This window comes from Lasioglossum baleicum, chromosome 6 (genome assembly GCF_051020765.1).
Source record: "Lasioglossum baleicum chromosome 6, iyLasBale1, whole genome shotgun sequence".
NCBI lineage: Eukaryota > Metazoa > Arthropoda > Insecta > Hymenoptera > Halictidae > Lasioglossum > Lasioglossum baleicum.
This window is the reverse complement of record NC_134934.1, coordinates 12,184,355-12,472,712: the sequence shown is the minus strand read 5'-3', so window position 1 is coordinate 12,472,712 and position 288,358 is coordinate 12,184,355. Positions and strand designations below refer to the sequence as shown.

The following is a 288,358-nucleotide window of genomic DNA, read 5'->3' as shown; positions in this document are numbered from 1 at the left end:
GAATATTACATAGTGGTTTCAAAGAATAACGTACACGGTGTGAGATGGTACATTTGTCACTTTACTATGCAATGATTCATGCGGTTTATAACTTATGTCTTTTGCATTAAGGAATCGAGCAAATGAGAGTGGTCGCACGATGCTTTCCTAACTGCATCACACGATTTATTAAAGTGCAATGTTCGACAAACTACTGTGACACGTTGATTGCCAAGTCAGCATTCTGAACAGTTCTACAAAAGCAAAGGAGTATATTTCATTAAACACAAACTACACAATGAAAATTTATAACATTAATTATTTTTGTTTTCTAGATATTTCTGTGTCTCTGTGTAATATTGTTTCGCAAAAATGCTGTACTTTTCGTACGAGCGATAAAATAAATTCAGAATCCTGAATCTCCTCGGTTGCGATGTGTTCTCAAGAATTTCAACAATTCCTTAAATCAAACTCCTAGTTGCCGAAGCGGCTCAAGTCATCGATTACAGCGAGGGGAATGATATTTAGGGTCTCGATAAGCGAGTAAATTAATTAGCAACCTTCCCCGCGAGCGTAGCGTTCCGGGGACACGGGAATGGCGGGTACGGCGGGTACGCGCTTTGAATGTCTTCGGATTCCGTGACGCGTTCCTGTTCGAAGGGTCGCCGTCGAAGGGTTAGAAGGTGGAGGGTCGATTCTACTTCAAATACGAGCCACGCCCATTTAACTCTGGCCCTTTTTCTTTCTGTTGTACGGTACCTGACCTCTGACCCGGCGCGGTAACCCGTGCTGTGTACGCGCTCACGCGTTCAGGTCCACGCAACCAAGCCAACGGGTAGATAGATAGATGCACACGCATATCCGCAACGAGCCACGGTACTTCGAGGAAGAAAAGGGTTACACGGGGAGGAAGAAGAGCGACGGGAAGGAATAAAAGAGGAGGGGAACCGCGCGAGGGAAGAAGAGAACGCGAAAGGGACGGAACGATAAAGCCGCGGGAACGTATACTGTATATAGAAAGGAGACGAGCGGTAATTGAAGAATAGCGGATTTCAGCGTATATTATAGGCGGACGGGGGAGCCTCGATTTTTTTTTGGTCATCGTAAATAAGTTACGCAGGAATCCCATAAGCCGTTAATGCGAGTGAACGTCCTCCCGCTGAAACTCATGCGCGCCGCGGAGCCTCGCACACGCTCGAACACGCGCGTCCCTGTTGATTCTTGTAGGGGAACAAGTCCTATCCACGATAAATTCATCGCGATTCATCTTGATCGTATTAATTGGCACCGCTACCCCTCCTCCCGGACCCTGCCCCCTGATGAACGCTCGATAACGATGACGCCTTCGACGTTGATTGGACGTCGTTTATCACCGCAAACCCGAACGCTTAAATCGTTGCAGCCGACGCGACGGTGCTTAAAGATTAGGCGGGATTAGAATTGGTTTGGTAACGACACTACGTTGCAGTCGAAGTTTTCCCCTTGCTCCTTAATAGTCCTTATATATTTGGGAAACGGTACCTTATTATTTCTAGCGCTGTATTGGTCCTGCACCTCTGATAAATCAGTCTAAAAACACACGAGATGTTTTCCCTCAGTTTAAAAAAGGACATTGTACTTTTTAATATAATTTCTGGTAGCAAGCATGCTTGTTTCGAACATAGAAAATGGTAACTTTTGCAGACGAGATTGAGCGTAGCCGCTCTTATTGGCGTAATTATTATATTTTGCCAAATACGAAAGAGGATAGGTTCAAGTATGTGGAGATCTGATCTTTAAGAGGTCATCGAGGATCGTAGGGGTCCGCAGATCCCGTTGCCATATAAGCTGTGACATTATTTAACTTGCTGTCTGGTCGCGTTTGACAATGGAACCTTCCCCGTGGCAGATAATAAGAGACTGCGAAAACCATATAAAGCTGCGACCGAGTCCTTTCACATTTCGCAATGATTGAAAAGTACGGTACCCCGGGATAGGTCGCGGAAGGCGGCATTATGGATTTCCAGCGCGTCTGATAAAGCCAGAAAACCCTATCGATCTTCCAGCGGCGGCGGCGGCAAGATGGGACGTTTTGTAACGAGATAAATGTCGTGCCCGGCCGATTGGGTGAGGAGGATCCAACGGATATCTCTCCCTACGGGAAATCTATGTTTATGTTCTTGCGCTGCCGCTGCCGGGTCAAGATGTGTTAAGAAATTGAACTCCGCCGAACAAGAAATCCGCACGCATACAACGCGTGTACGGTACTACACTGACAGCACAACACTTTTTCAGGCACCGCAGACTACATACTCTGTTCCCATGTATATTAAACGGCTCGTATCTTCGACTACCATTAGACTCTTGCCACATGTAACGTCAAAACTGGAAGGCTGTCAGTGGTCCATCAATTTGCGCGGTGACTGACGAGGCGATCAATAGTTCACTGAGACGAACTTCAATTCTTACGACAAGCTCTTGTGTACGAGCTTTACTTGCTTGAACGTTTACCTCCGGCACGTTCCTCGGAAATAGTTGCACGAAAGAGCCTAACATAATGTTTCTGTTTTAAATCGACATATTATGTTCCATTCATGATGTCAAATTTTAGAGAAATACGTTTCAAGTGTCAATGTGTATATCCTGTTATCGTTTGGGTAAGCATGTCGAAATGTTACTTCCTCTCGGATTTTAATGAAATTGAAATATGTTGTCAATGTCGTAATTCTAAACAATTTTTTCCTGTACATATAATAGGCGGTCTCTTTTAGTTTTTTAGATTATCGCAAAACATTTCGACTAGTTTACCATCGTTTGATCAGTAACCACTGTGGTAGGTTATACAAACTTCTTACTATTGTAAGGGTATCATTAACCTTTACCATTAACCTTAAATGAAAGCTGCATTTCTGAACAAACCGGAAGGAAAAAATTTACACGCCTTGGCAGAAGTATAACAAAAGCCTATACAGAGTTTAAGATTATTTGGTCACACTCTTCCGTTGAAAAAAATGCATCACCGATATTTTTCCCCGAAAAAAGAAGTTCCTCTATGAAGCAAGTTGTCAATTAAAATGCCATTGGAACAGTGTGTAATTATGGAGCTAGAGACACTGTCGGAGCAATAAACATTTGTAGCGCGAGCTCCGCAGTGGTTTCTGGGAGCGACACGCGTACGGAGAAGACCAGGGCGAGAGAGTTTCGCGGAAAAGGGCACGAAGAAGGACGAATCGCGGCGCAAGAAGCGTGGCTACGTTTATTACGGGTAAATCGTCGAGACCCTCGGAAGTACGGCCGTTAATCTCGGCACGTCCGACGTGGCCGTCGATGGGGCCATACCTGGTGCACCTTCTCATCCCTGTTCCTCTCTCCACTCTCTCGTTCCTCCCGCCTCTGCCGTCTCTCCGAGGCGTTCTTCTCTCCCCTGCGCGCCGGACCTTTTCCATCCTCGCTCACGCGCTTTGCTCCGCTCGAGCGCCGCGAAAATTAGCTTATTAAAATAACAATTATGGAGTCCCGTCCAGCCATTGTACCTCGTGTCAGGGGTTAAGCGCCAGTCGTTGTAACTTAACGGAGAGACGCAGGTACTGGGCAACCGGCCCCGGCCTCGCCGGATCCTCCGGTTTCTTCAGGGAAATCGCGAATCATTTCACGGTGTTTGCTAAACGCTGCAGATTATTCTCTCGTGATCAGTCTTTCTCCAATTGCTATTTATTCGCAGGCAATAACGCCCGGACATAAAGCTTCATTTTTCTTTATTTTATAGAGCAGCGAGAATAATTCGTGATGATTGCAGCTAATGCTCTTCGTGCAAAATAAAAATTGTCTGCATCGACTCGAAGATACTGAAACCAAATATAATATTTGTTTCTTCGTCTAATAGTTGTGATAAGCAGCTTGTTCGGACATAAATCATGAATAGCCAATTACAGCGGGTACACAAGCGAGGTTCGAAGCGTCCAGCTTTTTTTCAGTTTCGTAATAACCCCAATAACAAGCAATGATATCCTTTTTCGTAGCACGTCGAGTACAAATCCGGCGGCACTTGACAGACGAGAATGTCGGACAGTCAGTTAACCGTAAAGGATTCCTTAAATATTATCTCCGCGCCGGCGACCGTCTGAATGGAGGCAGCTTTTATTCAAAAGGTCCTTGTCACTTTTAAACAGATTTACGGTTCATCACGGTGGACCGGTAGCAGAAGCTGGCAGATGCGCGGGAGGTATTAAACGCAAACGAATTACGACGTTAAGATACCTCAATGTCGCCCGTGCTCGCCGCGCATCGAGTTTCATGACGTACGATGAACCCGCTTTCTAAAAGAGATTACAAGAATGACGCTCATAATTCCCCGCTTTATCTTCTCCGCCGGAGGACCACTGTAAGATCGCCGAGAAACGACGGCCGTATTTTTCCATTTTATTCCCTTACAGGAGCACGACGTCCTTGCCGCGCAGCGAATAAATTAAAATCTTCGAACGGCAACGAACGACACGGCTTCCGCGTGGTGTCGCGGCGCGCACGGAGAGTGGAAAAACAATACCAGCTACAAGAACGCGGGAGGCTGTAAATTGCAAGCCACGCCGCCGATAGATATCCCGGATGTGACGATCCAATTACGTTCGCGTATTTATATTCATTCGCTTCACGCCCGCTCCGACGTTTATCCCTGGTCGCGTGCGCGGCTTAATGAGCGCGGATCGCTCGCGGCGCGCGAAAAAATCCGCAGAATTTATATGGGGTGCTGGCCGGACCCTTGATCATGGTATCAAACTAGCGAACGCTATCGAGAGCCAGAAAGAAACACAGACATCTTAATGAGACTCTCTGAAAAGGTTGCTTTCGATCTAACTGGCCCTAAGACGTCCGCGCAGACGCTTCGATAATATATTTAGGATTTTCTGCATTTATGATAGAAACGAATAGGTCTGATACAAAAGTGAATGAACATTATAGCAGTGGTGGCCAACCTGTAGCGCATATCCTAAACGAGGCGTATTGCAGCTCTGAGCCTACTTATTCTTTTGAAGTAGGCGCCATAACTGGATACATCTTCATATTTTCAACACCTGAGTGCTCTCAGTTGAATTCATAAAGCTTTCTTACTAATCAGTTCGTCGAAATTTTTTTGACAGTTCACAATTGTAGGATGTGAATTGCGGGGTTCGCGACAGCGTCATCCAAGAGATCATTTATTGCTATTGTATGTAGGTCGGTGCTCCAATAAACGTGAACTGGCGTAAATCAATTAATTCAGTTGCGTGTTTGAGTTATCCCTTTTCCTCTCCTAAGCAAAGCAGATCCTACCCCTGTTCCTATTTTCCAATCCCAACAATGAACGTAAGAAGGTAGAATAAGTGCTAGAGTTGTATTGGCCACCCCTGCACTAGAGAAATTTAAATCGTTATTTATTCACATCATTAACCCAAATCTTTAGGATTTTATTGAATATACTTGAATATATCTGTGTACCTAAATACACCCAATCTAATTGAAATGGTTGAAGCATTCCTCGGTGACTATTGAGATCACGCTAAATACGTTCGAAGCCCCGCGCCTCCTTTCGGAAAGATTGAAAGGTCTCGAGCAGTTCGATGGTCGAGGATGATAAAAGGTGTCCCGGTAGCGATCCGGAGGGTGCTTTCACGCGTCGAGAACAGGATGCTCATACATCGGAGGCGGCCAGGCGCTAACGGGCGTAAAATGAATTATCATTTATACGCGCGCGGCCGGTCGCGTGTAAATTTGCGTTGACGGTGTCGCGCGGCGGCCGCTGGCCGTTGTTCGAGCCCCACTTCGCACCTACCGCGTAAACGGTGCCCACTGTCGGGATATATACCCGCTTATTTATTCCGATACGAACCGGTGGCTTTATGGCGGAAAATTAGCGAGAGTTACGCCGGTTGAATGCCGGCGTCATCACTTAGACTGGCCGGTGCATTCAACGCTTTTTTAATGGCTGGCGACACGCCCTCCTTAGCGTCCTTTAACACCTCACGACCTCCTTTAAAGAGCGCCTTTTGGCGAGACGATCTTTGAACACGGACCGCAAACCACCGCGCGAAAATTCGCGGACAACTGGTTTGCCCTACGTGCTAAAGAGCAGAGCGCTCTCTGCCAACCGGCTGCTGTCTTCTGCCGGCATCAATGTCTCCGGGATGTTTCGACATGTATAACATTATATTTTGAGCCATCTACAGGGTGTCCCAAAATTCCTTCAACAGCCGGAAATGGGAGGTTCCTGAGATCATTTGAAGTAATATTTTCCTTTGCAAAAATGTTATCCGCGGCTTTGTTTAGGAGTTACTAACGAAAAACACGGACCAATCAGAGCGTGACCTAAACGCGAGTTGGCACAGTAGTCATGGCGCGCCAACTGTCTATTGGCCGACTGTGCCAACTCGCGTCTAGGTCGCGCTGTGATTGGTCTGTGTTTTTCGTTAATAACTCCTAAACAAAGCCGCGTATAACATTTTTGCAAAGGGAAATATTGCTTCAAATGATCTCAGGAACCTCCCATTTCCGACTGTTGAAGGAATTTCGGGACACCCTGTATATGAATTCATTTGCAACATATCAAATGGCTTGAAAAGAAAAATGGCTATTAGAGTGTAATTTATAATTGTTGGAACTCGACAATACCATAGCGTCTTAGGTATAAGGGTTTAGAGTATAAAGTGTGGTTTATTAGAATAACGAAGGGGCAAGTGCCCAAATATGGTATAGTCGCCTATTATGGCACTAGCTTATATCTTGTAAAGGAGAAGTCGCACTCTAGTGAGAAAATCGTCAAACAATGTTTACTCAACAGTTTTTAGTATCGGTCCTCCGCCAGTTGTGTCTCCACGTGTTGAATATTTTTGTGGTTAGATTTTCGATAGTATCTTTTTCGAGGAAGGTAAGTGATTTTGAAATGTTTGAACATATCTGTAGTTCCAGTTTATTTATATGTTGGTTTGGGTTGAAATTAATTTCCTCTTTATCAGTAGCTAGTATTATCAGTCCACGTGGAGTTCCCAATATGGCACTACCAAGGGTTCCCTAATATGGATATACATAGTAGCTATTGACATTCTTGGTGTGGGTACCGAATATGGCACTAGGTGTTATATTAGGGACTCAAGGTGTACCATATTAAGGACCCCTTTCGCTGGAACCTGCAAATAACGCACCACAAAAAGAAATATTTTTCCCAAGTTGTATTAATTTTTTAACAAACTTGACCCCAGAGTCTTATAGGATGAAAATACATTTACTATTGGTAATTTTTTGGTCGAAAAAGAGCATTCTAAAATAATAAAAAAATGACATCAACAAAAAGTGGTTCACATTTTGGCACTTGACCCTATCCGTATAAAGGCATTTCCAACAACAATGTTTTATGTGCAGCTAGGAATGAAGAAGAAATCATCGTCAGAGGAGTGAAAATGAAATTTGATCGACAAGACTTCTTGCGCACAACGTTTGGAGAAACGTTCTCGACTAGAACGAAAGGGAAAATAGGAGTCACCACGAACAATAAAATGAAGGTTACCTTTTCCCTAGTAGAGGTACAACGTGTCCGTAACTACCGCTCAAAGCCGCGAACTGGAAAAAGAGTGTGAACCAGCGGTACACGGGGTTATACCTGTATGGAGGACCGGGCGGCACTCTGCCAGCCACTTCCAGATATGATCGTCGTAAAATAAATTGCCGGCGTGCAAGGGCCGCGTGGGAGTAAATTACGAGAATAAATAAGGCGTAAACGACCACGGAGGGAACTTTGAACCTCTTTAAGCCTAGGAACCCGAGTGTGGGCGCTGAGGACTTTTAGATCCGAGCAGGGGGGGGGCATAGATGTCACGAAGACAGGGCCGTAGCGGATGCTGCTTCGCCGACAGGTGAACCGTGTACTGCCTCTGAAAAACTCGTATACTCTACGGTGGCGAAAACTGTCAGCCAACTTAAAATATCTAATTGCCAGCAGAATTGTGAATACTTTATAGTAACAATATTGGATTTATTCAGACTTCATACGATTTATAATGTGTGCGTGATAGAAGAAATTTATTAAGACAATTTCACGTGGAAACATTCAGATTATACGTAGTTGAAAATGTCACGCATGTCGCTTTGACACTCGGGAATTCTAAAAAGTGTATTGTCTGATATTGTCTGAGTCAGTAGATACCACATTCGCTTTGTCGCAGCTCCACCGCGCCGCCAATAGCGGAGCGATCAGAAAGAGGCGGATGTGGACGATTTCATTGGAGCCGGTCGTGTCATAGTCAACCATTATGTGCAAAACTTGAGCTGCACCGTGTAGAAAAGGAACAGCATGGAGGTATCTCGGCCGGTCTGTGCGCAAGAATAAATTCGAGGTAGGGGGCTGGGTCTCCTAAACCTGTAATCGACGACCCACGTCTAATCTACACCCAATATAACGATCAAGACCGTTCCTTTCATTCCGCCGCCGTGAAAAAGGACCGGCTAAAAAGTCTGTTGGACAGACAAGACCGGCGTCACCGGTGTCGATATGCGTTCCCTCCTCTTTTATCGAGGCAAACGGAGTTACATATTTTCGGGTGATACAACAAATCGTGGATCGAAACGAACCTCTCGGCAAAAAGAGAAACCGAAAGGAGAACCGGCGAACGAGAGTAACAGAGGGGAATGAAAGAAGAAGAAAACACGCGTGTCGGTGGTGAAAGGTTGCACGGCTGGAAATAAACGCCGAACGTCTTGTATCGTCGGGAACGGGAAGTTTCGGGACCTGGACCGAAAGAGTTCCTTCGGGGTCGAAGTGACCCGGCCCTGTCCCGTCGATAAAACCACGGTTGATCCGCGTAATCTGAAGATCCGCGGCTGCGTGCGAGAAGGGAACGTCCGTGGAATCGGAATCGAGGCTGTCGGAGTGAGCCGGTCGAGAAAGAGAAAAGGAGGGCGGCGATAAGAGGACCAAGAGAGAAGAGTTCGTAGAGTAGGGGATCCGGAGAGTCGTCCTCCAAGGTGTCGGCAAACAGGGCCGTTCGACGAGTGGTTCGACGCCGGTGGTCCACGACGGTAATGCCTTAGTTTCCATGCAAACTGGCCGTACGCCTCCATACCTTACGCATAACCGGATATTAACATGGGAAGTGGCCGATGAGACTCTCCGGGCTCTCCGTTCGCGTCCTCTCTTCTCGCTTCAAAGACGGCAAGGGACCGTCTCCGTCCCGCTCCCGATCCCTTTCCCAACCCCCTGATGTCCCCCCTCGCGCGTCACCGGGGTGGAAGGTGGGAAAAATATATGGTAGATCGTGATCTCGATCGAGCCTATAAAACGTGTCCCTGCCGCTCGCAGAACTATCCTCTCTCGATCGGCCGCGGGGATCGCCGGCTCGCAGATCTATTCCAGAGATAAGTCGGGGCCCCGATTCTTTCGATCGCGGTTTAATCGATGGTACCGCGGCGGCGAGCTGCACGGATCGATTAAACCGATGGCTGACGCGTGAAACGACGCTGGAAAGCAGTCCACCGGCTGCCACGACCTTCGTTCGCCGGCTTGCTTTTCCATCTACCCCCCGGATGGTTTTTCAGCCTGAAGTTCATGGCGTTCTCACGTGCTACAATTTCGACGCGATCTGTCCGCGAAAATCACCATCCAAATGATCGACGCAGGTGGACAGACGTCGTATTCCGTTCATGAGTACTGTTCGGACGCGAATGCATTTTCAGCCTTCTTTTTAATTGGTACTACAGTCAGCCCTAGAGCCGCCAGATTCAAACTTGTCTCCCACTCTACCCCTCCCCTTCTACGATGCTATTCCCCCACGCTTCCGCCATGGCCCGGTCATGTGACTAATCCGGTATTAGCAGAGGGAAACTCTTTCCCCTCAATTCAAGTCAATTCCCCTGATCTGGCAACATAGGGTAACTGCACCCCCAGTGAATAATCGGGCACCAGTAAATGAACGCTTTTGTATATTTCAACAAATTTTAAGCCGCACGGCATACTAGCGATAATGACTCTTGGGCCAATGGAATATATGACTCTTTTTCGTAGCTGTATTCCTATTGGTTTATATTGGTCACGTGACCATTAGTTTCTAAGATGGCCTATTTTCACCAAGTGCGTTGAGTGTGTGCAACAGAGCTAAAACTAGTAAGATATGTATACACGACCTTTTCTTTTGCACATGAGTTTTTCTACTTTTCTTTCACACATGAAATAAAAGTTACTAACAATATAGATGTACGAGGGTTTAAATATTGAATATAAATCACAAAAATAGCTATAAAATGAATATTTCGTTAATAATTCGTTGTGTTTATTCAATGGTCCACGATATTACTGATAGCCCAGTAAATGAACAGAGTGTCTTCTTCGATGAAGAAGACGTAGAATGTGAAAAAGGAAAGGTATGGAAATGGCCAGAGATTCCAGATACGGTTTGGTACAAGAGACAGGATGTTTTAACAAAGACAACGGAGCCAAAGAAAATTAATTCCAGGGGATTTTTTGTGATTAAAGAGTTAAATAAATAGGAGAATATTGTTTAGTAATTTTGTTAATTCATTGGACCATCATTGTTCAATTAGTAGAATGTAGTGTTCATTGACTGGTATTTTTTATATTTTTTATTTAACGTTTAATAAAGAAAAATAATAATTTCATTTTATTTGTGTTCATTTATTTTTGACAAATGAAGTATAGGGAGCCATTTGGCATATATGAGATTCCTTTAATTCACATATTTCTTTAAAAATAAAATATCTTCCTGAACAATTTCTTAAATGTTCATTCACTGGTGCAGTTACTCTATAACTGTTTATTGAATTATTTTGACACAAAGGAATTTTTGGTTACAAAAATCGGCCATCTCATCGTGCAACTCGGGATCGACGGACGCCTCGCGGTAATTTGGCAAGGATTGATAGTCTCAGATAACAGGACTGCGCATGCAACAAGCAGGTAGCCAAACCGGGCGAAACAGAGCGGCAATGTATGCAACGAGTGCGTGACTGCGGATCCATCCCCGCCGTTGCGATTTCTTTCGCAAATTGCAGGCGTATTGGATCGGAATGCGATCGAATCATCGTTGAACTCAATTTGTTGCCTCGGCCGGGATCGCTCGCCTCCTCAGCGATCTAGATCGTGGATCGGTGTACGTGTGTTCCTCTCGTTGAGGGCTCTTGACGAGCCGTCAGAGTGCATGCTCTCGTACGTGCGGGAAACCGGCCATTTCGAGTCCCGCACGTCAGAGACAAACGACGATCACGTAAGAGTCACGGTGTTTTCGAGGGACCGCGGTGGTTAGCGTTGATTACACCTGGCAAACGATTTCACCGGCTCGATCTGACTAGGGTCCGGTGACGTGACGTCGAACATGATCGATGAGATCCGCTAGAGTCAATGTCGGCTTTCATGTGACGTACCGAGAGCGATCCGCATAATGCGAGGGAACAGTTATCACCTGAAGTTGACGGACTCTGCTGGCTTTGTTTAACAATTTCTTCACTTGTGCATTCACCTATAATTATGCTATGGATATTAACTTGTTATTGTATTGTCTTTGTGGAGAAATCACAAAATTGATGGTTAACTGATTAAATATATCGCATTACTTGAAATGTATTTTTAATAAACAATGAATCAAGGTATAATATTTCTTACGTCAACACACATGCCTGTCAAAGTTAAAATCGACAATGTGACTTCTCAAATCAATTATTGTTAAGCGTGGCAAAGGTTGAAACTTGAAAGTAGCAGTATGAAAAGTATCATCGAAGTAAAGCACATCCTTTTCACATATTATTTATTGTTCAGATCGTCAACATTGATTCTAATTATAATAGCCGTATTCAGAAGGATTATTAGTAGCGTTCAGAATTTTGCTCTCCTAAATTGGCCGTTCCCCTACTGTGCACCGCTATGAATCAAGCCTACGTAGATTTGGAAAATTGAAGAGAACCGTGCTAGACTGCGGATTTTATGCATTTATCACAAAAATGGGTACGTACAACTTAAAACAGTGGAGATATTAAAAAGATTTAAGGCGGTTTCCAACCTTTATGCTACTACGCCTCCCTAAACAAAAAATTTTTTCCGCACCTCCCTATTTATATCCGGATTTGTTCTGTTACGTTACGATATGAAGGTCATTTATTTGTAGATATAATATTATGGTATGAACATTAATTTTTTATTAAAAATTTTGGCGCCTCCCCTGGCAATAGTCCGCGCCTCCCAGGTTGGAAACCCTTGCCTTAATACGATAATTAAAAGAGGAATGAAATTGTTATTTGGCTCCTGTGTCTTGCAATCAATGCAAACATTTTTTATTGTGGATAAAGATCCGCAGTCTAAACCGTGCTCGTTTAAACCGGAAGAGGGTGCACCGAGCTGATCACTGGCTCCGAGTGGATTCGCGATCGGTACGATAATAAACCACCTGATCGCGAAAGGGCACAGCTTGACGTGGACGCCTCGATAGACGGAGGAAAAGAACGAACTGAATAATGATAATTGTTCGAGCAATCCCCGCTTTCCGTACGGGGGCCCGGCAATATTTTGTTCCCAAGATCCCGCGGCGATCGCGTGCATCGCGATAGAGCATAACGCGGCGCAATAAAAACTTCAAGCACACCGTAATTAAACGAGCCCAGAAACCTTTCGGTCACGCTAGTTCTTACGCGAGTCGATCATACAATAACTCACCGGGGAAGTTCGGCCCCTAAACAACACGTTATTTACGAGCATGCAAGTGAGGAGAGGTTCGGTATCCCATCAAACCCGAACAATGTTCCTTATCCGTCCCGTCCGTTCGTCCGATTTCTGGTTTGCCGCGGACTGGTCTAATGAAAATGTTGTTGCCTGGCATCTAACGATCTCCTCAAACCGGTAGCGATACGGGGAATTACTCGCGACGACGACATTTCACACGATGTCCGCTGACTGAGCCCCGTCACGGATTAGATAACGTCCGCGGAAATATATTAGCGAAACGGCTGCACCATTTTTCAAAGCGGACAGTCCGCCGCTTAGAAGTCTCAATTAATAGCACCGCCATCTCGAAGGTTCACAGCTTCGAGGCAGACCTTTCCCGAACCTGATCAAGGAAGAAACTCACACCAATGATAAAAAGGTCTAACGCGCTGGTGAACTCGAAGGATTTCATGTAACGAATCGATCAGAGAAACGCCGTCTACGTAGACACATCCTGCTTTATCAGTCAGAGATTAAAACCTATTACCAAAAACATTTCGCTGCTAACGCACGACCATATGTACACTTCGTGTTTAAACGCTACAAAATGGTGACATTACAGTCGAACAAGATACAGCTTTCGAATCCTCCTCGGTTTAGTATACGTCTTCGAAGTCTCTAGGGTCTCTCTTCTATGACACTATGTGTTCTTTGAGCTTGCTAACTACGTTCCAAAGATAGAATGGAAACGAGGAATGAAACAGACAATGTGGGAACAGCCCGGAAGAGAGATTTGTGGAAAGAAAGATTGGCGAACGATGACGATGAGGATCCTCGGCGTGTAACGCAGGATTCCCATGGTCGTCCACCGAATCCGTTCTATCGAAAAATTCTCGGGCCTGTCCCGGCATTCCCACGTTACCGATTCACGGATCCGCGTCGCACGATTATCGTAATGGCAGCCGGACAAGACGTGCAGGGGTCGCGCGAGAAGGAACCGATCGATCGACCGACGGGGGACGTTTAATGCCAGACGCATTCCTGTCCGCGGTGGATTCTGAAACAGGAAAGGCGATTGGTTCATCCCGGTAATCTCTGATCTATGGACGTATCTGCCGCGGCGGCCGTGAGACGAACACGGGGACGGGAACGGAACGGGACGAGACGGGAGCCGTTGCCATAAACATACACACAGCCTCGGCGAGGACACCGGCGCGGCGCGGCAGTGCGTCTCGTGGCCACTTGGTAGTGAGTTCAACAGGTTCCCTCTTTCCCTATTGCGCGCAGTTGCGACAGTTATTAGTCAAGATTAGCCTCGGTACGTGGGAGCATCGGCCCTAACGGCGTTGCCTGTATTTTGACAGGGCTCATCTCGGAATTAATCGGCACTCGTTCCCGAGCCTCCTGGGATTACGATTTGTCTGTATTATCCTCGTATAACCAACGGGCGTTACGAGGTGCCTCTTTCTCTCTCTCTCTCATTTTCTCTCTCTCTCTCTCTCTCTCTATTTATCTCTCTTCCTCTCGATCGCACGACCCCCTTCGCCAACAGCTCCGCGCATCGCACCATGTCTTTGCCTCTTTTCTTCGTCGGCCCCGGCTTTCTATCGGGGCCCGGTGTTACTCTTCCGAGAATTAAGATTTCTGCGAGAGCGTCGCGTGAAATCCTCCTCCCAGGTTTCACCGTTAGAGCGCACAGGTCGAGGGTATTGTGTGTACACGCCGGGGCCTATTCGAGCTGCGAGAAACTCGCGGGTACACGCACCGAGCGACCCCGGCCAGGCGCCTATCACCGTTCATTTCTTTTAACCCCTTCCACTACGTTTGTTTCGCGGTTACGGTGATTAGAAGAAGAGAATTTATATCTACTGTACGCTTAGACGTTATAATACAAGGGGTTAATCCTAATGTTTTAACTTTACTAATAGTAATCGAAGTCGGCTTCCCAGTCACCCGAGCATACCGAAACGGAGAAAGAACTCGTGGAAGAACCCAATTTAAACGAAGGGACATTACCTCGGAGAATCGAGGAACGTGTCACACACATCCAAGCCGATGGGTAAGCGTGAAACGGGCCCTAAACGACGCGACGGTCATGTCATCTGGTCTGTGGTTTTCGTGTACACAGGACTCCGTTTGATTTTGTAATCCATGATACGGTTCAATCGGCGCCGTTAATTGCATTCGAAACGCCAGTCCCAGCTATCAACGGGACTTCACCGACAGCCATTTGCATTTACTCGCCGGACGGATCGTGAAAGATTCTGATTAGGTGGTGAGATGATGGACCAGCGTCCGATTCACCGTGTCTGGAAACGTGTTCTCAGAATAGGAGACACGGACCTGCTTAATGAGCGATTCGTAGGAGGATACCCGGCTCGTAAAAGTATCGGGAATAACCTCTTCGTTCTTCTGTTTTTTTCTCGCCTCTCCTCCTCTAGTATTTTTTCACCGACGAGCTTGATTACCGTTGATTGTGATCGGCGAAGCTGCCTCCTCAGGAATGCGCACAATGTTCTTAATTGTTCTCTCTCTCTCTCTCTCTCTCTCCCTCTTTCCTTCTCTATCTCTCTCGTGCGTGGTCGCGGGACCGTGCGTTTGCTCGAGAGAAGAAGAAGAAGACGTAAGATTACGTTACCAGGTAACAAGCTTTCGACGACACGCGATTACTCAACAGTTCAGAGGTAGTCCCAGCTGTTTACCCGCTCCCTCGAAAACGCATCCCGCTCACTTTCGCAGCCGATGAAAACTCTATCGAGCGAATTACGCTAGGAATTTTTCCGACGTACGCGATTGCGACTGCGTAACTCCTGAAGAAACGTCGCTGCTGGTTTGAGCCCGCGAAAAGATACGAGAAGTGGAAGCATATCGCTTTCAGGAAGCGTTTCGTTGACCCATCAAATTCAATTAGATTCGATCGTAATGCGAGAGCCGCGGAAATATTAAATTTCGACACGATCTTAACACGTTTTGAACATCATGATTTGCAGCCGAGTTCTTAATCAATCTTCCAATTTCAATAATAATTCTAGCTGCGAATCAACGAGGTAACGTGATAGAACGATTTCTTTCGCAGAAAATTGCATTCGCTTGCAATCACAGAGAAAATGGTAAAAGTTGTTTTTCACAACTTGTTTATGCGGGCCTATATCGAAAATTCAAAATTGTAGATCTGTAAAGTATTTGATTAGTAAACCAATTGTTCTAACTTCTCAAAAAGAACTTCAAATTTTTTAAGTGTCCGAATATTGATAAGTCACCGTAAATCACCAATTTTAAAGATGTTTCCCGTGGTCTCGGGTTTCCTAACCCGGATCTAAATACTAGAAAGCAGCAACTCTCAAAGAAGGAGGAACGAAGTTCACAGTCGTAGTACTCGAGATAACAACTAAAACCATCTGCGCCGAAGAAAAGCATTTTCCCGATGCTCCGACTATAATTTCCGCAAGATTTTTGCGGGAAAGGAGACCTGGGAACGGTAGCTTCGTGTCGAATAATTCACGAGCCAGTGAGGCGTATTGCACGCGAAAGAAAGGGTGATTTGGTTCGGCTCGGAAGAAAGCCGTCCGCGCTAAATACAATCCCCTCGGGGAAGCGGCTTTAACGAGGCGTCGGGGATTCGTCGAAATTCGATAAGAACGTGCCGGAGGCTGACAGCCGCGAGTAGGTAGCCACGCGAGAGAAGAGAAGAGAACCGCAGGTAATACATAGGTGTGTATTGCCAGGTACGAAGATCGCCGGCAAAAGGGACGTTGAATACGTCGCCGGCGTTGCGTATAACGGGGACCGTGATTAGCAGCTGGTTTCCATCGGCAAAAGAGCGGACCACCCCCGTGGACACGCGCACGCATATCCACGGATGACGATCCTGCACCCGGTACGCATCGTCACGTTCACAAGGGGATTCATAACCTATGGCAGATTATGGCTGTCGCGTTTTGCAGGCGTCGTTTCTCATCTGCCGTTGCGAGACGTTGGAAATTTTTAGCGCACACGATTATGCTCGATCTCGAAAGCCTATGACCTGTTGCACTGCTCGAGCACTATTGTTGCTCCAGCTATGGAATTTAACCCTTTATCGATCAATTTTGTTCAAATTGTTTCAAAAATGTATTAAATTGGCTGTTCCAAAAATGTCGGAGAATATATAAAAATGGATTTTTTTAGCGTTCATGGTTAATCTTCCACAACGTTGTTCAGCAAGGAACCTTGTAAAAGCCTACTTACACAGTGGTAAAAGTGTCGGATCGATCTGGCTTAATCTTTTCGCTTTGATTGCGACTAAATGATTAAGACCAGAGCAAGGATTAGCATATCTGCGGCGCACAGAGAGTTATGGGAACGATTTATGGATAGCACGGTGGCCAATACGTTGAAGCTTCCTGCAGCCTCGGTTTCTCGCAACAGGGCACACAGGAAGAGTAAATCATAACGTCGCGGTCGCGGCGAGCGGGTTAGGAAAGGCAGGATTTTCCACGGACTAATGAAACCATTGAATCGTCGAAGTGAAAGTGACAGATTTAGATCTGACAGCGCTAATTGCGTTCGGAGATACGGGTCGCAACCCGCACCGCGGTGCTCCCCCCGTAACGGCTCGAAAGTGAGTGCTCAAAGAGCGAGAGCGTTCCGCGATTTGCACGCATGACACGCCTATCGCAAATACGGATTAATGAACTGCATACGCCCCGGCGGAGCAATGCGAGTGATCTAAACCTGATAAAGGCGAGACTATATCTTCTGGGTAACGGCAATCCATAATGCACCGGGTGAGTAACCGGCGAACCCGGAGAGCCTTAATTTATATCGGTCGGCGCGGGCAACCGACGTGCTTTCATCCACGGTATTCCAGGCACGGGCATCTGAACCGTAAATTATTCATCTCCGACCGTATTACGATCTATAGTTACGACCGTTTAGAATTGGAACAATCGTTTTGATTTTTTACACTCCGGCAATATCGAGGAAACCATTGTGCCTCCACTTAATTTATAGATCGATTTCATTTGTTATTGATTGAACTGGAGTCACGCGAATTTATTATTGCCGACAGATGTCGTCGTAATGTCAAGAGATGTAGAAAAGTTTCGATCTTTACACTTGGGCAATATCTCTCGAGAATGCAATTGGGAGCTCCGATTAATTCATTCATCGATTCGATATTGATTAAACTAGAGTCACGTGCATTTATTATTGTCGAGAAATATCATCGTAATGTTATGTCGAGTGTTGTGAAAGAGAAATTTATGATTTATTTAAACACACTTGTAGTATCTTTCAAGTATTACGTTTCTAATTAATTTATACATCAATCCGACTGGATATTGGATTAGACAGTCACATGAATTTAAATTTAATATTATCATTCATCGTAATCGTATATCAAGAAATATACAAGGGTAACATTCTTCAGTAAAACATTTTAGTTGACCGTTCTATAATTTATGATCGAAGCCATTTATAATCGAATCTGCGTTTTTAATCAAACAAAAAATCAATCCACCTTGACATTGACAAAATTAGAGCCGCATTACTTTAAATTAATTTTCGTTAACACGTATCCTGATAATTACGTGTCAAGACGTATAAAAAAGTCTCCAAAATTTATAACTGACACGCACACACGAAAAATGACACGGCGGTGTTAATTTCCGGGAATAATTCATTATTTTGTGTTACGAATCGCGAGGTTACTTTAATATTTCGACTAAATAAAATCGGGATTCCGATGTACGGAACAAGATAGCTCGCCGCTATCATTTATTTCAATTAGAAAAATTTGTATGGCCACATTTCATCCGACATTCCACCCACAGGACCAACTAGTCGACGGTGCATCGAGCCACGGTTGTTCACACGCCTCAAATTAGCATGATCAAAAATCCCTGACGGATATTAGGAGAGCCACATCCGATATGCACCAGTGTAGGTTACCACCCTTGTACCTCATTTGTTTCCAGGTCTTTTACACCCCCATCCCGGGCCGTTGAACAACCTCGGCCACGTACCGGGTGCAAAATTCGCAGCCGACCTTTTTTCCGACGATCGGATCGCCACGATTAATCATCGACACTGTGCCGTGTCCGAAACAACACCTTGGCCGAACACTTTTTATTCCCTCGTACGACGTGGTCGAATATTTCGTAGGTGCAGCTACGATTAATCACGATTTCCTCGCGTCGCGTCGTCACGACAGGACGAAACGGGAACGGATAAATCACGATACGCAAAAATCCGGGTGCCAAGGTTCACCGTTTCGAGGCTGTCCCGGTGCCATATGCCACGTAAAAGCGGCTCGAGGCGATGCTCTCGATGTCTTTAATAATTTTACAGAAGGCACATTTGAAAACTGAGGATGTTTAATGTCTACCACTGAAAATAAGATTCTATGCACCTCCATTTTCTTAAAATTCGCCTGCAAAAATTGAAAATTCCATAAACATCCGCAGTCTACTTATTATTGTGAGTTGTGACTAGATAGTGGAAATAATAAAATAGGTTCTTTCGTCAAAATCTGATCTATCCCTTGATGTCAATCGACACAATGGTACAAAATCAATATTATGGAAATCAAAATCGTTCCAGAAGAGTTAAACCTTTTGAGGAGTGTTGGCCTGCCGTAGACTGTATCCAAGAGTCTCACGAGCTTCGAAATTTGTCGTCCGGGCTCGTCGAACGAGGGAAACGATGAATTCACGGGAAATTATAGTATCGAGCCGACCGAAACCGCCGACTCGTGATTTTTCTCGCGCGAGCTACCAGTCGACGCGACGGGTAGTTCCGCGGTAAGGAACGATGCCATAAAACACCCGGCAATGGGGAATCGTAAACGCGGTACCCGGTGACTCGTTCGATCGTCGTGAACCCGTCCCTCTATAGCAACCGTGTGTCGCTATAGTCTTCTCCCTTCAGTTTTCCCTCCTCTTCGGGCGCCGATTAACACTGGTTACGTTCGAGACACCGGGTAGCCTCGGACGAGAGAGAGTAGGGTTACAGCACACGTACCCGCGGCCGAGACCACCCACAGGTTGAATCGATCAGCAACTGATACCCCTGAGGAGAGAGCGAGAGGCCGGGGGAAGAGATAAAGAAGAGGAGTTACAGGTGTACCGGGACTGCTTATGCGGCCGCGGAACGCGCTCAATTCACGATAACACCGCTCGCTCGCTCATTCTCGCTCGTCCCCCCGCTTTCGGGTCTATCGACAAAAGCGGGAGCTTTTTAATGTCGATTTTATCGCGATCGCGAGCTACGGCCCCGGCGCGGCGCGCAGTGGTCCGGATGGAGAAGTTCAGTAATCATTCTTTTCTAATTGTAGATTTTTTAGTATCAGTAATTTTTTTACACTCAGCCGTGCAGTACAGTTTGCTTATGCAATCACAAAGGAATTAATAATTAAATAATAATAACATTGTCAACATAAAATTATTATAATTTTGTCTTTAACCTATTTGTAAACTAACATCTTTGGAAAACATATTTATAATTGAACAAGTCATTTGAGAAATATTAAAGATTCGAAGCCACATCTACAGGTAAAAAGATATCTAGTATCTCGAAAATGCCAATTTTAATCAAACAAATCGGGCACTCGACAAAATGCTGCAAAATCTAGATCGAAAATCTGCTACCCGAAGGCATCGCCAGCGAAAGAATTTGAGACTTCGGCATCCGTCGTGCCATAAAAAGCGAACGTCTCTGGCCGAGGTTGAAAGCAAGTCGGAGTATACGACGGTAAAAATAAAAATTATAGTACAGGGACACGTCGCACGGGTCGAGCACCAGCGCAAAAGCGAGCCAGCCCGCGGGACGACGGCGGGAACCCGCGAAATCTCGGCGATATCGTAAATTCCAGCAATTATCCTTAATTAATAAGTATTCAGTTAGCCGTGGCGAGGACGTGAGCGGGCGTGCGCGCGCGCACACGATCGAGCTCTCGAGGTTGCCCCAGCACGAATTTAATGCCGACTGTGGGAAATTTAGGTGAGGAGCTCGAGTCCCGGAGTCCGCGTACCGTAAAACAGCCTGTTTATTGGTGAAGCGGCGAAACGCGCTATTCGACTGGCACTTTCATTACCGTCTTTCTAATTGCCCGCCATTTAGGTAAACGTATATAAGCGCCGTAATCCGGGACTCGTCGTTTGCTCGCCCGCGATCTCGCGTCACCGCGCTTGAATCTCTCGAATGTCCAACGGCCTCGAACAGTTCGAACGAAAGAAAATAAGCTGAGAGCAACCGTGCACCGGCTCCTCGTACCAGCTCTCAGACCGAGCACCTGGTTTTCTATGTTCGAACGGGCGCGCGAGTTCAATAATTCATCGATAGCAAACACCGCGGAGAAACCGAGACCGACCTGCTGCCATTTTCTGTAATTTCTCCCGAAGAAAATACGCTTCCACTTCGAGGTGCACTCGAGAAAATTGGATTCTCGGATTACGAATTAATTTCCGTACTGCTTCCCGCAACCGATTCCAATCGCGATAGGCTAATTTACAAGTCCAAGTTCATCTACGATCCACCGAATTACTTTCATCAAATAGGCTGTCGCAATGTTTTCGAAGGCTACCTAGTTCGGAGGCTCTTCAGGGCCCGCGGCCGTCTTCTGTGGATTTATTTGCGCGAGTCCTCGTTGCCCGGCCCCGGTGTCAAGTGTGCAGAGGGAGCAGCACCGAATCAGCCCGGCCGCGTTTTAAAGGCCCGAGAGAGGCCCGTGTCCACGGAGATTCCGAGAGCGTGGTTATAAAACAACATTGACAAGACGAACGCAGCCTTGGAACTCGAGATCCCCGGCCGGCAGAATTCGAGAGCAAACATGGGCGCGATCCGGCGACCGTTTTCGACATCACGACACGAAAAGCACTCTGCATTCACCTCCACGGCCCCTCCGCTTCTCCGGCTCGTTAGTATATATGCTCGCACTCTCGAGATTGACATTTGAATTTCAATGAGCAGCCACGTCCTCTTCTTCCCGGCAATCTCCTCTCCTCGTCTTTCGAAACGACCGGGGAGGAGCGTGCACGGGTCGCGCTCGCGGCCATTAGTCGCCTCCAACGACACTCGTGAATTTTAGATGAAACGAAAATTGCTGGTAATACAGCTGATTCCACGGAAACCGATATTTGTCGTCCGAGATCGGACAGGTGGGTGTCGGACACCAGCAGGAACGACGACGGTGTTAATCGTGCTAAACTCATCGACCGTCCTGTCCTGTCCTCGGTACCCTTTTTTTCCGTCGAGCACTATATTGTACCAACGCTTCCGACTTAGTTCCCGGCCCCCTAAGCTTGGCCCGTGTTAATTCAATCACGCTACTCACCGGGAATGTGTCACAGCCAGCTAATGATGTGTGAATCAGATAACTGCCGTGTAAATAGCACCCGGAACCACATCAAAGGGATCTTCTTCTCGACTTCAGACCATCCAGCGTGACATTGTAATTTTTCAAATTGTTACACGCGTTAATTCCATCTCTGAGAACATGATACAAAAAGTGCAGGATTTTGCAGAAATCTGCTTTGCCAGGAGTACATACATTAGCTTTAAAGAGGAGGTAATTTTAGAGAATCACTGTCTTGTGGTTTTGTGGGCATTGGTGTGGCACTCGACGTGTCAATCAAAATGGCCACTGAGGTTCAACAGTAGTTGAAAGATACAGCAGCCAAATAAGATTGTCGTGCTTCCTTTAATAATTTTAACAAGATGAAAGTAAAAGTTCGACATTAAAATAATTATCAGGTAAACTTGTCAAAACGTTACTTCCTCTCGGATTATCGTTTTGCTGCGACAGGGAGAGTCAAATCTCGCAAAACGAGCACTGTGCCAAAGCTCCCTCTTGCATCGGATCCTTCGATTGCTGCGGTCAAATCACCCTAAAAAAGATCTGGAAGACGGAGACAACGAAAACTCCGTGAGAAAGTGTCTTCGAACGGTGCTATAAATAACCAGGTAAGGATGTTGGTACGGAAGACAATTTATTCGCAAAGTACGGTTCCTAAAGGACGAATTTGGCGATGGGGCAAACTGGGATCCTTAATTTGGCAGGAGTGCCCGTGGCATTCAATATTTCACATGGGGTCTGTCCGGCGGATTTTGATTTACAGGTCGGCCGGTATTAAAAAAACCCGATGGCTCCCGGAAAGTATCACGACCGGCGTGTCGTGGCTTCGGTACCCCGCCAGCCCGAGAATTCGCCGAGTGCACGGTATAATGATCGGCGCGGGACGGCGTTTGCGAGAGGGGATAGGCGGGGAAGTCGCGCATAAACGAATAATAAAGCCGGCCGGCGTAATATTTCAAGATGGCGCGGTACGTGCTCGGTAGATGGCACAGCTCGATATTATTTAGCGTCCTGGGGTCGCACCCACTTAACCCTATCCTGCGGCCGGAGCGAGCGCGCAAAAAGGGCGCCCACAAAGACAGAGAATAAGTTACCTTAGTCCGCGCGAAAGGACGTGCCACGGCATTCCCGCCGCGCAGGACCACGGATCCTTAACGGCGCACGGTTCCTTGCGGCACGCGGGAGGGTCCTTATCGTGGCCGGTCGCGCCGCTTTATTAATGGTCCCGTTTCCAGGACGACACCACGCGAACGCGTCCTTCCACGCGAATTTTTCAGCGATCGGCACACGCGGCTCCGTCAACGATCAAAGGACCTGCGAGCAGGACGTCCCTAATCGCGAACATGTTTCTATCGTTCAATGCGTGTTCCGTTAACGTTGAAAAAGCTGCGAGCATTTAATCCTTGTGTCGATACCTCGGCGGGTTTCTTCCACGTTCCTGTTAACAAATTGTAAAGCTGTGGAAGATTCATAGTGTCACAGAACTTTTTAGTGTTTTTACAGATATTCTATGATATTCCATGATGTTACATTTGATAGTTGTGACGAATATTTTTATACATCAAATACCAATTGGTTTGTGATCATCGAATAACCTAAAGATAATTACTCAGTTATTGTCATAGAGGTTAAACAAACAACGAGTATTAAACGAACGAACTAAATGGAAAAGACCATCTATTATCAGACAATAAGCACATGACGGATCAGTTCGTGGTAGCTCTGGAATTCGAGGACCACGAGAACGGTACTTCTAAGGACACGCCTGCGGATCCAATTTGAGGCGAACTTATTTATGAGATTTAACTTATTGTAATCCTAGATTTACGTTCACAGGTTTCTCTTGCCGCTGGAGGTGTTCCAAAGAAATTTTGAGTCCGAGTAATTTCTCTTTTCGGTTCGGATTAAATTGACAGCTGTGAAATATGATGTTCCGTGACGCTTAATTTAACACCGGGATGGATTAAACCGTTTCAGGCTCTTTTTCCCCCTCTCTTTCCTATTCGATGTGTATGATTGCGCAACTTTGAAAGAAAATGACGTCGAATTAGAAGAGAGGAAGCGAGGGAACAACCTTATTTTGCGGCTACGAAAACATTCCTACAGTAGGTGTATAAAGTATTATACATATGTATATTCGTACATCTTTTAAAAACGAATAACTTTTTCAAAATTGGACCCAACAGCTTGAGTGTTTTTGAGATGTTGCAGTTCGTTGCTAAATTCAGTGGAACGCTTTTAATTACGCCGGACCTGGATTGAGGAGACGCTGCCGGTTAAAATTGATTAGAACTCAAGATTACACGTGATTGGTCAGCATGAACGCTTCGAAACAGGAAACATAGTTCCCTCTTTACGGAAACGGATTAACAACATATCATTACTATATTGCGGATTTTAAGTATGCTATTACATTATTATCGACTTATTCAGATTAGTGGAACAGGAATACATTTTCATTTCATTTCACTTCCCCACGATTGAATTGGAGATCCACATTCTAATTATAAACTACTTTTACTTGAAAAAGAGCAGTAACTTGTCCCAATTCTCAGAATCACCCTGTATATGTATACATAGTGTTCTTATGGCGATTTCGTCTACTGTAAAGCTAAGCTCCACCCTAGGCGACACCACGCCGCGAAGAAGAAAGTGTAATCGGAGATTTTCCCCCGGGGACCGTTCCCGTGAGTGAGCGTTATTCCCACGGAATTGGATTCCGTTTCGATCCGCTGTTCCTCCGTCGCGGCTCGCATAATGAAACGCGCGCGAGCTTCGAAAAATATGCATTCTCGACGCGCATCGCTTACCACAGAATTCCCTTATCGCGGCCGACCCCTCCGCCTTTATAAATGGCCACGATTCAGGAACAAGAATTCACAGATACGCGGCTCTCGCCGGTCCATCCGAACGATTTCTTCAAGTCCCTCGCGGGGCCTGCGAGAACCCGACATCGGCGTGTAACACGATCGTCAATTAATTACCGGCGCAACAATGCAAAAGCGCACGCGCGATCACGCTCACGCTCACGCCGCGCCGGTTCTAGCGATTTCCTCCGCGTAATTGCCCGCGATACGTTCCGGGTACCCGAGAGACGACGAGGAGGACTAAGCGAAGAGGGAGCAGGGAAAAAAACGAGACAAGAAAAGCAAAGAAACGAAGATATTTGTCAAGTGTCACGGGGGCCGGCTGGTCACGCCGCGCGATGATGCGGCTTTTATTAATGATCGTCCGCGCGATTTCTCGAAAGCGGGCCCCGCGCCTACGCAGCAACTTTCGATCAAGAAAGTCCCGATGACACAGCTGAACGGATCATTGCGCCGCGATAATTAAAAGGCCGCCGTTTTCGTGAAGGTCGGATCCGCTCTCACGCTCCTAGCTTTACCTAACCCTTTGCCGACGAGGATTATCGAGAATTTTCGTAATATGTAGTTCTCTTACCTCTTAAAAAAAAAATAAGTCGCACTCCGGCAATTAGTATATTGATGCATAGTCACGTTCGAAGTTCTACTAGATGTATGCTTCCGTTACTTTGTTCAAAATATTACCTGTACATGCAATTTTAAAACGGTGTCGCATTTTATTCAGCCAACGGAATAAGACAAATCGTGCGGACATCGACAATATGGCCACCGTTAACTTCATTCGTCTCTGCAGCGCGCAGCCGTCAATAATAGGTTTAGCGGACCTTTCGGCAGAACCTGTTCCCGCTCTTTTCATTAATCTTTCTTATTATTGTCCCCTGACGCATTAACGATTGTAATACATAGCCATAATGGCTCGAACATTTTTGTTCTCTCTATACACGTTCCGCGAATGTCAGTGTCAAGCCTGGAGGCGCTAACGCTTCTCCGAAACACGAATTTGAACGCTGCTCCGAAACGTTACTAAGAACTCGTCAACCTTGTTCTAAAATTGCTCCAAAACGATTTTGGTGCGTTCAGGAACATTCATGAAATTTCATCTCTCGACGAACACTTGTCGTTTTTGTCCTCATTGTACGTCAGCGTTTGTGTTCTTCTTGACCTGATTGACGAATGCCTCTATTGACGAGTCAGAAAACTTGTAATAATTCGAAAAGAAATTCGCCGTAGCAAAATCGTGATTGTTAACGTTCGTTTTAAGTAATCTTGCCGTCGGACACCCTGTGTGCAGCAACATTTAGTATCTCCGTTGAAAAAGTGTGCGGCGGCGAGGCGCGTCAGGCGGAGTCCTCATCATCTGGCCGCGACAGCATCCCTTTCCCGTCCAGCGGCGATATTAGGTTTACGTCCACTCGAGGATCCTCTTACTTGGGTGCGTGTGCAACGTACCCAATTAGCGAGACCGCAAGAGAGCAACTTCTCTCCCTTTCTCCGTCTCTTCCGCCTCTCCTTGTACCCGCGCTCACCCGGCGCACACTTACTTAGGGTCAAACGCTCGTAAACGTCCGGCGAAACGCTCGACTCGACCCAACCCGCCTTCAGCACCGACACGTCGCGACGCCTCGCGTCGGTTACCTCGTGAAAAACACATTTCGAATCGGTCAGAATTTCCCGACAGCCAATCGCAACGTGGTCTCGACGTGACCCCGAATTGTCAACCTTAAGGCCACGGCCTCTCTCTTTTACCGCGGCTTTTCACCGGAATTTTCTATCGCGGGCCCCGCTAACGGCTTGATTGGCCAAGCCCACAGGCCACAGGTGTAGTAAACCTCCTTACCTCACGCACTCACAGGTAATGGGCCCGCTTACGCTCGTGCCGCGCATCTGCCGACCTCGCGCAGGGTGTACGCGTTACTATTCCCCGGCGATTTCTTTGCAAACAGATTGCTTCGAGAAAGGCGGCAGAGGTGAAAGTTCCAGTGTATTTTGTTTGGAATCGCTCGGAGCGATTTTCCAGGTTTCACCTCTGGTACCGGCTACGAATTTGTCCGCTCCTCCGAACGACTGTAAAAAAGGAAATGAGAAATCCTGCTTCGAGAACGCTCCCTGCCGTCCGAAGAGAAAAGCTCCTATACCCGGAACAGTCCCATCTTCCGCGAACACCTCCGAGGAATACATTTATAGGTGCAGATTGTTCTTGTCCCTCGTTAGTTTTAACCCTTTGTATTCGGAACTATTTTAACTCTTTGAGAAGAATATACATATTGTGCTTGTAACAGGGGGGGGGGGGGCGCTCTAGAGGCGGGCAACCCGTACATTTGTCCGGGGCGCCAAAATTTAGGGGCGTCATTTTGGATGTTAAGTGTGAGAAAAATATTGATGTGCTAAATTCCCAATTAATAGAAAATTTGCTTTTATTAAAATTTAAATAAAATGATTTGATTTTTATTGAAAATAAAAAATAGGTACCTTTATTTAAAAAATATATATATTCTTAAGGGGCGGCAATTTGTCTTCTTGTCCGGGGCGACGTAACCGCTAGAGCGGGCGCTGCTTGTAATTCAAATTTAACGGAAGATTTTTACAATTATCTTCGAAACTAATGTTGACCTTGACAACATCTGTGAAGATGAAGGTCATCGGAGCTGGCTCCCCTTTTGTCAATATTTACCGCAATTTATAGTTTCGAGAAGAAAAAGAAAATTTGACAAAGTCTCCACAAGAAACAGAATTACCGCTCATTCGCCGCCATTATCACCGAAGATCGTTCAAGATGTCGCCACTCCTCGGCGTGAATCCTCGCCTCTGGGAATAGTAACCTGACGTAATTTCTCGTACTTGCTTGACAAGACAATCATAATGAGAAGCAGCCGGCTAGTGAGATGTAAAATTGATAATGTGATCGATGCACGGAATGCAAATCAAGATTGACTAATTAAGCTGGACGGACACCGAGGGGCTTCCACCAGGAGTCTAATGCCATTCATGAATCCGAGCCTAACCATCTGAACTGGTCCCTCTAGTACTTCCGGTCTCTGTCTTCCTCCCCCACCCCCAATTCATGTCCTCTGTCCTCGTAGAAGAAGTTTATTTCAAGATTTACATAACGCGCTGAGAATGCATGACGAAAGAAGGACGGACAAGGTAAACAATGTGTCTAAGTCATATATTTCTTGTTTCGAGATATTTAAACGAAAAAATGAATTCCATATAATGTTGAAATAATAAGCACTATCTAACAGTTTATTTTTGACAATATAACTGATAAACTCATTTTTTTCATAGACCGCTTTCATAATTATGGGCACATACAAATATGGGGATTTATGGATTTCGTTTCCCCCTGCATCAGAACAGTGCATTTTTCATTTTTCGCTCCCGAGGAATCCTCTGATGTGGTGTAAAGCAATCCGGTCTTTCAATTTCGACATTAATAACAGTCGCGTGTGACTTCAGCCGCGTAAACATCGTAAATCACCCAGGGATGTATTACGTAGGCGTGATGTGTATAGAATCGCGTCTGGCTCATAACAAACTCTACTAGCATTCGGTGAGGTATGTGAATCTTTGAGAAATTTTTCAGTATACTTCTTTATTCTAGTACATGTCACCATAAAAATCCTATGAAATCTGAACACAATTCAATCCTGTTGTTATCATAAAGGAATGTACGTCAGTCTCGCTGAGAGCTCGGTAGTTCTAGTGTAAATAATGTCCAGAAGACATTGCATAGCTTGTAACAGGAAACAGTATTATCCAAGCAATTGCATAACTGGTTCCGATGATTGGCTTCAGCGTAGCCGTGTTGATATCATCCCCAAAAAAGCGTTGGTGTTTGGCAACTTTACGTAATCCAGGAACACGACCTGTCTCCCGAAGAAGGTTCCCGCGGATGCACACGTCATCGTGCGTTGGCAGCGCTTTTTCCGATACACGTGGATCCAGAACCTCGGAAACCTGAAACGTCGGGCCCAAGAAGCCACTAGAACTCGTACGCCGGACATCGAGTGGCCTGGTCCTCCCTTCCTCGTCCCACCTAAGCAAACATAACAGTGGTCCCAGACCGTTTAAACGTCCGGGGTTACGGGCCCCGGGACTCTGTCGTGAACACACGCAGGTGCGCGCAGGTGAACACCGCCGATTGTGTCACTTCTCGTGAACTCGCGCGGAAATCCTCTGACTCGCAGATTCAAGATTTTACTGCGAGCAATATCATCGAGTTCCCGTTTCGTCGGGCTGCCTCGGGAACAGTCGAGAAACAAATAAAAACTCGCTCGGCGAACGAGCCTCAATAAAAGCGATCATAAATCCAATCGGTCGTTAATTTTCTACTCGGAATTGCGTTACAGAAATGCCAATAAATGATCCACGGTATTCATTCTAATTTAGCGAAGTAACAGTAGCGAGTCACCACCGCACCGGTTCAGATCGTGTTCAGGTACTCCCCGTCATTTTTGTTAATTCCGAGTAAATTACGATTAGCATTTTGCGGGAATGATATCATTCCCCGTTTTTTCCTGTCCTCTTTCTAACGAAATGTACGTACCAATCAGCACATAAAGCTCGCGAGAATAATTGAAGAAGCTAGGAATAGAAGATGAAGTCACGTTAAAAATATGATGTCGCTGCCGACCTTCCTGCGGAAAGAAAAGTTTCTCGACAGTTCCAATACGTTGAAAATAATATATCGATATCTTTCGCGATTTTCGTAAAAATCATATTTGATGTGTAAGCAATACTGAGGTTTAAAAAGGAGAGGAAGGTTCAGAGTACCCTAAGCGAAAGAAAGGTAAGCAATACTACTTTTCATTTGTAGTAGACGCTCGGCCAATTCCTGCAACAATCACAGCAGCGATATCGATCGAGTATTTCCTGCCAGGGGTGGTATACAGCCTGAAGACCGTGAAATTCTCGCGATTGGAGAGACCAGCGGTAATTAGCAGTAAAAGCTCCGCCCAAGGACTTCTCGGCTCAGCTTCTCTGTCACTGGATCCTCGGTAAGGACAAGTCCAAGGCGTTCCTTCAAATTCCCTTTTCCCTTCACCATTCGATCGCGCACTCGCGCCTCGAAACGGTTTTGCGTTAACCTAAGGTCGCCGCGGCAGGCCTATTAGCGGCGTTTCAACGCGGACATCGTCGGAAACGGTACGTTTTCTCGCAGTGCATCACACACGGACAAATTTATTATCGAATAAATAAACCAATAGACAGGGTGAGATTCTCTCTCTGTCGCTTGGATGTGTGCGACGCGCTCGCGCCCGACGGCTTGGAATGCGAAAGACGCGCGAGACGAAAGTAATCGAATACCATCTCGAGTTCGAGGTACGTGATTACGGACGCCCGCGTAAGGGAAACGATGATCGAGGAGAGATTTAATGAACGACGATCAAGGCGCCACATATTGGCTATACAATATTCTTTATTTTACTTCGTATCCTCGCCGAACACTTGGCGGGCTTGCGCCGCGTATCGTTCGATCGCGATCGCCGCCTCTCTCCGCCTCCTCCTCCACCTCCTCGTACTCTCAGTTCTCCTTTTTTTCCTCTTCAATCGTTTTCTACTGGTCGGTCAGCCGCGTAAGAAAATATTTGTAGAAACCGTACGATTTTCGAGCGAACGCAAAAAGAAGAAGAACGATCGATATCTATCAACGATACCCCGATCGCGAATATGCCTCGATCTCGTTAAACGAGACCGGACTCGGTTTATAAATAAAACGTGAAAATCGCGCGCGAAACGATCAACGAAAACACTGGCCATTCCCGAGCGCCGGGAGACTTCCGGTCGCCGCACCACCGTCCCGATCGGTTGCGAATCCTCGCGCACAAATCTGTATATCGTAAATCTGTTTATTTGTAATCTATGCATATAAGTGTGACACACGCGGTTATCATTTAACGTTAAACTATCACGTGGTTTTTACTGGCACTCTCTACCCGGCTGGGAGAGCTCAAAGGCACCGACCAAGGCACAATCATCCGTCGTCGTCGTACATCACACGCAAGGGAAGGCTGTAGGTACCTATAGCCGATGTTCTTCGACCACTTCGACGAGCACCTGGCGAGGCTGACCAAAGAGGCCGTGTGCTGATGCCGAGGACTTGAGCAATTTTAAGCGTCGATCCGATCGCTGATCGTAGAGTCATTCGCGACGTCCACTTCCTGCCGCTGGACGTCTCCTATCTATCCTCCAGGCGCGCATCGCTTTTCCATTGAACTAAAAAAACCCTGCACTCCTCTGAAGAATCCTTCACGTTTCTCGCTTGCTACCAAATTATCCTCCGATCTTCCACTTCTTTATCTGCTTTGTCTTCTTCTTCTTCTTCTTCTTCTCCATTCTCTTCAGCTCCGATCGGAAATGTTTTCCTTTCGCGAGAACCGCTCGTTCCCGCAATCTCCCCTCGCTCGAAGGATCACTCTTTCCCCCAGTCACTTCAGTCGTAACTCATCTCCCAGTCTCCGCGGAAGGCCAACAATGTGACTCTCTGTGCGTGGACCGGCGACGTCTCGACGATGATCCCAGACGAGCCACTCTCGCCAGAGCAAGTCCCGTTTTCCTATCGAGTGCCGTCGTGGCTCCGGGGTCATGTCTTCCTGGTGAGATCGAGCGGCGGCCCCGTGTCCTGTAGAAGCTCGTTGTCCTCGCTGTCTGACGACCTCTCCTCTTCGGAACTAGCGTTGTCCACCTCCTTCTCCTCCGTCAGGCCAGGCTTCATGCTCAGGTCGATGGGCTCGTCCTGTTCCGGGCCCAGCGACCGCAGGAACGCCAGACTCTTGTCGTTCGCGACCTCCATCTGGCTCCTCTGACAAGCCCCGTCATCCTTGCACTCGTCCCGACTGCTTCTGTTCTCCTCGTCCTTCTTCGGCGACGGTGTCGACCGGGGACTGACACTGTCGCTCGATGAACTGGTCAGGCTTGCTACCATCTGGGACGCGCCGACCTGGTTCACGTAGGGTACCATGAATCGCTGCTGAAACGGGAAGAACGGCGCGTTCAGTAGCTGCATGTGCGTCAGGGCTGGATGGAAGAACGGCGGGCCCCTCCACATCGGGAACCTGGACACCTCCGGCCTGAGCAACTCGTGAGGCCCTCTCACCAGATCCACCGGCCTCAGCAGAGGGTCCTGGCCAGGTCTTGTCGGTATATCCTGCGTTCTTAATTGCGCCGACAGCTCCTGCGGCCTCAGTACCGACTCCTCCCTCTTCGGAAACCTATCCTGTTGATGATGATGATGGTGATGGTAACTGTTCGCTGTCGTGGTGGTTGTCGTACCCATACCGACTACATTCGACGAGCTCGTCGTGCCCGCGTTCTCGTTATTGTTAGTGTTATTGTTCGCCACGTCCAGCGAGCCGAACGCCTTCTCATAGGCAGACTTCGGGTCTTTGATCAGACGCGTCTGAGCCTGGTGCGACTGCTCCTGTAGTAAACAATGGATCTTGAACCAGTTCGAACGTCGGCCATACCGGGAACCAGACTTCGACATCCCGACCATCACACACTTCCGCAGACGGCACGCCTTGCACGCGGTGCGGTTCTTCTTATTGATCACGCACACCCCGCCGTTCTTGCATTCGGAGATGCTGCCTAGATTGTTGTAGGTGCGGCCGAAGAACGACTGCGGGGCAGAAAACAGGCGGGTATGATTCGCTGACACTGCCAATGTCCAAGACCACGAATTAATTTGTACACCTAATAACCTAGGGGAGAGTCGTACTGTACAAGCCAATTAAACCTTATTTTGTACTGGAAAGTTTCGGAAAAGCGATTAGTACCCTTTTACTGAGTGCCAAGTGCAGGATAAATCATCATTTTCTTGAGTGATCATACGACTCTCCCGTACAGGTGAGGCAGAAGATGAGTGCAAATTACTAATTTCACCCGAGTCACTTCCTGAAGCAGCTCGCTGGCTACCGAAACTAGCATTAGCTAGTCTTCGAGAGGCAAGTAGATGATTATTAAATTATTCCGTTTTTGCGATAGGTGTGGCGACTGAGAAGAAGCAACGAGCTCGATGGTACTGACCTTGCAACCTTCACACGTGAAGGCTCCGAAGTGAAAACCCGCGGCCGGCTCCCCGCAGACCCTGCACAGCTGATTCATCTGCAACAAAAAGACGCGACATGTGGTTACGCTTCAACCAAGAAACCGAAGAACGCGAAGAACGCGGCGAGGATCACGCTCAAATACGTGCCAATCACGGAAGACTATTTCTTGTCCGATTACGACAACAAAAATATCCCCACTCCCAATACTATACATATACTAGACACCGCCGTAAAGTAAGTGTTCCCGCTGCTGACGCTATTTATTTCACCGACGATCGCGGGAGGCGTTTAGTAACGTCGGATTAATCATTGAGTACTTAACAAGCTCCTGCGTAACGACACATCTACCTACCAAAGCGGTTTTCTCGTGTCTCGCAACACCGAAACGATTAAAACCGCCGCCGGACACTTTGCCGTGCCGTGGAAACCGAAAAAAAACTATCGATGATTTTACATGATTTATAGGCGATCGGACGGATAGATCCGTGAATGATGGCGATTCGCGTCGATAACGCAACATGGCGGTTCCGCTCGAATCGAGCGCAACTCGGCCGCTAGTCATCGACATTCATTAACTTGCGTATTCGAGTACCTCTTTATTTAAAACGTAATATCATTTCAACGTGAAAATTCAGAGTCTTTCATGTCGGCTGCAATTTGTTAGCGATTTGGTGTTTGTTACCATTCTACGGAGCCTTCTCAAATTGATTTGGTTCATTGATGTCGAATTCGCGCAATGATGAAGAAGGAATCCACCGAATGGAGAAGTTGATAAAGCTACGTTTTCACTCGAAACAGACAGTGAAACGTTTGTGTTTTAACCCATTCGTAGACTGCGGATCTTTATGCAAAATAAAAATTGTCTGCATCGATTGCAAGAAATAGAAACTAAATAGAATGTTATTCAATTTTTTAAATTTTCCAACACTTTTATATTTTATCTACTCAATTTTGCTGTAAATGCATAAAGATCCGCAGTCTACTCATTAGACCACTCCCTTTTGTCAGCAGAGGATGCGCAAAAATGGCGGGCTCAACATTGCATTCTAGCATGTGCTATAATGTACATCATAAGCAACTTTTTCATTGACTTTTTCCTCTTCGAGTCTGGACTATTAATAATCATCCAATAGAAGATTTAGAGGATGGAGCGTGTGCTAAATGTCACTGAAGTTTGAAATCACTGAAGAACATCCTTCGAGGAACTGCGGTTGTCGTTCGAATCGATTGCAACTCGAAACTCGAGTGTCTCCGGCTGTCTGTTTATTTAAGTAATATTATTCCATTTCCAACATTGAAATTCTCATTCCTAGCCCACACGAATTAAACGAGTTATTTTTCTACGGTCCAGATGACTCGATGTGGAGTGTTATTGTAGGTTGAGAATCCTCGTGTGAACGCTACGCGCTCGTTCGCTCTCGAAAACGGTAAAAAGGTCCTTTTCTTGCGTTCTCCCGGCCAGGCAAGAACCGTCGGTGATTCAGTTGCGAGACCGTGTTCCTATTAAAACCTAGTTAGCTAGTCATTACCGGCGAACCAGGCTGCGGCCTCCGCGGATCGCGACGATCAAATGAGAAAGGATGACCGAACGGGAAAGGTACATCGTGGACGAGAGAGCGTGCGGATTCATCGGAGATGTTGTTCGATTCCTCGGCGCAAGAAGGGTGTATCGATTCTAGTTTGCGATTTCGTAACGAAAGTAATCGCCGATGTAAGGGGCGTTCGTCGACCGACGGAATCATGTTACGTCAGCCAGCTAGACGAACCTTTCGCGCTTCTCTGGGGGCTAAGCTGGCTTCGGCATTATTCAAATAATATGTTTGGAAATGCAGCAACTGTGCGCGAAGATGATATTTCCTCTAGATTGCTTCATTATCTGTCTATCACGTACAATCTCTTATTTCACTTTTTATTTTGTGTTCGAATGCATTTTTACTTAACTAAAATAACATTAACAAGCTCAAAACATTTGTTTACATTTGATTATTTTTTTCTTCTAAATGTGAAAGGGTTACCCCCTTGCCGTATTCGTGATGAAGATTTTAAACAAAGTCTAACAAATATGAATGTTACGTCTTTCTTTTTAAATGGCATGAAATTTGATTCGTTGGCGAGCAATATTTAAGCATTAAAATGAATGTAGCCATACAAAAAATAGAAATTTTCATTTCTCTACTACGATATTTTCAGGTATAAAGACGTTTTAATCACTGTAACTGTGAAGAGAATGTTACACAGCAAGGGATTAAATAATTCGTCACTTAACAAGATGTTTGAGGTCAGAGTAATTTTCAGGGTAGATGTGGTTGCATTATAGAAATTCACAGAACCTGCAGGCATTAATACAGCTCGAGAAATACCATTACAGTATTGAAACATTAGGCGTACGGCGTAATATCAAAAGATTGAAATGCTTCAACCACCATTTTTACGAAAGGTTAGTTACCCATTGAGGGTCCGGTGAGTCATCAAAGATTTGAAGACCACTGTAAAATAACATCGCGAAGGCACTCGTCCGCGTTGCCTCGAGACATCCTTATTCGCTTTTAATTATTCTCGGAGTAACGACGAAAAAAATCGCCAGGTCAACGGGTTAAACTCTCGTTTCGCGACTGGGCTCCCCTAAAAAAAATCGGTGGACAGTGGTAAAACCAGGCTGCGGCGTTGGCAAAAGGCGAATCATCGGCCGTGTAACGCAAGGAAAAAGATCCCCGGTTGGCACGGTACTTTCATTTCTTCGTCGAGTGCCATTCGTCATCGGCATTACCTTCGCGCGTTACTTAATGAGACGTCTCCTTGGTTGCGGGTGTGCGATTAAGCGGCCCGAGAAGGGTCGAATCGCGGTGGCCGAGGAGAGAAGGTGGAACACGAGAGGAGAACGCGATAGGTTGCCGGTGCCGATGGGAGAAAGAAAACGGCGACGGGAACGAGAGAGAGAGAGAGAGAGAGAGACCCATCGGGACACCCGGTACCATTATTTAGTTCCGTTCGAGAGTGCAGGGGATTAGAACCGAGGTGACACAGCCGCGTCATCTGTTGGACGTTTAACCTTTTTTACCTTGCATCGGCCTGCACTTTGCCGGCGTTCCTACGCAAGAAACCATTGCCCGTATCACCCAGATACGCTTCAGGCGACTCTTCGCTACAGCAATCAACCCTCTTATAACACGGTACAGTAGTGCACAATTAAACTAGAATCTGCATTGTGTTGGGTGTGTACCCCACCGTCCCGGGCCTCTGATGATGAGGTCCTTCATAAACGTTGATATACATACATATGTATAAGGGTTAACAATTTTATTGGCAACAACTCCCTACTATTTTAAGTGTTTTTTTTTAAATTTATTTCAAAGAACAGTTCCATGATTGCTACTTATTTTAAACAAATTTGTTTACTAATTATATTAAATATAGCTCTCAAATTTTGTTGTATTTTATATTTATGAAACTTACATTTGCTTTTAACTAAAAAGTAAGAAGTTAGATAAATAAAATAAGAACCAAATATATATAAAAACCCGTTCCATTTACATTTTTCTTTCTCCGATGTCGAGTCAAACTTGACAAAGGAGTGGAAAGGTTTAACGCGTAAATACTGATTACTAGACTGCCGAAGTTTATGTAATTTGAAATTTTCGAGACGATTTTTATGAAGGGGAACCAAATAAGATATTATTTTCAGTGGTAGTAGCCCCTTTGTAGATCTGACATATATCAAAATTTGACTAAATTCTGACAAAAAATGTATTGTGGCATTTTTTAAAAATTTTCAGAAGCCATAGATGCATAAAGATCCGTAGTCTACTGATTACTAACGAATCAAATTTTATTTCATCTGACAAGACACTGACTGGTTAAAATACAGCAAGGGGTTAATGAACTTCACTGTATATGGGATCGAATGTTTCAATCGCTTGGAAAAAATCGCGTAAGATAATCGATGAAGTTGTTCCCGAATCCCGTACGAATTCGGTGGAAAGGACCAAGGTGCTTTGTCGATAGTAAAAAGGTACAACAGGAACTCACCACGTCGGTGTTGGCCGCTGCCGAGGCGATCGTCGACGTAGGCGTCCACCACCCTGCGGTGGCGGATGTCGTACTTGTAATGATACCAACACCCGTTGCACCAGGGATGGATCCGCTCCCAGCCAATCCTGCCGAGCTCGACAAATCGCCCACGTCCATTCGATGTTCTTTAATCTCTCGGTGTAAACGGTTCGCGCCGGGCCCTCGAGCCGTCTGTTCCGTGTTCGATGCCGCGGGCCGACATTTTCGCGCGTGTCCAACAACCTCCGCAGCCGTTCGAAATTTCGTCGGCTGCTACGGATTCACTGGATCGCGGTGAACCGGGACCACCGGCCTCTTCTTCGCTCCTTACGGGACCCCGTGCGAACTGGAACCATAAACGGTCAGTCGAATAATCGGGAAATCACCGATTTCATTTTTCCGTGACGATCACACTGCAGATCTTCCCTCGAAAACATCGGAGTCAGACAAGAATTTGTTTTCTCCTTTGAAAGCTCTAATGCAATGAAAGTAACGTATCGATACTCTTAAAGTTTTATACATATTTCACCTTATTTATCTAATATCTAAGTGTGGATTTATAGTGGAGCTGCGAGCATCGATGATAGCGGCGCGGTGAAAACAAACCAACATGCGTGACAACATTTCGACACATACTAATGAAAAAGTACATATGTATTTTCATTGTTTTTCTTTTTTTTCACCGCACAGCTCACCTCGCTGCTCCACTATAAATCCACCCTAATATTGTATAAACAAAAGGTGCGTAGATGGTATTATAGTTCCGAAGACGCAGTTCTGATACTAAATTGCCGTCTAATCATACACCTTCAAAGTTCTTTCCGGAAATTAATTAACAGGTGAGAATGTCAGTCAATGTTGCAGGGGAAGTCCCCCGAAAAACCGAGGCGTTCAGAATCCGCCATTTCTTGCGCGGATTTCGCTGGGATCGGCCGAGATAACATGTCGTGTTTACAGCGGTGTAACGCCATTACCATGTTAACGGAGCCCGCCTCGCAAGAGGCGCATAAATACGAGCGCTAATTACGGCGCCGACCACGTATTAATTTCATCCGCGCGCGGGAACCGAACCCGTGTACGCCTGGTGAACCCCGACGCGTGTAAACGTGTCCGCTTCCGAGTAACGAGGTTCCGTTTTTGATGCGTTCGAAATAATAAGCGCCGCCCTTTGCATGCCACCATTTTGTTTGAAACTTGTCCGGCACGCGAAATCGTTCCGCACGAACCTGTCACGCTCGGAGAATTATCACCCTGCAATCCTCAACAGTGAAAACGTTACAGAAATCCTTTTAAAAAAGCGAATTGATCGAGGGGAAAGTAAAAACCGTCCCTGCATTGATAAATTTAATCTTTTTACATGATCCTAGGATGAAAATTCACCCATTTTCTGTTTGAGCTACCCTCAAATTTGCTATTCTTTGAGATAGAGTTAAATTAGTAGTTCTTTCATGTAGAAAATTTGTTCGGTCTTAATCTCCAATATGGTAATTAAACATACTCCGAAGTTACTCTGGTGATTTCAAAGAACGATACAACAATATCTGCAATACCTGTTTGCATTTTCAAAAATGGATGAAGCCTCTGGATCTTACACATATTTAATTGAATGTAAAACTGGAGATGGGCGTTTATTTGTATCGATCGCGCGCGACCAAGCTGAGACTTCAAATGATGAATGAACCGGGAAGAAGTATTCTCCTTTTTTCCCGTGTGTTCGTCGGGTTCCACTTGTTCGGTTGTCCGGTGGGCATCGATACGTGTGAAGGATGACCGACAGGCGAGAAATACGAGGAGGCTCGCGTTGTCATGAGGTCGGTAAATTTTACCGCGGGATGTCTTCCTTAAATAATGACAAATTAATTAAGAGTCGTGTACCCGCGGAAGACCGGTTCGGTTGAATGTATCGTTCCCTCGCCGCGGATCCTATAAATCCGCCATTCCTGCGGGCAAACTCTTCGGTGTGGGAAATACGAACTTTCTACGGCCGCGTCGATCAGAGAATAAGATCACACTGACCGGGGCACAGGCAACTTTGAAAAAAAGGATGCGCTATCTTAACTCAATAACAGTGAAATGAAAGACTCTTAAAAGGTTGACTCGATAATAGAACGCGGACTGGTCCAATCGAGAATTAATTTCGGTATTAAACCGTTCAGATAAATGTTATCTACCACGGCTCTCGAGTCCCGCAAAATCCTCTAGATGGAGGAGCCTCGGATGGTACCGGTTTCCTAAAATTTCGGCGTAATTACGGTATTAATATTTATTATCGGCGTGAGTGGCCAGAGCGTTTTCACGCCTAAAGTAGCTTTTAAACCGATAAGTGCCATTACCGTGGCTGGAATAGAGTCGTAATCAAAGCCGGGCTCCCAAATAGCTAACTCGACGAGCAACACCCGTCTCGAGACCTCGCGCCCGCGGGAAATCACATGATCGGGATTCTTCGGTCATTGTCGAAATTCTGCAATTAATATTCCCGACGACCGCAGCGAATCGCCTGTCGTCGGGAGCTGTCCAAGCGTCCGCATGTCGCGACATTAGAGAACAACAGGCAGAGGGAACGGAAAAGGGGGAAGACGAACGAACGTAACTGCCGCGAACACGATTCTATTCCCTCGTTGATATTTTCGAGCCGACCGGCCGAGAAACGAAGAGAATGAGAGTTGCGCGGCCGCAACAAGTTTGCAGTCCTTGAAATAATCGCTCTTTTACCTGCGCGCGCGTTATACCGCGTGTATGCAAACGTAATACACCGCGTCACTCTTCAGAAGACTGGATTAGCGGCACGCACCGAGTATTCTACATAGAAACTGAGGACGAAGCCCTGTCGACAGCGACTTATTCCGCCCGCACGCCGCCAGCCCGAACACCAGAATTGAAACTTCAGGCTCGAGTGGGATTCTTACTAAACAAGCTTCTCTCTTCTCTACAGACTATTCCACAACAATTCGGGTTTCACATTTTAATAATTAATCACATGATAAACAAGTGAGCCATCGAGGGAAGCCACTGTAGTAGCGTATGGTTGCTAAGTAGTTAATAAAACTATTTAAATTGGGTGTTTTTTTCTGGCAGCGACAGGCAAAAAAGAACCGAGTATCCTGATACATACACACTTAGACGTTCCACTCGAGCAGTTTAAATGTCAACGGAGTTATTTGCAAATTGAAATGAACGAAGAGGAAGCTAATTCCCGGTTTCTCCCTGGCGCGTCTCCCGAAATTAAGCTTCCTTCGAGCTGCTCTAACGATCGTGTAAATATTTGAAGCAAATACTCGAGGCAATCATCCTACTGTGCCGTTCGATTTCTCTCGAAAAATAGCCGGCCAATTGACGATCGTCGGGACACAATGCGAAACGCCGGCGCGGCGAAAAGAAGAAATCGAGTGAATACATACATTGTTGAGGCGCGAGCATCGGTGCCCACGGCTCGCACAGCTTTTTTCGACTTTCCCAGGCCGTCACGCATCATTAATATCCTAATTGTCCGTCAACTCGTTCGGACCGGGCACCGGACCGTCCTCCGAGGCGATCGGCGCTCGCAATAATAATGATTGAAAGGTGAAACACTCGCGTCAAAAGTATCGCTCCGGCGCGGCGCGGCGCGTTGTCGGTACTCTTCCCTTCTTTTTCTGCCTCCCCCCTATCCGATCGTCTCTCCTCCTTTTTTTTCTATCGCAAACATCACGATCGCTGGCAACTCGTGGCAGCCAATGAGTGACGAGCGGCTGCAGCATTAATGAACCGGTTGTGAGCGGCACGTCACACGGATATCATGGCACCGACTGCAGACAGTTGAAATTGTTGTGCCCGGACGTCGTGACAAATTAATCGTCGGCGCCGCGAATCGGTGCGAAAGAAAGACAGGGGGGGAGAGAGAGAGAGAGAGAAATTCAAATTGGTTTTTCGTACGGCTGCGTAGCCAGCGGCTAGCTGCTTCGTTAAACTAGCTACGAAACCGCGGATCTCGTTGTTCAACGATTCGCAAGAAATCTTATCGACATTCCTCGAGTTCTGGTCCACGCTAATCTGTTCCTTATTCGCGGCGAACTGGATATTCAGTGGTTGACATAGTCACGTATTTTTTCAATTCGAGAGACATAGTAAGTAAATTATGAAAACTGGCGATTTAGAAACATGCTTTTGAAGTTTTTCCTCGAACGTCCGTTAGATAGCCACTGGCTGACATGTGAGACTTTAGAAAATATGTGTCAACAGCAAACGACAGAAACTGGAGATTTATAGACTTGCTTTTTAAGTTTTTCCTGGAGGATCTGTTAGGCATCCGCTAGCTGACATTGTAACATATTTGAGATTCCAAAAAGTGTTCACCAGCAGTAAATGACACAGAAGATAAGGATTTACAAGCGTACTTTTCAAGTTTTCATCTCGAGGATAATGCTTCACGAAAGACAGCAGCCATATTTTAACTGATTAAATTAAGAAATTCTTGTATCGATCACCCGCGCGTTGCAGGGCAGCGAACTCTATTTACCTTTTGTGATTAGACGATAATCGAAGTTCCTCGCCTATTGGCATCTTCCTTAAACAAATTCAAGGTACCGATCATTCCCGTTTCGTGGAATTCACACTGTACACACTGCTTCGCACTCCAAAACGAACTTCAATATCCATCAAACTCCAGAGACAGACTCTCGGAAACCACTGTCAAGTGTTCACGTCGACCGAACTTTTTCAGGAACAGACAACTATCGGCGCACAATGTGCTAGAATCACTGATTTGTAGAACACTCTTGATCAAGAATTAGTGGAGAACTCTGAACAAACATGTCATCGTCATCTACATGAGACGAGGTTTTAAAGGTTTCGCAATTGAATCCAAGATCCTGTGTCAATTGCTCGCTTCCGTCACCGTGGAACCAGGACACTTTGCGAAACACAGGAACTCAATTCATTCGTGGTCCCAGCAATTCCACGATTGATCCCGAGGTAGAGATGACGCACCAACGAGGTTCGGTTGTTCTTCGAGCAGCATCCAAGCACACCAGCACCCTTTCCGCGTTGGAAACGTGGTTTCGAGCGGAACAGCACGTACCCGCGATTTTCCGGGCCGCGAGACGCGCTCGCGCGGCGTCCACGGAATCCGCTTTGCGCGCGGCGGAATCGCGCAAAGGAACACACGCTCGGGTGGGAAACGGTCGGTCGTAAGCGCGGAGACGAAAGAAAGAGCAAGAGGGAGAGAGAGAGAAAGGAAAAAAAGGAGCAGAGAGAGGAACACGGGTCGGTGTACAAAAGAAGAATGGAAGGGAGAAGGAGGAACCGGGAAGCGTGGGACAAAACGGGACGAAGAAGAAGAGGACGGAGACGTGGCTGGACCACCGGCCGGCTCGGGGCGTGCGCTCGTGTAGCACGTGGCCGCGAGACTGAGTATCCCCTACCTCAGCCACCTTCGTCAGTCCGTTTGTCCGCCTTGTCCTTATCTTACCTAGTCGACCGAGAAAGACTACCGCGGCCTTCTCTCGATCTCTCTCTCCTCCCCCCACCTCGATCCCTCTCCTTCTCGCTACGTGGATCCTCTCCTTCCTTTGATTCTTCCTTCTTCTCCGTTTCCTCTTCTTCTTCTTCTTCGCCGTCGTCGTCGTCGTCGTAGTTGTCGTGGTCCTCTTCCTCCTCCGCAACTTCTTCTTCTTCTGCTTCGTCCACCTCCCCTGGCCTTCGGCCGAGCTTGTCGATCTCTCCCCGCAAGCAGCATTCATCTCAAGCGTAAGCGCGTCTTCGTCTTCCTTTCCGTGTACACAGTGTGCGTGGTCGCGCGAGCGATCCCAGGATACGCTCGACGTTCCGCTTCGTACCCGCAACCTGCTCGCAAATGCGCCTACCGCCAGCGACACGTATGACATACCGTCAGATCAAGCGATCCACAACGGTCGATTTTTCGAAAATGTGGGGTGAATGTGAAAATATATGACTTGAACATTTAAATTATTCGCGAATAATGGAATTCAATACACCTGTTAATCTTCGTAGATAGATGTATCATTCTTGTCAAGTCATAACTTCACTTCACCATCGATCACGATGCGCTTTTCCAATGAAAATTCCATCAGGTCTCTTCTAACGGGTTTCGAAGTACAAACATGCGTGTGACACAAATCTTCCATATTCACACCTCTTCAAAATTGAATTCTACTGTCTCAACAGTGTACTTTTCAGTCGAATACTTTTTTTAGAGGTAACTAGAGAAATGTAGGAATGTGGAATCTTGAAGATCATTTTTAACCTTTATACCGCTCTTACAGATTGTAGGAAAATGTACCAAGAATCGATAAACATGTACCAGTTTCAATAAAATACGAAGTTGATTTTGAAGCAGGACATAGATACTGACAGGAATGGTTAGCTCAGTCTTTTGCATCGTTGATTATCATTTAAATATGTAATTGATTATGCGTTAACAGGAGTAGCTATCATCCTTAAATATTCGCTGAAAATTAGTATTCTCTGCGCGTTACTTCCTTCTTTCAACTTTCTCTTAAATCCACAAATCCGTGAAGGATCTGCAACGACAGACCAGAACTTACAGAAGTCTCCGACAATAATTTTCTGGTTATGCGAACGTTATCCTCTTTTCAACGGATTTGGTATTGATGTTTTCGTTATCTGATACAAGGCTGTCGTTACACGATAATCCGTGACTTTTCTTTCAAGCGGAAGCCAACCGGTGATGACGGTAGTTTATAGCGGCGAACACTTTTTAGCTGGAGGGGAAAAAACAGCGTTGGAGCTATCTGCGGAGTGTGGAACAGTGACAAATTTCTCCAATAAAAACGGTTGACACGTGTATACGTCATTTTGCACCGTATTGATTGCGGGACTCCGACCACCGGCGCGTCGAACCGTTTGAGTCGCGAAACACGAACCATGACCGGGCAATGAAAATTATAAACTTTCCACGTCGGCGGCGAAAACATTTCCCAACCTTTGTAACAAGTCGACGGTTCATAAAACTCTGTCGGAGTACATTTTACCGGGGTCGGTGCCGGCGTAAGTATCAAGATAACCATCTATATTTAATGAGCCGTTCAGCCGGACGCGGACGCCGCGATTTCCCTGGCGTCGAATGCCGAAGCACGTGCGGAAAAGCGGCCCACTATTAAACTCGCCGCGATGGACACGCTTCTCCCCCCCTCGGTGCGGTGATTCGCGTAAGTATAGCAGCCCTCCGATTCGTAAACGTAATCGTGGAAAGCGCTGCTGTGTCGTTTATCACGATATTTTATTGGCCAAGGCCTTTTTCTTACGTCGCCGCTCGCCAGCACGAGCCCGCACGAACCGCCGCTGCGCCGCGCCGCGGACGCGATTGTGATCGAGCAAAACCTCGTTTACTGCCTCGTTCCTAGCCTTTCGCACTTTTACGCGAATTTCCTCGGCAATAAAACTGCGAATAATGGACGGGGAGTGGAATTATCGCGAAAACAGTATTTGTAACTACATACGAGTTACTGGAAAACAGTGATTATCAGCTTGCTATAATTGAACGTGGAAACCTTGTTAAATAAATATCTGTCCTGATCAGTTGTACAGTATTTCACGGTTAAATTTCACGGAATTTCGTTCGGTTCAATGTCTACGACCTATCCCTACTCTTCCCCTACCATTTACTGCTTCGATTTAGCCTACTTTTTTAGTATATAAAATCATCAATTTGAAAAACAGCAGGAAATCGCAGTTACCATATGTTGTGGAAACTTCAACGCCTGCCAATCTCCTCGGTGATATCGATGCTCGGACAAGCGACAACGTTTCCAATACATATGGACAATTGTAGAAATTATATTCAAATGCTCTCTCTGTTTGTGATTATACTAAAATATTATTTGCAGACGATAGCTACCCTTTATGATATTTGTGTTTATCCATTTTGATGGGTACAAAACGATTCCGGTGAAATAGTCTAGCGTAGTTTAGCCTAGCAAATGTAATCGTTCTTCGATTAAAAGACTTAATTATTCGTATAGAATGATTGTATGTACATTTTCTTCGAAAAATAGAAAATAGAAAAATTTTGTACTGAAATCTTCTTCAACCTCCATAGAACCTTCCATAGAAAATCCTTCACTTGCGCTTCCAATAATGAATAAGTAATGAGATAGTCGCTTTATCACAAAACACACTACTATACAATCAAAGGAGACGAATATATATTTTAGCTACTAAGTAATTTCAAGAAGTGAAATAAACAACAATTTTTGTCAAGGGTCCTATCCTGTGCGCCAGAGGGTTAATATTAGAAGCGCACTCGCAGCATCGAAATCCTTAAATAAGCGAACAACCTCGCGAAAACCAACAAACAAAATTTCCAAGTGATGTAGCAAGTATTTAACTGTAAAAAGACGTAAGCTATCTCATCTCTATGTTACTGCGAGCCTTATGTAATTATGTTGGAGTGTTCATCGGGCCGAGTGGCGTTGTAAAACGTAAGCGACGGTACGGCGCGATGCATTATTAAAAATCGCATCGTGCAGGCTGCGCCTTTGTTGAGCATCGGAGATCCGCGAATGTATTTCAATTACACCCATCCGCCGTTCCCTTGCCAGCTCATTGAAAACGAGACAAATGGTATATATCGTGGTATCACAGCTGAGTGGAATAAACCAGGAGAAGGTTACATCGTTCAAAGTGGGAGGCGCCCGATCAGCGACCAATAGAAAGAGCCGCCACCCACGAAGCTATAAAAATTAATTTATCACATGGATCGCCGCCTACGCCATTGCTCGGTTCGCAAACTCGTGATTTCGCAGCATCCCACCAGATAGCGTAATCTGTCGGGTCCTCATTGATCTCTGTATCTCGCATATTCAATTATATTTTTAGAACGAAACCGAATATAAATTGAATATGAACCGAATATGAATTGAAAATCATTGTAAACCACAATTCGAATGATTACCTATAGTATATATAGTAAAGTATTTTATTAAATATTTATTCCGTAAAAAAGGTTGAAATATTAATACGAATGTGTTTTTCAATTTTTTCAAATACTATTATAATGTTGAATAGATATACAACATAAACTAGATATACAGAACAGCCCCGTACCACCGACGAGATACTATTATCTCGTCGGTGTCGCGCCCAATGTTACCGACAGCTCACGGATTTAGGTATATCAGCAAGAACTGAATATGTATTCTGTATACTTCATTTTTACTACTTTCGTGGCTACAATACAAATGTATGTATATGTATAAATAGTATTTATGAAGTATGTATTACAAAAATACGAAATATAGTTCTATACATAACACTATCTTTATTACCCATGTCATTAAAATTTTAGATCTTAGGTTAAGAATTAAGATCCCTATAGAGTAAGGTAAAAATATCCTATTAGTATTAAGTAAAATTTCATATAGGTTTTTTATATTTTTATTCAGTAAAAAATATACATTTATGTCTGATCACCAAGGGGCATAGATTTGATGATGTCAGAGTTTCCAGGGTCTGTGATAGAAAGGGTACATACCCTAAAGTATTTCCCACAAGCAGTACCTAATTCTATGTTGTTTCCCATATAGTGGTGTACACCGGTCTTAGCTAACATGGCATAATATTCGATCTCCGATTTCCTGTTAAAAGAAAAATACAAAAGTTTATAGACACTAGTCCATTATTTTGTACAGAAATTGTCTCTGCACTCACGGGCAGAGACGTGAGACTACTCCGTAGAACTCCCATGACGAATAGATGAATTATTATCATCGTTAAAAATGTAAAATCTATGCAAAATTATTTTTAAAACTTGCAGATATGATTTCAAATTTTTCTAATCGTCTCATTATTTTTAGGGGAGTACTACATCTCAGTCTCACCGTAGAGGAGGTGTGTTGTTAGCAATGATGACCAATTTCGCTTTGCCTTGCCGAAGGGATTTCAGCGTCTGTTTATAGCCCAGGACACATTTTCCTGACTTCATAACCAAGGCCAATCTGGCGTTGATACCATCCTGGGACTTCTTCTGTTCAATCGAAAAAGAATTCATGAAATCATTGTGCAACATACGTAAGTAATAAAGCCGATTCTAAATCCCCGTAAATACATTTCATATAATAGTAATTACTAAATACATAACATTATGAATAAATGATGGAATTTGCAATAGATGAAATTATTTACCTGCTTCTTCTTGGCTACCATTTTTGTGTTTAATTATATCTACGTCTGAAAGGATATTTATAAATAACTTAGCAACGTTTGTATTGAATTGTTGAATGTCACTCTAACTCTAAAATATTAAAACATTACGATACTTGTCTGTGCTCGTCTGCACGCGCGGTGCACGCGCGTAAGTAGTAAGTACTGCCATAGAACATAGAACACATCGAACGTGAAAGGTAAAAGTGCCTGGAAATCTCGAAACGAGTTCGCGCCATGAAATACAAAATATATAGAGAAGGATACTCCCGTTACGCAACCACTTTGAAGTGTTGCAGCTTATTGGCCAGCTAGAGTAGGCTGTGCTCAGCTGTGCTTATTCTTATTAGTAAAACTAGTTCAATTTTGTTCATGTATTGGATAAAGATGAGATTATTTATATTGTTTGAATTTTATTGTCCAATTCGATCATTTAAACTCAAACGAAATCGGTTTGTCTGTTTACCATAGAGGAAAAGAAAATTCTGTCCACTATATTTTTATCATAAACCGAACTGTCACACGTCACACGTTATGAGTCCGCTTCAACTGTACAAACAAGAGATGAAGAGATCGATAACATTTGTGTAAATATGAGATTTCTATAAAATTATACAAATATATCAATGTGTAACAAATTAGATCTCACTCAGAGATTAATCAGAGATTAATCCACATTTTTATATATGTATATTCCGTGAATGCTGTAACTTTTATTCGAAACAAAATTCTCACCATCTATATATATACTATACTCACAAATTGAATGAAAGAGCTGAAAGGGAATTGAGAAATAATTAGGAAATCAATGCAGTTCATAAAAAATTAACGAGAAAGCAAAATGAAATTACGAAGTTGTAACATCATTTATACAAACGAATTATTACAGGTGTTATCCAGTGTTATCAGTGGGAATGATAACAAACGTATACTCCCGGTGTCTCACAAGTTGTCTCGTGGCAGGAATTTGAAAGGAATGCGGCAGTAAGCCGTCCGATTGGGTCATTCCATTCGCACTCTCAGTTCTAGCTGAATTATTGGCTGAGGTGTGTAACGTCACGGCCTAACTATTGGCTGCGGGCGAGGCCCCCTTTGCCCCTGTGCCGTCCAGCCGTCTCGTGAGACAACTTGTGAGGCGCGGAGAGTATGTAAGTATTTAGTTATTTATACAGCCTGTTCTTTACCTGCCTTAGTTTTATGTAAACGTTAGCAAAGTATATTAGTACATATTTGTAAGTATAAAAATAAATAAGGAATTATACGTATATGTTTTTAAATTAAATATATGATTGTATTAAATATTTCTATGTGTAAATGTATTAGTGTGCAAGTGAAAATTTGTTGCATTTTGTATACCGGGTGATTCACAAGACCTATGTAAATAGCTTCAGGCCACCTAAATATGTAGCTCCGTCAGGCTTGAAGATAGAAGAAAATGTTAGAGAAAAGTTGTACTGTTGAAGGAAGCAAATATGGTGATACAAAAAAATGTTCTGATTGTTGTCATTTTCAAGGTCTTTTGCAGGTCATCGATGATTTTAAAATAGCCTCATATATTTTTAACTTCACAGTGTTGTAGCTAATGTCAATACGAGTTCAATGATGCGGTACACTATGATCGTCAAATTACCTTGAACTGATAAATAAAACGAAAAAAATGATATAAAATGGAATTATTCTAGGTCGAAAGAAATGTTTAATTTTCGAGTTAAAATAGCTCCGAGTGCAAAGGGTTAACAGTACAACTTTTCTCTCTAACATTTTCCTCTATTTTCAAGTCCACCGGAGCTATTTAGGTGGCCTGTTTCTTGTGGATCACCTGATATATATAAAAATTTCATATATCAATATCCTGCTATCTATTACAGATATATTTGTACAATGGAACTTAAATGTAACGTACAAACGTACGATTGGGGAAAACTCGGAATAGATAGTACAGTTGCAGCATTGGTAAAATCTGCCAATTCGGAGATCACGTTGGATGAGAAAAAGCCATATGCTGAGCTATGGATGGGTACGCATCCCAATGGCCCTTCGCATATGAAGGATTTAAATATGTCTTTGGACGAATACATAAAAGACAATAGCAATGTTTTGGGCAGCGATGTTAGAAAAATATTCGGAGAACATTTACCATTTCTTTTTAAGGTTTTATCTGTGAACAAAGCACTGTCAATTCAGGTGCATCCGAATAAGGTATACAATATGTTCACCGAAACAATATTACTTTGTGTACTGAACTGTTAACTATAACATATAATTCTAGGAAAAAGCAGAAGAATTACATCAGCAATATCCTACTATTTATAAAGATGCAAATCACAAGCCTGAAATTGCAATAGCTTTGACACCTTTTGAAGCTCTCTGTGGCTTCCGTCCAGTTAGGGAGATAAAAGAATTTTTGAAGGTTCTTCCAGAGTTGCGTGCTATAATAGGAGAAGATAAAGTATCTAAGTTCATGACCACAGACGAAGCGAACACTAGAACAGCGTTGAAAACATGTTTCCATAGTCTCATGATCTGTGATCCTAGTTTAGTAGAATTACAGATTAGAAAGTTATTTGATAGATTATCTAGTTCAGGTAAATTTAATCATCCTGTTTAGTTAAGCCTTGTAATCAACCAAATCCTTTTATTTTAGACGAGTCTGTAAAACAGTCCTTGCATGCTAGCTTGTTAGAAAGACTATACTTGGATTATCCAGGAGATGTTGGGTGTTTGGGCATTTATTTTTTTAATCTTATAATAATGCAGCCTGGTGAGGCTATTTACCTTGGACCAAATGAACCCCATGCATATTTGTCGGGTGGTTAAGTATTTGATTGTACTTAGTACACCACATATTCACTGTAGCACATAATTTTAAAAGTATATTTACAGATTGCATAGAATGTATGGCATGTTCTGATAATGTAGTACGTGCAGGATTAACGCCTAAGTTGAAAGATGTGCCAACATTGATCGAAATGTTAACGTACAACTGTGAACCCGCTTCCGCGAAAAAATTTCAACCTTCTCGCGAAGACGATTGTACGGAAGTATTTCGTCCTCCTGTGTTGGACTTTGCAGTTGCTAAAATTACAGTGGGTTTTTCTATAATAGAATTTTATATTAGTAATTTTTCCTATGCTTCTATACATGTATGCTATGCATATACATTTTAGATACCTCCAGGAAGGTCTTCTTACGATATCATTCCTAGAAGTACAGCTAGTATTTTAATTATTATAAACGGGAAAGGTGAGATTTCATCATCAAAAGTTCTGTACAGAGGATCGGTCGTATTCATTCCGGCAAATGAAAAAATTGGAATTAAAGTTTTATGTGGATGTCATCCGATGACAATGTTCCAAGCTTTTGTAAATGTTTAAAGGAAGTATCTAGATGCACTGAAGATGCGATAAACGGTAACAGTAATATTGCACTTGTTGGAATATGCAACATCTTCTATCGTATTAGGCCAATATCATCTATCAATATTCTATCCAATAAATATAGTTTTTAATTCTATTGTGAGACGCGATTGTTCTCTAATTACATCAGTCTTTCATATTTTGTAAGATCACATCACAGCAGAAGGATCATTATTTCTACAGCACTTTTACATGCTTCTCAGTTTAAAGTATTTTATTAATCTTTGATGATATAAGTATCAGCCATGCAGTTGCATTAGTAATTTATACAATAGACAATTGCATTAGTATATATACATTAGGGACACGACTAGTTCACAAAAGAAGTCACTCGTCTGCTCGAATGCCTCCTCCGCTCGGTCGTAGTGTCCCTCCCATCGTCTCCCGGTCCAGCGCGGCGGCCTTGAGCTCCAGGCGTAGGTGCTCCTCAGCTTGAGGAGGATCTGGGAAATATCGCGGATGACCAGCTCCTGCTGCTTGAGGAGTTCCTCCATCCCGATGAGAACGTCTGATTCGGCTACTAGCAGCGGGTGCAGTTACACAATCGGCTTTGTCTTCTAGTGGTGTTCGCTGGAAGCGGTCTGATGACCCACGAAGCGTACGGGGAACGGGGTTCTCTCGTCCGTCTTCGTTAATCCGGCTCGAAGGACCAAAAATGTTCCGTCTTTTACGGAACGTGAATGCCGGCAACGACGATGGGACGGACACGAGAAGATTAGACATAACGGTTTCACAAATATAACTATTTATAATTATATTTACAAGATCTATATATTCTTATGTACAATTTCGCGTAGGCGCGGAATGCACATTCACGAGTCATTGTCATTTTATAAAAATGACTTTGCCGGTGTAATGCAAAAGTGTCTCAGCACGCTTTGGACTCTTCTCTCCGCGTCTCGGTGCGCGGGGGTATATATAATCACCTTCCCAGCGTGAGGAAGGAATGTCGCGGGGTACGCGTTGCCGAACGGTTCGGCAGGGAAACGGCGCGTTTGAATCGAATACGGCCAGTACGAGCAATCGTTTGGCGGGCGTTATTGTTGTCGGGCACAGCCGACGGTTGAGCCCGAATAACATTTATGTAAAATTTTGTATTTTTATCAATAGACTGCGAACATTTTCTTAGTAAGGCATTCCATAGTTCACATTATAAACAATAGAATATAGAGTTGATTTGTGTGTATAATATTTTGAATATTAACGAACAATTTGCTATTTCTCGTGATATTTTTGTATGCATGTCGAAAAAGTTATTAGTCTTTGTTTTAGTATATTTATATTGTAAAAGAGTATGTAAAAAATATTGTACTTCCGTACTATTTTTATATGACAGTTGAAGACAATGTGCAATCAACTCTAGTCAATTTTTGTGAGGAAGTAAATATTTTCTTAATTTTGTTATGTATACAGGAAAATTAGAGAGTTTCCTATTTTATTACATTTTATTATGTGCCATTTAAACATACTATTAAATAAAGCAATAATACTTTGTTTTTGGAAAAAAACGTCAATTTATTTTTCAGATCACATGTAAAATTTGTGTTTAAAACATTCTAATGAATGTGTTATTGTTCACGCACAATGTAAGCAATATTAAAATAACATGTAACATCTACAAATCTATTGAAACTATACAATCCCTTTTCTTATGAAATATAAATATACATTTTATAAATTGACAATTTTCACTTATGTAACAATAAAAGATTTATATTGTTAGCATGGTACAGTAAGTTATTCAAACTGAAAATTGTATGTATTTAAGAAGAAAGGAATAAATTGTTACAATCATAATGTCTACCAAGAATTGTGTACAACCCAGAGAAAAATAATTGTAAGTGTATAAAATTTTAAAAATTGTCAGAATTATATATATATATATTCTGCACAGCCTTGATTTCAAGATTATATAAAATATTCTATTTTCGTCCATGCTTAAATTAATCAAATGTATGAGAAAAAATGTATGTACAAGTACCATAAGTTAATCGTCATCGGAATCATCTTTCTTTTGAGCATTTTCAGCGGCTCTATCCTCATCCTTGTAATGTCTGTATTCCGGTTTCAATTCCCACATATTTCTATGAGGATTTTTTAGATTATAATTACATACTTCATTTAATATTTCCTTCAGATATACCTGAAAAATAAAAATTAATATTTACAACAGATATAATAAGTATATACATATATATATATATACAATATATAATATATATATATATATACACATGTACAACTATTTAAAATAAACTAACAATTGGCTGCCTCGTAATTTTCACAAGATCTCTTATATTATAATACTGATGTTTCTCGAAGGCAGCAAACAACATATCTAATACTGCATCCTTGTCATCTCGCATCTTTTTGCCTTCAGCCTTCTTCTTCTCTGCATATTCAATCTATAAACCACATAATTACATTAATATAAAAGCAAATATATTATTCGAACTACTACAAATACAATACTGACATTATGTTTGTGATCAGAAACAGGTTTGAAATTTTGAACTACTCTATCCAATTGCTGAACTTGTCTCTGCGGCACAGAAGCTCTTTTGATACTTTGTAATTTCAATTTCATATAACAATTATCAGCTGAAAGTAAGATGAACACATGAATAATGTGCCTTTTAACGTTAACGGATGTATAAATATCATATAATAAAATCACTACCATATGGTCGACATTCTAATTTCTGTACAATCCTCCCTTCCATATAAAGTTTCTCGATCTCAGGAACAATGGAATCGGAATTATTCGATGCTATAAAATATGTACAATTTAGGAATACACATTTGAACGTAAGGTATTCTAAAGATATTAATCAAGTTTAGAGACTTACGCGTGACATGCGAAAATACACCTAACATCTGTTTAGTTACAGTTGTAACATCTAATCTATGTTGTTTGGGGATTTCTTCCTCTCCTGGCTCCTTCAAAGCTAAAACTGCTTCTGACAGTTTGAGAGATACTTCTGCTTTTTGACCAGGATTTCTAACGTAACCCAGACACATGAAATTTAGCGTTTTCATAAAATTAATAAGATTTAACAAAACAATTTCAAGACTGAAACCTACTTAGTTATCTTTAATTTTCCAACTTCTATGTTGCCAGGTGCTTTCTCCCATTTATTAGCTATGTATTTTGGTACTTTGACTAACCAAACACCTCTGCCAGCATTGCTTAAATCTAATTCCTTTTCTGTATGCGAAGTATTTGCTGACATCGTACTTATCTCGATCGAACAATTGTCTAAAAAATTAGCTACTGTATTCGTAAAACGAATCAAATTATTATTTGTAAATTCGTAACACTTGATGCATTTGCATGTCATCAATTTCTTTCTGTGTATATTCGAACAATGATCAACAATTGTCAAGACTGATTTAACAATATGTAAATAAGGAACAGAACCATTTCATTTTTCTAAGTACTCTGTGCTCTATGGTGAAACCATAATGCTACCTACCGCTCAATGTACGGTACTATCGGTACTATAACCACCAATAACCACCGACGAGATTCGTTGGTGCTCGACGTGACCGTAGTATTCAGTAGTATTCGAGTGACACGATCTTCCATAAGGCTAGCAGTCTTTAATAGTATCTGATCCATGCTATAACCTAATATAAGAGTGGTCAGCAGAGTGGTCAGTGATCTGTTTCGCGAAGTAAATAGTTATCTTGTAGTGCAACAAACATTAATAAACAGATATAAACAAAATAGTAATTTATGGTAAATTTATTGAATTACTAATTAAGTTTTAAGCAATTTGTGAGACAGTAATAATTTGAAAAATACATGTCATAATTCGTAATTCTAATCTTACATGATTCCAGTGATATCATTTTTGCAGAGATTTTCATTTAAAATATTTCCTATTTGATTTAATGATAGATAATTATATGATATGTTTATAGATAATAGTGTGTTAAGCTATGCAAAGAAAGAATATCTGAATACAGTTGAAATCAGAAGCATTAGATTTCGATAGAAAATAACCTACATAAATAAATATTTTAATAAAAGACGTAGCAATCGATCATTTCATAATTATATGAATAACTTGTGTTATCTGTATCTTTCAGAAATTACGATGTCATCGACGTGTATGGTTATAAGTCGACGAATTTCGACTTCGTCTGTTTGTTATGGCAAGCGAAATTTTCGAAAATTTCTATTATACAACAAGCGAGGTAGTCGTGCATTTAAACAGGAACAAGCAACCAATCCGGATTGCGACATCCCAATCGATAGTAAGTTCTTTTTCTTTTAACCATTACATGTTTATTGAATGCATTAAAATAAAGTCTCATATTTGTAAATAGAAGATAGGTTATATTGTACTATTTAATTCTTTTTAGAGAGAGGGGTAAGAACAACAGGGCTGCGTGTAGGGGATAAATTCGTTATTATACCAGAAATGATACCAGAGATTATTGTGCCTTCACTGAAGGATTTTGATTTAAAACCATACGTTTCCTATAAAGTTAAAGATGTGCAAAATCGTGAATTCACAGCTAAAGACTTATTCAACATAGTATATGCAAAGAAAATCAAAGCGGATTTTGAAGCAAATCAATTGGGTCCAAACGGTGAACCGTTAAATCCCAGTGAATACGAAAAGTTAACGCCCAAGGAAGCAAAGCTGAGGGCAGAACAAACTGGTACAGATATTTTTACCGAAGGCAGAGAATCTACTTGAATTGGAAATGTAACTGTGTTTGATGTAAATATAAGTTAAGCAAATGGAACGATAAAAATGAAAGTTCATGGTATTTGAGTAACTTTAATATCCTGTAGACATAGAAGTAGCATTTCATTTTGCAGTCTGCATATGGTTTTATTTAGTATTTTCATACACGCAATGTATACACTTGCTGACAGTTTTTCAGTTGATAAATAGTAATTACTTACTATCATACATGACAGCAAGGAAACAATAAAACAAATAATTCCTTGCAAATGTAAAAACGGATATTTTGGTTAGCAACGTTTTTCCCTATTTTTTTTTGTTTAATTCGTATTGCCATATTCTAATACAATATGTTTGAACAAGTCCATGAAACACTCGTTCTTGTGGTCGGATAACATCGCCAAACGATAGTAATATGTCATTGTCGGTGATGGCGTTTCTCTTTTGAAAAGATTTGTTTGGTATTAAAATTGTGTTCTTAGAATTAATCATGAAACTAATTTACGCGCTAATCAATAGAATGTCATACATTTTACAAATGATATTTGTTGCATGCAACGTGAAAGTATTAGTTTAATAAAGACATGAATGCTGAACGGTGCCAAAACCGATTTTCAATTCCTGAGTTTTTGTTCGCACATTTATGGGAGGGTCTTTTGAGAGAATTATATGCCAGAACAAGATCCCGGTCTGATTATGCTAACTTAACAGCTATCGTTTTTTTTACTTATCAAAAGACTTTGAGCGAAGTTTGATTGTTATTTTTTTGTTGGGTAAAAAATGGCGGAAAATTTGAATATTAAAGTCGTTGTCAGTTGTGCGCGGCCGGTATTGCTTCCTACTGACTAGACTACTAGAATCTAATATATATTTGCCTTGGAAAGTGCTGTATTCGTATCAAAATGTACAAATAGATTTTTTTTTAGTTATGTCACCGATTCATTTCTCTTTCCATCTCAATTTTCAATCATACAAAAAGCTCGTGAAGCAGAACTGCTCGTTTATTTCGTTTCAAGTGAAATGATAACTTTGTACTAACATTTATGCGCGGTAATAGTACCCAGTAACTATATGAATGTGACCTACATTCTTTGTAGAAAACCAGAACGCATACAAAATGTATAATTTAACATGTAAACAATCATTTTCATTAAAGATCGTGTATACAACAGTTTTATTTAAACATCTTTACAGAATGCAGCACTTTATTTTCCTTTTTTTTCAACAGCAGCTACTATTTATCGCTATTTATTATTGTTTTTATTATTTCCTAACTCACTATAACCATCATAATGAAGAGTGGAATGATAAAACAGCTAAATTTTGTACAACATTATCGCACTAATCGTTTAACGGAAATGTATAACAAAAATGTTCAACGTAGTTTCCTTAATTCCACTCCTCAATTAATTGCATAGAAAAGCAGAAGTGGCATAATTCTTGCATCTGATTCTAAATAAGTCTTGTTTCAGTCATTCCTGTGAAGGAAAGATTATTGCACCCCTACACCTTATGCTATGTATAATTACTTGTCTTTTATTTGAGTACTGATATTTATTTTCATTCTGTGACAGTACACTAAACGTTTCCCATAACGAACAGTTTATTAAATGGAAGTTACCAAAGAACCAATGAATCAACCGAAGAGTTTTATTTTTCGATTATTGTAGACCGGAATAGCTTGGAAACAATAAAAGTGACAGGATAAATACATAAGCAATACCATAATCGTATGATAATTTGCTGAAATGTATTCAGGAAGCACATCAAAAGCACTCTTCTTAATTGTCATTAAAATATGCATGACTATACACGTTGTACTTCCAATTAAACATAGCCATTTTAAAGCAAGACATATGCCACTCGCTTATGAATATAAACTTGGTTGGTGTTTTTTTTTCTTGTTAATTATCAGTCTATGATATAATTGGATATTCGACTGATAAAAATCAGCCAGTCGATAGGTATGCTACTACATGACAAAGATTTCTTTTTTCTGTTTTAATAATATTCATCTCATTACATGTATACAGGGTATGGCCGGGCGGGTGACACAACCAGGCAGGGGATGATTCTACATGTAAACATAAAATTGACAAGGATTAACATTTTCTCGTTTGACACCTCGTTTTCGAGAAAATCGATTTTGAAAATGCAGCAAATATACGTGCTACTGATAGGAATCGTCTGACGCGTCTGATCATGACCAACCGATTCTACTTCCTGTGTATACTGAAGCACGCGAACCCGACGGATCTTTAAAGTCTAACTTCTCGAAAACGAGGCGTCAAACTAAAAAATGTTATTCCTTTTTCTCGATTGATTTTTACATGTAGAATCATCCCCTGCCTGGTTGTACCACTCGTCCGGCCACACCTTGTATATGGCATGTATGTAATTGTTCCGTGAATGAAACACGTGTGTACGTATATAAATATAGGTGATCAATTGTACGCTCGACACAGAATGTAAAATAAAATTATGCGAGAATAGCAAATCTTTGGCATGTAGTAACCATGTACCTTCCATCTAATCAAAGATTTTGTGTATGAAAGCTAGATGGAGGAAACGGTTCTAAAAAGAAATTTATACAAAGTCATTCTTGGACACTTAGAAAATAGATACGATAATATATGTAATTGTATAAATAAAGATACTGATATGGAAAGACTAGGAAGGCAATACTGCTTATTGTATCTGGTATGTAGAATCTAGTCTTTCAGACTCAAAATCTCCAATTCAACGCTAAAAGTACAACAGGGTAGATGTTCATTCCATTGGATCCCCAACGTGTTCGAAGATGGTTGAATGAGGGTTGCTTCCGGTGGCCCATAAAAAGCCACCCACACTACCAGGTGGCAAGTATGATGCTCCTCCACTGAGACCCACCTGACATATTTTCTTCTTTAAATTATTTACATTTCGTATAATTTTTGTGCTCAATATTTTGATCAAGTTGTCTCAAAATAAAATAAGATCTAGGAAGCCAAATAAGGAAAGGTACTACAAATGATATGCATTTCTCAAGCTTCATGTTTAGGTGTTGTTAACACTGTATTGTTCAGGGAGAGTCCTTCATCGCAGTTGTGCTAAAATATAGCGGACTACTTATCATTCTCTGTATAGCGTCGGTGTATCGGTGCATAAATCATGTGTTATTGTCTGAATAGGTGTATTTAACAGGCACAAACATATCTCTATAAATTAACATTGCACAGTTATCAAAACAAAATTTCGTTTTTGCAATTTTGCGATGCAGGTGAACCGCAATCCAATTTGTCTCTGAAGGTCGACACGTTTCCTTTTTCGTTTTTGTTAACTGTACAGTAAACGTTCGGTCGGGGTTTAGTTACATGCACGAGAAGTAAGGCAAATCAGAGTGAACAATAAACTGCCAAATTAAAGAAAAATAATTATTTATTTGCATCTAACACAAATAATTGTGCTATCGTATCACAAGTAACATCTAGTCACTAATGTCATAAACAACGCTAATAATATTTACATCGAATCATCATTGTGAACATGATACACGCTCACAACAATGTTGACACTATAAAAGGAACTGTAATATAATACTCTGTGTTTGAGTTTGAGTATAAGTACACAATTCTGTCACGATTTGAATTTGCTCCAAAAAGCAATGACGTCACACGATCGTTGAACAGATACCAACGAGTTATTTTTCGTTCTTTTTTTATTTCGGCCCGATAACGTTCTCTTTTCTTTTTTTTTTATTATTAGTCGGCTCAACCCAAACGGTGTTTTTTTTTTAAACTTCTATTTATAGAATTACCTGTTGACTCCACAGCAATGTCCTTTCTGCTAACTGACAATCTGCTGCTAGTCGGGACGGCAGGCTTTTCCATCTTTCCTCGTCCCGTTTTCTTTCTCTATCAAAGTCTCTGTCAACGTGTCCCTGAGATAACGGTGGTAAGATTTGAGTCCTCTGAGCTAGTTTATAACTATCCTGTCTCGGTACATGGTCAGTACGCCTGCCTGCGGCGCTCGTCGACACAGAGATTGGTGTCGGACTTCCACCGCCTCTGTGTCTATGATAGAGGTTTCGTTTTTGTTGCAACATTCGCTGTTGCACTAACAACTGCAATTGCGTACTGAAGTCACCGCGAAGTTTGAATTGTTGATTCTCAGGTGGTGTAGACGGCGGTCTTAAATGAACAAGGTCCAAATGACCCCTTGCTTTGCCCGAATCTACGAAGATAGACAACAATTACAATTTTTCCTTTTTAGATTTATAAAATTCTAATTTCAACCTCATTATAGATATGGTCCAATAATTCGGTACTGCTGAGGTCCCTAGCATTCCAGATTATCGGAATTTTACTGTAATAGACAATTGACATACCTTGAATACTTCGCTGCTTAGTCGGTCTGTCTCCGCCACCTTGCTGACAGAATAGTAGTCTGGGTCCACCATCAGAGGCTCTGCGACCTTGAGACACTCTGGATATTCTGCCGGTTATTGGTGATGGACTCAAAGTTGGCGGGGGAGTGCAGGACGGCAAACTGCTCGTGAACGAGTTTGCCCCGGAGTAATCTGGCGGGCAACCAGAATCAAAACTGGATTCAAAAAGTTCGGACGACGAACTACCACTACCGCCGGCAATGAACAATGTTGTTCGACTAGGAGGATCAATAGGATCCATAAGTGGAGTATCAAAATGGTGTTGATAATCACTTAATCGTCGATTGACTATCTGACTGTCAATTCGTTGACTGATATCATGATCTAGGCCTAGTCTATGTTCTTCGAGCTTGATCTGAGCTTCTCTCAGTTCATCGCCGCTCGGACCCTCTTCCAGGTCACCTTCCGCGCTGCAGCATCCTTCGTCGGTCGAAGAGCTAGTCGAACTAAACCTTTTGCCACCTCGAGTCGCATCTTCCCTTGTTCTAGACAACGAAAATGTAACACATGTTACGAATATCGAATAACACGGATATTACGATTGTTTAGCGCGCAAATGGTACATATCCACTTATGAAGATTTATAACACTCTTGCTTTATCTTGCTTGACGTGTTAATCACTATAATACTTTTGAGAAATGTTTAAGACTGCGTATACAATTTCATGAATTCAAGTACAACGAAGCAGGTAGGAAACATTAAATATAAACAAAAGGCAATTATAAATTCAGTTGCGTGAAATGAAATCTTAATGTAAAACAGAAAAACAGAAAGCAATAAAAGAAAATGGGGATTTACCAAAACTAAAGCGACACCGAAGTGTTTCCAATCCGACCTGTCCCGATTAAATCTCCAAATATGCGTCACCGACACTAAAGATCAACGTCCCACTAAGCTATCGCTGGAAACAGAAATGATACGATTAAAATTCAGTTCTATCTCTCTTTTTTGTTCGTTTTCGAAACTATTTCTGACTGGCAGGATTGGAAGTTGTACAACAAAGTTACATCAACGTTAATTCAAATAATAAAAGGTAGGAAACGATAAAGTGCAATAAAAGAATTTATTTGCCACATACCTTGATTTGAATTTGTCCTCCTTTGTTCTTGCTACACTAGGCCAGCAACTATTGTTTGTCGAGCTACTAATACGATGTTGCTTCAGCCTCTCCAGTAGCAAGAAATAAATGGCAGCGTGATGATCATAACTGCTCTTCCTTAAAGACTGGTGAAAGAGAAAACATGTTATCTTAAAATACATTTTCTTGTTTAAACTTGCTAACACGTGGATACACATTGCAGACATAGAAAATACCTCTCTGGTCCGTGTAATATCTATGCCTAAGCCGTGCATAAGTCGCAGTATTTGCTCATTTGGTTCTTGGATGGACGAGGATGGTCTTGTTATGATCATTGAACAAATAGTGTCTGCAGATCCTGCCATCCAGCGATGTCGCTTTATTTGTGGAATGGTGTATCGTTTTGATGGTTCCAAAACCAACATTTTGCGAATTAAACTTTCACAATCTGGAACGAGAATTTAACATGTATTTTCTATACTAAACAAAGAAATCTATAGTTACGTGGGGAAGAACGTACCTGTGCTCATGAAGTATGGAATTCTAAATCTTCCACTGAGAACACGGTCTCTCAAAGACTGAAGGGTAGAACCATCAAAGGGCAGTGCTCCGCATACTAATACATACAGTACTACACCTAAACTCTGTAAAAACAAAGAAAAAGCACGTTAAAGTATTTACGTCGGTTATTGTGCGTCAGACGAATTTGTAAAAGTGCTTACCCACACATCAATTTCAGGGCCAGCATAATGTTTCCCTCGAAAGACTTCAGGTGCCGCGTAAGGGGGGCTACCACACCACGTGCTTAATCTTTCGCCGGGCGAGAATCTATTGCTAAATCCGAAGTCAGCGATTTTTACGTTCATCTGAGCGTCCAAGAGTAAATTTTCAGCTTTGAGATCACGATGCGCTACACCCGTCGCGTGGCAGTATTCAACCGCAGAGAGTATTTGAGCAAACGTTGCACGAGCTCTGGGTTCTCCCATTCGTCCGTATCGTGCAATATAGTCAAATATTTCACCTTTGCTCGCATATTCGCACACCTAAGAAAGGTATGCTATTATACTCCGTTTTTTAAATTCTATAAATCTATTTAAAATGTCTTCTATACAAGCCTACCATATATATCATATTTGTTGTTTCCATAACTTGATATAATTTGACAATATGTGGGTGTTCCAGTTGCTTCATTATTTCTACTTCTCTATAAACTTTTTCAAGATTCGTGGGATCCAATTGTGATTTATCAATTATTTTAATGGCTACCTAAAAAGAGACATAACGTTAAATTATTTTTATTCAATTTTCAGTTAGGATACCTTTGATAGTATGCATATTGATTATATTTACCTCTGTCTTAGTGATACGATGTCTAGCTAATTTCACCACAGCAAAGTTCCCTTTGCCGATGGTGCCTTCAATGTCATAAAATCCGACACGAATTTGGATCTTGCTTTGTCCCACTCCAGAATCCATTTTTTTGGTAAAAATTGTCCTCTCACCAGCCTCTGAATGATTGTTTTTTTATTGTAGCTTAAAAATGCCTGTAATTGATATACAAAGGAAGAGATAAGTTAAAAATGTCTACAATTAAACAAAATTAGCTTCTAGCTTTAAAACCATTTTTCTTGCTGCGGAATGATTTATATTAACCACTGTTGTATTCTATTGTGTAACATTGTCACGAATGCATAATTGAATCAGCTACCTGACAAGAGGGAGTATTTGACTAACACAAGACTCATGTAAAATTTTCAACTGATGTATTTTAAATACAACACTATTTCGTTTTATTTCAAGTCGTTCTAAGTTAAAAAATAAGTATCGCAATTCTGTTACGAGATCAATGACATTGTTTCAAAATATTTAATTATAAACAAGCATCACAGTTCCAATGAAAGTACGGACGGAGGAAATATATTCCTCGTATGATCAGAGAAAATATTCTTATTTCCCAAGTTTCCATACACCGTTCACATCATATTTCCCCTTGACGTCAACTACTTGAATTATTTCGATTAACATTGCAAATAACGAACGGTCATCCAGCAGAAAGAAATTGCTCGAAACGAGCCGTATACAATCGTCGCGGCGATTGGAACAAGCCGACGTCGTTTTGATTGCAATCGTTGCCACCAATAAAACAGGTCGTTCACTGTTTACCATCCGAAACGCATCAGTTCGTCCGGATCCGATCGAAAATTGACATGCTCCGAAATTAAAATGCCATCGTCTCACGATAATACGCGATCCATGCATGGAAAAAGCGACGACATTGTTCCGGGGGTAAAAGTGCCGAACGCTTGCGGGCAAACCTCCGCGCGAGAGAAAGACAGGGGGGAGGGAGAAGCTTCTTCGCAAAAGTGTAAAAGCTTCCTGCAACAAGTACAATAGGTATTCTCGACTGACGTCACGGATCGACAACGACCTCTTGCTCATCGACGGGTCCAGGATCGATACTCGTCGATAGTCTTCGATAAGACGATAAAAGGAGAAAGAGAACGAGGGAGACAGAGAGAGAGGAGAAGAAGAAAAGAGACAGTGAAAGAAAGAGAACATGGAACGAGAGAGAGAGAAAAATGTTGGAAAGGTCCGAGAGAACGGCCGATGCGGTCGATGATCGTCCTTGGTGACGAACAATCCACGGACACGGATACGGAAGCAAGCAGGGGAGCACCGCACGGGTAACGTTGTTTGACAAGTTACTCGGCTACTTACACGTTCGATCCTGGCCCGAATTACCGGGGGCTGCACGTTCCGGACCGGCAGAACCGTTTCTGAACCGAGGGAAACGCGTTGTCGCTACCGACCTCGACGGGTGCGTAAGGTCGGGGAGCCCGTGCCATCGGTGAGAAGTCGTCCTTCACGTTCACGAGATTCCGTGTCTCGTCCCGGAGCGGCGGCGTTCCTACCGCGCGAGTCGTAGGAGCTTCGCGTAACGCGACGGTTCGATACCGACTGACCGACAGCCATGTTGCTACCCCCCTGCCTACGCCAGAGTCGCCGGCCCCGTCCCCTCCCCCCGTTCCCTCTCCACCCCCTCGTCTATGTCTCAGCCATTCTTAGCGAACATCACCGCTACCACCACCACCACCACCACCCTTCCCTCGTCGGTTCTTTCCTCCCACCCCGCAGTCGATGTCGCACCTCCACCACCAGCACGCGTCACCACGAAGCGTCGGACGCGAACGCGCGCGCACGTTATCTTCGAGAATTGACGTCAACGTATGCGCTACTATCGTCTCATCGTTAATTGTTTTCTGGGTGTAATTGCAAGGCAAATAGCCAGTGTGCCACCACGTGGTCGAACCGTACACCGACCGACTGCGGCCGACCACTATCTCTCTCTCTCTTTCTCCCTCTCCCTCTTTTTCTGTTTCTGCGGCTGCTTCTTCTTCTTCTTCTTCTTTTCTGTTACGTCGTTCGAACGATTCCCCGTTCCCCTCGCGACCGGCTCCACAATACTAGCAACAGCCAGCCGACACTATTCGATCCGTCGTACCACAGTGTTTCGATTCAATGGACGAAAATCAAATATTCCACGTGTAAGATCTCGGAAACCACCTCCCGGGAAATGTTAGGTACGAAACGCAGCTCGTAACGTTACCTATAACCTTTGACAAATGTATCCCGGGTTGTTTCCTTAGCCTGAACTTTCATGCCGAGCTTTTAACGCTGTGGTATCCTGATTGTTGGTACGCCATTTTTCAGTTATTTCGAGCAATTTTGTTTTATCCTTTCCATTACGTGGTTGGTATACGAGATTTGAAGATTAAAGTGTTTCGAAGTACCGCCATACCTTTTTTTACGCGAGTTTTGTAGGCTCCTTGAGTAGGAAATCTGTATGGGTGAATAATTTTGAGGCTTTACTAGTTGAGAATTTTTGTGTTTTTTTTTTTTTATTTTGAGGGTATATATTAATGTAATTGTTGAAGGAAATGCGGTGGAAGCATGCGGTGTACGGCCGGTTGACTACGCAACGGGCAACATAAAATTTGTGTTTCGCATAAAAATAAAATGAGGAAAATAGTAATTAAAAAGACGGTTTAAAGTTTAAAGCTAAGATCGTATAAAGTATGAAATAATGCACGATCCAGATAATATTTTAGAAATTATTTCGACAGCTCAGAAAAGTAACAAATTCCTGAATCCGCATTCCTCCCTCGTGTCAATTTGACACAGTTTTCCGGAAGTAAGTTTATTATCACTGTGGGGCAGATTCAGTTCGTGAAATGAGGAACGGATGAGGGTTAAATTATTGCACGAAATAAGAACTGTCTACTGAACAAACGAAATCCAATTCGGTATAACATGCCCGAGCTATTAAAACGTGAAACAGATATTATTTCAAAAGACATAGCACCAATCAGAAAGTTATCTTAGCCTTGGAAGTGCGTCATGAAGAGATATGAGATATTCAAGAACACTGTATACTAGAGAGGAGTCAAGAGTTAAAACCACAGAAAAGTAGACGACCAGTAGAGATGTACAGGGAAAACCCATTCAATTCGACGAAGATATGAAAGCCTATTGAACTCTGTAACTACGATGCCCGAATCTATTGTCACCCAGACTGGAAGAACGTTTCAAAAGTTTGCAGTGACACAATTAAATTGGTAATCAACATGTATTAGTCAAATGAATTTATTAACAAAGGTCTGTGTGAACCTGAACATGAACAAGTTTGCAGCAAATATGAATCACGTTCTGAGGAATCATCAGACACAAACAACGACACATGTTCTGACACTGATTCTGACTTTGCATAACGGATACATATGATTCCATGTTTCATAAATCACGTAACATGCAATTAACAGGCAGCGGAGCTGTATGCATTTATGGCATATGCATTATTCATTTAAGCAAAATTGATAAAATTTTTATTTTATTTCGACTCGAAGGAGTTTCTTAGCGAACAAAAAGAACTTGTCCACTCATTCCGTTTTTCAGAAATCTAAGTAGTCTAGTAATTAATTGTAAAACAATAATAAAGAAAAAATTTTGTATCAATACGAAGTTGTGGTTATTGTCGCGAAGGCCCTACGCACTATGTATTGTTTTAATCGCGCTGAAGGAATGGAGGTTAGCGTGGACAGGATTTTCACCGCGAAACAAGCAGAAATTGCAATTTTAAAAATTCATGTGAAATGCGAGAGGAAACAATATTACTGAGATGTTACACGAAAAAGGTAATAGAATAATTTTTTGCACCAGGTGAAACTTATATTACAAGTAAAAGTAGAAACTTTCAGTAAATGATAAAATGCAAAGTTTAATCAGATTAAACACAGTCTTCAGTTACTCCACATGAATGATTGCTGAGGGAACTAATTTATTTTCGAAACTGAAGTAGATACACCCAATAAAAAGTAGAAAACGAATTTCTTTTGCAGAGTCTTTCTCATGCATTTATAATAACACTGCGGATCACTGTTCATTTATTTTGACTTGGAAGAATCCTCCAATAGGCGAATGAAATTGTTTACTCATTCTGCTTTCTACAGAACAATCTGAGGAAATAAAAAATCACAATTTAGTAATCAACTACTGATTAACCAAAACTAGAATATTGAAATTCATCATTAGTGATGCAGAGAGACAATTTTTATTTTGCTGGAAAATCTGCAGTCTCGTAGCATAACAAAAATAAATTTCTGAACTTGGTCAAAAATTAGTAATCAACTTGGGGTGCTGGTAGTAAAGCGAGAATGTTGAATAAATTTCGTATGAAGAGGAGGTCGCGATTTTTGATTCGAACGTCGATGCACTCGCGAAACACGGTGCGTCGTTTTAATGAGATGCTCCTGTAAATTGCGACCGGGAGAAAATGGAATACGGTTACGTGACGGAGGTGATGCACCGTTGCTTGGCTCGGAGACACCGGACCTCGTCTCTGTCCTCCACCCCCGCGTCGCCTCCGAGCACAGTTTTGATAAGATTTCATGCGCGATCACGAGCCACTTCGTCGCGATCTATTTCGCGTTCTATGACGATCGAGAAGCCTCTGGGCCTCATTGCCTAAATTGACGATTCATAGTAGCATGATCGACCATTCATAGAAATTATGCATATGTATACAATTTTTCTCCACGTTTCATTTTTTTTTCTTACACTCACGCTATCGATAAGAATGTGAATCGCCTGGCAACGTCAGCGGTTTGACGGTCGGTGTACCCGTCATCAACGATCGCAGATAGTCGATTCTGGTAAATACTGGAAAACTTTTTCATTCTTTTTTGAGGAATTGACGTCAAAACCGCGCTCTCCAACCGTAAGCGCTTTTTAACTGCCTGTTCCGTAAATCACGTCAGAGTCCGACGCTTTCTATGGATCGACGGAATGAAAACCGACCTGTGGGTTGCATTTCTTATCGTAGGTCAACGGACACACACACCTTGGTTATCCTGTTCGTTATCACGCCCGAGAAACACGTAGAATGAATCGTCGAATTTGTCGGAATAATTAACACTTTGTTTACCGGTTACTTAACGCTAGGGCTCCAAACAGGTCAAATGACTCATTTGAACTTTTCTAATTTAGAAGTACTAAACTCACTATGCTCTTAGACCATACTAGAACTCATAGCTAGAGCATACTCTATACCTGTGCACGTAATTATTAAATTAATTAATTCTTTCTTGCGTATATTACGTCAGATGTTGCGTATTTCAACAAATACTTACGTTCTCGTGATTTTTCCAAGACAATAAAAACTGATCTGAGTATCCAATCAATAACTATAGAACTGTAAATAGTTCTAAGCTAAATAAGCTTTGGTCAGAACCTCGGACGCGTTAATAAAAATCGGATTTTCGTCGCCTACGCTGGTCGGTCACGTGGCTTCGGCGTTACATATGCGAGATATCGGAACACGGAAGTGTAGAATTTATTTCGCGATACAATGTCATCTGTACGGTAAATATGTATATGTATAACTTATACGTACAGTCGCTCGCCAAAATGTTCGTCTACGAGAGCACCTTTTCTTGCAAGGACAGTAGACTGACTTCGTGTAATTGGAAGAGTACATATTTCACATGTAGGTTAATAATGATTGTTTATCAATACTAGATACGATATTATGTAATAATTGCTCGGTTGAGCATGAAACGAATTTGACAGTGACACTCCACTGTAAAATGCACGACCACTTCCTTAAGTGACTGTAGGTATCACACGTTGTCGAGCATGATGTATTGTAAATTCGCGTCGTGATTATTTCACACGACGACTGCGATTTCATTGTTTACGTTGAAAATCGCATTATCGACGGAAACGTTCGATTCTGTAGTATTAAATTAACCAGAACGCGTGTTTGTTTTGTTCGTGTTCGTTTCCGCAAGAAACGCTGACGAGACAGCGAGCCGATTACATAGAACTTTAATTTATACGTAAGCGATGAAATTTAAATAAGGCGACCGCGATTAGAGAAATGAAAATATAGAAGGATACGTAACCGCAGAATCGTATGCAGCCGGCGGAATAAATAATGCGAGTGCGGTGCATTTGTTGAAAAGTAGTTGCCTCTTGGTACTGTGCATCTTCTTGAACAAATTATGATATAATTCGCAAGAATTAGGATCGACTGTATTTTTACGAGAACAGGAAATCTGATTGAAGTTTTCGTGACATTTCATTTACGTGTACAATCAAGAATTTATTGGTTTCAACTATCGTGGCAGAATTTAATCACAATGATTTAGAGGTTCAGATATTTTAAAGTTCAGCTACCGAAATATTCGCGAGCACGCTCGATACAACTGATTCGCCGCATGTTGGGTAAAGGTTACACGAGAGACTTCCTACACACAGGAATGCAATAGGTAATGGCATTATGCTATAAAGTTACATGCACGTCAGTCGCAGCTTGTGTTGCACCGTTACACATTTATACGTGCGTTATTACGTTCCTAATAATTTAAGCGCATCGGCCATGAATTAATGGATTCAGTTACGCTCCTAATCAGAGAGGCGCGGGAAAATCTTCGGGGACACGCTCGTATTATGAATTAACGCGATGCCTGTAAATTTTATTCTCTTGCAACACGTGTATACTAACTAAAGTAAACTAGAAGATTTTATTTTATCGTTATACTATCCTATTTTTATTATAATTTTTGAGAGGTGTAGAAATGGGAAATGGTTTTATTGTATTTTTTAAAAGGAAAACCGTATTTTCGCCGAACCAAGTAAAAAGATGAAAAAGAGAGGTTAATTGCCCACACGGACAGAAATGCTATTTGGTATTGAAATGCAGGCTGCACTGGTCGATTGCTTGAAAAAGAGCAATTAGTTCTTGATCCTTTATTCGTTACACAATACCTTTTATCCAGACGCTATAATTAAAATAATCATTGCACTCGGTCGGCGAGTACATAAATAAAAAGCCGGCTGCGTAGTCGGCCGATCGAATGAAAATATATTCGTGAGTAATAATGAATGGATTCATCAATTGATCGCGTCATTACTATTTATTTAAACGTTCACTGCTAAGAATAATGCTGTTACCGTCTATGCAGGAATGGCAATAAGTGTAAGTGAACGGTACGGATCGGCACGGTTTCCCTTTAATGAGATTGATAAGAAATTCAAAGACGTTCGTTTTCTGTTTAATCTACTCGGAGCGAAGGTCTGACGTTGACGTAATTTAACCCTGAAAGAAAACGATAAAAATAGTTGAATCATGCGAATCTCTCGGCATGCGATGTCTCATGTAGAGATAGGTCTGGGTTAAAATTTATAATTCGGCATTTGGCATTCTGAGATTTTATCTCTCACTGCGTGTCATTCGAGGTATAGTCGAATCTACAATAGAATTTAACTTGGGCATAAATATTTGTTTTGCAACGCAAATGCAAAGATAATTAGTATACAAGCTGAACAACGAAGAAAACATTTGTCATTTACGCGAACGTCAGAAACAGCGAAGGTTAATCGTGCGCCATTACTGTCTGGCCGTGATAGGGCCATTTCTCCTTATTAAGGAGTCTGTAATTGTGTTTATGGGAGCCATAAGGCTGAGCAAACGCCAAGGTGCTTTTGAATACATTTTTTGATCGAATACACTGCTTTACGGTTGGATATTTCAAGAAAATATCTTTTTCTCCGTATATCTGTGTCTGTCTGTGCAAAATAACCTACTTAATATTTATAATCCCCTTAACAGTTTGGCTTATGGTTTAGCTTTTTATTTCAATTTTATACATGTTGTACGAGAAGTAATCACAGTTGATAGTTTATGCTCGCTTTCGGCCATGTAACAGGCTTCTGAGACCGAGCGGTTAACGGTCAAGAATCCAGTAATTAAGTTTTCAATCTCACCGCGGAGATGCGATCATTAAATCAATATGGCAACGCGAATAACGCAATGTCACAATTTCGAGTTTAATTTAATTCGCCTCTTCAGTCGAATTACATAATTGGATTCTCGTTGAGAATCATCAACAAAAAATTAATTCCACTTAACGCTTGCGTCGCTTCCAATTTGTTTTTAAGATTTCCTGAATGTTCTTGCTGGTAAATATGAGAATTGCTGGAGACTCTCGTACTTTCTTGGATAATTATTATGTCGTAACATAAATTCATTTATCTTTAGTATTCTTCTTTATTCGTTGCGAAAACAAAGTCGATAATCAATCAATTTCAAAATCTTTGACTGTACGTAATTCGTATTTTATGTACACACTATTTGAGTTACATTGTAATTGCATTACGTAATTCGAACCTTTCACGTAATCTGATTGCTAATTACGGGCATCATAAGTACAATTGAAATAAAATGTAATTGAAATACAATGTATAATGTAAATTTCTCAATGTATACATTACTCACTTAATGTGGAAAATATGGGCACAGGCAACTTAATTTTATGTTTATGAGGATGTTTTCTTATGCGACGATGACAACCTTCCAAAATCCAGCAATCTTAACGACAAGATGTTTGAACAAAGAGTGTTCATTAAAACTAATTTAAAACTTGCTGACAATTGCCTCAGTGAGTATGACCGCATAGGCGATTAGTGCCACAATTATTGTATTTCCATTGTAAAAACGAATTACATCGTAATTTAATCGTATGAAGTGACTGAATTTCGACTTAGGAAATAATTGAGTACAATGTAATTGAATGACTTTGTAAATATAATTCGTGAAGTAATTCAATTGTAATTCATCATAACTTTGCCCGAGGAAAATATTTCTAGTATTTTAAAAAGTCCACAAAGGGTTGAAAACGTTAGCTCTCGACACCGGATCGAAGTTATTTCGATATTTCCTTTCCCTGCGTATTTGTTTATCCTTTCCCGCGACGCAATAAAGCCGCTCTATTATTGTTGCTATCGCTTGGCATGGGGACGAGTTAATTGTCGGGCGAGGAATTCGCGACTAGCGTCAGCGCGGATCTAGCCGGGCGAAGTGTTTGCAATTTATCCAAGTTATTCGAAATGTAATCCCGTTGGCCGGCCAGTTCCGAGCGTCATCGCGCGAGTCTTTCATCGACGTATTTTCGGCATCATGCCATGGACGCTTTGGCGTAATATGCTCAAAGTGCGTCATAATTAAAACAGCCCGAACACTCCGCGCCGCCGGGACGGTTCGTGCGCGCGGGTGTGATGCACTCGTCGAAAGCTCGTGATGACGATCCCGGAAGGAAGTCGTAACCGCGTCGGATCCGGCGAATTTTTCGCGACACGCGCAAATTTCCCTCGGCAAACATTTCTCCTACACTTTTTCTTTCCTTCCCTCTTTCTCGCGTTTTCTCCCACCCTCAGTCTCTCTTTCCGTACGATGACCGCGCGCCTTCTTATTTTTCTGCTCCTCTACGCTTTTTTTTTTATTTCAATAATAAAGTGCCGTCTCGTGCGTCAGACGCGTTTCGCGGCGCGATTTAAAATATCGCTGCCTCTTTGATCCTGTTTTCAGCGTGACGATAATTAACAGTTCGTGACGGCTCGCGAAACGCACGACTCATCGTCATTAACTTATTCTAGCTCGAAATGAAAGCTACGCCTGCGCCACGCTGCTAGAGTCGCACAGGTAAAGGACAGTTTCGGTCTGCTGGAAAAATAGAAGGTGTGGAAGGAAAGTGATAGTCACTTGGAACTAATTATACAGTGTGCTGAAGTTGGGGGTCGTACTCGAATTCGACTCTGATAAATGATCCAATTAAGGCGTCTACGCAGAGTTTAGACGATATTTCTCAGTCGAAACACTCCTTTGTAAATAACGAAGTTGTGGATCGCAATTGTCAATTCTTGCCACGTACATTAAATACTTTTGTACAAGCACATGATCCAATACGTCATGCGCATGTTTATCTGTATTTATTATCTGTTACCTCGAATAGACACTCGTACAGTCTCCTTCATTACGTTCCTATCTTTTTCGTCTTATTTGAATGTTCGTCAGCCGTACGTAAGCCAGGTGATTTATACTCTACATTTCAGCGTAATAAACGGCGCAATTAACAATAACAAAATATTTGACATTTTTTAAACTCTTTAACTCTTTTACGTACCAGATGAAAGGAGGCGAGATACAGGACGAAAAGAAAAATGTTTCAATGTTATTTTATTCTCGTTTATCCAGAAACCGAGATTTTCGTCGAAATCAAGGTCTGTGAACCGTAAATTGAAAGGTCGATCTGCAGAACCAAAACTGTTCGGTTCGTCAAATAATAAAGAATGCAACGAAAGGCAAAAATACTGACACGCAAGAGGAAACGGGTGGCTATTCGATGCGGTGACCAAACCAGAAAGTAGAATATAGCAAATTCAAGTAATAGGATCATAGAATAATAGGATTAGAAAAATTGGTTTTAAACCGCGGTAGCTGGAAGCGGAGCGTTGAACGGGTAAAACTAGAGCTGCCGGCGAAGATTTGCCAGTGCCGGCACGTTAATTTGTCTGTTGACAATTTTAAACAAGTGGCCAGGTCAGCCCATGTTGCTTCCATGTTGATTCGCCTGTTGACGCGGTCGGAAATAGCGTTGCACCGCCGATACTCGTTTCCGAAATAAATAATTGCGCGTGTCCTCACGCTCGCGTTCTTTCTTCATTCAGCGAATTCATTCGGTCGTTTCGTTGGGAAGCTCGTGTGCAGCAAGACTTGAAACGCACAGCGGAATCAAGGACCGTGAAAGGGTTGCTACAAGCGTTCCTTCCTAGAGAACTCAAGTACCGTCTCAAAGTCGACCATTACTTCCTTCCATTTCCTCGCGGCTCCCTACCGACGAACTTCGGCGTAATTTCTGCGAATTTTTGCTCACCTTCTGCTATACAGAATTCTACTTCTTATCCGCGCGTTGTCGTCGCTTTATTTATGTTTCTTGCGTGAGCCGAACTTGATTTGTTGCCTCTCTTCGCTTCAACCGTTTTTATTCGCGAACATCGAACGGGTGCAGAACCATTCTCATCCTAAATTATACAGGGTGTTTCCTACTTTTCCGGCAAGATTGTAGGAGCATGATCTGCAAGTGAAAATACGAAAAAAATGTTATATGAAGTTTGTTTATAAACGATGTCAAGTTTGTAGCAATGCAGAAGGTGGTCATTTTGAAATTCATTTCATTTTCATTTGTCGTTTTTCATGGTATTTCTACGTGTATGATATTTTCGGCCTTCCCTGAATTCCGTTGATAGTGTTAGTGTATGCATGATAAACTCGTTCCCAGAGAAGGACATCAGTTTCCTCGAATATCACCTAACCAGTCCCAGAACGAAATTAATATCGTTAGTCTATCACGCGAGCACGACTTTGCTTTCCGTGGTCCCACGAGAAACAAACTTCTTTCGCGTGAAAATCCGCTTTTCCTTCGGTCTCGCCAACTTTCCATCTTTTTATAAGGATTGTCCTCGCCGCGGTGATACGATCATGCTTCCCATTCTGCGAATATAGGCTTCTGTGGTTTCCAGAACTGTAATCGGAATTATGGTGAACAGAAATGCGCTTTCAGCAGTTTAATGTATTAATTAACAGGATTGTGTTTTTAGCCAATTTGTCTCATCATATCCGTTTTTCTCTACAGTCTTGGTCTTCCTTTATTTATTTGAACGTGTTTCTGAACTCGTCGGGAAAGTGTCTTGCTCGCGCCTACACATTCTACTTCGGCGAGCAGTGAAACTATTGCTTCTACCCTTTCGAGGGAGCACTTCAGTTTGATATGGCCAGGAGGTCGTGGATACCTTTTTTTCTCGGAGTCTTGCGACGTCTGACATAAAAACGCAGTTACAGTTCTATCTGGGATGCAGTTCTGCCTGCGAGGAATGTTTCATATCAGAGAAATCCTCGTAAGCGTTTTCTGAAATAGTGACAGTCCGGAATGAAAATTTGTAGCTGAAGAATAATTGTTTTCCGAGTTCCGGCAATTGTGATTATTCTCTGTAAAAAGTGGATTGTTCCCTGTAAAAATTTGTGGCTCGAGAACAATTGATTTTTGACTTTGGGTAATGGCAGATCATTCTCCGTAATTAAGGCTTAATCGTAATTCATGGCCAGAAACTTTAGGGATTGCTAACACGAGAAAAGTGTTAATGAACGCGCGCAGGGTAATAGTTTCGAAGATATTCAGCCGTCTAATTTGCGAGTCAATCGCGTCGGCTATATGTACTATAGGTCACGCGTAACGCTCCCGGTTTTCGTATTAAGTACTCAAAACCAATGACCGTGCTGTTGAAGACGTAAACTGAAATAATCCGTAACATGGCACGTTCACGCCGAGGTCGACCATTAATCGTCTGAGATATCATACGGTCTATAAAACCTGTTATCGTACGCAGCGCAGATGATTCTTGCCGTTGAGTTCGCTCACTGACCTGTATCTCCCGGCAGGAATCATGGGAACTGTCACCCAAGGCCTTGCAATTTAACAAATTGATTATACTCGACTTACAAATTTATAACATGTGTATTTTCAGCTTGTCTGTTCCTGCGTGACCTGCGATAATTTATGTAGATTGGTCTAGCGATCGGTAGTTTTATATCCTCGTTTGTTTTTCGGAGAAATATAGAAGCGTTTTATTGATTGAGATGTTTGTGAAAATATTAAATGAAGAAATCTTGTAGTTAATAGTCGGGAATAGTGTTAGGAATAGACAAATTTAATTTTTAATAGAAAACTGTACGTAAGAATGTTTTAAAAAAAGTTTCTACTGTTTTTAACTCCTCGCCGTATCATTTTTTCCGCAGTTATAGTTATTAAAACGTCTTTATCCCGAAAAATGTCGTAGAAGAGAAAAGAATATTTATATTTCTTGTATGGCTACATTTTTATTTTAATGCTCAAATATTGATTACAAACGAATCAGATTTTATTTCATTTCAAATGAAAGGCGTAACACTCATATATTTGTTAGACTTTGTTTAACATCTTTACCGCGAGCGTGATTCGTTAAAATACGGCAAGGGATTAATGATGGAACAAATTTTATACGCAGGATTGAATGAATATATGAGAGATTGATCTAAGAGTATGTTAAAAAATATTAGCCGTCAAGATGTTTCAGAGAATATGTATCCGGAACTTAAGTTCGTTAGGTAACGAGCAGAAGAACCTTCATCTTGATTTATGATCATCTGTCATCATTCTACTGGAGGTTCTAAACTCTTGACGTACTAAAACATTGTAGCTTTCATGCAGAATATTATCCAACAATTTTTCATGCTGGCTCTATCAGTAACGTGAACTATTTTAATACTTACAATTACGTTTCCCTAACGAATATCCAAATAAAGACAATTATAGATTTCTGATGAGTTAAAGAAAATGGAAGAACGAATTTGCACACTTCTGTACATTTTTTCGAAGAATGTGTTTTGATACATTTCGAATGTCTAGTTTCTTATTTTTGCACAATATATTTTAGACCTTGAGCGGTTTCTGTCCAGATAACCACGAAGCAGCTATGTATACAATTTACAAATAGCGTGAACAGGCTTTAAATTACAGGTAAGCGCACACAAATTGAGTAGTAAATGCCATAAGTACCGCGCGATTAGAGCGAGTCATTTTTAATTTCCTATAAATGCGTCAAGAGGGCGTTAATGTCTGACGTGACGTTTACTATGATAGGTTTCCCAGCAAATAAACATATTTTCCCTCCAAGACTGTAAAAAATATTGTCATTTTTATTGTACTTGACACTACAATAAAATCGAAGTAAAATCTAAACGAATTCAATCTTGGCGTTCTGATAAAGCAACACATGTCAGTCACTTCTAGTGCTTCTACCAAGCTTAGCGTTGAATTAGAATGTAGTCTTCCGTAGTCAGACCACTAACTTTCTAAGCACCGTACGTTTCAAAATAGCGTGAAAATCGAAACCACATCGAATGTGGTTACATGAAAGTTGTACTCTTTTCGATAACAGGTGCGACCCTTGTGGCGAAAGGAAAAAAAGACAGGATGAGGATAAAAACGAAAAGAAAAATGAGAAAGTATCGATTACAAGTAAAGGAAAAGGAAAAAGATACGGAAAATATACGAAATATCAATCGGAAATTGAAAAATTGGAATTTAACCGTCAGAATGACGGGTTCTCGGGTTAATGAAGGGATCGGCGACACCTGAGCATCAGCTATATTGTCACCTGTGGGAGGTCGGGGCATCGGGGCTGCGGAAATAGATCCTTTTGTTCTCTTTTTCGGAGAGGCGCGGAACGGAGCAGAGCAGAGCAGAGCAGAGCAGAACGAAGCTTCGGCGACTAGGTCACGTAGGAAGGATATTAGCCGCCGGTGAACGTGGTTCCTGGGCGCTTTCGGCACGGTCCTGCTTGACGTCATTGAACGACGTCAATCCCGGGCCCCACCAGATCCCCCGCCCCCGCCAGAGGCTTGCTTTATCGCGCCAACGTAAGAAGACGCAGCCGCCGCGCAGCCGGAGCGTCACCTCAGCCCTCAAAGACTCCTACGACGCCCGATACGGTTAAACCGGGAGAGATTTACGAAATGCCACCGCTATGTTCTCGCGTCGACCATCTGTAAATAGAACTGGAATCAACCTGAAATAACAGGGCCACGTCGGAGACAACAAGGGGCAGAGGGCGAGGGATCAGCCGGCGAAAGGGGTGCTAGATGTCAGCCAAAGTAATCTCAACGTAAACCCCGACGCATTGTGATTTGTCAGTGAGAAGTACGAAATAAGTTGGTCATCGAATCAACCCTTGGCCTCTTCCTCCCACGTCACTCATCAAGACATTTGGCCTTTCACATTCTCTTCCACACGTCGACCATTCTACCCTCCATTGTCGTATAAAAAAAATTCAGTGTCTATCATTGCAATCATTAGACTACGGATCTTTATGCAGAACGTGTGTATCCGTTAATTTGATCATTTTAATAATTCGCAAATAATGCAATTACATTATTAAATCCATTTGATCCCTTCACAGCTTTGCATTTCACCTATTCATTTTTTGCCGTAAATGCAATGATAAAATTTGTCATGCATAAAGTAAATACATTTGTTCTCTTATAAGTACATCTCTAACACAGCTTTGTAACCGACAGCAGTTGAATAAACCTCATTTAGAATAAACACTTTTGTACAAGAGTTTTACGCGATTCTACAACCCGGAATCCAACAGGGGTGTGGGGACGGACAGAACATTTTCCGCATGAAACTGCCGGGAAATGACCCCTGGGTTCATGGTGTTCTTCTTTTCCTTTTTTTTTTTTTAACGAAAAACCCACGATAAGGAACATACCTCCCTGAATGATCGTTAACGCGTACGGGGTTTCACGCCCACGCAACCAGCGCGAAACCTTGCCGCAGTTTTTGGCGTAGGTTTAATCGGATCTTTAGATTGCTTTCTGCCCCCCTGGAATCGTTTGTGGAGGGATTACGCTTCTGTTTGGCCTTCGTTTGTGGACATTGCTTTGACGGGCCGTGATTCGCACGGGAGATACCAGGTTCATCTATGATCGTAATCGGATTTTTCGGGGAAATTGGGATTTCTGGAAGTTTTTGGATTGATTCACTGATCGATCGTGGACTTTTTTCTCGTGAATTATTTATTAGGGAGCTGAATGAGAGAAATATTGTTGTCAGATAAAATTGCTAACCATTTGTACTAGAAATTATTAATTAATCTGGATCAGTACTGCAGGATCTAAACCAAACAATATTCTGTTTGAAGAGTTAAACTTCAGGATAAAGTTCACTGTTCGAGCGCTTCGGATAATCAGGTATAATACGTTCAGAGTTGAAATTTTAAAGGAGTTCGAGCAGCAGACATTCCAGATTTTTCGAGAAACCCTGAAAGTTAGTTTCCCTGTATACTCGCGAGAGCAACCTTTGATAGTGTTCAATTGTATTCAAGATTCATTGCGGTGGATCCGGTTGGAATTAGACCGGGCTCTCGAACAAGTGAATAAATAGGAAATGACATAAAATCGATGACCATTCACGTCGAGCATATTACTGCAACGGGTTAAATAAAACAAACGCGGTTGAAATCCGCGAGATTTCACTCGATCGGGCCTCGTATATTTATCGACAATGAAATTTTCATGATAAATTCGTTTCTTAATTTAGAGACACGGTAGTTCGATCATTATCGATTCGTTATATTGTGAATAATGTATATACGCGTTCGATACTCTAATTATCGGAGAATGGATTCCCTTAATTTGCTCGTAGCTCGGGGATAGTGTGTGAAGGTTAATGAGGAAATGATTTTTCGTCACTGATGTTTTATTGATTCGAGAGCTGGTCGTGTCGTGTACCTAACCCTTTCAGTGGCGAGCTGCGATATATCGATACCCGTATGCATATTTGAGAAATGCCAAGAACGATACGCCCCTGATCCTTTTATACGACCTCTTATAAAGTTTTATCTATGCCGTACAACTTTATACTATTTACTTCATCTTATTAATAGATAAATGTTTCATTAGTGGACTATATTAGTGTTTATAACCAAAAGAAACGATTTGTTAGCTTCTTAAAATTCTTCTTCTGTTCTTTAATCTTTAACAATTATGACACGACTTGCAATTTATTAAAATGATTGAAGAAAGAAACAGAATTCTACTCCTTTTATTCCCGTTTTTTTACAATCGATGCAGAACATATTTATTTCACATGAAAATCTGCAGTCTATTTACAATCAACTCTAATAAAAATCGAAATTGGAATAAATGAGAATCGGCAGTGGTCTAGAATACCTACGCGTTAATTATAGATTGTATTTTGTCCGGAGAGTCGCAAAGAAGTCGTATCTAAATATTTTCGGACGATGGAGGAACTGGAAATAGCTCTAGCATTCAAACTGTAGCTAAATCCTCTATTTTATGAATACCTCCTTTTTTTAGAACCTCAGATATTTATTGTATGCTAACTCTAGACGTCCGAGAAAAAAGAAAGATTAGCATAAATCAACGAGACAATCCTTTACAATACGATAATAAAAAATGGATATGTTCCATTAGTCATCAACAGCTATCTGGCCTCTAAAAAATCCGGATACTTATCGAAACTGAAACAGACGGGGCCTAGTCAAATAATATTGTATTTATCATAATGATCCTTTTCATAGACCTGTTATCCTCTTCGCATGAGCGTCTGGGAAGACGAATAATTTTGAAGTATGCGAATGGTTGCAGCCGAACGGAAATGCTTCAGAGAGTTCAGATTGTTCGTGTAGTTTCTTGTGAAATTACCAGAATACTACGAAGTCTTGAGCATCTCGATTCAAATTCGATATTCCAAATATTCGCACACGTTTAGTTCTCACGCCTATGCCACGTCGCGACTCTCTCTCTCTCTCTCTCTCTCTCTCTCTCTCTCTCTCTCTCTCTCTCTCTCTTTCTCTCTCTCTCTCGTGTTCCTCAAGTAAGTCCCATGATTTATTTCGGCCTAGCATTATCCCACTTTATGTCACAATCGTGTCTCGTTGGTATTCCGGATCACGCTCATCGGGGGTGGATTCGAATTTGTAAATGAATAACCGCTACGTCAGCGAGGCACACATGGCCACCGAATCAAGTTTTGAAGTGCTGCTTGTAGTTGCCTCGGTAATTTTATTTTCTACATTTTTTTCTTGAATAATGGGACACGTGTAATCTTTCTGACAAGTACGACGACGGTTTCACTCCAAATATTCATTATCTCGCTAAAGTTATTTTTAGCGATAATATTCGTGGAAACCGCCAACAGGAAAAAGGGCTACTAATATCGAAATACAGTGGGTGTACAAAGTGTTCGTACACCTTTTAAAAACTAATAACTTTTTTATAATTGTACCAAACGACCTGATTGTTTATAATCAATTAGAAGCATTGGTTTACGAAATGATATGCAAAAAAGATTTTCCAGAAATTTTTAATTTACAAGGTTACATGCAAAAATAAAAAAGGCATTTTCTGAAACTCTTTTATTTGGGTCCCTAATGAAAATTTAAAATATATGTTTTGTAGATCTATAATAGTTATACACACGCTGAAAATTTCAACGAAATCGGTTGACGTAGGAAAAAATGACACGCATCGAAAGATGTACGATTCTGTGGATTTGAAGCAGAAATTGATCAAAAGTCGTATAAAACTATGATTTTTACCATTTTTAACCGCTTGTAGCTCGCGTGTATGTTAATCGATTTCGATGAAATTTTCAGCATGTGTGTAACTATTTTAGATCTACAAAACATACATTTTAAATTTTCTTTAAGGGCCCCAATAAAAAAGTTTTAAAAATCCCTTTTTTATTTTTGCATGTAACCTTGTAAATTAAAAATTTTTGCTTCTAATTGATTATAAAAAATCAGGTCGTTTGGTACAATTATAAAAAAGTTATTAGTTTTTAAAAGGTGTACGAATACTTTGTACACCCACTGTAGATAATTTCGCAGCGATTATGTTTACGGGAGATCGCAGAAATGATCAGTTCGAACGACTCTCGAATCCAAACAACTGTCGCGAGCCATTAGTTGGGTGTCTGTATTTTTAGAGACTGTAGTTGAACGTATGACGCGCAAAATTTACAACCCTCCGATTTTCCCAGACGTTTATTGCCATCTCGCTGACTCACGCGATCATGAAAATTAAATGATGAAAAAAAGAGAGAAAAAAAAGAACATGTGTGACCACCCCCGATAATCGTAATATGTACATACCGCGTTGGTGATGCGAGAACAGTTTCTTTCCCAAAGAATCGGAGCGCCTTGACGCGATAATCGTTTTCATCCTTGACTATCAAGCCGTTCACGCGAGTTTGTGGACCAAATCCAATTCCCAGCTTCCGAAGCTAGCGACCTGCGTCATTACGCTTGCGTAATTAGTAAAAATTCTCTGTTACGATCCAGCTGACGCACGGTGCAACAGCAGCAGGAAAAAAAAGCGGGACATCAGTCATCGAGTTCCGGTATTTACGTTTCTCGAAAGTGAACAATAGCACGTCTACTTACTTCTTTGATCAGGAAATTGTCACCTTCTGCGAAATCTTACGCAACACACGGCACGTTTCTCTTTTCTTTTTACCTAGAATTTATTGTAATTATTCGGTGAGATCGAGTATAGTTCCAGCGTTTGACCATTTCTTTTTTCTCTATCGAGCCAAAGATCGAGATCAACGAGGTCAGTGGTAGCTACTCGCCATCGCTAAAGGAATTGAACGCTTCTAAACAAGGCATAACGACTCCAGCGATGTTAATCTTTTAGAGAGCTCTAGCGTATGACGAAGGTGGACTGACGTCAAAGTTCAAAATTAGGCAATCGAGCCTGTGAAATTCCGTAGAATTTTCTCCTAATTTGTACACGAGTAGACGTAGCAGGTTTGTGCAATTCGCCCGATAATCTTGAGCAATGTACGTACATACGTACATTGTCAGGTACGAGTTTGGAATTACCCATTCGATGCCGTCATTCAAGCAGAAAAATGCAATTCGCTGTGTACTTATTGATATAATGGTGCTTCGACGGTGCTCTTGTGGTCTCCAAGAGCACCATATCTCGGAACAATTGAATAAAAACCACTTGAATGTACCATTTGAAAATTGCTAAACATTCAGAGGTTAGGACTATTTCAATCGTTACACCTGAAAATTCTTCTGGCGGAATTGCCAGACCGAAGGGTTCAAAATTCTGAAGATATTTCGTCTTTGAAGTGAACGGTTCTCTGGAACTCTACCTCGACCCTTCACTTTCTTCGGCCACTTGTGGCCATCAGCTTTGACCAGCCTAGGCCAAACCCTTGACCCTCTGACCACTGTCCACCTTACCTTTCGCCAATGCCGCGTTTCACGGATTTCGCCCCTTCTTTCTCCCAACCCATCGATCCCGATTCCCCTTTGTCTGGTCGTTGACTCATACAGTTTCCAGGACCCGAAATTTTCACTCTGCTCTATATTCATTCAAGCTACGAGTTTCCGTTTCAGCGTCGATAATCATTTAACCATTAAATATCCGGTTAAACGTTGATTAACGTACGTACTCGAACGTAACGTACGTCGTGATCGACGTACTCGACGAAACATCGGTTGCTCGTATTTATTTGGTTGCTCGTTCAAATTGCATTTTCTAATAGTGTGAAAGGGATGGTTATTTAAAACGAATTGTAACTGGTAGACTGGGAATTTATTATTAAATGTCTGATAAATGTTCTACTAGATCAAGAGCCTTGTCATTCTTCCGGCTACATTTTTATATTGTTTAGACATTAATATAATTCTTAATAGAGTACAGTGAGTTTCCTTTGATCCGGTTCATCGTGTACTGGAATTTACATAGAATGCGTTCTTATATTTCCCGGCAAGCACACAGGCATGAAATAAAAGGATTAATCTTTTTGCCGGACAATTATTCATTCGACTATCGCACATCAATTTGAAAAATTCGTCATACCTCACGAGCACAGTGCGAACAGCCACTCGAACTGACCTCGGACAAGGGCAATGACCTCTCGCGACTACCACAACAGGAATCAAGTGGTTAAGGAGAACGAAGCCGACAGATTAAAAGCCCGATATAATGAACTTTCCATCATACCGCTAATTCGGTGGAAGCCCTAACGAGTTTTGATTTCATCCGTCAAACTCGCCGATCTCTCCCTCACTCTCTCGAAACCGGTTGTGAATTTCAAGAAAGAGATGGACTAACGCCAATGCAATTCTTTTGATGTTTTTAATATTTTGTGTTTTATGTACCGACTCTTTTCAAATATATACATAAATCCGCAATCTATTTATAATTTTTTCCATCTACAACTTTGAACGAAATTTATCTGGTACTGTGCATCTAATCTGCGAACGTACTGACTGCAAACAAATGGTTCCACAATTTCCTATAAACTCCACGCGAATCACTTACTCCAATAACTTTCGGTTAGCCTTACGATTTTGTCCAGAAGTGTACAATTCTCCGTAGCCAATGGTGTTGCGGCAGTCCTCGATTTACCAGGAAAGATCAATCTGCACGTTCAAGCAGAACCAAAGAACAAGCAATCCGTGTCTACGTCGTAAACCTAGATACCTTGAAACGGTTCGCATAACTTCGTCGGGCCTCGGGGCGGTCGACGAAGCGAGAGATAGAGAGAGAGCGAAAAAAGAGAAAGAGAGAGAACAGTCGACGTCATTAAGAGAGACCGTCCGTAGGAGGATGGTCGTTCGATTCGATGGTTTACAGTTTCGGAATATTAATCCGATCGATTCTGCTCCGGTTCACGCGTGTACACGTGCGCTGAATGAATCCGTGTGCGAGTCACGGGCCGGGTCGGGTCGTGTCGGGCTAAGTCGGGCTTGCTAGCGTGACAGCCTCGGACTATTACTATGCTGCGATGATTCCTATGCCGTTTTCTTTTCTGGTCGAGACCTGTGCGCGAAATATACAGTAGACCCCATATTACGCGACCGGAAACTTGTTTAAAAAGACTGTATTATACGTATTGTATGTTGCAGTAAATGTATAGTACGTAAGACGACTGTACACTTACTCTGCCACAGAAGATATACAGTGGGTAACGAAAGTATTCGAACGGTCTTTAAAACAAAATAACTTTTTTATAATTGTACCAAACGACCTGATTTTTTATAATCAATTAGAAGCATTGGTTTACGAAATGGTATGCAATAAAGATTTTCGAAAAATTATAATTTCAAATATATGTTTTGTAGATTATGTTAGTTATACACATATTGAAAATTTCATCGAAATCGATTGAGATACACACGAGCTACGGGCGGTTAAAAATGGTGAAAATCGTAGTTTTACACGACTTTTGATCAGTTTATGCTTAAAATCCACAGAATCGTACATCTTTCAGTTTTTTCAGAATTTTCAGTATGCGTATAACTAACATAGATCTACAAAACATATATTTTAAATTTTTATTAAGGAACCAAATAAAAAAGTTTAAAAAAATGCCTTTTTATTTTTGCATGTAACCTTGTAAATTATAATTTTTGGAAAATCTTTTTTGCACATCAGTTCATAAACCAATACTTTAAATTGATTATAAAAAGATATATAAAAAAAAACTTTTCAAAAACCACGCTTATATTAAAATGCACTACAAAGGAGAAAATAATTTTTTTAGGCATTAGTGACCATAAATAAAAGCGTGGAGCGCCCACGAAGATTTCGTCAATATAGTATAGCGCTCCACGCTTTTATTTATAGTCACTAATGCCTAAAAAAATTATTTTCCCCTTTTTAGTACATTTTAATATAAGCGTGGTTTTTAAAAAGTTTTTTTCATATATTTTTTATTTTCTACTTTTTAGTCTTTTTTTTAAATGGAACGCAAGATATAGTAATACTGGTATGAAATAGTAATAGTAATTGTAAACAATGTTTTGATCGCGTTATATGGGAGTCTACTGAACGCGTTGTGTATATTGAGTCTATAACTTCTGACCCAATAGGTAGGATACTTAATGAAAATGCAAAAAAATCGACTTTTTTGAAAATGAAGAATCAGAACACCCCGTTATTGCGATCGATTCTGCGTCGGTTCACGCGTGTACACGCGAGCTGAATGAATCCGTGTGGTTGCCGCGGGCCGGGTCGGGCAGAGTCGGGCTGCTAGCGTGACAGCCGCGAACTATTACTATGCCGCGATCGTTACGACGTATGACATTATAGTGGTATCACGTGAGACCATTCGTGAAAAGATGCGATCTCTCGAGCACCTCGAGCATGCACCGCGCGCCGCGCTGCGGGTTCGATCCACTCCGCGTTAAGGGGATTGTACCAAGAGAGAAACCGAGACGAAACCCTTTTTGTACCTCGAGTACCCCGAGTACGAAAAGGTTTCCTCAAGCGTGACGGCGATTTATTCAATTCGGATCCACCGGGGGCAACGTCTCGCGATTGTTAATCGCCGCAGATCCGCCAAGAACGTTGCACCTCGCTCACCTTTATCAACAACCTCGCGCCGTTTTCCTGGTTCATCGGTTTTTCTGTTTCTTCAGCGAAACCGGTAACCCGTTTAATCCTTGGAGACACGTGGATGCTGGTTTCGCCGGGATTTTCTGTGTAGAAGATCCAGGTGTACTTGTAACTCCACCTTGGATTGATTTCGTTTTTACGAACTCGTTTGAAGGAGAAGGAGAAGCATTTTATCGAAAAATATGAGATTGATAGAACGATTTCCTGTAAAGAATTAAATTTATAAATACGCGAAGAAAATTTTAGCTGTACTGACTCGAGATAATTTCTCAAAAAAATCCGAATCGTTTGGTAGTAATGTTAATGTTAATGTGTAATGTTCATTAAATGATTTCCGAAAATAGAGAAATAATAACGACACAAGGTATAAAAGCTGCTGGAACGTTTAACTTATTCCTGAATCGTCACGAAATTTTATTGTTCAGGTTGCGAAAGGATTGCAGAACTGGCGGGTGTCGATCCGAAGCAATTAGCAGAACAATCCTAATATGAAGACAAAGCGGCCGAGGATCGTTGAATGTCGGTTTCCTAGTAGAAGAAAAAATATTTTGTAAGAATGGTCAGTTACCGTGGCCTGGAGAGGAGGGAAAAAACGAGAAGCATTGTGCAAGAAGTGCGGTTTCTGTTCGAAGTTTTGTTTTTCTTTTTTGCTGTACGTCTTTTAGGAAATCTGTTCGAAGAACTCGGTTTCACTTTAATGCACAGCAGTCACATGATGTGTTTCAGCCTCGTGCGTTTTTCCTTTGCGGAGCATGAAGTATTTGCGCAAATAGAGAGCAGATAAGGGTGTTACATAATTTCTTGTGAATTTTCGAAAGTTCAGTCTTTTAAATGTTATCGCTATTCTTACACAATTGTCCCGATATCTTTAGACACACGTTTGCGAGTCGTAAAAAATAATACGCTGTCACAGACACGTGGGCTATTACGAGCAAAACATCCAAAGCGTTTTTAATAGCGTTCGTTTCAGTTGGCCTTGCATTTAGAAAGAATTGTTTGATCAGAATTTTATTCGGCCGAAAATGTATAATTTGTTATACATTTCATCAAGAATAATTTCTAGGCCGTTTATATTGTTGATCTCAATGCTAGACAGCGACATTGTATAATGGAATCGGCATCGTACATATGCAAATTATTCATCTTAAAAAGATGGTACACAAAACATTGGTTGCAACGATTGATACGTGAACCTCTTTTAGAGTCGCTATGTAGATAAAGGAGTAATTACTGTACTAAATATTGTATTGTAAACATCAACAGAGGAACGTAAAAGTATTTCTCCCTAATATTTCCTTCACATTATGAAATGAATACTTACATAACTTCCCGCTGCGGAACGTCCAATTCATCATCACTAAATTAGTGGACGTCAAGTCTAATTAAAGGATGGCCAGAGCTCGTATCAACTATGAAAAGGCTGTGCATCCGTAGCATGAATTACACTTTCGTCTACGGACATTACTTGTAAGAGGAACATATTGTTAGAGGTACGATTAATCTTGCGAAATAAATAGTTTCCCCCAACGATGTCCAATATCTGTGTTATCAGGGAGAAAGGTCCGCCGCGACAAAGGGTAGTAATGCTCTCAGCAACAACGGGCTGCTATTCTCAATGACTTGAATCTCTGCGAGAGCCTTTCACGGCCTTGCCTGCTTCAACCCTGTTCCTGCCAATGTAAAATACGCTGGCCTTTGTAACGGCGAATTTACAAGGGCAAGCTATTTCTAAAGAAGGAGGGCCTTTGTTGCAGCCGGGAGTCCGGCACCCGTATGTGCGATCTGCAACGGTTGCACGTTAAATGACGAAAATGCTGTGGGACTCGTTACATTCGCACCTATCCGCGTCTACGGACGTCGACGGAACGTTGTTGCTACCGCCATCTGCCAATGGATCTTCCCACGGATCGTTTTATCATCCAATAAAAACCGAAACGACCATTATCCGAGTTTTTGTTGAACCAATCCACTATTTATGGTTCCTCTGGAATTTCTCAAAGCGCAGTGATCAGCGCTCAAAACCCTAATAGCGGATCATCTCGAACGGATCGATCGACGAGCTTTACTAAACTCAAATCGATAGAAATAATTTTTAAATTCGTAACCGGGGACCGCAGAATTTTAAGCAGCATAAAAGTGTTCAATTGCAACAAAACGGAGATCAGTGGAACTTGATGAATATTAATAAGCGGTAGATAATAATTTTTTTTAGATATAAATCAACGTGGGCATAATAGGATTTGTATTGTTTAAATGCTTTTTGAGGCAATTGTTATTTTATGTATTAAAAGTGTAAGGAATGGACTTTCATAATTCTGAGAAGGGTGTCTGTAACGTTGTCGATAAAGTAGTCGATAATGAGGATAATTAGAGAAACGTCGCTTACAGAAGGGTTTTAATTAAGTGAACGAAGGATTGGAGGAACTTTGGGCTAGTAATTGCGATATTAATTTTGTTTCATGTTTTAATTGATGCTCAAGAAGAATGTGTGTTATCGACCAGAGTTGCACGAGCTGCTTCGTGCAGTTCTCGCTGGCAGCATTTACACGAGCGCGTTCCGATTCAAACCGAATGGCGGGAAGTGTTGGTGTATGAAATATGGGTACGTTCACTTTCCTTTTATTACTTACATAATTAATCTCTAGTCACACAATTGATCGCGATTGGAAGGTGAAGCGGAAGTATCGACTACCGGAGCTGCGATAATTCACAGGTAAAAAGTGTTGGATTACTGTAACTTGGAAATATATTTAGCAAAGTGCTATTTTTTATAGAGATGTACATTTGTGCCACTTTGTTTAATATATTTGAGTGTTTCAATGGTTTCAAACAGTTTAAATCGTTAGACATAGTCCAAGTGATTTTTCAAAGAGGATAAAACAAACAAAATTTTGCTTCTGTAAGTTTATCCAATTAGTCACGACGCAATTCAAAGTATCATGGTTAACTCTCTGACCGAGACAAATCTTCTGTCTTAAAGAAAAACATGAAGTTTCGCGGAAACTATAATTTTCACAGGTTTTACTACTTGAAAGCACAACATTTCCGTAACGTACAACCATGATGAGTTCCACGAAAGCGTTTATTTGTTTCAGCGGAAGTAGCAGTGTGTCTGCAGCTAAAGTTCTACAAAGTCCGAAGCGCTTTTAGAATTCGTAAATCCACAGCACATTAGTGAAATAATTTACAAGATCTCAGGTAGATCCTTTAAATAAGCAATTCTCAACATTTTCAAATTGTCAGTTTTCTCTTTGAATAAAGCACTGAAAATGTGACGAGTTGTTCGGTCCGAAAATTATGAAACAATTCGAATTGGAAAAGGTTTAATTACCGTGCGTTGTTACCTGGTAGTCGTCGAGCAAACACGGCGAGCCATCTACGGTAGATAACTATGTTCGCGGAGACTCGCCGGGTAGAGCGTTTGCCGAACAAGTATGGGGAAAGATCGATATTATCCAGGTTTGCCGCGAGCGAGCGAGCCCTTGTCGGAACGTTATATTTAGATAGACCCTTCCCTCGTCATCAAGTAGCAAGGTACAACGGCGGACCTTGCTCGGTTGCCCATGGAAAGCTCTGTGAACGTGTTACGGTGCCCCATTGGCCATCGTGGTCCCCGGGGCCTCCGGATGAACGGTGTTCCCATGAAACACAATACCAGAATCCAATTCCCGACAGGTTCAGATATCGCGATAGCCCGTGTACCATCGGCGCGGCGTGCCATCCACGGTCCGCTGGATCATCGGTTGTATCTTAACGAAGCATTGTCCCCGGTTTTTCCTCCGTGCAACCCTTTTGCCGTGTTCCCTTATCATCTCGTATCTGTGCGATCCTCCGCGAGGTTAGGGCATTTCCGGCAACCATGTTCGCTTCCGGCAGCAGGCTTTTGTCGACATTCATGCGGACAGAATATGCACAACCGTTCGAAAATATTTGATCGCCGACAATGCGCACTACGCGCACTGTTTACCCCGGGAAACTGTAGAATGGATAACGTGACCCATTGTTTTTTGATCGATGCCACGAGCGGGTCTATCGAGCCGCAATTTTTCTATTATGACGCCGTACAGTGCACTCTGCGCCGCGCCGTTCGTTTAGATAGTTCGTTCATTCTAAGGTTTAGCATTTATTTATGCAAGATTTCAAAACACCATTAAAAAGTTAAATGTATTCAGTAAAAAATTGGAAATTATGTGCATTAATTTTTACGAGATTATTGTATCAGTAAGTTTGAAGTATTGAATTAAGAGTTTCATAGCCATTTTGTATTTTTGTACTAAATTTGCAGAAAGAACAGAGGAGCTTTAGTGCATTTGTTTAGTACATTTCTGAAAATATCCTCCCAACGAAATTCATGTTGCAAACTTATATTCACGTGCAGCATTCGGCGACGTTTTATTATTTCAACGGTTGCGGAGTTACAATAATGGACTGCGGATTTTATACATTTTTATCGGAAACTTTCAACAAAGTTCGGAAAGTTTTTCAATTCATTTGTAACTCTGGAGGGAGTTAACTGTGGAATCCCAGAGAGGAGAAATAATTTTTTATTTAGTACTTGTCTCTCTGTAAACTGCTCCGGAGGAAACCCTTTTAAAAATTTATACTAAGTTTGATCAAAATCATCTTTTTCATTCTCCTAATTTTAGTAAACGTTTTCTATATCTTCTTACCAGAGAAGAATATGCAGAACGTTCTCTGTTACACAATTTCGATTGTTTAATTTCCGTTGAATTTTTGGGACCATCCTATAAATTCTTACAAATTGATGTATGTATTTTGGCCTTTTTTGAGTCAAGACTGTTTTCTCGAGAACGCAGATTGTCCCAGATGGATTTTTAGTATTCCGTTACGTCGGGAGAATAAGAAGTGCATTAGAGACATTCATGGTTGTCGTTCTCCGCGGTATCATCCGTGACTGACATTAGAATCTCGCAGTATAAAGAGCCGAGTGCGTGCGTTTCCATCGCTAAAGCAGGATATTGTGCAGCTCTATTCCGTATCCTACCTTCGATACCGCGAGCATCGTATATCGCAATAGTGAATATTCGCTTTCACACGTGCGCACGTGGACGTCTCTGCGGTCCCGTGACATACAGGGAATCGTGATCGACATAGTGTGCGATTTACGCTCTTTATATCTCTTTATGTCTATCCGCGCCTTCTGATCGAACCTTCAAATCGTAAATTTAAAACTATATCGTGTAGGGTAAATGTCCCTTTTATTGCAGGTGCAATACGTACAAAATGTTATCGTTTTTAGTTTTCAATATTTTCTTATGTTGTATTAGGTTTTGAGGGCCACCAATTTTTTTTTTTGTATTCAGAACACATTCTTTCATAAAATTCTTACACATATTATTTCATGATAAATTAGGAATAACATTAAAATAAAGTACGATCGGAGCATGGTACCGCAGTAAAAGGTACAGTTATCCTAGTTCAGCTATGTAGAATGTACAGTTAGGAGCAAAACGGATCACACACACTTTAAATCAGAATAAGTTTTTTATGAATGGACCAAACGACTTTAATTTCCCTGTAAGGCCAGAAGAATTAGTTTAGTAAATGACGTCAAAAAAGAAGGATTTGGTCGGAATTGTGAAAAACAATAGTAAAAATTGATTTTTACGACTTTTTAGCTGGGCCAATAACGATAATTTAAAAGATGGCTTTGGTCAACTCGTATAAATTATATACACTCTGAAAATTTCATTGAAATTGGTTAATTGGTTTACAAGTTATGAACGAACAAAAGTGATAAACAGGCCGAAAAACTTGAAAAATTTCAATTTTTACCACTTTCGATTGTTTATAACTCGTATACTAATTAACCAATTTCAATGAAATTTTCAGAACATATATAATTTATACGAGTTGGCCAAACACAATTCCGACCAAATGCATTTTTTCAACATATTTTTTAGACATCATTTACTAAACTAATTCTTCTAGCCATACAGAGAAATTGAAGTCGTTTGGTCCATTCATAAAAATGTTATTCTCATTTATAGTGTGTGTGATCAGTTTTGCTCCTAACTGTATATGGCCGGGTGGGGGTAGCCGATATTCTTGGAACGAATATTTACTCTATTTTTTCAGCCGCATTGCTATGAAATGGAACTTGGTCCAACTCCGAATAACTAAATTTTCTTAAAAATGTCTATTGAAACCTTTCCGATATCAGATGATGCGCCAAATGTTTTAATAATAAGTTCAATACCAAGTCAAACTGTTTCACTTCATTGCTCCACGGTTTTCCAGAATACAATTTTTCCGCACCTTCCTCGGAAACTATTTGCCGAACAGTAACTTTTTAAATATTAAAATATTTTCCTCGGTTTTTAGAGGATGTCCGATTTGAATATTCATGGAACGCATGTTTGCAAATACGACCAGCCAACGTGCCCGTGCAATATTGTTTTTACTCGCATGTTTTTATCGAGCCATTGTTTACCATTCATATGAAGTTTTTATGTAAAACAAGTAATACTGTGTGCTAATTGTTACGAGTAAATACGATCGATAATTAAAATAAAGCCGTGGCCTCGATTTTAAAACCAAAAAGCGGCTGCACAGTGGGACAAGTAGTGTTCATTTCACATTGATTTGTTTATTCGACGAATTACATCTGACCCGGTGTCTTTTAATATACATACTCTGTTTCATTACCCTAGTAGCATTGATGGTTGGCATTTTGTTGGGCCTTCGTTAGGGTATTGGTTGAGCAACCGTTAGAAATGTCGCCTTTTATTCAGTTGGACCAACGATCATACCCAATGTAGGGCCAACGTTACTATAAGACGAACGGCCAACAGGACCCACTAACATATTATTCTGATTTTTTCTTTTATAGTTATTTTTATGGTATATCATAAATAATATACATATTAAGAATGTATTTCCACAGTAAAAACTGAACCTATACAGAGGTGTCTTGTACGTAGATGCTATGATCTGGACTACTAGATACGTCAACAAATTTAAATCAAAGTATCTAAAAAAGGAAGGCCCATTTTGAACAAATCCAAAAGGATTATACTATACATGAACACTACCCCTTGCCTTTCCTTTGGAAAATGGAAAAATTAAAGAAATGAAAAAATTCCCTTGGAATGCTTACAATAAAACTTTGGTGGATAAATCATCGCGCAAAAATTACAAATTGTAAGTATATTTAGAAATACGAAAAAATCGATGTGGAGTATAACATATTTTTGGTCGTAGCAACATTTCTGGCGTCTGTTAGACGATATATTTAAATGTTGGCAGATTTTCGTTGGGCCAATGTTGTATTGTCGTCGTAAAATTCACGTTAGTTAACCGACTATGATAATTGTAGGCCCAACGTTAGATATTCGTTGGCAAATTGACATAATTCTTTTTTTTCGTAGGCCCTATGTTGGGGATTTGTAGGCAACACCAGTAACCATATCCCAACTATGTAACTCCCAACCATTGGCCACCGTTGGCCAACCATAAATGCTACTAGGGTAGCAGCCGCATCCGTGACTGCTTGCTTGTTTCATAGCTTGTTATTTCAACGTCAACGTTTGCAAATCGATATACTTACGACACGTGAAATATGCTAAATAAAATATTTTATCGTTGAGATCCATCGAATCTGACTGCAAATTGATATTCGCGCGGCTACACATACTAACTGAAACAATAACCCCATCACTTCTCTTTCTCTCTCTCTTTCACTCTCTATGTTTGTTGAAACGCGCCGTCAGACATTTCAGAACACGGCCGCAACCAAGTCAGACGGTTTATTATACTTTTATACCGCGCATGTTTAAACGCTCTTTTTTTAACGCATCGATCACCAACGACGTTTCTGCAACAAATCCAGCTGCTCGTAACATTATATGAGCCCGGTGTTTTTTCTTCACGTTCGTTTTCGTGGCCTATATTCGCACGCATCAAGCATCGATTTATATTGCATCCTGCACACCGGGTGGCTCGCGCAAGAACTGCACCAGATGCACCTCGAAACATCAGTAATTAATACGACAATATTAGTTCTATTTAATTTTGACAACCCTGAAAACACTTTCTAAAAAGTACATCATTTTTTCTTCCTCAATTACAATACTTCTTTATTCTTCATTATTTATTTATGGGATTTTCACCAACTTATTTGTAGCATTTTTTTTTAAAATTAAAATTACACCAAACTCGATATAATTCGTATTGTATTTAGTGGTTTCATTCCAGCCTGGACAACCCTTGCCCCGAGAGTCGATGACGTGGAATCGGCTACCCGGTAGCCGAGTAACTTCTAATAAATAACTTCTCGAATAACTTCTCGGCATCTATTCACAATTATTGATATTTGTGTAATTCAATCTTGGTCTTCCTTTAACTTCAATGTCGTATGTATCTCATATACACTTATTGTTAGTTTTTTCACGACCCATTCTTAACGGTTTAGTATGTTGTTTTATTAAACAAGCACGAAAGGAACTAGTACTCACTTTATCAATTATATTTTGCAATGAATGTTTACTCTTCAGTAACTTCCGCACAACTGACAAATGTAAAACTGCTATTTGTGCTATCATTTTGTCCCGCTTGTGTGCCCCAATATTTACGTTTTCATTTCGAAACTTATATTGAAGTAAATATGGAGGATGATATTCGTCACATTGTACGTACAGCCATGTCAGAATATGTTGACATATTAAAATATTCATTTTCTTTAGTTTAATGTACCAAATGAGGAAAAATAGACGATCTGCTATCTTTTGTCCCGGAGTGTATGCAGTGTATAGAATCACTGCAATGTAGCAAAGTAGATAAACTCTTATTATGTTCGTTGCAGTATTTATCATATTATATGATAGTATTGTATATTAGTAGTAATGTAAGGAGATCACAGAGCGAAGCTGCAGGTTCTTCTGCATTAGATGGGACTCCGTTTTCGAGGAGAAGCTGTTCTATTCGTGCTTTAACTTCACAATTATCGGAAAATGCATTAAAGCTGCAGAACAGGTTCTTAGTTTCGTTTCAGTTCCCGTTACTTTTATTTCGGCCCTTTTTATGATTGCATTTGTACGCATGCAAATTTCATAAACAAAGATCGCGTTAGCAACTGCGCTGTAGAAATTCCCTTGCTTTGCTGAGGCAGCAGAGTTGTCAGTGGGGGCGGAACATGACATTTGAACGCTTATTTTTAGGTGTCCCCATATAACATCTGAAACTGGAAGTGCATAATGTTATGGAGACGGGAATTACGCGGTGTGATAAAGTCTAGAAAATAATTACAAGCATAATTGGAATTTGCTAAGCAACTGAAATAATTGAATAAATCGAAAATAAAAACGTGGTAATAATTGAATCGTGGTTCTTTATGTACTTGTGGTATTCAAAAATTTTTTAAATATCAGAGTACGTTTTCTTGGAATAAACATCGATGACATTTCGATTTTATTCACAGTACAAAGCATTTTCCAGTCGAAGTAGTAAATTTTTGTAGTTCTTTTAAAAAATGTATGAAAATGGGGATTTTAATAACTATATGAATCATAGAAAATTAAAGCGATCGAAACATTTAAATATGGGTGCGGGCGGACGGGTGGTACAACCGAGCAGGGGGTGATACTACATGTAAATATAAGTCGAAAAAGAGGAATAACATTCTTTTGTTTGACGCTTAGATTTCGAGAAAATCGAGTTTGAAAATGCAGCAGATAGGTATACGTGCTATTGATAGGAATCGTCTGACGTGTTTGACCATGATCAACCAATTCTACTTTGTGCACAGTGTTGAGCAAATTTTATTTTAAATAATAAGTAAACGTGTGATTTTAGTTGCAAATAATAACTAAACTTTTTAGTTAAATAAAAGTAATTTAAATAAATCCAAAAGTGATCTGTTTATTATTTCTTATTTGCAAAAATAAAAGATTATTTATATTATTTGGATTGAGGTGGAAATCAAATAAATAATTTTTGGTCTTCTCTTATTTCTTGTATTTTGTATAATACAATGAACACACGTGCGCGTTTTTTCTCTGCTATAGCAACCTTTTCAGGTATACCGCCAGTGGTCGGGCTCGTCCGGAGGGCCAAGCTGCCTATAAAAAAATACAATTCAATTTTTTATATGTCAATACAAATAATAATTGAAATTGTATTTGTAAATAACAATTAACTTTACTATTTTATATAAATAATTCATTTAGACTTGCTCAAATACTAAATAATTATTTTTGCTTTTTATTTGAATATCCAAATACCAAATAACTTGTTATTTGAATAAATTTATTTATTGCCCAGCACTGTGTGTGTGTGTGTGTTTGTGCATATACTAAAGCACGCGAAACTGGTGAACTTTAAACTCGATTTTCTCGAAAACGAAGCGTCAAACGAAAAAATGTTATTCCTTTTTTCGACTTATTTTTAGATGTAGTATCACTCCCTGCTCGGGTGTACCACCCGTCCGGCCACACCCTGTAACAAGCGTAAATATTAATACTATAATAAACGAATGGAAAAGTCTATTCGATTTCCCGCAAAAAACGAAAGTCGGTGCAGCCGGAAATGAATAAAGATGAACCAATGCAATTTGTCTCTGGGTACATTTAAATGCGATTTAACAAATTTGATGAACAAAATAAACCACACTGAATTCTTATGATATACGCAGAGTAAATTATTACGGTGGATATTACATCGTAATAGAATGGAAGTTACAGCAAGAAAGAAACACCTGAAAATTTAATGGAAGACCATGGGTCACTTCTGGATGCTGAATTTAATGAAGATATAATTTGTTAATGTTCCCTCGTGTTCAATATGCAACTCGAACAATATTCTTCGAAAAAGCCATTAGTGATTCCAAAGTATTCGTGAAATTAATTTACATTATTAATTTCACCCTAGTTATCCAAGGATTTTTTGTTCCCATTCTAGCAAAAATTCCCCATCACATATTCTCAACTTCGCGCTGAACAACAAAACTTTATTTCCATAGAAAAGGAGATTCATTGTTCTCGATCGAAAGCAGGACAATTAATTACCACAAAAGCGAATATAATCCGATCTCTCAGGCTGTGCAGGATAAGTGTTTGAATACAACTATTAATTGGACGCAGACTTCAGAGGCAAGCCTGCTTCAAACATTATTGATTTTATTTGTTCACATTTAAATAATAGATATCCAAGCTTAAATCTAAAGCTACGTTGAAACTATAAATTGTCAGCAATATAAAACCCGAGTCTGTTTGTATCGATTGAGGGGACGAGATCTAAAGGTCTATCGTAGCGAAATTCGCAAGGCGACCCTCGGGGGTTGCAAACGCTCTGACACGCGCGTTGTCCTAACATTCGGTCCAGCTGATTGCTGGTTGCAAGCAGGCTACACATTGATTTACCGGGAGACTCGAATATAGATCATCCGTATCTCGACTGGCAGAAGACGATACTGATATAGGGGGTGTCGGACGGGCGTCGCGACGCCTCTCTTGTCCCGCCGTTCGATACATCAAAGCGTAGCCGCCGCGATCGTCGTCGTCGGGGGTGGCTTGAAATCGGAGCAGAGGACTCCGATCGAATCATGAGCTGCCGCGGCAGCAACAGGCGACTTCTGGCTCGCCGGAACAGGTCGCTCCTATATGCAGAGCTACGTGTGTGTATATACACATTGCTACCTGGAAAGCTGCACGATATGCCTCTGTGATGTATTGATTGGAAGCTGGGGCTACAGGTGGCTTTCCGGCGCTTGCGCCATGAGGGGATATGAATAAGCTCTCGTTTCCTTATTAAAATCCCCCATGAGCTCGCCGGAGTAATCGTTACCTCAGGCCGAATGTGTATATCTCTCGCCTTCTATTTTCATCCACCTTCTTTCATGTTCGTTTCACTTCGCGCGATCGTTCTCGATCTTACATGAAATTAATGTTTCGATCTATTCGCGAATTTCCGGATCAAAATGTTATTTCACGTCGTGTATAGACACCATTATACATAGGCAAAATTTACCATTCATTCATTGATCAATTTTGTTTGTTTTGAATTATTCCGTCGTGAAACATTCACCAATATATTCATAACATTTTCCTGAATAAAATGACTCCAAACACGACACAATTCGGGTCCCGTTTACTTGTTTAATCCAGGATATAGTAGATCCTCGATTATCCGAACTAGTCGGTGGAACGTGAGCGTTCACTGATTGAGTGTTTACTGATTCGTACAGTAGATATCTGTAGAACTGTTTGCATGTTCTAATAATACAGAATTCAGATATCGTCAGTTCGGAAAATGGAGGTTCCACCGAATCGTAAATTGAATAATTAAATGTGCTCCGAATTACGTGATGTTTGGTCTCTTTTTAATCAGAAAAATGTCGCGAATATGTTAGTGACGGGTTTATAAAAATTATGTTACTTTTATATGATGTAGAATTTAATCATGCTACACTTCGCTAAGCTTCTGTGCTCTGTAGTAGGATTTTTTTGGGAATATCGTGCACGTTACTTTCACACATATCGAGGAATTACTGTATACTTTTTCCTGGTCAATGAAACTCACGTTAATTTCTTCATCCTCTTCTGCGTCCTCGCAGATTCCCTGTTAGGCAGCTTCAGCGCGTCCCATCAGTGAAAGTAAGGAAGATAAGTTTATATGGGTTGGGTGGTTGGGGCGCAAGCGAGCGCAGGTTGATTCATGTAAAAATGGAAGGAAAGTGTGAAGCTGAATAGTTTCCTGTCGGACTTCATCTTCGAGGAGATCGATTTCGAAAGTTCCTGGGAGCGGGGGAACGCGTGTTTGTTGCTCACGTTGTATTTATTCCGATTTGCTGCGTTTGTATCACCGAAGAACTGTTAATGAGGAGATTGTGGAGCCTGGTGTTCAGTCCAATTGTCGAATGATCGATTTAATTTTTTTTATTAACCCTCAGATGGTACCTTTTTAGTTTAGACACACGTTCTTAACAGTAATCAATAGGACCATCATCAAACACGATTGTAAACTTCGAAAAATAGCTTTCACGAATAATTGTTAAAGTTATTCATCTTCGGCTTTGCAAAATGACCAAAAGTTTTGCGTTCTATGGTTCCCATATTTTTCAATTTGTCTCCCAGCGTCCAGCAGCGATATGGTTTTATTTTTTGGAGGATTAGAGTCGCGATAAGAGAATGTTGTGCACGCAGATGGGCATCGACGCCTATCGAAATGAAAAATGTTGTTTCGAATCCCGACGGCCCGATATCCCATCGATCTACCGGTTCCACGAACCACGTTCGCGACCGTTCCATGACATGGCTGCTTCGTGTTTCCGTGGAAGCATGCTTTTTTCGTGACACCATCGGGAGCAGGTGGAGAACCTTGCGTCCTAATGACCTGTATCCGGAAGCGTATGAAAGATTCACAAGCGCCGCGAAGGCGTCGTGCCATTTGGTCGCTGGCAACTTCTTAATTCGATGATTGAAACCGACTATTCATCGGTATCGCCTACAACCCGGCCATTGTGCGCGATAAAATGGGATGAATGTTGCATACGCTTCGCCGGTAATCGATTGTTGATGGAGATGGATCAGAATTGATAGTAGGCTCGTTTGGCATTTCGTATTTTTATTGTGTTCTTTGCCGGCTAAATTTCTGTACCGATACGAGCGATATCGAATACTATTCATTTGCTTTGGAATTTTTATATCTTAATCCATAGGAATTTTCCATAATATTATTCATAATTAACTTGTTCAGTAAGATTGCTCCAATGGAGGAAGTAATTGGCTTTTTCTTCATCCGCGGCTTCCCTCCTTCTATACCCTTATTAATTAACAGAGTCACGCTTCACAAACCTAACAATTCATAAGTTGAATAATTTTCAAGGAACTCTTTTACGCGTATTTCTTTTATTTATTGTTTTCATGCATACTGAGCGTGTTGGTAGTTAGTTTTGGAATATTTCGTGTTTTGCATCTCAGAGAACAGAATTATATATATATGCTGCAGGTTGCGTCGTATTTGGGAACACTTGAGCTGCGAATCCTTCTCGCGGAAAATACAATTTCGGGGAGAGAAATATCCTAAACTCCTACTCGTGTGCTAAAACATACTCAGGAAGTACCCCGGCAGCAGTACTCCACTTTTGTCTATATTAAACACGTCGGGAAATGATTCTCAGCGGAATGGAAACTCACTTTTTTGGGAACGCTAAAATTCATAGAAAAATGCTATGTACTGGAAAATACAGCGAACGCTATTAAGAGAACGAGTTCAAACTACAAACAGTTTGTTTTTCCTTAACAATGGCGCGTAAAAATGTTTCAATAATTTGATTCTCGTCACCATCGACCAGATGGTTAATTTTTTGAGAAATTGTCTCATGCAGAACTTGAAGTCTGCACTTTTGCGAATTCATTACAGTGTAATGGATGAAACATTGTGGAAAATCTTGTAGAACGAGGTGGAGAAATAGAAAGAGGAACGATTCGGCAGATTTGTTGTTTCCCCCGCGATTACTCAGGGAAATCGTAGGCAAGGAAAATTTAGCATGAACCAACGCCAAGGAATCGGAACACGGCGCTTTAAACGCGGTTCCGGTTCTGGGAATCCTTTCTTGGGAGCCTAGAAAATATCAGGCCGAATGGAAATCCACCGAGCGGCTTCAGCCGGAGCGATTTCTCTCCTCGAGCGTGATTCGTGAAATGTTTTAGAACGTTAGAAACAACCGAGGCTCTTACGTATTCTCATTGTATAAATTAAGTGGTTGGCAGGTGAGCCAAGGAAAAATGCATTAAATATTCAACCGGGCTGATCGTTCATAAATTAGATCCAGAAGTTTCCTAATCGGGAAAAGTTCTGCCCCTTCGTACGTGACCGAAAACCGTCGGGAAAAACTGGGGTGCAAGTTCCCGGTGAAATGTCAGCAACACAATCTCCGAACTACCATTTTTTGGTTTCCTGCCGTCGTAATTTATTACTCGTATGTTTCGCCTTTAATAACGATCCGCGCGATTCGGAATTTCCAACGGAAATGGAACGAATTTTTCAAGCTTCTTTCTGCGACGAAAATATTCACGCTGCGTAGGACGTTAATAACAATTCTTTTGTTTGCTTGGTTTACGTGGATTCGGACTTTTCTGGGTTAATTTTATAGATTTTGGGAGATCAGAAATTTGCTATGAAAGTATTTTAATACATTAAAAGAGAGACGGTTGTTCCAATTGCAATATTTGGTAAAACCATTTCTCGTTTTCCCCTTTTTATCCGAGTGTAATTAAAAATATAAAAATGACCAATTTATAAATTGTGACGTCAAACGTAGATTTAAAGACTCGAAAAAACAAGGCTAGATTTTAACGTGTATTGTAATTCCATGAAATCCCCGCTTTAATTATTAATCTCTCCTCGGCGTTTCCGCAAATGTAGGGCAAAATAAAATACATATTTATAAAGTTACAGATTTGATGGATGAAAATTTTAGATGTGGATCTTTCGATGTTTATTATCAATTTTGGTATATATATATTATATAAGATTTTCTTGCCTGGAGGGACAAGTTCCTTTGTGATGTTTTTATGTATTCAGGAAGAATGACTAATTTTCTGAATTCGGTCGACCATCTGATATAAAATTTTATGAAAATGTAATGTATATACCGTAAAATCTCGAATATAAAGCAGTCATTTCATTTTGCTTGGAAGTTCACGTAAAATTTACGTTCGTAAATAGGATGCTGTAACTTTCGAAATATTTGTCAAGAAATGACAAATTTTTGACACAGAAAACTGCATAATTAAAAATATCTTGTATTTTATAAAGAAATTCAGAATCAAAATTTAGAATCGTGTGTTCTAAATATGGACATTCTTAGTTATCTTGTGACACCATTTTATATCCGATAACTTTTATCTGGAACATTTTTTCGTGTCAGCTGTGATTTTTGAGTAATGGAATTTTCTCGAGAAAACAGGCTATCCGATACAGTGTGTAGCGGTTGCATGCGTAGTTGGAGCTCATCAGTGGCATTGATTATGAAACAGTCTGTATCGGTGTCGGTTTACCAGGGGGAGGATGGTTCCCGGTGACACGGTTACAAGCCGATCCCTTCTGCATCTCTCCCGGCCCTTTCCGCGAAGCGCTATCGGCCACGGGGAAAACCGCCAGCAATCTTCCTTTCTACCCCCGTTTATCGTTCGCCGTGTGTACCAGGGGGCTGTAAGGGAGGGTGGGGGCTTCATGGGACACGAGCACGTCTGCGCGATGCGCGACTCAAGAGAGGAGCGAGCCTCTTTCGCGGCCGGTCCGACGTGCTTTTCCACCCTCGTCGACAGTCCTGCCGCACCACCGAAACGTGCCACACAATCGTGAGTAAATTTTCCTCAACACTGGCTGTTGACCAAACTTTCTCTCTCTCTCTTTTTTTCTCTGCCCCCCTGCCACCCCCGTGCTCTCTATCTACCGTGCCCTTGATCCACTCTCAAACCGAAACTCTTTAACTACCTTAAGCAACCCTTAAGCAACGTTTTCGTGGATCTTCTTTCTCTGTGAAAGTTCCAGTGGGATTTCTGACGATATTTTCTGACACTTTCGTGGCTTTATGGCTACTTTTTGAGGTTGTGCTTGGGGGTGTTGGATACTGTGGGTGAGTGAATTTTTAGAGCCACTCGCGTAGGTTGATTAGCTTATGTTGTAAGTGGTTTGATTAGCTCTCGACAAAATGAAGATTGTTCGCACGGATTTCCTTTGTTCTTTTGATTATTTTAATCAGCTCGTCTGGACTGGGTTCTTATTATTTTGTTGTGAAGTATTGATGTTCTCAAATTGTAAATATAAATATGCACAGAGTATACATGTTTTCCGTATTGTGGCTCTAATAATTTGATCATCCACGGTATGTATTGTTTTCTTTGTGTTTTTTTAGTTTGATCAAGTAGTGAGGTTATCGAGTTCGTTAGTTATTAAAGGTGTTAGGAAGTCATAGTGGCAACTTAGTCTTTTCTGACTAGCTATAATACCATATTTATTTAGTTATTTTTTATTAAACCGTGCCCTCTGTTTTTTACAGATGGTTTCATGTTTGAGGAAATTATAAGGAAATTATAAGCATTGCACATGTTCTTCTTTCCTAAATATTCTTTCGAAGATCCGATTTAATTAAGGATCGTAGCAGGGTTCATTGTAATTCCTCCCCTTCGACGAAGTGATCATGCAGGTGGAGTATTCATTATCTTTGACAATTTGGCGCGCTTCGTAGTAGTATCGCGTCAAAGCAGCTTTTCGAACCTGTAGGAATGGCGCAATACCCTCTGCTTTTACGGTTTCGAGCAGTTTAGTTCGAGGAAGTATGTCTATTATTTAATTAAACCCTGCAGTACAATATTGTACCAGGCTCGCGATGAAGATTTCAACTAAAATCGGCTAAATATTACACACATTCTTAGATATTTCAAATTCTATTTCTCTGTCTTCGATATTTAGTTATTGGTAAAAATATAAAATTACAATTAATATCAATTTTTTATGTACCGTTTAATTTTTAAATCTACAATAACTAAGAAGGTTGAAAACGAACTCCTTCCCGTTTTGTGCAATTCTTATGTTCATCAATTCAACATTCAACGTGCCAAAAATTTGTTTCATTCACGACCCAACAAAGCTACGAAAGTGTCAATGCAGTGGTTCACCACACAGTTGCGCCCGTTATTCTCTTAAGGCTTGTTTAACGCGTCGCTTCTTCATTTCGAAGTGTTTCCGCTCGTCGTTTAGAGAGTTTGCTCCGTCGAGAGCGTAGTTTCTTTCCCTTTTCGCGGATTGATGCGCCCGGGTGAAGTATATTCAACGATCACCGACGAGATACGTATCTCGGCTTAAGGGTTGATGCAGTGGCACTTTATCCAGCCGTTATCTTTTTTTGAGTGTTCGCGGAAGATCTCGTGGAACGACGGGGGAAGAGTCGCCGTGCATGGATGAATGAAGGGCGGTGAACGAAGGTTAATCTTCCCCTTTGTCATTTTCGAGGGCTAACATCAAACGATAACCTCGTTTACTATTTTCTAACGATCTCGAAAAGTCGGAAGTGAGAGACACGTGCGTTTTCCTCTCTCAAAACAACCCCCTTAATAATCAACGCTGCTCGAACCTTTTCGAGTATACCAATTTCTTAAGGACGTAATCTATATCTTAATTTTTCCGCGGCGGAGAGTTTGCTTGGGTAAAAACCGCAATGAGTCTCTCAGAGCGGAACTCGGCCGAGTTTTTATCGATTTATTTCTCCGGCGATATTATTATTACGAGCGCTATTATTAAACGATTTCGAGGAGCTGGTTAAGTCGACGCAAGCATCCGATAGTCTATGCAAATTCAACACGCTGATTATGATTTAAAGTTGCCATTATTTAACTCTTCTTGCATTTTACAAACTTGCACGTGCAACAAATGTATAAAGAGCCGCAGCCTAGTAATAACTTTTGATACAACTGTTAAGACCAGTTCGGTGCACAGGCGCCGCCGCTGAAGGCTCTTTCACAGTTCCTCGAGTTGCGAGATATTTTACGCGTTCGTCCCGCGATTCTTTGACGCGGGATGAGCCGGTTTAACGAGGAAATGATGAGAACGAAACGCGCCGTCGAGACAAGAAGAATCGGAAAACGCGGTTTCGCTAACCGGCCCGTAGCCGTTGCTAAACGATCCGGGGGAAATATGGTTAGCGGAACGAGATTACGGACGACGGTGTCGCGTTGGATACTGATCTAGTTTGATACAAAGCAAATACCGCCGTTGGAGGCTGCTCTTGCACCCAGGGCCACCCCCGTCTTCCACGAGATTTGCCCTTCGTTACGTGGCTCGGCTCGAGAACCCTCGACGCGCGAAATTTTAAAACTCGATTTACACACGCCCGAGAATTACGCGTCCGAACACGTAATTGCTGCCGTGCGTTTGAACCAGGCTGTAGAACTCAGTTGCCATTCCACCCCGACTCTCGAAGCGTTCCATACTGAAGGATCATTATAAAAGTAATTTAAACGCCGCACTGCTTAGTGTTTCCGTTTCAATCCTAATTGGAATATTGCTCGATCATTCAAAACGGTCTCTGCTGCTGCTCAGCTTCACCTTTGGTTTTCAATCGCAATTGATCTGCTTCGACGAAATTGGTCGGGTTTCGTATTTAATGTGAAATGACGTGCAGCACCGATCCTTTCACAAAACGCAAAAGCTGCTAATTTGGAAAACTGAATCAGTGGTTGCATTAACACTAGGCTTACGGAGCACTGAAATGACTATTTTCCATTACTTTATAGAAATAACAAACACATTAAATTTTGCAGAAACATTGTTATTTTTCTGCTTGCCTGTGATAAAAAAAAAACGGCCAACAACGGTACTCTCGATTAAAGGTTGATACATAGCGCTGATGTAGAAACGGTATCCAATTGCATTTTCCGTTTCGTTGTGTTAGTTATTAGCGACTACAAAGGAGAGGCAAATTTAAATGAATATTTACAAAGCTGATGCAATGAAGAGTTTAACTGCGTCCAGTTGTTCCCAACGTTACACGAGAGTATCGATCATTCAATAAAATTTTGCAACTCTGCCGATGGCTTTGTTATTGCTCGGTATAATGAATAGCAACATATGGTTCTCCAATTTTGTATGGAACGATATTCCTGCGTTTACCTATTCGATATTCTATTAATTGAACATCGATTCCCGTGCCGAGCCACATCAATCTGATAATTAACATGTATGAAATTTTTCTCGCAAGGTGTTACACATACATACACGCACACGAACACGAACGGACGAGAAGTCCTGACAGCACACACGCCCTCAGCCCTGTTTTCATGAATGTGAATCACGACAATCGACCCAGCACAAACACTGTTCTGTGTATCTGTGTAACGATTAATGTAACTCCCTGGAAAGTATAGCGAGCACACCTACGTGTCTCTAGTGAAACGTTCATACTTGATCGCTATGAATGACGTGTGAACAAAAACTGACAGCGCTGTCAGCGAGAGCGCATCGGTGTCTAGAGGATTTTATTGCACACTGATGTGATTGGTTTTGTTACACCGAGCATCCTCGTAGTTTAACAATGAACTTCCGTGTCGTAAGCCAGAAATGGTGGAAATCTCGTTCAAATAATCTTCCACCGGCAATTCCGCTCGGGTCACTAAGTTTTTCACCCGACACGAACAAAAAGACCAAATTTTTATTTGTCGTTTTTTGTGTAATAATTACAGGAAACAGAACTTAAATGAAACTGTTAAATTGATGATGGGCTTTTTCAGTGGTCAAAAGCGCTAGATGAAAGATCAAGCTAGGCCGTAGTCGCCCCCAAATTTCTTATTTTTATTACGTTTACGGGCGTAATTACGCGCATATTTTCACTTTCGAGATATTGCCGTTTAAAGTTTTCATCGCTAATGCTTTGACATAGAACATCGGTTAAATTGCATTATTTTTTTGAGCCTTTCGAATTTGTTCTCATGACTTTCTTCTGGTAAATACGAAAATACAATAGTGTAAAGCTCAATTAATGCATGAACTCAAATTTTTTGAAATTGTGACATGCGGCGTTTTTCCTTGCAGCCACATAAGCTACCGAATAATGCAAATTACGCCTTCTAAACGTAAAAATAGGACTTTTGAAGGCGATTGCGGCTTAGATTGATCTTTTATCTAGCGCTCTTGACTACTGAAAAACCCCATCTTTACATCATGGGGTTGTTTACGTCTTGCATTCCGTTTGCTCGTTATTATAAATATATAAACTCAGATTATTCATGAAAATGGATATATATATATTTTTTAAAGAGGGTCAACATCGAGTAATGAATGTTTAACGAACACTTGTTGCTGGACACATTTTATTTGGATGAAGATTTTGCCCGTCTCTGGCTGAATTGCTGCGAAGCTGTCTCTGTGCTAACTCGTGTCCAATGTTAGCGAAATCTTTCAGCGGAAAGGTACGGGAAGTGTTTCGTGACGAGGCTCGTCGAACGAAATACGAAATTGCATAAACTCGACTTATTCGAGATAGAATATTCGGACGACTGAACTGGGAGATTATCCTCCGCGGCAGATACGGATCTCATTGTTCAGATTCAATACTACTGTTCCGACGCAAACCGCCATTCCTCCAATTATTATTATATTTCGGTCGGCTTCGGAGGATATTACGCTCTGCTTTATTATCGGCCATGGCAGTCGTCGAAATTATTCGATGCTGAAATATGTGTTTCTGTGGCATCGATTTGTTGTGCCACCATTCAAGATGGCGTCCTTTAATTGTCTTCTAAACTCCACAACTTCTTTCTCAGTAATTCACAAAAATTTTTTTAATTTCACTATATTATCTCAGCTTTCGTTTATATTACTTGTAAACAGCTATCGCAGTTGGTAGAATTGTCAAAATGTCGTGTTTTATTTTATGAAGGGAAGATTGACGTATTTCCAATATGGCGGCTCCGGAACTATCCGGATCAGCGAAGAACGGTTTCAATTCTTGTCGCGAGCTGTAAACTTCGATGATATTTTACGAAAGGATTTGAATGGGACACGTTGCATGTGTAGGATTACAAGCATTTAGCGTCGATTTTTTTTTATCGCTCTCCGATACCTAGTAGTTCCGCCGCTCTTCCTCTGGAAATAGACTGTTATTCATTTTCCAGTTTACGACCGAGTGACAAGTAAAATACGGCTAGTTCCGATGAAAAATAGCAAAAAAATATGTTAGAGTTACTGACGTCTGCGGAACGTCTATATGATTCATGCACTTCTTCATAAATGGCCTCGCATGTTCCCTGCGTCACGCGACGCGACGATCTGAATTCGACGTAGCGTTGTTTCGAGCATGACAAATGTGGTTTTTGAATGACCCGAAATTTTAACTCGACCATTCATGACAAGATAAATACAAGACTGTTGAAATAATCGTACGCGACTTCATTTTACAAGATACTTCGGGTAAACTTTTAAATAGCTACAATTTTAATTCGACTGATAATAGACAGTGCAAGTATTTGGTAACTACTTTGAAATTCTCTTTGAGCACATAAAATGAACAACAAGAGAGCAGCAGAAGAGCTCGCCAAAAGAACATTCGTGTACCACACACAAATATCAACGATGAATTAATATTTATTCCCACACGTGTCTTCGAAAGCAGAACACACGAACGAACTCTCTAATCAAAACAGAAGCTTCGCGTCGCTCTCACATTTCGGATCCAAACAAAATATTTTCCATTTTCGCGGGTCCGCAAAAATTCCAAAGAACGTTCCATATTCGTGTGGTCGTTCCCCGTCTTCGAAAAATATCACCTGAAAGACAGTCAATTTCGCTGGTGCGGACATCGGGCGCAAGTGGAAAGTAAATATTTAATTTACAGGGAGAAAGAGGGGAGGGAAAAAGAGAGAGAGAGAGAATAGTCGCGCGAAACAGGGGCTTCATTTCGGGGCGAGAGCAGTCGCTTATTGGCTTTTTATTATTTTCATTTCGCGCCACTTCGATGAAAACTATTTCCTATTTTCGCCAACCCCCTGGCGGTTTCCCTTGTCGCACGCGCCCATAAATATAGCAAACGGCACTTTCTACCCGGTGAGACGAACTAGATTCATCGTTGCAGAGAGTGAGAGAGAGAGAGCGAAGTTACGTCGCGCGCAGGTATCATAAACAGCCGAGTGTTTCGCGAGTGGGTCCATTGTTCCCGGTGAAAAGCAGGCGTGAACGCGCGCGTTCTGATTTCGAGCAGTTCCGAACTGTTTTGTCGTTAGTTCGTTCGAAACGCGTGACTCATATTAAACAATACGGTCGGGCGGCTTCAAAGCGCGCGACAGACGGCCACCGGTATAACAAGGCCGCGTTTAGGCTCGGTTTTTAACGCACCAAGAAGGGTGAGCCAAACACGCAACTGGGTCAAAGTTTTTCGATCGATCCGGAACCACCGGGGTTCGATGTCGCGTTTGGAAAGGGGAGATAATCGGGGAAAAACCTGTTGGATGGTCGTCAAGGACTCTTCGAGGTTTTTCGAGACAACTGCGTGCCTTGGGGATTATCATGTATCGAGTCAATTGACTCAGTCATCGTGTGGACAACTGGGTGCCCGATTAGTATTTTTGTTAAAATACTAAAGAGTCGCTTATGATTTCCATCAGATTTACGTAAAACAGATAGCTTTTGGGATTGATGATGCACAGGATCAATTGAATCAGCCCTTTGGGCAACTCATACTGAGTAGCAACTCATATCTGGGCAACTCATATCTGAGTAGCAACTCATACGCTCCTCTTAACGAGTCCTATATTTTTATAAAAATATTTTCCCATCAGATTTATGTAAAACAGACAGACTGTGCTTGGTTTCAGGATCTATGATATACAGGATCAATTGATTCATCTTTTGGGTGAGCAGCTTCTTGTATGAGTATTGATTTCTGTTTTTCCAAAACACCCTACTGGCGGGAAACGATCGCGAGAACGTGGAAAATCGTTGAAGCACATGCTTCCCGTAACAGGATTTGGGTGCGGCGTACATTGGGTATAACATTTCATCGAGCTCTCGCGTTACGCAGCTCGCAATCTCAGACGAAAAATCGCTGCGAATTCCGACGGTGCAATCCCGCGGACAGTTTCCGCAGAATTTTACCTTCCGGGGCAATCGTGTTCCCCCTGATTGGAGACTTGGAGTGCATATGCTAATTTTCCGGATCTCCTTCTCTGCGGTCGGCGGACCCCTTCGGCTTGCGGAAGGTGGAGGAGATGTTCATCGATTTTCCAAAGCGCGCGCCCCGGCGAAATCTGCTTTGAATCCGGTGGTGAGAACCGAGAATCGTGTTACTCAACTCCCGGTGATTCCATCGATGCCGTTGTTCACTGCTATGGCGTCTAAACTCGGTCAATTTCATTCGCACAGTCACCTCGACACATGATTTTCTTTAAATTAACCGCTCGTTGCACGGATCCGCAGTTCGTTATCGCTGCGAGTGATGTAACGATGCTGAATAACCCTCGTACTATCGTATTATCAACCTTTGAGGGGCTTGCTACTGTCATTAGTTAATCCTGAATGAATTGTTTGTGCAAATGACGAGCCAATTAAAAACGTAGACATCATTAAACTCTCTTCTTTTTTAAAACCCGTTGTACGTTACAAAGGAGCAAGATTAATTAAGCGAAATTATTTCTGCAAAGTAGAAATGTTGGTATCTAATCAGTTACTAAACATTTAAGTATTGTATGAGGTATTGTATTAATTTTATATTCATACAAAGAAAAAAATTAATATGGAATGGAATTATTCTAGGTCGCGGATGAAATGTTTAATTGTCGAGTCAAAATAGCTCCAAGTGCAAAGGGTTAAAGGAGTTTATCAAACATCGACAAACTACAGAATTAAAAAATGAACAAGCTACCAAGTTTCGTAAGTAGTGCATCTTCCAGTAAGACAGTTTAGTAGCGCAAGAATTTGTGCATACGTACCCCTAATTTATTACTGCCACATCCAACCGTTAAATTTCGAGCTTTTGCCAATTCGCTAGCATCAACAACGACCCGAGCTATTAATTGAGGCAGCTAGACTACCGTTGGAAAAAGGGACGGCGAAATATCATAAAACAGAGACCGTCGAGGCGAGACCTGCCATAAACTTCGAAGGTGGAGGACCGAAAACTTGCGCAGACCTCTTCCACCTTCCTCAATTACTACATTTCTTATTTACTCTAAATTCCCGGGTAGGCAGTAATGCTCCTCGAGGGTTTGGGAACGCAACTTCGACTGTATATATACACCACCTCGGCAACGGAACCGAGGAGAGTCTGCCAGGTTCAAAATTCGAAACGATTTACGTGACTGTGGAACGAACATGTATTTAAAATCATGGAGATCCGAGAAACGTGCCCGATTACGTATGGAAAAAATGATTAAAAGTGGTGCATTAAATTTCAGATGCGTTCAAGAATTATGCGATCGCTCGCGCTATATCCTTAGAAGCGTATTTACTCGTATGTGTGCCGGTGAAAGTTGTTAAAATTTAGAAAAAGTTAGTATTTGGGTCGCCATACTTTAAGTATTTATAGAAGCTTGTAGTTCGAAATGAAAATTTTTGCTTTTCTCCAGATCGAAAAATCTTCAAACTAAATCCTCAAATTCTTCAAACATTTTTGGCGCTGTACCAGTTTTGAGAATGGTTGATATAGTCTTCATAAATTACGCTGTAACAAGTTCTTCATAAGTTGTCCACTTAATATTTTGTTTCTTTATTCATTCCTTTACGTTAAAGAAGTATCATAAGCATGTATAGTATCTCCATTAAAAAATAATTCTGTCTATTTCAATATTGTTTTACCATAAATGCCAATCAATCTTCCAATTGGTGGAACGATATCAAACATTCCGAATGAAATGAAGCAGGATGAATGAATGAAAGTTCGTGTTTTGATTCGTCGAATCGTTTACCAGACAAGCTTCGGAAGATGAAAAATCGGTTACCAATATGGCGTGAACCCGATAGCCCCTGGTTTCAACTCCTTATCTATTACAGGCGAGCGAGCCGGCGCGGCGCGGTGGGATTTTAATTAATCGAGACGTAAATGTGAACCGATAGGTCATCCATCACGATGGCCGAGCTAAGCGATTCAATGCCAATTAATCAGGGCATTCGCCGTACGCGAAACAAAAATCGAAATCGTTCGAATCCAGAAACATTCCATTTCTCCCACGGAAACTCTCAGACTTTCCCAGCAGTTTCATCGGCGTGCTTGTCACGTTGTTACCAATCATCCTCTTCTACGCGGAGGTTTGTCGATCGTTAATTTCAGCGCAGAACCCGATACCGTCGCCGATAAATCGTATTTCCGGCTGTAATTCACTTAACAATCTCCCGGCGCGTCGTTAATTAACGACGGTCAAAATATCGAGACCGGGGAGAGAGCACCGTGATGAAATGGAATAGCCACTGCGCACATTTTCACCCTCGATCTTCATCGTTCACTAGGGAAACTTGCCGTTAAGACATTTTTGGTCCTTAGGGGAAAGGATTTTCCGAAAAATGTGTGGGTCGAATGATTGGCTCATATGCTGTTCCAATATTTCACGAAAATAATCAATTTGAAATGGCACAGCATTTATATATTTTTCAGAATTTTTCTACATTTTGAAATTTTCCAGAAAGTTCGATTTTGAAGTTCTACAATCACAGTTTCTTAAAATTTGACCAGACTCTTGCACCAAAACGATTTATGCAACCGTATAATGAATATACATTTAGGAATACCTTCGTTGCCTTCTGAAATGTTTAATTCAATTTCGAAATGAATATTCATGTACTGTGCAAAGAATGCATAAGTAAAATACAATATAGGAAATTTAATTAATGTACGTACAAGGGAATATGCATATGCAAAATATTACTTATCGTATAGTTGATAGTAGTTGCATCAGTTGTGTTCAGAGTCGCCAGATCAGGGGAATTGACTCGAATCGAGGAGAAAAAGTTTACCCTCTCTCTGCCAGTAGCGGATCAGTCACGTGACCGGGCCGCGGCGGAAGCGTGGGGGAATAGCGTCGTAGAAGGGTAAGTTTTTTTGACTCAATTTGGAGAATACAAAACAGCACATTGTTATCAATTGATGAGTTATCATGAACGAAATCATTTTCTCTCCAGCTTCCATTTCTCGCACAATTAACGTAGACAATTTCTCTCTTACGTAAAGATTCATTGTTGAATGGTGGGTTTTTGTTTAGGTGAGCAGCGTGCATTTGGCACCAATTCCCCTAATTCCAACGCCAAGCCCCGTAAATTAATCGCCCGCAATTTCTTCTATTCGCGATTTCGCTTCCGGTTTCTCGCGTCTTTGTGACTGCGGTGACGATTGTCCCCGGTCGGTAGAGAAAGTTTTTCCATCGGTTTTCCCGCCGTTTGGGAAACAAGTTTGCGACGGATAACGTTATTACGTTCTTGTTACGATTACGTTATGATTACTCGAATCGAAAGTTATGATTACTGAAGCACGAGAGAAGTGCGGTCTTCCCCCTTCCGGTTCTAATAGGCTAGGAATGAAAGAAAAGTTTATTGAACCTGGTTTCCTATACTACGATACATTGCGGTGTATTTATTTCTATCAACTTCCCGAGTGAATCGGAGTTCTTCTTTTCTTTGGTTTAGTTTCGCGAAGCAAGGTCTTTCGTTTCGAAATTCGTTAAACGAATCTCGCGCTGTTTTCCTCGCGGAATTTAGTTCCTGGATCCGCTTTGTAGAATTGATTTTTGATTTTTCTTTGGTTTGAATGATTTGTGTACGATTACTAGGTGTGTAATATTTCATTAATGGTATCCCCGGCGCAAAACAGCGAACCTAAATGAGGCAGTATAATACGCTTACTATCGATATCGTCGACGGCAGAAACAAATAATGCCGCAAATTTACACAAAGCTGTGGATTTACATAATCGATGGAAATCTGTGCCACGGTGCGCGGTGGACGCTTTAATCGACATCAAGATGAATCGTTTAATTATCATCGAATGGAGTGACCCACTGCGTTTACGTACCGTATGCAAATGCGTTTTGGTAGCACTGCAGCCTGTGTCTTACGAAATGAAAAAGGAAATTCGCGCTGAAACAGAGTTTCTCCATAATGCAATTACCGCAATGCAAAAGTAACAAAATGAAATATATGTATTAGGTCGTTCGGAAAGTCATTTCGCTTTCTTAAGGGAAAATGAAAGCCAATTTTTTACCATTTAGAATAAGTTTTATTCTAGATCGAGATAATAATTTTTGGAAAATCTCTAATATCTAAAATAAATGTTTATTGTATTATAGACACTGTATATACAAATGAGATCAGTGACCATTTTCCTTCTTCAGGTGTAGCAATTACGGTCCACCCGAGTTTGTATAGTTCCTCCATTCTTTAACGGCGAGAGTGTAATTGATTGTAGTTGAAATCGCTCGGAAACCAAAGCAATTCCGGCAAATTACTGGAAAAAAGCCGATTAAGCGATCTCTCCGTCCGCGACAGCAAAATATTCGATCCACGTAACCGAATCAATGGCGCGACGCGGAACGAACTACTCCGGCGGACCTTAATTACGCTATTACAATAATACGCCTAATTGGAAGTAATTAATACCGAGATCGGACCGCCGATTATCCGTGTCGAGTGCCGTTCGTTTGAATCGCAGATGTGATATCGATGGGGGTTTAACAACGGTACATGTAGGTGTGCATCGACGTTCATCGCTAGGTGTGCACTTTAGACGTGGTCCATTGCTTCAAAATACTAATCCGAGAACTGTATTAGGATAATTGTAACGTTCAACCGTTCAGGAACGACCTCTACGTACTCTACTAATTCTGAAGAATATTTCAAAAGTTATTAAACAAAGTTAGATCATACTACATCATTATTAACTATCTAGAGGGAGACTATATTCCAGGCTTAATCTGGGTATAATGTTGCATTTGTTGGATCATCACCACTGCAAACAACAATTTAAATTGGGTATGCCCAGAGTGCTTTTCATTTGATTCGGGACGATTCAGAATTCAGAGATTTACGTTGAGACATTCGAGGCTGGAGAACCGACGCTAGTTTAAAACTGAAGGATCAAAATCTCGTTTACACAATATTCTAATCAATCCGACAAGGGATCTACAATCAGGGGACTCAATTTTACATAATTCGAGGTCCGAGGATACAAATCCAATCAATCAAAGGCCGAAAGACTGAAATTCAATCGATTCAAAGTTGTAGGACCCAAATTCAATCAACTAGAAGCTAAAGGTCTGAAGCCCAATCAATTCAAGGTTAAAGCATACAAATTCGATCAATTCAAAGCTAAAGGGCTCGAAATCGGAAGGGATCTAGTCCAATTAAGTCAAAGTCAAAGGACGCAAGTCGAGTCTGCTCCACGCCAAGGAATCTGAGTTTAGCACAACCAGGTTTGAAAGATCAAAGTTCAACATTCGGGATCGAAGATCCTAATTTAACTAATCCATCCGTGAAAGATTCCAATCAAATCAAATCACAGGATCAACTACTCTCACAGTTTCTGGAATGTTTAGTGTTAGACAACGATCTCTCAGTCAGCATTTCCGAATTGGAATTTTTTAAGAATCTTCAGACAGAGTACATTAAGTTCTCGACTTACGCGGATTCTTACAAACGAATCAGAAAACCAATCCCGAACTGTGAAATTCGTTTTTTGATTGCCAGAACGGGAGGTTCGTCGGTACATGTGTGACAGAGGCGAAGATAAGTGTTTGCTTGTGTGCAGCATAGGTATTCAGCTATTTATGAGTGATAAATTTTCCATGAACATAGTTGGTTTATTTGAATTTTCTTTTCAATTGAGTACATACATACAGTCGGTGTACAAAGTAGTCGTACACCTTTTAAAAACGAATAAATTTTTCAAAATTGGACTCAGCAGCTTGAGTTCTTTTGAGACGTTAGAGGGGTTAGTTTATCAGCTAATGTGTAAATAATTTTTTTGAACAGTAAAGACCACGATTTTTTAATTTTTTATTTGTGTCCATAATGAAAATTTAAAATATGTATTTTGTAAATCTAAGTAAGTTATATATATATATATATATATATATATGTACACACAAAGTTTTATTGAAATTGGTTGACGAATAAAAAAGCTATAGGCATTGTATGATGTAAAAATCTTTGAATTTACGGTTTGCGATTCATTTAAATCGCAGATTCTTACGATTTTTGCTATTTTCAATCAATTATATTTCGTAACATCCTTGATCGATTTCGATGAAACTTTGTACAAGTATATAACTTACTTTTAGACCTACCAAAGGCGCCTTCTAAATTTTCATTACAGGTACAGATAAAAAATTAAAAAATCGTGACCTTTACTATTTCCTCCGCAATTGCGACCAATAACAATTAAAAAAAAATTATTTACACATTAGCTAGTAAACTAATCCTTCTAACGTCTGAAAAGAAGCTCAAGCTGCTGGATCCAATTTTGAAAAAGTAATTCGTTTCTTTAATGTGTACGAATACTTTGTACACCTGTATAGTATGTACAAAGCAGATCGTACTATGTAATAACTAGACTGCGGATTTTATGCATTTATGTCAAAAATGGACAAGTACCATTTAAAGCAGTGGACATGTGAAAAATATTCAAGGACATCAAGGTATTAGTTTCAGTTTAATAGGATAATTAAAAGAAGAATACCATTTTTATCTGGCTATTGTGTTCTGCAATCAATGCGAACATTTTTTATTTTGCATAAAGATCCGCAGTCTAGTAATAACCTTTAAGCGGTGGCGCTCAGGCACTACATATTCGACATACGCGGTTCATTGACTTACGCAGAAAGCGCTGGAACGAATTAACCGCATAAATCGAGGACTTACTGTACTCTTCAATTATTTACATCGATTTTCTTGATGTAGTGTTTTACAAACAAGTCTCATTTTTCAAGAGACGTGTGCGAAGGTTTCTCTGCAGTAACACAGTACATTTTCCGAAAGTCTGTGCATGCTCGGAGTTGCCGTCGTTGGCTCGTTCTTTGGTATACTTTATCTTCGTTCGAACTTTATTTATTTCGTTGTAGTAATTGGAAACTGGTCGCGTTCGGAAAAGAATGCATCGGCACGAGCGTTCAGCAGAGGAAATGCGTCGGGATTCAATTAGTCGGAGAGAACGCGGGATGCTTTTACGGGAGAATGAACGGCCGTGCAGTATCCAGCTGAAATCGGACATCGTCGATGTCCGTTCGATAAAACTTGAAATTCTGACTATCGTTTTCCAGGGAGCATTTCTCAGGCCAGCCACGCTGTCTCAAAGCTTGGAATTCCTCTTCGTTGAACGGTCGTCGCCGCGTGTTTTCCGCGATTTTTTCCACCCGTACAGACTCCGTTCTGAATTTTTCATGAGCGGCTGACGGTGGCAAGTTGCGAACCGCTTTTATTTATTAATAAAACGCTGAAGGAATCGCGGGATGAATACGATCCCTTGTAACTTTTATACGAGCCACGTACATAGTAGGTCTTCCCGGACGCTTCATTTTCTCCGTCGGTACCGCGTTGCATAAATTACTCTTATCAAATACAATTTGTACCGCAGTGAAACATAAACAATATCATCGTTGTTGTTAATTTTAATAGTACACCGTAGAATCTCGCATAGTCGCGTAGAAACTCTGCGTAATTGGGTGCGTCTAATTAGATTGTGCGATTGTTGCTCTTCTTGTATGGTTCCCGAAATAATTCATTAACGTGAGGTGATACATAATTAGTCGGACGCCAGCTTCATCAGCTGCAGTGGGTTAAAATTCATATCTTCTCGCTAACGGAGTTTTATTCAGAATGTTTGTCCGGGGTTAACTGATTTTATTATTGCATAAGGACTGTTACTTCTTTAACTCACGGACGCGGTGGACCATTTTTATGACTACAGAGTTGATATTTCTTTGCGCAACTTCTTCTTTATCGCGAGCCACACAGTGGCCACCATCAATCAGTCCGCTGCGCCTTTACACAAGCCATCAGCTAATGCCATGCACTTCTGGTGGTACGACCATCGACCGTGTGAAATAGTGGGGGAACGTCACCTCCCAGCATAGCAGAACGAAGAAGTGGGGAAATAGGCCAAATGTGGCTCGCGGGTCGCGTGTTGGACAAGCCTGATTTACAGCGTTGCCAATTTTTTGAACCATAGTTCTCAAGGTATTTACTTTGTTTAGAGTGGTAAAATGGCGATTTTCACGCTCTGGATCAAAATGGACCCAAGCTCACACCGTCCCAGGGTGATAGAGGCCATTATTTCTTTAAAGACTATTATTTCCTCAAGATTTAAGTTTCATTTTATTGAGGAACAGTTGACTTTTTAAGTAAACCTTTATGTCGCGAGAAGGAGGAAGAAGACTCGAGTAACATAATCTAGGACAGGGTCAAAGAGCACAGCGTGCGAAGAGCAGCGCTTAATTTGTGACCGTCGAAGTATCCCGTTTAATTAAATTTTTAACGAACCAAGGTAATTTCTCGCTAATAGACCCTGTAACTGCTCTGCTCTAGCCTGTCTTCAGAACTGTTCGAACGTCCAAAGATTCCCGGATTTTCTTACAAATTTGATATTTCTCTTGGCTTTTTCGCGAGCATTTTTATCGGCGCAAGGACTGTTTAGTGAACCAGCGAAAAGTTCGATGACGGAATAATTCCGCGATGTTTAGGAAATGGAAATCCTGGAGGAGGAGTGTTCCATTAAGAATTACGAAGTACCATTAAGAAAAACATGCAGTACAAAATAGAAGAGAAAGACCGCGTCGGCCGGACACGGCGTATAAAATCCAGGAAAATGGTTCCGGCAAAAGTTTCGCCAAGGGAAACTTTCGCGGAAGTTAAGCTCACCGGTGCTTGCCGACTAGATTACAGAGTTTTATGTAAATCTACATTTTTGTGGTCGAATTCTACAAAATGAAAACCGGAATAAAATCGGACGACTTCGATGCTGGAACAACAATTTTTATCAAAAGATTAAAAATCAGCTCTGTGCTTCGAAAAATATTTCCTCTGTGATTATAGTCTTTCGAATTCATGCTCATATGTTTTCTCTTATTTTTACATCGAGAATTATTCTTCCCTTAGTCCATACTATTTTTCCAAACCCTTTTTTTCGTTTATGTTTTCCCGTGGTTTTCGAAGCCCCTGCTTGTTCGAACTATATTTTTTCAGCTTCACCCACTTCGGTCGCTCCCTGTTCAATTACTATTCCCCCGAACCTCTTCCTTTAAAGTATTCTCTGTAAACATTTGTTTTCCACGCGTCCTTTTAAACCGTTCATTTTTCTTTATCTCTTCTCCAATGAAATTCGTTTTTTTCGAACACAACGTCGAGTTACACGGAACTATTTTTCTTCTATAATATGATCAAGCGAAGAGTAACTTCCTTTCGAATATTTTAGTTGATTGCTCCTCTCTCACTATGTGTGCTCCGAAGTATCTCCTCGAACATTTCGTTCAGCTCTCTTTTCAATCATTCTCCTAGCAGAGCTTCCTTTCTCCGTGGATATGCTTTTTATAACTATCTTCAATTCGAAACGCTTCTTCTCCGCCATTTTCCAGCCGCTCCTCTCATTTATTTCTCGCAGAACTACATTTTTATGTTATTCTTCCGCTGGCTGTTTCCAATTTAAACTTCTGGCAGAAAATCTGTACTGCAACTCCTGGTCATTCTATTCAGACGATTTTTGTACCGCGCGCAAAGTGATATTAGTTCCCAAGTTGTTTCTAAACGCATATATGCCTCAATCGATTTATTAGTGTTTATTCCCACGGATTTGCCACACGATTTATTCGATTATTCGACATGAAAATCTATTTCTTCAATAATTTTGATAAATCCAAAACAATGTTAAGAAACGTTGCTATAACCGTTCTGCCAAGCCTTTCAACGTTTCCAGAACCATCAGAACCATTGAAAATATGTATTGTCTATATTCCTAATTGAATGACCAGTGTCTATTATGAAAGTGATCAATGATTCCCGGACATCTTGGTCCATAGTGAGTTCCACTCGCGTTTCCGGCAATCGGTTTCCCGGCGGTCTGTTTGAATTCCCGATTAGACGAACCGCAACGCGGCTCGTCCTTCCGCCGAAATTCCCAGCCGGCTCTCTAATTGGGATCAGGTGTGCTACACCTGAGCTTATCGACGGCGTGTGACAACGGCACGCATCTCTCGACGGGTCCAACGGGTCTCGTTCGCCGTTTCCGCTGGCACCGTTTGTTTATTGATTAAACTTTCTTGCTTCAGCTTCAGCGGCGGTGGCCGCTGGTGTTTTTCCAGACAAAATGAATACAGCCGCTTTCCCACACCGACAAATCTCCGAGCGCGGGCATTAATTTTACATGACCAAGGCTCGGCTAATCACACGAGACACCTACGAGAAAGTACTGTTCCATTTGCGGCGAGCCGTAGCGAACAAAGCCGTTCGTGATTGTCTCTGTTTCGCCGAGATCGCGTGTTGAGAGGCGATCGACGCGAGAAACGATAAATTGCTTTTGCTACCGATCCCCGAAACAGTATGAAAATTTTATCGCGAGCCATACCTGCCGTGAGCAATTTCTTTGGCGGTCCATGGTTTCTGCATAACAGAGGAATGTGTCAACGTTGTCGCTTGTGTTCGTAAGGAATATGTACCCTTTTTATTAATTCTTTTAGATAATTATTTCGTCTGCATATGATAGTTATATTTTATCTGCAATGTTTTGTAAAGTAGATATGCAAATGTCCCTGTTTATTGTGCAAAACGGTTATTAGATGAAACTTCCTCGGTTCATTTTGTAGTTCATTATTTAACTGATCCTTGTTATTGAAGAGAACTTTTGCGAATAGCATTATGTACAACTGTCAGACATGTTTAAACGAGTCTCCGACGAACATTTAATTAAAAACCCACGAAAGCTGTTTGCTTTAAATGTAGAAACCGGATAGGTGCAAGAGACAAAAGCAGAATGCTTTAAATTATTCCTGTAGGTTAGACGAGTACTTAGATGGAGCGTTAGTTCGTGAACGAAACCAGCCAGAATGATTTCTATGACTTGAATTGAATTAATCCGTCGACTAGAACGGAAACATCGTAGCTGTTCCGCGTTGTCTGACTTAATATCGTGTATTAACTATCTACAGTCACTTGTCGTTGCACCCGCGCCGCGTCTCCAGAGATCGGTCCGGCATCTCTGTTGCACCACGTTCGAGGAACTTAACTACCACCTGTTGAGAGAGAAAACTTGTCTACGAGGTTCTTCGACGCTCGAGCACTCGGCAGCTAAGGTCTCGTTCGTTGAATGCGCCGGTGAAATGATCCGTCGAAGACCTCTGCTCCGGTATTACGAATTATGTCATCCCGAGAGGGAAAGAAAGAAACGCGAGTGGCTACTGTGCGTCCTAAAGTTCGAGGTCCAAAATTTCAATATAAAATTTCTTCATTTTGTAATTACCGGAAGTATAAAGAGACATCTGAAGAAAATTATTGAGTAAATTGTGTCGCTTGTGTCTATCCTATAACTATAAATTTTACTATTAATGCTCGGTAATTTTTATGTTAAGAACAACGAGAAACTGCTACATAGACTGTCGATCTGCATGCTTCTCTTAATTTCGTATTGTAATGGTCTGCTTGTAATAGCAGGGAAATCCTTGCGTCGCTAAATTGAGCATTCAAAGACGCTTCCATGTTCTAGCATCCGCTATTTTATTAATATTACCGTGTGTATGAATATATATATATATTCATACGTTCACAAGTGCGTCTTGATTGTGTAATTATTTCAAAATTTATGCGTACTAATTGGCGCTTTAATGGGCGAGACAAGTACGGTGTGGTTAATTCTAATTCCTTTCTCATGCATAAATAACAGGAAACGATCATCAGCTAATTTCTGTATAAAACACTCGGCAGATCTCGGACGTACTTAGTATATTTTCGTTTGAAATTTTAATTGGCTGGTGACACCGATCAATTCACAATCTTACTTATAATGTTAGAACAAACCACGGCATTCGTCAACCGTTTCTATGGGTTTATATCTCTAATATAGAAAGTGATTTCGCGGAAAGTGACACGCACTTGCCTCGTGATGTGCCTTTGAGTTCACCCGCAGTACCTAATTAGCCAGTTTTTAACAGTGAAATTCTGGGACGGGATAACCACAGGATATTCATTCTCGGTGATGAAAGCAGTCACTACAGGCCCGCCAAGAATGAAATTTCGCGGAGAATAGCGTGAAAATTCGATTAGTCGATTACATCATCGATTTTAATACTTTGCTTTTAATTCCTGAGAAACAACGTTTTCTTCTTTAAAAGATCAGCAAGCAGCAAATTACTTGAATCGATCCTAGTTATTCATCTAACAGTGAGCGCCAAAAGTTTGTGGTCACATTATTTCTTACACTTTCAATTTAACTCTATAAGAATAAAAAGTTACGAGTAGAAGATGTCCAATTTTCTTACAGAGAATAACGAGCCGGTGTCCTCCATTTTAGAACTGCTCGCAGTAGATTCTGGCCACTCTATTGTCCTCGCAAAATAAAGTTAACTCCCTGGCAGAGATCGCGATCTGATTCGAGTATCTGCGTCAGCAGTCTCGGAAACAGGGGGGTCGAAAGGGATCGAGGGATCAAAGAAGCGTAACGAGGAATTTGGAAATATCACATCAAAGGAGTCGCTTTTGAATGGGGAAAAGTCTGATTCCATTGTCTCGCTGGACAGTTTCCTTTTCGTGGTGAAATAAATAATCTTTGATGCCTTGATGGCTAACGAGGATTTCAAAAGTTGTGAAATACTTACGAATGCTTTTTCATCATTCCACCGCGCAAAGGATTCCGTTATTTTTAGAGTTTTAATGATGCAAGATGCTTTACGGATATATTCCTGTTATTATTAAAGAGAACTTTTGCGAATGGCATTACGTTAAAACAACTGCCGGACATGTTTAAACAAGTCTCCGACGAACATTTAATTAAAAACCCATGAAAGCTGTTTGCTTTAAATGTTGGAACCGGATAGGTTAAAGATGCTTTACGGAAATAAAAAAAAATTAAACCGACTTCGAAAAAACGCACTAAAAAATGCACTAAAAAGTATGAAATAATTTCCACTCAATTTATGTGAATACACACGAACTCAAATACAATACAATCTTTTCGGAGGCGGCGCAAAATTGAAAACTTGCCAAGTGACATATGCTGCTGAATATGATTTCATTGGAATATGCTAGACTTGGAAATCAGTAGGTGGGAGGAGAAGATACGTTAATATGTGAAAGCATGTAGAAGAATTTAAGGATTTTCGTAATTTCCAGTGTCGAAAATTTTCAATATTTTGCGCCGCAAAATTATTATATTATTCACATAAATAAAATGGAAATTATTTTATACATTTTAGTGCGTTTCTTCGAAGTCGATTTAATTTTTTTTATAAAGTCTTTTTATTTCACACTTTTTAGTGGAACGAGCAGTATTTGTAGAACACCGTGGGATGGTTTTTCGGTCTTATTGGTTATTTGCAATAAAAACCGCAAAGAATGAAAAAATGCAAAATTTGTTTGCAAGGGATCAATCGGGAGACATGCCGTATAAAATGCAGAAGGTTTCGTCCTGATTGGTCTATCCATCTCGGAGTAATCGGTGAACGTACATGAAATAATTCATGTTTCGCAAATAAAATCGTAACGAATAAAAAAATGCAAAATCTTTTTTCACGGGACCATCGCGGGGACATACTCTAAAGATGCAAAAGGTTTCGTTCCGATCGGTTCATCCATTTCGGCGTAATCGGTGAACATACATAGAAAAAAAAGCGAAAAAAAGGCACATACAGATCGAATGGAGAACCTCCTCCTTTTTGGAAGTCGGTTAAAAACAACATCTGCCAAGGTGAAAGGCGAGTCAAGAGATGTACAGACGAGAAGGAAATTGTTTAGTCGACGGAGAATTTCGCGGACGAACGTTTTTGTTTATTCAGTCGACAATATGGCGGCGTCGAGACGCCGTTTTTCAGCCGATTCGATACACCGATTAGAAAACAAATTCATTCCCATGCGGGGCTATCGAAAACCGATACACCTCTGTCCCTTTATGCGAATTCTTCGCCAATGTAATCGACTAAGCTGCCGCACGTCAGCTTATTCGGTCACGCGAAATTTATGAGCGTTATCTGATCGAAGGAATTCCGGCAGCTCTTTCGAGGGTGGAAAAAATCGATTGCTTTCAAGATATATCTGTTCCCTGCGTCCACAAACGCCATTGTATTGATACATTCATTACCCGATTTTATTCGTTGTCGATAAAGATTCCGAAATAAGAAAACGTTCTACGTGACGGCGCATTAATTTAGAATAATATACGTCCTGTTACAGATATTTTAATCGAAAAAAACGTCCACGGTAATATTTCGCTCCAGGATATACTTTGTTTTATGTGTGTTACAATTTTTGGAATTACTGTCGGTTGTTTTTAATGGCTATTACAGTTCTTTTTTATCGATGGTAGCAATAAAATGGTGGGCAGTAAAAATCGGGACAGTAAACGTAAGTTTTGTAGAAATGGTTTTATGGATTCTATCTGACGTGTACGAATATTTACGTTCGGAAAAACTGCGTTTTTTAAAAGTTCGTCTCATGATAATATTTCTACAATTTCACGAATTGTAAAAGAAAAAAATTTGAAACCTGTCAATTTCAAAAATTATTAAGGTAAACTGCCCAAATATGAACCACTTCCTGTTAATTGTCACTTTTCGATTATTTTAGAATGCTCTTTTTCGACTAAAAAATTACCAGTTGTAGATCCATTTCCTCCCTATAAGATTCTGGTGTCAAGTTTGTTCAAAAATTAATACGGCTTGGAAAAAATATTTCTTTTGTGGTGTGTCATTTGCAGGTTCCAGCGAAAGAGGTTCTTAATATGGTACACCTTGAGTACCTAATATGACACCTAGTGCCATATTCGGCACCCACACCAAGAATGTCAATATATATCTATACCCATATTAGGGAACTCTTGGTAGTGTTATATTGGGAACTCCACGTGGACTGATAATACTAGCTACTGACAAAGACAAAATGAATTCCAGCCCGAACCAACAGTTGGCAAACATTAATATAAATAAACTGAAACTACAGATATGTTCAAATATTTTAAAATCACTTACCTTCCTCGAAAAAGATACGATCGAAAATCTAACCACAAAAATATTCAACACGTAGAGACACAACTGGCGGAGGATAGATACTAAAATTTATAGATATGGTGCGATTGCACTGCACACTGTTGAGTAAACATGGTGAATTATTGTTTGAGGATTTTCTCACTAGAATGCGACTTCTCCTTTACAAGATATAAGGTAGTGCCATAATAGGTGACTATACCATATTTGGGCACTTTACCCTATGTCTGTCAATCAAATAGGACTTCCGAAGCCACATTGTTGGGAAGGACGCGTATTTCTCGATTACATTTAATAAGAAGAAGAGATTTTATTTTCGAGGCAGCGCGGTATTATCCTCAACATACAGTAACTGTCCAAGTGTAATAAAGTGATGTTGTTATTATTATGAGAAGGCTTTCTCTAGAGAGCAGGTTCTTTTAAAGATGCGGAAGGGAAACAGCGGTTTCCCGGGTTCGGGAGGATCCCTCCGCGGTGATCTGGGGCTCCCGAGGGTCTACGGATCGAATAAAAACGCCGGTGCGCCGGAAATAATCGTGAATAGTTCTTTGCCGAAGACTTAACTACAGGGCCACGAATTTTTCAACGAGGGAGAGATCCACCGAGGGAAAAAAGATCGCGGAAGATCGCGCGTCGCTTATCGGCCATTTATCTTGATTTCAGGCGCGGACGATAATCGGGAACAGAAACGAACGCCCCTTTCTCGCGTGATGGCCGCCGTTGGGATCGAAGGGATTCATGCTAATCCAATTTGCATGCGTCTCACGTAAACGCGCGACTAATCTTTCTGGGACTATTTATGCAAAAACTGGGACGATTATGCTGATCCTAGAGCGCCAGAGATCGTTCGAAGACCGGCGTAAAATCAAAGTTATTTTATCTGACTTTTATAACCGAAGCTTAAAGTAAGTAAGATGGGTTACATAAAATATTTTATTCTTATATCTTAATCGTTTTAATAAATTCAGGGAATAGTGAATTCTTCGAAAATTTTTACTGGTTTACTGTATACCCACTGCTCTAATGTTTGTTAAAATGAATTATTATTCTTGTTCATATATGATTTTGCTACAGAATGCTCGTATACATTAATATCATATAAATTAAATCTCCATTAAGTTATTATAATGTTACAACTCGTTTGTATGTTAATTTGGTCCTGTTGATCCGGTATTAGCTTCAATTCAATTTCCAGTGATCAAATGTTTACTGCAAATTAATGTTACATCATTTCAATATAACATTGCTGTTGCAATACAATGGCTTCGTAAAATTTTAAAAAATGCGGGAATACAATTTCCTGTTAAAATATGACACGACGTGAATTTGCAAGTATTGTTGCACATGAAAAGCCAAAGGTAATATCAAACAGAATACCAAAGCTTTGTTACATGTTTGAAATAGAAAGGTCTGGAAATGAATTTCTGCCGAATTTTTCTACAATATTGAATCACTCGCCACTGTAAAATATTTTGTACGTTTTACAACATTTGGATTCGCGCAAACGAAGTTGCAAATAAAGTCTGCACAGTGCAAGCGCTGTTCCTAGTCTGAATGAAGAGCAATTAAGTGATTTAAATTGTGGAATGCGGAACACATTATTGTAGAGCCTCCACTTGAGATACGCACAGCGATACATACAGGAAAGTAATTAAAATGTTTCGAGTTTTTTTTCGAGACAGAGTGTTTAACCCGTTCCTCGAATAAATTGCGAACCGTTGTACACGCGTGTTTGCGAACGCTCTCGTTGCTTTGGAGTCTGCGGGGAACCGCGGAGAATTATAATAGAACTAAAATGAGAATTAAATTCGCCGGTGAACTAATCGCCCACACCTTTTTTCGAGTGCAACAATTGGTATCGAATATGAAATAAAAATTTGCAAACGCATATATTTTCTTAATAATTCCTCGTTACTAGACTGCGAAATTCTGCACACCCACCGCGTACGAAACATTCATGAAATGTTAAAATGCAAGATTTAATAGAGTTTAATGCAGCTTCATTTCGCGTGTAATTTACGGAAAGCAAACATGCGAATGAAAAAGAATTTCATTTAATTTGAATCTATTAGTAATGTAGCGGCCTGGCCGCAGCCCTGCCTATAATCTCCAAACTAGATATGGTCCCTAATTTCCTGGTTTTTCCCCAAGGTTCGGTGCGAGCTTGGCTCTCTCAGCATTCCACATCTGGTAGCCAGATTCGCGCGAGCCCGCTAGTTTTCCGTTGGCGAAAATGGACCATTTTCCGTGTCCGTTTTCCCCCGCTCTCAAGACGTTTTTCCGTTTCTCTCTCTCTATCTCTAAGGCACTATATATATGTATATAGAACTCGGAAGATAGCGGCGGCTGTTTTGCCTAGGGTCCATTCCGTTGCACGCATAATGCGCATACACTGTACAGTGTATGCATAGAGACTCTTATACTACACTATACAGTGTATGCGCATTATGCGTGCAACGGAATGGACCCATAGTGTACCATAGCTGGCGTAATCAATTCGGTATTATCTAGAGGTGTGCGAAACCGGAACGGGAGTACGGGACGTATTCCGTAAAGTATCAGAAATTCCGAAAAAATTCACGGGAAACCCGAATACCCCGGGAATCCCGAAAAAATCCGGGAATATCCCTAATATTCTCGCACACCTCTAGTATTATCCTGTCGCTGCAGACCTCGCGTTAGTCTGAATAGCGTTCACGTTTGTAGATATTTATATATAAGTGTACTAACTAAAATCGCTGCACGTAGTAAAACGAATGTGGGAGTAGGTAATCCATCTCCTTCAGTGAAATTGCAATTTAACGCGGACGTAATATTTATGGAACAATTTTTTTTTATGTCCAACTACACATTTAAGATAAGGACCTCATAAAATACTTTTTAACATTTCTAGCACAGCTTCTTTCAGATCGATAAGCCGATCAGTTATTAAGACGCATTCTAAACAGCCGTTTGCCATTTTCCAGTCGGAAAAAAGTCTGTATACGGGCGACCTCAATAATCGAGACACGCATCCACGCCAGTTTCCGAATTCCAAGCGTTCCTGGAGAGGTCAAGTGCCACGGAGGAGAACATTATCGTGGAAACGCGAGGCAAAGACGTCAGGTTCGCATTACGTTAGTTGCAGGCCCTGGGCACTTGTGTTCTACCACAACGTTGCGCTCGTTTACCTTCGAATACAGTATTCCTACAGCTCTAGTATTAACACCACATTTTCATAGACTTCCAAGATTCGTAAAAAATTTTACCAGTTCAAATTTTTGGTTGCCCCTCCCTTCTTTTTCTCTCACTCGATTGTTAGAAATTAATTCAGAATCCATTCAGACATTCTAATGTTATGAACTACGTATGCATAGATTGCTCTTTTGAGCATTATTCTGGCTTGCTCAGCAGTCGGAGCATCGAAGCCACGCCTACTCGGGGCATTCCATACAAAGAAGTAGCAAGTAAGCTGTTTCGAAAACACCTAAAATATTCTTCTAAATTCGTGAGCCACAGACAAGTTAAATGTATACATAGATTGCCCTTCGGAGCACAATTCTGGCTCCTTCGAAATCCAGAACATCGAAGCCACGCCCATTCAGGTCATTCTATACGGAAAAAGAGCAAAATAAGTCTTTTATCGATGCTAAGAGAATCTCTTCCTTCTCCGACGTCGTTTGCCTCAAAGCGTGGCCTCAAGGGGCAATTCAAAGCGCTCTCAGGGCAAACAACGCTTCGTGGATACGCCGACTTCACGAAAATACTTAAAATCTTATCGTAGACAAGTTCTACGGACGTAATATATGTGTTACGCAAAACTTTCTGAAATATCACAGCTATAAGCAGAGGCGACTACGACTGGGTGACGTTCGCGAAGTGTATGTTTGTAATAAACATTTTACAACTCTTACATATACATATAATATTCTCGAATGTGTTTTAAACTTCACAGTCATATCTACGTAGAGTGTAGTAATATTTCAGAAAGTTTTCTGTAACACCAGTTTAGGGCCAACCGGTATTATTCACAGTCCAGCTAAATGAACATTTGTTAAAAATTTTTTATTCGATAAATAACAAAAGAGAGTGGTGTTATTTTGTGCTTGGTTCAAACATATGGTTTCCAAATACCTTTTTATATTCATTTAATAAAGTGAAAAATTATATTTCAAATCGCCAATGTAACCAAATGAAATGATATATTATTTTTCAATTTTTCGATAATGACTAAATCTTCTTCGTACTCATCGCTACTACCGGGCATTATATTTCACAAGAGACGGCCCTGGCGAACGCTCATGAGCGTTCCGCATCGGTCCTTGATGATTGAATCATTTCGCGAATTCCGTGGACAAGCTGTGTGTCGCTCGGACGGAATTTCACGGAATTTCAACGGGAAGCGAAAGCCGCGCCGTTTGCGTCATATTCCGGGGGAGAAGAGACTGCTCGTGTTTCTCGTTCGACTTCTATAAATCGAAGGCCAAAGCCGCGCCGCTGCGATTTCCGCTCGCAGACCGTTCCCGGAATCGACGGGAAAATTCTCGTCTCTATTTATACCGAGTATTTTTCCCTCGATTTTGCCCGAAGTGTTCGGCGACGAGTCCGGAGCACAAGGTGGTTCTCGATATCAATCTTTTGGGGGATGGAAGTGTGTTTGCCATGAGAAAAACCAGTCTTCTCTGTCGTGAGACGATCCTTTTTGTGACTGGTGAAAGATGCTGGTCTCTTTGCCGCTGGAAGTGACGACGACAGCCCTTACCAAAGCCTTTGGCCACCTCTGCTCATCGTAGACCCTATATTTCCAATCGTTTCTGGTGCTCGTAAGTCTGCAAGGCACAAGGAAACGCGCAGGTTAACAAATGGTAATGACTAGACCGTAGATCTTTATGGAAAGCACACGTCTTTTTATAAAAATCAGGGTAAAAAAGATATTCGTCTTTCAAATCTGAAATAAAACGGAATCAGTGGGTGATATTACTAGAGCCACAGTACAAATAAACTGACTTATACGCGAATCTAAATTACTTCTGATGACTGTATATTCACAATTCCGACTTCATAAAATAATAATAAAAATTTCTTACGGTAGTTGTCGTTCGTTAACGGAAAGGTTTTTTGCAATTTCATTTTATTATTATCGTACAGAATTTTTCAAATTGTTGAGGACTTTAGACATAGTTTCCGTAGATCTTATTGTTAGATATACCGAATGCAATTCTAGTAAGACAGGAATCGCAACCATACCGACTCTATACATAGTGCCGAGTAATCCGGTCTACAATATGGCAGGTTACTGGCTACTGGATGACACTGAGTAACTTTAGAACGGGTAAGTCTGGGTTACAATGTTTCCTTAAGATCAGCGATGTTACTAGCTTACGTGTATGAAAATCCTGATTGCAAACACGAAGTTATTATAATCTGTAGTAACAAGTGACCCGATATCCAGTATTTGTAGAGTGTTACACAAAACGGACTTAATATGTTTGAGATCAGATTAGGTATTGTAACGTCGTCTTTCCCGGTTAACACCAAGCCAGTTAGAGAATCTTTTTATTTCTGGGAATGTAACTGAATAGGACTAATGAAAGTGTAATAATTTTTTTATTGTCTCTAGAACACACACACACACACACACACACACACACACACACACACACGACGAAACTCTAGTTTAGTTAAAAAATATTTATCCAATTTTTTTTCTCCTAGTAATCTGCTGACAAAGATTCATTAATGAATTAGAAGTTTATAAACCGTGATCCATGCTCCAAATTCATATTCTTCACTTAGCCAATCTCAATTAACTAGTCTGACCTGTGGGACTACATACATAACCATAAATTACAAATAAATCAGCGAACAGTGCACAAATATTTTACTACGGTACGCCCATCGATAGTGAACATATTTGCATAATCCCGATCATGAATATTTACAGTGGATGCGGTTAGATAAATACAATAACTCCATAAACTGGTTCAGAGTTCGGGAACCAGAATAATGAGTTCAACGATACTGATTACTGGCTCACTTGTTGGCAGGCGAGTCGTGTTACTTTACATCATCTGTTAGACAGTTACCCAGCTTGCTCTCTGTTACCGAGAACGGAATCTGATTCGAGGCATGGTTACAATACCCGTGTATTCGCTAATTGGGAAACACGCGGTCGAAATTTTCCTCTGTATAGTGCGTAAGCTTGCGATTTTCGACGTTTCCTCGAAAATGTAACAATTCCGGCTGTCGAGGATTCTTTCAAAGCGGTTATCGACGCGGTTTCGATTCGGATCAATCAATCAGTTAATTAGTGGTAATTGTGGTTTCCATCGACGGACCTTTGTGGTTGAAAAGCCATTGCTTCATATGTTGTACATATAATCGTCGACCTCGCGATAGCAGAATATAGACTTATCAATCAAAACTGCAGTCAGCCGAGTAGAAAAGTTTGTTAGAGTGGGGCACTGACTCTTGAATTTATTATTCTTAAACTGCGGATATTTTTTTCACATTTATGCCTTCTCGTGACGTTTGAATAAATCGTGAACTTTTTAAGAAATAGTAGCATTTCGGTAAAATAAATCCGTTTTTGCTTTTGTAAGTCCGAAATAATGAATTTGTGTAATTTGTGGTCCAGGTAATGATTTTTATTGGAAATCAGCTCTATAGAAATCAGTAATCTTCTTCGCTACAATAGTCATCAAAGAATATTGACTTACTAAAATTATTAGGTGCACAAAATAATTCGTAATTTGTAACTTTGTTTCTTACACGAAATTGTTATACGAGTTGTCAACTATTTCCAGGATGGAGTGAATATATAGAAAATGATGGGGATTATTTTTCCGACTAAAACACACCTTGAGGAGGTAAATTGGAACGAAAGGAAATTAGAATTACGAACACTCCGAAGTAGTCAAGGATGGCTGTAGTCAGACTGTCCAGACTCCCCATAGTCGTTCCTTCAAGTAGTCTGTCAATTTGCTCTTTCATTCTCGAGTTTGTCCAACGTAGAACTCTTTGAAGTTACTTTATTAGTAGACACTGCACTACAATAGCCTGCGAAAACATTATTATTCACACGTCATATAAAAGAACAAATAATTTCATTATCTTTCGTAAGGAAATTAAAAGCGAACTCCCGACCGTTCATTAAAAGCGCCATAAAACGTTCTTGGAACGTAGAACGAAATTCGCACTAATTGTAGGTAGTAATTGCACAATTTCAACCGATCGACGGATAGGCTGTTGATGAAAAATTAATTAAATTTCAATCAAATTGCCTAAACCGTGTCGCTAACTGTTTGCATACAGCGAAATGCATTTAATCAAAGCTGTACTGGAACGTTGGCATTCCGAAAAACAAATTAATTCCCCAGTGAAATAAAGTACAATAAATCGTGAGCGGATATTCTATTCCGAGATCGTTCATTACAATTACAAACGAGCCTTTGAACAAATACAAAAACAATATCGCCCGTAAAACATACCGACAAACTTTTCTGAAGCATAGTCACAGAATTACGTGCATTGGGAATATATTTAAAAAGTACGAAATTATAAAATTTTGAAGCCAAAAAATTAAGGAATCTATTTTAAATACATGTCGCTGTTCTTTACGAAGTCTGAGGACGTCGGAAAAAATTTCAGAACCATTTTTTAATTTACACCATGACCGAGTGACAACATAGTAACGGGGTCGGACGCAAATCTTTTTTCATAAAGTTGATGCTTATCGCGTCCCCTAATTTTTCATCGCCCTCCACGCTGCTACCTTCAGGCTGTTCGGCTGGGAAACGCACTAATGGAGTTTCCCGTACAATGGACGCATTGTATAAGCTCCACAGTCTCTCTCTCATCCTCTCTCCTTGTTTCCCGTCTTCCGGTGCTCAATCTCTCGGTTTCTCGCGCCTTCCCTTGTTCGAACTGTTTGTTGGCGAACACTTGGATGCGTGTCGTCTCCCTTCCAGCCGCGCAAATACAATATCGAACGATAGTTCCGCAGCTTTCAATCGACGGTCTAATATTGTGGGTGTGAGAGATTACGTTCCCTTCATTGGGTCTCGCGTTACGAGGACTCCGCAGGATTTATCGATAACTATCGAAGGAGTCACGTTCCCGTTAGGCAAACATGAGACGAGAGCTTTCGCGTGATCTCTCGTCGTTTCGACATTGATCGTTGATCGAATTCTTCTTAGTAGTTAGACAATCATGTCATGATTATATGCTTGTACAATTTATTCTTCTTTAAACTTTATCTCTAGAGGTAGATATTTCATGTGTTGGTCTTTACGACCTTATTTTTAAAATTGATTCACAACAATTGATCTTTAAACATGATGTGTTAGGACAGGGATGACCAACCTTTTCATACCACGTGTCAATTCTTTTCACATACGAGTTCAGGTGCGCCATACAAACTCTAGCACTTTTTCTACCTTTTTACGTTAATTGTTGGGATTGGAAAATAGGGATAGGAGTAGGATCTGCTTCGCTTAGGGGAGGAGAAGGGATAACTGAATCAAGCAGCTAAATTAATTAATTTACGCCAGTTTAGAAGATACTCGTTTATTGGAGTACCGATCTACAATAGTGAGAAATGATCTCTTGGACGAGAGGGCGATCGTTGTCGTGAACCCCACAATTCGCACTCTTTTATTGAAAACTATTAAAAAATTGCGACGGACTGTGTAAGTGAAACATGAAGATGGATTCAGCTATGGCGCCTACTTCGAAAGAATAAGTATAAGCTCAAGGATCCAATGCGCTACAGGTTGGCCAGGTTTCTTTTCTCCAAACAACAAGAATGTCGAAAGGACGACAGTCGTTCTGCTGCATGTCTTTTGTTTAATTGTTACGCGGGAGGATTGCAAGTCTCGCGTGTTTACAGCGTACAAGAGATTCCGGAGACGTTAAACGCGCTCGCATTCGTTTAATTATATGTAAATGACAGTGCTGTTAATAGCGCTCGGCGATGCGCGCTGCGTCGCCGGTCCCGCGGCGTTTATTATTCCGCGCGCGCGTTATTTTTATGAAAGGCCGGCTACGCAAATTGGATTCGAAGTGTTTTTAATGAATGCCGAGGCTCGAGCGAGCCACATTTACCATCCCCCATCCCTCGCGGTGAAATTGTTTATTTGCACATAGTTCGCCGAGCACGGCAAGAGTCGGCACGTGCGAGCGCGAAACCGTTTGGCGAAATTGATTTACTTTCTCCGGGGGAACAGCTTCCACGGAGATTCCCGTCGAAAAAAGCCACGCCGCACCGCGCGATACAATTTTCTGTTCGATTAAACGTCGGCTTTCCTTAATAAAATTTTCTTCCCCGCGGGCGACTTCTTTTCCGACAATTAAACGTCGCTTATTAACGAGCGTGATCAAAGCCGGATCAACTGGGATCCTGTCAGTGGCAGGAATTTTTTAAGTTATCACAAATAACAGTTTCCAATTTATTTGTATTTTTGTTATTCTTTCCTGCCGCTTTATCGAGATGAGGGACTTTAGTGATTCACGGAAAATTGTCCATTTCCATTTTCTAAGTCCATTTTCGAGAAAAATCAAACTGGCACTTTTAATATTTACATTTTTACGTTGTCTTTTCATTCTGAAGCGAATTGTAACTAATATATTTAAAATCACAGAGATTTTGTAAAAAGGAAATTAGCTGGTTAATAGAATGATACAAATTTTTATTTTGAAAGTGGCGTAAGTTCATTTGTCAGTTGTTCGGTGTTAAGGTAGTACCCCAAGATTATTAGAATGTGATCAAGAAGTGCCGGATAGGTAATAACTTTATTTTTAATGAACTGAAACAAGAGGATTTCATATCAACAAGATTTTTGAGGATGCAATTTTTAAAAGGTAAATAATTCTAACAGAGAAACAATAAATTGGTTAAGAATATGCTGGATGCGTTTTTTGAGAAATGAACCATGTAAAATTTTCTGTAAGATATCAATGAGTGAGAATGCAGAGTTTGAAATACTGAATTTATTACCACGTCGGGGTAGACCAAGAAAATTCGCAAATATTGTATTGACACCACTTTATAAAAATATAAGACAAATTACAAAAGCGAAATACAAGGATATGATTTACTACGATATATACCACCGGAGCACCATGACTTCTTTAAGTCCCTCCCGCATACATACACAAAATGTAAATGAGTAAATTGTTATGTAATTTATATAGTTCAAAGATTCCTGAATTGCATAAATGGTGTTTTTCAAATTTTGTAATGAAATATCATATAAAATAAATTGAATATTGTTTTTTTTTTCAATTTGAAGCATTTTAAATTATATCGAATGGACTTGGACTGTTTCAAATTTTATGGCATATCTAGTTGTTAATTTTGAAAGTGGCTTAAATCCATTCTTGGTAAGAAGACACATATTCACTTGATAATTGCTATTATTTTCATAGGAATTGTAAATTTAACTCTCTTAGATACACTTAAGGAGTGTGATACATCGGTATCCTATACGTATATTTTTAATTTCATTGAAACGCAAACTCTTAAATATCTCAATTTAAACTTAAATGGACTTAGACCGCTTTCAAAATAAACGGCTCAATTATCTATCTATATTTAGAAATCAATTATATTATTATTACATGGTATGTACCAAATGTAATTAGGATCTATTATTAGGCGCTGCGAATTTCGAATTCTCAATTTGTCTCCCCGCAAATAAATTCGATTTTATGGTATTTTTATGATTATCGATTCGTCATTCAATGTGTTAATGGCGATTCTTGTGCTCCCTTAGCATCTACGATCTCTACAGCATAAGCACTACCTCATGAAAAAGTTGGTCACGCTCTTCCGTCGCAAGACGAACTAATAATTAATGAATTATGAGGCACCGGTGATTGAAAGCTATTAATTAAAATTGATTATCTCGGGATCCGTTGCTCACGAACCTGCCTTTCTTCGAGCATCCACGCTCCCCAACAAGTTCCTCGATGCCAGACAGAAACTTTCTCTATCAAATTACTTAGGGCTGCGAGCTCGGGCGCGCAGACGCATTTGTCGAGCTGGTTACACTTGCTCACTCTGTGATACGTAGTTCGGTAAATAGTATTCCGACGCGTCGTTCGTAAATTGTCGGGTACTCGGGCATCCTTGCACCGAATATGCTTAAGTTACATAGAGAAGGTGAATAAGCTAGATGATTGTCGAGGAGACACTTCATCTTTGACTCTGGTTAGCATAATCGCATGGTATGACGCTGGGACAATTAGAGCTTACACAGTTTGTCTGATTACACTGTCCAACAAATTTCAACTTTTTTTATGTTCCCTAATTACTGTTGGGTGGTTCTTATAGAGTTCTTCGCGCTGATTCCGAATCTGTCCTTAATGTTTCTCCTAGACGCACCGTTTTTGAGAAACATGGCTTCGAAAAAAACATATTTTTCAACTTTAAACAAATATTGTGATGTTATTATAAAAGATATTGAATTTTTACAGTAAAAGATTCTGTAGACTTTCCCGAATACAGTGATATCTAATATTAATATATTATGATTGTTTAAACGTGTTTAAACGATGATTAAAGACGGAGAGACACCACTTTTGCACCAATTTTTGAGGATATTTTTCAATTTAAGGTGGAGTGGGGTAAAAGGGCAGAAATATTCCACTTATTTGACCAGGAACAGGCGTAGGTACTCAATTTGTTTAGCCAATCAAATGTTTCTACAACGTATGTCGACCGTGTTTGTTTAGCTAGCCAGTCTATTTGCTGGACTACAGTCAGTCCTATTCCACTGACTACTATAAAATGCAACCTTGCACAACTTTCACCCCGCGGCAGCAGTTTTCACAAACGGGGAAAAGTCAAAATTGGAAAGCGTTCATCAAACGGAATAGATTGGTTTTCTTTCTTCGTGGGGGAGCAAAACAACGCCGATGCGGGACCCGGGTGCAATGGCGTTCATCAGAAATAGTGTTCGCGAGATACACCCGTGTGTCTAAATGTCACAGTAAATTAAAGTTACTCGATGCCGTGTAATCGAATCCATCATCGGCGAGTTTATAACGCAAAATACAATATCTGACAAAGCAGCTGCCGCAAACACGGTATCGATTTCACAACAAAACCAAGTCCCATCCCCCCGCGTCGTCGGCCGGCTGTTTAACAAACGAATTCCATTCAGCTTTCCAGGATTCCGCGGAACGATTCGCCGCGCAACGCAGCGTCGTTCGTTTTGTTTTTGCTGTTTTGTTTGAACACGTACAGCTCTTATTTGATGGCCCTTTACAAACCAGGAAGACGAGGAAAATTTGTCCATATAGAGAAGTTTGATTTTGAGAGAAATTATTCCACAGAATTATTTTTGGTGTGTACAGTAAGACGAATGGCTACAAATTTAGGCACACACATTCTTCTTATTTGTGTAAAGTCACTCTTAGTGCTCTGTGAACCCGGTGTTAATAAAATACGCGTGCCGGCGAACGAATATTTGACATGCCGCAGTGGAGTATTGTCTTTTCATCCGTTCGCGTTTTTAATTCCGTGTCGCGGCTGTCAACGTGGACGCTCTACTTTGTTTAGCATCGGTCACGTGACGGTTTCGCCATTCAGGAAACGAGTCGGTGAGTCGCGCGGAAGAATGGCCGCGCGATGCAAAAATGTGTCGGTCACGTATTATTAAAGCGGTGGAAGGCCGCGACGCGTCCTTCACGCCTATTCTCATCGAAGAATCAACCTCAAAGTAGGCGCGCGATGCACTAACGGTCACAGCACCGTTAAATATGCACGAGCACTGATGCCCGTCCATCCGACCGGCGAAACCTTTTCCGTTTCGTAACTCGCCGCGACGAACAATTTATGACGATAATCATTGCCCTGCTGCGTCAAATGTAATTGTTCCCAGCGCCGCAGAGAGCTTCGATAAATAATTAAGTGTGCTCTGTTGTTGACGCTTGTTACCAGGTGCAGACTAAATAGACAAAAATGTTACGACTGCAGAGTGATTTATACGGCTTGACAATTCTCTGTAATTACTCGAACCGACGATTTGTTCCGGGGAATATTGTTTCCGCTTTCCGACTTATTTCTCGCGTTCAAGCGATTCGATGTTGCGGCAGCAGTTACAGGGCACTGTTATTAGCCAAATAGAAACTTTTAGTATGAAACGAAAATTTACACATTCAGTTTTATCTTAATTTCCTCTATTATCCCAGGACATTTTTTGTGGAACCGTTTCTGACTATTCCGTTACCACCGATCTCGCTAATCAGCAGATACGGCAACGGAATTCCGCCTGGGATAAGAGCGTGCAGGTCTATGGTATCTAGTAGCGACCAGACGCGCCATGAGAACCATCTGCCATCTCGTCTGGGTTGAAACGGAGTGTTATCGGTGTTGGTAGCGGCTAGTTGACCCAGTTCCGCGGAGCCGCTGACCCAGTTCCAGCTTTATCCGTCGTCGATCCGCTTTGGCCCGTCTACGTGTGGCCGCGCATACTGAGGCTACAAGCATCCCCTGTTGCGCGGCGGCAACGGTAGCAACGCCGGCAAAGGCAGTGACGGTAGCAGCGGTGGCAGTGGCTGTCGACAGCCACCCCAGCCAGCTCGTGAATGCTGCCTCGAGTGTATAGGGGTGACGTGCGCCCTACTGTACACAGCCAACAGGTAGCTGCGCCGGTTCCCTGGCCCGTATAAATAGACACAGCCGGGATCATCCCTGGACCGACGCGGTTGCCAGCCCCTCCTTCCCCTACCTTTGCCACCCTATACCCTACCAGCCTCTCCTCCTCGTCCGTTTTCTCGTCCGTATCTATTTCCCTGCGTTCTCCGCCGCGTGGGGGCTCGCTTCATTCCGACCGCCATCGCTGTGGATTTTCATCTGGCTCCCTTAATCCTTTGTACCCTACACGATTTCATTCGGAATTTTCAAGCATTTCACGCGTTTTTCGGAAAGCAACCCTCGAAACGAGAACTATTTCATTTGTTTTTCATTCAGACTTCTATCTGAAGGTATGAATTGTTAATAAGTTACCATGAATTGTTTTTAATGTATCTCGGGTTTATGGGACACAGTTGTTATTATTCTACGCGTTTCATCGTAGATTATCCCATTCTATTTGTCTGTTCGCAAACAGACCTGTTCTACGTTTCTGGAACAGACTGGCCTATCCTACTTGTCCGACCACAAACAGTTTGTACTAAGTATTTGTCCGTCAAGTGACCACACCATAGCGTTTGCATAATAAAGGAAATGGTACTCGTCTGTTCGGGTAAAGGCGGGTTCTATTCGTCCGACTAAGAATCATCTTATTTTACTTTTCCCAGAAAGGGAATTGAGCTAGTCTAATCAGGCTAGTCTCATTCTGCTTGTCTAAACAGATTGGTCTTATTGAACTCGCCTGACCAAACTGGTTTCGCGTTCCACCAGTTCAATTAAACCAGTCCCACTCTATTTGTCTGACCAGATTGCCCCAATCGTTTAATTGAACTACTCTTTTTCTCCACCGAAATAAGTTACAGCGTTCGTTCTATCGCTGCTTTATTACGTAATAAAAAGGACAGGCTTTCATTTACATTGTGCATTATGAATAAAAAAGATACGATGATATAAAATGCTTTCAGTGGAGTGTTACTTTATATGCCGATCTCGTTGAAGAATAATAAAAAGATCGTAACCGAGTTTCTAGCTCGGAGACACGCAATTGTTGTTTCACTTTCGACATCTAAAAATTCATCTGATGTACTCACTAAATTCACGTGTACACGGCGATATTTTTCTATTGGCTTTACAACGGTACACGCCAGCAGATGGCGTGACTCTAAATGTCACTTTTTGGGATCAACGAAGCTATTATTTGTAGATCGTAAGTTCGTAGCACGAAAAGCACTGGCTCAAGTTCCCAGCATTTCTCTCGTACTCCCATCTTGTGGAAGCTCTTTGGTCGGTTTGTTCCTTAAAACCCTCATGGATCCTTCTGTTTCCCGGTTGCTTTGATACGAGCTCGCCGATGGTGTTCGGTTAGCCAATTGGATCCAGCAGACAGGGGACTTTCAAACCCCCCATTCCATTAGAGACACGTACATCGATGCTCTCTTTCGTGTTCTTTCCCCCCGGTCCGATCACTCCTCTATTTTCGCTCCGTTCGCCACGGTGTTTTCCTTCCGGGACCGCCATCCGGTAATGGTTTTAAGTGACGTATAATGGGAATCGGCGGATCGCTGCGCTTTTCCATGGTCGGCGCGATGCGACGCTCGCCGTCATATTATCGCCTATCGACGATGGCTAAGTGGCCGCTCGGCCTGTATCGACCGGCGACGAACCTACTCGGATGAAATTAGTTTTATTTTAATTCGATTCGTCACGGTGAATCGTTCCGGCGACGATGATGCTGTTACTTTAACAACCGCTGCGCCGCACAGTTTCCTACCGGTTCCTGTCATCGAGTTTCTCTTGGACGAAACGAAACGAACAAAACTACAGAGTAATTTTCGACTGTTTTCGTACGAATTTTCCATTCATTTCACGTTAAGCACAATTTTTTAATAAGCTCCGGAATGAAGTGACGCAATCTGTGTTCCCCATACTCGTCTTCCTGGTCCATAATACATGAATGCTGGACGGTTCTTTAATAAATTCGAGCTAGTTAAAACGAAAGAATGTTTCACTACATAAAATGCAATTTCAATAAAACAATAAAGTGCAATTTCATTGAAAAACTTAACACGGAAAATAATATTCCATTCCCTGTATGAAAGCATCTGGTATCTTGTCCAGTACGATGTATTTTGTGGCTAGAAACTGTAATCCCTTGTAAAAAACTTACTCCGTTTCGGAGGAGACATCTCTTATAGGTGACCTTACTTCCGAAATTCCAAGGTAACCTCTGTTTTTTTATACGAAACTGTATGTTTTCATTTAGGTAAGCGTATAGCCTGTCCCGAGACGAATTCACTTACATGTAACACTTTGGTCTTCCAAGGTCATTCAGTGCCGTTCCAAATTTAGCTTAGCTGGATGGAAGCACGTCTACCGCGAGAAGATTTGTGACAACCATAAGGTGTCTCCCCCGAAACATAGTAAGTTTGATTAATAATTGTCAAGTGAGATACCTGAAATTCTGAAGTGCTTCGACTTGTAGAGAGTCGTTGAGAATTTAGCGAAAGTAAACGGCGAACTTTCGCGCGAGCGACGCCGATCCATATTAGTTGCCAGTAAACTAACATTCGGTAGGCGCGACGACAATGGCGACTTGAACGGAACACGACTTTCGAAGAGCTCGTTCGCCGAATGGATTGTTCGCCGGCCGGCATTGTTCTCCGAAATACGCTTTTTCCCATTACTCCCACCGTTCTTTTATTTGTATCTTTTATAGCGCTTTGTTTTTCAGCGGCGCGGCGCGGCCCAGTTTTCGCATTCTGACGTGCCGGGCTGCGTTTGCTCACTTCGGGAATCCACTTTCGTTCGTTCTGCCGGTTGAGGTTCAGAAACGGCTGCGGAACCCTTCGGTATAATGCGATCGGGCCGTTGTCGAGTAGCCGGGGAAAAGGATCGCTTTGTCGTAATGAGTTTTCTTTAGCCGGATACGCCTTCGGAGCAATATCGAATCTACTCTTTGTTAGCCGGTGTTTGCGCCCGACGACAAAACGTTTCTCGCTTGGATATCCCATTTTCGTGATTCCCACCGGTTTCCTACCGTTCCACCGTCTGTAACCGGAATTATCGTTCGTTTCAATTAGAAGCGGAACGATCACGTGGCCGTAATCCGCTCCAACCAGCTAACAGCTTACCGTCGGAGAACAATTTTCAGTTTCTAGAATGCTACTGAATGAGCGACGCAGTCGGTTACAAGTATTAATCGATCTTTGAAATTTAATTCATGAGCAATATAATTATAAAAGTAGTCTCGTTAAAATGTAATAGTTCCCAATATAAATTCCAGTGAGCTTTCCTTGAAGTTGCATCGTTGGTCTGTTCTGTGAAACGAACAGAAAGTTGTAATCCACTTTAATCTGCTTCCTGAAACTGAAGAACAATTTTTAATTCTCTTTTCAGGATATTATTGCACATAATTAGGTCACAATCGTTGGGTCTTCGAAATACAAATCAAAATAATTAGAAATGTAGCTTTATTAAAATAAGTTTTTAGATTTCACTTGGAGCAATTGTTTCAACCAAGTGTGCACCAGTGAACTATTAGTTTGAACAGTCGAGTCTGGAAACTTATTTTCGTTCTTGTCAAGCATGACTCTCGGCGAAAGCTCGGGAACAAGGTTTAAATGGTTGACAAAAGCATGATCCCCGGACAGGTTTGTTGGAATGCCAGATGTTCTAGAAATAAATTGTATGGATCGGTAAAGAGACGTTCGCAGTTTCCGTTCTCCCTATCTGTTCGTATCACGGAGCGAATGAACGTGTGTCCAATAGCTTCAGCTGCCAGGCACGCTATTTCTTCGTTGCAATCCAGAGGATGTAGACTCTCGCTTTCTTCTCATTATTGGCTTGTCAACGGAGAGACGAAACGAACGACCCCCAGTATATTTTCCGATAGAGCGTTCTTCTAGCTTCTACTGTGCCTCGTGTTTCACCTCCGCGACACCAATTATCATTTCAAGCAGCTTCGAGACGTTAGCTTCTCTTACTTTATCACTACTTCAAAGCAATAATTCTATTAGCACTGTTCCTATTTTGTCGGGTCATCGAACATAGCTCATCTTTACTAACGCGTTCAGAAAACGGATTGCAAAGATGCGGGCTGCGCCTTCTCGATTCTCGATAAGGCAAAGATATCGGGGTTTTCCGTAGTCAAAAGAGCTAGATAAAAGATCAATCTAGGCCGCGGTCGCCCTTATAATTCCTATTTTTACGTTCACGAGGCGTAATTTAAAGAAAATAGCTAAAAACTGGTTTTTCGATTTTCCTTAATAAGTACCGTTACGGTACTAAATAGTACTAATATGCTTGTTTGAACAGAACATATTTATTTATTTAACTAGACAAGTTTTTATGCTTACAGTCCAATTACGAAGGATTTTGTTCTACCTGTCTGACTAGTAACCGGCTTATTCTACTTACCCAAGTAACGAGCTCTTGTTATATTTTTTCCCCTGATCAATACTTACCAGGTCAGTGATCGTTTTACATTGCTTCTTTAACTAATGATCGACCTATACAGCCATACAAAAAATTGTCTGTCTACAGACAGCTTAATTCTACGCGTCCGTGAGAAATATTTCAATCTTGACTGCACTCCAGGTTAGGACAGTTCACAGAAATGGTTTTGACGGCCGTAATGAAACCGCAAACACGTTTTTCCGTAGTTCCCCACGATTAGTTTCGGCGTGGTCCAACATTCCCCGTCACAGTAAAACGGAACACGTCCGCTCGAAGTGTTTCCAAGCTTTGCTCGAGCAGCCGTGCGCACCGGTGGCAAAGAGTTCCCCGTTTAATTATTCAACGATACCTCACCGAGGGAAACATTTGATTTTAGCGGCGCCCATTCAAATTGTTTCCCAACTGCGAGCTAAAGGCCACGCGTTTTATCGGCGCGGTGGTGGCGGGAAATTCGCGCTTTTCCGGTGGCCTTTTTCCCAATCCTGAATTCGCGCCACTTCCCACGCAATGAGGTTTGTCGTTTGCAAAGAGACACGCGGCATTATACGAACTCTATTCGTTCAGGTATAGCACGTGAAATATCATTTTAGAGCCGGAGTGCCGAATTTAGAATCTGACTTGCAAATTTGATCGACGGTATTTTAGCGAATCCAGGGACACCCAGTAGAGGAAATTATATTCAGAGTCTTGATGTCTAAATATTATTAAAGCATATGCTTCGTTTCAGTCAGAGATAAGCTAAATTAAGTGTCTTACGTTAGCCGTAGAAGAAATACGGTCTCCGAGATATTGCCTACAGTCAAGAAAAATTAACGATCTTCTACAGAATGCCTTGTTGTACTTGAGTTACAGGCTAGTTAAATTAAATATGTTGCTATTAGCCTGGAAACGAGACACGTCCCTGAGAAATTGTTCGCAAGTTTCTCAAGCAACATTAACGATCACTTAATAGCCACTTTGAAATATTCGTTTCTTGTTCTATTACACTAAATAATACTCCGATGGACGTTATTGATTTTCTCCCTCGGCACAAATACGTTCTTGTACTTATCGTTTCTTAATAAAGCAAACATTTCTCGTTTCACGGAGAGCAAGAAATCATCTCGGTTGCAAAAGTGTTTGAAGAACGGAACTATTACCTGGTCAGTACTCGTGCAAAGTGGAAAGCACCGTTTCTTGTAGCTCCCCGAAGGATTCTTCCGATTCCAAAGGAATCCATTTACAAAGGAACTCTTCGTTGCAATTACAGTTCAGAATGAATTCTCTATTTCAATTAACTATTAGCTTGTTTTAATGAAATGCCCGCTTGTTGCCGGCAGATCCAAGTAAACTCAGATTGTTCGGAATTAAGCAAGCATCATTGTAATCAGCACATTGCAACTTCTCGTATGTACCATAATGATTTGAGTGTCTGTAGAAAAGGAAAAATGCTATTTGCATTTACATGAAACAAGCAATAACAAAATTTGAAATACTCTTGTCCCTTTATTAAACATGAAATGACTACACTTTTATTTTCGTCATTGTCAAAGTATTGATAAATACATTGGAGTGATTCGATTGTAATGTGTAAATCAGACTTCCGGAATGCAAGGAACGTGCCACGTGGATTCGGATAAGAGGGTCCATTTTAAAGTTGCGCATGAGTGGTGGCCATGTTAATTCTCGTGTCCTCTCAAAGCGTCCATTTACCTGATTGCGTCGGGTATTTACGGTACCGTGAAAATGTCACGGTCTGAGCGCGCTGCGCCGAAAGAATCTCTGGGAAATGTCAAGCACGACTTCGCTGCGCGATTTTGTTCGGCAGGCCGATTCTCGGAATTTGTGCAGCCGACGCAAACATCAAAACAGCCAATTTCATCGGCGATTCGCAGAACGACCGTGGGTTTTACGTGCGCATCGCAGCATTTAATAAAAATGTACAGGCGAACAATAGAGCTGCTTCCATCAAGGGCTTTTACGAAGTTAAAGAATTTTAGGATAAATTTTTATTCGAATCTCAATACCATACCTAATTCCCATTTTTCACATTATTTTATAGAAATCGCAATAAGTGAAAAATTTGTGAAAATGGAGAATAGCATTTTACAAATTTGCGCACGTCATCGACGGATAAAAATCTGTAATTCAGTTGTAATAAATGTTGATTTCACGTGCCAGAATGTAATTCAAAAGGTTGCAGCAATTATGAGATTACGATGACTAAGATTAACGATGTTCCGTGGTGAAGTAGATGGGGCGTAGCGATCCTTTTCACGAATCCAAGGTAAAATCGCTATCGCTGAACGTGCCAGATTGAAGTACCTAGTTTCAGAGTCCCTCAAGATGTTGCTGACAGTGCATGCCGCCGAGCAAAACCAATTCACCCTTGAAGAACTTTAATTTTCCCTTATGGGACCCTCGAGATTTCCTCCTTTCTTACAGCAATCTTCTTATCAGGACACGATCAACTGTTCTTCTCTCTTTTGACCTGCAAAATCGAGAAAGATTCTCTTAAAGATACACGAAATATTTCTTCTCTTTCGGCAACGCAATGTATCATCCGAGTTTTAAAAGGAACATATTTTCCCGATATTTTTCCTTGTTGAAGAATTCTTCCAGAAATTCAGAGAGCTTTTCCGTGTTTCCGAAAATCTACTCTCTCCTGTTGCAGTGAAAATATTTCAAAACACACTCCCGGATGCGCGGACAATTTTTTAATTGTCTGCGCTCAAGTTCGGCTAATCAGTGCTTTTATTTTAGCGAAACAAAGATGGGGCTATCCTCGGACGCATGGAACTCGAACCTGATTGAATTTCAATTCCATCTATCACTGATTGCACGCCTTCTGTGAAATAAATGATTCAACAAGCTAGACACGCAAACAGAAACTGATTACCAACATTCATTTCAAAATTAAACATTCACTACAAACAATGGACGATCGATATCCCGGGAGCAAAGCGAAATGGAGAGTAGGTAAGCTATGTCTTTTCTATACCAAGGTGATTTTCCCCATGGGTCCCCCCACACACCCCTTCCCCGCGGGTAATTGCTCACCCAGGGTAATTGCCCCCAAGCATTTTTGGAGGAGCGAAGGGGGACCTCCCCCTCCCCCCATAGGGGAACCTCCCTGTTCTAAAAAAGACATAGCTTACCTACTAATGGAGGTTAAATTGTTAATTTTTAGTGAAATTTGAACCTAAACCATCGGACACTTTCATTTACATGTATTAATAGCGATATTTCATTCACTGGGGAACCACGATAAAAATTTGTGGAATAAGGCCAGTAGCAAGCGAAGCTTGCGTAAGTACTTGACGTCTGTTTAGTTTCGTGGCAACAATAGAACGTCGAAGTAAATTCCTTTTATTAGCCTCTTAATGTTCAATAGCACATTTTGCTCCTCTCGAGTTTCCTCCTCGAGACCGATCGCTAGTAAAGATTACACTCGCCCTTATTTGCTCGGCGAGAGGTGGATGATTCTCGTTCTTGAAAGATTCTTGTCAGGCTCTCGATAATTTCCGGTGCTATCGACGTTCTGTCAGGGGCAGGTGATTTCCAGATCGACTGACACCAGCCTACGAACACTGTTTCCTTCAGCAACTAAAGCGTAAACGAGATGGTCTTCTCCCAACTTGTTGCACGGCGTTTCTCCGTTTAAGGGACCGGAGCGTCTCGGAAACGCGTAACGAGCTGCACTTTTTGTCCGGAGGCCGGAGGAAGTATAACGGAAATTTCAGATTTGGTCTAAAAGCTTAGTCACAGAAACAGTCGTACTATAAAACTTGTTCAGAGGGATATTGTTTCGATATAACGTAAATTAACAATAATATTAGATCGTCCGAAAAGTAATTTCGTTTTTCGCGTAGAGATGGCATTGCTTCCATTTGTTATTACCAGACATTGTGGAGTTTTATGCAATATTTAATTTTTGCAGGAAAATTTCAAGAAAATGGAAACCAATAAAATGGTTGACACACCACCCTGTCAATCCAGTACATCCGACGTTAACGAAATTTTCAATAATTAACTGCACTGAAGTGGGTTGCGTAGTTTTTCACTGAGTCCAGTGAAACGTTCGCTGGAAATTTGATCCACGAATATCGAGTCCCACCAATATCCGGTTTCTTTGCGACCGGAGAAAACGTGTTCGTTAATTGTCATTCCGTTTCCGTGGACCACTTTGTCCGCGCGAAGAGAATCGGACGGAGTTCCTATTCAAAAGTTTCTTATTACCATGAGGGCGAAATGTAGTTACCCAAATCGATTACCGCGTCCACTGAAAAACTCAATTTCGATTGATCTGATAACTTTCCAACCTATTCGGAACCTGGGAATTTTCGACTCGACCTTTCATTTTATTATTATTAAAAGTCAGGGTTCAAATCTTGATTAAACCAAACCTTTTACGACTTGTCTAATCACTAGATAGCGGATCTTTACGCAAAATAAAAATTTTCTACTGGATTTGCAACCAACTGGAGTGAAATAAAAATTTAGTTTCTTTCTTACTCATTCATTTTTGTCATAAATGCAGAAATTCCGCTGTCTACTAATCACTAATGACCGTTAATAGCTTTTAGATTACAATCTCGAACGATAAAAATACATTCCGTTCAGCTCGGCCATTTTTTAAATCGTGGAGCAATTTCCCCTGAAATAATTTCTAATATTTCTGCAACGGACAAGAGAATAGGCGAGGGAAAAAGAGTACTTCGCTTTTCGATTTTCAAGCTCTAGTTTCCAGTTTTATTAACAGGATGGTCAGTTCTCTAGCGAGTCGTTGAAGCCTCTGACGAGATGCGTTCGTCTGGAAATTGGTTCTCCCTGTCAAAATTCCGGCTAGTTGCATTAGAGGTTCGAGGACGCATCGATACGGAAGTTGACCAATCGAATATGAGACTGAAACTTCGCTATCAGTCTCGGTCTTGCTTCATCGCGTTCCCGGAGCTTTAACGAAGTTACGTTAAATGATCTGCGATGTTGGGGAAACCAGTTTCCTAATGGAGATGCTTCGCATTTAAAGGATTCTATTATCTTTCTACGGAGTCGGAAGAATCTTCTCATACATAGGGATGTGATTTCGATACTAACGAATATCTATATTAATCAATAATAATTTGTATACTAAGAAAAGCGCTCCATGAACGAATCTTATATATCGTATTTATTTTACCTCGCCTGTTACTTCGCACAGTATGAAAGTTAGATGAAAATTAATAAAACTTTTCTCAGAAGAAATAAAGTATTTGTATCAATTTCAGCTTACTAGTAAATCATATGAATTGAGTAGGTACTTTATATTTCAATATTTATATCGTCAATGCTGGTGACGGTATTCTCGGGATTTTCCGAAGTTATGAATGCATTTCCCCGATTTAATATCCTTTCGAGTGACAACCACGACACGCTGGGGGAAGTATTTGGAGTCATCTTGAAAACCAGCCCTCCACACTAGTCTACGCATAATACGTCGAGGGTGACACGGCCGTCTGTCAAACACAATGCAGGGAAACAGTGAACTTTCGTGTTTCAGGTTGGAGCGATTTTTGAAAGGCCGGGTGACGGATGGCGGAAAATTACAGTGATTGTGGCGGACAGTATTTGTCCGTGACAGACACGCTGGTCGAATTTCCTTCGTTGGAAACGCGCGGAATGTTCGATCGGGAACGGGGTTCCCCTAGGAAACGGGAAATTTAAAAAGTTCATGGCCTTTAAAAGTTTCCTTGTTTATCAACCTCGCGAGAAGCCAATCGATCGCTCGAAAATATATTAACGCGCTGTCGGAAACATTGTTATTCCCTGCGAGGAATATTCAAGGCTTGCGAATCAACGGTAATACGATTTAGATGAATCGTGAATTAAACTCTGGGGCTTGAATTATTCTCAATTATTCTCGTTACCATTTTTATACTTTTCGCAGTGTTTAAAGAATCTGAAATCGTACATTCTAATTCCTCAACGAACCGTAATGAATTCGATATAAAATGAAACTGTATGGGGTCATATTAGAATTTTATGTGCGCAATTTTATGGACATTCTTGTGGTCAGTACATGCAGAGAATTCCGCAGTCTATTCAAATTTAGAGAACTGTATAAAATGGAATTGTATGTGATTAAGAGACTGCGAATTTTTATGCATTTATGAGGAAATTGTTTGGATGGAAAAATTCAAGAATATTGTAATGTTGCTTTTAATGTAACAAAGTCGTTAAGGGATGAAATCAATTTTAATGTTATTCCTGTTTCCCACAATGAATGCAAAATATTTTTATTTTGCATAAAGATCTGCAGTCTAGTAATTATATTACTCAATGTATTGATTATTTTTATTGTCTACTATAACTACCGACAAAAAGTGACTGTATTAACTTGTCTTAACTTATCTAAATCTTGTACACGTTTTATCACAACGTATGTTTCAGTAATAGAAATTCAGTAATTTTCCACGAAAGAGTCTTTGCGATTTCAGTGACTGTAAGATAGAAAATCATGGTAGATCGTTAATACGTAGACCTGTAGCCTAGTGTGTACGAGCAGAGATGTAAATTGGATGATTTAATACAGTCGGTCGCGGTATCAAAGAGAATTCAATTTCCGCGCTTGGAATGTGCCAGTCAAGATAATTCGAAAGGGGGAACACAGAGAACGATAAGTTATATAATTCATTTTCGTAATAAATGGCACAAACGATATAGCCAGCCGATGCGGTTCAACAGCTGCGGAATACTTTTGATTGAGCGCGTTGTCGGAAAGCCAAGCTTTGAAGTTTCGTTTTCTTCTGGAGGGCGGCTTCTGAAATTCCCACGACCCACTCTGCCGTAGATAGCTGTGTCATCCTGAACGTGGCACTCCGGCCAAGCCACGACTCGCTCTCCTTTCACTTCCGACAACTTCTGTACCGGAAGTTTCCCCCCCGAATTTATACGCTGAATATACGACAGACCGGATTTAATGAAATTCTCTAATTGAACAATATTATCAGGCCGCGCTTTATTGTTCCACGAAGCTCCACGTGCGCGCGATTATTTGCTATATATTAATTTAAGCAATTATTGTTTAATATCTCGTACACATTCGTGTCAATTTGCATTTTATACTCCGTTATTCTCTTTTTTCGTAATTTTTAACAACGGAAAAATTTAAATACATCCACGATTGAATTGCTCGGCGAGTTTAAACAAATTTTCCGGTACGCACGGCTTTCTGCGAACACAAAAAGAAGCGGGTTTTTTATTTATCGAACGGCCAACGTCACGCTACCCACGCGCACGCGACAAAGAATTTTTTATTTGACGCGAAAAATTAATCTTCCCGGTATGATATCGAATAAAACCAGGTTCATTGGAGTTTATGATTAAATCCGGAATTTTCCTACGCGCGGGCATAAAATTCACTGGCTGTAGTTTGCGAACTTCGAGTGGAACTTTATTTCCTTACCGATGATTCGAATTTTTCAAAAATGTTTTAGATGTCCTTTCTTTGGTAAACAGTGTGTCTCATCTGAAGGAGACCACCTAAATATCTCCTTTATTTTTAATGGCATTAAAAGAATATTTATGACATAATTTAAATGGTATCGAAGGAGGAATATCATAGAATAACAATTTCTTTCGTCCAGTTATTTTTCCATAGTTTTGTCAAGGTCATCGTTATCTTTTCCATCGAGAAAACTTATTTTTTATTATTCCATCTTATAGCGGCTCAAAAAATACATTTGAATATGCTTAAGTCGTTAACAAGATGGAATAAAAAAGAAACCTTGAATCTTCTATGATGTTCCTCCTTCGATACCATTTAAATTATGCCATAAATATTCTTTTTGTGCCATTAAAAATAAAGGAGATATTTAGGTGGCCTCCTTCAGCTGAGACACCTTGTATATTAAGATTTTTAATATTTTAAAAAATCATCGATCTCAAAGCGGTAATATAAACTTGCCAATTCATGCAAGTGTCTCCAACAATTTAATATATGGAAAAACGTTTGGAACAGAAGCGAGCGCTTTTGGACCGCAAGGGCTGCCGCAAGAGCATCGCGAAGCCCTTAGTCCGGTAATTTTCAGGGTGTCTTACAATTTAGTCGAGTGGTGTAGTAGTATTTAGTCGATACTAGTTTTCGTTAGGGTAGGTGTGTAGGGAGTAGTAAAAGGAGCAGAGCAGTCTGGTCCGCGGGAGTCGCAGGGACAGCAAATCGGATTTTACGGTCGAGATCCACGAGAACCTCAATTACGGTACTAATCCCTGAAATACGTTCAGCCTACTAGCAGAGCTGGCTCCTCTTTGTTTTATTCTCTTGCCTTTTAGCTTGGCCACTGGCACTCGCTCGGTTAATTTCGACACTCGACCGTCGCTTCCGGTTCGATCGTTGGATCGGTTATCCAGGTTTAAGGCGATAAATCGTCGGCTTCCAGCGAAGAAAATGGGACAATTGCGCCGCGCTCGATCTTTTTCATTTGACCCTTCACACCTCGGAACTATTTTAGCGCTTTCGAGGGGAGCAGAAACTTTTTCGAGTCACCGAAATCTCTTTTTTATTTGATCATACACAATATTCGGGATCAGAAGCTATAATTAAAATGATTTTTCAACAGCTATAAATCGGTGAAAAATTCTCACGAATTCTCCTGTGAAATCGCGTTTTTCAGCGCTCGTGTTCCGTTTTCTCAACAACCACTCGATCAATCGAGTTGGAATTTTGAGTACTTTCACTAAAAAAACTTTTTTTGGAATTTAGTTCATAGCCTACACAGTTTTACCATGAATGCATAAAATCCTCAGTATATATAAAATGCTTGTGGTCTAACGCTTTAATCCATAAAACTTTTCATTTACTTTCGTTAATAATCTGTACCTTCGCCGGAGGTAAACATTTGGGTCAGTGGATAATTAAATTACATTTCAATATCTATTTTTAACGCATAAAATCAGTGGAAAATATATTTCTGTCGCGAACGTTAATAATTATCTCAAACGGCCAACAGTATCGCGTTCCCTGATTATTATCAGATTTTCTGATCTACTGTAATTTCGAGAGTTGAATTATTTTCGACCCATCCACGTTTCGGGACACCCTCTTGACATATGGAATAAAATAGTTTATGACACATTACAGGTGTTTTTTAAGAGGACGGTTGGCTTGAACCTATAGTTCCTTTGAGACTTTTGTTCTTCGCGATGAGTACTATAGGATGAAATAACAAAATGTTTGACCTCGAAAAAAGGGCCGAGGTCGTATAAATAGTTCATTAAATACGTTTGAGTCCCAATTTCTCAAGGATTAAGGTCTTATAAAGAGAACTGCGTTTAGAAAAATTGAACGGTTCATTTTAGAGGATTTTCTGTTTATAAAATCTTGACCCTTGAGAAAGTGGAATTCAAAAAAGACCTTAAAAACAAAAAATAGAATCTGCGGCAAAAAAATAAGTTCTGCAAGTTAAAAAAAAGCATTTTTTAAAATAATAGCCACCCTACTGTTAACACAAAATTAGTATGCATCTGAATGAAAGCTGAAATACGTAGAGGTCCTAAATAAAATTGATGGTTGCTGTTTACAGTCAGCTTGACCAACGGAGATGCGGGTAAACGGTATTTTTCTTGGAGCAATCAATAGTTGCGCGCAAAAGCGCGAATTTGCATAAACGTGCAGAGTTTAGAGAGTCGGGCAATTTGAAAAATTGCTCGAAGAAATTCTCGGAAAGCCGAGAGCTCAGTTCGAGGAAGAAAGTCTTTGTGCTGGCCCTTTCAAAGAAAAAATCTTCACCTCGGGCCGCGTTGGCGGAAAATTGTGAGTTAGCTTTAAAGTAGATGGATCTTCAGTGTGTCCGCGTCGCGTTTTACAACGGCGACGATCTATTCTATGTATTCTATTTGAATAGAAGCGTAGACTCGCGTGAGACCGATTCAACGCATTTGCGAGCCATTGAATGGAAATTCCGTGATTCTGTTCAATCGGCGCAGACGAGACTCCGCGCTCGATTCGTGACAATTATTACGCTTTTAACGGCTCGCCAGGAATGTACAACGATTCGCTCTTCGATCGGCTGAGCACTTCCTTCGGGAACATTTCCTGTTTCTCTCAGTTTCTATCTTTTTCTGACGTCCAAGTATTTTCTGCGAGACCGGGTTTTAATTAAACGCGTACTTCGCCGTGTCCTGGCATCGCCACGGCGAAATTGTACCGAGAAAAATTATTCGGTAAACAGTTTACGTTTAAACTGTGTCCGTCTGCTCGGTAAGAGCGCCTTCGTTTTGTGTTGACGAACGATGAGCCATCTAAAATGAACCTCATAAATTGATTCATTCGATGTACAATGTACCTGGCTGTCCGTCTAATTATTTTTATTTGATATTGACGATTGCTATACGAATTTTTATTGCGATTGATACTTCGTAAAAAGGATTTAGTGGAAGTGGGCACTCATTTAAAAGCAATGTATGTGTTCACTTGTGCAAGTGGTTCTACGAACTCGGTCAACTCCTGCACTCCACAAAAAATTCAAGATAAGGGAAAAATGTAGAAGAGAAACTGAAGCATAATAAAAACAGAGGATTCTCGGGTCCCGAGGACGTTATTGGTTCCTTAAGTGACACAATCGGTTTTATCGCAGGATTTGTTGATAACGAACGGGAATTTTAGAGTGGCAGTATCTTATTTACTTCTTCAGAGAGCAGAAAATAATTTCAAAGTTTCTTCCACCGAAAATGGTCCTTTTTGGCTTTTTTCTTGGCGATGCTCGTTTATAAGGAAAACGTAGAAGGATTGAGGGTTAAGGATAAAAATATAGAAGTGATATTGCGGACAGTTTGTTGTCTTCTCGTTTGCCGCTTAATGGTTCTTTTCGCGTCCGAGGATTTCCAACCGGTGCGGTTGTTTGCCGCAATTTGCGGTACAAAAATGAAATGTTTGCTTAACGCGCGACAGGGGATTCCTTCGAGCATCGTTGCTTGCCAGTATAGTCACGCCTCAGCCCTGTTTCGTAGGCACACGTCGCGTCGACTAATCGATAGAGCAAACTGTTGATTCTGCCCCAGAATGCTGACTCGAGCGATTCCGGATTTTCGTGGGTCGGGGACCATAACCGATGACTATTGCGTTGGCTGCGATTTTGTTAAAATGAAACGCTGCTAGATACAGTTCGGAAATATTTACTTTCAATCCTACTCTATTGACAATGCTAACCCAATAAAAATAGATGGAAAATAATTTATTTTGCAGTGACCAAGCTGGCTCAAAGAAACAGGTCAGATTTTTGTTGCTCGTCGGTTTTTGTCTAGCGCCCGCGTCCCGCGTGACTCGCAATAGTATCCGCTAATGTCCTTCAGACGCGAATCCTTGGTCCTGGCGAGTTTCGCGGCTCGTAGAAGCCGAGAGAATCGTCGGCAGTACGAAGCCCCGCGGGTTGTGAACGGAAACTTTTTAATGAAACGGCCGCCGTTCGGCTGGCAATTGTGATGATTACGTCTTGCCTTGTTGCCTTGAGATGCTTACACCTTCTTTTCCTCTCTCTCTCTTCTTTGTGACCGGACACACGTGTGTGTGTGTGTTTCAAGGCTTCAAGAACTCCGTGTACTAAACTCTAAACTCCCCGAACCTGTTTGGCGAAACTTGGAACAGTTTGCATTGGAGATAGAAGCGACGTAGGAAATTCAGCTTGGTCTAAAACGGGCACAAATGAGGAGGAAATGATTCTATGCGCGAATCCATGGCTGAACGGAATAATAGTTGTTCGCGAATCCATTTCTTGTGAACAATTGAATTTTTATAGAAAACGTCTATCTTTCGATGGAGATGGTTGAGTTTATCTTGAGTAGTGAGTTCATGTTCAAATGTATGTTTTTACTTCAATCAATGTATCGCAAATTTTTAATTCGTGCTTCTAAACCGAGCAACACGCACATTTAATAAACAACTTTTATAAAAGCCCCACTTATATTTTCCACGTGTATCTTACGAGGTATTCACTAAAAAATAATTTGTTGCGGAAATTATCGTAAAAAGAAAGAACTGTTCCTTAAAAGTGAAAATTCTTATTTTAGCCGAAGGTCTAAAGTCCACTTACTGAACTACACGAAATAGTTACTGTTAAAGTCAATAAATACTGCGTTAGTTGGCACGGGAACTGTTATCGACACCCGTGAAATTGATTATGACATATCGATGGCACGTTGATTATTGTTTGCGGTCGCATACAATTACAACGGTGCAGGGTTCGGGGTTCAAGCAGCCAGTTTCTCACTTAGAACTGTCGTTCGTCCCATCGATCTTTCGGCCCGGAATTCGCGGCTCCGACGATCTTCCCTCCCGAAGCTGCCACAGTTTCCCATTTCATAACACAGTCACCCGTGTCCTTTTCTCGCCGTCAATCTCACGGTCTCCCTTTCTCGAGACACGGAAACCCTCGTGCAACGATGACATGGGGGCTGATGGTATGGCGGAACCAACCCCCATGAGGAATCGATGAAGCTTAAGTCCCTGGACAACAAGGGGCCGACGGGACCTCGTGGCTGTTGCTGCGATCGTTACGCTGCTAGATATATAGTTTTTCGGTGGTTAAGCCTAGAACACGTGTCCAGAGGAACTTGGATTAATGGCATGGGATAAGTTTAGCTGTGTTTTCGGTCAGAACGCGTTGGGTTTGTGTTCGAAAGCTAATCTGTTGGAAGGAAACGGTGGTATTGATCATGGCTTACCATTTCCTTCGTTCCTCAGAAATACTGCCCTTGTTGGTTGATTAATTTACTTCGCTGAAACTCGCTTCATGCTTACATATTGGATTTAGCAGGTTTGAAAGCAGATATTGATTTTGGATGCGAAATAATTATTAATAACATTTTCTATAATCACGCGTTGTATACCTCAGAACTACTGGGCTGGTCAAAATAACGTGATTCTGATTTCATCATTTAACACTTAACATTTCAAAGTTTGAATAAATCAAATCTTATTATTAATACAAAGATATATATGTCAACTGCGATTAGTGCTCGGTGGTTCCAGTGTCAATATTTGGTTAATCCTATTTTGTTATTATTGTTAAATGCAAAAGATTTTATTCTTCAGGTTTTACATTTTTGAATCATGAATTGTTTTATGAGTGGAACAATGAAGTTTTCGTTCGGATTTAAATTGATTAAAAGCAGAGTTGGGCAAAAATTTAATCACCGATTGACGACTAAATTTATACTTCAACCGTTAATCGCAATTAACAATTAATCTCTTAGTATTGTCGTTAAAATTGCGGTTAACGATGAAATACTTATTGATCGTTAATTGGGGTTAACGATTAAATTTCTACTTTAGTCGTTAATTGCGATTAACGATTATTAATCGTCAGTCGGATAATTGATTAATGATTAACTGCTGAAATTTCGAAATGAAATATGGAATCAAAACTGTATGAATACTGAAAAACTTTTCTTTCATTCTGCTCACAAAATGTATGGCGTCCAAGTACACAGAGAGAAGGTTAAGCTAAATTTTTTGACTTCGTTTTTTCGATTTCGATGCGCCGGTATGTATCGACAGCGAGCTAGGAATATTACCTGATCGATCGGAACCGCAGCAATGGCGAATGCAAAGCACGTATCAAGGTGAAGTGGTCGTATCAGCGGAAAAATCTTCTTTGAACGGCGGGAAAACTGTTCCGGACCGATTTGCGGTGATTCCTAGAGATTGCGGTTTTACGCTCGGCATGTTGCATTTTCTGTGAGTGCTGTGGGCGCTCCGCTGCTGCAACATGATTTATGATATTCAAAACTCTTCGTTCCTGTCTCCCCGTTTTACGATGCTGTTGCAGTTACGCCGGTGTATATTCGAGGTTTTATGGCATGTGGAGTAATGTGGACATTCTCTGAACACCTATTTTGCAGATTAAAACGGTTTGCGAAAAGCTGTGTCGAATAAAGCATTCAAATTACGAAAGAATTTGTATGAACTACCAAATGTAATTAATTAGAAACATCGTTTGGACAGTGAAAAATTTTGTAGATACTTCAACTTTTATATATTTCGTAATTAATATTCGGACGTTCTAAAAAAGACGATAACTTTTTTAATATTGTACTGGACGATTTAAACTTTTTGGGGAAGCTAGAGCGATTAGTTTACTACAAGATGCGAAAAAATTGTAGAAAAAATACTAAAAGTTGCATTTTACAACTTTTTTATGTGGGGCTATATTGAAAATTTAAAATATACATGTTTCGTAGATCTGTATGAATTAAACATATTCTGAAAATTTCGTCAAAATCGGTCGACGTTGCAATGAGCCACAAACGTTTAAAGATGGTAAAAATTGCAGATTTTTATCTCTTTTCACATCCTGTAGTAAACTAATTGCTGCAGCTTCCCAAAAAAGTTCAAATCGTATAGTACAATATTAAAAAAGTTATCGTCTTTTTTTATAAATGATATAATAAGGTCCATTTCTCGAATATTTTAACAAATGGAATAAGCTTTTCAAATATCCTTGTTCACACAAAGTATCGCAATTAAATCTGCATTTCCATAAAAGTCTGTATTCTAGTATCAATATTAAATAATTAATCAATTATTTATTTATTGATGCCGTAAACCTAGTTTGGTTTATATAGCATACATTATTATGACATTATACAAAAAGATAGAGAAGTATATAACACATAGTATGTATAAAGTGGAATTATATAGTATAAACGCTAGGCGCTAAATCCTAATTTTACATTTTTTAATAAAGTTAAAAATAAACATTAGTGCTGTAATATCTAGTACGCTTAGAAAAAAAATTAATAGTGTAGGGAGGATAGTGTTTACGATTGAGGAGCAGTTCAATATTAAATAATCCATATTTTACATTGTAGTATCTGCTAAACTTTTATGTTTTGTAATTTAAATTGCCAGTAAAAGTGTTTGGAAAAAACAAGGTTCGCGATAAAATATTTCGCAATATTGACAATTTCGTTATTTTTCGAATCGACGAATTTTTGACGAACACACACGCCGGCAGCATAATCATTGAATCAGTATCAACCAAATCGTTACTGGACCTGTCCTCGCAAATAGCAATGATTGTGTACAGAGGAGTATTGACGAAGACGCTCGCCTGCTCTAGAAAAAGCGCCGTGATTTTCGTTTGCTCGTCGGATTATACTATCCTCGTCAGCACCATATACAGGGTGACCCATCTAATGTCAGACTCAGGAAACGGCTACGGAGAAGAATATTTCTTTTCCTCCGAAGACGAACATGTTAATACAGAGGAACAAGTTCATTCGAGTTCATATTTTTCGCAATATCCTTCTCGAGCTTTATGCGTGCACGGTTTGATCATCTCGTCCTGTTGTTTCGGACGACACAAAGAGATCTTCTGTAAGGGGAGCCCGTGGTCCCTGCGAGGAAGAAAATGTTGATTCCATGAAACGACTTTATTCGTGATCCCATTTTGCGCAATCTCAACTTTATTGTCATTTCTTAGCGCGGCGCTGTGCGTTCTTAAAAAGTTCTACGTTTCTAAAAATCAAAATTGCGCCTCAAAGAAAGATTTGATGGCCCCACGAATTTGAGAATGCTGTTATTTTGTATCTTATTTAATGAAATTTCTAAAAGAGTAAACTTAATCTTTGTTTCTTGAAATTGCTACTGAAAATTTCGATTTTGGAATTATAGATTAACTAAATTATTAACTAGATTATTCTGAATTCTTAAGACCCTCTGTCACCTTTAATGAAGTATGTATTTTGTCAATTTTTCCTATTAGGGAGATATTCAGGACGTCGAAAATAAGTGAGACATCCTATGTAACTGTCATTATTAGGAAATTCTGATCCGATCGCTGAGAGAAACTGATTGGTTATTACTGCACAAGAAAAGAAAGCTGATCTGTTTTAATTGGCTGTCGTTATAGCTATTATTCTTCTGGATTTGACGAGATACAATACTGCTACCAATAACTTTCTCTGAATCAGAACAAATTAATCGACAAGCAGATGGGCTATTCAAGGATCCAGGAATGGTCGATTGAATATAATGTATGTACAGCTTTAAATTTCTAGTGGAAATTAATTCATTATATTATAGAATTAACGAGGAAGTATAAATACGAATTAATGCGAACGGGATTAATGAATCCCGTAATATACGTGACAACTCGTGAAATTTTGTATATCGTTATTATTACAACTGAAAAACACTCGTGGAATTAATTGAATGCTTTATCGAAGATGACAATTTAATACATCATACCGACAAGTAATGTTAAACATTATTATATCATATGTCACATTTATAAAATTCGCTGTTTTTTTAATAACACGTTATATTTGACTAGCAATCGAACAGATTTTCCTTCCATACTTCACAATATTAATATTCACATGTTTAACGAGAAACATGTTTAATGAGATATTCACGTTTAAAGAAGTCAAGAATCATTTTTAGCAGTCGTGTAACTTTCCTGTTGTAGCTCTGTTCAGTTTTACGCTAGGTTTCACCGCGATGCAAAGAAGAAATTTAATTTAAGTCACGGTTACCTTTGCGAACAGTATCACCAATAGAAAATCAAAAGCCTTGCTCATTTGGAAAATTGATACGCTCGCGGGAATGTAAAAATAGAGTCGGAGATAATTGACACACGCGCGCGCGTGCGGCAACGGAGCATCAGATATTATTCCGTCCCAGCACGAACGAAGCCGGTACAACGTTTGCTCGGAAATTAATGAAAGTCTTGCTCGACCCGGACGAATTTCATACGGGAATAAATACTATTCCGTGTATGGAAATTTTAACGGCAAACCAATGTGCGAAACGTTACCTCGGCAATGAACACGGTAATGGAAAATATTTGTCAGGGATTCGGAAATAACCCGCGCAATATTATGTCTGACATTTGCACATCTTCATCGTTTGCTCAGTGTTCCTTCGACGAGTATTGCAACAAATATCCTGTTACAGTTATTCAAATATCGTTGAACGAACCAGTCAAATTGTATTTGCGTTGCGCGGTATCAGCAAATTCATATTCCGATCGCAGGTTCCGGTCTCGTGGATTTACGATTGTTCTACATCGTTTTTTTTTTTTTTTTAATGAAATACATCACAATAGTGCTACAGTGTTTACTGAGACCACGAAAAGTATCGTACTGGGATCTTTCCATAATTCTGTACACATTTTATACCTTCATGTAGGATAAGGTTGCTGAAGTCGTACCCCTTAAGAAACAAACCGTATACTTAGGATTTATCGAATAAATAGAAACTGAATGTGTTATTCAAAACTTGTGTTAATATTGTTGTTATTTATTATAACGAAATTAGAAACTCTACATGCTTTCACGTAAAATAAACTAAATCTTTAAAAACTTACATCGGTACGACTAAAGGAACAATAATAACAATATTATAATAACAATAATAATAAAAGCAATTAAGCAACAATAATAATTAAAACGTATTTTTCACTAATCTGTTTACATGACACATACGTATTCAGTTAGTACAAACATCACATACAAATTTTTTTGTTCTTTTGTCAACTCCAGCGTATACATCGTGCACCCATGATTTGCACTTCAAGCATTGAATCATGGTTTCCCCCCGATCTTCTCCACAAATAAAACAAAACCAATCGCTTTTCTTCTTTTTAATTTTTTAATGCTAATTCCTTTTTATTAGTTACTGCGGTTCCTTTTATTTGCCGCAGTTTTTATGTTTCCTTTATTCTGCGTTGACGTTATTTCGACTGACGAGGTAGTACGACTTAGGAATCTCATATGGGTACGACTTAAGACATGGCACAAGTTAAATTTAAAAAGTAAACATAACATAACTGAATTAAATTAATACGATTTCGTTTCGACCAAAGGATTATGTAAATTCTACTGAATTTATATTTAATAAGGAAGGTAATTTTATCAATAATTTACTTGCAAGATTAACTTCCAAACATATGCAGAAAATTATAAGAAAATTGAAATAAACTTACTTGATGACAGGATTAATAATGAGGCTGGTTTATGGCAGACAATACATAATACGTAAAGCAACTTGGTTGACTCAGATGTATATATTTGGTTGCTGTTGTCGCCGTAGTTCGTTCAAAATTCAAGTGCTACGACTTAAGCACTGGTACGACTTGACTAACCCTATAGAATTTACGTGTAGAAATATTTAATAGATATTTATAATTGTCGTGCAATACAGTAGCGAAAATATATAAAAATTTCATTGGGGCCATGAAAGTCCCCAGTGTACCAATTAAGGGATGATAGCAGCAGTATATCAGAATTAAATTGGAGTTAATGATTTACCATGAGAAATTGTGTTTTGTAAATGTGTATAGGCCAGTGGATGTATAAAATAAATGATGACGAAACAAGGGAATTATGTATTAGTACGATTTCATTAACGTTGTTAGTTTGTACATCGATTTGTCGCATGGCAGATAATCGTGCACCGTTCGTTTGCAGTACGCCATGCAAGGATGTTCGTGTAAATCAAGTTTTGTTAGAATTTTGGAGCTAGTTCCGCGTAAATGCGTATTTGTCACTATCAGCGCATTAGTCCGTGAATCGGTGATCGATTTTCGATTCAATGTATGGTAATGTAATGTTTCTGAATAAATTTTCGAATAAACGGCGCTCGATAAATCAATACTTTCTGTTTAGAAGCCGAGTTCACGACAGAATGTAATTACTCTTCGGAAACTTTCGAGTTTATTAATCGACCAAGCTTTTGAAGTAATTTAAACTGTGGGGAGGAAGAGCCGTCGAATAATGGCGCGAAATTTGAATGGGGCCTGCCACTGCGAGAGCTTGACACAGACGATTTAAGATGGTTCTCATTAATCAATAGACGTCGTTCACTGTTCTTCCGATATCTTCCCTGATCACGTACAGGGTGAACCGCGAACAAGTAGTTTCATTCTTTCCAAAAGTAACTCACTGTATGTATTTTTATAAAATAGTCTGAATATGCTCTTGTTGTCCATTTCAAAATATAAAATGTGAAATATTTGCGAAGCACCTTGTATAATGAATTGTGTAGAAATTGGTACAAAATTATCAATGAATAAAATTTTCATCAATCTTTACAATTAAGTCTTTTAATGTTTGAAATGGACTTCAAATATACCGTGTTTATCGAAATTTATCTTACCGGATTATGCACACTCTATAAATACATATGTATAATGACCCTCTTAATGACGCATGTTTCTGGAACGTAATGGCCTCCTCTGAGTGAACAGTTTCTAAACCGTTACTTTTTCTCGGGGTGGTCTTCCAGAAGACATTAATCAAAAAGAGGATGTCCCCTCTGCGAGAGCGCTGGCACTATTTTCATGGGAACATTTTTGTTCGCCCTAATTTCTTTTCCAATTTCCCCATACGTCTTTCTCTCTCACTTCGTTACGCTAGCTTCTAGAGAAAAATAAAAAAATAAACGGTGGCTTGGCAGTGCGGAAAAAGGTTAATGTCAAGACCTTATGCAAAATGACACTTACTTCCTACTGTGTCTAATTTTATCTGACTATATCTATTGATAAATAGAGCAGCCATTTTCCACAACCTTATTAAAACGTAAATATGCAATTTAAAATAAAAACTTCGCGACGAGGACAATTTCATTAAAAAATTGTAATATCCGGTCTGAAAATTCTGGACGGTTGTGGTCATTTGAATGCAAGGGGGCCAGTAAAATAAAAAAGAAAAAGATCTGTTGTCCTGTTACTACATTTTTCAGGGCAGACGTTGCAGCTGGAAATTCAAGCGCGGGAAATCTGATACGGGCAAGGACGAAATTGCTTACGATATGACCTAATATTTCACTGGGCCGATATTAAGATAATTGTGATACATGTGCGCGCGCAGGAGAGCAGGATTTTCGTAGGCGCAGCTGGAAATCATAAATGAACGATGATTATTGGGTGTCGGTTGGCACGTACAGTTTCCGGTCGCGGCTTCGCATCGGAATACGCGACGGGATTTAATTCCGGCCTTAATTAGTCCACTGTCATCGGCGCGGCGGCCACGGGCGTCTCTGGAAATGGACATTCGAACGACGCGCGACGATTATTCGATTTTCTTCGGAACACATTTCCGATATATAATCGTTTCAACCGAGATGAAACGCCGCGCTCGCGGACGACGACTTTTCACTGAAGATGTAATTAAATTGCGGCTTTTGACCGGACCCCAATGAAATCGCTTGAAAAGACGTTCGGCTCCAGTTGCCGCAGGTTTGAAATTCCTCGTCGAATCATTCGGCCCGGATAGTAATTAGCGGGCATCGATTTCGTATTATTGGCGGGGGCTTCAAGGATGACGTTTCAGCAAGTTCTGGCCGATTTTATGGGGAACTCTAACGAGCGTTGCTACTCACCATGCTATAGATCTCCAATAATTAGGAGAAACGTCGATGTAATTACGAAATTTCACCTGGATGTCGCATCGATTAGTTCCAAGGTAGTTCGACTATATTTAGTAGCGTTTATGCTACGTAGTTGCAAAATCAGTAAATTGATTTTAATTTGATTTATTGCGCGTGAAATAGTCTATTAAATAATCTTAACATCTTTGGTAATATTCACATGGCTGCAGAAGCTACTTTGTATTTTCCTGTCACGGAGGAACAGCGTGTTCCGCTTTGTTGACTTATCTTTATTATCTACAAAATGGAAAACTGCATACTCGGTGACAGTTGCATGCTCTCTTTCCTCTGAAAGTTAGATTAAATTCGTTCGCAAGTTTCGTTCTGACATGTTCGGAACAATTCGCTGAAATGATACAGTCTTTTGGTTCAGATAATTGGGCACCGTAAATAGTTTATTTAATAAATGTCAGTGTCCGACGTATGATGTGGGGAATCCATTTCTTAATTATTAGATTTTCTACTTTATTTGCAATCAACTGAAGTGAAATGAAAATTGATTTTCTTTCTTAGTATGTTTAATAGGTCGAAAATAATATAATAGTATTTTTAAGTGCTTATAATGTTTTCACTGTTTCGAATTACACCTACTCATTTTTGTCATAAATGCATGAAGATCCGTTGTCTATTAATTATATTTCGATTAAATTCGTACAGAATTGTAATTCTTCGATTCGCACCGATTTCCTTGTAATATTGTTCTTAACATTCTCATATCATAAAATCGTATTGTTTCTCAGCATTTATCTTTCATTGCCTGATTAGAACCGACTCGTGCCACTGTCCGATTAATACCGACTCATTCCGCTGTCCTATTAGTACTGGCTCATTCCACTGGTCGAGCACTTGCATTTTTATCTACTGTTTCTACGTTAATTGATTCTCGTCTCTGCTTACGCGCCATTTCTGCTTTCCCGAGCAGTTCGTTCTATTGTCTGATTAGCACCAACTTGTTCTACTTTCTCTTCAGATAGAATTGATTCCGGTTCCACAATTAGTTTTGTCCTCTCCTATCGTGTAATTTTGTACGTTCCGCTCTCTTCAATTAAGCTGCGGATCTCTCTGATGTCTGATCAACGTTGACTCATTCTACAGTGCCATTGACTGTATTGTTATACAGGGTGAGAGTCACCTAACGTTATCACCTCTATACGGTTTATGTATTACTTTGTACCGACTTAGAACACACGATATAGTTGTGTAAGGATTTCATTTTTAGGCTTACAGCACGTATATTCGACTGGGTCTCGAGCGTCTCTTAGTTAACAACTGACCTCGAGTCACCGTCGTCCCGTCTTCTTATTCTATTCAATCTATGTCCTTGTCTTTTTGGGGGAAGAAAAAATCTCTTCCAAATGACGCTGGTTTCCTCCAGATCTTACGCACGTGGGGTTCCTGCGGTCGCGGACGACCGTTGCCCTCTCGTCGAAGGTCCCTTCGGCTCAACACGGTTTATGGTACCGGTATGCCGCTATTGAGACTGTGACTAACGAAAGCTAAAATCCTGCCAGACTCTGACACTAAACAGTTCTCTCAAAAATAGCTTTGTCTAGTCACGCACACCATAAATCGTGTTCAGCTGTTTTTCTACCCTTACTTATTTTCAAGGACTTCGAGTTTCCTCGACTGGTCCCTACAACCTCAAATATCTGTGTTGTTTTCTCATACGATACAAAAAACTGTTTGTTTTTATGTCATTTTTTTTAGACATAACAAGGTCACCTTCATTTTTTTTAGTGGAACCATCCATTTTTAACCATCTACAATGATAGTCCCTTTCATTATGAATTCAGTGACTATAATTACTCAAGGTCGTTCCAGGTCACGGACAGAATCATAGTCATTGAATTCGTAATGAAAGGGACGATCATTGTAGATGTTTAAGAAAGGGTGGTTCCATTTAAAAAAATGAAAGTGAGCATGATATCTCTAAAAAAAATTACATAAAAACAAAAACTTTCTTGTATCGTATGAGCCCCATTTTACCATTCAATTTTGTCCTCAAGACATTTAATGTATCTTTGGAAACAACAATGATATTTGTGGTGATAACGTTAGGTTAGACCACCTTGTGTAGTGATAGCGAAAAAACTTCACCATAGTTTTTCAAGAGAACGGTTGAGTTTCGACCCATGATTCCTTTTGCACTCTTTATCCTTTTGATGAATATATTACGTTGCAATAAAAAAAACGTTGACCTTTTGAAATTGAAATTCAAGGTCAAAGTACAATTTCTTTACACCCTGTACATAGAACATTTCCCAAGCAATTGTGATAACTTCTGCATCTTCCATTTCGTTGTTGTGATAAAGTCTGCAGTCATTGTCGACTCTAGGTAAATTATACTAACGAAGGTCAACGACTTAGTCCTCAAATCACTACTTTTGAGTTTCTGGATATTAAAGCGTTAAACACGTGTCGCCGATTAACGCGATCTCGAATGTCAGGCATCCTGGACAATGGTTTCTATTGTTCACCGTAGAACCAACAGACAAAGGGCAGCGTGTCACACGGTATTGACAAGTTCACACGCAATCGACAGACTCGGTTAAAATTTTCTTTGTATCCCGCAAGCTAGCCTTGCAGTTTGCCCGTTCTTTGTCGGTGAGTCGCGTGTCTGCTCAGTCGTTTGTAGTCAGACTGCCTTGTTCACAGGACTGTGAACGCTGCGCATGCTGTGGTGGCAGCCATTTATGCGAGAAGTTGTTCAAATTGTAACTAATGTCAAAGCTGACGAAAATAATGTCTACCTGGTTCGAACAATAGGAAATGACTTTTTAGATAAATGTCTTCGTGAGTACGAGAACAAATGTTACTGTCAAACCCAGTTATCATGTGTGGTCATGCTACAAAATTTTTGCAGAATCTATTCCCCTCGTTTTAACTTCAAGACCACAAGTTCGATTAACTAGTTATTTAATGTTCTCCAACAGACTTAAAATGTACGAAAAAATCAATAATATCGATTAAGATGTATTGTATTAAAGGCGTGTTCATCTACGTTCTCGAATCGTCTTTTTATCGCTTCCTACTCTATACATGGAAACGGCGGAAACATGAAAAAATGATTCAATATCTGTCACACAGAAGCGTGATACGTGATGCATTGTGGAATAAAAAAGAAATAGAATGGAATGCATTTTTGATCACGTTGCCCGGGATCTGTAGAGCTCTGGCGTCGAGCAATATAACGAAGAAGTTGTATTCGTTTTGTTCGAAATCGAGACTTTTCAATTGTCGACAGACGTTGGACGGTCACGCGTTTGTCACGGTTTTAAACGGCGTCCTGCGTCAGCTGCCTTTCAATCTACCTTTTTCGTTTCTTGTGTTGCGAAAACGCGAGGCACACATACTCGAAACTGTGACATGCAACGTGTAAACACTCGTTGCGACAATTTAATCGAGTCGCTCTCTTTTTTACGAACATTTACGTATGTATGTCTAAATCTCGCGCGCGCCCGCTAGATGCAGTTTTCGTAGACGTTTTCCCTTCAATTTCCACAGTTTCTGTGTTCAACGTTTTCTTAAACGAACGAAGAAGCAAATATTTACAAGAAATTGTATATAAAAGGACGAAGCATTGTCGATATAATTTTATTGAAACATTCCGATCGAATGAAAATGTTTTCGAGGCACGTGATTATTCATAATAAGAAATATAATGTTCCGGAGGCTACAGTAAAAGCATTGGTCAACTCAGAGTTTATTGAACAATTTTCCAATCGGCAAATAAACATTCCTGGCAGCGTCGCGCGTCGTCAGACGAGAAATATTTTCGCGAGTACCGCCGCATGTAAATATCGCTTGGAATAAATTTCTTCATCCAATGTTCATAGAAATACGAGAATCGCGTGGCTGCTGTTGACGTGGGCGCATCAGGTAATGAATAAAAAATGATTTCGAGGAATCTGCTCGTCGATTTCGAAATTTCAGTGGGCGTATTGTAACATTTGAACGAACGCCCGCGATTTTACGCTTCCCGAGCGCGTCGTTGTCAATCCATCAATCCTCTAATCGTATTAGTATTGATGGGATTTGATTAAACATGGAAACAGCAAATGCCGAAGATAAATAATTGCTCCGTTAAAAATAAATAAGCCGATTTGCGAACGCGGGAATGGATTCGAAGATGTGCGATTGATTGTATTGCAGGGAAACGCAGTTATAAGAATTATAATGTTATTGAGAAATATATTTTAACGAAATTCAGCACATCGTTATATTTGATACTAGTACGTTATGTTATATGTAATTGAATACATTATTATACGTGTATGAATATATCAACGAGTACTAATTTAAAAATAAAACATAAAGGCAACAAATAATTACTGTAATGAGAATATAAATTACGACCTAGGCGGAATCGCGAAATCTGATCTGAGAACGCGGAAAAACCAATTTCCAAGGTTACTAAAAATGCATCGAGACTTTCGAATAAATTTTCGGAAGGATTCCGCAGGAATTTTTGGACTTCCGAGTAGCCAAATTGAAGCTGAAAGATTGAAAAATCGAAAAAACCAAATTTCGGGTGAACGAAATGCGATCCCAGAATGTTCCTCCTAATTTGAATATTATACAAAACCTGTTGCGTTAACTAAAACAAAGCAGCACAAAATGAGGAGTAGAATGAAAATGATTATTTGCATTGGGCTTCATTTCGAGAACGCACAGGACCGTATCTCACTGGCCACGATTCGTTTAAATATCAGACTTTATTTGTACTTGTGTAATTAAGTACTGAGCCGGTTATGTAGTTTTTTTATTCCGCCTGGATGCCGCGTACAAAGCAACAGTTATGCGACTTTGTTCTCAAATTGGGTCAGGAATAATTATTACAGGAAACACCGGCGTCGTTATTACTCCGACTGTCCGAAGGATACTGTAAGTCTGCTTTCGAGGAATATTTTCTGCGTGTAAAATTTTGAACGAACTACAACAGTATCTGGTACATTTAATTTTCCAGTCGAGAATGAAGGCAGAAAAACCGCGTGGAAAATTCGAGTTATTTTAATTAGCGAAGTATACGTTGTGCAATAGAAATTTCAAACCGCGGTTTACAGCGCTAACGAGCGAAAATGAGACGGACGCATGTTCCCAAGAAAAAATACGAGACTGAAGTATGGTATCATACATAGTATCGAACGAAATTCTGTTACCCAAACCGCAAACGAGGTATAGGAGTAAACCAATCACCATAGAGGTTTCATGTTTCACGATCTGAAATATCGACATCATTAACAACAACTCGATTTCTTACGCCCTCTACGCAGACGAACGATAAATGTTGGAATTAGATCCACCAGAACCCTACACAATATGCATGTGCATACACATACATGTATGGTTTGAGAAGCTGAGGGTTCCTTTGGTTGTGTCAAGCGGACCAGAACTTAATTTATTCCTCGTTAGCATGGACTAGAACGTCTAGAACCCAGTTTAACTGCATTGGTGTACGCTAATATTCGCTACAACTCGACTACAGTTCGGACAAAAGTGTCTTAATTTTTAAAAGACTCTTCCAGTTGATTGTGTAGGATATGTTCTTATTTAATTTTCAAACGTTTGGGGGCTACAATGAAAGCTACAGGCTAGTACCTTGTCATATGTGACTTTCGGATATGCAGATGGTGTGACTTTTTTATCCTCACTACTAGGTGTACCCCCTTGGGCGATCGATCGCGCTACAAGGAAATTAAGGTATCAGGGTGTTTAAATTGAGGTTTTATGATACTCGATGTATCGTTCTCAGGTATGGAATAGCTTAGTACAAAGTAACAATTTACCTCTTAGCACCGTTGTTTACCCAGGATCGTCGTTTACACTTGGAAAAGTTATCCAAGAAATCTATGTTCGGTACACACGCACACACACGCGCGTAAAAAAACGTAGTACCATTTCGTTTCCTGAGACTCGATACCCCCGAGATTCTCACAACAATCGCGGGAAAATTGTAATCTTATTCGCGTTAATACAAAAATCAAATGAACCAGCTTGAATAATATGTATATTTTGTTCCGAGGGAAGGTGGCATTGCAAAATGTTATGGAAGGAAATAGGAAATCATGGATATTAATTTAAAATATCCCCATTTGGCCCATCTCGTGCTATCAGGCGGTTGACCCTAAAAGAAGTGGTCTACCTTAAGATTATTGAAGGTAGGCCAGGGGCCAGCCCTAGATGACCCCTTTTTTTTAAAAGGGCGGTGGTGAAATGCATTTTACGCACACCACCCCTCCAGATGACGGTCGGGGGAGTTGCGTGGGGCTCACCTCGCCTGGGAAAAACAAGAGGCGAAAGCATACCCACTAAAACCCCACCGCGCAGGGCCTTTTCTGAGGTCCCTTGTCCTGTAGTACTCCAGCCGGAGACTATAAACTGCCGTTGGTCCGCTATTCGCAATTCTACAGGATAAGCCCTAGTCGACCCCAAGCCCCCCTGGTCCCGGAGTCCTTCCGCTCCTGTCGGAATTCCCGGCACGACTAACTGACTGGCTGAGCGCGCTTGCCGAGCTGCGCCGAGCTCAGGTGCGCGACTCCCCCTCAACTAATTTCGGTTGATTTCAATCGTCGTGACAGTAATTATTGATAAATTTATTATTTCGAGCTGGAATTTATTATTTCGCCATCGAGTTTTTTTTAGTAAAAATAGGTAATAGAACTCGAGGTACAGAATAACTTTTAAACCATGAACGCAATAATTTATTATCCCTGCTTGTTTAGCGATTATAAGAATTCCTTCTGTCAATGTCCGTCAAAAGTGGAAACAGCAATTTTTGAGTGGAATTTGGTCCGAAAGGAAATATGGTGGTAAGAGTGGTATGATTGGAATGCGGGTCTTTACGCGAAATAAAAATACTCCAATTCAATTGTGGGGAAGTGAAATTAAATGAAAACGTATTCTTTTTAATCTCGTCTGAATAAGTCGTTATCGACTTATACATTATTATTAATGTAATAGCATACTTAAAATCCGCAGTATAGTTACGATATTTTGTTAATCGGTTTTCATAAAGAGGGAACTGTGTTTCCTATTCCGAAACGTTCGTACCGGCCAATCACATGTAATCTCGAGTTCTAATCAATTTTAATCGGCAGCGTCTCCTCGAATCCAGGTCCGGCGTAATTAAAAGCGCTCCACTGAATTTAGCAACGAACTATCCGATTCATTGGGAAATTTATGAACGCATAATAACGGGGCTGGGCGAGCCCCGATATCGGATATCGGCATCTCAGCAACTAATTGAAATATTTGCCGATATTTGACCAGGCGGCGACTATGCATCGGATCGAGTTTAAAAGTTCTGCGGTCGGATCGCATAACCCAGCATGCTCTTTATTATTCGCCGGTATGAACTGCATTGCTCGCACCTCGTATCAGTTCCTTTCACCTTGGTTTTCGCCCACCTTGAACCAGGAAAAGCGGCAAATAACTCTGACGATGAACGAGGTTACGAAATATTGAAAATAATACTTTCCTATGCGAGTTTCCGTCCCCGAGAGAATCGATTTTGAGTTTAAATACATCCAACCCGTTTTTCACATGATTTTGAAATAACACGATCCAAATAGAAGATACTGTTGTGTACGTAATAACGGTGGTCCACCTAAATATCTCCTTTACATGTGATGACATAACAAATGTAAATGGTATCACAAAGTGAATATTTTTCAAATTTTATTTTTTTCTCGAGGTCACTTTTACAGGAGTTTTCAAGGTCATCGATATTTTTTTTCTTGTAAATGTATATTTTTTTCAGAGATATTAATAACATGACCTTGAAGTATCATTACCTTGAAAGATCATTATAATCTGACATCGACCATGCCATTTACATTTAGGTAGACCACCTTGTATAATGATGTGTCACTTCGCACTAGCGTCGATACAGAAGCTCTAGAATCTATCATTACCACGATGCCGCGAGCAGAATTCAAGTGGACATTGAATAATTTCGCGAACTATGTATCCAGAAACCTTTTAATGTGGGTCAGACGTAACGAGGTTCTCTGCTGTGTCAGCTTAACGAGTTGCAAGAAGCATCCCGTTTGTCGACGATATTTCCTCTGAAGGACATAAACGTTTTAAACAGATTGATCCGGCTAGAGGAGACAATCGTCGATGAAATTAGAGCTGGAGCTGCTGCCTAATGCAGAATAGCTATGCAAGTTAACAATCCGGAACAGTCGCATCGGTGAGGCTCTAATCAAATTAACTCACTAAGATGCTCTTAAATCTTCCGTATACAGAAAATCCTCTATAGTCGCAAAATGGTCTTACACGATGAATGCAAAAAAATATCCTGTCCACTGTAGTAATCTGATCTCGGCTCAGGTATATCGGTGTGAACCACTGCTAATGCGACGCTGAGAGTCGCAGTCGTCGGCACAGTTCAAAGGTTCGCTCGTCCTCACAATGTAATATACCAAAATAAAATTTTTTTTATTATTACTTATTTTTTTACGAAACTTCCAACAGTATATTTGTGGAATTTTTCTGATTAAAGTAATACCAATCACGGTATAATTTCAACTGTATTTAGTGGTTTAATTGACGATGAAAGTTTCGGGCGCAAGGAAGGACAGCGTATGGGAATGAAAGAGACGCGGAGAGTCGCAGTCGTTTCGGCCGCGCGCGGTCTCTCTTCACACGCTCTGTCCTTCTCTACGTTCGGCTTGGTCTTTGAAGCTCAAAAAACATAGTGTTCGCGTCTACGAACTTTGCAAACGAACCTCCCCGAGGCTTTTGCGACTGTAGAGGATTTACTGTATTACGAATGTGTCGAAAGTTGCACGTTCCCAAAGTCCCGAAAGTTCGTTGAAGAGCCAAAGAGGTTTTGTCTAGTCGTGGAATATCGTCAAACGTTTCCGGTAATCTTTTGCGAGTCTTTTCGAGAGTTTGTACGTTCTCTAGCAGCTTCGAAAGCCTTCTCAGAGTATCGTCAGCTCTTTGGCAGTTGCCGAAGTACTTTGCGTGTCTTGGAAATTCTTTGATGATTTTGAGAGCTTCTCAAAACATGGAGATGTTCGGTGGATCAGAGAGCTCTTTGATAATCTCGGAGATCTTCGATGCTTTAGGAGGCTCGCGATAATCTTGGCAACTCATTGATCATATCGGGAGCTACCGATTATCGCTATAGGTTCTTGACAATTTTGACAGCTTCTTGATTATTTTGTAGATGTACCGATGGTGTCGGTTGCTTAACAATCGTTCTGACAACTTCATAGCGTCTCGATACATTCGAAAAATTTTCGACAATTTTTAAAGCATTGAAAATCTATCAGCAACATCGAAGAATTTTCAAGATCCTTAGAAACACTTCGACAGTCTTCATAATCTGTTCGTAAACTTGAAAATCTGTTCATAAAATTCGAATCCAGTCAATAGACTGGAAATCTATTAATACCATTGAAAGTCTATTGAAAGCCGCTACAATTTGTTAACAGATCGGAAAATCTTTTGGTAGATTCGAGTAGGTATTAGGACATTCCAAAACCTATTGATACATTCAAAGAGCTATTAACAGCATTTGAAAGGATGCTACAGGATTCTAAAACCCTTTGCCAGGCTCCAATACCTTTTGATATACTCGACCATCAAATTTAATAGCTTCGCTCTTTACCCTTTAACAGTTAAGTTCTATCACTAATAAAATCGTCTGTTGGATAGTGTATCTAAAAAATGAAAAAGTGAATTTAATATAATAGCTTGGAGGTTAATAAAGGAAACCATTTAACAGAGCGGCGTAAAAGAGAAGAGCGAAAGGCGACGGGATCGAAACAAAGAGTGACGGCGAAGTTAATTCGCGATTATCTTCGTTGAACTGTTCGACAGGCTACACCGACAAGTTCCTCACGACTTGGTTTCTGGAAAACAAATCCCCGGTCGAGTCCTAGTTCCCCGGGAGCCCAGACAACGAGGTCTTCGGTATTTTAATTTTAATCCACCTTCCCGTTTAACAGACGTTCGTGGCTCAAAGCACCGCCGCCAGGGGCAGATCGTATAAAACGGAACGATGGCCCATTGTGAGCCACCGAGTAATTCCGGCCGGGGCCGGGGCCGAGAAAAGAATAAATTCGAAACAGGGGAAACCGACGTTAACTGGCCGGCATGCGGGCTTTTTTGAAGCTGTCCCATTGTTTCCGCCGCTTCCACTGTTTTTTCCCTTCTCACCGGCGACAGCCACGTGGACGCGAAATCCGCCACAAAGACGGGACCTCTGCTCGCTACACTTTTAGACGGACAATTAATCTGCGAAGCGCGGTCTTCTTTGCCCCGTTCTCGCGGTTTTCTTCGTGCCGACGCTGAACCTGACTGCCCGTGATCAAGTAGGATTAATTTAGTGAGAAATGCACGCGGCGATTCGCGATTAAGTCGCACATTTCCTACTATGTATTATAGTGGGTACAATTTTCGAAATTTTTATCTTGGACTATGCAAAGTTTGAGAGATTATAATGAGGATATCGTTTGATTTAGAATTTAATCGTAAATTTAATCGAAAAAAATAATTGCACAGATCGTAGTTTTGCATGGTGCGATCGAATTCGAAATCAGCAGAACAACTCGAACATTTCCTAATATCACGCACAGTACCTGATATTTCGTTTCGGGCGAAATTCCATTGGAAAGGCGATCAATTCCGCGTCGAGCAAGCCAGGCGCGTTCATTAATTTTCATTAATTCAGCAACGATCTCTAAAAACGGATCTCCCTTAATTTCCGCGATTAAATTACGGCGAGCAGTGGTTCTCGAATCGCGTGGGACAGGTTAACCATCGAGTGTCGAGTCTCGCATAAGCTCGTTAACCTGGATTGCAGCCGGTGAGCTCGCGTTGCTGGAAAACGGCGTCGTTCGCGACTGTGTCCGCGTGTCGGAAGTCAATTAGGAGCGACCGGAAGTCGGGTGGGACGGGGCTGCGAGCAGGAAGGGTGGATTTCGCGTGAAACCCGATCGCAAAGTTCGTCATCGCGAGCAAATTGTAAATTCGTAGGGCTTGACGCTGGGGAAATTGATGGCGTTCGAGGCGGGCCAAGCATGATGTCTGTATTCGGGAGTATACTGTTGCGTAAACTTCCGGTCCACGTTCAGGGAATTGTACGGGAACGGTATTTGGAACCGTTTCTCTTTGTGAGAGCAGAGAAGCGCGAACGAAATACAAAACGAGAAACGAAAACATACAGAATGTGTAGAAAAGGAGGAGACGGAGCAAATTGGGAAAGTGGAAGAAAGAGGGAATAGCGAGAGAAGAGAACGAAGAATGCAGGAGAAATAAAAATAGTGACAGAGAAAAATGTAGAAAGTGGAGAAGAGAGAAACAGCAAGAGACGAAAATGGAGAGCGTAGAAAGAGAAATAACAAGATAGAAATACGTAGGAGGTAGAAAAGAGAGAAGTTGTAAGAGAAAAGAGAATAGAGAAATGGCGAGAGAGGAAAATAGTGAATATAGAAACAAAAGCAAAATAGAGAAAGTAAAAATCTAAATTGAATTGGCTACGTTTAGAATTGGACCAGAGTCTAGAGACTTTATGGATACTGTCTCGTCAGTGAAATATTTATTGCTTTCAATATTCAGTCTGATGTCGTTGCGCCGTGCAGAGAGCGAACAAAGAGCTCAACGCGTGGAAATAAGGGAACAATAAGGGATCAGGGTATTATCGCATCGGCAATGGAATAAATCGATCCGAAGTTGTAAGCGATTCGATAAGATCGACCAGCGGGATGGTATTTATCAGAAAGATTGGATATCAATCGACATACTTGAGATTTTTGCTCGCGGTATGCAAGGAAAAATTTAATTCACCCGTCGCAGCCAGAAATTTCCGCGAACAGCACGGATTTTTCTCGATCGAATGGGCAGCCTGATCGAAGGACGATCTTCTTTTCAGATTGTTCTTCGGTTTCGCCGTCTCCCAGAAACCTTTAGTTCTGAGGGGAAAATATTTCTCGTCCTTTCGTCCAAAATTACTCTTTCTTCTGTCTGACGTCGACGCTCCTATTCTACTTGCACAGGAATAATTCTGCTCCGTGTCATGTCGGATCGGTGTTTGCTGACGCATAAAAATACATATACGTTGTATTAAAAAGGGAATTAAAACACTTCGATCCATCTGGTTTAATTCATTTCTAGAATTGGATGAAGGTAAAAATGGCACCATGCAAAAACACAGTCTATTTCACAAATAGAATAAAAGAAGTAATAGCTACGCTGAATTATTTTCGTAGGGAACGTTGATGGGAGTTAAATAAGGAATATCGAAGCTTTAAACATTCAGTAATGATGTCGCAGTTGTGTATAAAATTAGGTTAGTCGATTCGAAAGTTCGCGGGATTTTATAACGCCCGCCGGCACACACACGGCCACCGCTATCGGGCAACCGATTTCGTTTAATAGTCTCTTATTTTGCGGGATGCGTGGCATTCCCGGTAATTAGATCCGACAGAAAATTAGGTCTCTATTTTTGCGGTATCGGCCACGTGCACCGATACAGGTGAATTACAAATAATTAACCTCCGTTCCGTCGCTTAACCGGGACGCTGATGTCGTTACGCACGTCACAGCAACGTCGCGCACACCGGTTTTCCATGAATATCGAACTTTCGGGGGGCGGCATAGTGATCGTCGCTTTGCGGCCAGGCTCGTTGTTCGTCAGACAATAAACGGACATGTCCACAGCGCGGCGCGAGGCCTGTTTACACACGTGATAACAGTGAATCGCGTTGCCCGCTCCATTCACACGACTTACAAATTTCAATTGCCGATCGGCCTGTTTAAGTGAACGGCGTTAACCTTGACTTTGACAGTCGGACAGTGTCAACGAGCCGACTATGCCGCCTGAGATCCGGTGAGTTTGCGCGAAAATCTGTGCCGGAGGCGTTCGACCAATTTTTGCGAACGTCTCCTTCATAAAGAAATATTTTTAAAAATCTTATCATTCGAAAACTAATTTCTTGAACAGTTAGATAGATTTGTTGTTGCCGACAATGAACCTGGTGATTTATTTTAATTTCGATTTAGATTTGTCTACAAAATTTTAAGTGAAAAGTGGAAATGCGTATTAAACCCAGAACTTTTTTTTTAATTAAGCAACGGGCTTGTGTGTGTTTTTCTGACTCTGTCTGCAAACGTTTTCTGTGTTCCAGTGGGCTAATTAAATCGAATACAAATACTGACCGTTTGCCATTCCGATGGATCCGTCGAAACGACGTTGATGTTCATTGTAATATGACATCTGCAATTTTATTATTTCGCGTGATATATCCACCAATTAAATTGGAACAGTTCTCTTCGTTTTATACACGTTTGTGTCGTTTAATCAATTCGATGTTAATTATATATGATGATACAGAAAAACGTGTATTCAGTTGCAGCACCGAGGACATGCATATTTGATGGATTGCATGGAAATTAAAGCTCGGTAAAATGCAGGATACATTAGCGACGCGTGTTTGATGCCTCGCATTTATTCACTAAATCGCATTTTCTACAAGATTTGTATGAAAACAAAGAACGATTGTCACCCTAAAAATTGCGACAACAATAGATTTATCTATGCGTAAAAATAAAATATGAATACCTTCGCGAGTATAATATAGTATTATTTTTTCTGTTCGTACTCTCGCGAAAGAATTTCATTTCCGCCTCACAAAGCGATTTCCCGGATATGAGATAAACTGAAATACGTTTTATTTATCGAGAGTTTTATTGCGATTTAAAATCAAACATTCAGAGTGTTCTCAATTAACAGTTTCCTCTGGCACCGTGTTTTTAGCTTCGTGATTAATGGGAAAAGTAAGAAATATAGGATATTCCAAACGTTTATTTTCCATAGGTCATCACGATTTTAATGATTCTGGATGATGCTACGATTGATTCTGCTCCAAACAATGTGCGTCATTCCTCATTAAGCTAGTTAATCGAGGTTCAATTGTAGTTACATTCAATTATGTCCAGTTGTGTTGAACTACGATAATTGACAGAGATTGATCCCGAATATATACTGTAGCGCACCGTAATAGGTGCTTTCCGATCGATAGCATTACGATTTCATCTCTGGATCGTTAGAGCAGCGTTCCAAAAATTCACGATTGAAACACCTCGTTTAATCCAGTAATCGTTTACTTGTAATTAAATGAATGAAAAAATTTACTTATTTTCTTTGTACTATGTAAAAAGAATGATGTTGCAAAATTTCAGTTTCATGCAAAAATATTTTGTCGCTACATACCAGATAAAAAATATAGTTGCTGACGTAGCGGTAAAATCTACTCAGTATCTAATAAATTCCGAACTTAACGTTTTCCAACGCGCAGTGTCGACACAATTTCTGCAGACAAAGAAAAATTAGTTTCTTCGCGAAACAATGCACTCGCGATTGCGAATAATCAGCCGAAACAAGTACCTCGAAACGAACTCCAATAGAATCGGTATTATAACGCGACACCGGCTGAATTCGAAATTATTTTTCGAAACTTTTACACTTCTCCCAGAGTTTTCTGTCGGGAACAATGGTTATTAATAGACAGTATTAGACAGCGGATTATACGCATCTACGATATACATAGTGATATTATTATTAGTTATAATAGTTATATAGTATAGTTATATTATTTTCAACCTACATATTAAACATATTAAAAAAGAAAATAAATTTCTATTTGTCTGCAGTTTGTTGCAAGTCGGGTAGAAAATTTTCATTTTGCATCAAGATTCGCTGTCTAGTTATTAATAATTCAGACATCGTTCAATAATATAGTGGTAATGAAAACTAAATATGTTATTAACGTCATGGAGTAGGGTAATTTCGGGAGAGATGCACCAGTTTTTATTGTGGTAATACTGGACGATTTTTGACTGTTCTCGCGTGTAATTTACATTGTATTAACCTATGGAAATAACCTCGTTTCGAAGGACACGTGTATCACATCATTTACGTGTAACAGAAGCATAAAAACTTCTTAGTGCTCCGAACTCTCGTCGAAATATTATTGTAAGTGGTTAGTACAAATTTTATTACTTTATTACGTTCTTATTGTATGGTATTAATTATCAGTATCGACTTAAATAGAGACAATATAATATAATACAATATAATAAAAACGTAATTCATGTAAGTATACTAGGCAGTCGTTTTCGTCAGGAGCATTCCTTTTCCAATTAATTACAAAGCGATAAATTAAAACTGAAACTTGTTGTTTGACACATTATTTGTTAACATCATACACATTAATTAATTAATATTGGTAATTATTTAGAAAGAGGTAAATACTCCTCTCCGATTTAGATGAAATTTAAATCTCTATCTCTTATTTAATAAAAACGTAATAAAATCGTGTCTGTCTGTCTGTTTGTGACGGCATCAACTGAGAACGGCTGAACTTAGAAAACTGGGGTTTGAGCCATTAGACGCAGCGTTTCTTCGGGAAGGTTTAGGAGAAATCTGCACTGGAAAAAGTCCATTCGTTCGAAAGTTGTGACGTCATTCGTGACCAAAGACGACTTTTTCGCCCTCTTTTGGGCACGGTTCTCTTTATAACTTTTGGATTTGTTATTGCACAGCTAGTTTTTTTTTCATGGATTTCGAGATTTTGAACAACCTTCTCCTGTTCATATATGAGGGATCTCCTTTAGTTTTCGAGATATTTGCAAAAAAACTATTGCTAGTACTAAATTGAATTTTCCGTATTCGTGCACGCTCCATGTAACATGTGCAATGTATACTACTTTATGTAACATGTGTGGTAGAGAAAAAAAAAGAATAGAATTAGGGAGAAGAGGCTATAAATAAAGGAGTGCATCTATCCCCAATGAAGAGCGGATCTCACCCCAGGCTCTAGGGAGAGATGCATTTTTACGACCTTTCTTAAACAGTTTAATATAAGATTAATATAAAAGTTTTGCTCATGTAACGTTATATTTTATTAAAGAGATTTAAACAAAGAATTCAACTATGCCAATATACATTTTCAATTCTTTATAATAAAATTTTTAGAAGCAGAAAACCAAATGTGGTGCATCTCTCCCGAAATTACCCTGCTTTTTGACATAAGGATTAAAAAAGAATTTTGCTAGATGATTTATTTTGATCAATCAATTGTTATTGTGACACGTTCGAGCAGATTGAATTGGATAGGATTCGAAGAATGTAGGTTTAAGGGTAACTAGTACGATAAATGTTATCTTTCCAGTCTCGGTAACGTTGATTAAACTGTTTTGATTATGTGGAAGATTTCCGTATTAAGTTTCTAAATACACGAAGATCTAGCACGAACGTGGCACGACGCTGAGCATTCGGAAAATCGCGAGCAGGGTTTGCAGAAGACGCGGGATTCTTTATTCAGCGAAATGACATTCGCGCACGATAAATCAGTCTTTGTAGTGGGTGAATGGGGGGCGGTCGGCGGAAACAATGGAAAGCGTGTGTAGCACAAAACGTCGTAAACCGATCGAAAAATGCGATGATTCCGACGGGAATGGAAACGGTACGTCGAGATTGAATGCACCAGGGACTCGTAACGTTCCCGTTGATCGGATTATGCATATGTTGCGCGGTTGTGGACACTCACGCGGCTGCACGTTCGGTAATTAACGCATGATCGGTTCAAATTGCACGGTAATTCGATCGTTGCTTGCCCAAATTTTTTTTTTGCTTCGATTCACGCTTCGATTCAAGTATTCTAAATTTATTTAATGAAGGTTCAAATTCACGATGAGTTTTAAGTTTGAAATGAATCACATGGGTTAGCGATTCCATACAGTCAACTGCGAAATATATCTCATGAGTTTTCCTTAATTCTATCGCTCACAATGTGGTATAATATACGAAAGTTTAATATTAATTATCAATTATAATATCTGATATTTTGTTTCCCGTACAACACATAGCAAGTATAAAGAGAAATTCAAAAAATGTATGTTATACATGATTGATTTTATCAATTATTATTAATGGCTGAACCACCGGATGTGACAATATTAACACAATCCTCAATTTTATTTGACAGTAAAGCATTTCTGAGAAAATTCTTTAATACATGAAGGCTGCTTGGAGATGATATGAAAATTATGCAAAATCGAGATGACTACCCGTACGTAATAAACGGCACACACTAGTAAGTACTATCGAACTTGCACGTCAATCGATACACAATGAATAATGCACGAGATGGAATAATTAATCAAATTGCAACTATTATCCTATTCTATCGCACGCATTAAAACGAACTTGTGTTTCGTCACCCTATTTCATTGTATTATTACGATGCAGTTCGCCAACGCAGATAGCAATCTGTAAGATCTATATTAATTTAATGCATAGCATTACTGTGCTGTTACAGTAATAATAATTTACCTCAATTCCATATGCATCGTGAAACAGTGCCAGATAGGAAAACAGTGTACAATAAAACGAGTTATTAACAATATAGTCAACGGTCAGCCTCTTTCCAATAACTCTTCATGACGTATTCAATCATCGAATTGGGAAATAATGATTGTGACGTTTATTACTGCAGACGTTTATACAATTTCTGGCTTTCCACGGAGAGAATGGAATCGCGCACAATAACGCACGTATGTACCTCGCGGTAATTATTTTCGCGAAACAGTCTAAACTCTTCGTGCATTCTATCGAATTCTCTGTTTCGCTCATTTCATTAGTTGCGTTTTAATTGTTGGCTCGCGACGAGCATTTCGCGATTGCAAATATCGAGAACCTACCTCTCCGCCATTCTTTCCGCGCCGTTCGTTGTGTTTACGTTCCGGTTGGAACGTGGCCGTTGCAACATTTTTATCCAATGATCGGTGTGTTTTAATAAAACTAATTCGCCCGTTGTAACACGCCGCCGGCACAAGGAATCGCGGATTTTGCGAGCGTTCCGTTCTATTCCGTTCGTTCCGATCGTCCGTTCGGGTTTCCCGTGGACGATCCAATGGCCACGTGTTGCACCCCTGTACAAAACGCTATATACACACACGATGCACCGACACCGGGTGGCGGCGGTTGCTGCTGTACTGTGTACGCAACCGTGACGCTGGCATACACGCGACCCGGATGCAATTGCGTTTTATGAAACTCCGATTACGCGTCTATGCGCGAACGTAATCATCGCTTTCGAAAGCTCGGAAAAGCTGCGGCTCGTTACAGAAAGTGGCGAACCAAACAGGGAAAACTAAATTTTCCTAATCCCCCGCTTTTTCAAAGCCGTGCTTCATGATAGCAGTCGTTTTTATGAGAGTTCTCGCTTTTTGTACTCTTTGAATTTTTGCTTTTTGAGGAGGGTTCATTTAACGCGTTTTTGTCGGAGATTGTTTGTGAAAATATTGCTTAAACGGACAAATTTAATGCAGAGTACGTTTCATAGTCTCAGCTAATATTTATTGCCCATTTTAGAGCATGTTTTATTATTATTATTATTATTATATACGGACCGAGGTCCTTTTATACAAATGGCTACAGTTTTGACAGTATAACTGATATAACAAAAAGAAGATATGACAAAAAATCTTGACATAAAATCTTAACCTAAGTCTTAACTAAAATTTACATAAAAATAGACCGTGCGAAACTAAACAAATACATGTACGATTGACATACAGTATTGCGCAATTTTGTTTTGAATGCCTGTAACGTGCCATTAAAAAAATCGATATTGTTGTAAAATATGTTAGAGCAAGCAATAATGCGATTTAATGGATTTCTTATTCCATATGAGGATTTGGATTTCATTGTTTGAAATCCTGCTCTCGGTTTGTTAGCTTGGTGTTGGACTCTGAAATAAATTCTTTTTTAATGCATGTGTGGCATCCAAACATTGAATAACTGTGTTACTAGATTCATTTAAAGCGATGCAAAATTTATAGTGGCGCATCTGAGTTTTGGGTCGGCGATGTACCAAACGCATAAACGGCGATTGTGCGATAGAAATCGCAATAATAGGTTTTGCGATAGTTACTAGATTACGTTATTGATCGCGACTCCTTTAAAATCGAGTTCCTCGTTCGCCTCTTTCGCAAGCTGGCCTCTTAACGCGATGCACGTGGTTGACCTAGTATCCCCTAAATGGTTTTGGGGTGAGTTTCCCCACCGAGATGTTTCCCCGGTGAATACCGCAATGCTTGCTCGGAAAGAGAGAATGCGAGAGGAAGAGAGAGAGACGCACGAATCCTCCACTGGATGTTACGACGTTCCTGTTTTTCCTACAGCACGTTTCCACGTGGAAAATCTCTGTACCTCCAGCCTAGCATTAGGTTTTTCGGAGAACGTTTCGTGCCTCGTAACAGAGGGAAAAGAATTGTAATCTAGTAGAATTTCTTCCTGGGTCCTTCAGCAGATCCTTCTGTACCCGAACATCGTGTTCGCGCGTGACTGGCTAGATCTACTTACTCCAACCACTGGGTTTATCCGCTTAGTGTAGAGATCCCGCAGAATTACGTCAAAAGATGGCTCCATTTAATACTCCATTTTATCCTGAATTTAGTTCGATTTCATTGATATTGATTCTCCTGGAAGCATTAAAATTAAGAAGCAATAATTAAAGTTCCGTAGTCGGTTTATTAACAATAACGCGTATAAATGTGTTTCCCAAAATTGCTGTTCTTTTTACGGTGGCTCGGAGAACACACATTTGACTAGTTAACTTCAAATTTTGCATGCAGTTGTTTACATAGAACTACGCATATCTGTTATGAAAGAGCTTTTATATTTGAGTATTCATCTCGCGGTGATGAAAAAGTGGCCGGAAGCGTAACATTTTCTTTTACGAACCACTGTGATGTTCAACCGGAATATCTTTTAAGGAAATTCAAATACACTTCGTTAACATGTCCAAAAATGAAACGTCTAATTCGATGCACACATTAATTGAATATGCGTCTAAGTCTAAGATGAAAGAGCTGATACAAAACTCCTTGTAGCTTTAAAGAACAAAATGTATGCCATAGGTTGATTCATTCGAAAAATAAAAAATCTGTGGCGTTGTAAAAAAACCAAAATACACGCTTGCGTAACGATGCTCCATGAAAATAAAGTTCGGGAACAGAACGGCAACGGACGAACGACAGAGTTTCGATCGGAGCACTCGAAGCGGGAAATTGCAGCGGGTAAAAATTTCGTTTCGGAAGTTCCATTGTGCGGCGCAGGGCAAAGAAGCCGTGCAATTAATGGGAGTACGACCGCCGGTAAATTCAGCGGCATTATGTACATATAGTGGGGGCGGCATGGCATTGTGTACCAATAACACAGCCCGTATTATTATGTACGCTTCGGCGTTGATCGGCCGATCGGACACCAATCGAGATAATGGAGATAATACGTGCGGTCGCTGAGTCACTCACGCTTCATCGGATACGGGGCCGCCTCCGGTGGATCGCAAACGTGGATCCCTGGAACACTGCGCGTCGACTCGGTGTTGCTTGCCGAGATTGAAGCTCACCGGAGCCTACTCGCGGATGGACGCAGGTGTGCATCAGTCATTTCCGAGAGTAACTCTAATCCCGCCACCCCGACACGGCGTTTCCCGCTCGATACTCCCGCGATCATATTAAATTGTGATCGACACCCGGTCCCCGGAGAAAATTGATCCGCAAATAGATCACGCCACGCGTGAACTCCTCCCATCAATTTCATTCGGAAACTTCTGTATACTTCATACTAAGTGTCTCCGCCGTGTTCCGTGGCTGAGAAGTTGCCAATATCGAACCACTTAACACATTCTCTGTCAACATATTTTAAGTGAAATTTATATAGCATTATAATTTCTTCTGAAATTATTATTGCGAGTACAAATTAAATTGGGCATTTATTGCCGAAGAACGGTACGTTATATTTTATTCAAAGTATTGTTCATCGTTGGCCACTACTTTTTCCCATCTTTCTGGCAGCATCCGGATACCGCGTCGGAAGAACGCTTCATCTTTTGACGCTATCCATGAATCGACCCAATTTTTGGTATCTTCATATGATATGAAGTGCTGCTCAGATAGGCCATGCGTCATCGATCGAAACAAGTAGTAATCAGAAGGAGCAATATCTTCCCGAAACTTCCCAATTAAGTGAGGACGAGCATTATCATGCAGAAGAATGATTTTGCCGTGTCTGGAGCAATAATGGACGCGTTTTTCCTTGAGTGCTCGGCTCAATCTCATCAATTGAGTTTGGTAGAGAGCCCCAGTAATGGTTTCATTCGGTTTGAGCAACTCATAATACACGACACCAAGCTGGTCCCACCAAATACACAACATGAGTTGTTTGTGAGCTATTCAATATTATTGGACATGAAATTTGGTCCCCTCAGGGTTTCAAATTCATTTACCAATCCTCTTCCTCTTTCCACTCTCACCATCGCCTTTTCAGCGGGACCTACTGTTTATGGTGGGTTCCGAACCACCTTTTGCCAACAACACGTGAAGAACACCCCGGGTGGGTCACTTTCCGGTTTTTTACCAGACGGTCACCCATCCTAGTGCCGTTCGCGTTCCACGTTGTTTAACTTTGGTGATCTAACGAGAACCGGTGCTTTCAACGGGACTACGGTTGTTGGCTACAACATGAGTTATTTTCCATGAATATTCGGATTGGCTGCAATGTTGAAGCATGACCAGGTGGTCCCCATGATTTCTTCTTCTTTGGGTTATCGTAGTGGATCCATTTCTCATCACCAGTGACTATACGATGCAGAAAACCCTTCCGTTTATGCCTGGCAAGCAGCGTGGACAATCGGCGTTCGATGTTTCTCGACGTTTCTTTTGAATCATCATGATCTTAAACGATGTGAAATCTCTTGTTGTGTCACCGATAATACAAGTGCAAGTTCTTCTTGTGTTTAGCACGAAATCTTCATTCAATATTGCTTGCAATTCTGCGTCTTCGTACACTTCCGGCCTTCCACTACGTTCTTTGTCTTCGACATCAAATTCACCGTTCTTAAACTTTTGAAACCATTCACGACAATTTCTCTCACTTAATGCAGCCTTACCATATGCTTCTACAAGCAATTGATGCGCCTCAGCTGCAGATTTCTTCAAATTAAAGAAGCAAATCAGAACCTCCCGCAAATTACGTTTATTCGGCTCAAAACTCGACATTTTCGCACGACAAAAATATACGACGTTGATACACAATCGCTAATATTTCGAGATTATGTTGTTGACAGATTTGCAACCTTACGATATGACGTCTTACGCTATTCGTAGCTCTATGAATTACTGGTTGCGCTATCAGATTTCAAACGGCGGAGACTTATTTGTACTCCCAATATTTATAAGGAAGTTACGGATCTTTATTAAGACTGTAGTCTCGTTTGCAGGATTGCAAATATGCGGGATGCGCCTTTTCATTTATCGATAATGCAAAGATGGGGTCAAGAACGCTAGACAAAAGATCAATCTAGACCGCTGTGTTCCTCAAAAATCCTATTTTTACGTTTAGGAGGCGTTTACTTTACTTTTGAGGGAGGCAGCGGTCTAGATTGATCTTTTATCTAGCGCGTTTGACTACTGAAAAGCCCATCTTTGCATTATCGAGAAATGAGAAGGCGCTACCCCCTTAAAGTGTCAAGATGAAGAGCGAGAGAGGACAATAGACTAGAAAATTCGTGCATAATTGAAAAATAGCATGAAAGCGAAGCGCAATTTCGGGTAATTCGGTTTCACAGTTCACCGAACGTTGACGTAGAATCGGCCAGTGGCGAGGAGCATTTTCGCTTGGGAAAATTGGTAAATAATTTCGAGCGTGTGAACTCGCCCTTTATTTCGAAGGGGAATTAATTAACGCGCACTCGGTCGAAACGCAGTTGCCTCGGACCCTAGAAGCCCGGGTCGATCAGTCTAACCAGCGATTAAGTCAAACTGCAACAGGGGAGTCGTTAGTAAGTTGTTGCTAACATTAAGCAACTTGCTGGCTCCAACATTCCGCTGCATTAGCTCTCGTCTCGATTACGGGCCTGGCGTTGCAAAACGTCACCGGTAGAGACTCAATTAGGATAATTAATGAAAGTTTGGCAGTTGAAATTACTCGTACGCTTATCTTTCAAACATAAAAATCTCATAAGAATACACAGGAAGAATAAACAGATAATATATTGCTAATGAAGTTGTGTCAGCGTGTGATAAACTTCACGGTTCGACAAGGAGAATGCAATTTCCGTTGCATTGGTCTGACCAGGGACAGAACTATTCTACTCGTGCGACTAGGAAACAGTTCGTACTACTTCGCATGGGCACTGATTGACTTGTATACTTACGTGACGTGTTTTGTGACCGTGCGAAATCAAGAGGAGCCTGTTTATGTACTTCTTTAAAGCCTGGTTTTCGTTGCATTTTTGTCCAGAAGAATTTAAAAGCTGTTGCACACGTCTTGTTGTTACTGGGAGCTCCAATTCAGCTCGAAATTGTGCTGCATTTTTCCATTCCTTAGCTGCAGACCTCGTTAATATTAAATGTTGTCTCTTTGACTATTTTTTATTACTACCTTTAAGATGATTTTTTCCGTAATTTTCACGTAAATTGATATAATTATTAATCACAGTATATGACCGATTAGTTTTCTTATTCTAGAATCCATCAGAGTCCATAACTGCGGACGAACCGGTTTTCGTTCGTTCTTGCGCATCTCTCACTCCATCCGCCCCCTTCCCAATGTACAGCTTATGTACAGCCCACCACCCAGCGCCACCTCACCGACTTCCGAGATGCGCGACACAGTTATGGACTCTGATGGACTAAAGAATAGCAATTGCGCGATTAGAGCAGCCCATATCTTATAAGCATCGATTGATGCTTTTTCTTCACTTGTTAGTACTTTTCCTCTCGGCATTCTCATACACGTGAATCAAATTATAACAAACAGGGGATTTCTGTGAGTTCTAAAACTAATAATTTTAGAATATTCGCAGTTTTCCGTAGTTCTCTCTGCTCAGAATACAGAGAAACACTAAGTGACTTTATAGAAACTTCGCACTTGTGTTCTGCACCACACAGAAAAAAATCAAAACAAACGTAAATTGTAAACATAGCGGTCTAGAGTACGCAGTCCCTCTATCCGAGTGTCTACAAGGCACAATACCAGATACGATAAATCAACAAAAATGGTGATACTCTTTTAAAATATCTATGAAAAAGAAGATGACTTTATAGAAATTTCGACCACTGTATTAATCACAGTATATGACCGAGTATATGATTCTTAGCAATTGCGCGATTATTGCAGCCCATATTTTTATAAGCATCGACTGATGCTTTTTCTTCACTTGTTAGTACTTTTCCTCTCGGCATTCTAGTACACGTGAATCAAATTATAACAAACAGGATTTCTACGAGTTCTAAAACTAATACTTTTAGAATATTTGCAATTCTCCGTAGTTCTCTGCTCGGAATACAGAGAAACACTAACAAGGGAAGGACCCAAGTGTCCGACTTCGATTTTGATAATCTTTTGTGAGACGATGGTATATGGATCCGAAATGATGTCTGCAAAATATTAGGTGTAGTTACTCAATAGTTTTAAAGATATAAACAATTGAACTTTCACGCAACCTGTGACACGGCTAATGGAACTTCGAAAACTTGAGCTGCAAATCATGGTATATCAAGGTATGAAAATTGGTGATATTTTTAAAATATCTATGAAAATGAAGATGACTTTATAGAAATTTCAGCCACTGTACTATTATATTTTTCTCAAAGGCTGGCATGCTTGTCTGACCAGTCCCAGCATGTTCTACTTGCCTGTTCAATAGACTACGCATTTTATGCTCATAAAAAGAATGTAAAACACACATATCTCCTATAACTTCTTCTATAACATAAAAATCCACAATCTAAGAAACTAGTTGACCAACTGCCCAAATGAATTTAAATGTCCCCACGCATACAATCGTCAAAAGCATTCATTTTTGAGAGCTAATGACAATTACGGAACAGGATTGGGATTAAAACGAAACGGGGAAACACGGAGCGAATTGTACAAGGTTCAGAGGGTGTCTTCTGTTATTAAACCTGAACAGCGTAACACAGGTATTAATCGGAAGCCGTGTTACACGAAGGGAACAGAATCGTCGTACAGATGGACCGCTTAAATCACAGGGATTCCGTCTTCGCAGTCCTTGTGATTAATGCTAGCCCTGCTATTTGATAGAAATTTAGTGTGGCTTAGCGACGTTCCGCTAAGCTCGGTCACGAACGCTTAGCACGATCAAAGGAGACTATTACGATCAATTTCGGAGGATCTACTCGAAATTGTTCCGTAATATCGAAGTGGAAGCTTCAATTAATTTCTTCTCTCGGCTTGAATGTTAGAACCTAGAGTGGACAGGTATATACATGTATTCAGCTTGGCAAAATGGTGAAACGTTTAGTTACTGTTACAGAAACTTCTTTAATCAAGACTAGTTGTACGTGGGCGGATAGTTTAACTTGTATACATGAACGCAGTTCCGAGCTGTGTGTAACAGCGTTGACAGAAAATTCGAACATTACTTGGCTATACAATTAATTACTGTTATACTGTTAACTATGAACTACACGAGCTAATAGCGTGGAGGAAGCCAAGGCACTGAGTCGCAATTTATTAATCATTTTAATAACTTCCTAAATAGAAAAGTGAGGCATGTAAAAATCCGACATTTCACAGGCGAAGTTGTAAGAAAGTGCCACTGGCCAGGCAAGAAGAAATTATTTATCAGACAACTAATAATTTGTAACACAACATTTAAGAGAGTATTCACGTATAATTTTGCTGTCAGTTAGAAGCGAACTGTAATGAGAATAAAACACTATATTATGTTTCCTTTCATTTACATTTCATTCAGCCACGAAACGATGCATCTGCATAAACCAGGGTGCAGTTATTAGCATAGTTCCGAGGCCAGGATGACAATGGAGTTGCTATCGAAAATGGGACACACCGCATTTGGCTGTCCAGCCACAAAATTAATTTCATTATTTCGGAATTAAACCAGTTTCTGTCTTGGGTATTAAAAGCTGGCGGAAACTTGATAATTTAAAAAGTTCATTTGAGAACTTTGTCTAAAGAAATCGTTTAAAGCTTGTCGAGTCCTTAGTTCTCGGAGGGAAGAAACTTTTTCCAGTCTACGAAGCTCGACGTCTGCATAAATATTCCAATTATTCTGTCGATCGAGAAGTGTATAGAATAAAGTAACAGCTGATCAATAGAATTATTTAATTTACTGTTTATCCGATCGTCGCGCGAAGTATCGACTGTCCGGCCACACTCGCCGGAGTTCCGACGATTCAATTCGAAACTTCTTAACTACCTGCAATTGGCGATTGGCTACGTGCCAAAAGGACACTGGAGCAGTTTACCGAGCAGTTAGAAACGTTCAACTTCTCGAGACTGCCATATTTCACTCGCCACGCAGCGTGACTCTTCTCTCCAACCCTAAAAGCTCTTTAATACACGTAATCCCGAGTCCCGCTATAAAATTTGCCACGATCACACTTTAAGGGATTATATACACTTGCAAGTACCGAAATAATCGGGTTTTTGACAAATAAAAACAACACCCTACATTTATTTACAACTAACGATGGTACAGTGGGTGGACAAAGTATTCGTACACCTTTTAAAAACGAATAACTTTTTTCAAATTGGACCCAACAGCTGCAGCTTTTTTTTAGATGTTAGAAGGATTAGTTTACTAAGTAATGTGTATAAATCAGTTTTTTAAAAATTTGTTACTGGTCGTCATTGCGAAGGACAAAGTAAAGGTGACGATTTAAAAAATTTTTTTCTGTATCTTTACTTTTTCCTTTGCAATTGCGATCAATAACAATTTGAAAAAAGTTCCTTTGGGATAAAGAATTAAAGGATACTTTGCACACCCACTGTATACTTATTATACTTTCAGAAAAAAGGATTTTTTGAAAATCAACTTTTAACATTTACAAGTGTATAACCCCTTAAATGCGAAACGAATGTACTTTCTGTTCCAGAGATACGATGAAAGTGGTGCGAGGCGAGAAAACGTGCGCGTCCGTGAATTAATATTCATGAGAAATATTTCACAATGGAACTCGATGAAAAACAGATTCTGCACCGTACGCGTCGCGAATTTCACTATGCTATCGATGCCGTTTCATTAAGGATTTGCAGGTTCGTTTCTAGTTGCCCAAAACGGAATGTTCTCCGATCTGCTGAATCAGAATGCTTTCGAGTGCAGTTAAACAGCGGGTCGACAAAGCCTGATCGAATTTCAGTTCAATTTCGTAGCGCGTAATCCGGGAAAGTTCGCCATTATTCGTGCCACTTCGTCTCATCTCGCGAAGCCTCTGTAATGCCTTGGATCCGCTTTGGTCTCGACTGCACGTGTTACGCACGCGATGATCCACGGAACGAGAAACGGAATCAATGATAGGTCTCCATCAAACGATCTGTAATCAACCCTGGCCTGCTCGTCTGGTTAGTGGCGATACTATTACACTGGCGTCACCGTAAAAGTAGTGGTGTGATGCACCGAACAGATTCCGTGATCAAGGGTGGCCTAACAAATGTTACGTCATTCGGTAGAAAATGCGAGTTTGCACATCAAAGGATTTCCCCCTAACATGTTTTATGTGGCAGCACTGATTTTTCATTTTTCAAAGCATCGTTCAATTCATTCATTTAAAATTGTCCATAGGGGATCGTAATTTAATTCCACATCGTGCAACGAATATAATCTGGTTAGTCATTGTTGTAACTTTCAAATTTTTAGAAATTTTCAGATACGGCTTCGTCACACGACGGATTTAATCGAACAAGATTTAATCGAACCGTTTTAATCGAACCGTCATGTTTCTACTGTTCCAAGTTACATTCACACATTTTTGTCATAAATGCGTAATTTCCATTGGAGCGCTCAGACATAAAAAATTCTGGAATCGTCCTCGGCGACTACAAAACAATTGTACTCGCTCGAGAAATAAATGTGCTTTGCAATTTGCATAGCTAGACGTCCGCGTGGGAACACGGATGAACAGGTCTGTTTAATCTCGTTCGTTTAATTTTTGAAGCGGGAGCTTCGCGTTGACAAAGTTTATACGGAGCCTCTCCGCGGGCAATTTCTCTGGTAATTTTTCCGGGGAGCAAGAGCCAAGAGAAATTTTTGAACGGTGAAATATTTACGCGTCGGCAACACCGGTGAAAAACCGTAAAGAGAATTTCCTTTGGCCAGGAAATAATGGACGGGGGACGAAGAGCGAGGTAACGACGGGAGCTGGTAAGCAGCGGGATCTTTCGTTTGAATAGCAATTTGGAAGTCAAATGCCGGTAGTCGGGTGAATAGCGACGAAAACGGCCGTGTTAAATGATAACGCCCCGGACTCCGGGGAAAGCGAGTTTCGTTTACCGGGAGAAATCGGTTCTAATCGATCCAGCTTTTCCCGGCGATTCAATAAAGCGGACCGTAATATTTTCCCATCGGTATCCTGTGCGCGGGACACTACCCGATTTATTAATCTCTTATTAAAGAGGCTGGTAATTAATTTCGAAAAGCGGAGAGGGGGAGAGAGAGAGAGAGGGAGTGGGAGAGAGTTTTATCGGATCGGAAACGGAACGTATTCGCAAAAGACGGCTGATCAACGTGGTATTATTATTTGACGAGCCAACAGAAAATAACTTCGGTTTATATTGACGGATCGGATACATCAAATCCAATGTAATTTATTTCCTGCTGGTTATTAAAACTGATGAAATTTTATTGAAATTTGTAAAATGTTTTTGGTAATCCTCGAAATTGATAGACCGTTATTTTTATCTGGTGCACCCTGTATAGTGGTAAAATATATTCTGTACAGCTGAAATCCTTTGTTTGTAGAAGAAATGTTTAGATTACTGCTTACGTTATACTTGTCTGATATTGACCGTTCTATTCTACTTATCGAACAATGACCATCACATCCCATTCTCCTTTCCTGACCAATACCGGCATATTCTACTTGTTTGGTCATTCACACAGGCAGTACTCTTCTTGTAGAAAGTGTTGACGTATTTTACTTGGTCATGATGAATATAATCTACTTGTCGGATCATGATGGATGTATCCCAAGTGTCTGGTTGTGATGGGTCTATTCTAGTCATCGATAATGTAGTCTCCGATAAACTCTTCAACGCGCCTGCTCATAGCGAGCCTATTCTACTTGTTTGAACATAAGCCCATAATATCATTATTCTAACGATATAAAACAATGTAGATACATATAGTCGCAGTTCAATCAGTATAGGAAATCATAATGAATCTATAAGATTTAATTATTTTCTTCGAAATGCGTGGATTCAATAAAAGAATTCTGAATCTATTTTATTGGATGGACACGAAATATTATTTGAAATGACAGCCCTATTCATCGAACGATTTCGTTGGGGAAAATCGAGTTCCATGACACAAATAACCGAAATTCCGTGTCCCCCATGGCGAAAACAGAAACGTAGACAAAGCTGTCGAGCTGATAAAGCTCTCCTCGGAAACGAACGCTTTCGACGGAAGAAAAAAGCGAACGCGAAAGTACGAGAATTCAATTCCAGGGATGACTGACGAGGCAACTACCTTCGCTATACCAACACGCGACGTTGAGGGATATACATTTTTGTCGTAGGTCGCCGCTAAAACGTACGATTTATTGACCGATATGTGGAATTTATCGGTTCATTTTAAGTCGGGCCGGCGCGGCGGTACTCTCCATTCTTACAGACATTTAGTCGAGAGTACCTTGCGGAATCGCTACAATAAAACTAGTTATACTTAATATGTAGCTACTATATGAATAAACAAGAATAATAGGTGTTGAATAAGTTCTCGCTGTTTTCTTTAGTAACTTAATGCTTTATTTAAAAAAGAAATTAGTAAAAAACATGTTGTGGTGTCGTGTCGATCCCGGAATTGGAGGTCGTATCACGGCTAGGTTGACGGCGAATGATTGTATAGTCAAGCTCCGGAGAAAACGTTTCTTTATTAACTATTTTGCAAGACTTGGCTTGCCGTCTCCAAGTCAGACTCGGCTGTACTTGGGGTTGTCGATGGATCGGTAGTCGAAACAGTTCTGTCATGTTGTGATCGCACTAGAAAATTAGGAAAAGCTTGAAGGTAGGGGTGGTCTTGGGAAGTTGAATATATGATTGGCTGGAGGGTGTGTTTTTGGTGGTGGTGGAAGTAGCGGAATTAGGAAGAGTAGGAGTAGAGGTACTTTCGGTTACTGACGGCTACGGTTATAAAACTATGACCTCGGTAGGCTAATGCTAAAAACGGTTCCGCATGTGCTCGCCAGTTGCGTGTTCTTATAGTTTGTCGAGTATTTTAAATTACGGTTATTTTTTGGGTGCGCTATTCGTCCTTTATGATGGTCCACACAGCTGGTTCATTTGAGTTTTCCTCTTAAATGAGTATCTGCCCGGCGCGCCAACTGTCGATTGGCCGACTGTGCCAACTCACGTCTAGGTCGCGCTCTGATTGGTCCGTATTTTTCGTTAATAACTCCTAAACAAAGCCGCGGATAACGTTTTTACAAAGGAAAATGTTGAAGGAATTTTGGGACACCTTGTATACAAAGCAGATCGTATTAATAATCTTTCAGCGGTGGCGCTCGGGCACTATTCGATTTACGCGGAAAGCGCTGGAACGGGTTAACCACGCAAGTCGAGGATTTACTGTATTTCACAAAATCATTTCGCGGGACGCTCATTTATCTCTGTGACAACGGAATGTACGGAATACGAGGTTGAGAAATGATTAAATGATTCGTTCCGCGTGTCTGACGGTCAAATCCGGAAAGGTTAAACAGGAATTAACACCGGGCCAATCGGCGGGGGAAACACGAAAACTCCATCGGCCGCCAATCTCGAGTCGTAAATCCTCGAGAAGACAAATCGTCCGCGAAACTTGTGCTACCGGGGAAAAAGTTTCGCGAGAAAAAAGAACGGGTGAAACGCACGTGTGGAACAGTCACCGGGAAAAACGAGGCCCGACGCGCATCGATAAATCGAAACTCGATTTCGGTGCCAGCATTCACCGCCGCCAGAGAACCCGCCGGGCACTGTTGCCAGTGGCCGTTTCGCGAATCTGCCCGTGTGAACAGTAACGCGGAAACAGTGGCACGTTTTCGCCAACCGAGAACGCAACTTGACAATAAATATGACGTTTCCGGGGACGGCGCGACGCTGCGGAGGCAGATGGCTGTAACGCCGAAAGGCTGAAGCAGATTTTGACGAGCAGGCTAACAGCAGTTTCTGTCTTTTCTGTCATCCCAACGCGGTTCCCGGTGATTCGACGGTAAAATATTCGACCGAACGCCTCTTTCTTTTCTGAACCGAAATTCACGCGCTCACGAGAATACGCACATATTCCGGATTTGATTAAACGTGGTTCTCGTGATATCGGAGAAGATTGAAAAAGCAATTTAATGCTGTGGAACCGTACGGCACATTGAATAATCGATTTATTTTGACTAATCGAACGTAGCGATGCCAGAATCAAATATTCGTGGTGCAATATTTGCGCGTGCTTGCCGCGGTAATGACTCTGCTCGACATGGATATTGTTTTTCTTGTAAGTCACGAAAATGGAATTACTAATAGCTGATTCCTAATATTAGCAATCTTTTGTATGCTGACTTTTGCTACTGCACTGGAAAATAATCGCAATCATGTGAATTAATTTTCTGAAGGAATTAGTTTCATAGCAATGTATGTGGTGGATCTGCATGGTTTGTGTAGGGAAATTCCGCTGGAAAAAGCTTGCGGTAATAAAATAAAGAATAATATAGCTGCCATGTATTATGGAACGACCTGTCCACACTCGATTTCGCGTCCTATCGATTATCACTCGACGAGGGGCTCGAACCAAAAAGCACAACAAAGCGAACCATCCATATTGGAAGCTTCCAGTGCACGGCGAACCACTCGGGAACATTTTGAAAGCGCGTCCCTTCGCGAACGATAACGGAAAGCTCGAAAAGACTGGCCCACTGAACAAGAAGCAAACTCCACCGCGCGGCCTTCCAAAAATTCGGTTTTTGAAAGGAACCTTGGGGAAAGAAAGAAGAAACGAACTTTCGCATGAGGAGTTCGAGGCGGATTAGAATTGGTGGCGCAGAGAAGCATGTGTGTTGCTTTATCGAAATTATTTGCTGGATGTTCATATTTCTATGTTCCTGCATTTCATGATCAAAACCAGAAATTATCGGTTCTGCACTACGTGTCTGTTCTTGAACTACTTTATCACATCTCCAAGGTTATAAAAATAGCATTTTTGAAAATTGTTGATGAATTCTATATGAATGAATTGTGTGAGACTAGATAGTAGTCGAGAGGAACGTGACAAAAGGCAAATACGAGAACTGAGATCGCAACGAGAGGAAAAGCAGGGGAATGGAAAACTGTGAAACAGTCATTCCATAAAACGTGACTCTCAAGTGGAGTGTATCGAATAGTCAGGTTATCGAACGTACAAGGGTTACGACGTGTTCACGATATTCCGTAGAAAGATTCCATTACCACGTGCTCTCTTTTTCCGAGATCCTGCCGCGCGCTCGGACGGACGAAGTACTTTCAGCAAGTGATCATAAAGAGCGAGCAAGACGGCGGAAGGGTCGAACGAGGATCCTGAAAGCTTAGGCGACTATTAAACTGTATATCTCGGTTTATCGCATCATTACTTTCCGAGTACAATTTGTCGATGGAAAGAGTGCTGGGGCTTTCGAATCGGTCGACTGGACCGAGCCAATAAATGTTCGGAGAAGTATTGTACGAATTGACTTCTCCGAGGATCATGCCGCGAGATATAAAATTCCATTACGGAGCCGATTAATGTTGCAATCAATCGCTCGGTAGTGAGAAACTAAAGATAACAATTTCGTGGGTTGTCTTGCGCAGAATTTATTTGAGGAAATACTGTCGGCGTTTAGCGGTATAATTCGTTGCAGATATTAAATATGAACAATAAAACTTGAGTGGGACAAGCGATAAGCGGATTAGTATCACTGGAAGCCACGGCGTTAAACGACGGCGACGCTTTCGTAGATTCCAAGCAGAATAAGGTGTTTGTGGTCGGACAATTCACAAATCAAAGTCACGTAAATATGCTGTTATAAACATTTACTGCGTTAGACCAATCGCGGCAATTTTATTAATGTCTATAATCTTATGCATCCTTAGATTAACACTTCGCAAATTACTTCTGCATTCGCTGTAAGCTTTAAATATAAGAATGAGGCAGGTGCTGTAAGGCAAAACTTTTGTATGCAATTCAGAATAGGATAATCACGGCCCGACAATTACAATGGTGCAGACGAATAAGGAGAACAGGATGTTCGGGTCGCTCGAATACGATCTGCACCAAGTAGGACAATAGTACAAGATAATAGTGCATTCTACAATCAGGGAAGATCTATAGATGCGTAAGTAGAATAGGACAGATAAGTTTACCATTGTAGTCAAACCAGTGATACAAGTCTTCCGAAGTCAATCAGTTTGTACGCGATCTCGTGTAGCACGGAAGGAACACTTCCAGTGACAATTCAGTAGTACAGACCACGTATAGTCAGACCGGAAAACAGAGAATTTACAAACGAATTTTGTAAATTTCTCCTTTGGAAATTACAACTTGAGGTAAGATCAGATACGTGTAAAATAAAGTCATTCTCAGAGTTCACAGCCAATAAAATGATACAAAGACTACACTATCTACTCAGGATAATTTATCTTGAGTTAAGTCAAGAGGACTCGATTTAATCTCAATTTCCGGAAGCTCTTCAAAGAAAGTGTAAATACTTTCGAAGCTATAGGGAAGAAAATATGACTGGAGACTGTTCAAACACTTCGGAAAGATCAAAAGGAGACGCATCTCGACTCAGCTTCCGCAAATGCCAAGCCAATAATAAAACTTGTTCCGTCGTCGCCCCGTCATATTTCTATGTACACGGATAACCGGTGTCAAGATAAATAATTCGTCGTTCGTATTCCGCAAGCGTTCATCTAGCGAGCGGGTCGTTGTCCCCGATTCCTCTTTCATCCGCGGCCATAAATTTTTTCGCAGCAGCGAAGATCGCGCGGACACACGTTTCTCTGGCGTTCGTTCTCCTGGGAGCGTCCCGAAGATCCCTTTCGTTTTCTACCGCCTTGTTTTCGTCGGACCCTTTATTTCTGGCTTCACGGTTCCCCGTGGATCCCTCGGCGTGCACGAACAACCTTGTCCCCGCTATGGTTGCTATGGGGATACCCTCTGGGCTATCCACGGCTTGCTTCGAAGCAACAGCGCGTGTGATTTCCTCTACGCCGTGTATTCCTCGAGCGTGCAGCTCGGCATTCTTCATCTTCCCGCTTCAAGCCGGTTCACGCTCGACTCTGCGCGCTTTCGCGACGACATTGTTCATCCTTCGCGACCGGCCCGCGTGTCATTTAACCACTTGCGACCCACCGATTTTCTTTACCATCACCATACCAGCACATCTCTTCGGGTCTGCTGCGAAATTGGTTTCGCAGACCCCGGCCATCCAATTAGGAACGTGATCTTCACGTTTTTCGTCGCCCTAGGCAAATGAGGTGTTTCAGATTGAATTTTTCTGCGAGAGAACCTTGAAAGTGGTCCGAAAGATCGTACTATTTTTTTAAATAATTACTTTCTATTTAAAAAAAATTTTTTTAATTTAATTTTTAATTTTTACGTATCTCAAACTGGTCACTTAAGAAGTTAAGATCTCAATGGGGAATGTATTTACGCAATATTGAAAACTATTTCATCGAAAGACATTTATCGAATATTATTAGGAATAATGTCTGTTATAGTAAACTGAATTTAATTGTCAGTAGAACAAACATCAATTACATTCCAGTCTATTATGTATTCGCCATTATTTGCAATGCCTGTTGTCATTTGCCTCTGTAAACTGGACCCATATTTAATGTGAAATTTCTACCTTTTGTCAATTGTCAACAATACGCAATACACATATTACCGGAAGAAATACTTCCTCTCTGTTTAATTGTTAACACAATTTCAAAGCTCCTTGTGTCTGGTCGGTGAAAGGACTACCCCACACTGATTTGTTCAAAGCGAGTCCTGCAATAATGATAACCACGTTAAATAGAAATGGATAGAACAAATGTTTCCCTTTTTGAAGAACACGTGCTTCGGTACGACGGCCTTTAAAGGGTTAACAGCGTGGAAAGCAATGTCCTACCGAGCTGCTTTCACGACTTACGCAGGCCCCATTGTAAATCTAAATTTCCCCAATGTAACCAGCTGGCTTTCCTCCATTCGGGAATGTTCTGTGTCATCACGGCTGGACGATCTCTCTGAGCTGCTTATTACGATCTTGCCGGATAAATTGATGACGTGGAAGAAACGAGGGTTTAGTACGAAATAGAATTACGTCGGCTCTCCTGCGTTTCGTTTGGCTGTTTTGCGAGGAGAGTTCGATACCGTTCCATGCTTTCGGACGAGGGTTGATGTTCGCGAGGGTTCACTGGCGTGGATCATCTCGAACTGCTAGATAGGAATAACATCAGTGTATTATTTTAGGCTGTTGCTGTTTCGGATTAAGTGGCGAGGCTTGTGGCGCGAGTGAAAAAACAAAAATACTTAGTACAGCTATTTTTATCACGCAGTTTGGTGTTGTTCCATCAGTCCAACGAATCGCCACTGATATCATTTTTTCAGTACGAAAAGTGAATCCAATGCAATATCGAATTGAATCGTCTATAAACGAGAATGAAGAACAAATAGCAGGTTCTACTATTTGATGGATTCTGTAAATTTCAAAGTTTCTACGGACAGTTTATTTATGATTTCAGAGTATTTTACAGCGTCGATATTTCAAAGTACCGGGAGTTTTTGAACATTTAATGCCAGTTATTGAAAGCCGGACGCTTTCTGCTTAATTTTCACTGTACAGACGTGCGTTAAATAATTTTTGAAGTGCCCCGTGAAATTTCGTTTGTCTCGAATTGAGTGATGTTCTAGTATAGAAAAAATTGCAGGATTTTCGGCGTGCTGGCGGACGCCGAAAAAAAAAAGTTGAAAATTTATTGACTGTGCCAAAAGCGTAGCGTTGTTGGGCGGTCGGTTAATCTGGCGGATGTCAATTGACGTCACAACAAACGCAATCCGCCGGATCAAATGAGTTTTGCGTTGGAAATTTTTCGAAAAATTTCAGCTTGATAAAAAGTTTATTCCCTGTCACGGACTTCGCAATATCTGTTAATACATTTATACGCGACGTGATCAAAGCGTTACTCGCAAAAGAGAAATGATTACGATAACGCTCGAAAACATGGGATAGACGATATTACAGATTGTCTTTCGCTTTGTCCTACAATCCGCTAAAGTTGCCAGCAGTCTATGGGACGGATGTTCCGGCAGCGTACCACATAATTTTATTTGATTACGCGTTTACAGCAGATGCGCCAAATTGTTCCGCCGCAAACTGCGTCGGCGTTCGCACACAGGAATTTACGGATTTGCGGGAATCCCGATCGACAGAATGTTTTATCTGTATCGCAAGTACTCGGCCATTTTTAGATATCAGCTTGGTGTATTGAAAACTGCAGAGAAATAACTTGGAGCGTGGGTGTTTGAATTTTCCGAGATAATTGAACGCAACAATATGTTCAGATAATAATTCTAAAATAATCCTACAATTTCGTTGAAATTGAGTGCTGAAGAAATAACTGCTTCATCCGATATCCGTTGGACCGGAGACTATGGCACACGCTTGACTCTCGATCATAAATCAGACATAGAATTTTACGACCTTGAGGGCGATTTGCTCGCCTCGTTCTTTGCATTTAGGAGCCACCTGTGGATCAATGGCTCGGTAAACAGCGGACTGTTGGCTCGCGATCCTCCTCATGTCTTCCTCATGTCCTCCTCGTCATGATCTGCTGTCTCTAAAAGCGAACGTCTTGCGGAACAATGCAGAGATTGTCCTACGTGAAAAAAAAACTCGAACGAACCCATTTCGAGCAGCCGAACATAGAGCGCGACGTTGCAAGGTTTGACCTGATCAAAGGCATTACTTTCGGTCGTGGAATATCGATACTGTATCGAAAATCGTGTTCGATAATAGACGGGCTACGTTGCTACGTATGTTGCCGGCGAGCGTGCTTCTATTTAGCTCGAACTGTGCGCCAGCTAGTTTGTTCTGCAGACTATGGCTTTGGTTCTGACGTATGCGTGTCGTTCGGGATATTTTCCATTTTATTCTACACTGTTTCCGCGTGAAATTGAGGAGTCTATGACGGTGAAAAACAGCGGGAAATGTGTGCAAGTTATCGGCCTCACAGTGGCTTGGAAACGACATTTATTACAGGGAATAGTTCCATCACCACCAGAAGCTATTCATTGGAATCCAAGAATTCTTCGGTACGAAAAATGTCTACGATGATGTAATTACTATTGAATATTTTATGCCGTCTGTATCGCTTAAGCTAAGAGAAATAGGACGTTTATAGTCAGACGAGATGAATACCGTTGATTGCAGTGGGAAACGTAGACACTGATGTTTATGTCCAGACAAGCAAGATCGATTACTGTACGAGAAGTTAGTAGAGTAGGAAACACATTAGTCGAACTAGGGGAATAGGGGATGCCTATAATCAGCCATCTACTGTTCTAATTTGGTTGCGGAAAAAGTTTCTTCGTAAGCAGAAATAATGAATCAAGCTTTTTCCATATTTTAAACTAGCTTTTGCCCGCGGCTTCGCTCGCACAGAAAACCGTTTAATGCCCTCGGAAATTGATATTATTTCTCCATAAAACCTTTTAACCCTCCATTCACCCCTATAGAGTTTTAATTTTATGTCATGCTGCCATCTTAGATTTCAAAACCCCTTTTCACCCCCTTAGGGGATCAATTTTTTAAAATGCCGAAACAGATGTTTGATTAATTATATCAAAGAGCATTAAGACCAAGTATGAAGTAAATCCGACCACGAACAAAATATTCCTCGTACAAACGTTGCAACCCCTTTTCACCCCCTTGGGGGTTGAATTTCGAAATATTCTTTCTTATCTCTTGTATAGATCATAAAGGAAACCTCTGTGCAAAATTTCAGCTTTCTAGGTCCAAGGGTTTAGCCTGGGCGTTGATCAGTGAGTGAGTCAGCACTGCATTTTTATATATAGAGATGAAGTTTATTAAATCAAGCATGTACCGTTTTGATCGACCGCCTTTTGCCATTTTTGAGGTAAAACCATAATCCCGTCTCTGCAGAACTTCTGTGATTTCTGGGCGAAAAACTGTGACACGTGATTTTCGCAGGCCTCTTTTGAAGTCAACTTCACACCATTAAGAGAGTTCTGTAGAGACCGAAACAAATGGTAGTCTGTTGGTGCAATATCAGGACTTGCATCAAAACTTCCCTTCTCTCTTAATTTTTAACGGGTCGCCAAAGATGTGTGGGGTCCGGCATTACCGTGATGGAAGACGACGCCTCTCCTGTTTATCAATTCTGGTTGCTTTCTCTCGATTGCTTGACGTAATCTGTCGAGTTGTTGACTGTAGAGGTTAGAATCAATCGTTGGACCAGATGACAGCAGCTCATAGTGAATGATTCCTTTGTGATCCTACCAAATGCACAGCATCACCTTTGCCACGGTTTGCGGAGCTTCGCCTTGCTTCGACCACGATCTTTTTCTTAAAAAAGGTTCGATTTTGTTTGGTGTTAGCAACGACTTGCAAATTGAAATTCGATCCATTAAATTTTTCAAGGTTCACTCGTGAGGCACCCAAACATCGAGCTGTTTTTTGTATCCAGCCTTCTTTAAACGGTTTAGAACTGTTTTGTGGTCGATGTTTAGTTCCATACCGATGTCACGACTGCTAATGTACCGGTCTTGCTCAACTATTCGCATGATTTCATCGAATTTTTCAGTGACGGTCGATCAGAACGAGGTATACCTTTGACATAAAAATTTCCAGATTCAAAACGCTTGAACCAACTTTGTGCCACACGTACTGATACTGTATTACGTCCATAAACGTCATAAATTTTTTTAGCAGCTTGGGTCGCATTCTTTCCGTTTTTGTAATAAAATTTCAAAATGTATCGAATTTTTGCTTCTTTGTTTTCACTCATTTTCAAAACGTAATAACTTTTGACTAAGCAAACGAATATCACAATTTTTTGTTTGTAATTACTCCCTGATACGTCACCTTTCAGACGCAATCAAGTAATGCCAGATCAAATTAATATTAACAGAGTTATGACAACTTTTTCCCCAACCTATATTTTAAAAAATTCCGCGAGACCAGGAAAACGCGGTTACCGTTTTTGTTTGTATCTTAAAAACATCAGGGACAGTTTAAATCAGACAGAATTTATTGTCAACGAGATTGACCGCCGCCGTAATTTTCAGCCTGTATTAGCCTTTAATAAATTCCATGATATTCACTTAAAAAGTAATTTGAGCTGCCGAAGCTCCAAATGCAAAGAAGTTTCGTTACTTTTCGTCATCAACGCGACCTTTTGCCGGACGACGGGAACGTAATTTCATTCTTCCGATGGTGGCGCCACGGGGTTTCTTCTAAAAATGTCGGGAGCTGGTTTTTCCACTGTCGTTTCGTGTTTTCCGTCGGTTGGTAGATGAGTTTTTAAAATGATGCCGAACGAGTTCGTCCAGATTACTTTCAAGCCCGAATTAGATTAAGGCGTCGGCGGATTGATGCGAGCCGGTTCCGTAATTTGCAAGAGAAAATATCTAGAGCCGGGAAACGCGATAAGTCTCGTAACGTTCACCCGAAGATGTTATTTCGCCACGTGAATCGTAATCTCTGGGACGTCACTTGTACTCTTGGAAAAGTTTGTGGTGCACCGAAAGTGGGTCAGGTCTTTTGCACTTATTTTAATTCACACACTGCCGCTGCACACGTTCAATTAACACTGCACGCGGTTTACTTATCTTTCATCGGTGAATGGCGGATTTTCGTTCATTCATAGCAAAAAGTTAAAAGAAATTATACCAGATTTTTGCTAGAATTGCAAGAACACGATCATTCGCATTATTGAGAATAAGAACACCGAATACGTCGTCGTCTGCATCCAAATAAAAGCTCCGTGCCTCTCGAATATTACAGAACCCCGTTTTCCAATATTTTCGACGTTTTTGTAAACGAATAAGGTCCGCAATTAAACTGAAGTGCTCTTGAACAGCGCTGTCCTTGATTAAAATTTTTAATTTGATTGCTTACGAAATATTAGGGGTTGCAATTTATTGGAGCCGGCTCCTCGAAAATAAAGCAACGACACGGACAGCGTCGGTGGAAGTGCCGTTGATTTCGCGTGGCAAATTTATCGCATAATTAAATGGGCGACGGTTCGTTAAATGAAAGCGTGATCCGCCGGCACTCGGTGCCTGAACAATGATTTCAATTATGCAAACTGCCATAGCCGGGAGATCATAATTTAGTGAAAACTGTGAATGCGCGACACGCGATCGCGTTCTCCGTCGGTGAATACGGGACGGATCGCGAATCGCGTAACTGTTCCCGCGAGTTAGCCGCGACGAATCGCAGCGATTTGTTGTGTCGTAGAATGTCTGAAGTTTCGCGCGAATAATCCGACGACGTCCGTGCGTGCTTGGAAAGTCGAGATCCAGGCGAACTTTGATTGCGGGGAATAATAGCGGTGGAAGTGCCGGTATCTTGGTAAATAATAGTTCTTGAACTCCTGGCCGGGGACATCTCTTACTCTAGCGCCGCGCCGTAACGACTGGTCGCCGAAGATCAACAAAACTGAAAGAGGAAACTGGAATCTGGATGATTTAATGCGAACAATCGTAGATGTTGTACTGTCTGTCTAGAAACAGTCCTACTCCACTTTTTTCACCAGCGGTAAATCTATTTTGCCTGCATGGCAATATTATTAGATCTGTCTGACTAGAGGCAGACTCATTCTACTTGTCTGACAAGGGACATGCTCGTTGTACAGGGTTGCTTCAAAATTATATGTCGTGATGAGATTTGTTTAAAAAATGGACCGCAAATTTGGCCTTGACCTGTCTTTCAAGGTCAAACATTTTTTTATTCCATCCTATAGTACTCACTACGAAGAACAAAAATTTCAGAGGAAGTACAGGTATCAAGTTAACTGTTCTCTTATAAAAACAACTCTCAAGACATATGTGCTACGAAGTTTTATAATTCCAGAAATGTTTCTCGTTGCTGTTTACCGTTCAGAAATCTTGTACCCGACAGATTTAAAAACAGTCACCATCCGGTAAATATTTTATGACGTCATAACTTATCCGGTCTGTCGGTTCTCAGGCATGTTTGGTTTCGTTCGTCAGTACACGGAAGATTTAACCGCGAGCTTTGATACGAGGAAGCTGACGAAACTTTGTAGTTGCAGTTTGTGTGCATACATAAACATCGGACTGCTGCGCCGTTTGCGCAGCGTACCCCGGCTAAAGCGTTTATACAGTGTCCTGGTCACGTCAACTCCGCGAGAAAATAAATGTCGCGCCACGAACGGTCGAATATATTCCGTCGATGACACGCGAGCGTTTCAACGACCGTTAATGCGAGCCGAAACGCGATGTCGTTTTCTGCTATGTTATCACGGCCGGTAATTCCGGCCGTGTAGGAACTGTTTAACACATCCGGGATCTCGCGAACAATAATGTTATTAACAGTTACCATTCCCATGAAACGGTGGTCCGAAACATCGAAAAGCTGGCCAAGCATTAAAAACACTAAAGGAACGCTAAAAACCTTTCTAAGAATACCGTGTACAGTCACACCTGTTTTTGTGCGGTCTTTTTTTTATGCGGTATATGAATATCAAATCAGATCAGATCAGCAGGATATCTCGGAAGACGTTGTCGTTATCAAAAAAGTGTACCTATAAAAGTTGTTTGGTATGACGGGCTACATTACGTTGTTTTTTTTAAAGGAATGTCCTAATTTTTATACCATAGATCGATAGAGTATCAAATTCTGAGTATAAAAGTGTTGACCTTCATATGTCCTAAACCTAATAGTAAACAAGATATTATCGAAACAATTTTCTTTCTTCTTTGGATAATATCTCGTTAACTATTAGGCTTAGGACATATGAAGGTCAACACTTTTATACTCAGAATTTGATACTCTATCGATCTGTGGTATAAAAAATAGGACATTCTATTTAAAAAAATCAAGGTGACCTTGACATGTCCTCCACCACTCCACCCATAAGGAAACAATTAATACTACGTAATGTAGCCCGTCATACCCACCAATTTTTGTGGGACCACTTTTTTGATAACGACGACGTTTTCCGAGATATCCTGCTGACCTCATTTCAGCAGGACACCCTGTATATGTATTGAATTATGTACATTTAGAGAAATTAAAATGTTTCCATGTGTAATTTAATTATTTATTTTGTTTGGAAAGCACTTTCTCGCTATTTCGAGAAAACTTTGACATATTTTTTAAGTGAGAGTTTTTGTATGCGGTCCCTCTCCACCGCATAAAAAAATTTTTCTGTAATATGTTGTGAAAAATTATTTGTTATAGCGATTTATGAAGTTTGTGAATATTTTTTTGTGCGGTTTTTTTCTGCGGTCCCTATCTACCGCACAAAAACAAGTTTGACTGTACTACGGTTTTTGGGGTCGCGTTTTCGAACAGTGTGCGGCGAGGCCTGGATCTCGATAAAATCGCCATTTAACTACTACTAAAATTAAGTGGACAACAAAAACACTTAATGTTTGTAAAAGTTGGTAAACAAAACAGTGAATAATCCTAAACATTATACAGTTGTAAGGATAGTCCGCCCTCCGAGGGTTGTTATCGTTGTCTTTCCGCCTTGTTGTTGGTCATGTTTAATCACGATAGATTTTGCTGGTTCGCATTATATCCGATGCTCCAATTTTCCAGCGCACAATGAAAGCTCGAATTGAATGCGGGAACATTGGCGTGGAAGCGAATGGATTACCGAGATATCTGAACAGGTGTTCCGAATCTGCTTAAATTGGGATAAAACTCCTCCGCGGAAGATAAATTATCTCGTTCGTATTCCAGCATGCACCGTCAATCTTTCCCATTTATTATTTATTTGAAATGTTGACCGTCCGACGAGAATTGGCGTGAGAATCACGGGCCGAGTGATTTAGTTAGCTTGGCGAGTTCGGCAGCGAACTTTTCTCACGGTGCCCCGAGTTCTGAGATGAATACGGATTCTATTGGTTACGGCTGCGAGCCACGAAACTTTTCCACATTATGAGATTATATTGTACGAGATACGAATTTAGAGAATTTTCTCTCTGTTCGCGGTTGCTCACCTTTACAACGTGCCTGTACTATTTGTGGAGTGTTCTTAAAATCTCCGAAAATCTTTCAGCTACAAAAAAACTGTTACCGCCATATTGTGGTTCTCTTTATACGAAAAAACTTTGGTTGATACAGTTTTTTCATATTTTCAAAAGCAACGGAGATAATGATGGACCACTCTGTGTAGGATATAGAGATGGTACAATTATTTTAGATTTTGAAAATCAGATATCTCATTTTTTTTGTCATCAGTTCGAACATTCCGTGTTTTGCGTTCGCCATCTGAAGAGACAATGTGAACTGACTGGAACTGACTGGATCTGACTGTGCGTATATATTCGAATGAAAAATACTAAAATATTCCATCGATAGATCGTTCACACGCGTCGCATCGAGTTTCAGTCATTATTCTCAACTTCGCGCGAACCGAAATTAATTATCACGATCATAAATTCTGACTGAATTGGAATTACTTCCCGATTTTGGTGCCACCTGAAAGAGCGTTCTTCTAGTTTTAAGAAGAGTCGTGATGAGCGCTCTAAGAGTTTCCAGTCCTATTCAACAATTTCAAGCAAGAGAAACATCATTTGCGTCACTACTTACTCTTTGCATTCCAGCTTAGGAAATCAGCTGTTGAAGCTACCGGAATGGTTTGTGCGGCGTCACTGGGAGAGAACGCTGTAACTTATAGAACATGCAAAAAGTGTTACCAAAGATTTAAAGTCGGAAATTTTAATTTGGAAGACGACGATCGTTCAGGTGCACCGAGAAAGTTTGATGACGGTCAGTTAGAGGAATTGTTCAACGAAAATCCGACCGAGACGCAGGAAGATTGGGACTCACCAGACAAGATTTTATTACATTTTATGTACGTAAAATGTAATAAAATGTTGAATTTGGAAAAAAGGGGAAAGAACTTATTTGTTCTTGTGATATATATGTATATGTTGTGATATATAATTATATTGGCTTCGTTCTGAATATTTCTCTCGTTCGCATGGCATCCTCCGGATGCGAGCTGCGGTTGTCTCCATAAAAATTGTCGAGCGCGGGCGTGTGCGACACGGGTCGAATATGTCTGAAGAAAGTTTCCTGGCGCGAGAATAAAATAACTTCTAGACAAGGTGTGCCCCGTTATACCGGCTATATATCACGGGCTCTCGAGTTGCGGATAAAAATAGCTCGTGAGACAAGACAAAAGATGGTCTTTTACAAGGGAACGATGAATAAGTAGAGTCCCAGGGAATGTTGGGTGTATTAAAAGGACCCGCGGTGTATACTGTGACTGTCGAGTGTTGCATAAATTTTATTAGTGTTTCGTTAAGCGCTGGTTTTCACACACTTCCTGTCGCCTGTTCTTCATTGGAAGACGCTGTATCGATAGTTGCACTATATTGAGTTGGATAAGGCGTGCTTATAGTCGAACAAGTGGTACACAACAGGATTCCTGTCGAGGATTTAGTATAAGCTACCGTATCAGACAGACAAGATGCATAGGCTGTGTATCTTATTGAACGTTTATTTCTGGCGAGTAGGGTGTTCGAGTCAGGCAAGTAGTACCGGAAGCAAATAAAAATTTCTTTCTTCCGTTAACAATTTTAACACGCTTCTAATTAGCAGCAAACCCCTGTCAACGGACAGCCGTCAAACTATCTTTTAAAAAATATTTTCCCGGAAGCGCGTGCAATTTGCGGACAAAGCGCGATCCCGAAGACCTTATCTGGCCTCCAGGCCCACAGAGGGTGCTATGTAGAAGGTTTCGTTATCCCTATTCAAGGTTTCCGCTATCTGCGGCCAACATAGGTTGAAGTGGCGCGTCGCATTAATGGCACTTTTCAAACGCAAACTTCCTGCTGCCATTTTAGCGGACACAGCACCCGCCGGGCGTTGTAAGCAGATTCACCCCGTTCCGTGGGATCAATTATCAAATGATTTCAATCTAGCTGCTTTATCAGCTGGCTCCTGTTACCGAGGCCGTCGATGGCTGGTCGAATTAGCATAGGAATGGATTTAAAAGCAGCCTGGCAGACGGTTTCCCCCTCGGAGAACGGTTACTCGGTCAGCCGGCTGCCTTTTGCCCCGGATAATTTCGTATTTCGGGACGCGTCACGCGGCGTGGCACGCGATTAACGTCACGGGGCGAACCGCATTAAATTAATTTCGCGAAGATTATACTCTCGGCCCACGCGTATACGTGGCCCATGAAGACGATCGTTTACATCGTCGATGTCTCACGGGAATCGATTATTTGGTTGTTCCATATGAAATGTCTGATTTGGAATGGGATATCTATTTAGGAAAAAGTTATGTTCGCTTTATGTCATTGTCACAAGTCGAACACCTCATATGCAGCTACCTAATGAAATCACTATTTGCATAAATCGCTCGATATTCAGCGCGGCGACTGACCCGCGAATAATTCGTGTCACATTATGAATGTTATTCGTCCCGGGCCGTCGCGCAACATTCGCGATGAATTCGAATCTCGTCAGACAGCGGGACGCTAACTAGTCTACCGTCTTTAAGGATGTTGTGGAGGTACAATGGGAGACAAAAGTACAAGAAATTCGAAATCGATCAATACATGGCAATGCAAGCCATTCATGAGTATATTTTGCATTAAACTTTTGCGAATACTGTACCCTCTGTGGTCTACCCTTGTCGCGTTTCCATGCTAGTGAGAGACAACACGATAAATTTGACGTTTTGTAACAGTTTATAATATCTTTGCTCTGTAACTGTTCAGAGAATCCTAATAAATTTTGAACATAATTAATTACATAATTTTTACTACGTATAAAAAAAACTGGAGTTTCTAGTTGCGTTTCTTCAAGGTTTAAATAGGGTTTCAAGTGGAATTTTATGAATTCTCCATAAGAAGACGTGTTAAAATCTGCAAACTTTAAGTTGCTATAATTCTTAAACGGTGCAGTGAATCGAATCCAAACTTTGGTAATTGCATTAATTTAGTACGAATTATATCTTGTCAAATTTTCAAAAATTTTGTTGCGTTTTTATATACCTCCAGAACATCCTTAAGCTGGGATCTCCTTTGCGCGTTTGAACGCAGCGTTTTGTTATCCATACTCCATTCGTCGTAGCTCTCTGCTGTGCCTCTGGACGCACAAGTTTGCGTTCCTATGATGCGATTTGGTATCTTTCCTTGTATTTCACTTGCGAAGAAAAGCGAAAGAGCTTCGCCCAAAGTCAAACACGTGCGTCGATCGATGTACGATGTGTGTTCGACGCACACGTTTGCGTTTGTATTTTCGCTTCGAGACCTCTGAACGTTGCGCCAGATCCAAACGCAAGCGTTTTTTGATCCACTGCTTCCGAGGCAATCCAGACGCAGAGCCATGCGTTTGTCGACCCATTGCTTCAGGATACTTCTCGGACTACTGTTCCGGATTTTGATCAAATTTCGATATGTTGTAATCTGTGATGATATATAAAGGTATCTCAAAGAATTTTTCGAGATCTTAAAAGTTGTTGGTTTTACAGACGTGTAAAATATAGCGTCAACATTTTTTCCATTAAATTATAATAGCTGAACTGGCAAGCCGAGGACAATGAGATTTTAGGAGCTTATAGTGAAAACATAAGAGTATCTACACAAAAAATTTATTCATTTTTACTCAACATTTATTCTTCATATTATGAATACTTGAAGAAATACAGAGAAATTTATAACCAAAGACATCGGTGATTTAAATTATCTGAAAAACTACTAAATAAGTAACAAATGAACAATTTTTAATTTTATTCGAAGACAACAGAATTTAAAGAATCAATTAACACGTTCGCTGCCAACAACGAGTTAGGTCGAAGTTTGTGTTTAGGCGCCAGCTACGAATATACACGTTACGAGTATACTCGTACTTGGCGCTGTCATAAAACATTTCATCGCAAAAACCGATTACGCGATATAACTCGTATAATTAATAAAGCAATTAAAAATTATCTAAATTCAAAATATCTTTCCGTGCAGCATTCACTTCAAATAATTTTAATTTCGTCAATTTTGAAATGTCCATCTATTTACTCAGAGGTCCGTAAAGGGGACACTTGGAGGGGACTACTGAAGGGGACTACTTAAGAAGTGGCCCACCATGAAAACACGGCATTTGTTTAAAACGATTGCAAAATAAGTGGTGAAGAAACATTTTTTTCAAATAACAACATCTTGAGTGGATACTCCTATGTTTTCACTATAAGCAGTTCTAGTAAAGTCTTCTAATTCTAGTTCTAGTAAAATCAACAATTTTTAAGATATCGAAAAATCCTTTGAGATTTGTTCATAGGTCACTAAAGACTACAACATATTTAAATTTGAACAAAATCCGAAATTTTACTTGGAATTTGCGTCACCCGAATTTGTGTGTATTGTATTCCTCGTATTGTGAATTCCTCGAAAGTATCATGCGATATTGTTTCTTGGCGTAGACGCAGTTCTGATGAAGTATGACGAATGGAGTATAAAAGGCGTTGGGTTAACAAAACGCTGCGCCCAGACGCGCAAAGGACATCCCACCTTTATTAACGTTTCATGCTCGGACCACCGCGAAATGAAATATTGTATTTCACCTCGAAGTATTACTCTCGGTCCAGTGATATTGGAATTCGCTGGTGAAATTTTTGCGTGTTCCACGCGCGCTGGGAAACGATGAATTTTTCGGAGCCGGGTGGACTCGTCAAAGGATGAAGAGAATGATGGTGACTCGCATCTTCAGAAGCGTATTCGGCTGTAATTATAGTTCCTCTCTAGGAGTAAAGTTTTTTATATTTTTAGGATTTTTATACGCGTATGTTCTATGCTCCTTCCGAATAGTCTTTGAATAATTTCTAGTAAATCACAAAATATTTTTAAATAACTGTTAAATAATTCTTGAAGAATGATCGAGCAAAAATTTCGTGTAAAATCGCACGGGGATGAAAGTATTACATTGCGTCGAGAAAAATTCGCAGATTTTCTGTCACATCGAAAGCGTTCCATCACGATTAGAAAAATGATCCCGAAGGTTAAATGTTTCCCGCGTTTAATTCCGCAAATATTTACCGTGCTCACATTCCACGACACCGAACGGCATCCCGTTCCACCCGCCAAGGGTTGCAAAGTTGCGGATTAAAGTAACCCACCCCCGTCGAGCGTTAAACTTCATTAAACGAGAAGTTTATCGTTCGAGCTCCGGCAAGTAATTATGTTGTAGGCAAGGAGTTAAGCGATAAAATAGGGAAAAAGAAACCAGTGAAAAGACTAAAGTAAAAGACAAACAACACTTTCGGTTTGTATCGTTGATACCTACTGTGTAAACTTCCGGTACCACGATCGAAAATTCTCTATTTACAACTGTAGAAGTTTCGAACGTTACGCTAGATTATGAACTCTCGACAAGAATATAATATTTCTCGCACAAATTGGGGACCCGCTGGAAGCTAAAAACTTTCGATGAAAAATTGTTATCTCCCGACTTAAACATCGAGACTTCTCTGTGCAGAAGTTCTTAAATCACTGCTCGGAACTTAGAAATTACAAATTCGGGACGGACGCGTTTAAGAACTCGCGATGCGGAAATTGAGATCCGTCTGAAAAATTGAAATCTACGAACGCAGGAATTCAGATTTACAGTCTGGAAGCTCCGTGCTTTCAACGTGCGAACTGAAAATTTATTACGGAAACGCGGAGAACTCTCGACGTGAAAACACTATTGCAGCGAAATCGGGATACGAGGAAATTTCAAATTCGTTTTCCCGCAGCAAAAATTGATCATTCCGTGATTGAAAAATCGAGATACACGAAAATTGAAAACACAATGCACTTCGGAAAAGAGTCGAATTTCACGGCAGAACAATCGGGAACGCGTGACCGAACGATTCGAGGCTGGTTAAACAGTAATCGATAGATAATCGAAGACCGACGCGTTGGCCCATGGGGCGATCAGGGTGCAATTTCCAGGACCCGGGGCAATTTCCAGGAACCGACATCCTCCACAACAACTCTCACCACATTTTTATCTCGGCTTGATGCATCTGGCCGGAAAAAACGTTTTGTGTGTGTGTATCTTTTGCAGGTCGGCCAGTCCCTTGCCATGCGATGTCGTTGCAGAGCCCCAGACTTCGACATTTCAGGTCGAAACGCTAAATTAAATATTGCAAAGAGAATTTTCTTATACGCTGAATTACGAGGACAGACATGCGGCTCTATTTCTATCTCTTTTTTTCTTCCTTGCTCTACAATGGCCGCGTACGGGGCGCATCTCGCCGATTCGACGCGCAAGATTCGTGACGAACGGCAGAAAAAATATTCTCCCGACGAAACTTTGCTTTATTTCACGATTCCGTCAATTTCAGGAAAGTGTGCATATTGAATTAAATAGTGACAGATTTTTAATAGATTTTTATACAAATTTGTTTACGGTCCAAGAAATTCTATCAGTAGATTAAATCGACTAAAATTTACAAAACATGATGCCTACAAAGGAGAATAATGAATTTGGAACTTGTAAAAAATGTAAAATGTGATGAGAGTGTAAGATAAAAATAGAAATGTGAATGTGATGTACCATATTACAATTCAGATAATGGACCGCAAAGTTTCGTGGAAGAACGATTTACTGGGGACGTTGGCATGAGTTTTGCGGGTGGAACGATCCAGATCAAGGATCCAGGATCTTCATGGCGCCCCGCACGCGGCGCACAGTTACACGAGTACACGTGTGTACGATACGGAGTTGTTTCACTTGCATCCACTTGCTTTTGAGAATGAGGCTGATCGAAGGCTCGCTCGAGCACGTTTCCGGCAGCTCTGTAACCACACCTGCGTCGCCTGTGTCCTTAGCGCATAAACCTTGCCCGAGAGTATGTTTGCCTTCGTTTAGTGATCGTTTGTGCCGTCGTGTACGTCGTTGTGACGCGCACCCACGCATCGGCAGCTGCGAAGCGTGGTTTCGTCGGGCCGAAACCGATGGACGCAAGGGAGGAATCTGATTTCCACCCTCCGGTTCCCATCCCGCAGTCTTTGATCATGATTTATATGCTATAATCCGTAGAGTAACTTTGGCTGTTATCAACGTACAGGAAGCTGATGATGATCTAGTCGCTTTTCCAACAGAAAACCCGAACTACCGAAAAAACCTCTGCATGGACATTACAGAATGATTCTCTTACTTATTTTTCGGTTAATTGACTGAAGAATAGTCGGACTTCTTAAGCTTAATGATTAATTGCCTTGCTGAACTTGATGTGACTACAGTAGACTCTCGTATAACGCGGTTGACACCCATTTTTTAAAATAATAAATAGCCAAAGAAATATCAATACTCGTAAATTAAAAATAGACGCGTCATATTTTTACGTGTAAGCCCAGTGTCAAATGGATTGAACAAGCGAAAATATTAGCATTCCGCTTCTCCGAAAAAAGAATTTAGTCCGAGTACTTTTTGGTCGAATTGCATACAGCGAATAGAATAGAATTACAATTACAATTTGCTACCCATTTAACCAGCTAATTCGATGACGTCCAACGTGTTCACACAGTTCCACAGAAGCACGTAATTTGAAAAATGAAGTCCCACAATGGGAATTGTATATACGTATGATAAAGGACGAACAGAACTCAATATTCCAACTTCGTAGGCACTCGGAGAATAGGAAACGGTGAGCATTCGCGAGGAGTATATTACACGAAGTTTTCTCGTTAACTTTTCGTGCGAACTCGATTCCCTTATGGCTCTGATCAGCATCAGCATCCTGTACATAAGCATACAGTACCGGACAGAGGTCTCGAACCGGCTGACAAGTGGTAACACTTCGTTACTGTACTGTTCACTCGCCGTAGAATTGTTAAACGTAGTTTTGTATGGAAGGAGTCTATTCGTAACTTGCTCTGCGCGTGAGGTAGTCCTGACTTGATTCTTCGAATTTTGTGCGACCGGGTTTCGCGGCAGCCACATTTTTACCAGAAAACCTCTTTTTAATCAAGCTATTCAAAAATACTTAAAATTATTACATTTTCTATACCTCCATTTGACAGATTTAAAATGATTCCATATTCTATGTTATAATTGTATTTAAAAAATCAAATTTCTAGATTTAACTCACTTCTCTGTTACGAGTGTAGAGATTTCCGTGCTCACAGAAACCAATTTCAAAGAAGCAGTGTTCGTCGAGGTTAGAATAAATGAAATAATTTTTCAACGCGATTAATGGTGAGATATTTTGCGAGATCTGCAGATTGTTGCTGTAAATTAATGGCTGCTAGGAAGTCCAGCGACGCAAAAATCGAAGAAGAACGAGACTAAGCGTGGAAAAGAACGAACAGACCTCTTTTATCGAGCCCTGCTTTATCCTCTCTCTCATTAATTTCTCGGACAAGCGTCCGTCGACGAACGGGACGCCCGATTTGCATCTCGGCGAGCATGCGAACGAACCGTAGTTAAGTATTTCTATAACAGTAGAATGATCTAGCGAAGAAACCACGACTTCGATGAATGATGTTACTTTTCACAAGCTAGCGTTGGCATGGCCTGGTTTCACCGTAACCATATTGTTCAACAAATTGCACCGACTCTTTCCTAAAAAGATTTACCATTTATCGAACGCGTCGATCGAGTCGACGATCATTTAACAATTACCGGGATCAAGACCGAGCATTTTCGTTTTACAGGACCATGTCATCGATCTGCTTCGTGTGCAACCTGCCGATCCTAACCCATCAGGTGGGGCTGGTATGGCAAGGAGGAAATGGCTGGGACGACCTTATGCGGGAACAGGTGGAGGAGTCCACTTTGAAGCAACGACTCGGTAAGAGTTCTCTCTTTCTCTATCTCTCTTTCTCTCTTTTGATTTCTTGTGATATTTATCTTCCGTTCATTTGCACGATCTTCCCCTTGCAATATTTATTTCCCGTTAATTTCACTTTTTAACTTCGTCTCTTGTAGTATTTCTTTCTTGTTTCTCGCCGTTTCAGACATTTTTCCGATGAGTTTCGTTGGTCTCCCCTCCAGTGTTACATTCTCTTATTGTTTTTATTATTCGATCTATTTATTAGAATAATTTTCATTTCGAAAAGGCATATGAATGAAATAAATTTTATGGAATTTTTTCAAAGGTAATTTTGAATGTTCTAATTCGAAATTGAATCGAACTCCTCATTAAAGTGCATGTATTAAATCTATAAAATAAATACTGCCAGATGAATGCATGTATTATTAAAAATATGAAGGAAATACTCGCAAATTAATACACGCATTGAATGTATCAAATGAATACAAATAAACAGACATATTAAATATATCAAATAAATGCACACAAATAATTAAATATATCAAATGAATACTCACAAATAATTAAATATAATCAAATAAATACTCACATATAAATGTACGTATTAAATACATGAAGCAAATACTTACGCGTAAATGCATACATATAGTGAATCCACGAAATAAATGCACAAGATACACGTGTTAATTGAATATTCACGAATGAGATACGAGTGAATTGAGATACACAAAAATTCGAAATTCTATGAAAAGACAAAAAAATAAGATTTCTCACCGGTGTTCGATCAGGAACCGGAAGACGCGACTCAGGGACGCAGATCTCGCCGCCGAATGAGACCCACGAGCCGCCGAAAAATCAGCATCGTCGACGGTCCAGTTTCGCCCAGCTGTCGGACCTTCTGAGGGATTGGGGCGGCGGTGGTTCTGGGAAAAGTCGCGGGAACAAGCTCTCGCGTCGCGAAACGCTCGCTGATATTACGAAATCGGTGCCACGGTCGAGACAGTCGGCGGATGCGAAACGAAGAGAGAGCTCGGTGGACAGTGGGATCAGGAGCCAGGCGTCTACAAAATCGAGAAGAGAGTCGACGATCAGCGAGTTGAGGAATGACTTCGCGAGACTGTGGAACAAGCGGGACTCGACACCGCAGGTGCAGCTACCGCCAAAAGTTATTTCGCCCACGCCTCGGCACGGTAAGTTGCTAAACGACCGTTTCGTTGCATTGTAATGACAAAGAATTGTAATGACTAGTAATGACAAATAATGATTTATTTGATGGTAGTAGCCCTTTGGTAGTTACGACAGTCCCCTTTATACGTTCCTTAGAAATAGTTACACAATCTTCAGCTGATATTTTATTCGCTGTGTCATTTATATATATATTGGTGTAAGCAATTTTGTCTTATTCGTGATTTTACATCTTCAACGAATATATAGAAATGTAACATATTGATATTGTAAGCAAAATTGGGTCAGTAAGTAGACCGAAATAAATGGCTCGGTACAAACATAAATGAAATGATTAAGATAAAAAAAAGAAGGGAAAAATATTTAATAATTCTGGGTTTGTTGCAGAGACCACGGAATGGAGAAATTCTCGACAGAGTTCAGGGGATAGTTCAAGATCCAGGAGGGACTCCATCGTCACCGGGCAAACTCCTAGTCCAGGTGAACGGAAGCATACCTGCCGGCATCACAGACGCAGACAATCACAACAGTCAATGGACGGCACCATTATCACGCCTTCGAAATATGACAGACTCGATCAAAGACCGAGTGCCTCTAGCACCGATAGCACTGGCAGCAACGCTATTAGGTACATAATGATTGACTAACAATTCGCTGCACGCCGTTCATTTCACGTATAATTTGCATAATGGCCCGTCGTCGACTCAGACTCATTCCTACAGGTCATATTAACCCAATTGTCGTCGATAAGAATCTTCTCTGTTCTACGTAAGAACAGTCATCTAACGGGTGGCTCTGAAAACTCTGTACCCATACTCGAGTTCGTGTAATTTCAATTTTTACAAGCAACTTTAAGATAGTCTTTTACGTCACATTTTTTTTTAACGTGTTCGAGTTTCTTGGTTCTCATCATATTGATAGTGTGTGACACTTTCTGTAATTTTTGTGATTTTCGTAATTATAAAAATGTCTATTATATCAATTTATTGTTGTGTTCTTCAGATATAGCTTTAAGATAAGAATTGTTGAGTCTTCTATGGATCTCAATTACTCACATTGTTCGTGACAGGGAACACCTGGAACACAGAAGCTCGTTCGACAAAGGTGACCGGTCGAGCAGCATCGAGAAGCCCCATCCGAGTATGATGATTGAAAGCAAAACGGTCACACCAACGACCACGACTACTACCACCACAACGTCGACGATCGAGGTCAAGGCGACCATCACAAGGACCGTCGAAACAAAGATGACGACCACGACGGCCACGTCGACCACATTGACTCACCTAAATCTGGACGCGTCGATCACTCCTCCAGCAATCGTGATGTCATCGGTGACACCCCCGCCGATCTCTCCGACAGTCGGCAGAAGCCTTCCACTTCCGGGGACCTCGACTTCCGGCGGATCTAGCCCCGTCGGATCTCCGAACGTCAACACGCCCACGCATCCCTTGATCAACACCAGGAGGGACTCGACTACTCAGGTAGACTATTGACGAGTTTTTAGTTCCTTGGTCTCGTGCTAGTAAAACTTGTAGAGAGTTTCGGAATTTTGTATACTCTTTCTAAGATCCAGGAAAATGTACATCGCACGATTTATACTGGTAAAAATACGGTAAAAATGTTGTCAATGTTGAGAATTATGCTTGATAAATTGTTTATTTAGTACGCCACGTATTCGTAAAGTTCATCACAAAACATTAGTTGTCGAGAAGTCATTGACCACATGTTGTACTCGCCAGAGATCAGTGTTGGGAAATTTTGATTTTAAATAATAAGTAATTAAATAATAAATAAATTATTATTTCTTATTTGTAAATGAAAGATTATGTATTATTTGGATTGAGGTGGAAATCAAATAAATAGTTTTTGGTCTTCCCTTATTTCTTGTATTTTGTATATGTATACAACGAACACGTGCAGGTTTTCTGTTTGCTATAGCAACCTTTTCAGGTATACCGCCAGTGGTCGGGCTCGTCCGGAGGGCCTAGCTGCCTATAAAAAAAATACAATTCAATTTATTATTTGTATTGACAAATAATAATTGAAATTGTATTTGTAAATAACGACTTGCTCAAATAATAAATAATTATTTTTGCTGTTTATTTGAATATCCAAATAAGAAATAACTTGTTATTTAAATTTTTATTTAAATAATTATTTATTTAAATAAATTTATTTATTGCCCAACACTGCCAGAGATAAAGGAGGTATTTTTCGCGATCGCACTATTTGAAAGAATGGTAATTATTTTTCTCGGCGCTCAGGTTCGATCAATTTCTACACTAAATGAATATAGCTTGAGGGGCATGAGACGTTATAGTCCGGGTTCGAACCAAATAACGCTTCCGATTCGGGTTTGAATCTGCAAAGATGCCAAATACCTTTGTTTTCCTCCAATAAAATAGCATTTGGCATCTTTGCAGATTCAAACCCGAATCGGAAGCGTTATTTGGTTCGAACCCGGACTATAACGTTTCATGCCCCTCAAGCTATATTCATTTAGTGTAGAAATTGATCGAACCTGAGCGCCGAGAAAAATAATTACCATACTGCCAGAGATGTTCAGAATTGCAATCCAATGGCAGAACGTAGCTAGAAACAGCAGCAGCGCAGCTAAGACATACCAATTACAGTAGATTGCTTCTGTTTCAGTGTTATTACAAGGGGAAGGAGGGTTACGCGAGCAAAACAGCAAGATTGATACGCCAGTCTGCGGCGATAGACGAATCGATGCTACCTGTAGGACGACGTGGGAGTCAGCCGACATTATCACCGGATCCCGACGAAGGAGGTACACCTATGCAATCGCAATTGCATATCATGACCATCGGATATAAACGAGAAAAAAATAAAGAATCTACTCAGATATACCTATCTATGAAAATAACATTCTTCACCCTACTAAGTCTGTCTCCACTTTCTTCCCTATCTTTCACTTGCATGCGATGTTTCGAGTATTTCGTTGAGTGTCAGAGGAGATTTAGAGAGCCTTTTTTTGTTCCTCGAAGGACGAAGGGCTCGAAGAGACTCCCTGAGCCCGGATTCCGCCTCTTATCCGAGGCGACGCGACTCCAAGAGCCATCTGAGCCCCGACAGGAACGTCGATAAAAGGGATCTCAGGAGGCAGTCCGCTTCCCTGGCCAGCCGGCCACCCAGGTACCTGTTTTCCATCGATTTTTCAACGTGGTGCAAGATAACGTTGCTCCACTGATACAAATCTGCCCAATTCTGACTGTGGAACTACACAGAATTTTGTATAGTTGCCTGGCGAAAAAAATATTCGATTGGGAAATGTGTACACCCTACTGTCCATAAGGTACGCGAAAAATAAGGTATTTTATTTCTCATATTTTACTAGTAAATCGTATATGTTATAAAAGTACAACATCTGCAATCTGAGAATTATAAATAGTTACAGTAATGTAACTTATGGACAGTAGCATACGTTCCTATTAAGCGATTTGAAAAGAATTGACGAAACAATTAAATTAATCGATAGCAAGGGCAGAAAATGTTCAAATGACATATGATTCCTTTTGAGTCACGTGTGTAAGAGACGAACAGAATGTTTCACGGTATGAAACTAATGTGTTTCGTCCCAGGTCTGCTAGTAGGACTCGCCGGTAAGGCTCACTTAAAAGTTAACAGCTAAGGCTCGTTCGGTTGTTGTTAACAAGCAATAATGCACGAGTTCCAGTCGCGAACACACGATCAGTCGCACGAGTTTACGATTCACATGAACCACCTCAATTTTCGACTCATAGATAGATAGTTGTTTTTTTTCCTGATCCAGTAAACGAATGACTAAACTGTAATCATTTAGACAGTTTTCTATTCCCCTTTGTGCTGTCAGAGACCAAAATTGAATACCTAGCAGGAAAATAGAAGTGCACAGTCCTAATAGAATTGTCCACAACTAGCATACTGTCACCTTAAGATCATTTCGTCGAATATGTAACTTGTAATTCTACCAGGAACAGAAATAGTTTAGAAAGAAGATTGAATTGCACATACCCAATAGAATAATTCATTAGTGTAGTATACGTATACAATTCTACCAAGAACAAACATACAGTATACTATGTAAAGAAAGTAGAATTGCACACACCTAATAGAATTATTCCCAACTAAATCACTTTTAAAAAGTCTGCATTTCGTCAAACCTTGTAGCTTTATAATTCGACCAAAAATAAAACAAAAAGGGTAGAATTGTACATCCCCCAAAAAGAATTCTAAAGACAAAAATGAAGTACATACAAATAATATTTGTACTCGGTTATTATCGCACAAGTATGCGAAAAAATATTTTGCACACGATCTAAAATTTATATTTTAAATCAACTTTTCGAAATTCCAGTCTTTGAATTGTGAGGTAGAAGCGTTCGAACCATCATCCGCAACATTCACCGATTAGAGTCGATAGAGGGAGTCCAGTAATTACTGACTAGCTTCTGAGTGTCGTCACACTATCTGTTCTAAGTGTTTTGAGGTTCGCCTCGAGTCGGTGTCTCTCCGAGATTCAATTGTTCGTGGCTGATCATCGATTTTTGGTCTTAGATCGCCGGATGCGTCGTCTTGCTCTTCGAGAGAGCCGAGTCCTTGCGCTCGACAATCGAGTATCCAACAGGCTCCGATCGTGAGAAGACAGTCGGTGACGGACGAAATTATGATGGCTCGTGGGTTTAGGCGACAGAGCACCACCGAGGAGATGATTCGGTGTCGGAACTTCCGGAAACAGAGCTCGCAGAGCGACGAGGTGGTGAGTTTCCAACAATTTTCACTGGTCCTACCGAAACCAACGAAAATTATGAACGTGTTGCCTTTATGCTCTATCCGATAGTGTTCCACGTTAAGTGGGATGACAAGCAGAAGCCACAGTAATACTTAAACATTTTTGTTTTATTTTTGTGATCAGGTGCAGCGATTTAGAGGCCGTAGAGACAGCTCGGCGCAAATTACAGATGGCACGTTCGCGTCGATGACAGTGGAGACGTCGAGCACCGTTTTCGACAGTAGTACGCAAACTGGTGAGTGATATGCGATGCATTTGTAAGAAGTTTGAAGTGTGAAAAGGAATCGTTTTAATTTCCTTTGAAGAAGATTTGAATTCCGCGCCGACGCGGGAATTATTGATTTCTTTTCGAATTTCGCGCCGCATGTGTCCATAATTTACCGACGGTCGACACAGATGCTGTAGATGATATCCAACTTTCCATATTTATGGAGGTAATTGAATCGTACAATATTTCTCTATATACTCTGTTAAGAATTTATTACCATTTCATTTTTTGGAAGTAGCATTTCCCTATTATGCCAAAGAAATGCACAAGATATTTCTGCAGAGAAATTTTGTTGCATTAAACTTTCAGGATACCGAAGTTCCATCAAACTTTATACAGACTTACGTTCTATCAAAGTTTCATCTCAAGAATAAATATTTTCAAGATCGCACGTTGTAATTACTATATCATAAATGCATTACCTTGTTTTCTTGATTATTCGTCTTGCCCAGTCAAACGTAATCTGATCTGACTAAAAATTAGAAAATATAAAATATCAGCGAAATGATCAAGCTTTACACTATAACTTGACAAAGTCAAACACAAAAATTCCGAGACTTACGAAAACCTGATAGTTCGTTAAAACTTTCTTACACGGCTCGAAACTAATTTCCTGAAGCTTACCTAACTTCATTGAGAACTGCACTCAAAGGATTTTCCTCATTTTTTAACAGGCTGCAATCTTTAGATACTTCAAACACAGCTAGATAAACTATTGTAGTGTAATCTAAAATATGTTTTACTTTATTGTCGTGGCAAAGGGAATTGTGTGACAAACAAAAATTAATTTCAACACTTAATAAACAGCAATACTCAAAAATCTCAAGGAATTTCATCATTAACAAAATACCTAGCACCTCGGAGATTCAACACTTCTCTTTTTAAAAAATTCTTCCTGTGCACTACTTTAAAAATTTTTAAATGCAGACATTTTTCACAACATTTTCAAAATAGGGGAACCGTTTCTTCAAAACCACCGTTCTTTAACAGCCCTCCTGCACCTCTATACCAAAAATAAAAACAATCATATGACTCTTACCTCGACAGCAATCAAAACACAAGAATCCTCTCTCCAAGAAATCCGAAACATAATATTTAACTAGGGGTGTGCGAGAACCCGAAATATCGGGTCGGGTCGGGAACACGAAATTTTTTCGGGATCGGGACGGGTACCCGAAAATTTCGAGATTCTCGAATTTATCGGGATTCCCGAAAATTTTGAGAACCCAGTAATCATTTATATTCGGTTTAATGAATACATTCATAGTTTCGGATTTTTTATTCTAGATGTTTTCGAAATTGAAAGAATGTTGTCCATCACGAATTCTTTTCAAGAGTGTCTTATGTCATATTCTCGAAATTTTCGGGAACCCGACCCGTCCCGACCCGACTCGACCTCTTCTCGACTCGTCCCGATCATCGGGTTCTCGCACACCCCTAATAATAACCATCCGTTGCGACAAAAAATCTCGCAGCAACCAAAACCGACCTAAAAGTTCCCCTGCACTGCTCCGACAACGAGAAATCTCAAGGTTCGACATTAGAAAGAAGTCCAAAGTCCAATCAAAACACGACCTTTCTGTATGAGCCTCAAGACACAACAATCTTCCATTGCAACGAAATAGCTGACGACGAAAATCGACGGTCCCCAGAAAAATCCTTCCTCTCTACTGCTCCGGCAACAAAAAATCCCAAAGTTCGACGGTAGAAACGAGTCAAAAGTCGCGCTGTCCCCGCTCGTGGTCTCGTTGAAACGGAGCGTGGCGACTTGCGCCGTGGCAACCCCGTGGACAGCCGGCGCGGCGTCCCGACACCATTCAGCGTTTCCTGAGACGCAGGCGTGGTGCCAGTGGTTGTAGTTCCGACGATGCGACGCTGGGTGCATGACAGTCAATAGCCTGTCAAATAGAGAGGCAGCCCGAGTAGCTGCCTGGCGAGCGTGTCCTTCTCGTGTCACACCGTCGTCTCACCAGGATCCTCTAATTAGTAAAGACCACAACCCCTAAACAAGAACTCCATCTGAACCGTTGAAAGTGGGCTGAAAAGTGTCTTCGAAGTCCAGAATGGGTCGGTGATCGAGGAATCACTGCGGTATCCTGATCGACGATCGAACCAGTGTATCATAGTCCTGTACGTCAAGCGAAGGAATCGTGCTGGAGGGTCTTAGAGGCTCCTCGAGTCCTCGGGATCGAGGCTAGTGATGATTCACGGGATAACCGCGTGTTGACAGTCTCCGTTGAGGATCACCTGTTCCAAACTACGGTCTGTTTACCTCCGAGAGATCGATCCCGCTACAGGACACTACCGCCAGGACCTAGTCCTGTGGATTGAGGGTCCAGCTGGCCTAGTCAGCGACCAGGCCGCTTCGATTTCCAGTTGGCACGATGGGTGGTGTCCATCGAGATTTGAGATTGAGACAGGTGGGCTAATTCCGAGATCTACAGAATCTCGCGGGATATGTTTACCTGGCGGTCTCGTGTCTTTCGTGAGACAACGCAGCGGTGTCAGCGCTGACAGGACGCAACCACTTGTGGCGGTGACCGTGTGCAAAACAATTCGATAGCAGTCGGCGAGTACTTGGAAGCCGGCCAAGGACTCGTGTGGTGAACCGTGGTTCATCTCTTTCTCTCTCTTTCGCGGGGTGTCCTCGTGACCGCGAAGGATCTTCGATGCGATCCTCGCGATCATTGTGCTCGCGGATGATCGGTGGTGCGCGTGTGAACATTGTGCTCGCCGCGTACACGGTGGTCACCTGTGACATGTGATACCAGGTGCACGAGAGTGATGGGAAAAAGGAATCGCGAGCACCCATGAGGGAGTCCGTTCTGTCCACTGCGACGGGATGAGGTTGCTACACGTCGACCCGCGGTGTCACAGGTAGGAGGGTTCTTCTTTGGGGATTTCGTGCTGGTTAATTTAATCTATTTGTTGGCATCTTGTACGTTCAATGATTCTGAGATCTTTTTTTTTATATTCTATACGTTGACTTTGATTTACTAACGAACAATGGGAAAATAATTGTATCTCAGCTCTGTTAAAAACTAACATTACATTGTATTTTAAGTTTCACTGTTTGTTAGCATTGCTCTTTATCACAAAGAGCTTTCCGAACTGTAGAATAAGTTAGAAAATAAGTGACATTATATAATTGTTTAAATGAGACAGTAACTTTCGAATACTTTCCCGTCAACCTAATAATTTTATTTATAACAAAACTCAATCGTCGTGTCCTTTAAGATAATATTATAAAAGGTCATGTTTAACAAAAAGTTTGCTATTTTAGTTTTATATAAACATTTTCACATTCACATCTCGGTTAACAATCTCGAGGAAGTTCTTATTTTTAAAACGTCTGTTTCACTATCGATCTATTTCAGTCTGATTGGAAAAGATAATTTATTTGATTTATATTGGAGATGTGTACCGTGAATGAGACAAATATTTCCATTAATATTTGACTCGATTATCTAACGTAGCACGGTTTGACAAATTGATATATCAGCGCCACGTGCGATTCTCGCTCCTATTTAACTCGGCGTTGCTTGCACGAAGCACAGCACGCCTAAGCAGATTTAATTGAGGTAAATTTATTCAAATTCACTGATTAAAATTCAACGAAATTTAATCTCCTGTAAATGACTGCGATAAACCGTCGAGAATATCCCATGGAAATGTTAAGAATTTCCAGAGCGAGGGTTGTAGAACTCGTCTCAGCTGAGCAATAGCACGAATATTTTTGACCCGTGTTACGCACGGTTAAAATACGACTATACTGGAAGTTTAAATTTACGAAGCTCCCTTCTGTTTCCGTATAACGCGTCGCGGCGTTAGTATTTCCGATATGGCAGCGACTATCAGCGGTTTCAGTCGACGGTGAAGATCGCGAGCCGCGCATACCGTTCGTGGGAAATGCATCGCGCATTTTACGAGCGTCATGATTAGCGGACCGTAGAAACGCGTCTCGTTAGAATACTTTTATTGCCCTCCGTGTTTGACCGTTCTCGTTGAAAATTCACCGTTTAAGAGCGCGTCATAACCGCGGGAAACGCGTTCGTATCAAGATTTTTATGAGGCCCCGTGATTCTATCGCGTATTTAACGCGCGCACACGCACGGAGAATAATGCTTGGATATTGTATACTCGTCTGCAGTGTCGTTCAAAATTAAAAATTACACCACTTTTATTCAACGGACGAAGTGCATGTTTAATAGAAAAATCATGACTGGCAAATGAACTAATTATGATATCAAGGCTAATAAACAACGACCTTTGTTTTGCTTTTGCTAGGCTAGAAAAAATATATCAATGAAAGTCCGGCCGTTTAAAGGGGAAAATGGAGCGTAAAGTTGACTCCAACGAAGGCTATTTAAATTAACAATTTTCCCTTACCCGTTCCCGTGGAAGGATTAAAGTATGTATTCTTAATGAACAAAGCGAGATGTCTAGATTTTGTTGCAGAACTTTTTGTTGGATTAATACAGCAGGATACGATAATTTTTACAAGATACATTTCTAATTTTACTGAAACATCTGCTTTATCAATTTAGTGATGAGAACACTGTGGATCTTTCTGCAAAATTGTTCAAGTCGATTGTAAAATACAATAGACAGATGAAAATGTACTCGTTCTGCGCTGTCTTTTCTGTGTTTGGCGGGGTCACAAAAAGATAGTAGAACTACACGATCTAAGAAAGCACTCTTTGCTTGGTAGATTTAACATCAAGAAGTTTCGAATCAAGAAAATTATTTTCGAATTGAAGTATACTTCTTTCGAAATTCCGCATAACTATCCCCTGGTCGCAAACGATCCGAAAGTTTTGGGGTTCGCAAAAAGGAACAAAATGTAAATGACTTTTCACAGTTGACGGTGGAGAAAGAATTCTCGCCAGGGATAATCAAGGGGACAGATATTCCCGAATAAAATTAAAAGTTGGTTACGGTGAACCGGGGGAATCACCGGCAGAAGAAACGTTGTAATGACTTCCGGTGCCCGGAGTTATTCGAACTTTTTTGCGTAACGAGCGTCTCTCGCCGGAGGGGAAGCGCGCGAATTCTGCTGGAACTTACATCGCCGAGTAAAATTTCCCAGCAAAAATATATCGTTCTGTTTAGCGGGGCGAAGTTTTCTTCTTATCGCTGAAACCGTGTACAAAGGACTTGTAGACAATCACGGGGACACTTTGCGTTGCAGTATAATGAAATCGGATAGCGCGCGAGCGTGCGGTTGTTTGAATACTTGCGCGACTTTCCAAATTGTAATTCCACTTTGTATAGAACGCGGCAGTGGTCTGAATTTTCATTCGAGATTGCAGCGATCTTTTTATTGTGTTATAGAAATCACATTTGATCAAAATTAATTCTCAAACTGCAAACGTGTACAATGCACAAAGGTTAAGAAAACAGTAATTTTTGTAAAACTTACCATTGAAACCGCTTCACTAGAGGAGCATCGTGCAATCGCAAAGTGCGAGGTCAGTCGAGGAAGGTTCTAGAAAAAGATTTTCCCAAGATGTAGAAAAATTCGCTGATCATTCTTAATTCTTTTCCTTTCACCGTAAGACACTGCCCCTCTCACAGTTTCTATTACCAAAGCCGCATCCTTCCCGTGAGACCTATCATTCGTCCAATAGCATGCACTCAACGGAACCGAAGGAGGGAAGGAAAAAAAGAAGGAAAAATGAAATTGCCCTTAATTCGCGAGCCACAGACTAATGCAATCCTCCGGAGCGGCCTGGGTGTTCGCGACTCCATTTCGAAAATTGCGTCAGGCTCTGCTTCCGCATTCTCTCTCTCTCGCTCTCTCCCTCCCTCCCTCTCTCTCACTCTCTCACTCTCTATCTCCAGGGTACGGAGTAATAAGGCGAAACATACTCGTGTATCCTTCGCAGTCATTCTTGTTCGTTGCCGATCCCTCAATCTCGATTGCCGTAGCCTTCTTTCCTCAGCGGACCGTCCTCTCGACGGATTTTCCTCGGACCCCTTCGCCTGGGGATGGAACTGACACGAGAATCGCGCGAATTGATGAATTGATATCACTGAACAACTTGTGACATGTTATTGTGCCATACTAACAAGCCCTGTTAGCCAAGTGGCCGCCTCCAATTTAGATCAGACTCGAAAAAATTGTCGACGCGAGGAGCAAGAGCGGTGAGACACACTTTTTTTTAAAAAAAACGTCAATACATTGCGGATTTAATCGGTATCTACTATACAAAAAAGTATACAGGATGGATCACGTTAATTATTTTCGTTATTAGTCGGCTGATTGAAACTCTTTGTCATGGATGATACAGTTTCATGGATGTAACATAAAAATTTCTTGAATGTTTTTAGTAGGATTTAGTAACGATTTTATGACAAGAGTTTGTAAAATACGTTCTCGCCTCCCGCATTTCGCGACTAAAGTTTTTCGAATTCGGTATCGAATACCAGACCAGTCGTATATCTAAAGTTCTGCTCGAGAATTAATGGTTCCTGAGATAAGCGATCAGACACGGTTTTCTACCCCAACTTTGGGGGCTGCTTTCACCCCTTGAATATGAATGATTCTAAAAAAATACGTGAGGAATATTTTCGAACATTTTCAAGGTATCGCGGCTTATAAATAAAACAAGAAGTGTTCCACGTGTCCAAAATGATTCCACCTCATATCGATGCGAAACCCTCCTAAACATAGACTACGAATGGACTTCATAAAATCTTCCTTTCGTTTCATTGTTTAACTTTGTGCAATAAGTTGTTCGATAGTTTCTACATACATATAAAAAGAACTCAACTTCTAAAGGTCCTAACGTGAAGTATGTGAATCATGACGGCGTTCAGACGTCATTTTGGACGCCTTTGGAACGAAATGTAGAAAAAGGGGGAGGGAATTCGCCGGCGACGGGGAAGAGGTGGTTAAAAAAAGGAATGGTGGAACGAGGATCGCTCGGTTCGTTTCCTTCAACCACTTGTGGACTCGGGAACAGGCGTACAATGCGGGCGCGCGGACCGAAGACGGAGGAAGAGGAATTACCGTGCGCTCTGAATGGAAATTCAATCGAACGGCCTGATCGTATTATTCCCTAATCTAACCTCTTCCTCCCGGGCCGAGTAGCGTGACGCCGACCTAATGGGCTTTTAATCGAAAAATGTTAATCGAGCGAAGGGACGGTCGCGCGCGCTCTCCGCCCTTTATGGGATTTTTCAACCCCGTGTACTCCGGGTATCCGTTCGTCGCGCGAGACCTTTGTCGGATTCGATCGTTCCCCGTCACCAGAGATTATTCATGGTCCTCGTCGTGAAGATTTCTTCTTCTTTGAAGTTGATTTATAAGTGTCTCGCCGTGAGAAAAACGCGACCGATCATTCTTCTCGCGCGAGACGGCGATAAATTACCGGGACCGCGCGACCCCGGCATTGAGTTGTACCACTGGTTTTGCTGATGCGCTCAACGGATTGGGCGTGTTTTGGTCGAGACGAGGAAAAAGCAATAATTGGAAGCTTTGTTGGGTTCATTTTGAAGATTGCAGCGGACAAGTGACTATTTTTGGTTGAAATTGAACAAGTCGTTCGGGGGAGAGTCTTTTTCAGACGGGCTACCAAATAAAATAATTTTTCTGTCTCCTTTTATACTCTACATTTGAATAAATATTCCCACAAATAATTTCTCTAGTTTGAAGAAACGAGTTCGTTAAAAATGGTCAGTGTCGCTGAACAAGTTAAATTGTAGTTCCACTGTTTTATTGTTAATTATTTTCGTCCTCTGTGTGTGTGAACGATGGTCTATAAAAAGTCACTTGCCAACAGCAATCTAAATATAAAATTCATCAAAATAGTCGTTCCCATATTTCCAAGTAATTGGTTCAATAAAAACCGAGTACAACAAAATAATCGAAGCACTCACTGTGGATTGATGTTAAAAGAAGAACCGCCGCACACACCAGCAGATAGAAAACAGGAAATCCTTTCGCGGGATTCCAGAAAAACCGAGAAAGGTCCGTCAGGAAAGCAAAATTCCAATTACAGAACTGGCATCGAGCAAAGAGAAGCGTTTGCGTGTTCCCAACATCGTAATTATCTCCCAACAAAATTTTTATTCGCGAAACTGCTCGTTATCTTTGCAAGCCGCAAGCACAAGATGCGTTACCAAAGTCTGTGTATCTATGTCTTGCTTGTCCCCGATCACGAAAGAAAATTCCTCAAGATAACGAAGCTTCGCTGAGGGCTGCACGCGCCGTCGGAAATAATGAGTGCCGGGGTCAAACTTAAATCCGAGCGAGAACGGGTTAATGTCATTACCTTCGATTTCGTCGTGCCGAGGAATCCGTTGTAATTGACTTCATCGGTTTCATTTTCCTTTTTCGTTCTCTTCTGGTCTCTCTCTCCCTCTCTCCTAGTCTCGCGTTCTTCGGGGTTACTCGCCATGGAATCCCGTCCGCAATAACTGGCCGAAGAGTAATTATCATTTTCACGGGAGCCGGGGCCGTAATCGGCGAGCAGTCCCGCAATTCCAGGAATTTCATTAGTTTCGATAAATTCAGCCCCCGGCCAGTTCTCTCGACCGTCTTCCGTCATTAATTCCCGACAACGCGGTCGCATTCATTACTAATTCCTATCTAACACGCCAACCTGATCCGGCCGCGGATCGATTCGATCGGGGCCGTCCCATTATAGTTAGAAACGTCCTAATTGCCCGGTTTTTATGCGACGCCTTCCACCAGTCACGTCTCGTATCTGGTTTCCTCTGGATCGCGTGTCTATCGTCTCGCCGAAGCCCGATTTCCAGATAAATATACATAAACTTTGTTATCTTCGTAATAAAGATACGTAACGAACGGAATTCTCGTGCACAGAAAATATGCCACGATTCTTTAACGCAATGCAAACATTTAACTACAATTTTCAGTATTCTAAACTGTAAGGCCGACTGTTCTTTTTACTAATACCTTCAACGATCCAAGATTTGTTAGATACATAATGTAGGAATGAACAGAAATATGAACAGAGAATAAATTGTGATCATTTATAGTATGATTGCAGCACATTATCCGATCGATTTAAACAATGACTTTTCCGTTTTTGGTCCACGAGGCGCAATCCTGTCCGCAACGATTTTCTTCTGCGCTGCCACCGTCAAACGAACGATATCGCCCGACGAACGCTGTTAATTAACTCGGGAACGGTAATGGCGAACTATCCGGACCGTGATTCCGCTCCGAACCGATCAAATAAAATTGAAACTCGAAAGTTCACTCAGGCCGATCGCGAACAATTGGTTCAGCGGTTCTGCAATTGGCTCGATACGTGAACCTATGTATTGCTAGTCCCTAGAGTTTTGTTTCATGAAATTTGCAATTTTTGGACACGGTCGAAGGAATACAAGATTCCTTGAGATTTTATTCATTTTGTATTAGTTGGATCGCTATATTTTTATAAACTGAATGTTTACTCTTGATATCTTTTAATTGACTTGGAAACTCTTCGTGACAATAATTCCATAAAAATATCATTTATTCTCGTTGCAGATTATTGTTTTTCTATTAAATGTATTTATAGTTGGACATAGAAACATCTTGAACAACGATTCAGACGCTCATTGAATTATTCGAGATAGGATCCGCATGATTTATAATAATCCGGTTGGCCGCTGTTATCTCGCTTAAAGCTAGCGTCGGAATAATATAAAAATTCCCTTTAAAATATATTCAGTAACCTTAAAATTTCGAAAACTTTGACCTTACGGCGAACGATCTTTATCCTGATCTTATGAATATTATTAAACACACGTAATGACATGTAAATCTAACATTTACAAGCGAGAACGCGGTACCGCATTATAGGTGATTTTTATCATTGTGGACTTAGTATGCAAAAAGATTGCACTGACTTACATTCGTTTGCCGATTTTGTTCTAAAAATATTGGATTTTTAGAACTAAACCTAGACGTTCAAACGGTTCTTCAATATTGACAGAAAATATAATTTTCTATCAATATCCGCCAATATTGATAGGATGCTTCAATACGCTCCTAGACGATGAATATGGTCCTCCGTTAATATTGACGCGAATATTGACAATATTATTGATCGTGTAGGGGCCACTTTAAACAAATGTTCATAGATAGAGAAAACCGTTTATATTCTTATATAAATATAAAAAATTCATTTTTTAATAAAAATTTAATTTTTCCTTAACGAACGGTTAATTAAAATGTTAATGTAACAATAAATTCGTGATCAGCGACCCCAAATTATATCGTGTTTACTATTGTTTTAATGTATCTCTTTAAAAGCTAACTAAAATATTAAAGTTTAGCAAAATTTAAGTTAAAAGTAGAATTGTACAAAATGGAAGTAAAAATTGCTTGATCGGAAGAACAAATATCGCCCATCATGCAGCGAGGAGCGGCGTTTTATGGTTGAAAAAGAAAGGGAAAAAGAGGATCTCCTATCTGGACGTTACAAATGGATCTCGTCCGGCTCCCCCACGACAAAATAAAATAGCATCATGGGTTCGACGTCGATGGAAAATCCGAAGAAAAATCGGGGGAAGCGTCGCGTGCACACGAGACAGTCATGAATTCGGGTCTAATTGCGTGTCACACGGTGAACACGGTTTTAATTGCATTCACCGTGCCGCGCGCCTCGCCGCGCCGCGCTGGTTCAATTTTACAGGGCCGTCGTCGTCCTGGCGCGGCATTCCGACGTGTTTCCAGTTTTACGCTGCTCGATTCTCGGCCTCTGGTCTTCGGGCTAAAGCCTCTTTCTCTCTTAATTCTTCTTTTTTTCTTTTCCTTCTTTTACGAGCCGTGACAGATCCCGCTTTCAGACGCCAGAAACCCGAACGCAGATAAGCCAGGTGGTTGTTGCCGCACACGGAGAGAACCCGGCGAGGTTAAAGCACCGATAAACCGGGCTTACGATCCTGACGCGCGTGCTCCAGTCGCGTAACTTCTTTTTTCTTTCTTGCTCTTTTCCTCGTCGAGGAACCCACCGCGCCAAAACGACTGGTCAGAAATTATTAAAAGAACGAGCAATTAAGAACGTACATCAAGAGCAAAACAAGTTATGAACACTTTTTGGTTGTGGTGACGTCGTCTTCGCGCAGAATAACATCGAAATGAATTTTCTCTTCTCCAGCGTGATTAATGTGTTATTCTTCATTGAATTATGGGATGTTTAATGTACCGAGCGAGAAATAATTGCAGGGAACGAGGAATGTATTCAGAAAATTTGACCAACACAACGTCTCTCTCGCCCACGATCATTCCTAAGTTCCGGACGCAGAAAGAAAGTTCCATCGTCCTCGACCTCGGCCGAGACTTTCATCGGGCATTGTTCAACAGAGCGCCGGCACAAAAAGCCGGAGAATAATCGTAATTTCCCTTGACGACGTGTTTATTGCGTGGCGGACTCTTTACGGGGAATAAATAAGAAAACTTGTCTCCTTGGAGCTGTCGAAAACCAGCGGCCGTGGAGCACCGTTTTAATGAACGAAAATGAAATGGGAAACGAGGAATGAAGCTTTCCATTAAACGGGAACGCGATATTGTTCGTTCGAAATCAATTATCTCTCTGTCTCGAAAAGAACTGTTGAACGAGTGCAAATACTCTAGAATTTTTATTAATTATTCTACCTGTATGCTTTGTCTACGAAAGGCTAAGGGTTGCAATATGTGGAAAATCGACCGCCGTCAGTATGCGGGAAATGAGTTGCCGGACCCCGCTAATTTAGATAAAAAATCCAATATCCGGCAGCTTAATACGAAAATGTTAAAAATCTGTTATTCAAAAAATTTCAAAAATAGTACTGCACCCAATTTACTATTTCTGAAACACAAATTTGTGTTTCCCACAACAAAAAGAATTTGCAACGCGGATAATGTTCGTCCAGAAAGTTCGCTGATGCGAATGAGAGTGCATCAAAACAGTTTTTTGCAGAATTGACCACGTTTTAAGCACCAACCCGCTTGCAGCTCGCGCGAGCGTTAACTATTCACGCTCGAGTGTGCACTCGCACGCAGGGAAGCACAGAACTCTTGGTTTTGTTCTAATAGTCCTATCGATTGAACCCAGGACCCGCCTAACCCCGAGAGCTTTGCATTAACAATTTTCTGTTACGCGTAACCCGCTTTTTCCCCAACTTCAGTCCGAGCGGAACACTTCCGGGCCCGCACGAGGCGTTCGCGCTCTGCGTAATGTAATTGGAACCGGGCGCCGGGAAAAATTCCCCGTTCTGTTTAATGGACCCTCGTCATTCGAAATCGAAGAATCTGCACAGCTGTTTAATGGACTGCGTTCCGCGCGATCTACTTACTGGCGCGAAGAAACGGACAGAGAAGAAGTTCTTCAGCATACTGCAATTAGATCTCTCATATAATTTCTCTGCCCTGATTCACCTCTCTACTCGCGTTTGCTTGAATCCGATTGAAAATTCAATTCAAACTGCAATTCGCAGTCGATTGTCTATTAATCTTTAAATATCGAGCTTCTACACGTTGCTGTATGTTCGTAAAATAGTAGGTGAATACGATACGATGCAATATCAAAAAGATTGTTGACCTATTGACCTCGAAATTGATTTTGCGTAAGTCCAGTCTGAAATCGTTAGCTTTCGGGATGTTTGAAAAAAGAAAGGCGGATGTCTCTCGTTTCAGACGTAGAGTAACGTTCGTATACAAGGCGTCGATCGGCCGCTTTTCCACCCCCGCTTTTTCTCGTGTTTTATATTTAACGACCGCTCGTGTCGTCGAGGGGTGTGGTCTCTATGCTCTGTTCCCGGCGACGCCGTGGCTACCATAAAGAATTCCAACGCGTGCCGGCCACGGAATTTTGATATCGGGGGCTCTCGTGACCGTACGGAGCCATGCGTCTAATTGCGCGCACGCACGCACGAATAAACGCACCCACGCACGTGCTCTCGCGCGCGCGAGAGCCAACATAGCTATCAGATACGTCGTCGCCGCCCTCGACATGAATTATCGGTCTCATAGCCTGTCCACTTACCGCCGCCTGATAGTTCGCCGCTCGTAAGGCGAAACGGCACGACGTAAAGCCTCGTTCACATTAGTCAAGTTGTTTGACTTCGTGACTCGAGAGGCTACGGGCAACTCGGTGCTATTTTATTAAACGCGGCGCGGCGTCGCCGTTGCTCGCTTACAACGAAACCCGATGGGATCTTTCGAGTCCAGTAGACAACAGGTTCGCAGTCTTGGATGAATGGTAGCTTTTTCTTAGCATTACATTGAGAAAATAATGACTAGTTTAACGCTAAACTTACCAGCGCCGGTCATATGACCGGTCTCAGAGTTTTTACTAATTTTACTGTTATTTTCTTCATAAAGTATTCGTTAACGTCGATAATTGTCGATCGAACTCGAAGGGGATGAGTCGAGCGAAATATATCGGTAGAATATGGGAGAAAATGGGACCGACGAGAAGCCCGTTTCGTATTCACGTCTGTTCCAGCCACTTTACGCGTTTATTCGACGGCTCAGTTCTCATCAGGTGCGAAGGGAGCCTCGAGGTGATGCTCCTTTAGAGCAGCACTCGTGTTATTAATAGGAGACCATATGGAGGGCTCGGAAATCAATCAGTGTGACTCCCTGAGTCTGAAAAGTTTAGAAGAACACGCGGTGTCTCGGTTTAATTAAATCACAAATTGTGCTACGTAAGAGTAGGTCACAGCAAGGAGTATTTTCTTACAATTATTTATATACGACGTCTTGTTGCTAATTTAAGAGAAGGGAACAAGCTTTGACAGACACAGCGCACTGCATTCCAATGAATCATGGATGTAATTGAAGCTTAATGGAGCCAGAAACTTGGGGAAGTACCGATCGAAAATTAATTATCTTCATAGTTCTAATACCCTATAAACGACGCTTCCATCAATTTGGGATTAAATGATTGAAACACATTCTCCCGAAGTTGCGACTAATTTAAATAACCGTTTTATCTTCATTAGCAGAATTTCACTCGTGTAGGTGCACCGGCGAGAGAGATAACTTTCCCTATATCTCTTACTTATTCTTTAATGTGAATCCTCTGTTTTAATCTAGCACTGCTACTCGCTGTGTAACACGTGTGAATTGCATAATCTCTCATGCAAGGAATTATAATAGAAGGAGTTTATTGATTTGATGTTAAAGTAGAAAATGGTTCCTTTTCACACATGCAATTCGAATTCCGCAGATATGCAAACGAATTACTACAATTTGTTTTGTTCTTTTATCTATTATTTTAAAAATTAGCTCGGGAAAATATACAGTCTACGAATACTGCAACAATGTCGTAGGAATGCAATAGCGTAGAGAAACATATGTATTTTCCTCTTGAAAGAAGGGAACCTAATAAATGTTCTTTGATCCAGTCGAGGCGATGTCAACTCACACGAAATATTTACCACTGTACCTGCTACAATTTATTGTTTCAAGAGCCGTCGCCGTTGTACGACAACAATCACTACCATGAGGAATGCCTAAAATGTAACAGCTGCGGCCTGAATCTCACGGGACCGAAACAGAAACAGGCTAGACGGTGAGTACCAGAAAAGCACACAAACGGTGTCTGTTGCACGGGGCCGGGCAATATCGTTGATACGACCGTGGCTCCTCTCCTCCCTCCCCGTAATTTCATCCGACAGCTGCTTTAATTTCCTATTTATTGAGAAAACGCCACGGTTCGGTTACGCAATAAATATCCCCGTTTGCTATTTCGCGAACGGTCCCGAGAAAATGGGGATCATTTGTATTGCGCCCTCGTTCCCTCGGCTCAGAAACAAAACTTCCGATTATACGAGGGTAAAGTGATTTTAACCCTTTTAGGCTCAAGGTAACGATCCATCGTTACCCTGTTACTTGCGGAAAAGTCCGTCGTAAAGCTTTACTGTTATCGCCTTTTATTTCCGACCAACTTTTACTTTTCCCGCAGGATTTTCAACCCCTGTACGACTCTCCAGCGAAAATTCACGTATCCTTCGATTCTGGATTCTGTAAAATCCTCTATTTTCTACATATATTTTAATGGTTTTACTCAAACCGTGAGTAGGAGTGAATGAATTTGTCTGTTTTGTATACTTTGAAACTGTACATTTTTTGTCAGTTGTGTTCATTTTGACCGACTTCCCCGACGTTTCCAACAGTTTATTTCGAAATGTAATAACGCTTTTTCCGAGAGAATTGTCACGGAACGCTGCCGACCGCGATTCAATCAGTTAAAACATCCGTCGGTCGTAAAGTTTGAAACGCGCATCACGCCGGCTCCAGTAATTTCCATCAGTGCGATTAAACTTGTTTCACGTTTGTTTTGTTTCTCTCTTTTTCCACGAGTGTTGTTGTATCAACGTTTAAGACCGCGATAGGAAGGCTGATTCCGGATGACTATGGCGCGGGAGCCCGGAAATTTATGCGGGACTCGAGAGCGATCGACTGTAACTCGAATTGGTTCCGGGTATAAAACAGCTTCCCACCATTTTAGTGTGGCGCGGGATTAAATCTACAAGATTATAAGAGATTTTACTGAGCGATTTTTATATGTAACAAATGTTGAAATTTTTCCTGGTACCATTTTAATTATAAAAAGTAAGTCTGGCGATTATTAAATTTTAAAACACTCAAAATTGTAATCAGACGCTTGCATGGAGGTTGCATATGTTCAAGATAAACAAATTTAATATTTAAATTGTATTAAGAAATATTATTTCATAAAATAACAAATCGGTTGTAACATTTGTTGTATATTGCTATTTTACAATTAAAGGTGAGATCACCTACGTCCAGTTTGAGTTAGAGCAATCTTTCGAGCGATTTTCTAATTAATTAATGATTCGAAGAAAAGCGAAGATAGTAAGCGTATTAGCAGCTCGATTGCCTGGAAAACAATCTGATTCGATTCGTGATTCGAAGCACTCCTTTCCCATCGTACTGATTTTAATTGGTATTGCGTGAATCCGGGATAATAAAGGATAATAGACGAGATAAGAGGGTCGGCGTGATCCAATAACGACCGCCGTCGGGACGCCACGGATTCAATTTTTATCGACCAGATTAGACTTTCATGAAACTTCCAGACGATTGTTTTCGCACCACGATAATGTTTCCTCGAATTCCAAAACTGTTCTTCTTACTAAGATGCCGGCTTTAGAAACTCCATTCGCTTGTATTAAATATTTTCAGACCGACAACTTCCGTTTAATTCGCTTCTCGAACTTTGTTTCGCACTTTCCAACTTGTACTGTTCGAGGCATGAAACCTTTAGAAATTGTAACTTTGAAACATCTTTAATTTTTATCTTCTTAATTATGTTATTTAATGAATCATGTTAGTTACGAGATATTCCCATTATTTTTATTCTTATAATAATTTAATAGCTTCGTTCAAATCTATGAAATAATTGTTTCTTTAAGATATTGGAATTTTAATTTATAAGCAATAAGAGTGAAACCATTATTTTTATATGAAAGATTCAAAGATATATAAGAAATTTCATGTACAATTTTTAATGTACAATACATTTTCAATCAACAGATCGTGCTTCGTATACCATTAGACTGTAAAAATCTCCATAAAAAACAAAATATCCTAAAATTCAATTTTCATACAATTTTGGTACCCTGAAAAATAGTCCTTGGTACTGATGGATTGAATGACAGGAGTCATTCGGATGATAAAATGTGATGAAAATGGGTTCGCAGGTTCAAGAACCAAATACTTTGTGATCTACACTTCGCTGACGTGGCGCTGATGGAGTGCTCGGACTTCATGCAGCAGTTGCGCAGCTTCAAACCACAAAGTTTAGGCTGCGCAGTTGCGAGAAGAAAATCATCGAACACGCTGATCTTCCCGTTGCCGCCGCAAGCGTGCACAGGTAGGATCACCGAGCGATCTATAGATCAATCCTACCGTACGAAAACTGTCTAGAAATAGGCCGGGAAAAAGAATAAGGAAAACCGTGGACACTTTTTACAGTCGCGCATATGCATGAGCTGAAGCTACAGGTGGTTCCTACCAGTTTCTTGCTTCCATCGCGGTTCCGTGTGTTCTATGCGAGGGAACCGTGAATGGTAACTTGGCTAGATTGAATGATCGTTGCGTGAAACGGATTCCTGAACGTTGAATGTTTGTGATACGGGAGCGAAGAATGCAGAATTTGAGTGTACATATCACTGACATGAGTGCTTGTAAAGGCAAACTGGTGTACTGCGCTGAGAACCCAGCTCATTAGTCCTCCAGAAGAGCTGACGTCTATCGTCACTCGTCGTTGCGCGTGTCAGCATCGAGTTGTTATATTGTTATAATTAAATTTAAATACACTTTAATAGCATTCGAGTTACATCATCGTTCGATTAACATCATCGGTTCGATTAAAACGTCATACCTACCTGTCGTCCTACACGCGTACAATTTCGAATCGAAATCGACAACTTCCAGCTGAACGGAAGCACGCAGAATCCACGATTACGCGTCTGCTGTTTATCAACTTGTTAATCGAATGGATTGTTAATTTCTACCGACGTTTTAAAATTCTTGTATTAATTGTATTTGTACAATCAATATAATATTTTCCGAAGAATTGTTATTGCAGTCAGATATTCGATGGTCTAACTTTAACACGATGATGGAGCTAGCTCATCGATTAGTCAACAGCATTACGCTTAGAAAGAAGTTATTAAAAAATGAAGCTTGGAGTACCGACACGTAGTACAATATAGTTGGTGAATTTACAGCGAATATTCTGCTATTTATCGATTTGGTGTTTGCAACGAACATCGGAGATTGTATAATTTTTAAGTGAAACAGCGTAAGAAATGACGGAGGTGTTATTAGATTTCTATTAGGTTGTTGCGTATACATGATTTTGAACCGCAACTTTAACTTTTAATCGACATATTTTGTTTATGTAAAATTTCTTGACTGTACGACATAAGGTATGCAACTACCTAACGCGTATTTGCGAAACGAGCTGCGTTTTCGTTGGAATATTTCGAGGGCGAGAAACGCGAATGGAAAAGTTTGACGCGGAACGGCCGCACGGTCGGAAGGACTTTTAATCAAGTCGGGTGATAAAAACGCGGAGAATTTCATTTCATGCGTGTTTACTGCTACTAATACATTTGCCACCGGCCGCAATTATAACGCGGCTCTCAAGCCAGTCGGAGGCATGTCTCGCAAATAAACATGTTTTGCATTCTCGAGTCACTTGTTGTGTCAACAGAGACGGCGTTTGCTGGGCTACAGATCGTTATTCGCTAATCCAGGGAAATTAAAGTATCCTGGAAGTTGCCGGGCTCCTCGAAACTCTGAACATGAGACGAGAGAAATCTTATTTAAATAATCCTCCTGCCGGCGCATTGAATCGTTAACACTCGGCTCGGGTTTTCTCCCGGATGTTGTTCGAGTTTGTGTCAAGCTTCATTTCTTGGGTCGATCAAACGTTTCCATTCTTCGTTCATGAACGTCTTCGAAGTAAGATATATTGTCTTCTGGAACCGTTCTAAGGGCTGTACTAATTTGCAAGAGCTGTGTGAAATTGTTTCTATAATCCGTGTCGAAGGTACGAAGGTTGTAGGGTAAGGTTGCTCAAGTCGTACCCCTTAAGAAAAAAACCGTATAAAACTTAGAATTTATCAATTAAATAGAAATTAAATGTGTTATTCAAAACTTGTGTTAGTATTGTTGTTATTTATAATAACGAAATTAGAAAATCTACATGCTCTTTCACGTAAAATAAACTAAATCTTTAAAAACTTACATTGGTACGACTGAAGTAACCGGTTTCCTAAGTCGTACCACAGAATTCAATTAAGCAGCAATAATAATTAAAACGTATTTTTCATTAATCTGTTTACATGACACATAGGTATTCAGTTAGTACAAACATCACATACAAATTTTTTTGTTCTTTTGTCAACTCCAGCGTATACATCGTGCACCCATGATTTTCATTTCAAGCATTAAATCATGTTTTCCTCCCGATCTTCTCCACAAATAAAACAAAACCAATCGCTATTCTTCTTTTTAATTTTTTAATGCTAATTCCTTTTTATTAGTTACTGCGGTTTCTTTTATTTGCCGCATTTTTTATGTTTTCTCTATTCTGCGTTGACGTTATTTCGACTGACGAGGTAGTACGACTTAGGAATCTCATATGGGTGCGACTTAAGACACGGCACAAGTTAAATTTAAAAAGTAAACATAACATAACTGAATAAAATTAATACGATTTCGTTTCAACCAAACGATTATGTAAATTCTACTGAATTTATATTTAACAAGGAAGATAATTTTATCAACAATTTACTTGCAAGATTAACTTCCAAACATATGCAGAAAATTATAAGAAAATTAAAATAAACTGACTTGATGACAGGGTTTATAATGAGGCTGGTTTATGGCAGACCATAATACGTAAAGCAACTTGGTTGACTCAGATGTATATTTGGATGCAGTTGTTTGTGCTGTTGTCGCCGTAGTTCGTTCAAAATTCAAGTGGTACGACTTAAGCTCTGGGACGACTTGAACAACCTTACCTTAATTGATTTATGGAGAATGATTGTTGATATTGTTGGAATAATCAGGGACCTCTTGCATACTGCTAGATAACAAGAATACAGAAAATATTATCGTTAAGAAAACGGGAACTGTACGATCAAAGAACAACGAATATCCCCTTTACTGCGGGGCTAAGAAGCTTGAGCTGCCTCGGTCCCCGAGCAGTGAATGCCGCCTAATCCGGTACGGGTATATCGGTGTAAACCCCACTACTAATCCAATTACAAAACTATTTTGTTTTTCGTTATTTTTTGTATGGGAATTTTTCACTTATTTGTGACATTTTTTCTGATTAAAATGACACACATCGGATGCTTTCGATCCCGACTTCCAGGCAAGAGGACGACCCTATCGGCGGTACGGTCTTCATATTATTTCATCGTAGGGTGTCTGGTGATCCTCCGTCAGCAGTAGGGTCGTCGAAGGTCGGGGAACAGGTGGAAACTGGAGCGGCGTATCGACGATCGAATTTGCGGAGCACTATAGGCCATTAGTTCCAGCGCGAGGTAGCCGAGATTAGAGGGGCGGAAAGACGACTTTGGGGAGCCAGGATGAATGCACCTCGGCCAGTTCACTATAAGTTCGAATACCAAGCCTGTCTGCAAACAGTTTGGTGTTCTACCTTACAGTAAATCGACCGTGTACTGTCCACGCGCGAGTCTAAAGCCTGAGGACGCCCGGGAGACGATCGTTCCCGAACAAATCGAAAAAGATCTGCCGAAGACGCGACGAGGGACGAAGAACGAAGAGAAACAAGCTTCGGGGAAGAGCAGATCTAGCGTGGGAGCAAAGCATTATCGACGATACGTGCCTAAGTGATCGCGGAGCGAGAGAAAAATGTCTGCGAGAGACTTTGTCGTCCTTCTCTTATTTCCCTCTTATTTCCGTGATGAATGCGTGCGAGCCTCTCCGAGGCGGATCGAATTCCTCCGTTAATGATTTCAAACCGAGGCGGGTTATAGTGATTTCCCAGCGTCTCCACGTGGCCTCGGCAAACGTCTTTGTTTGGCCTCCCTCGCGACGAGAAGCTGCGCGGACACTTTCCGCCCGCTTGTTTGTATTGCTCTCGCCGCGGGGAACTGAAGCTGATAGATTTATCGGCGCAGTGACAATGGGATTTGATCGATGGAGATAATGCGCGTGAAAATCCATCTCGGCAGGTTAAGGGTTAAAGGGGCTGATTAATGGAGTCGATGTTTTTTTGTTACATTTCAAGGGACCGTAAATTTGTGTAGATGTAAGATCAGGGATATAGGATAGTTTAGAGTGCAAGGTAAGTTTTATAAATGCATCCGATTCTTAATCTAATTTTCAGCTTATTACACGTGGCTCGCCTCTTAAATTCTCGGATTGTTTTCGCGAGAACAGTCGCGGTCCACGGATTAAGTGAACTGTTGAAAATTTTCTCGTTGCAGAGGAGTTCTGCACAGAGTTCCCTCACAACCTGGTGCCGACACCTGGCTACTGGATCGAGTGCTCGAGACAGCAGATCCTGTCCGACGCGATGTTGGACAGAAGTGAGAGCGGCGAGTTGGATCCGGATGAGGACCTCCGACGACAGGACAACAACTATTGTTTCGACGAGGAGTCGGAGGTGACGGAGACGGACGAGATACCCAGGAAGAAGACGACCATCGAGGAGCAATGGGAGAAGAACCAGGGATTCGAGCTAACCTCGGTCGAGCAGGAAACCTACGAGAAGTACTTCTACCAGAGGGAGCACTGGAACTACTTCACCGATGACGATGACCTCGGCCCGGTGATACTTAGCATTAAACAGGAGACGCTGAACAACCGGGATCAGTTCAGGATCCTTGTCAGGGCCATCAGCTACACTGTTCACGGCCTGATCCCTGCCAGCTGCGTCTTCGCCGATCGGTACTTGCCCATTTTTCCCTTCATTTGCAGCGGGAGACTGACACATAGTTTGCGAGAATATTTCGGGCGAATATATTGGGAATCATCTTAGAATTCTAGGAAATGTTGCAATCAATGCTGAGGAGAAGGTAGTGTGATATTGATCAGTAGACAGAGGTTCTTCAAGCAAAATTTTCTATAAATTACTCATTTTCCTCCTAAATGCATTAAATCCGCTGTTTATTGATCAGACTTTTTTTTGTTAAGGGGGTGGCTAAAACCGGCGTACCGTAAACACCCATCCCCGGGACAGCCAATGGGCTGCCCCTATACTATCTTATTGGCCCGAAATAGTGTCTCTCTGGGGACCTACTCTCCGTATTAACTCCTAGAGAGCACTTCTTCGGGCTAAAACCACGCCTGTTCTTTTCATATTGTCTATTGATCAGACTACGAGTCCTTGTGGAAAGTGTTCTTGTTGCTATTCCATTTTATGAGTGCATACAAATCTACAACGTCGTTCCTGAGAGACCATGTTTGTGTATAAAAGATAATGTTTGACCCAAGTAGCAAGGATGGATGTACCTAGTCACTGTATAGATTAATTGTTTGTTTTCGTTCCAGATACAATCGAGAGGAAGTGGTTCGCAGTCTAGGCAAAGAGGTGAACGTGAAGCCAGCTTTGACTCTGGGCCAGCTACCAGACACACAGGAGGAGTTGCTGAAGCTGGACCAAGTGTTTATCAAGTCCGAGCTGAAGGTCGGCGTGATTTACGTTCAGGAAGGCCAGTATACCGAGGAGCAGATCCTCGACAACAACGAGAACTCGCCGATGTTCGAGGAGTTCCTGCAAATTCTCGGCGACAAAGTTCGCCTGAAGGGTTTCGACAAGTACAAAGGTGGCCTGGACACCATTCACGATCTGACTGGCCTGTACTCGGTTTATACCAACTGGAGGGGCATCGAGATCATGTTCCACGTTTCCACGCTGTTGCCTTATGAGAAGAACGACTCCCAAAAGGTATAATCCACTGAATCTTAAAATCTGAGACTGAGGAATCTATTTTATTTAAATAAACAGATGGAGGCCCTTTTGAGAAAGAATTGTAATTCTAATTTGATGTGTTTGTGATGTGGAATTATTGTGATAGTTCCGATTTAATTTGATCGGATGGGTTAAGGTAAATGTTTGAATGTTGAAAATACGTGTTGTCCAGCTGCAAAGAAAACGACACATCGGCAACGACATCGTGTGCGTCGTGTTCCTAGAGGCTGACAAAACTGCGTTCAGTCCGGCGTGCATAAAATCGCATTTCCTGCACACGTTCATCCTGGTGCGAGTCAGCCCGAGCATAAAAAGGAAAATCACTAGATACGAAGTGTCTGTTGTAACGAGGGACGAGGTCGGAGCTTATAAGCCCTACCTCTGGGAACAAAATGTCTTCGAGAAAGGTAATAAGCGATGCTTTACGATGATTTCTCGTTCCATTATCTTTTACGTTTTCTCAACTTCTCTTTTATTTTACGCAGCCGCATTAAATGGGAGTCTTAAAAACACTTATAGAAACGACTTTTATTATTTGTCGGACTACGGTTATCTTCAACACTTTGCCATTTCTCCGCGTCAAAACTCTAATAACACTTTTTGCAACTTGTTAGCCCTTCTTGAAGCATTTGCGTTCGAAAGAATCATTGTTTGCAAAAAATAGTTGGAGTGAATTTTTCAATGAAATTATTCAATCTGAGATCGTGTTTGTAATAACATCTTCAACTTCTTTCGAAGGAAAATGCCCTGGAAAAAGGGATATTGAACAAGGGTTAGTGTCCATGTTACTAATTCGACAAATTGACTCGAAGTTTCTCGGTTCGCAGGGGCAATGTTCCGCGAGTGGATTCTAACGAAGATTGTAAATGGAGAGAGGGCGAGCTATTCGGCACCGAAATTCGCGAGAATGCAGGAAAGGACGAGGGGTCAGATGTTGGAGGACATCGTGGCCAATTTGGCTAACCACGCGGAGACTGGAAAAATTCCGAAACCGTACAGGTGAGAACGCAAACGAGAAACGAGAACAGTCTCTCTTACAACCCTTTATCATTAATTGGACATGTGGTACTTGCAACGAGTTTCACATGAACGTAAATTAGTCTATTACAATTTCTTAAAACATTTCCACGAGACTTCTATTCCCATTCAATTGAACTTAAAGAATATACAGTATCGTTCTTCATTAAAACTTTCTTAATTCAGAAAATTTGTTTTCAATTGTCTGAGGATTTAATGATATAGAAAATAGAATAGCTAACACCGGGATAAATAAAGAGAAGCCACCGATCGATGTTTACGTTCAATTGTTGCGTTGAAAGTGTGTCAACAAACAGGTGAGTCACGGTGCAATATAAATTAATTTGAAATTACCCTAGGCGTGGTTCCTGGAGACCAATCGGCCACATGAGACCGGCCTCGCCGCTTTTGGACTCGGTCAGAGACCAATTCGAGGATTACGATCAGCTCACTAGGGATTTCACTCGAGTATTCTTGAACAATCAAGAGAACGCATCGTTGAACGCGAATCTGTTCGACGTGACTTTCTGGGTGCTTAGTCAGACGAAGAAGAAAGTCAGATTCATAGGTGTCAGAGCTATTCTAGCGGTGAGAAGCAGGTAACTAAAATACTTCTTTATCAATCGTAAATAGATCAATCGCCACATTTACTTTGTTTCAATTTTAAGGACTTTATTTACCAACAGAATTTGTTTCGTCTTTTCAGAGTGTTTCAAGAGATGCTGTACGGAATTCAAGCTGGTTTCGGCAATCCTCAGTGTCCGGTCGCCGAAATTCTCGCCAGACCAGTGCCTAGCTTGCTCAGCCCCCAAAAACTGCGAAGTTCAAACTTTCTTCAAGTTCCTCCAATCGACTCACCCAGGTACGTGTCTTTTACAATCATTTCTATCGTTACAATCGAACAATTTTATTGTCGGAGATGTGTTTCAAATATATATACGAATCACGAAAAAAAGAAATTTTGTTTCCAAATGCCTACGACACGTTAACCCATTTTTGGCCACGAACTTTGGTGTTTCAAACCCCTCTCGTAGAATTAGAAGCAACTGGTCCTTAATTTTCAAAAAAGTCTCCAGTCAACAGGAATATTGCTTGCTCGGTTAGATGCACAGACGACCCCTTTAAGTGTTAATCACAAGGTCCTCTCTAATACCGATTAAAATACAGTTGAACCTCGCTTATACGAACTAATTAATGCTAAACCTCATATACAGGGTGTTCCACTTAACTTGAGAAAAATATCAAAGGATCAAGGTTCAAGGGGGCAAATATGAGGTCAACAGGTCAAGACGAATTATGGACATACGACCTTCACGTGGCCTTGAGTCCAAAAAATTCACAATTCATAGTTTTTGTAACTTGCCTGACCAATTTCTGACCTATACTACTTGCCTGACTAGGCAAGATCGTCTGATCTGTGACTGACCTATTCTACGTACCTAAAGTGGAATGAGTTTTAACTACAGATTTAAAATATATTGGATCTTTTCCAATTGTTGTGATTCTTTACTCGGATGAGCGAAAAATGGGTTAAAGGGATAAACGAGGAATAGCATAACTGGATATTCGTTCAACGATAAGAGGGTTGGCAATTGCTCGAATACAGTGATGGACTAGATGCCTGTGGTGTCGTTATCGAATGTACTTCCGTGTTGTATATACAGTAAAGTCGCGATTCTTGTCAACCAGCCTGTGTTCTGCACGGACAACTATCGCATAACGACATTATTTCTTTATGACTGCGTTTACCGCGCCGACCGGCCGAGAGTTCAATCGAAAGTCGAACGTAGAGAAGGACAGCATGTAAGTACGGATCACAGAGAACACGCGGGCCTTTGAACTGTGCCGGCGACAGCGACTGTCCGCGTTTCTTTCTTTCCCATACGCTGTCCTTCCTTGGCCGGCAGTGGAGTAAGCACGTGACAACTATCACGACTTTACTGTTCATAGATACATATATATATATATATATATATAATTGTAATTATGTGTATTTTTCACGGCACTTCCATGTCTCCTATCCTCACAGCACCGCATGAGAACTATTTTATCACACTGATCAGAAAAATGTCTAAATTCTATCGGCTGCCAGTCGAGTCCTCGTGTAACTTTTCTCTGCGATGCAAGGGGCGATCGGGGTCTGCGATCCGGTGTCTACGTTATTGTGAATGACATGTGGCATGTTTATATTTATTTATTTATCGATTCTCGAACCGTGTACGAAACAGTACTGAAAGGAGAACCGTGATGCATTGTCTTGGGTCGAGACAACGAAAAACGCGTCATGTCATGCTAATCTACTCTGAGCTATTGAATAGGATCGAGGTGTCGATTTCAGTTTCTCTTTACGTACGTTCCTTTTTCTCACGGCTGTTGTTTTCTTCACACGTGTGCCTTACTGCTCTATCGAACGTCCTCTATCACGCGGATCTTCTCTATTTTTATAGCTGTAACTTGAGAAGGTAACGCACACAGGAAAGAGACGTATGAAATTTCTGGATCGGTCGCTGAGAAAACTACGATAAGAATTTCACGGTGCAAGTCCTGTATGCGCAAATATTCCCGCAAGATATATACAGACATTTTTATACAATAGGACGACAAAATTGCTGTCGCTTTTCTCCGTAATATTCGCAGATAAATGGACAAAAAATTCATTTTTCTACATCGGGTAATAGTTAAATAGTTAATTCTCCTAGTTCTGTTATTGAATTTGTCTCATAATACACGATGAATAAATTTAATAATAAATGAAAATAATTTCGATATTTCTCTCTCGCTGCACAAATACAGCGCGCTGTCATTTTCTTATATGAGCATTTAATATTTTTGTATTTCAATTTTGGGAACTCTTCGTTTTTGTTCTTATAAAATGTACGAATATCTGTAGCTCGATATTTTTATTCTTTGATCTTCTCCAAGCGATTTTTAATATCTTTGAGACCTCTCTTTTCTCTGTAATATTTGAAATTCCATTATTCCGGGTGCAGCATGCTGCATTATCTGAATATTTTTGATAAACACATCGCCGGTAAGATTAAATCTGATGAATAAAAATGCTTCGGTATGGAACGCACGTTTTTGATCGGCTTTAAATCGGATTGAACAGCGGAGAAGATTTTTTATTGGATACGAATCGAGTGGTGTTGCATGGTGTGCATTATCTCTAAGAAAGGTCCCTGAAGTGGCAAGGTACCGTGTATCGAGTTACCTTCTCGAATTGAGGGAGCGGCATGCGACGATCCGAACTTGAAGCAAAATTTTGTCGAAAATGGAGCCGACGACGATCGTGAACTCTGAATCGGTTCGATAGAATCTCGCACGCAAGGAAGGAAGAAACGTTGTCGAACGAGCTTTCGTCGTTGTCTCGTAATTCTAGATCGATACTCTCCGAAATTAAGTACCCACTCCGTGACTACCTACCCCTCAATGATCCTCTCAATCGGCCGAAGAACCTCCAGAAAGTCTCCCTCCTCCGTACCTTGAGGTGCCGCTCTGCGGTTTCTGTGAGATACTGGCTCTGACCTGTTTAGACCTAAAAGTGTGCCGTCCTCACCGATGCCGAAACGCGCTTTCTCCACGCTGGGAAGGCTCACCGCCGCCTGGGGAAGAAGCATCCGGAAACATGGGGGCGGAAACACTCTGCAAACCGAGGACCGGACACGCTGGGCCAGCTCCCAGGACTGCAGCAGTACGTTTCTCATCAAATTAGAGTATTATCTCCGTAACTGTCGTATCTTCGGTATAAACGTTGCAATCTTTTGAATCGCTTGCTTAGTATAGGTCTTACCAATGCTCGACTCTCGCTGGCTCGGTTGTCGAGCGTGTTTACCACTCGGTGATGGGGATAAAATTTTCTCAGTTACGGTAGAGACCTTTGCAACAGTTGCGGAGAGAATACTCTGTAATTGTAATTTGATTATTTAAATAAGGAATTAGTTTATAAAATTAATTTATAACCTGTATAATTTCATTGTTTCGTCTTTACATTGCAGACAAGGAAGCGAAAGAGAAGGAGAAAGCTCAACAGCTGGCGGTGCCAAGGCTCAGCGTTTTCGTGGACGCGGAGAAGGTTGATAGAGCAAAATTAGCACAAACAGAGGTAAAAACACAAGGCTAATTGAATATACAATTAACTCTGCTAGATCGAATCGTAAGCAACTTCGCATGCTCGTTTTCCAGTTCGACATCCTCGAGTTCGATCCGGAGACGTTCAGGATCCTCCTGGATTACCTGCACACGGGCTGCTGTCCCCTAACCTGCAGCAACATACCTGGTCTGGTCTGCGCCGCGGAGCACTACGATCTGCCGGATCTTCTGCAGGCGTGTTTCCATCACGCGAAACAATTCCTGCGTATCGGCATTGTCTGCGTGATGCTCTGCACTCTGGAGAACTATTGCTGGCGGTACACGTCCGCCATGGATCTGGTCAACATGATCCTCGCGTTCATCGAGACCAGAGCGTCCCAGCTGTTCAAGCACTCTGGCTTCCTCACGCTCAGCGAATCGATGGTGCAGATGATCATGTGCAGGGATCTCGAGGTCGACGAGATTGTCAAGTTTGAGGCGATGCTCAACTGGGCCAACAACAGGATCAAGACCAAGCCGAAGGTCATCGACCCGAAGATGGAGTTTAAGGGCATCATGGAGAGGCTCAGCAAGGATCTGAAGCTCTACAGGATATCGCCGCAGGAGCTCATCAGGGTGAGAAGATGCGAATTGAAAGGAACAGTGACACTGTTGATTCCCCTTTCGTTTGATGATACTGACCTTTTAAATATTTTGCAGATCGTGCTGCCGTCGCACGCGATAAGAAACGAGAGGATCCTCGAGACGCTGATGTACCAGGCGAATACCGGGATGTACAAGAACGTGGACACCTACTTAGAAACGTACGAGAAGAACATTCAGAACCAGAAGAGCTTCGACTGCGGGATCTAAACGACGCGCGTGTAGAATTTTTACGAGTCCTGTCAAACGGTAGAAGAACCAATGAGTACCTGAGAAGTAGATTCTAACCGGGCGTTCGCCCGGAAGAGGTCGGCTTGTGTTTCAAGCAAGAAGGCGTTTCATCCATGCATACGGTTGTTAGCCCTAACTCTTACCGAAGAGGCAATCGAGCTATTCGGCTATCGAGCCGAAGGAAAAATCGTAATCGCTGGATAAAAAAAAGTAATTGGTTACTACGACGAATTGACTGATGTCGGTATAAACAGAATTCTTGGTGGCTGTTTACGGAGGACAGAAGAACCGTAAGATCGACTCGGGATTTAACGAAGCCCTGGCAAAGCGGCTGACAGCGGGGTAGCTCCAACAAAGCTTCCTCGGCGTCATTAAGATCAGCTTCCGCGTCTATCGTGCGGTGTAGAAAATTGTCTAGCTCATAATAGAAATCGTTTTCGGAAAATCGTTCTCCGCCGAAGATCCAGCGGACGATCTAGAGTCTAGATTCTAGGCGACCGAAGACGACCGAGGAAGAAGAAATGCACAAATTTCATATCGTTGCTCCCCCGAGTTCACTTGCCGAGCGAAGAACTGAGGCTTCGGGGCGTTAGAATCGATTAGACGAAGCAAATAATTAGCGAATCGCGTTGTCGCTCGATCGCTGAAAGTAGTCTAGCCATCTCGAAGACGTACCAGACCGGAGATCACCCCGGAACAAACATCCTTCGTCCAGAGCATAGTGGTGCGTCGAGATAGAGGCGGAAGAGTTTTGAGCCGACGATGAGGCGTTAAACATGACAATCTGTATTATAAACAACAAAATTTAAGAACAAAAACAAGAGCAGAGAAAGCTACGAACGGAGGAGGACGCTACTATTAGTAACGATACAAGTAAGGAGTAAACAACTCGGTAAGCTTTGAATGAATTTCACGTACATGCATATACATATATACATATACATATACACGTGTAAGAGCGACGCTAATGATAACAATAATACTAATAAACAATAAGCGTATAAAGTTAAATGACATAGTAATAAACGACGTTGATGTTGAATGTGGAAATTTCAAAAACCGGAGCGACGAGGAAGCAAAACCGTGAGCGAAAGAAGAAGAAGAAGATGACGATGATGAAAAAAGTATTCGAAGTCTGTTCTGTTTTCTATCGTAGTTTTTGTATCTTCAATACTCTAAGGCAGAAATTCTAAAATTCACGAGAACAGGCTGGAAAGATATATATATATATTATATACATGCATATATATGTATTAAAGAAGAAAAAAGGATTAAAAGGACGAAGAAGAGGACTCCTCCTTTTTAACGGTCACCCAGGATCGACGAGAAGAGAGACAACAGTGTTTTCGTTCGCAATGATTCTGTTCAAGACGATTTTTCTATTCGGCAGACGCGGCACGCGGGCATCGTTCACTTGGAGGATCGATGAAAGGATCTCCGAGATGGCCACCATTCCGGAGGATCCAGTCCGCTCAATAACTCAGGCTAGCCTGGCTCCCTTCACTGCATCAGAAATTGTGACGACGAGAGAGGGATTCTGTGCTACATAGTGTCAAGATTGTAGTGATCATCCTTTATCTCTACATTATGGATGCACATTTATGTTTGATTCATTCGAAATTAATGAAAATCTTTTTAAATGTCTTGCTTTTACTTACGTAGTCGATTATACACAGTATCTGTACTGTGACCGCGTTCTTTAGGTCACTGACCGTGGTATCTCTAATATGATCGCGTTCTTAAGGTCACATTACCAGCATTACCTTTACTATAACACTATCTAGATAGCACAATCTAGAAAGAAGTGTATTTGCAGAACATGTCTCGCTTTGATTCAAAGGAAACTTTAATTTTCATTGTTACAAACGATATCCCGAGTATTACAAATGTTCATCCAATATATCGTGGAGAATCATTCTTGACAAGGATGATTATGATTTTCTAAACACTCTGTACACGCCGAAGAATCTGACGCTCGTCTCTTTCCCTTTTTCCGCTTTTCGTGCTCTCCTCTCGCCGCGCGACGATTTTTTCTCCGCGACAGCAACGGAGACGGACAAAAAACACATACATATTTTTTACACGACCATCCGAACACGATGCGTTTCCTGGTCCCCGTTTGTCGTAACATTGCGTTATTTCGCGCGTGCACGCGTCCAATGAAGCGGAAACTCTTTTACGACTAGTCCGGAGAAAGAGAACATTGTAACGAATGGGAACGAAGAAAAGACAAAAAAAAATCATTCATCGATTCCCCGAGCCGGGGGATCGTCCAACTGTTAAGTGTCTTATTGTTCAGGCAAGCGGCTGGACGAAAGTAGATCTTTGTTTTCTTTTTCCTCGAGGAGAAAGCACTGAGATAACAAAAAAATAAACTATCGCTTGTAATCGACGCCTCGACGACCGAGACTCGACAGGCACGGTTCGCGTTTGCGCATCGATCCGCGATCCAGCTTCCAAGATGCATCGGATCGATCGCTCGGTTAGACAGAGAAAATGGCTGTTTGTAATATTTTTACAGTACCGTAGAACCGGGACGCGCAAACGTGCCATGCGCAGGAGAGTCGTAAGGTTGTGAAAGGCACTACCGAACTAAATAAGTAAATTAATATGCAACCGCATGTGTAGCTGTAAAATAACCAAAAACAAAAAAAAACGTGTCGTTGTAAACGTGAACGTTTGTAAAAACGAAGTGTCGAATTCGATGTGCGATGATCGGTCACGGCGTGTTCGATCCTTTTTCCGTCGGACCGCGAACGATCGCCGGATGCTCTCGTCGATCGCGATCCTTTGAGGGATTTCTGGACGATGAATCGACGTTAACGCGCTATCAGCTGAAGAGTACACCTCTGTCGACAATATCAGTAATTATTGTTTCATCGGGGAATCTTGACTTGATTGTAGACAGTACTTGTAAAATTGATTTTAATGATTCGAGGATAATATAGTCGAAGCATTTACTTTTAGGAAATATTTGCTGTCAGCAAAATAATTGACAGTTGTCCATTTAAAAAATTGATTTAGACAGTTTCGTATTATTTTAGGTAATAAAAATTCTTGGTATTGGGCACTTGTTTTTGTCGACACACGATTTAGCGTCGATCTGCGATAACGTAGTGCTGTCCAGTTATTCGTACGACGAATAAAGCCTGTTGTTAAATGGATCCTGTGGTTCACTGTAAATCGTTGCACATAAATCTACTAGACTTGTAATATAACTATAATCCACGGGACACTCACTATACTACGAAGTCTACGATTCGCGAGTGGTTGACAAGAAAACGTAGCGTTCAGATTTCATCGCTGGTCGATAAAAATAGATTAGTTACTAGCAATCTATAATCGCTGGTCGATACAAAAGGAACTGTCACGTGATTCGCAGTTCAATGTTGATAGAAAATATCCTTGGAAAGATGCTCTAAATTTTTAGAAAAGTTAATTATATTTAATTTAAAACAGTTGCCAATATTTTTGACGTTGGAGAACAGCACCGAATTTCGTTTCCTTAGATATACACAGTAATTCGGTAAGAAATAGTGTCTGATTAAATGGTTCATAGAATGTTTTTATGTTCACGATATCGTAGTGCTACGTGATGGGTAGCGCGTTAACGATCGGCAACTCGGCGATCGTAAGTGAAACGATCAACATCCGAACTTCCCGTCGCTATGCTCTCGCGTTGTCGTTCATCTTCGTAAGTGCGAACAAACAGTAGATTTTCCGCGACACGCATCGTCCACGTTGGCCGGCAATTTACAAATTCGAAAGTACCTTAGGAATTTTTGTCTTAGAGAATCGAATCCGAAATACGTAATCGGTAGCGTCGAATAAATATTCCGCGTGGACTGTGTGTTGCCCGAAACTCTACCAACTCAGTGTGTAAGCGTAGATGTTTTAGTGTGTGATCGAAGTGTACACGATGGATCGCTGTCTCGATTTGTAAGGCGCTCCTGAGGTCATGGAAATGGCGGAGGGTTCGATCGGTAACTGCACAATCGAGTATGGGATCGTGGGAATTAGGGGAACCCATAAAATCATTCTCAAATCACGACTTCGAGACGCGGAACTCTCATTCAATGAATCATAGAAAATCCTGGATCATCGATTTTAATTTAATGTTAAAGATAACAGTGGGGATGTATTATAGAAAAACTTAATTTTATCGATGAAAACAATTCGACAAGTTCGGTGTTCAATTCCACCATTTTTAAGTAAGCTCAAATCGATTTTGGAATGCACATGCAAATTTTACTTGTGCGTTCATTGAGTAAAATTTCATTTATGCCGATCACTTCATCATAAAATTGTTGACCGAGTGCTTGACCGAGAGTGAGCTAAAACAATTCACAATTTAAAAAATGGATAGAGTTCTACTAATTCAAACTCGAGATTATAAAATGTTCAAAAGTCTGCAAAAACTCGAGTTTTTGAAGGTGCGTATTTTAAATCACTCTCTTAAGCTGCGAATACATCGACGTATGAAATACCGAGTTCTTTTTGAACAAACTTGTAGGTAGAACCACAAACCGCGAAAATTATCAAGCACAGAGGAAACAGAGGTTCAAGAAAATGAAGCGATTGCCATACCTCGCAGCACCTTGAATCGACTGAGGAGGGGAAGAAGGGACGTGAAAAGAATTTTCATCGAATGCGATTCTGTCCAGCCATTGCCGACTACTGTTCAAGTGTAGATGTACTGGTACAGAGATATAAACAAAAAAGGGAGCTAGCTTATAGACAAACGGATGAGAGAATGGATACACATATATGTATACATGTACGTATGGTATGTCGTACACACGCGAGCACACGTAACACGTACACAATGAGAGAAGGGTTGACAGAGAAATAAATACACACATGCACAAGTAATGCAAGAGAAATGACACACAAGAAGACGATTATTATAACGAACACCTGTGTAACCACATGGGCGGACTACGGCGAGTATACATAGATCGCGATTGATCGATCGTATTCAATTTTTGAGCGCGCGTCGCCGAGGTTCTGCGTTTGCGAAGATCATGCTGCGGATATTTATGCGTTCGTGGATATTTTTTTCAGACGATTTGTTGTTTCTTTACTTACCCAGTCATTTTGAAATTGTGTTATATTGTTTGATTAGTAGCTGTTATAGCTGAAAATTAACTTGATTAACAGATTGGGTGAGACTCACAGAGGTTTCATTTTATTTTATATTTAGATCATGTTTATTGAAGAATATTATTTTGTTCCTGTGAATTATAGTCTACGAAGACGTTGCATTTAGATCCGCAGTTTATCTATAATGTAAGATAGAATGTTTACGAAGGATTTCGCAGTGTTCGAGGCTCGCATGACTTTTGGCTCTCTGCCCTTTAAGCCTTCCTTCCATTATCCGCCATTTTCGATATATTTGGTCTTGCATCGTGGACATATCATCCGCCATTTCTGACCTTTCACTGTACCTCCGAGAAAGAGAGTTTTCTTTTAAATATTAAAGTTATGAACAGTATTTTATTCGATTAATAAACGACGAATAAGAATAACCATCTGAAAGAATTTATTCGTACTGTTTAATTTTATTACAAAAAACCGTTCGATCGTATTTTTATTTGGTAAATTTTACTTTGTGATCAGAGATTTATTTTTATTTAACGAATGATGAGCGAAGTTCTTTTCATTCTTTGTTCGTGTCGAATTGATTGCTCAAGTATTTATGAAATATAAAATATGTTTAATAAATCGGTTTCTGTGACTTTGTCGCAGTATAGATTAATAATGCGTGATCAAGAATATAGAGTCACAGAAAGAGATCATTTTCCTCGTGAATAGATGGTATTCTTAAGTTAATGTTAGGTACGAGATCGTAACCTTGATGTTTTCTATCGTGTTCCTTCGAGGTGTGACGACCATACATTATATTTTGTACGGGAATTAAGAACAACTATACTTAAGTGTTTAATATAATTAATTGTGGTAGAACTTCCCTCTCTAAATTAACCCTTTGAAATACTCATTTTCTGTATTGGCAAAACTGAAATTGATAGTATAAATTCGTGATTATAAAATATGGTAAAGAGGTCATTAGGACTGCGACAGTATGGAAGCAATCAGAGATTCAACATTAATTTCTACCTTAACATAAAACATTGCTATTATTATACCTATTTATTCGTTGCTCAAGTTTGATCGATTATCACAGATTATCATCTAGAAAAAGAAGTCTTCAGTAGAAAGTTCAACGAGAATCGATATCGAAGCGATCGATCCATCTCTGATATTTATCTGCACAGATAAAAATCATAAGTGTACACAATTTCGGATTATATACATGTTTTTTATCATACCAGTACGAACATTTCCATTCCAATTCGAGGCAAATTCAGAAACCCCGTTCTCTGAAACTATACTGGAGCATGTGCGGTCGCCATTTGCGTAATGGAGGTTCTACCGCAATCACGGAAAAACCAGAAACAAACAAACAAATGACAAAAGCAACGCTCGTTTCGGGTTTCATTCTTTATTCGAATACTTGCTTTCGTTACATCAGTATTTCCAGCGATTTTTCATAGTTCATGTATGATACTCACAACTGATCGGTCCGAAAGTAATACTACCGTTTCCGGTGTATCCCGAGTCCTTGGCTAACGTTCATCGAGTGTTTCACAAGTACCCAGATACTCGGTTCTGTCTGCGGAACACGAATACAATCAACATAGTAGTGATCGCTCAGTCTGTGTGTTCCATGAGTATGTGGTGTGTGGGTGTATGCGTGTCGACAGCGAAACTCCATTTACTTAAAAAAACATTCCAGTCTCAAACTTTGGCAAAGAATATCTAACAAAATTGAATTCAAAGTTAATCACTATATTTCGTTCATTTCATCAAAAAATATACAATAGTAACCAAAAAATGGCACATATCATAAACATTGAAACATGAATAACGAAATCATTTTCTTCCTTGGTTATCACACACACACACACACACACAAGTTAACTTCTTCTGAGAAAACTTAATTTGTATAAAATTTTCCAATAATTGAGACAATTTTGAGGAATTATTACAAATTGCAAACATTCATGCCAATAGAAATTTCGAGGTTCCCTATTCAAAATTTTATCGTATTCTAAAAGAGTCGAGGATTTGATTGGCCTTTAAAGAATTGCTTCAAGATTGCAGTGTACGACGGTGCAAGGTGCACGTAAATGGAGTTTGGACAGTCCGTGTGCGTGCGTGTGTCGCGCTGCGAGTTTGATAGTAATCCGTTGAGTTCCGAGTCGGTATTTATTAAGCGTTTATCGTTGATAAGGTATAATAGCCGGAGAGGGCCGAGGTGGTATTTCAATAATGGCCGTCGGAGAGGCTTCCGATTACTTCATCGATGATCGAGTCTACGTGGCCATCGCGAAAACGGAAACGGTCTCGTTGTTTCGCGAGCTCGAGCCGGCGGGTTCGCGGCGAGTCAGCAATATCATTCGGATTCCCGTCGACGACGACGACGGTTCCGCTGAGTTCGCATTTATTTCCCGGATACTCGGTTGTCTCGCCGGTGAAACCTGTATATCGGGTGAATGCTGGCGGACGTCCCGAGGACTCCGAATAATATTTGCGGGGGTTTTCCCTCCTCCTCCCCCCTCTCCTTCTCTCTTTCTTTGCATCTCATCGCCTCTCTAGTTCTCTCTGATCCGTCGCGTCTCGTCGCCGAGACTTTAGCGAGAGAGTTTTGTAAATCAGCGCAAAACGATCCGGGACTCGCCGTGTCACGCTCGCGTGGTAACGAATACAATGGCGGATGAGATTGTGAACAGAAACAAAAAAATTTATTGTATATGAAGCTACTGTGATGTTACTGTTGAATATAAAAAGAATATATATATATATACATAAAAAAGATGCTGTATTAAAAAAAAATCGAATCTCTTCATTTACACCTTTAGGTGACAAACTGGAGGAAATTGTTTGAGAGGTTGATATCAGGGTGGCGCGTATATGTATAATACTTTTCCACATAATATGAATTTTTTAAAATATTACACAGGCTTAATAAAAGAAGAAAATGTAGAGAAACATTAATTTTTACATACCAATAAAATTTTCAAGAAAATTTACGTGCTCCGCAAATTCACGTAATTAAATAGTGGATTCAGAAAATACTTGAATACCTCAAAATACACAATTATGCAAAGTGCTTCAAACAAGATGAACATTTCACACGCGTCATACTAATAGCTCACTATTTCCTCCAGTGCTTATTTACCCTCCACATAGCGTACCCGTTTTACAGAAAACCACCTCGTTACAAGCTCGCCGGCTCGGCGGTCCCCAACGGCGAGCTCGTACCCACACAATACAAAACGTGTTTCCTCGCGTTATTTAGTCTCCTTTGAAAATCGAAGCTCTAGCTACACCTACCGTTCGTCGCTATCAAAAATACACACTATCAGAGAAAAATATCGATTTTATTTCGCAGGTTCATAGGTAACTCTTCGTTTTGGTAGAACAATCTTGAATCAGGTCGACGGATTAACGTTTTTCTGTTTTTCGATTTATCGAGTGTTTCGAGTAGTTGATCGGACACAGCCGCTGAAAATAGAACGTGAAACGAAAGCTCCGTATCTCCGTAATGCGACAATAGGCGAGTCCAATTAAACTTATTGTTTCTCTGATCTCCCAAGGAAGATCAAATTTTCTTTTTTCGTGTGAACAATTTTAATGGCGTTTAAAGGTAGTGTATACGGTGTGTGTACGAGGTTGTGCAAGAATCTGCGTGCACACGATGTCTACGTTGTACTAATCGATTATCGTTATCGTTAAGAATAATCTGTTTTCCCTTGGAAAAAGTGTCGGATTACCTTTCGGTCGAAGAATGTAAAAATTCGAAAGAGGGTCACCTGTACAAGCTGTTCGTCAAGGTCGAAATTGCTATAATTAAAACTAGATCGCGATCGTGTTATGCGGAGAATGATGCGCGCGCACGTTATAAAATCAGATTTATTTACAATTCTACAAGTTCGGTATCGTAGAGTTTCTGTACAAATCGTGTTCGATCACAAATACGTATGCGTACTTGTTTTAAAAAATTCCTAGTCACCATATTAAAACGTCGCTCTCTGACTCAAGCCGCATAAGCCAGCGTAATATCTATACATATATATATGTATACATATTTCTGTATATATATACATATATATATACGGACACGTTTTCAATTTAGCACGCGTGAAATCCTCGTTAATCATGGTTCCACCGATGCATCGCGTCAGGACAATACGCGTGCCATAATCGTGGACCATTTTCTTATATAGTCTCTTTGCTTTTTTTGCATTTTTGTTCTGTTTTTCGTTAGTGTATCGTTTTCGTAGTGTGTAATCTGTTGCGATTGCGCGCAACAGCCCGAAACAGTCTTATTAAAACGCATAGGACCCGTAACGGTCGAAAATATTATGTACAGCTTTGCTTTTTGTTTCTTTCCCGTTTTGTACAACCCGCTAACAAAAAATTCATACGCAGTCACTTCCTGGATTCCTGAAAATAATTTCAAGACAGAATTAGGATCGTCTTATTGTCAGTGTCTAACGGTCACTTCACCATTTTGCCCTAACACTCCAGTCTTTTGGTGTCCAATGCAGACACTTAGGATCTATTCTGATCTGCCTCTTTTCCATTGCGGCCGCGTGTTGCTCGATAATATCCCTGCGAATAAATACGTTCGTCAGTGAGGTACTCAGCTAGCGGAAACCGTTGGCTTACTGAAAGAAGCTAAAACGTCTGTAACAAAACTGGTCTGTCTGCCCGACCGGTTTCCTAATGATGCTGATTGACTTATGGTAGCCAATTACCTATTCAACGTCACAATATATTGTCCTTTGTAGTAATTAATGAGATTCAAGTTCTGTAGGGTCGATATCACGTCTTCTTTCTTAATCGAAGTCAGCTCGCAGATCTCATTGATCGTGATTTGCGGCTTCTCGTTTTCCACTAGCGGCTTTATGTTCAACAGGATGTCCAGTATCGTGTGCGCCCAGTAGCTTCGGTACGACAACAATCCTAGATCGGACAATGGCTTTTCCGGAGAACCTGTTTTACCCTCGAACTTGGAGAGCTCGTACGAGAACTCTATCAACAATTTTCCATAGCCTCTCCTCTGATAAGGTGGCAGTGTCAGTATACACGCTACGTTGTGGTCCTCCGTCGACTCCTTCTCCTTTGAGAAGTAACCGACAATGTGAAACCCTCGGCTGTCGAAATCTGTCATCACATAGAACAAAAATGGGTCTGTGTCGTAGTAAAGCGTTTTATGGTCCAAGAACAACTTTGCCAGCAGGCAGAGATTTTGTGCATAGTTCTTGTTCTTTCGGCCATCGATTTCAAAAAACGATATCGATCCCTTCCTGTAGATCTCGTTGCCAGGAGGGTGTCGCAAATTGCACTTGATCAGATGCCTCTCTAAACACTTTCGACTCTTTCTGTACTTTAGGCAGAACTCGCAAATGTATATACATGAGAGATTCACCATTTCTTGTGGGTACGGGCTGAAATACCACGGTCTGATTCTATGACGACCTAGCTCTATCAACTCAACGTTTTTCATCCTGGTAACAATGTCATCGTGATGATGCGCAACCAGCGAACCAGTCGGCCGGGGACCAGGCGTTTGCGGCGGTGCCTCCTGAGAATCTTCATTCTCTATGAATGTCGATTTTCTCTTTCTAGACATTTTCTTTTGCAACGCTGCTTGCAATACGGCAGGGCCATTGACCGGCTCGCTGCAAATACTGCTAGGGCTAGGCGGTCTACTAACCACTTGCTTTTTAGGGGTGGTCGCTTCTGTGCCCGGCGTGGTTCCATCTCGTCTAGGATATTGGACTTTCCTAGTGTCCAAACAATCTTCCATAACCCATTCATCTAATCGTTTATTGACTAAAATGTTGTACATTTAATTAAATGATTGCTTACGTATGTAACTGGTAATCTCCTCCCTTCTTAAACAAGTCGCTATATACTTACAATCTACATAGTGAACATAATAACACTTGACACCGTGTACTTCTTTAACACTGATGATTTCAGCGAGCGCTGTGGATGATAAAAGGACACGTTTGATAAACCCTTAATCACTACCTCTATGTCTGTGCAATAAACATTCATTGACGATCGAGACACATTGAACATTGTACTGTCGGTGCACATCCAAAATGCCTAAACATAACCTAAAAGTAAGCTTGTCATTCTATGAGGGAAATGAGTTGAAACAATACTGAAACAATAACGATTCTGGTGCCTGCAATGAAATCGTAATTAACGCTACGTGAACGAAGGGTCTGTGTACCGACAAAACGGTTTGTCAATGCGATTCATTGACACATATCTCTACAGAATCTCCTGGCAAAAATTGCATATAGAAATTTGACAAAAATAATGACTGTTTTCGGAGGGAACTAACAATCGTGTACAGAGCGAATACAGAGAGTGAACGTGTTACTTACGCCAATCATCCGTTCCATGCATCCTGACCGGCAAACGACAGCCTTCCACCAATGAATTCTGAAAGTGAGGTTAGAATTTCATAATAACCGCATAGCTACGTTCGCAGCCCTTCTTCGTGGCAAGTGTTCATGTTATCATGTTGGATGCGTAGCACCACTTACCACTGAATCGCATATTGTTTCACGTTCGTCGTGTTCCTCGATCATATCAATCACAAAATCAAGTAACTCGCCACCAAACACGATCTTGTTTTGAAGCTCTCACGGCACTGACGCGAGCGCCCCGCCAATCGCATTGCTCGCATACAGAACTACGTTCGAACAGCCTCCCGCCTATCGAAACTCACAAATCGATAACTATCGAGTATCGACCCGATCAAACTATTCGGCGCAACTTATGGACCGCCATTCTTATGAACATCATGAAGTACAGGCCATGGTACAGACAATAAAATGATTAATCTACTGTTTTTCTATAAATTGATATATAAAGTTTAGAGTTTGTATAAATATACTTGTGTGTGTGTTGGTATAGGACGGTTTAAATAATACTGACAATTTATCACATCATTTTACTAAACGTGTTAGCCACAGAAAGGTATTGGAAATAGATAGAATGTCTAATGGGATTTTGTAGACAGACTTGTTTTGTAGCCCAACTTCCCTGCCTTATCGACACAGCAATCGAAGACTACAATATAGCGCCCTCTTTCAAAGATTACAAACAATAGAGCAACTAAATTCCATACGAATTAAAACAATAAGTTGTTGTTTTATCTGAAAACAATGAAGATTTAATAGACTAACCATCTTTTCGAGATTGTATATGTTAAAATTGTATAATGTATATCCATATACATATATGTCCAACATACGGTTTCATAATTTTTTGAATTTCTGAATTGGCGATCCTTGTAGCAAAGTACACAAAACATTGTGATATTGAATGGCGCGTAACTAGTAAAATAATGAAAGAGTCACTTGACATATTTAATTGTGCGTTACAACAAAGTGGCAGGTCATCAGGTTCCAAGCAATCTGGTAGATTCTGTTGGGTACATAGGTCGAGTGGATGCAAAGGCGCGCAAGTGCAGCGGGCTTTGGCAAGACAAAAGAGATGGAAAATGGAGGATATAGGGATGTGTTTGCAGCATACCGTGCAAAACTATAACCATAAATAAACCATTGTCCTCGAGCGAAACGTTCCTTGAGCTTTCGCCGAAGAATTACGAAAACCACATGGAAATGGTGATACAGGTTTTTCCGCGGCGGGGTCGAATAAAATTCCTCTTTTGGTAATGGGATGGAACGAGTACCATGAGCGATATAATTAAATAAGAATTATTCAAAGGAAGATGAGAAACCCGTGGAGGGGGTGGGTTACACGATGTGTCGTGAAAGGCGCTCGCACTTGCACGCAATTAATTCTGAAACGCGTATCATCCCGAAAGAGGTGAATTTAGTGCAACGCCACTTCCGTGTGTATTCCGCGTAATTCACGGGACTGTCTTCGTTGTCATGCTTTTAAGGTTTGTAACGTAAAGCTATTTTAGCTGTCTCCAAGACAATTCCGGCTGACATCTTATTCTACTCTGTCTAGGGTAAAATAGTAATATCTGTACGCAGTCGGTAAGTTTCTTTCCGCGTCTCCTCGGCGAAACCTACATTTTATATAAACTATCCACCGAATAAAACTATCCGCTTCCAGCAAAGTGACAGGTTATTGCATTCAATTCCGCGGAAGGCAATCTTTTTCGACGGCCCACGCGAATCCCTTTTCCGCGTTTCCTAGCGCGACAACTAGACCGCCAAGAACCAAACGTTTGTTCACCGTTATTTGAACGAATCCATACAAACTTCTCGTAACAGTCCTTAAAAATCATAGACAAATTGTTGAGGATTGTTTAATAAATTGTCTAATAGCAACAACAATTTTATTCCAAAAGCAAACAATTACATTGAGCAACACAATCTAACAACTTCTCTTTCGATTTTCACTAAAACAAAAATTCTTCATCTTCTTTCGAATACAAAATAATTGTTGAAATACTTGATCAACAATTGGAAAAAGGATGAAACTATATGAAAAAATACATCGTACGAAGTCTCACTGTTTCTACTTGCCGTACCCTATATGCAGACAATAATGAACAGAATTAAGAATGAAATTGTCTGTCCCGATTCCACCATCGAATAAAGCTGTCTTACAGCTACCGTAGTAATTCTTTTCCAATATTACCGGCGATCAATTCATTCTTCATCCATGCAGATTAAATTCCCAACAGTCCAATGGATAATATTATTTACCGATGTAAACTACTTGGGACTTGTTATCGAATTGTACTGCAAACATTTCTTTCACCATAATATCATCAATGTCCAGCACCGACAATAAATATCTCTTCCACCCCCAGGTAATAAAGAATAATTACCAATCGAGACAATAATCTCAGCATTATAAATACGAATATTATGAATTTCGCAAGGGAGCGAATGTCCATATTCATCTTAATACAACTTAATACCTTTTATAATTTATTATCCATTGTTCCTCCATTTTTTTCCAATTCGATTTTATTGCAGTGCTTTATTTGTTCGTAAATTTTACCACCAAAATACTGTGCAATTAAATCCAAAAACATTTTCTCGCGTCTGCTGAAAAACTCATTTTTTCGAATCGAGTCTTTCTCGTAGCAAACGTTCAATGAGTAGCATACGCGTTGTTCCTTTTTTCGATAACAGTTCGATAGTGAAATTACGAGCGTTTCGATCGACCGTGTTCATATCGAAGGTTCAGAGTGGCTGGCATCCGCAGTCCTGCAAACCCCACCCGGTACACAGGTTCCTACGCCTATGTATATCGTTCCCGTACATATATGCACGCGCGAAATCTGCACCCTTACATATGTATGCACGGGCACATAAGTGTACTCACATCGGGCATACATAAGGGTTGATAGTGCTCGGGCGAGCAAGCCACCCTTATATGCAGGGCGTGGCCAAAGTCCACCAATCAGAGGGCGGAGAATCCCCGAAAGACCAAATCGAACGAAGTAAAAATTTCAGCGGTCGCGTCAAACGCCAACGCCAAAGGGGATGAGCAAGGTTGATCCGGGCTTACATTTTCGTTACTTATCCGGAGTTCGAGATCTCGCCCGGCAGTCACTGCGCGTTTTCTTTCTTACCCTTCTTCTTTTCTTTTTTTTTATTCCGAAACCTAGCGTAGTAATTGCGATTAGGATCGCGGTGGATGCTTTTCAAGGAAAACGAAGAAAAATAGATTAGATCGATCGGTGTTAAAGAATTTACATACCTTCTACCTTTCATACTAGTTACTTCATTAATTCATCGTATCTAATTCTCTGAATAATCTATAATAATTTTATCTATTTATCATTTATCACGTTTAAATAATCGGTTTACGATTATTGACATTACAATGTCGTGTCCATGGAGAACGACTAAATTTTTTTATAAATTTTCTCAATTTTATAAGACAATACACGTCAATCCCTTTTAATACGCAGTGGAATTTTTATTGAAAGGAAAGGAAAGTATTTGTACATTGTTGGTATTTGCTTGAAATAATTAGTACTGTTACATGAGCTGGAATGTTTAGGTATTATTCTGTTCACAGAGAACATTGTCCACAGCTTTTTCTCCCGCTGTACTTGTGAGAAATGAATACTTTCGCGGTAGATACAACGAGAACGAAAACTTCGTACTCCCTTTACGAAGGGAGGAGAAGAAAGTTGCGCTCGTTACTGTATAAAATAATTACATCCGGACTATGAATACTGTCAAGTCTACCAACAAGTAATCTGCTGTTTGTTTTAATAAGCTTGTAACCTTGTTTACATTCGAAACTTGTTCCCTCCAGTTTCTTTTTAGTGCGTTAGGATGGTGTTGGGCACACTGAAGAAATATTAGTGAAATATTCTACCATTTTCCTAATATAATGTTTATAATGATAACAGGATCAAAATTATTCAGATTTCCTACGAAATCATTTTCCTAAAACACTTTCCTAGTTTTTTGTTTGTTATAAAAATTCGCAGTCGAAATTCGGAAATGCGTATTTTTTCACGGGGAAGTAGATGAAATCGAGGAGAATTGTGTGATCGGTCGTCGAATGTTTCAGCCGATTTTCCGACAGAGCGAGCGGTCATGCGGCGTTGTTTTGATATTGATCTCCAGATACAACAGCGTCTAAGCATTCTAATGGCAAGGGACCGGGATTCTGCGCGTTGCTGGCGCACGTGTTTCTAATGATTTTAGTGGTACCGAGGTATACCTCCGCAACGTATAGTTATAGCCAGGCTACGAACACGTATTACAGCCACTCTGCCGGGGCACCATGTAATATGTCGGAATTGCGGAAAGGGGTAACGTGGGCTGGAGGGTGGAGAGGGCCCGCGAGGACGGTCTTGTGGGATTCTTAATGGCAAAAGGCCTCCGAGGTAACACTACGGCTATTAAACGCAGACCCTAGCCTGTCTCTCTCTTCCCTTCTCTCTTTCTCTCTCACTCTTTCTCTCTCTCGATCCTGCTTCCCTCTAGTTTTGCGTTCGCGCGGTTAATTTCTTCGTTACGCAGCGACCATTCGAATTAAATAATGCCGCTGAAGTATTAGCTACTGACGCTCTTTCGTATAATTGTTCTATCGGCAATATTTCTTGTTGAATTACCAATCGAAGTAAAACAATTCTCTGTTATCGAAACCGTATGGATGCTCAATTTAAATGCATTTTGTTCGTCAAAGTTGCAATTAATTAAATGCAATGGCTTCCTGTTCATTCAACCTGCCAACTTCTGGATTGGAGCATTCTTGTTGTTTGCTACGACTTATCTATAGATATAATGTGGTTAGAGACATCCGGGATTTTTCCGTAAGAGATTTGAAGACGTTTCTTATCTCGACATCTTTTGCGAGTATTAAGCGATCTAATTAGTAATCTATTGTTTTCTCAGTGAAGCGGTAACATGATTTACATTCTAACGATTTACATTCGTTCTAATGATTTACATTCGTTCTGTGGGATGAAAATAGTGCAGGATGTCGAAGAACTAAATCTGTAAATTGTATTCTTTATCGTTACTTTTACAATAAAATACAAATAGAAAGTTTCCAAATTGTTCTGGCAGAAATTAAAAAATCCAACAACTTCAATCGTGAACCAACACACGTTAGAAGCGTGGAAAGTATCTGAATCGACCCAGTTCGATCGATCATCGATTCTAGGGCACCTATCAGCCCTGCTAGAAAGCAGTTCAGCACCGGCGGCAAAATTCGCCGCGAGAGTTCAGCAACCTCTTTAAAATCATATCAAGCAATGCTAAAACGAGGCGGCGCGGGCTCAAAGATTCCGGGAGCCCTCGTGAATGAAAAACGACGCCCTGGTTATCTATCCCGGTTGAATCGCACAGGTCTCCTCAGCTTCATAGCGACTGACCTCGCGATGATTTCGCGACCATTCCGCCGAGAGAAACCCGGCGAGTTTAAAGGGCAGAAAGGGTAGGCTTCCGCAGACCTCGTTAATCGCATCCGCGCTCGCGAATACACGCGTAACCGCTCGGGTCCGCTGGAAGAAAAGTAGCTCGTCAGCGTCCGTTTCGCTCGCGTCCCGCTCAACAGCCGGAAAAAGGAGAGTAATCTCTGCCGCTGACTTTGTTCTTTTTTTTTGCAATCGGATTAGCGTATTGCGGCGAGGAAAAGATAGAAACTGGTAGAAGAGAAAGGGGACACGAGCTATCCTTTATTTTTAATCCCTTGTGTTCTTCATTTCCTCATTTTATAATTGATGTACAATTCTCTTAAATTCGGCTAGAATGAAATTACTTCTTTATTTCATACTATACTTAATTCTATTATTAGGGTAAAGTGCCGAAATATGAACCACTTTTCGTTGATGTCATTTTTTAATTATTTTAGAATGCTCTTTTTCGCCCAAAAATTCACCAGTTGTAGATGCATTTCCTCCCTATAACATTCTGGGGTCAAGTTTGTTCAAAAATTAATACAGCTTGGGAAAAATATTTTTTTTGTGGGGTGTCATTTGCAGGTTCCAGCGAAAGGGGGTCTTAATATGGTACACCTTGAATGCCTAATATGACATCTAGTGCCATATTCAGCACCCATGAGTGTGAATAGCTATACCCATATTAGGGAACCCTTGGTAGTGCCATATTGGGAACTCCACGTGGACTGATAATACTAGCTAAATGAATTTCAGCCTAAACCAACCGTTGGCAAACATTAATATAAATAAACTGAAACTACAGATATGTTCAAACATTTTAAAATCACTTACCTTCCTCGAAAAAAATACAATCGAAAATGTAACCACAAAAATATTCAACACGTGGAAACACAACTGGCGGAGGATCGATACTAAAATCTATACATAACATAGAATGGTGCGGTTGCACTGCACACTGTTGAGTAAACACATGGTAAACTATTGTTTAAGGATTTTCTCACTAGAGTGCGACTTCTCCTTTACAAGATATAAGGTGCCATAATGGGCGACTATACCATATCTGGGCACTTTAACCTACTATAAAAATTATTACTAAATTTAATTTTTCAACTCAAAGAATATAACATGCAATTGTTTCGGGTAAAAAGGAAAAGCTGAGACCTTGTAAAGGTTTTAAATAATGGTCATTGTTGAGTGGGTACCTCTGTCGTGAAACAGTGTGAAATTTTTCGGTTATGAACAAGCGGGTTAAAGAATAAGAGGACGGAGGATAAAGAGGAAGAAAGAGGGCTAAATAAGAGGCGGAAGAAGCGGTCTTGTACTTTCCTCGTCGCGCTGCTTAAAATTCATAAGACGGTCTGTTTACTTACCAAAGATACGCGGCCTGCGACCTAACCCACCCCCGCGTCCCTCCGTCCCCGCAGCGACAACGCCGAGCCGACGCGATGCCGTGCTTTATCGCGAAAAATAAAATTATTGGTTGCACTTTTCTCCTCGGTCTCTTTTCATCCTGACAGGGGGTGGTTTCGCGGCTCTGCGGCAGCCGCGCGGCCAACCGAATCGACACACTCGAGAACTCCGAGAATTTTTCTCCTCGGCGCGGAGCGGAACGGCGCGGAGCGTTTAAAAAGCGCCCCGCGGCTGTCGGAGACACGCTTCCTGAAGCCGCGCCGCTCAAAGAGGCCGTTTGATATGCTGATATCGCGCCGTTTATTTTTGCAATTTCCATAACGCGCCGTTTCTTAGCCACGATTAGAAATGTAAATTCGACAACGACCCTCTCCCGCGGAGCAGCTATCGGCGCCCGGTTGTTTTAAACGTGTCCCGACCGCACCCGCGCAACCCGCGCCGCTCCGTGAGAACCCGCCGCGGATTAACTCGTTTCTGGCCGCGAGCGGTTTTCTTTTGCTGTGGGGAAACGTCCCGTCTATGCTCGACAGGATTTCTGAGTAAATATTACTGTTTTCGGGCGGGGATCGCGCGGATTAGCTTCGGAAATTGGGCTAGCGTAGAATATGCAGTCATTTAGACAAATGAAAATTTACTCAATGATCATAGATCTAAAAATAGTCTTCGCATCTTTTGACTCTCGTGAAATGTTTCTTTAAGAAATGTTAATATTAATCGTTAGTGTACAGCGCGTTATGAAAATCGCAAAACAAGGGTTGATCGATATCGGTCGCGGACAATAAAAACCGGATCAGGAAATTCCGACGCGTCGATGAAATTACTCCTTGAAATGCGAGCAATCGATACGTGCGCTTCGCAGCCAATTCAATCCGACCAGTTTTACAACTTTAAGTACGGCATACCGAGTGCCTTGTTAAATCATCCCCATTTCCCAATAAAACACGCTCGTCGCTCGCCGATTCGATGGCGAATGATTCTCGCGGGCTATCTCTCTCACCTCGATTTCAATATCGACCCCCACGCCACGCCGATTGGAAATGAATTTCCCGATGGCGGAGATAAAATTCATCGTCGACGAGATGCCGATTAGAGCCGCACGTCGGCAGACGACCACCGGTGACCATGTGCTTCTGAAACAAAGGTGGAGACACGTGTTCGAAAATTATGTTTCTTAACCACATTCATAGTGTATAAGTCAATAGACTCTTGGTTAATAATTAATCATGAACAACACAAACAAAGGGTGTATTACCAGATACCTGTGACAATGGTAGCAATCTCTGGTCGCCGCGCTGAGGTATCGAATAATTTCTATTGTGAACAGGTTCTGCTATATTGGCCACTATTGTGTTCTGCGTATTTTCCGGGTCGAATGAAGGTGCCCACAGTCTCGTGGACACAGACGCGTATACATGTAGAGATGGATACACTGCGCCAGTGTGTTTCTGGTTCGCTCGCTTGCTCGCTCGCAAGCAGCCGCGCGTGTCGCGTTATAATCTCGTTGCTCGGGGCGACGTCGAATAAAGTACTCGCGGTGTGACGGTAACGCGAGGCACCAACTATTAACTCATTAGTCGAAGTTCTTCGTATTATCGCATTCTCTTTGAGGCCGGCTCGGTGTTCTCGTATCCGAGAGAGAGCCGGTGGGGGTAGCAAGGGGGTGTGGATGTGCGAAGGGGGTACGGGCCGCGGACCAAGCATCTCCGGGCGCGAGAAGGAGAGCGATGGAAATGGGACGCGGCGGTGACAAGGGGTGAAAAGGAGAGAGAGAAACCATATAGGGGGTGAGAAGAGGGTGGCGGGAGGGCGAGGGGGCAGAGCGAAAGGATAGACTCGCGGAGAAGGAAGATGACGATGACGAGGGACACAAAAAGGAAAGTCGGGTAGGATGGGGCCCGGAGAACGTTGGCAGAAACGGTGACGATGTCGACGGGGGTGGCTGGGGGTGGCGCGTGGGCGGTGGGTAGTAAGGGTTGAGGCGAGAGAGCACGCTGGCAAGCAAGCAAGCAAGCAAGCAGCCAGGCAGGCAGGCAAGGGATGATAGGGCAAGGAGAAGGACAGGGGGCAAGGGGATTCGAGGAAGGTAAGAGGTAGATGGTGTGTGGTGCTCGGAGCAGAAAGGGCGGCTGGTAGCGAGGGGGGTGGTTGCACGCCCGGCATTGTTTCGAACAGGCGTGTACACGTACATACATCTATTTGGCACATAGATAAAGCATCTTAGAGACCGCGTAGAAGGGAACTACGATGGGAGAGAGAGCCCGAGGACGAGGCAAGAGGTTGAGGTGAACTGGAGAAGAAGCTGGAGTTAGGGAGGACGGGAGAGGGCTTGAAAGAGAGGAGAGACGGGAGAAGGAGAGAGACAGAGGACAGAGTACCGGCAGCGGCAGCAGCCAGCCATCTTGCCACAAACTTGACTCGACCAATCAGCGTCGAGGCTGTGGTCACCGTTGTGCCCTCGCTCCCTTCCTCCCTCGTCTCTCTGTTCTATGTTCTCTGTACGGTTCCTCTGCCTTTCATCCTCTCCCTCTTTGCCACTCTCCTTCTCTCTCTCACTCACTCACTCACTCACTCTGTCTCCTTCTTCCTCGCTCTCCGTCACTATATACGTCCCTCTCTCCCTCTTACTCTCGCTTCCTCTCGACCTTTCTCTCTTATGGTCCGTAGTAACCCGGCAGCAGCACCTGCCAGCCAACCCTTTAATTCTAATCAATTTACTCTTGCGCGAGCCTCAACCCCTCGTGTATCCTCCTGAGCACGACTGAACCTCAACCAACCCTCTCTCTCCCCAACCATCCCCGTTCCACGTCGAGCTTCCATCCTCTCGCGTAGCTTCCATCCGATCCCCCTCGTCGCACCCCCCCCCACGGTCTCTCTCGAACTACCCCTACTACATCTGATAGCGGAACTACGTTCGGCCGCACGGAACTCCTGCTAACCGGCTAAATAATTAGCGCGGGGAGATTAATTGCCGGGAGTTAAGTCGCCGGGCTACACGATAACCATTCCTCTGCGCCCCCTCTCGAAGCGAAAGGGGTGGCGAGCTGACCGGCCCGATGGAATCGAAATTAATCCCCCGCGATCACGCTCCACTTTTCCGAAGATAAAGGTGTCAAGCATGTTCCATTCGTCTGGATGCGATCAATTCGCCGAGGAAACTCGCGCGTTTCTGTGAGAATTGGACTGCGACTTTCGCGCATTTATAACCTGCCTCGATCTTACCATTTCAAATCATTTTTCGATGCAGCGAAGTTCTTTGTGAAGGTAATTTTCGATCGGTGAAAAATAAGGGACTAAGGGATATTGTTACATTATTCAAGAAATTGTATACGGCGAAACCGCGTAGGATCGTCGACAATGTTTAAATAAAGAATTATTCAAAGTGTCCCGGGATTTCGTCCCCGACTGGCAAAAGGCAGCGCGATGGGAAGCGGCTCGATCACGATTGACTTCGATGTCAATGAGGATCCAGAATATCGGCAGCCGGCCCTCGAGCAATGGGATGAGTATTTTGGTACTCAGCATTAAATACGGAATATTAATACATTATTTTCTATTATGATGGTGCTCGAGCCGCGATTCAGCCGGTGCACTTTTTCCGTCGTTGCGTTTTTGTTCGATCGGATCGAGTGGTGCTAGACACACTTCCCCTACCGGGCGAAGCTCGAGAACGCAGGAATAAAAGTTCGAAAGGGTGCTTCTCGCTGGCGAAAGAGGTGAAAAACAATTTGATCGGCCCTGATTCAGGAGCAGACGGTTAAAGTTTACGCTCCCTGTCGCTACGGAGGTCTTCGCGGAGGCTTACATAATTTACTTAATGGCTCGTATACTAACGACGGAGCCAGTGTTTAAGCGTCCGACCTCTGCGAGAACCGACCACCCTCCTGGTTACACCATCCCCGGAGTCAGCTCGAGCTGCCAAGTTTTCTCTCTGCGGACAAAAATTTATGTTCGTTACTTTGGCCTCGCGCCTTCCGATGAATTATCGCTCCTCCAAACTGCGCCCGATACTTTCCCTTTCGTTCACTTCCCTCGATCCCTCTTTCTTTCATCCCGCTGATAGAACAGCGCCGAAATTAAGGAATTAAAAAGATATCGTGTGTGGATTTCGAGTGATTTATGGGTACTCCAATTTTCGTAATCGTCGGTTCTTGTTGAACTGTACCTGCTTTACACAAAAATTGTGTAAAAAAATTGCAATGTTTAACAAAAAGAGGACAATCTGGGGCTTCAAATTGCGAAAATTACATCCGATCGGCGACCAGGTAATAAAGTTCGGCCATATTGCGGCGTACGCGGTGTATCAACGAGTGGATCGTCTCAAATAAATCGTGGACGTCGTTCTGATTACAGATCCGCCGTGGGATTGGCAGAGAGTAAGCGTGGCTTAACGACAGATCCGATCTGCACGAGTGGAACAATCGGTCCTCCTCGATCGGTCTCCTCGATCGGTCTCCTCCTCCCCTTTTTATGCCGACGTATTTCGATGCCTGATCGAATACAGGGATTCCCGGCCGACGGGGAGAAATAGACAGTGAGGTCGATTTATTTATGTCGGTGATTGCCAGTCCGGGGAGGCAAGGGCTTCTTTTGCATTAATGCCGAGCGAGGAACGAGATCCTCTGGCTGTCGCTCCGATACGGCGATATGTTATCGCTCCCTTTAAATATTGGCCCTTAAACTAGTCCCCCCGACGACTTCTGCCTCTGCCAAATTGACGAAAGATTCTTTCCGCTCTTCATTACTCCCCTAATTTATTCTGTGCTTTGTTCTATCCGATTTGTCACGAAACGGGTAAATTCTTTCCAATTTGTTCAACTCACGGAAAATTTGTTGAAAAATGCCTACAAGTAGATTTCACTATACAAATATTATTTCACTCCAATAATAGACCTCAATTTTTTAATATGTAAAGTTCGATTAAATTTTAGGACGAACAGGGAGGCAATTCAATAGAAATATTATAAATATGCGCAATGCGTACACTTCTTATTTATTGATGTTAAGTAGCGTTTATCCAGGCTGGTAAATCAACGCTACGTTTGTCGTGAAAATCTCGATCCCCTACCGGTGTTCATAAACGCGCGCACCACGTCAACGGGAAGAATATTATGCCCATAGCGCACAGGTTTCCGTGATTCATTATAATGAGCGGCGCGTGCACGCGAAACAAGTTTATTGCCCTTTAAGAGTTTCTGCCCACCCCTGGAACCGGAAAGGGGTGGCTCGAAGTCTTGAGTTCTTAATATCGTCACCTGCAGGTTAAAAGTATTTCAATTCCACTTTCGCTCGACGGAAGTCGACACGCGGCGTTTGAAATTATGTAAATGCCTACCTTCACAAAGGAAACGAATTCTGCTTTAATTAAAAAAGGAACGATTTATCTTACAAGGTGAACGAAAAAGTAAAATACGAAGACGGCAGACTTTTGACTACACTAGAACATTATTCGCACTATTTTAACGATACTATTTCTATGGGAATTTTTCCTTATAAGATCAATAATACTTTTCAGATCGTGATATAGGGTTTAACAGATAAATTCTAAATAATATTTGGTTTCACACGTATAATATTAGGTCAGTGCAAAATTCGTCTTTTAATACGAAATTGCACTGGCCTATGTGGCTTCCCAAAATTGAAGACGTTTCTTTAGCAAATTAACCCCTTGCCGTACCATTTTCCTTACAGTTACAGTGATTAAAACGTCTTTATCCCCAAAAACGTCGTAGAAGAGAAAAGAAAATTTATATTTCTTCTATGGCTACATTTATTTGAATGATTAAATAGTGAATACAAACGAATCTGATTTTATTAGGTGTGCAAATAACTTCCCCTTTTTTCTACGATCATAACTTCTGACCGAATTCGAATTACTTCTTTTAGTTTTATGAAAAGTCATGATGAGTGCTCTACAAGGTTCCAGTCCTATGCAACAATTTCAAGCAATATGGCGCGCGAGAAGCATCATTTGCGTCACTGCTTACTCTTTGCATCCAGCTTAGAAAATCAGCTGTTGAAGCTACTGAAATGATTTTTGCGGCACTCAGAGAGAACGCTGTATCTTACAGAACATGCAAAAAGTAGTACCAAAGATTTAAAGCTGGTAATTTTACTTTGGAAGACGACGATCGTTCAGGTGCACCGAGAAAGTTTGATGACGGTGAGTTAGAGGAATTGCTCAACGAAAATCCGATCCAGACGCAAGAAGAATTGGCAGAAAGATTGGGGGTCACCAGACAAGATTTTATTACATTTTATGTACATTCCAATCTTCATCCCGAGTCTGATTTGTTAAAATTTGGCAAGGGGTTAAGAGCAGCAAGTATCAAATGAGCTGAAAACAATTGCGCTTCTTCCTCGACAATTAGCTCGCAACATGTTCCTGCATAATTAATGTTACAAACTCGTCGTCTCCCGTTCAATCATTGAACGTGACTGGTTCAAAGGCCGAACATTACGTTTCTCTGAGTAAAGCCTGGTGTTCATGAATAAAGTCGCGGTTGGAGAACAGAGAGGGCGCACAAACAAACCCTTAAAGCGTCTCGCGGTGGCCTGGAAAAAGAAACCGGCCCGTCAGAGGCTTTCCCAAGGTTTCTCAGCGGTTCGTGGCGGCGTATGGTTCTTGCCAGAACCGAGCGGAATAAGCTCACGAGAACGGAACAATGCCGGAGGGCGAGCCACGACAAAGCGACACGTTCTTAATTCGTACAAAACTACTTAATAAGTCAAATGAACGCGTGGTTCTTTTGATTGCTTGACGGGCTGGGGGTTGCAGAGGGGTTTCGGGGGAGGGAGTGTAGAGAGGTCGATGAAGGGCTGAAGGGAAGAGAGGAGCAGCGAGAGGAAAAGAAAGAGAGAGAGGAGTACCATGGACGAACGGGGAAGGACGAATTTTTTTTCCATCCCCTATGGGGGCGAGTCTCACCAACTACACAACGATGGCTACGACCACGAGCGACGACGACGGCGACGCCGAGGACGTCGACGACGACGAGTCGAGTGGTTTTCAAGCTAATAAAAAAATTACCGCCGCCGCATGAAACCCGACGACGTATAAAACGTCAGTGAACGCGACGATTCAGCCCTTACCGTCACCACCGACGCCCCCTGCAACCCCCTGACCACCCTTAGGCGTTCCAAACAGGGGCAGAAAAGCCAACGGGAATCGTCACCCTTTTGTTTTCCTTCTTCTTTTTTTTTTATCTGACGAATCGACGGAGGGAAAGAGAGAGAGAGAGAGAGAGCGACGCAATTTACTCCTCACGCACTTCGGCATCGGTCGTTACTCGATTTTGAACGCGGTGTCGATTCCCGCTTCGCCTCCACTAGCTACCCGCCCTCGGTTCTCACCCCTGTTTTTCTTCGCACGGTGCACCGACACGATGCTCTTAATTAAGGGGTTATTATGTACCGGGAAAGGTTGAGGATCTAATAACGGTAAGGAACTGGGAGCGCCGCCGAAGTTCCGCTCGCGCGGTTCATCTCGGAAGAGCGTGCAATAATATTTATTTAATTGATATTCGTGATTGCAGGGGTGGTTACGAATTTTTCTGGAATTTGATAAAAAAATGAAAATTGTCTGCTTTAATTGTAGGACATAGGAGCTGCATAGACATTTATTTCTTTTCCCAATAATTATAATGAGCGAAAAGTGATACAGAGAGTTCCCAGTCTAATGAGTAGAAACGAACAACAAATAAATAAACAAATACAGCAAATGTTGTGTCTTGTTAAAGAAATAGATTTTTTAAAGTAACATCTGTCAAAATTTGGTATTCGCATTGACAATCGTTTAAGATGTAATGGATTAAAGTGGATACTTTTATCTATTAGAATATATTCCTATACATAGATACTCCGAGCAGAGAATCGTAAGTGGTAAAGATCGCCCAGGAAGTTCGCGCAGGATCCAGGGAAATTACGATATTTCCCTGCGGTATTAATTAATGAGGCAAACTCTTTAGGGAAACACGAGCAACCCGAGGAGCATGGGGTAACGGAAGTTCAATATTTGAGGCTTTTTTCTCTCCATTGGCCCACGAGTTTCCGCTGGCAAGTGTGCCAAGTTCTCAGTTCCGGAGACAAATCGCTTTTCGCGTGTCGCGAACCAGCCTGTAATATTACGTATTACTCCAGAGAGGAGGAAGTCGGTTAAATCGTAGCCACCGAGAAAATTACCGTAATTCATTTAGTTAAAACGATATAGCGACCCTTATACATATACTAAACACTTATATCAAACATCCTCTATTCTTTAACCATTTTGATATAGCTCTCAATATTATATTTGTTAATCTTCATTTCATTGATTTAAAACAATCTAGCATAATAGTTTTGCATAAAGAGCCGCAATCTATAAATAACCAACCCTTCAGTCAACCGACAGAGATTAAAAGGCTAACTGTTGTCTTTAAAAGGCCGGGTTGGAAAGGATTCTTGTCAGCACGAAAATCCCTCGGTTTTCTCGACTGAAACTTGAAGACAACTCGCAGAAACCAGTTCAAGGTGGATCTCGCCATCTCGAATTTCCTTCTTATAATGCAGCGAAACTCTTCGGCAACAACCCGGTAATTTCTCGCTCTCGGTGACATCGATGATCGAGAAACCCAGCGATGCATTCGAGGCGTAAAAGAAGCGCGGCTCCCGTTCCTCTCACTCCGTGGAGTCACGGTACAAGGGTGATCGAGTAGGGTAGGCCGAGGGGGTTGGAGGTCGGGGGCGAGGGTACAGGACGAGAGAGGGAAAAAGAGTGCGGGACGAATGAAAAGCTTCGAGCTTGCGGTAAACATCGAGCGTGTAATTCGCTCTTTAAAGAACACTTGGACGATAATTAAGCCGGCGTGGGGTGCGCCGAGGACGACGTTGGCGGGGGTGGTTGGGGTGAGAGGAGAAACAAGAGAGAGAGAGAGAGAGGAGAGAGAGAGTGAGTCGCGGGAGAGAGAGACGGTGAAAGTGTAGCGGAGGAGCGAAGAGGCGGATGGGTGGGTTTACGGGCACCGTTGAAAAGATCTTTTTGCGTTTATTTTTCGTGACCATGGCTCGGAAAGACACGTGGTCTGATTTTAATTAGCACCGGGGTGCACTTCCAGCGCGCTCGCAGCCACGGATGGAGAATCTCGGGCTTAGAATTCACCTGCCAACCCCCCTAACCGCCCCCGTCGACGCCAGAGCAGTCCTCGTTTTGCTTCCTTTCCTCGTGGTCGCTACCACACAATCCCCGTCCACCCCCGTTTTACGTCATCCATCCCTTCGGTTAGCGTTCTTCGACGCTGTGTTCTCGCGCTCGGTCAAGAGGGTTAATCCGACAGCGAAATTCTCGTTTGCCCCCGGCGTCGAGAGGGATGCGAGCAGTTTCGGTAAAAGTTAATTCGTGCCGGTCGGGCCGACGTTTTTCACGTATTTCTGCCCGCAAGTATTCCTCCCCGGATTATATTTGCGCTCGCGGAAACGTTCGGAATCTTAAACTGTATCGCGTTATGTTACCGTATAATACACATTGTGATCTCTTCCTCCCTCGTTCGTTTCTATGAACCATAGGATTTTATTACTGAAATGAATAGATCGAATGCGGATCTTCATTTTGCATAAAGATCCGCAGTTTACTAATCAAAACCGCGTTCGGGAGAAGTGAAAGCGATCTATCCAAAAACAGGGATTAATCGACAGATTTCTGACGACATTTGTCATGGAAAATTCGTCGAAGGTAAATGAAGCCAGTTTCTCAGCAATTTGCGAGTTCCCGTGGCCTCTTGATCCGCGTTGTTTTCTTTTCGACAGCCGCAGAAGATTCGTCGGGTTAGGAAATGGTCGAGGTGCGGAGCTAAAGATGATCTCTCTTTCTCTCTCTCTCTCTCTCTCTTTCTCATCGAAGAGGAGAGAAAATTTTTCGAGGGCCTTATAAGCCGCGGGAGCAATCGGCAGGTGAAAAACTCGGCGATTCCGTTCCGCGAGATTTCGCCCCGCTCGTTTTTCTTCCCCTTTATCGGGAATTTCTTGCCGCGCTCTCTCGCCACTTTGAGACACGCGATTTCCTCGGCCCGTTTTCCACGGGCGACGTCGATTAACGAGTCAGCCATTGAGACCCGGATCCGCGTGTTCTTGCCCCCCTGTATCCCCCTCTGTCCCAACCCCCTTAGCCCCACTTCTTTTTCCTCTGTTTCCGTCTCACCACTCGCCTCCGTTCCTGTATTTTTTCCTCTCTTCTCTCTCTCTCTCTCTTTCTCTCTCTTCTCCATCGTTCGTTTTTTCCTTTAACTTTCTCCCCTCTTGTCTCGCGTCGGACCGACCGCAATGCTTTCGCCGCGGAAAAACGCAGCGAAACGCGGTTAAAGTACACGCTAAGGGGAACAAATTTGAAGCTCATTACCCGCTCCTCTTTTCAGATACGCCGAGGGGATGCCGGTTGAAATCTTTACGCGCGTGTTCGTTCGTTTCTTCCTTCCTCCTTTTTTCCCTCGGATTCATTTTCCTACGACCTCGACTTCTTCTTTTTGGACCCTGCCTCTCTCCCTCTCTCTTTCTTCCCTTTTCTCGAGATTCCTAATTGGCGACAGCACCGGGTTTCGGTAATCAATTTTTCGTGAGCTCGAGAAAAATTTTTGAATTAATGCGGTGGCTCCGCGGACTCTCAGGATTCTGGGTCAGGTGAAGCAAACGATCCTGTAGTCGCTTAGCGGACGGAATTTTGTAACTTTGCTGGTATGTACTTGTCTGCTATTCAAAGAACGATTAACTCCTGTTCTTGGCTCGTTATACTTATACTACTTACAAAGAAGACGTACATTGTGCTTGAGTATCAAACTATAATTGGATAAAGATAATCGATAAACGAAATCGTTAAAATTAGAACATGTTGTGATAGCTGTTCGCGATAAACTCTACGAGACCCGCCGATAAAAGTCACTTGCGTCGAGAAGCGGTGAGTCGACCGAACAATAATTTCATCGAAGTATCTTGTTCGTTTACCCATTCAACAAAATTCGCCGCGAAGCCAAGCGGTTGCAGCGTCACGTCGTCGTCGCCGCATAAATATTTAAATTTCCCAGCAGCTGGGTAATCTATTTAAAAGCGAGGCTTGATTCGTCTCACCCCCTCGCCCCGGGACATTGATACACTGACGATTGTCCGAAACAAAACATTGCAGGGAACGTTGATCGCACGCGGATAGCGCGGCTTGCGGTCGTTTCATCCACAACGGGGATCCTTTTGGCTGGTTTACACGAATCCATCAGCAACCATCGCCGGCTACCGGTTTCGACGATTTCCGTTGGCATATTTCCATCGTTCCCCGATATCGCCGCGCGCGCGGCAAAAGGTAAAGAGGGAAAACCCGGCCGAACGAAAAAAGCCTTCCAATCCCTGGAAGCAACGAATTGTCGTCGGTCCTCCACCCTCTCTCTTTCACCGTTCCTCCCCCCGCAGCCACCCTCTTCATCCGTGCGCTTCCATACCAGGGCTCCGAACCCTCCACCATTCGATTTTCCACTATTTTCCGATCGTCCGTTCTCTACCCCTCGCCTCGTCCATTTCCATCAGTCTCCTCTGACGTTTATACTTTCGTGAACGGACCCGAGGGCTCCGCGGGGACGAGTTAAGGGGGGTGGTCTTGATCGAGGGTGAGAGCACAGGCGGAAAAGACGATACGCGGACGTAACCGGAGGGACAAGAACGAAGGACGAGGAACAGGAAGGAAAGAGCGAAGCGGGGAACAGAAGAGAAGACGCCGAGGGACCGAGGGAAGAAAGGGATGGAGAGCAAAGGACGAGAAAGGGGGTGGTAACGGCCACCACCAAGGGCGAAGCAACCTTCCTCCTCCCTCTCTCTCTCTCTCTCACTATTTCTCTTTCTCTCTCGCTGCTTCTGATATATTGCCGCACCCGCAACCCTCACGCGCCCTAAACCATCCCTTATAGCCGCCATCTTGAAGGACTTCAAGCCACCCCCTTCCATCCTGCCCTTACCATCGCTCAACTCCCCTACAGCCACCCCGAACTGCGACCTGCACTCACCCGCCCGCCCACGATCGAAAATCCCGTTAGACTTATACGGGCTTAGCCCGTCCATTTTGACGAGGGGGTACGTGCCACCCCTGCGTACCAGCCGCCATCCTCTTTCTTCGCCTCTTGCGGAATTCCATGGGGCTTTTTTCCAACCCCCCTGAACGCCGCCGACACACTGTTGCCGTTTTCCAAATGCCGTCGGACTTGCCTCCTAGGCCTCCTCTGTCTTTCACCCCCTGCTCGCCGAGCTCTCCTTTCTTTCTTTTTTCTTTTTTGCCAAAGGAGATTTGTGCATTGAGACCAGGACCAACGGCAACAGGGGGCGGATCACGGTCCTTTCACTTGTTGACGTAATTATCCGGCCGGGGTGACGAGCATGTTCGAACATCTTGTTACTGTTTGCCTCTGCTACCCTGTTGGAGGTTCATATTTTTTTAAAGAAGGGTACGAGGTAGGTGGTTTGGAGGAGCTCGTTGATGGAGACCGTCTGTATCGTGTGGCAATTTTAATGATCGTGTGAGGGATGGCATGCTCGTGCAACCATATTTAAAGAATATTTTTTAATACTTGAAAGAGTAACCCCCCCTTCGTGTTCAATGTTAGTGATGGATACTTACTTCAGTGAGATGGTTTTAGGACCAAGTAATTTTTGTCGTCGGTGCAGGTGGGTAATTTAATACCTTCAGAGGTAGTCTAATGAAAAATATAAATATTAATACAGGGTGCGCTGCGGTAAAACTAATTTTGAAAGATTGTTGACTTACTCGATCATCTATTCCTGCAAACATGGCTGCTGTATACGCTGATCAACTCCTGAAGTAACACTTTAGGAGGAAACGCAAGATAAGTTGATTTACGTGATGCTCCATCGACCTGAAAGAAAATATAAGTTTTAGAAAAATATAAGATGGTACATTAAGTATGTAGGTAAAGAATTTTTTATTCATTCCAGCCCTTTTATCGTGTACTAGTTCTCTTTAACGTTTGAAATTCCTTTCTGCTCGAAATAGATCGTGTGTAGTGGTAACATTTACAAGATAAGAGACAACAGAACTACAGAACTGCCAGAAGTAATTGACGACCGCACCAAATAAACCCGAAGATACACCGCTAGATAAACAAACAAGTTACTTTCTTAAGAAGAAGAGGAACCCGAAGTTCACTCCGGAGAGAGCCGAAGGGAGCGGTTCCCCGACAAAGTGTCCCGAAAGAAACATCAGACACCAACCGCGTTGCAGTCGTTGAAAAACGTCGCACAGTCAATCCGAGCGGCTCAATTTCGATCGCGAGAGGGTGGAGAGGGTGACGCACCCCATCGGCGTCAACCCTCCGCGAAGATTCGTGGGGTCTCGCGCAAAACGAGTAGGTGTTTCCGGTTTATTCTCGGAATTCCACGTAGGGGTGGCTGCCGAGACCCGAGACCCAACGGAACCCCTTATGACCGGGCCAAAGGCAACATCGGAAGGGAGGAAGTGCATTTTTCGGAGTCCTCGCGTGCCCACGGGATCCGCACGACCCCCCTCGGCAAATCCACGCCCCTCTCGCATCTACAGTCGCCGAGGCATCGGGGTACTTCGCATTCTGCTACATCGTCGCGGGATTTGATTATGCAAAGCGGCGGCCCCCTTAGGCCGTTTGCACTCCTTCGTCTCTTTCCTTTCGAGTCGGGCTCGAAGGAGTCTGTTTCACCCCCGCACGGACACGTAGACGGCCCATCCTGACTTTCAGTGTCCCGGGAACCTCACCTGCGGATTTTTCGAGGGATTACCGGCACACGGTTTTTGGGAAATTGAAAACGCAGTCGCTGCACTCGTTTAGAAGCTCAGACTCTGCCGAGACTCTGTTTCCCGCGGATCAAGTCTTCTTTGTCTACGAGCAGCTCCACGATTCGAGACAGGTTGTTAGTCTCTGGAAAATGGATTCTTCTAAATGGTTGGAATAGGTTGAGGAACGTTTGGATGGTGACTCGAGGCTGACGAAATACATAGTTTCATACTTCAACTGTATGCGGATAACGCGATTCCAGTCCCAGAGCTAAAAGTATACCTTTGTGATAAGTAGGATCCTTATGCATTTAACGTTAATATAGGAAGTCTATTAAAATTTGATAGAGTTTTAACGGATGTATTGCTACAGGAAATGAAATTCAACTTAACTGCATTTTCTCTACATTAGTCTGGAAAAATGGGAATTTGTATGAACTGTTGATGAATTATTAAACGACATGTCGAGAATGAGATTCGTACATATTGATTAACAAATTTCCGGTTTCGTAGACAGATGTTTCGCCAATGTGCTATTTCTCAATTTCGTTTAGGACTTGGTAGTTCTACTGATGAAACATCCGTAACATTTCAAGAATATAAAACGGTTCAGACGCAAGTTGGCAGACCTGAAGAAAATTGGGAACTCGAGGGGGACCACTGTCCAACGCTCCCTAAGCGCAACATTATCGAGTCTATCGATAATCGGGGTGTCGCGGGTAGAGGGGGCAGACCGGCACGGTTGCTACCCTCTTTCTCCTCCGTCTTTCCGGAACACAGAATCGATCGAATCCCCGCAAGGCAGTCGGTAAGCCTGCGGCTTAGGTAGCTGGGTACATCGCCACGGATTTGAATACTGTCGATTCTCAATTGTTGCGGATCACGCGCGGCTCTGCCAAAAAAGTTCGACCGTTCGAGGCCGAGAGAGTTCTCGATGGAGTGATGGAGACGGAGTTTATCGAACGGTGAACGCTGTCAAAGAGCGAGAGCAAAAGAGCGAGAGAGAGAGAGAGAGAGGGAAAAACAGAGAGCGAGAAAAAGAGAGAAAGGCAAGAGAAAAGATGTATATAATTTGGGTCCCCGGTCGCGGCAGCTGCGTGGGTCCCGATATGCAAAAAAGGGGTTGCCGCACGGAATTAGAATATCCTCGCGGTCTCATTTGAATTTCAATCTCGCTGTGCGGACAGTTTTCCTCTCGCCGCTTTTACCCCCGGGGGCCCTAGGTATGTGTCTGCCTACCTACGGATTCTCAGGTAACCATCGGCCGAAGGGGTTGCTAGTTGAGAGGGGGAGGAGGGTTCACCTCTCTCTCTTTCTGTCTCTTTCTCTCTGGTTCACTCGGTTTGGATTGGAAAAGGAGAGGAGCAAAAGCGAAAGAACAAAAAAGAGGGGAAAAAGGAGAGCACGAGCACGGCGTGCCCCATTAAAAATCCGCTGCGCCTACCTGGCGAACGAAAAAGGGAACGCCGCGCCGGGGAAATCGTGAACGCGGTGCGCACCTCATTAGAGCCGCGCTCCAACGTTAAATCCGATGCGCCGGGGGTTGCGACGCGCTCTGCTCTCTCTCTCTCTCTCTCTCACTCGCTGCTTACCCTTCGCGCGTCATTGGACGCACAACGGATTCTAAAGGTGTCGCTGGTACGCGTGCCGGAATAACGCGACGCTTCACTCTGCTCTGCTTCGCACTGCTCCGCTCTGCTCTGCTTCGCTCCACTCGCCCGCTGAATTAGAGGGAAAGAGGCTTATCGCCGGGAAAACGCCGACAAAAATTCTTTCCTCGGGGAAACGTAAACGTCGCATGGCCTGGAAAATGGCGGCGAGGGTGGATCGACCTTGGAACCATCGAATATGTGTATTTAAATGAGTATTTACAAAATTGACGAGGACACCACTCCAATAACTAAATTGCAGATTTTTATGACAAATAAGAATTGTTTGCATTAATTTGAACATACAGAAGCTACATATACATTCTGTTCTTTTTGTAATAATTTTGAATTGAAAATAATACAAGAATGTCTTTAAATTCTATTTTTATTCTTATTCTTGCCATTGATGTGTAAAATCCGCAGTCTCTACTGATAACGAATCGATAACGCCACAGCATAACGAACACGAGGTTTAATCTCTTCGTATCTCTGTCCATTTTCCACGCCTCCATTCTTAGATCCATTTGATGGCGGCCAGAGCCCCCATCCGTTGCACCCCCATCGTCGCATACACATTTACACATGCAGCAGAGTTTGCCGGGATATCGATGCACTTTGTTACCCGTATCGCGTATGGTGCACGCGCAAACACGCGAAGATAGACGAACGTCGTCGAGAGCGGAAGAACGACGTTGCAGAAGGGGGAGGGTTTGTTCGACGTATAGAAAAGGGGGTGGCCAGGATGTAGGAAGGATAAGAAGGGAAGCCATAGCCTGCGGCCTTTCCCTCTTGCGAAGTTTTTCTCCTGTAGGCGTCCACGCGAAGTCCACCCCTAGGGAAAACCACCCCTTAACCGTATCTTGCGAAATCGATGGGCTCGGGGATAGCTCGGGCACAGTTTCCCGTGCCCGAAAAAAGCCGCCCTTATTTTTCACGGCGAGACGGCCGGCTTCGATTGGTCCTGGAGACGGAGGAGAACGTTAGTATAAATACACGGAAGTATGTGCGGCTGAAGGGGTGGCGGATAGATAGAATGCGCGCGGGGGCGGGTGCGGGAGACTTTTATCGTGGCTCTGCACACCTCGGTCTCTCGCGCACCGAGAAATATAACTGAGCGTTCAGAAATTCTTTACGTTCGTGTGCGAACTGGCTGGCGGTACAGCCGCCGAGTTTTGCCGCTTTTAGCACGCCGCTGCATGCTCGATAAGTGTTAAAGCGGCCTGTTTCAGACACGCGTGCTCCTCCTGCGAGGCTGAAGGGCTGGCTTGTTACTGGGTCGTAGGAAAGATCGGCAGCGATCGTTGCTGGTAGAAAAATGGATCTCGATCGAGATTTCGACGTTCGCATAATTTTACGATTTCTAAAAATCGATTTGCACGATGAACTACCACGAGAGTTACCGAACAGACCCTATCCACACACACACATACAAATTTCTTATTCTACAATTCTTCAAGTGAAAACATTTTTATACGGAGCTATTGAATACATTTAAATAGAGAATTTTGTTTTATTGACATCTTTGTCTTCCTTTGGTAAACCTTACGTTAACGAGAGGCATCTCGGATGACCTTGATATGTTGTCAAGGACAACATTCTGAACAACTTTTCTCTATACATTTACCCGGCGTTTCGGCCTTCGTTTCCGAGATAATTGCAAAAAACTATTGCTTGTACTGAAATGAATTTGAATGGTAGTTTACTGTTCTTGTAAACACGTTGTTGAGATCAGAAGGAAAACAGGATCTCGCTCTGGTCATTCATATATAAGATGAGCTTCCAATTTTGAGAGATTACTCCTGGATTTTCGTCTGCGTGGTCGGGCCGACCTAACGGCTTCCGCCCCTTCCGCCCCCTCCACCAACTAATCCTAACTAATTCTGATCGCACGATTTTTGCATTCTATATAGCCGTCATACAGAATTTGAACCAGTAATGAAAAATCATGCGATCAGAATTAGTTAGGAATAGGTGGTGGTGGTGGTGGGGGGCGGAGAGCACGCATACGAAAATGTGAATATCTCGAAAACTATAAGCGACCCCCCCCCCCCAAAAGAGACCCCTATATTGGAAAAGGAAAATGTTGTTCAAAATGTCGAAAACATATTTAAATTCCATCAAAATCAGAGAGGAGTGCTTCGTTCTAAATAATTGCCAAAACTTCTTTTGCTTATAACTTTTTAATAAAAAACGAGCGACGGCTAAACCCTCTTGAAGATTACTTAGAAAAGTGACCTTGATAACATAGGTCAATCCAGTAGATCGTTTTAGCCTTCATTACTTAAAATAACTGCTATATTTCAAAAACTTCTTTTGTTTATAACTTTTTAATAAACAACGACCGCCGGCTAAAACTTCTTGAGGGTTACTCAGAATGTTGTCGTTGACAACATATGTCAAGGTCAAGGTCATCCGAGATGCCTCCCCTTAACGTAAGGTTTACCCTTCCTTTGAATACTGACTACTCATCCGACATATTTAATTATTCTTTCAGACTGAAACAACAGACTGAAAATACCAGCAACGTCTATCAGTCTATATGTATATTTCTTCCGAAACTCCGCAACTGGCATAACCACGTAACAGTGCCAGCCAAAGGCGGTCGCGCATAATCACCGTCGATCTATTATCCGAAACCCGGGCGTCAATCAAACAGCTAACAAGCGCAGCCCCGAAACCAATAACCTAAATACCTGGAGCTCCGCGCGTCACGGAAACATACTGGCAGAGCGTCGATCGTCGGAAATGAGCCTAATTGCGCGGAGACCGTCGCTCATCGACCCATAGCGAATCCGTGAGATAAAGGTCGCGTACTCAACCGCCGAAAAAATTGTCTTCCCCGGTTTCGGGGAACGTTACTGTCGGATTCTTGGCGGTAACTGTACGATGACGTTAGTTACGTCAAGTCCGTCAAGTAACTCGGCTCGCTGTGCCAGCGTTAACCCGGACTCCCCGTAGCTCTCGTGTGTGGACTGCGAGTTTACCGTCGACGACGACGACGACGACGAGACGGGCACGGGAAGACGACGACGACGAGGCCCCGTTGACGAGAAACGGGGAAACTTTAGACCAGACAGCCCCCGGATGCTCTGGTTCCCGTGCACGCTGTTCCTACCCCGTCTCGCCCATCTCGCGGCTGCACGCCTGGAAAGTTTTGCCCCTATACCGCCCTTCCTCAACTTGCCCTCACACACACCCCCGCAGCCCTCTTAGCCCCGGGGATTTTGGTTAGAATATTGAATCTCGCAGAGTAGAGGCGCTGTAACGAGCACACCGCCGTCCCCGGCGTTCGTAGGTACCTTCCACGTCCTCGTATATACCAACCACGACCACGCTCGCTCCGGGATGCCGCTCGCGAACCGAATAATCTGCTCCCGGAGAAGACACCGGGTGAAAGAGCGAGCCGCTCCGGGGTCCGAGATCTCCTAGTCGCGGGAACCGCGATAGTTCGTCGCTTGACGTCGGAGGCACAGTGATACAGTATTCTCTCTCTAACTGTCGTATCTTCCGGTCTGCCGAGCGACAGTTATAGAAGAGATGCACTACATTCTTTGTAGTGTGCCTGAACGTAGAGAAGCACGGCGATCGAAGAAGAAAGAGGGACTGAGGTTGCACGCTTCGACTCTCTGCCCAGAGTTGGGCAAAAATTTAATTAACGATTGACGACTAAACGATTAAATAAACGATTAAATACTTATTAATCGTTAATTGGGAATAACGGTTAAATTTCTACTTTTAATTGTAATCGTTAATCGGATAATTGATTAATGATTAACTGCTGAAACTTCGAAATGAAATACGGAATCAAAACTATATGAATACTAAAAAAAAATGTAAACTAAGTTTAGGTGTATTGTCATTTAGTCTATAATACAAACTCTGTTTACGTGCTTTGATGTTTTTTTTTCGATGATTTCTTTTTTGAATCAACGATTGACGATTAACTTCAACTGATTGAATCGGTCTCCGATTTTTCGATGATTTCTTGTTTTAATCAACGATTGACGATTAACTTCATCAATCGATTGAATCAATCGTCGATTTTTCAGTGAATACCTTTTTTAATCGTACACATTAATCAATCAATCTTGATGAAAATTTTAATCGATTAATGCCCAACTCTGTCTCTGCCTCTGTTTCTTTTCCGTTCACCGCCCCCGTTCTTTTTCACGCCTGAAACTTCAATCACGGATTACAAGAGTAATAGTAGCCGTAATTATATCGTGTTTGGTGTCATTTTAATTGGAATAACGAGGCGAACGCAATGGTAAAAGTTTCATAAAAAAACTAATCAAAAATTAAAAAATTCTCAATTCAATGTCGACGCATGTGACGCGATCGTTTGAAACGGCGGCACAACGGACAAATCTTAAATTTACGACTTCATATTTCCAGATCGAAGAATTGCGCTAGTAGAGAAATAAAGAGAAATGTTGCCAAAAAAATAGGAGCTCGGAAGCGCAGGCGTTGTGTCACGGGACAATGGCAAAGGAACGATTGTTTCACGGCACGTTGCCGTCTCTAAAACTAACAGACCTTCTCGCGACGGAGCAAATAATTCAGGGAGCATAATCGGGCGATATTTCATCCTCCATCCTGCGTCATCCCGGGTCGGCAGTCACCCCTTCCAATAATTTTCGCCTTGGCCGAGGACGAAACGAATTTACTTTTAATTGGCGTACGCGTGACCATGCTGTACCGTACGCTAGAATATGGCGGTCGATGATGTACGAGGGTCAGGCCATGTTTCCGCCTGTTTTGACCGCCGAGGGGGGTTGGGGCTGGGCAGCACGCCCAGGGTCAGCGGATGACCCATCGAAGGGCACCCGGTCGTGGCCCCGGCCTTCGAAAAGGGTGACCATAGCACGCGCCCATCCCTCTGACCATCGCGGACCTCGAAGGGCCCAGGGGGTCGCGGACAGCACACGTACACCGGTCAGCGAAGTCCAAATTAACGGAGTGTCCAGGTAGCTAGCACTAAGCCCGAGGACATCATCGATGGCACCGGAGACTGAAATATGGGTCGAAGGTACGTTTCAACGATCTTGTCGCCCCGGTTGCCCAGCTTTGTCGACAGAAAGAGAGACCGGGCCATCACCTGCGCCCTGGCTTGCGCGAAACTGGATCCAAGCGGGGGACCGTTGATCCAGGCCCTAGATCCTTGTCTCTTGACCGGTGCGGGCTTCCGGTAGCCGTTCTGACCTACTTCCACGTACCTTCGTTCAAAGCGCGGTTAATGCAGAATATTCCGAGTCCATTGCCAATTCATTATTTTCGTTTAACGAGAAGCTTAATAAATATATTGAAAGAGGAAAAAACCTAACTGTAAATCATCGTACCGTGAAATACATTCAGATAAGCAGAATTCGTTGAAAACTGAATCCTATTAGTTCAACGCATAAAATCAGAGAAAGATATTTTTCGAAATACTTGTTCCAGCTTCTTTGAAGCGTATTCAGTACTTCGATTTGTGGTTCTTTGAGGACAGTCTAGCGATGGACAAATGGAAATAGAGCACGGGAAATTCGTTTTACGGGGACGAGGGTCTTTGAGGATTATCGGAGACGCGAGAAACGAGATGCTCTAATGTACGAGAATGGAATATGGTGGAATTGGATGTCGGATTTGTTATGGTTGTGACATATTTACGAGAATATACCACTAATACAGAGCTCAGTCTACTAAATATTCAAATA

The 288,358-nt window shown here is 41.5% G+C and overlaps 8 protein-coding genes across 19 annotated transcripts; 3 read left to right on the top strand and 5 right to left on the bottom strand.

The window, feature by feature from the left end:
* Positions 1–20,139: 20,139 nt before the first annotated feature.
* LOC143209466 (uncharacterized) lies at positions 20,140–42,323 on the bottom strand. Of its 3 annotated transcripts, none has more exons than XM_076425120.1 (4): positions 41,414–42,323; positions 36,898–37,264; positions 32,849–32,926; positions 23,630–32,441 (listed from the first exon to the last, which is right to left on the bottom strand). In XM_076425120.1, the coding sequence occupies exons 2-4, from the start codon at positions 37,054–37,056 to the stop codon at positions 31,407–31,409; spliced, it is 1,272 nt and encodes a 423-aa protein (XP_076281235.1). In that variant the 5' UTR covers positions 37,057–37,264; positions 41,414–42,323; the 3' UTR covers positions 23,630–31,406. The 3 variants fall into 3 exon arrangements, with proteins under 3 accessions (XP_076281237.1, XP_076281235.1, XP_076281236.1); XM_076425121.1 differs by lacking the exon at positions 41,414–42,323 and adding an exon at positions 40,317–41,376; XM_076425122.1 differs by lacking the exon at positions 36,898–37,264 and having other exon boundaries at positions 20,140–32,441.
* A 3,965-nt stretch (positions 42,324–46,288) lies between these two features.
* Positions 46,289–47,289, bottom strand: Rpl30 (ribosomal protein L30). The gene is made up of 4 exons (XM_076424833.1): positions 47,193–47,289; positions 47,059–47,103; positions 46,755–46,900; positions 46,289–46,511 (listed from the first exon to the last, which is right to left on the bottom strand). Exons 2-4 carry the CDS (start codon positions 47,077–47,079, stop codon positions 46,334–46,336), a joined length of 345 nt encoding a protein of 114 aa, XP_076280948.1. The 5' UTR covers positions 47,080–47,103; positions 47,193–47,289; the 3' UTR covers positions 46,289–46,333.
* Positions 47,290–47,645: 356 nt separating this feature from the next.
* Positions 47,646–50,450, top strand: Mpi (mannose phosphate isomerase). Of its 5 annotated transcripts, none has more exons than XM_076424826.1 (6): positions 47,646–47,663; positions 48,945–49,275; positions 49,346–49,661; positions 49,721–49,888; positions 49,960–50,162; positions 50,244–50,450. In XM_076424826.1, the coding sequence occupies exons 2-6, from the start codon at positions 48,958–48,960 to the stop codon at positions 50,448–50,450; spliced, it is 1,212 nt and encodes a 403-aa protein (XP_076280941.1). In that variant the 5' UTR covers positions 47,646–47,663; positions 48,945–48,957. The 5 variants fall into 5 exon arrangements, with proteins under 5 accessions (XP_076280941.1, XP_076280943.1, XP_076280942.1 ...); XM_076424828.1 differs by lacking the exon at positions 47,646–47,663 and adding an exon at positions 48,097–48,224; XM_076424827.1 differs by lacking the exon at positions 47,646–47,663 and adding an exon at positions 48,225–48,308.
* Positions 50,451–51,982: 1,532 nt separating this feature from the next.
* On the bottom strand, positions 51,983–53,919 carry Tfiifbeta (transcription factor TFIIFbeta). The gene is made up of 6 exons (XM_076424831.1): positions 53,577–53,919; positions 53,342–53,493; positions 53,173–53,262; positions 52,969–53,093; positions 52,754–52,897; positions 51,983–52,635 (listed from the first exon to the last, which is right to left on the bottom strand). Exons 1-6 carry the CDS (start codon positions 53,831–53,833, stop codon positions 52,480–52,482), a joined length of 924 nt encoding a protein of 307 aa, XP_076280946.1. The 5' UTR covers positions 53,834–53,919; the 3' UTR covers positions 51,983–52,479.
* A 155-nt stretch (positions 53,920–54,074) lies between these two features.
* Mrpl41 (mitochondrial ribosomal protein L41) lies at positions 54,075–55,277 on the top strand. The gene is made up of 3 exons (XM_076424832.1): positions 54,075–54,234; positions 54,588–54,755; positions 54,864–55,277. Exons 2-3 carry the CDS (start codon positions 54,596–54,598, stop codon positions 55,202–55,204), a joined length of 501 nt encoding a protein of 166 aa, XP_076280947.1. The 5' UTR covers positions 54,075–54,234; positions 54,588–54,595; the 3' UTR covers positions 55,205–55,277.
* Positions 55,278–56,393: 1,116 nt separating this feature from the next.
* Positions 56,394–63,686, bottom strand: LOC143209340 (uncharacterized). 2 transcript variants are annotated; one of them, XM_076424824.1, is made up of 10 exons: positions 63,419–63,686; positions 62,051–62,244; positions 61,820–61,966; positions 61,423–61,743; positions 61,221–61,344; positions 60,937–61,148; positions 60,701–60,846; positions 59,562–60,106; positions 58,992–59,407; positions 56,394–58,084 (listed from the first exon to the last, which is right to left on the bottom strand). In XM_076424824.1, exons 2-10 carry the CDS (start codon positions 62,174–62,176, stop codon positions 57,965–57,967), a joined length of 2,157 nt encoding a protein of 718 aa, XP_076280939.1. In that variant the 5' UTR covers positions 62,177–62,244; positions 63,419–63,686; the 3' UTR covers positions 56,394–57,964. The 2 variants fall into 2 exon arrangements, with proteins under 2 accessions (XP_076280939.1, XP_076280940.1); XM_076424825.1 differs by lacking the exon at positions 63,419–63,686 and adding an exon at positions 62,864–63,394.
* A 37,574-nt stretch (positions 63,687–101,260) lies between these two features.
* Positions 101,261–254,788, top strand: Rsh (Rap GTPase activating protein radish). 5 transcript variants are annotated; one of them, XM_076425976.1, is made up of 23 exons: positions 101,306–101,404; positions 211,518–211,575; positions 214,112–214,248; positions 215,019–215,420; positions 215,803–216,043; positions 216,485–216,899; positions 218,071–218,209; positions 218,427–218,574; positions 219,021–219,041; positions 219,976–220,177; positions 220,334–220,445; positions 234,895–234,997; positions 237,153–237,325; positions 241,425–241,887; positions 242,491–242,887; positions 243,084–243,318; positions 243,739–243,910; positions 244,288–244,527; positions 244,635–244,790; positions 247,462–247,619; positions 247,924–248,030; positions 248,111–248,632; positions 248,717–254,788. In XM_076425976.1, exons 2-23 carry the CDS (start codon positions 211,541–211,543, stop codon positions 248,867–248,869), a joined length of 4,731 nt encoding a protein of 1,576 aa, XP_076282091.1. In that variant the 5' UTR covers positions 101,306–101,404; positions 211,518–211,540; the 3' UTR covers positions 248,870–254,788. The 5 variants fall into 5 exon arrangements, with proteins under 5 accessions (XP_076282088.1, XP_076282087.1, XP_076282089.1 ...); XM_076425975.1 differs by lacking the exon at positions 211,518–211,575 and adding an exon at positions 212,025–212,160 and having other exon boundaries at positions 101,357–101,404; XM_076425973.1 differs by lacking the exon at positions 211,518–211,575 and having other exon boundaries at positions 101,261–101,404; positions 247,471–247,619.
* Positions 254,789–257,885: 3,097 nt separating this feature from the next.
* Tip60 (Histone acetyltransferase Tip60) lies at positions 257,886–260,672 on the bottom strand. Its single transcript, XM_076425977.1, has 5 exons — positions 260,524–260,672; positions 260,362–260,419; positions 259,883–259,951; positions 258,715–259,795; positions 257,886–258,568 (listed from the first exon to the last, which is right to left on the bottom strand). Exons 1-5 carry the CDS (start codon positions 260,566–260,568, stop codon positions 258,460–258,462), a joined length of 1,362 nt encoding a protein of 453 aa, XP_076282092.1. The 5' UTR covers positions 260,569–260,672; the 3' UTR covers positions 257,886–258,459.
* Between the last annotated feature and the right edge of the window lie 27,686 nt (positions 260,673–288,358).

What these genes read in the sequence shown, in the direction of transcription:
- Mpi (XM_076424826.1), top strand. Translation starts at nt 48,958, where the DNA reads ATGGAACTTAAATGTAACGTACAAACGTACGATTGGGGAAAACTCGGA. An exon ending in TTCAGGTGCATCCGAATAAG is followed by an intron (nt 49,276 to 49,345) that starts GTATACAATATG and finishes ATATAATTCTAG; the next exon opens with GAAAAAGCAGAAGAATTACA. An exon ending in CCATGCATATTTGTCGGGTG is followed by an intron (nt 49,889 to 49,959) that starts GTTAAGTATTTG and finishes GTATATTTACAG; the next exon opens with ATTGCATAGAATGTATGGCA.
- Rpl30 (XM_076424833.1), bottom strand. Translation starts at nt 47,079, where the DNA reads ATGGTAGCCAAGAAGAAGCAG. An exon ending in TGGTAGCCAAGAAGAAGCAG is followed by an intron (nt 46,901 to 47,058) that starts GTAAATAATTTC and finishes TCGATTGAACAG; the next exon opens with AAGAAGTCCCAGGATGGTAT. An exon ending in AACAACACACCTCCTCTACG is followed by an intron (nt 46,512 to 46,754) that starts GTGAGACTGAGA and finishes TTCTTTTAACAG; the next exon opens with GAAATCGGAGATCGAATATT.
- Tfiifbeta (XM_076424831.1), bottom strand. Translation starts at nt 53,833, where the DNA reads ATGACATGCAAATGCATCAAGTGTTACGAATTTACAAATAATAATTTG. An exon ending in GGAAAATTAAAGATAACTAA is followed by an intron (nt 53,494 to 53,576) that starts GTAGGTTTCAGT and finishes GGGTTACGTTAG; the next exon opens with AAATCCTGGTCAAAAAGCAG. An exon ending in ATTAGAATGTCGACCATATG is followed by an intron (nt 53,094 to 53,172) that starts GTAGTGATTTTA and finishes TCTTACTTTCAG; the next exon opens with CTGATAATTGTTATATGAAA.
- Mrpl41 (XM_076424832.1), top strand. Translation starts at nt 54,596, where the DNA reads ATGTCATCGACGTGTATGGTTATAAGTCGACGAATTTCGACTTCGTCT. An exon ending in TTGCGACATCCCAATCGATA is followed by an intron (nt 54,756 to 54,863) that starts GTAAGTTCTTTT and finishes AATTCTTTTTAG; the next exon opens with AGAGAGGGGTAAGAACAACA.
- Tip60 (XM_076425977.1), bottom strand. Translation starts at nt 260,568, where the DNA reads ATGATCGAGGAACACGACGAACGTGAAACAATATGCGATTCAGTG. An exon ending in AAACAATATGCGATTCAGTG is followed by an intron (nt 260,420 to 260,523) that starts GTAAGTGGTGCT and finishes CCTCACTTTCAG; the next exon opens with AATTCATTGGTGGAAGGCTG. An exon ending in GCATGGAACGGATGATTGGC is followed by an intron (nt 259,952 to 260,361) that starts GTAAGTAACACG and finishes TATCATCCACAG; the next exon opens with CGCTCGCTGAAATCATCAGT.
- LOC143209340 (XM_076424824.1), bottom strand. Translation starts at nt 62,176, where the DNA reads ATGGATTCTGGAGTGGGACAAAGCAAGATCCAAATTCGTGTCGGATTT. An exon ending in TCCATACTTCATGAGCACAG is followed by an intron (nt 61,149 to 61,220) that starts GTACGTTCTTCC and finishes TTCTCGTTCCAG; the next exon opens with ATTGTGAAAGTTTAATTCGC. An exon ending in TAAGCAGCGAAGTATTCAAG is followed by an intron (nt 59,408 to 59,561) that starts GTATGTCAATTG and finishes CTATCTTCGTAG; the next exon opens with ATTCGGGCAAAGCAAGGGGT.
- Rsh (XM_076425972.1), top strand. Translation starts at nt 101,277, where the DNA reads ATGGGACACGAGCACGTCTGCGCGATGCGCGACTCAAGAGAGGAGCGA. An exon ending in ATTCTAGCGGTGAGAAGCAG is followed by an intron (nt 244,528 to 244,634) that starts GTAACTAAAATA and finishes TCGTCTTTTCAG; the next exon opens with AGTGTTTCAAGAGATGCTGT. An exon ending in CAAAATTAGCACAAACAGAG is followed by an intron (nt 248,031 to 248,110) that starts GTAAAAACACAA and finishes CTCGTTTTCCAG; the next exon opens with TTCGACATCCTCGAGTTCGA.
- LOC143209466 (XM_076425120.1), bottom strand. Translation starts at nt 37,056, where the DNA reads ATGGACGTGGGCGATTTGTCGAGCTCGGCAGGATTGGCTGGGAGCGGA. An exon ending in CAGCGGCCAACACCGACGTG is followed by an intron (nt 32,927 to 36,897) that starts GTGAGTTCCTGT and finishes TTTTTGTTGCAG; the next exon opens with ATGAATCAGCTGTGCAGGGT. An exon ending in TCACGTGTGAAGGTTGCAAG is followed by an intron (nt 32,442 to 32,848) that starts GTCAGTACCATC and finishes TCTGCCCCGCAG; the next exon opens with TCGTTCTTCGGCCGCACCTA.